Below are 288,358 nucleotides of genomic sequence, written 5' to 3' on the forward strand. Positions count from 1 at the left end.
AAGGGGCACCTTACGAACACATAGCAAATGTGAAAGTTGGTATTATCAGCATTGCTTTCTAGAGGAAGAAACAGAGATTCAGGGTAATCATGAACTGCCCAATACCAAAGTGGCAAAAAGTAGTTCATCACAACAGAACCCTGTGGAGAAACATAAAATGTAGCTTAACTAAATCACTGGCGCTGTGGGGCCTCAAAAAGATATTTGGTTTTAGTGCCTGCAGTAATCCTTCAGACGGGATTGGTAAAATCTGAGATGACAAACCCAAACCTACCTCGCTGCCCTGCTGTGGATTCCAACTCATAGCCACCGTGGCCAAAAAAAATACGTTGCTTGAGTAGATTCAGACTCATAACAACCCTGTAGGGGCAGAGTAAAACCTCCCCACAGGGTTGCAAATCTTTACAGAAGCAGACCGCCACTTGTTTCTCCCGTGAGCTGCCGGTACGTTCGAACCCCCGAGCTTTGGATTAGCAGCCCAGCGTTTTAACCACCGAACTCTTTAACCACTACGCCACCAAGACTCGTTCGGAGAAGACAAGGCTGAGAGTAATTACAGACCTGCAACAAAGAAATAAGGGAGCAATCCCACCGCGATCCTACCCCAGCTCCCCTCCCCAAACTTCTTAGGAGGCGTGTGCGTTTAGGGGCGGAGCTCACTAACAGGGAGGCTGCAGAGACAGCCCGCTTAGATTTTTGAGGGCGGTGAGGCAGACGTATTAAAAACTCGCTCGGCCAACACCTGTACAGGAGAAGCCGCAAAACTGCCCCACACGCGTACCTCGGGAACTGTAGAAGCTGCCGGGCCTCAAAGCCCATCCCGGCATCCTTAGCGCCGGGCATAATTGGCCCCCTCGGCCGCCGTCGGCCTGGGGTAGCTATGGAAACTTGGCTGCCCTCGCTATGTCACTGCAGCAGGCCCCTCCGTCGCGGGTATTCGTGGAACTGGTTCCCTGGGCTGACCGGGGCCGAGAGAACAGCCTGGTCTCGGACAGAGGGACGCTGCCTAGCCTCCCCCGTCCCCTTCCCTCAGCACAGTCCCAAACTACGACCCGCGAGGTGCACGTAAGCGGCACCGCGGAGGTGTCTGCGGGCCCTGATCGGGCGCAGGTAGTTGTACAGGTGAGCAGCACCAAGGAGGCAGTGGCCGAGGCCAAGAAGAGCGTTAATCGTCGCCTGGACTACATCACGCAGAGCCTCCAGCAGCAGGGCCTGCAGGTAAGAGCGTCGCCAGGAAGGAACTTCGAACCGGGCCGCACAAAGGGCGAGGCCGAGGGTAGTCCCGACGGGCCCCTGGATCTGGGATGAGCGTAAGGTGGTCTTAGTGTCGGAGACGCATTTTGGCATCGGTATTTCAGAGCCCTACGACCTGGCAGAGTGAACTTTTGACCAGTGTCTCTTCTAGATGGGAGAAATTATGGGCCGCAGGGAACTGGTAAAATAAAAGATTGCAAATTTGGATGAGTTTTTCTTTGGAGATATTTTCTGCGAGTGGTTTTGTTTTTAACCATAAAATGTTGAACTTGTAACGTTAGATGAAAATGCTTGCCTTGGTCACGTGCTAAACAGTAAGCGTTTTTTGTTTTTATTCTGTACCAGGAATTGAAAAGTGAAGAGAAAGGTCGGCCACGTAAAGCTTTGTTTTTAACCATAAAATGTTGAACTTGAAACGTTAGATGAAAATGTTTGCCTTGGTAACGTGCTAAACAGTAAGCGTTTTTTGTTTTTATTCTGTACCAGGAATTGAAAAGTGAAGAGAAAGGTCGGCCATGTAAAGCTTTGCCTTCCATGGTTGGTTCTTCAGTGTGTTTGTTTTGTTTTCCAAAGCCCATGTTAGTGGGGAAAAATAATATCTGGTTTCGTTTTACAAAGATTTCAAAAAAAATTCTCCAACTTTTTTAGTTTTGACTTTGTGTGTGTGTGTGTGTGTGTGTGCGCGCGCGCGCGCGCGCGCGCCAAGATGCCACATGTATGAAGTACCTGTACTTGCTTACCAGGGATGTCCATGACACAAGTCACTAAATAAATATTAAGACTTTATCTAAGGAAAGAAGGAAAAAAGTGAACTAACCTTATTTATTTTACATAAAGCTTTTATTTATTTATTTTTTTATTAGGCAAGTTTTAATATCTCCATTTCTCTGACTTGAAGAAGTAATGGTCTGAGCTCATGTATTCCTGAGACCAAAATCTAGGTTGCTTCCTGCTATGCTAAAAAAAAAAAAAAAAAAAAAACCCAGTGCCGTTGAGTCGATTCCGACTCATAGCGATCCTATAGGACAGAGTAGAACTGCCCCCACAGAGTTTCCAAGGAGCGCCTGTCGGATTCGAACTGCTGACCCTTTGGTTAGCAGCTGTAGCACTTAACCACTACACCACCATGCTAGGCTCCAGATAATTACAGTAAAAGAAAATTAGGAACTATAGAGGTCAACCATCTCAGTTTCCTCATTTTACAGAGTAGGACCCTATAGGCCATAGGTTGTCATTTAACCAGGATAACAGTGAGTTCATAAAAAGTGCAGATATTCTTACTTGTGGTTTATTGCTAGAAATGCTACACCCCAAAAAAGCAAATTTTTATTTTAAGGAGCAAATATATTTGTACTGCATTTACAAATATAAGTTATTAAAAAATCATTTTGGAAAGGATTTTTCTAGATTTCACAGTTTAGGAGAATGCAAGTGCTAACTGTAAATGATTTGAATAAAATATGCAGCAAAATATTTCCTTAGAAAACTGCTGCTGTTTCAGTCCTGTTTGGGTAATATAACTAGTTCTTAAGTTATTTACATAAAATGTATACTGAGCTCACACGGCTCTAACTTCAGATATGTAAAGCAAAATGGATTACTAACTCCAGCCTTCTGTAATTACATCCAAATTCAGTATTCAAGGCAGGACATAGGAAAGAAAGTAATGTCTTAATTATCTGTGCTATTGGAGGAAAGCCGTCATATAGATACTTTGTTCAGTAGGTAATGCAAAATATTATTTATATTACCTTTCAGGATAAATTATAAGGGGTTTCCACAAAGTCCTTATTATCTTTTAAACTTTGGAATCTTGACTTGTAAGGTTTATTCCATCATTCCCCTCCTCGAAGGCTCCTCAAAGCCTTTAGGCTAAGGTCTAAACTCCTCTGCTTAATAAGTTGAGCCTAACTCTCCATCCTCAATTCCTCATTTCCTGTCATCTCTCTCCCATCTTATTTTTTTCCTTTAAGAGCCAGCCCAAGCTCACCTCCTTGGGAGTCCTTTCCTAACATAACTCCATACCACACTCAACTCTCCGCTTTCAGCAATATTTATTACCTTGTCTTATAATTATTGATTTACTTGTTCCTCCTTATTCTAAATCTTCCCAGAGCAGAGATTTGTCTTTTGTTTGCATTCATAAGTTACGTATCATACACGTCTCAATGTGTACTCAGAAAATGGTTCTCGAATGTATAAAAGGGAAAAAATGAATGAAGCACTAAATGAACTATTAGTTCAGCTATATTATAGATCTTATGGTTTTATGAGCTTGTGTGAGCATATAGCCATTCTTAATGCTGTTTTCATGGAAAACATGTTTTAACATTTTAAGCACTATTTCTCTAAGACTCAGTTTCACTCACTCAACCAACAAATGTTTATTAATCATTTCCTATCACATCACTCTGTTCATTTTTAAATAGCACTCAGCAGATCTAATTATTTTGTTTTCGGATTTGTGTGCTCCCCCTTAGACTGTAAGTGCCAATATTTGCCTGTTATCATTTTTTTCCCCCCGATAAAAACTGCGTACTATTGCTAAGCCTTTGACAAATGTTACCTCATTTAATACTCATTCCTACCATATGAGATAGAAGCTTTAATTGCCATTTTACAGATGACAATTTTCAGGACAAGAGTGATTACTGGCAGATAGTTTTTCCCCTACACAGGTAGGAAGTGGCAGAGTTTTAGACCCCAATCAAGATCTTTGACCCCAAAGCCCATGTGCTTAACAACTAACTGCAGTATGTTGATCCTTTATTTTCTTGGCAGTGGGTGATTGAGATTTTAGGTAGAGGGATGTTGCAGATGCATCCCGTTTGGTGCATCAAGTCAGTTCCAGCTCATAGTGACCCTGTATACAACAGAACAAAACACTGCCCGATCCTGCCGCATTCTCACAACCGTTGCTGTGTTTGAGCCCATTGTTGCAGCCACTGCGTCAGTCCATCTCGTCGAGGGTCTTCCTTTTTTGGTTGACCCTCCATTTAACCAAGCATGATGTCCTTCTCCAGGGTCTGGTCCCTCCTGATAACACGTTCCAAGTATACGAGATGAATCTCACCATCCTTGCTTCTAAGGAGCACTCTGGCTATATTTCTTCCAAGACAGATTGGTTCATTCTTCTGGAAGTCCATGGCGTATTCACTGTTCTTTGCCAATGCCATAATCCAGAGGCATCAATTCTTTGGTTTTCCTCATTCAGTGTCCAGCTTTTGCATGTGTAGGAGACCACTGGAAATATCATGCCTTGGGTCAGGCACACCTTAGTCCTCAAAGTGACATCTTTGGTTTTTAACACTTTAAAGATGTCTTTTGCAGCAGATTTGCCCAATGCAATATGTCGTTTGATTTCCTGACTGCTTTTCTCATTGGCGTTGATTGTGGATCCAAGTAAAATGAAATCCTTGACAGCTTCAGTCTTTTCTCCGTATATCGTGATATTGCTTATTAGTACAGTTGTGAGGATTTTTGTTTTCTTTATGTTGAGGTGTAATCCATATAGAAGATTGTAGTCTTTGGTCTTCATCAGTAAGGGTGCCAAGTCCTCTTCATTTTCAGCAAGCAAGGTTGTATCATCCACATATTGCAGGTTGTTAATGAGTCTTCCACCAATCCTGATCCCACATTCTTCTTCACGTAGTCGAGCTTCTCAGATTATTTGCTCAGCGTACAGACCGAATAAGTTTGGTGAAAGAATACAATCCTGACGCACACCTTTCTTGATTTTAAACTGCACAGTATCCTCTTGCACTGTTTAGGCGACTGCCTCTTGGTCTGTGTATAGGCTCCTCACAAGCACAATTAAGTGTTCTGTAATTTCCATTCTTTGCAGTGTTATTCATAATTTGTTATGATTCACACAGTGGAATGCTTTTGCATAGTCCATAAGACACAGGTAAACATCCTTCCGGTATTGTCTGCTCTCAGCCAAGATCCATCTGACATCAGCAATGATATCCCTCATTCCACATCCTCTTCTGAATGCAGCTTGAATATCTGGCAGTTACCTGTTGATACACTGCTACAACCACTTTTGGATGATCTTCAGCAAAATTTCACATTCTTTTTGATCATCTCTCTTTGGAATAGGCACAGATATGGATCTCTTCCAGTCAATTGGCCAGGTAGCTGTCTTCCACATTTCTTGGCATAGATGAGTGAGCACCTCCAGTGCTTCATTCGTTTGTTGAAACATCTCAGTTGGTATTCTGCCAGTTCCTGGATTCTTGTTTTACTTTTGCCATCACCTTCAGTGCAGCTTGGACTTCTTCCTTCAGTACTGTCAGTTCTTGGTCATATGCTACCTCCTGAACGTTGACCAGTTCTTTTTGGTACTGTGACTCTGTGTATTCCTTCCATCTGCTTTTGATGCTTCCCTCATCATTCAACATTTTCCTTGTAGAATTCTTCAAAATTACAACTCAAGGCTTGAATTTTTCTTCAGTTCTTTCAACTTGAGAAATGCCAAATGTGTTCTTCCCTTTTGTTTTTCTAACTCCAGGTCTTTGCACATTTCATTATAATATTTTACTTTTGTCTTCTTGAGCAGCCCTTTGAAATCATCTGTTCAGCTCTTTTACTTCATCATTTCATCCCTTCACTTTGGCCACTGTACTTTTAAGAGCAACTTCCAAAGTCTGTTCTGATATCCATTTGGGTCTTTTCTTTCTTTCCTGTCTTTTTAATGATATTTTGCTTTCTACATATATGGTGTCTTTGATATCTTCTCACAGCTCCTCTGGTCTTTGGTGATTAGTGTTCGACACACCAAATCTATTCTTGAGATGGTCTCCAAATTCAGATGGGATATACTCAGGGTCATACTTTGGCTCTCACGGACTTGTTCTAATCTTTTTCAGCTTCAACTTGAACTTGCATATGAGCAATTGATGGTCTTTTCCATAGTCGGCCCCTGGCTTTGTTCTGTCTGATGATACTTGAGCACTTCCATTGTCTTTTTCCACACATATAGTTGGTTTGATTCCTGTGTTTCCCATCTGGTGATGTTCACGTGTATAGTTGCCGTTTATGTTGTTGAAAAAAGATATCTGCAATGAAGAAGTCTTTGGTCTTGCAAAATTCCATCACGCAATCTGCAGTGTCATTTCTGTCACCGAGGCCATATTTTCCAACCATAGATCCTTTTTTGTTTCCAGTTCTGGCATTCCAGTCACCTGAAATTGCATGTTTGATCAATTTCAGGTTGCAGAAGTTGGTAAATATCTTCACTTCCCTCATCTTTGACATTAGTGGTTGGTGTGTAAATTTGAATAATAAAGTCATATTAACTGGTCTTTGTGGGAGTATGGACATTATCCTATCACTGACAGTGTTGTACTTCAGAATAGATCTTAAAATGTTTTTTTTGATGATGAACACGACACCATTCCTCTTCACTTTGTCATTTCTGGTATAGTAGACCATATGATTGTCTGATTCAAAATGGCCAGTACCAGTCCATTTCAGCTCACTAATGCCTAGATATCGATCTTTATGTGTTCCATTTCATTTTTGACAATTTTCAATTTTCCTAGATTCATACTTCGTACATTCCATATCCTGATTATTAATGGTGTTTGCAGCTGTATCTTGTCATTTTGAGTAGTGCCACATCAGCAGATGAAGGTCCCAAAAGCTTGATTCCATCCACATCATTAAGGTCGACTCTACTTTGAGGAGGCAGCTCTTCCCCAGTCATATTTTGAGTGTCTTCCAACCTGAGGAGCTAATCTTCCAACACTGTATCAGACAATACTCTGCAGTTATTCATAAGGTTTTCACTGGTCAATTTTTTCAGAAGTAGACTGCCAGGTCCTACGTCTTAGTCTGGACGCTCCATTGAAACCAGTTCCCCAAGGGTGACCCTGCTGGTATTTGAAAAATCAGTGCAAAGCTTCCAGTATCACAGCAACACATAAGCCACGATGGTACGACAAACTGACAGACGCATGGTGGAGATACTTTTGACAGTCCTCTCAAATCCTCCTGGCACATTACATTTCTGTGCATGCAAACCCAGCTTCCATCTGTCATCATTTATGAATTCCTTGCCTGAAAGTTTTAGCTGCCTGCGCGTCTACTTTGCCTGCCAGTGGACCAGCTAGTAGTGCTGGGGAATTAACACAGTCTTGCCTGACCCAAGCAGTCTTCAACTAATGACTGAGGAGAGTAAGGTAGAAAAAAGATCCCAGCTTCCTCACCATTTGGGAGATACAACTCTGAGGCATCTGTTCCACACTAGTTTTCAACATTACTCAGCTGGATTAAGCTCCATTTGCCTACTGTGGTAACTACTTGATAATACACCCTTAAATGGCTTTGTTTCCTTTCCCACTCCTCTACTGGTGTTTCTTAGATCACCTGCAAAATTAGCTACTGTGTATACTCAAATCTTTTTTGGGGAGTTTGCTTCTGGAGGGACTCAAACTGAGATAGGGAATGACAGAAACACAGTTATATTCAGTTGGTTACAGTTTTTCATTATTTAAAATAATGACAAAATGAATATCCTTGTAGCTAGATCTTTATACATGTTCTTAATGTTTTTCGGCATTAATTCCTGTTGTTGTTAGGTCCTGTCGAGTCGGTTCCGACCATAGGGACCCTATGCACAACAGAATGGAACACTGCCCAGTCCTGCACCATCCTTACAATCGTTGTTATGCTTGAGCTCATTGTTGCAGCCACTGTGTCAATCCACCTCGTCGAGGGACTTCCTCTTTTCTGCTGACCCTGTACTCTGCCAACCATGATGTCCTTCTCCAGGGACTGATCCCTCCTGACAACATGTCCAAAGTATGTAAGTCGCAGTCTCGCCATCCTTGCTTCTAAGGAGCATTCTGGCTGTACTTCTTCCAAGACAGATTTGTTTGTTCTTTTGGCAGTCCATGGTATATTCAATATTCTTCCCCAACACCACAATTCAAAGGTATCAACTCTTCTTCGGTCTTCCTTATTCATTGTCCAGCTTTCACATGCATATGATGCGATTGAAAATACCATGGCTTGGGTCAGGCGCACCTTAGTCTTCAGGGTGACATCTTTGCTCTTCAACACTTTGAAGAGGTCCTTTGCAGCAGATTTGCCCAGTGCAATGCATCTTTTGATTTCTTGACTGCTGCTTCTGTGGCTGTTGCTCATGGATCCAAGTAAAATGAAATCCTTGACAACTTCAATCTTTTCTCCGTTTATCATGATGTTGCTCATTGGTCCAGTTGTGAGGATTTTTGTTTTCTTTATGTTGAGGTGTAATCCATACTGAAGGCTGTGGTCTTTGATCTTCATTAGTAAGTGCTTCAAGTCCTCTTCACTTTCAGCAAGCAAGGTTGTGTTACCTGCATAACGCAGGTTGTTAATGAGTCTTCCTCCAATCCTGATGCCCTGTTCTTCATATAGTCCAGCTTCTCGTATTATTTGTTCAGCATACAGATAAATAGGTATGGTGAAAGAATACAACCCTGATGCACGCCTTTCCTGACTTTAAACCAATCAGTATCCCCTTGTTCTGTCTGAACAACTGCCTCTTGATCCATGTAAAGGTTCCTCATGAGCACAATTAAGTGTTCTGGAATTCCCATTCTTCGCAGTGTTATCCATAGGTTGTTACGATCCACACAGTCGAATGCCTTTGCATAGTCAATAAAACACAGGTAAACATCCTTCTGGTATTCTCTGCTTTCAGCCAGGATCCATCTGACATCAGCAGTGATATCCCTGGTTCCACATCCTCTTCTGAAACTGGCCTGAATTTCTGTCAATTCCCTATCGATATACTGCTGCAGCCATTTTTGAATGATCTTCAGCAAAATTTTGCTTGCATGTGATATTAATGATATTGTTTTATAATTTCCACATCCGGTTGGATCACCTTTCTTGGGAATAGGCATAAATATGGATCTCTTCCAGTCAGTTGGCCAGGAAGCTGTCTTCCATATTTCTTGGCATAGATGAGTGAGCACCTCCAATGATGCATCTGTTTGTTGAAACCTCTCGATTGATATTCCATCAATTCCTGGGGCCTTGTTTTTCGCCAATGCCTTCAGAGCAGCATGAACTTCTTCCTTCAGTACCATCGGCTTCTGATGATATGCCACCTCTTGAAATGGTTGAACATCAACTAATTCTTTAGGTATAATGACTCTGTGTATTCCTTCCATCTTCTTTTGATGCTTCCTGCATCATTTAATATTTTCCCCATGGAATCCTTCACTATTGGAACTCGAGACTTGAATTTTTTCTTCAGTTCTTTCAGCTTGAGCAACGCCGAGCGTGTTCTTCCCTTTCGGTTTTCCATCTCCAGCTCTTTGCACATGTCATTATAATATTTTGTCTTCTCGAGACGTCCTTTGAAATCTTCTATTCAGTTCTTTTACTTCACCAATTCTTCCTTTTGCTTTAGCTGCTCGATGCTCAAGAGCAAGTTTCAGAGTCTCCTCTGACATCCATCTTGGTCTTTTCTTTCTTTCCTGTCTTTTCAGTGCCCTCTTGCTTTCTTCATGGATGATGCCCTTGATGTCATTCCACAACTCGTCTGATCTTCGATTGCTAGTGTTCAGTGCATCAAATCTATTCTTGAGATGGTCTCTAAATTCAGGTGGGATATACTCAAGGTCGTATTTTAGCTCTCGTGGACTTGCTCTGATTTTCTTCAGTTTCAGCTTGAACTTGCATATGAGCATTTGATGGTCTATTCCCCAGTCGGCCCTTGGCCTTGTTCTGACTGATGATATTGAGCTTTTCCATCGTCTCTTTCCACAGATATAGTCAATTTGATTTCTGTGTGTTCCATCTGGCGAGGCCCATGTGTATAGTCGCTGTTTATGTTGGTGAAAGAAGGTATTTGCAATGAAGAAGTCACTGGTCTTGCAAAATTCTATCATTTGATCTTTGGCTTTGTTTCTGTCACCAAGGCCATATTTTCCAACTACTGATCCTTCTTCTTTGTTTCCAACTTTAGCATTCCAATCACCAGTAATTATCAATGCATCCTGATTGCATGTTCAATCAATTTCAGACTGCAGCAGCTGATAAAAATCTTCTGTGTCTTCATCTTTGGCCCTAGTGGTTGATGCATAAATTTGAATAATAGTTGTATTAACTGGTCTTCCTTGTAGGTGTATGGATATTATCCTATCACTGACAGGATTGTACTTCAGGATAGATCTTGAGACATTCTTTTTGACGATGAATGTAACACCATTCCTCTTCAAGTTGTCATTCCCAGCATAGCAGACTATATGATTGCCCAATTCAAAAATGGCCAATACCAGTGCATTTCAGCTCACTAATGCCTAGGATATCGATGTTTATGCATTCCATTTCATTTTTGATGATTTCCAATTTTCCTAGATTCAACGTGTCTGTCAGTTTGTCGTACTGTGGGAGCTTGCGTGTTGCTGTGATGCTGGCAGCCATGCCACCGGTATTCACATACCAACAGGGTCACCCATGGAGGACAGGTTTCAGATGAGCTTCCAGACTAAGACAGACTGGGAAGAAGGACCCAGCAGTCTACTTTTCAAAAGCATTAGCCAGTGAAAACCTTATGAATAGCAGCGGAACATTGTCTGATACAGTGCTGGAAGATGAGCCCCCCAGGTTGGACGGTTTGACTGTGTAGATCATAACAAATTATGGACAACATTGCAATGAATGGGAATTCCAGAATACTTAAGTGTGCTCATGAGGAACCTGTACATAGACTAAGAGGCAGTTATTCTAACAGAAAAATGGGATACTTCATGGTGTAAAATCTGGAAAAGTATGCATCAGGGTTGTATTCTTTCACCATACCTATTCAGTCTGTATGCTGAGCAGATAATCTGAGAAGCTGGAAGATATGAAGAAGAACAGGGCCTCAGAATTGGAGGAAGACTCATTAACAGCCTGCGATATGCAGATGACACAACCTTGCTTGCTGAATGTGAAGATGACTTGAAGCACTTACTGATGAAGATCAAAGAGTACAGTTTTCAGTATGGATTACACCTCAACATAAAACAAAAATCCTCACAACTGGACCAATAAGCCACATCATGATAAACAGAGAAAATACTGAAGTTGTAAAGGATTTCATTTTACTTGGATCCACAATCAGCACCCATAGAAACAGCAGTCAAGAAATCAAACGATGCATTGCATTGGGCAAATCTGCAAAAAACCTCTTCAAAGTGTTAAAAAGCAAAGATGTTACTTGAAGGACTAAGGTGTGCCTGACCCAAGCCACAGTATTTTTGACTGCCTCCTACACATACAAAAGCTGGACAATGAATAAAGAAAACCGAAGAATTGATTTCTTTGAATTATGGTGCTGGTGAAGATTATTGAATATACTATAACCTGATCAAATGTGTCTGGGAAGAAGTACAGCCAGAATGCTCCTTAGAAGCAAGGTTGGCAGGACTTCGTCTCACATACTTTGGACATGTTATCAGGAGGATCAGTCCATGGAGAAGGACATCATGCTTGGTAAAATAGACTGTCAGTGAAAAAGAAGAAGACCCTCAATAAGATGGATTAATGCAGTGGCTGCAACAGTGGGCTCAAGCATAACAAAGATTGTGAAGATGGGGCAGGACTGGACGGTGTTTCATTCTGTTGTACATAGGGTTGGTATGAGTCAGAGCTGACTGAACAGCACCTAATAACAACAACACGCTCCTGTTCTTGTTATTAGGTACCATCATGTTGATTTTCATCTCATAGTGACCCCATGGGAGTGGAACTGCCCCATAGAGTTTTCTAGACTGTAATCTTTATGAGAGCAAATTGCTTAACCATTGCCCCACCAGGGCTGTTTATGCACGTTTTGGAATGGCTAAAATTTGAAAAATAAAAAACTGACAATGCAAATGCTGGTGAGGATGAAGAACAACAAATTCTCATTCACTGCAAAACAAGACTGAAAAATAGTACAGCCACTTTGGGAAACAGTTTTGCAGTCTCTTAAAAAGTTAAACATTGACTTACCATAAACCAAACCAAACCCACTGCTATTGAGTTGAATCTGACTCATTGTGACCCTTAAAAAGACTTACCATAGAACCCACCCTTGCACTTAAATGAATTAAAAATTTACATTCGGACGGTGACCTGTGTGGGAATGTAGTAATGAAAACTGGAAGCAACTACAATGTCTTTCAACAGGAGGATGGATAAGCAAACTGTGGCACATCTATATGATGGAATATTATTCAGCGATAAAAACGTACAAGCTGATTCACATAACAACATGGATGAAAAAGAAAGAAGCCAGGCCCAAAAGACAATATATTTTATGATTCCATTCATGTGACATCCTGGAAAAGGCATAACTATAGGGACAGCAAAATTACTTGTTGTAGCAGGGAGTGGTTGACTATGACCGGGATGCACAGGAGAACTTCAAAGGTGAAGGAACTATTCTGTATGGTACTGAGGTGGTGGATATATGACTGCATTTATCAAAGCCTGTAGAAGTGTAATTCACAGAATATACTTTACTATAACTAAAAAAATTAAACTAAAAAAAAGGGGAGGAGGCAGGGCCAAGATGGCGCATTAGGTGGACGCTGCCGCGGATCCCTCTTGCAACAAAGACTCGGAAAAACAAGGGAATCGATCACATACATAACAATCTACGAACTCTGAACAACAAGCACAGACTTAGAGACAGAAAACGAACAAATACGGGCAGACAGCGACCATTTTCAGAACTAGGAGCCAGCATACCAGGCAGGTGACCTTCAGAGCCCGATCTGGGGCAGAGCCCAGGGGGGCAGACGGCACAGACGGGGGGCCCAGCCCTTCCTCCCCGAACCCATCCCGGGAGGAAGTCTAGCTGGTTGGCGCGGGCGGCGTAGTGGCGCAGCCGGAGGGAGAAGCAACCGGGAGGTAGTGACTGATATTGGAGCGCGGAGAACAGCGTCCCAGCTGGGGACCCGTCCTGCCCGGAGTTTGGCAGGAAGCGGGCGGGGCGTGAGCGGGCGGGAGGTCAGCTATATTTCCCTAAAGCGACCCGGGATGGGGCCTACACGTTCGTGCGGGAGGACGCCCACCCAGTCCGCGAGTGCGGCGCAGTGAACCGGAGGGAGAAATCCCCGGAAGTGACTGGTCTTAGAACGGGGAAAACAGCGTCCCAGACGGGGAGCCATTCCGCTGGGATTTGGGTGCGCACGTGGGCGGGGCGTGAGCACGGGGTCCAATTATATTCCCCTGAATTGACCCAGGGGGCGGGCCCACCCGTTCATGCGGGAGACGCCCACCCAGTGCGCGCGAGCGGTGCCGCGCACCGGAGGGAGAAGACCCCAGGAGGAAGTGACTGGTCTCTGAGCAGGGAAAGCAGTGTCCTAGCCGGAAAGCCGTCCCACCCGGACTTTGGCGGGCGGGGGCGGAGTGTGAATGCGGTGTTCAGCTCTATATTCTGTGGTGCTACACTCCTAGCTCTCTGATCCCTCCCCCACCCTCCCCAGGCGGCTCCATTAAAATCCGAATACCGGGAGCCAGAGGGAGAATTCAGATAGGGATCTGACGGCATTTTTTTTTTAGCTGATTACCTGGAAAATCTAGTTTCCCAGTGATGGCTCGGAGACAGCAGTCCATATCAAACCACATAAAGAAACAGACCATGACAGCTTCTCCAACCCCCCAAACAAAAGAATCAAAATCCTTCCAAATGAAGATACAATCCTGGAATTATCAGATACAGAATATAAAAAACTAATTTACAGAATGCTTAAAGATATCACAAATGAAATTAGGATAAATGCAGAAAAAGCCAAGGAACACACTAATAAAACTGGTGAAGAACTCAAAAAGATTATTCAAGAACATAGTGGAAAAATTAATAAGTTGCAAGAATCCATAGAGAGACAGCATGTAGAAATCCAAAAGATTAACAATAAAATTACAGAATTTGACAACGCAATAGAAAGTCAGAGGAGCAGACTCAAGCAATTAGAATGTAGACTGGGACTACTGGAGGATCAGGGAATCAACACCAACATAGCTGAAAAAAAATCAGATAAAAGAATTAAAAAAAATGAAGAAACCCTAAGAATTATGTGGGACTCTATCAAGAAGGATAACTTGCCAGTGATTGGAGTCCCAGAACAGGGAGGGGGGACAGAAAACACAGAGAAAATAGTTGAAGAACTCCTGACACAAAACTTTCCTGACATCATGAAAGACGAAAGGATATCTATCCAAGATGCTCATCGAACCCCATTTAAGATTGATCCAAAAAGAAAAACACCAAGACATATTATCATCAAATTTGCCAAAACCAAAGACAAACAGAAAATTTTAAAAGCAGCCAGGGAGAAAAGAAAGGTATCCTTCAAGGGAGAATCAATAAGAATAAGTTCAGACTACTCAGCAGAAACCATGCAGGCAAGAAGGGAATGGGACGACGTATACAGAGCACTGAATGAGAAAAACTGCCAACCAAGGATCATATATCCAGCAAAACTCTCTATGAAATATGAAGGAGAAATTAAGATATTTACAGATAAACACAAGTTTAGAGAATTTGCAAAAACTAAACCAAGACTGCAAGAAGTGCTAAAGCAGATTGTTTGGCCTGATGACCAATAATATCAGGTACCAGCACAATACAAGGTCACAAAACAGAACGTCCTGATATCAACGCAACTCGAATAGGGAAAGCACAAAAACAAACAAATTAAGACTAATTCTAAAAAATAAATAAATAAACAAAATAATACACATAACAGGAAATCATGGAAATCAATAGATAAACGATCACAATAATCAAAAAGAGGGACTAAATATAGGAGGCATTGAACTGCCAGATGGAGAGGGATACAAGGGGATATAGAAAGATACAAGTTAGGTTTTTACTTAGAAAAATAGGGGTAAATAATAAGGTAACCACAAAAAGGAATATCAATTCCATAACTCAAGAAAAACGTAACGACTCAACAAACACAAAGTTAAACATTATGAAAATGAGGATCTCACAAGCTACTAAGAAAAACGTCTCTGCACAAAAAAGCATGTGGAAAAATGAAATGGCCAACAACACACATGAAAAGGCATCAAAATGACAGCACTAAAAACTTATTTATCTATAATTACGCTGAATGTAAATGGACTAAATGCACCAATAAAGAGACAGAGAGTCACGGACTGGATAAAGAAACACGATCCATCTATATGCTGCCTACAAGAGACACACCTTAGACTTAGAGACACAAACAAACTAAAACTCAAAGGATGGAAAAAAAATATATCAAGCAAACAATAAGCAAAAAAGGAGTAGCAATATTAATTTCTGACAAAATAGACTTTAAACTTAAATCCACCACAAAAGATAAGGACACTATATAATGATAAAAGGGACAATTGATCAGGAAGACATAACCATATTAAATATTTACGCACCCAATGACAGGGCTGCAAGATACATAAATCAAATTTTAACAGAATTGAAAAGCGAGATAGACACCTCCACATTTACAGTAGGAGATTTCAACACACCACTTTCGGAGAAGGACAGGACATCCAGTAAGAAGCTCAATAGAGACACAGAAGACCTACTTACAACAATCAACCAACTTGACCTCATTGACTTATACAGAACTCTCCACCCAACTGCTGCAAAATATACTTTTTTTTCTAGTGCACATGGAACATTCTCTAGAATAGACCACATATTAGGTCATAAAACAAATCTTTGCAGAATCCAAAACATCGAAATATTACAAAGTATCTTCTCAGACCACAAGGCAATGAAGCTAGAAATCAATAACAGAAAAACTAGGGAAAAGAAATCAAATACTTGGAAAATGAACAATACCCTCCTGAAAAAAGACTGGGTTATAGAAGACATCAAGGAGGGAATAAGGAAATTCTTAGAAAGCAACGAGAATGAAAATACTTCCTATCAAAACCTCTGGGACACAGCAAAAGCAGTGCTCAGAGGCCAATTTATATTGATAAAAGCACACATACAAAAAGAAGAAAGAACCAAAATCAGAGAACTGTCCCAACAACTTGAACAAATAGAAAGTGAGCAACAAAAGAACCCATCAGGCACCAGAAGAAAACAAATAATAACAATTAGAGCTGAACTAAATGAATTAGAGAACAGAAAAACAATTGAAAGAATTAACAAAGCCAAAAGCTGGTTCTTTGAAAAAATTAACAAAATTGATAAACCATTGGCTAGACTGACTAAAGAAATACAGGAAAGGAAACAAATAACCCAAATAAGAAACGAGAAGGACCACATCACAACAGAACCAAATGAAATTAAAAGAATCATTTCAGATTACTATGTAAAATTGTACTCTAACAAATTTGAAAACCTAGAAGAAATGGATAAATTCTTGGAACAATACTACCTACCTAAACTAACACATTCAGAAGTAGAACAACTAAATAGACCCATAACAAAAAAAGAGATTGAAACGGTAATCAAAAAACTTTCAACAAAAAAAAGTCCTGGCCCAGACAGCTACACTGCAGAGTTCTACCAAACCTTCAGAGAAGACTTAACACCATTACTATTGAAGGTATTTCAAAGCATAGAAAAAGACGGAATACTACCCAACTCATTCTATGAAGCTACCATCTCCCTGATACCAAAACCAGGTAAAGACATTACAAAAAAACAAAATTTTAGGCCTATATCCCTCATGAACATAGATGCAAAAATCCTCAACAAAATTCTAGCCAATAGAATCCAACAACACATCAAAAAAATAATTCACCCTGATCAAGTGGGATTTATACCAGGTATGCAAGGCTGGTTTAGTATCAGAAAAACCATTAATGTAATCCATCACATAAATAAAACAAAAGATAAAAACCACATGATCTTATCAATAGATGCAGAAAAGGCATTTGACAAAGTCCAACACCCATTTATGATAAAAACTCTTACCAAAATAGGAATAGAAGGAAAATTCCTCAACATAATAAAGGGCATCTATGCAAAGCCAACAGCCAATATCACTCTAAATGGAAAGAACCTGAAAGCATTTCTCTTGAGAACGGGAACCAGATAAGGATGCCCTTTATCACCACTCTTATTCAACATCGTACTTGAAGTCCTAGCCAGGGCAATTAGGCTAGACAAAGAAATAAAGGGTATCCAGATTGGTAAGGAGGAAGTAAAGTTATCACTATTTGCAGATGACATGATCGTATACATGGAAAACCCTAAGGAATCCTCCAGAAAACTACTGAAACTAATAGAAGAGTTTGGAAGTGTCTCAGGATATAAAATAAACATACAAAAATCACTTGGATTCCTCTACATCAACAAAAAGAATACCGAAGAGGAAATAACCAAATCAATACCATTCACAGTAGCCCCCAAGAAGATAAAATACTTAGGAATAAATCTTACCAAGGATGTAAAAGACCTATACAAAGAAAACTATAAAACTCTGCTACAAGAAATTCAAAAGGACATACTTAAGTGGAAGAACATACCCTGCTCATGGATAGGAAGACTTAACATAGTAAAAATGTCTATCCTACCAAAAGCCATCTATACATATAACGCACTTCCAATCCAAATACCAATGTCATACTTTAAGGGGATAGAGAAACAAATCACTAATTTCATATGGAAGGGAAAGAACCCCCGGATAAGCAAAACATTACTGAAAAAGAAGAAGAAAGTGGGAGGCCTCACTCTACCTGATTTCAGAACCTATTATACAGCCACAGTAGTCAAAACAGCCTGGTACTGGTACAACAACAGGCACATAGACCAATGGAACAGAATTGAGAACCCAGATATAAATCCATCCACGTATGAGCAGCTGATATTTGACAAAGGACCAGTGTCAGTCAATTGGGGAAATGATAGCCTTTTTAACAAATGGTGCTGGCATACCTGGATATCCATTTGCAAAAGAATGAAACAGGACCCATACCTCACACCATGCACAAAAACTAACTCCAAGTGGATCAAAGACCTAAACATAAAGGCTAAAACGATAAAGATCATGGAAGAAAAAATAGGATCAACCCTAGGAGCCCTAATACAGGGCATAAACAGAATACAAAACATTACCAAAAATGATAAAGAGAAACCAGATAACTGGGAGCTCCTAAAAATCAAACACCTATGCTCATCTAAAGATTTCACCAAAAGAGTAAAAAGACCATCTACAGACTGGGAAAGAATATTCAGCTATGACATCTCAGACCAGCACCTGATCTCTAAAATCTACATGATTCTGTCAAAACTCAACCACAAAAAGACAAACAACCCAATCAAGAAGTGGGCAAAGGAGATGAACACACATTTCACTAAAGAAGATATTCAGGCAGCCAACAGATACATGAGAAAATGCTCCCGATCATTAGCCATTAGAGAAATGCAAATTAAAACTACGATGAGATTCCATCTCACACCAACTAGACTGGCATTAATCCAGAAAACACAAAATAATAAATGTTGGAGAGGCTGCGGAGAGATTGGAACTCTCATACACTGCTGGTGGGATTGTAAAATGGTACAACCACTTTGGAAATCCATCTGGCGTTATCTTAAACAGTTAGAAATAGAACTACCATACAACCCAGAAATCCCACTCCTCGGAATATACCCTAGAGATACAAGAGCCTTCACACAAACAGATATATGCACACCCATGTTTATTGCAGCTCTGTTTACAATAGCAAAAAGCTGGAAGCAACCAAGATGTCCGTCAACGGATGAATGGGTAAATAAATTGTGGTATATTCACACAATGGAATACTACGCATCGATAAAGAACAGTGACGAATCTCTGCAACATTTCATAACATGGAGGAATCTGGAAGGCATTATGCTGAGCGAAATGAGTCAGTTGCAAAAGGACAAATATTGTATAAGACCACTATTATAAGATCTTGAGAAATAGAAAAAACGGAGAAGAATACATACTTTTGTGGTTACAAAGCGGGGAGGGAGGGAGAGAGCTTTTTATTGATCAATCTGTAGATAAGAACTGCTTTGGGTGAAGGGAAAGACAACACTCAATACAAGGAAGGTCAGCCTAATTGGACTGGACTAAAAGCAAAGAGGTTTCCGGGATAAAATGAAAGCTTCAAAGGTCAGCGGAGCAGGGGCTGGGGTCTGGGGAACTTGGTTTGAGGGGACTTCTAAGTCAATGGGCAAAATAATTCTATTATGAAAACATTCTGCATCCCACTTTGAATTGTGGCGCCTGGGGTCCTAAATGCCAATAAGCGGCCATCTAAGATACATCAATTGGTCTCAACCCACCTGGAGCAAAGGCAAAGGAAGAACACCAAGGTCACACGACAACTAAGAACCCAAGAGACAGAAAGGGCCACATGAACCAGAGACCTACATTATCCTGAGACCAGAAGAACTAGTTGGTGCCCGGCCACAATCGATGTCTGCCCTCTCAGGGAACACAACAGACAACTCCTGAGGGAGCAGGAGACCAATGGGATACAGACCCCAAATTCTCATGAAAAGAACATACCTAATGGTATGATTGAGACTAGAGGAATCCCAGAGACAATGCTCCCCAGAACTTCTGATGACACAGGACAGGAACCATCCCCGAAGACAAATCATCAGGCATGAAAAGGACTGGTCAGTGGGGGGGAGAGAGATGCTGATGAAGAGAGAGCTAATTAAATCAGGTGGACACTGGAGAGTGTGTTGGCAACTCTTGACTGGAGGGGGGATGGGAAGATAGAGAGAGAGGGAAGATGGCAAAATTGGCACGAAACGAGAGACTGTAAGGGCTGACTCAATAGGGGGAGAGCAAGTGGGAGAAGGGAGTAAGATGTATGTAAACCTACCTGTGACAGACTGATTGGAATGGTAAATGTTCACTTGAAGCTTAATAAAAATTAATTAAAAAAAAAAAAAGGGGGAGGTGGGGGCATCTCAAAGGTATCAGAGGATCCCAGGATAGAATTTAGATTGTGGTAATTGAATCTAACTGTATTACAAATGTTTGTCATAACTGCACTGAAGGAGGTAGGAGAAAAGGAGTGATATAAGTAACTCTGGAAAATGCCACTTCGACTGGAAGCTCTAAGGTTAAAAACTAAAGGAAATGTACATGAACACTGTACTATAGTTAGTAAATTTGTTTCTCATGGGGTACAGGTTAGCAGTTCTGAGACTATACGTATACTACGGTTGTATACTTTATACCAGTATACTTTGTATGTATACAGGCAGTCCCATGCTTAGAAATGTGTAACTTTCGTATAACCCATACTTACGAACCCTGTAAAGCCTATTAATTTTTGAGGTACATACAATGGTTCAGGAACCAATGGTACTGAAGGATGAAGTCCAAGCTGCACTGAAGGCATTGGCAAAAAACAAGGCTCTAGGAGTTGATGGAATATCAGTTGTGATGTTTCAAGAAACGGATGCAGCACTGAAGTGCTCATATTTATGCCTATTCCCAAGAAAAGTGATCCAGCCGAATGCAGAAATTATCAAACAATATCATTAATATCACACACAAGCAAAATTTTGCTGACAATCATTCAAAAATAGCTGCAGCAGTATATAGACAGGGAACTGCCAGAAATTCGGGCCAGATTCAGAAGAGGATGTGGAACCAGGGATATCATTGCTGATGTCACATGGGTCCTGGCTGAAAGCAGAGAATACCAGAAGGATGTTTACCTGTGTTTTATTGACTATGCAAAGGCATTCGACTGTGTGAATCATAACAAATTATGGATGACATTGCAGAGAGTGAGAATTCCAGAACACTTAATTTTGCTCATGAGGAACCTGTACATAGATCAAGAGGCAGTTGCTCAGACAGAACAAAGGGATGCTGAGTGGTTTAAAGTCAGGAAAGAAGCTGGACTATATGAAGAAGAATGGGGCATCAGGATTAGAGGAAGACTCACTAACAGCTTGCGTTATGCAGATGACACAACCTTGCTTGTTGAAACGGAAGAAGACTTGAAGCACTTACTGATGAAGATCAAAGACCACAGCCTTCAGTATGGATTACACCTCAAATCTCCAAAGGACTTCTTTAAAGTGTTGAAAAGCAAAGATGTCACCGAAGACTAAGGTGCGCCTGACCCAAGCTATGGTATTTTCAATCATATCATATGCATGTGAAAGATGGACAGTGAAAAAGGAAGGCCGAAGAAGAATTGACGTCTTTGAATTGTGGTGCTGGTGAAGAATATTAAATACACCATGGACTGCCAAAGGAACTAACAAGTCTGTCTTGGAAGAAATATAACCAGAATGCTCCTTAGAAACAAGGATGGTGCGACTGCGTCTTACGTACTTTGGACATATTGTCAGGAGGGATCAGTTCCTGGAGAAGGACATCATGCTTGGTATAAAGTACAGGGTCAGTGGAAAAGAGGAAGACCCTCAACAAGATGGATTGACACAGTGGCTGCAACAATGGGCTCAAGCATAACGATTGTGAGGATGGCGCAGGACTGGGCAGCGTTTCGTTCTGTGGTACATAGGGTCACTATGAGTCGGAACCAACTTGATGGCACCTAACAACAACAGCAACAATTTTTCATAAGAACAGGTGCTACTTTGCAACACGCATCAAAACGTTATTATTATTACAGTTTTATGTTAAAGGTGTTTTAGTGTATCTGGAAGTGTTTATCCATAGATAGGTACACTATATACTATACACTAAGATAAACATTGACTAATGTTAGACATGAATCATACTTTACTGTCCCGACTTAAGTACCAGTTTGACTTAAAGACAGATTTAAGAATGGGAACTGCCCGTGCTAGTATACTTTATATGTATACTAAGTCAATGGATGGTGGATGGTGGAAGCCGGGTTTTTTACTATTGAAGAGGGAGGTTACAGATAAGCAATAAGGGAAGCGTAGAATGGACTCTCAGGTTCTGAATTAGAATGAGAAGCATTAGCATGAACTCATGTTTAGATTACTGTATGGATCAATAGAAACAATTATAAATATATATATGAGTTATTATACATACACATATTACATAGCTCTGTCCACTAAGAAGGCCTAGAAGGAATGACACCTAAATAGCAACAAGCACTCAATACCTAGATCTTGGTTTTAAATACCATTCTCCAATAAAAGGAACTTGGGCTTCATGGAAAAATGGAGATTCTGGGGCGGGGGCAGGAAAAATACAAGATGAGCCTAGAATATCTCATAGTACCAAATAGTAAGGAAATGCTCAACAAATAAAAGGATGAGGATACGTCAAAGGGATATACAGGCCAACCTGAAAGAAATCCCAATGGCCAAAGCTACAATTTGAGCAACAAAAAAAAAAAGAACATAGCATTTATTGATTGGGTTTGGACTGAACTTAGTGACTTGCCTCCAATGAATAGAGTATGGAAGGGGAAAAATAGTAACTTTGCAGTGAAGAAACCTGGTAAACATTATCCTAATCAAATGATCAAGTGTTAATAGCATGGGAATATCATGTCCCCCTGATATGATAAGCACAGTTCAACCTCTATGGTATTCTTTCTCAAATCCATACCAAAATCAAAATTACCAGTTGCTGTTGAGTTCATTCTGACTCATGATGTTGTTGCCATAAGTTGCTGTCTATTTTTAACTCACTGCAACCCCATGTGTGTAGTAGAACTGCTTCAAAGGGTTTTCGAGGCTGTCAACTTTTAGAAGCAGAGCACCAGGCCTGTCTTACAAGTCTCCTCTGGGTGGGTTTAAACTGCCAACGTTTTGGCTAGTAGTCAAGTGCTTAACTGTTTGCACCATCAAGGGACTCCTCTCAAACCCATAACCCCAGTCTAATCGTGCAAAACATCAGACAGACCCTTGAAGGATATTCTGCAAAATACCTGACCAATACACCTCAAAACTTTCAAGGTCATGACCACAAACCAAGCCAAACCCATTGCTTTTGAGTCGATTCTGACTCACAGCAACCCTATAGAACAAAGTAGAACTGCCTCATAGAGTTTCCAAGGACTGACTGGTGGATTCAAACTGCTGACCTTTTGGTTAGCAGCCAAGCTGTTAACTAGTGCACCACCAGGGCTCCTCAAGGTCATCAGAAACCAGGCAACTGTCACAGACCAGGGGAGACTAAGGAGATATGACAGATTAATGCAATGTGGTATCATGGCTTGGATCCTAGAATAGAAAAAAGACATTAATGAGAAACTGGTGAAACTCAAATAAGGCCTGGAGTTTCATCAGTGTTAATATACCTATGTTGGTTTCTTAGTTTTGACAAACATTCTATAGTAACAATATAAGATGATAACATTAAAGGAATCTCAAACTTGGGCGTATGGGAAATCTTGGCAACTTTTTCATTAATCTAAAATTATCCCAAAATAAAAAGGATGTTCAAAAACAGAGTAGGTTACAGAACAGTATGTGAAAAGTATAATTTTATTTACGTATAAAAATGTCTACAGATTTAGATATAGGCATTGAAAGATGATTACTAAAATGTTTACTAGAAATATTAACAGTAATGGATCTTGGGGACATTTTTACTTTTTTCTCCAATATTAAGATTTTATTTAGCATATTTATTTTTATAAACCACCATCTGTCTGTCATAATGTGGAAGCTTGCATGTTGCTGTGATGCAGGAACCTATATCACTGGTATTTCAGATATCAGCATGGTGGACAGGTTTCAGCAGAGCTTCCATACTGAGACAGACTAGGAAGAGAGGCCTAGTGATCTTCTTCCAAAAATTAGCGAATGGAAACCATATGATCACAATAGAACCTTGTCTGATTCACTTGCTTTGGATATCTTCTCAGGAGGAATCAATCACTGCTTGGTGAAGCAGACGGCCAGTGAGGAATGATGCAAGACCAGTTAGCGTCTCATTCTGTTTTACATAAGGTTGCCATGAGTTGGAGTTGACTCAACGGCAGCTGTCATCTTTTTTATAAGAACAGTAACACTGTTAAAAAAAAAAAAAAAGTAACAATAAGATACTTTTCATGTATCTTTCCTGAAACTATTTCTCTAATAATTTTCAATCAGAAGTTTTATATGTATTTATAAAATAAAGTAGGAATAAAACAAACCAAAAAGAGACATCTAGAAATGAAAGATAAGCTTAAATGTCATAAAAGAATATTGAATGACAGAGAAGTTTCATGAAGATCAAATGAAAAAAACTGCAAGCATTATATGCAGTTCTACTTTATCTGTATTCTAAATTTTCTACAATGAGCAGGTATTGTCTTTATAGTTTAAAACAAAATTCATATTTTCACTGGAGTATGATAGACGTTATTATCAGAGCTAAAACTGGAACTTGAGTCAAAATCCCAGTGAAAATAAAACCTTTTGGAATTTTTCTTGATAACAAACTTCTATAAATTAGTCAATATCTTAAAATACAGATGCAGCTGTATCCGCTACAGAATAACTTATAATTAAATCATTACTGGGGATAGTTAGTCATTATTTTTTTTAGCATATATTTTGAAAGATATAAAGACTTACACAATATAAGTTCTGCCTGACCCCAAAGATGAGTGTAGATGAAGAGTTCATTTCTGTAAATTTTTTTAAAAATCCTTTTGAAAAGTAAGTAAGAAATTCAACATTTTAGTCAAAATGTACTCTGTATTTACACAGAAAATCAAAAAAGCATCAGTGGTACTTTTCCGAAAACAAACTGGCCTGGGTCCAGTATTAAAGGAAACATTTATATCTTATTTGCTAGCATCTACTTTTTCTTAGTGCTTATCTGGCCAAGTACTTTATGTACAATTTCTCATTAAATCCACAAAACAATTTATGTGGTGTACATGGTATTAATCTGAGTATTAAAATGTGGAAACTAAAGCTCAACAGAAGTTGAACAGCTTGCCCAAAGTTACAGATAATAGATATTCAGTAAATTTGTGTTACATTATTTATAAGTTAAACATATCTTTAAAAATCTAATACTCCTGTAGTATTCGAAATTATGTACAAATAATTCCTCATACATTCTACATAGAGTATATCCATATACCATCCTAAGTTCATACTTTGTGTACAAGTTACTATAAAAATTACTGCGAATGGAGTAACAGTTACGAAAGTTCAAAAAATGTTTTTAGGTTTCTTCTGAATTTATTTGATGTCACTTTTAAAGTTTTAAAACATCAGGCAAAACAGTTCTTTCTGCGTACTTTCGCTAGGTTTCTAATTTATGTTTCGGAGCAGTTGCATTTAGTAAGCAAACTTTAAGTAATCATACTCTTATACTTTGTTTCAGGCAGAAAATATAACAGTGACAAAGGATTTTAGAAGAGTAGAAAATGCTTATCATATGGAAGCAGAGGTATGTAGTTAACAAATAATTGAAAACCCCATGACATTGTGGGGACAATTTGTCATCTGTTTTTATTCTTGAAATATGTAAGAGGAATGCTTTTCATGGTATTGATAAAAGATTATCTATCCCAAATTATTTTTAGTGTTGCATAACTGTAAGCTTTTTCAAAGAAATTTGAGATTTATTTAAGAAATTGTTTTGGAGTGAAATAAAAGTAGGAGACAACACGAAGAACATAATCAGTGTCACCGAATTGTACATGTAAAAAATGCTGAATTGGCTAATTTTTTGTTATATAAATTTTTACTACAATAATAAAAAAAAAAAGCAGGGGAGATGCAACACTTAATTACTACCTGAATAAAATTTGAGCAATATTATATCCTAGTGAGCAAGAAACATTACAAGAGAGAAATTTCTTCTTTTCAGATAAAAAGCAAATTAATAAAGTCATAACATAAAGGATTGAAACACTTCAGTCATCCTTTGTTTCACAATGCAATTTTATTGTTTTGTGGTAAGTTAAGGATCATTTAAAAATAAACCTATTCAACCTTTGCAGGAATGAAACTTTTCAGTACACTCAATTAGTGATAACATTTAGTTCCCACAACTGTTGTATTTTTTTACTTACTTTAAAGCTTTGTGAATCAGAATTTTATAAATCAGAGTATGTTCTAGTTATGATTAGGTTACAGGACTGCTACCAGTTTCTGATTTCTAACATATTGGGGTATGTTCCTAGACCGTGATGCCTTCGTGTCATAGGAATTAGAGTGGGGTCTGAGTGGAATCTTGTTTATCTAGTCAGAAAAATCTTTATCTTTAGAGCTGAAAAATACCTCAAGAAGTCGCCTGGTTTTATTTTACTTAACTGTATTTGCTTATCCGTATTACCTTCAGGCAGATAATACATTATTTTTCTTAATTTTAAGGGTATGAACTTAGACTCAGGTTGCTCAGTCTCAGACTTTTGGAAGACCACATAACAAGAATTAGAAAGAAAAATGACTTCTTACCTCTTGAGATAGTAATTTCCACTATACTCTGTTGCCTCAATATTTTTTATAGTTTTGTGACTTTTCCACTTAAAATTTAACTACCCCAAGGAATTTCTAAATTAGACATGATAAATTCAGGGATCCATTTGGAAAAAGTTATTTTGTAGCAATGGGAACAGAAAAATATCTTCTAAAACAGGATGAAGAGCAGTCTATAAGGATCCAAATTGTAGAGATTAGAAGCTGGGAGTACGTTATAGCATTTCTCCAGTAGTTATTATTACCTTTGAGGACGTTGGGTTTAGGAGGAAAAGGAAACACTCTTGGCAACCACATAGCCAGGCATCATGGAAAACTGCAATGTTGTTCTTAGGGACTGATCTTTCCAGTAGAGAAAGAACGTATTAAAGCTGCTTGTTTTGCTAGGACACATAATTAAAGACTTGCTGAAGTCTGCTTCTCTTCCTTCTGCTTTACTTGATTTTTTTTGTTTTTCATTCATATATCTTAACAGCAGATCTGATCATATTTTGTATAGGACTTCCTAATAGCACAACCCTTGAATCACACAATCTAATAGATAATCGTCTTTAGGTCAACACCAACAGTCAGTGGAGCCCAGGAGGGCTGATGGATCAGAAGGTACAAAGTATGTCAATCTGTACATAAAGAATGGTGTATGGATTTGTAGCTATAGTTGTAACAAGCAGTCAAACTTTATGTCTAACATATTCCAGTGTCCTCATGGACAGTTAAATGTATGGAATAAGATTAGATGGTAGAACATTGCCTTTTACATAATACCTGAGATTTTCATCCTGAAAGATACTTTAGAGATCCTTTCACCTGCCACCTACCTGGCTGCTTCCCCTTGTTTTCAATGTAAGAATATTAAAGGTTGAGAATTAAGTGATTCATTTAAGAATAGATTAATGGTTTTGTATAGGGTGAATGGTATTGGATTAAACCTTGGCTTTGTGATTTCTGTGTCAGTACTCTTTCCACTTCATCATGCTGTTTTGATGTCATGCAGTCTCAGTTTCAGAGGGATTTTATAAGCCTGGCTTTTGAAGAGAATATCTGAGTTGAGGATCTGCAGTAAGTGGCAATGTTTAGGAAAAAGAAATATTGTATTACAATAAAACAATGGTTTTTGAGGATTTAAAAAATTGCTTCCAATTGACTTTTATACCCCTAGTATGAAAGTAGACTTTAAAACTGCAGCAAGTGAGGGCCAAGATGAAACATTTTTGCATAGCACTGCTACTGCTGATTAGCTGAAATAATAGCAGGGAGGATCCCATTTTAACAGATTATACCTGAAATATATAGCTATTAATATATAGTAATAATAACCACCTGTATTAGGGAACAATCTAAACTATTATAATAAAAAGACTTAAAAACACAGTGTCTTAAGCAAGATAAAGGAATGTGTCTGTCTTTTAACCGTGAGAATAAGCTGTACATCCTTAACCACAGCTTCCATCTCTGTATCCTAGGTGGCTGCTCCACCTCCCACCATCATATCATATTGGCGTCTCAACCAGTACGAAAGGAGAAAAGTCAAGGGGAACTGAGAGCCATTCTTTTTAAGGACTTGATCCATTATTGCTTACATTTCTTTAGCCAGAACTCAGTTTCCTGGCCACACTTAGCTGCAAGGGAGACTCAGAAATGAAGTGCCAATACCCACCTAAAACTTGTTAGCTCTGTCATTAAAGAGAAAAGAGCAAAATCAATATTGGTGCCTCAACTGTATTGTCTCCCAAACCAAACCATTAAGAGATTGCACCTGGAATCTTGGTTTTATTGGTACCACAACACACTGAATCATAGGGCTGCTGGCCATATAACCAAAACTAAGCCAAACCAGTTGCTGTTGAGTCAGTTCCTACTCATGGTTACCCTGTGTGTTGCAGAGTAGAACTATACTTCATAGGATTTTCATGGTTTTAACCTTTAGGAAATAGATCACCAGGCATTTCTTCCAAGGTTTGAACCTCCAACCTTTTGGCTAGTAGCCAAGCACTTAACTGTTTCCACCACCAAGGACTCCACTGACCATATGCAGTTATATTTACATTTAATAATATTTTATATATCTTTAGATCAGTGAGTATTCCCTAGCTACAAGAGGTTGGAAGCCTAGCCCTGGGGGCACAGTGGTTAAATGCTTGGCTGCTAACAGAAAGGTCAGCAGTTCAAACCCACCAGCCACTCCCTGGGAGAAAGATGTGGCAGTCTGCTCCCTTGGAAACCATATTGGGCAATTCTCTGCCCTTTAGGGTCACTGTGAATTGCAATCAACTTGACAGCAGTGGGTTTGGCGTGTGTTGTTTTGTTTTTTTTGGGGGGGGTCAGTGGTAGTAAAGAAAAAAAAAAGATAACCTGTGTAAACATTAGAATGTTTTGAGAAGATTCTTGTTATCTTTAGCCCAAATTTAAGTAAAAGTTTTACTCTATTATTGTTAAGAAATAGCCACCATGCAGCCTATTTTTTTCTTATGAACATTCAGTTTTTCCATTATTTCAGTCAATTCGATAAAAAATAGAATGTGAACAGTTTATTATAGCTTACTAGTGGAAGCTATTGTTTTAAATATCTGTTAGTATAGATACTGTATTAATTTTTAAAAATAAAATGCTTTCAAGTGCACTAATACAGTATAGAGGTGCCCTGGTGGTGCAGTGGTTAAGAGCTCGGCTGCTAACCAAGAGGTCAGCAGTTCGAATCCACTAACCATTCCTTGGAAACCACTTGGGGTAGTTCTACTCTGTCCGGTAGGGTTGCTATGAATTGGAATTAACGGCAACAGGTTTTGGTTTTTGTATAGTATACTAAGGATTTTATATAGTATAGTAAGGATTTGCTTTTGTTAACACTTAGAAGCTATTTTGGTCAATCGCAGAGAAACCCTTTGAACTCTGAAATTAAGTCCAGTTCCTACTTCCACGTATTGTTTTGAGACACTGTCAATCATTGCATGCGAGGTTGTGAGTAGGAGGTGAGGAGGGAGGAAGTGTCCTAAGCACAGAAACCAAATGGATTCATAAGGAGAAGTCTCCGTATTTCTGACTCCTCTTTTTGACAGTGCATTTCAGGTGTTGTTAATAGATTAAATGTAGCAGCGAAAGAGAATTTCTTCCGTGTTTAAGGTTTGCAAATAAAAGTATGGAAAGTCGGTTAGTTTCAGAATTGTCTATATTTCTTACTCCATGAAGCCTATAGTCATTTTGAGGCAATGGAGGGTGGGGATGGGGAAGAGGTTGATTTTGACCAATAGACATATTTAGCCCATACAGTGTTTTTAAAAATAAAGAAAAAAAAATGCTATTAGACTCCTCTTAAAAAGATAGACGAGGTTTCTGTACTGGCCAAGATAGAGTAACAGGGACCAGATTTACCATCCTACCTGAAACAACCAAAAAATGGACAAAATATATGAAACAGTGGTTTTCGAGACAATGGACATCAGGCAATAAAGCACATTGATCCCCAAAAGACAGGAAACAAATTAATCAAGTCCTAGAGTTATCCTAACTCGCTGTGTTGAGAGATTTTCCAGGTAGTGATAGAGATGGGGAACCCAGACAGAGCATAGCTGACTCCTTGAGGAAATAGAGCTGAGTTCTGGGAGACCAAGAGAGCTACAGAAGAGAGAGCTACCCCAGAGAAAGATCTTCAGGAAACTACAGAAGGTTCTCCTCAAGTACTCAGCTGAATGTGGATCAGCAAAATTATGAGGAAATGACCTAATATTAGAAAAAGAACCACCCAAAAAGATTAGAGGGAACGGCGCCCAGGGCTTATACAGGGCCAAAAGCGGTGTCTGTTCTTGACAGCTAGATTAAAAAATCTCACACCTCACAGGGCATGAGGTAGAGATCACTGAAGTGTTTTGCCTTATTAATGAAGAGAAATTATCCCTTGACTTAGCACTGCTGTGGTCCCAGCTATCCAATCTTAAAAGCAAACCCAAAAAGATCAATTTCCAAGTAACTTAACTATCTCTTAAACAAAGCTAAAGAATATTTATAAGAACACAAAAATACCCAACAAGGTAAAACTTACAGTGTCTAGCAGCTAACCAAAGATTTCCAGGAATTCAAAGTAACAGGAAAATACAACCCATAATAAGGACAAAAATCAATCTAAACTCAGAACTGACACAGATGTTAGAATTAGCAATTATATCAAAAGAGTTATAACTGGGGGCGGAGCCAAAATGGCAGAATAGACAGATGCTTCCGTCAAACCCTCTTTACAACAAAGACCCCAAAAAAAACAAGTGAAATGAGTATACTTGTTACAAGCTGGGAGCCCTGAGCATCAAAGGCAAGCTTAGATAACAAACTGAGGGGCAAGGGGAGGAAGAGGCCGTTCAGAAGTGGAGAGGAGTTACTGGACCTGAATCGCAGGGAGCCCTCAGGCACCATTTCCGGAGCGGCGGCGGTGGGCTGGTACTAGCGTTCGGCTGCAGTTTCTTCAGGGAGAAGCAGCCAGCCACACAGCCCACTCACACCTCCAGAACCTAAGTAGAATGGCACTCTCGGCAAAAGCTACATACTTGCGTATATTTTACCACGGCACCCCCACCCCCAAGCCGGCTTCAGTGGCTGAATCCCTGGGCCTGAGATAGACCCTGGTGAGCACCTAGAGCCATCCTTCTGGACTTGGGGAAGAAAAAAAAATTGCAATTGGGGGGAAAAGATAATTTGCTAGCTCCATTAACCGTGGAGCTCAGGACAGAAGCGGGTCCTGTCCAGGCATAAACCGTCCATGGACCTTGAGCACGTTTCCCTTCTGCATGGACCTGTGTGGGCCTATTTCTGGAGAACAGGCCCTTATTGACAAACTCCAACCATTTCAGCTGTGCGGTAGAGAGGTGGGTGTTTGATGTTTGACGTTGCTTTGCCCATTAAACAAGGTCCTCACCTGCCCACATCAGGGACCTAAGGACTGGTAGCTCCACTCAGGTCTCCCAGCCACCTGTGACAGGGGTCCAAAGATAACTGGTACCTCCCAGTCCTTACAACCAAAAACTTTGGGTGCCCATGGTCCCTCTGCAGGACCCACCCACCAGCACACTCTAAGGAACAGAGACGCGTTTTCTTCAGAGACACTTGGGGGTCGGTTCTCAGCCCCCTGCCTTGTTCAGAGTGTTACCCACTACTACAATCAGATACCGGTATATACGCCAGTCACCCCTCCCCCCTAAGACTGTAGGGCAGAGCCTGTACCACACACTTGAGGATCAGCTACCTGGAAGCCTGAGCTGAATTCATACAAGAAAACTGAACAGACTCCTAGACTGATATACCTGATAACCGCTCTAGCCAGCTAGGGACAGGACACCAGAGCTCCAAAGGTGAAAATAATCAAGCTAGCTCACTCAAGCAACCCATAGGGGTATACCAAAACAAAACAAAGCAAGCAACTATGACACAGTAAGCAAGCATAAACTAAATACAGTAACTTATAGATGGCTCGGAGACAACAGTCAATATCAAGTCACATAAAGAAACAGACCGTGATCACCTCAACAGGCTCTCAGAACAAAGAACCCAGGGATCTTCTAGGTGAAAGTGCATTCCTGGAATTACCAGATGCAGAATACAAAAGTTTAATATACAGAACCCTTTAAGACATCAGGAAGGAAATGAGGCAATATGCAGAACAAGCCAAGGAACACACAGATAAAGCAACTGAAGAAATTAGAAAGATTATTCAGGAACATAATGAAAAGTTTAATAAGCTGGAAAAATCCATAGACAGCAATCAGAAATTCAGAAGATTAACAATAAAACTACAGAATTAGATAACCCAGTAGAAAGTCAGAGGAGCAGAACTGAGCAAGTAGAAGCTAGAATTTCTGAACTCAACGTAAAATCACTTGGCACTGATATATTTGAAGAAAAATCAGATAAAAGAATTTTAAAAAATGAAGAAAGCTTAAGAATCATCTGGGACTTTATCAAGAGAAATAACCTATGAGTGATTGGAGTACCAGAACAGGGAGGGATAACAGAAAATACAGCGAAAATTGTTGAGATTTGTTGGCAGAAAACTTCCCTGATATTGTGAAAGATGAGAAGATACCTATGCAAGATGCTCATCGAACTCCACATAAGGTAGATGTTAAAAGAAAGTCACCAAGACATATTATAATCAAGCTTGCCAAAACTAAAGATAAAGAGAGAGTTATAAGAGCAGCGAGGGATAAATGAAAAGTCACCTACAAAGGAGAGCCAATAAGAATAAGCTTGGACTACTCGGCAGAAACCATGAAGGCAAGAAGACAATGGGATGACATATTTTAAAAATTGAAGGAAAAAAACTGCCTGCCAAGAATCATATATCCATCAAAACTGTCTCTTAAATATGAAGGTGAAATTAAGACATTTCCAGATAAACACAAGTTGAGGGAATTCGTAAAAACCAAACCAAAACTACAAGAAATACTAAAGGGTGTTCTTTGGTTAGAAAATCAATAATATCAGGTATCAACCCAAGACTAGAACACTGGGCAGAGCAACCAGAAGTCAACCCAGACAGGGAAATCCAAAAAAACAAAGCAAGATTATAAAAAAGAAAAAAAAGCCCAAAACAGAGTAACAGCGGTGTTATTATATAAAAGAAGACAACATGAAAATAATAAAGAGGGACTAAGAAATGTAATCATACACCTTCCATGTGGAGAGGAAGATAGGGTGATACAAAAAAATTAAAGTTTTAAATTTAGAAAAATAGGGGTAAATAATAAGGTAACCACAAAGGAGACCAACTATCCTACACATCAAAATAAAATACAAGGGAAAAATAGAGATTCAGCAGGAACAAAATCAACAACAACAAATATGAGGAAAGAACAATATATAAAGAAAATCTACTCAGCACATAAAATCAAGTGGGAAAAAGAAACTGTCAACAATACACAAAAAAAGACATCAAAATGATAGCACTAAATTCACACCTATCCATAATTACAGTGAATGTAAATGGACTAAATGCATCAGTAAAGAGACAGAGAGTGGCAGAATGGATTAAAAAACAAGATCCGTCTATATGCTGCCTACAGGAGACACACCTTAGACACAAACAAACTAAAACTCAAAGGATGGAAAAAATATATCAAGCAAACAACAATCAAAACAGAGCAGGAGTGGCAATATTAATTTCTGACAAAATAGACTTTAACGTTAAATCCATCAGAAAGGATAAGGAAGGACACTATGTAATGATTCAGGGGACAATACATCAAGAAGATGTAACCATATGAAATATTTATGCACCCAGTGACAGGGTGGCAAGATACATAAAACAAACCCTATCAGCATTGAGAAGTGAGATAGACAGCTCCACAATAATAATAGGAGACTTCAACACATCACTTTCGGTGAAGGACAGGACATCCAGAAAGAAGCTCAATAAAGATACGGAAGATCTAAACGCCACAATCAACCAACTTGACCTCGTAGACATATACAGAACACTCCATCCAACAGCAGCCAAGTATACTTTCTTTTCTAGTGCACGTGGAACATTCTCTAGAATAGATGATATATTAGGTCATAAAGCAAGCCTTAGCAGAATCCAAAACATTGAAATATTACAAAGCATCTTCTCTGACCATGAGGCCATAAAAGTGGAAATCAATAACAGGAAAAGCAGGGAAAAGAAATCAAATACTGGGAAACTGAACAATACCCTGCTCAAAAAACACTGGATTATAGAAGACATTAAGGATGGAATGAAGAAATTCAGTGAGAATGAAAACACTTCCTGTGAGAACCTTTGGGACATAGCAAAAGCAGTGCTTAGAGGCCAATTTATATCAATAAATACACATATCCAAAAAGAAGAAAGGGCCAAAATCAAAGAATTATCCCTACAACTTGAACAAATAGAAAGAGAGCAACAAAAGAAACCCACCACAGGCACCAGAAGAAAACAAATAACAAAAATTAGAGCTGAACTAAATGAAATAGAAAACAGAAAAACAACTGAAAGAATTAACAAGACCAAAAGCTGGTTTTTTTAAAAACTCAACAAAATTGATAAACCACTGGCCAAACTGACAAAAGAAAAACAGGAGAGGAAGCAAATAACCCGAATAAGAAATGAGATGGGCGATATTACAACAGACCCAACTGAAATTAAAAGTATTATATCAGATTACTATGAAAAACTGTACTCAAACAAATTTGAAAACCTAGAAGAAATGGATGAATTCCTAGAAACACACGACCCATCTAAACTAACACAAACAGAGGTAGAACAACTAAACAGACCTATAACAAAAGAAGAGATTGACAAGGTAATCAAAAAACTCCCAACAAAAAAAAAAAAAAGCCCTGGTCCGGACAGCTTCACTGCAGAGTTCTACCAAACTTTCAGAGAAGAGTTAACACCACTAATACTAAAGGTATTTCAGAGCATAGAAACGGACTGAGTACTACCAAACTCATTCTATGAAGCCACCATATCCCTGATACCAAAACCAGGTAAAGACACCACAAGAAAAGAAAATTATAGACCTATAACCCTCGTGAATGTAGATGCAAAAATCCTCAACAAAATTCTAGCCGATAGAATTCAACAACATATCAAAAAAGTAATTCACCATGACCAAGTGGGATTCATACCAGGTATGCAGGGATGGTTCAACATTAGAAAAACAATTAATGTAATCCACCACATAAATAAAACAAAAGAATCATGTGATTTTATCCATCGATGCAGAAAAGACATTTGACAAAGTTCAACACTCATTCATGATGAAAACTCTCAGCAAAATAGGAATAGAAGGAAAATTCCTCAACATAATAAAGGGTATTTATACAAGCCAACAGCTAACATCACCCTAAATGGAGACAGCCTGAAAACATTCCCATTGAGATCTGGAACCAGACAAGGATGCCCTTTATCACCACTCTTATTCAACGTTGTGCTGCAAGTCCTAGCCAGAGCAATTAGGCTAGATAAAAAAAATAAAGGGCATCCAGATAGGCAAGGGAGAAGTAAAAGTATCTCTATTTGCAGATGACATGATCTTATACACAGAAAACCCTAAGGAATCCTACAGAAAACTACTGAAACTAGTAGAAGAGTTCAGCACAGTATAGGGATACGAGATAAACAAACAAAAATCAGTTGGATTCTTCTACACCAACAAAAAGAACATCGAAGAGGAAATCGCCAAATCAATGCCATTTACAGTAGCCCCCAAGAAGATAAAATACTTAGGAATAAATCTTACCAGAGATGTAAAAGACTTATACAAAGAAAACTACACTACACTTCTGCAAGAAACCAAAAGAGCCTTACATAAGTGGAGGAACATACCTTGCTCATGGATAGGAAGACTTAACTTCATAAAATGTCTATTCTGTCAAAAGCAATCTATACATTTAATGCAATTCCGATCCAAATCTCAATGACATTCTTTAACGAGATGGAGAAACAAATCACCAACTTCATATGGAAGGGAAAGAGGCCACGGATAAATAAGGCATTACTGAAAAAGAACGAAATGGGAGGCCTTACTTTACCCAATTTTAGAACCTATTATGCTGCCACAGTAGTCAAAACAGCCTGGTACTGGTACAACAACAGACACATGGACCAATGGAACAGAATTGAGAATCCAGACATAAATCCATCCACATATGAGCAGTTGATATTTGACAAAGGCCCCAAAACAGTTAAATGGGGAAAAGACAGTCTTTTTAACAAATGGTGCTCGCATGACTGGATAACCGTCTGCAAAAAAATGAAGCAAAACCCATACCTCACTCCATGCACAAAAGCTAACTCAAAATGGATCAAAGACCTAAATATAAAATCTAAAACGATAAAGATCATGGAAGAAAAAAATAGGGACAATGTTAGGAGCCCTAATACATGGCATAAACAGTATGCAAAACATTATAAAGAATGTAGAATAAAAACTAGATAACTGGGAGCTCCTAAAAATCAAACACCTATGCTCATCCAAAGACTTCACCAAAAGAGTAAAAAGACTACCTACAGCCTGGGAAAAAGTTTTTAGCTATGACATTTCTGATCAGCGCCTGATCTCTAAAATCTACATGATACTGCAAAAACTGAACTGCAAAAAAACAAATAACCCAATTAAAAAATGGGCAAAAGATATGAATAGATACCTCACTAAAGAAGACATTCAGGTAGCTAACAGATATATGAGGAAATGTTCACGATCATTAGCCAGTAGAGAAATGCAGATCAAAACTACAATGAGATTTCATCTCACTCCAACAAGGCTGGCATTCATCCAAAAAACACAAAATAATAAATGTTGGAGAGGCTGTGGAGAGACTGGAACACTTATACACTGCTGGTGGGAATGTCAAATGGTACAACCCCTTTGGAAATCGATTTGGCGCTTCCTTGAAAAGCTAGAAATAGAACTACCATACGATCCAGCAATCTCACTCCTTGGAATATATCCTAGAGAAATTAGAGACTTTACACGAACACATATATGCACACCCATGTTTATTGCAGCACTGTTTACAATAGCAAAAAGATGGAAGCAACCAAGGTGCCCATCAACAGATGAATGGATAAATTATGGTATATTCACTCAATGGAATACTACGCATCGATAAAGAACAGTGAGGAATCTGTGAAACATCTCATAACATGGAGGAACCTGGGAAGGCATTATGCTGAGTGAAATTAGTCAGTTGCAAAAGGACAAATATTGTATAAGACCACTATTATGAGAACTTGAGAAATAGTTTAAACTGAGAAGAAAACATTCTTTTGTGGTTACGATGGGGGGAGGGAGGGTGGGTGGGCGAGGGGCATTCACTAATTAGATAGTGGATAAGAACTACTTTAGGTGAAGGGAAAGACAGCACACAATACAGGAGAGGTCAGCACAACTAGACTAAACCAAAAGCAAACAAGTTTCCTGAATAAACTGAATGCTTCGAAGGCCAGCATAGCAGGTGCAGGGGCCTGGGGACCATGGTTTCAGGGGATATCTAAGTCAATTGGCATAATCTATTAAGAAAACATTCTGCATCCCACTTTGGAGAGTGGCGTCTGGGGTCTTAAACGCTAGCAAGCAGCCATCTAAGATGCATCAATTGGTCTCAACCCATCTGGATCAAAGGAGAATGAAGAACACCAAGGACAAGGCGATTACAAGCCCAAGAGACAGAAAGGGCCACATGAACCAGAGACTACATCATCCTGAGACCAGAAGAACTAGATGGTGCCTGGCTACAACCAATGACTGCCCTGACAGGGAACACAACAGAGAACCCCTGAGGGAGCAGGAGAGCAGTGGCAGATCCCAAATTCTCATAAGACCAGACTTAATGGTCTGACTGAGACTAGAAGGACCCCGGTGGTCATGGCCCAGGACAGGAACCATTCCAGAAGCCAACTCTTCAGACATGGATTGGACTGGACAATGGGTTCGAGAGGGATGCTGGTGAGGAGTGAGCTTCTTGGATCAGGTGGACACTTGAGACTATGTTGGCATCTCCTGCCTGGAGGGGAGATGAGAGGGTGGAGGGGGTTAGAAGCTGGTGAAATGGACACGAAAAGAGAGAATGAAGGGAGAGAGCAGGCTGTCTCATTAGGGGGAGAGTAATTGGGAGGGTGTAGCAAGGTGTATATGAGTTTTTGTGTGAGAGACTGACTTGATTTAATCTATCACTTAAAGCACAATAAAAATGATAAAAAAAAAGTTATAACTGTATTGCATATGTTCAAAAGTAAGTAGAGAGATGGAAGATATAAAAGAGACCTAAATTGAACTGCCCTTCTGTTTTATTGAATTGTGCATGTGAAAAATATTGACAAATTTTGTGCTCTTTGTATTTTTTACAGTAAGAAAGTACACTGAATAGCATTAACAACAAATTAGACATCATTCAAAAAACAATTAGTGAATATGAAGACATAGTGATAGGGTTACCAAAAATGAAACCATAGAAAAGACATAAAAGTGGATCAGTGAGCTGTGGGACTACTTCAAGTGGCCTAATATACATATAGTTGGAGTCTCCAAAAAAAGAGAGCAGGAGGAAAGAAAAATATTTTAAGAAATAATGTCCAAAAATTTCCAAACTTGATGAAAACTATAAACCCACTGATCCAAGAAATTTAACTAACCCTTAGTACAAGAAATATGAAAACTATACCAAAAGCACATCATAATCATTGCTCAAAGCCAGTGATAACTCTTCAAAGAACCAGTGTAAAAAGACATGTTACATACAGAGGAAAAAAAGATAAGGATGACAACAGTGTACTCATCAGAAAGCATGCACGGAAACTATGGAACTGCATGTTTAAAGTACTAAAAGAAAATACCATCAACCTAGAACTCTATGTCCATGAAAAATATCTTTCAAAAACAAGGCCAAATAAAGACATTTTTAGAGATACAAAAGCTGAAAGAATTCTTCCCCTATAGACCTGCACTGCAAGAAACATTAAAGACAGTTGTCTAGGCAGAAGGAAAATGATACCAGAGGAAAATGTGAAACAACACAAAGAAATGAAGAGCACCAAAAATAATAACTACGTGGATAAATATATAAATATTTTCTTATTATACAAATCTCTTTAAAAGATAATTGGCTGTCAAAATAAAAAGTAGTTATGTACTGGTAGGGATTATAGCATATGTAAAAGTAAAACATGTGACAGCAATAGCAAGCAGATCAGGAAGGTACAAATAGAAATATAAAGTTCTTATGTATATGTGAAATGGTATAACATCTCTTAAAGGTAGACTGATAAGTTAAAAATGTGTACTATAAACTCTAAAGCTAATACTAAAATAGCAACAAAAGAAGTTACAACTAATAAGGCAATGAAAGATCTAAGATGGAATAATAATAATAAACCTCAATCCTAAAGAAGGCAGAAAATGAGGAAAAAGTCAACAAATAAGAGATGAAACAAACAGAAAATAAAAAGCAAGATAATAGATTTAAACTTGGCCATATTAATAATCACATTAAATATAAATGGTCTAAATACTTGATTAAAATAACTGTACAAAAATATTTGCTGCCTGAAACACACTTTATAGACACAAATTGATTAAAAGAATGGAAAAAGATACACCATGCCAACATTAATCAAAAGAAAGCTAGAGTGGTTATAATAATATCAGATAAAGTAGATTTCAGAGCAAAAAAATATTACAGCAGATAAAGAAGATCAGTTCATAATGATAATGAGGCCAGTTACAAGAGGACATAAGAACCATGAACACCTAATAAAACACCTAATAAAAGAGTTCCAAGATAGTTGAAGCAAAAATTGAGAAACTACAAGGAGAAATGGATAAGTCTACAGCTTTAGTTTACAATGGAAACCCTGGTGGCATAGTGGCTAAGTGCTATGGCTGCTAACCAGAAGGTCAGCAGTTCAAATCCACCAGGTGCTCCTTGGAAACTCTATGAGGCAGTTCTACTCTGTCCTATAGGGTCACTATGAGTCGAAACCGACTTGACAGCAGTGGGTATACAGTTTTATTTGATTTCAGTACTTCTTTTTCAATAATTAATAAAACAAGTAGACAAAATCAGTAAGAATCTATAAAATGTGAACAACACTAGCAACCAATTTGACCTGACTGACATTTAGAGAACGCTTCATCCAACAACAGACTATACAGGCAAGAAAAAGAAACAATAGGCGTCCAGATTGGAAAGGAAGAAGTAAAACTGTCTTTATTCATAGACCATCTATGTAGAAAATCCAGTGGAACCTACAAAAAGGCTATTAAAAGTAATGAAGTGAAAAAAAATTAATAAAGTGAATTTAACAAGGTGGCAAGATACAAGATAAACATTCCAAAATCAACTATTTTAATATACCATCAATGAAAAATCAGACATTGGAATTAGAAGAACAATTTCATTTACAGTAGCACCAAAAATATTAAATGCCTAGGAATAAATCTGATAAAAAATGTGAAAGACTGTATGCTGAAGGCTACAAAACATTGCTGAAAGAAATTAAAGAAGACTAAATAAATGGACAACCCATACCTTGTTCATGGTTCAGAAAGAATGTCATTAACATGTCAGTTCCCTCTAAGCTAGATTCAGTGCAATTCCAATCAAAATCCCAGCCCGCTTTTTCTGTAGAATTTGACAAATTGACTACAAAATTCATATAAAAATGCAAAAGACCTTGAACAGCCAAAAAAAAAGAACTTGGAAAAAGCAGCATAATAGCCCCAAATTGGAAGCCACCTCACTGTTTTTCCAACTGTGGTATATAATGGAATACTACTCAGCAATATAAAGGAACAGATACGCAACAACATGGACACAAATCTCTGTATTATACTAACCCACCGCCGTCGAGTCAACTCTGACTCGTAGCAATCCGATTGAATAAACCAGACTCAAAAAGCTACTTACTATATGATTCCATTTATGTGACATTCTGGAAAAGGCAGATCCATGGCATGGAGAACAGGTCAGTGGTTGCCAAGGTTTGGGAGTGGATGGAGGAAATGACTATAAAGAGCTTCTTGAGGGAATTTTGGGGGTGATGGAACAGTTCTATACATTTGTCATAGTCATTATCTAACTCTGTGCAATTCTCAGAACTCATAGAACTCTACACTGTACCAAAAAGAGGGTAAAGTATGTGTAGTGTACATAAAGTAAAAACAAAAATTGCCATGATCATTGTTAAAGCTAGGCAATAGCATCTAGGAGTTCTTTATACTATTAATTCAACTTTTATATATGTTTAAAATTTTCCGTAAGTTAAAAAATAAACTATGATTGTAGAAGAGTTCCAGAAAGGATCATCGAAATCTAAATATTGCATGCCAGTGGTTAAAGGACAGGAGGATGAAGAGCGGAGCCTATAGAAAACAGAAAAAACTGGCTAAAGAAATACCATGAAAAAGTGTCTTGAGAGCAAAAGGGCAGGAATTTGGCAAGAGGGTGGTGAGTGGGTGGGTAGATTTAAATGAAGTGTTGGCCGTATTAAAGATCAAGTATTAGGAAGTTGAGACAGCATAAGGAAATCATTGATAACATCACAAACCTCCTTGGAATCTTAAATACAAAAGCAAATATGAGATTAAGGAAGGAAGTTAATAGTAATGAAATGGAAGCAGAATGGACTGCTCTTAAAGAAATTAGTTCTTGAAAGAAGACTAATGGAATAATATAAAAAGAGGATGGTTCAGCTAAAAGAGAAAATAACATGCTTTAAGGTATCCCAGTCTTTTGCAATTTGAAGTGATGAATTCTTGCTCTTCTCCATGTTGCTTTGATTGTTACTCAGTATTGAAACCAGATAGATACAACGCTAGTCTGAAACTGGATAACGCTTAGGTTAAAAACAGTGTTTTGCAAAGTGTTCTGCATTGTAGAAGAGGACTCAGAAGGTCACTTTGCCCCTCTCTTTCTTTTCCCAACCCCACTTTCTTTCAAGTACCTGTCTTTTGGGCTTTACGTTTTGAACTTTTGGTATAAGATTTACTTTGAAGAAAGTGTTTAGTCTGCTTCCACAAAAAGTTTGAAGACTACAGTTTTAAAGTATTGCTGAATACAAGGACTTCTTCAGCGTATTTAAAGAGGAGATAGTTTTGATCCTTAGCGATATTAAAGAGTGAGAAGATGAGTAAAATAAATGTGCTTCGGTAAATTGGTCTGAAAACAGCTACTGGAAAAAAGGAAGACATACCCCGAAGACAGCAGTGAAGTATAATATGACATTATTACTGCTTATCAGAAAGCTAATGGCATAGAGATTAGGGTTAGAATTTTGCCAAATAATAAAGTGAAGGGAAGTCCTTCAATTCTCTTTCATGAAAAGTACCTGATTGGTTTAAGAGACATTTTTAAGTATTCCGATCCATATCAGATAACTTTCAAAATTCATAATGAAAATTCCTAAATTTAATAACAAAATAATTTTTATTTGATTTTAGTTACAAGTGTCAGTAGGCTTTTATCTATTACACACTATAAAATTTGGCTTTATTATTTTTTAATCACATTTAGAGGAAATTTTTAAACAGTGCATCAGACGTGAAAATAATTTTGTGTCATTTCATTTGCAGGTCTGCATTACATTTACTGAATTTGGAAAAATGCAAAATATTTGTAATTTTCTTGTTGAAAAGCTAGATAGTTCTGTTGTCATCAGTCCACCCCAGTTCTATCATACACCAGGCTCTGTTGAGACTCTTCGGTAAGTTAAGCACATCTTTAACTAAGTTATCAGTTCCTTAAACAAAACTATTTATTCAGTGCTGTGCCTCATAACTGCCATATTAATAATCTCTGCATTTAATTCCTAAGACGGAAAGCTTGTCTTGTTGCTGTTGAGAATGCATGGCGTAAAGCTCAAGAAGTCTGTAACCTTGTCGGCCAAACCATAGGAAAACCTTTACTAATCAAAGAAGAAGAAACAAAAGAATGGGAAGGCCAAATAGATGATCACCAGTCATCAAGACTCTCAAGTTCATTAACTGTACAACAAAAAATCAAAAGTGCTACAATACATGCTGCTTCAAAAGTATTTATAACTTTTGAGGTAAAGGGGAAGGAGAAGAAAAAAAAGCATCTCTGAAATGCCAACCAAAATACATTGTGTTTGTATCTTATTTGTTTTATACTTTTTGTAATGTTTGCTTTTGTCCTGAACATACATGTTGTATAGTATGTAAAATGTTTTTTTCCAAAAATATAATATTTATGTTCACTTTGTTTCTATTTTTCAAAACCTTCTCTGGGAACTTTTTTAATTTTGGAAATAAATGTATAATTTGTACATGTATATACTGAAACTCATACAAGTGCATGTGTAAGTAACATGATTCTTAACAAAGATTAAGCTAAATTTTCTCAGCCATGTTTTTATAATTAAAAATTGTAAATTTTTCATTAAAAAATTATTTAAAAAATAAAAACTAGGCTTTAACAAATTCATTACATTTTTAAAAATGCAAGTTTTTTTTTTTAACATATGAAAGGAAATTCTTATGCCCCATCAAACTTAAATCATTTTATATAACCCTCAGTGATTATAGATACAGGATTTTAAGTGCATCCTGTCTGGTAAGAGATTTGATTTTACCTTACTTACAAGCTAACCAGAGCCCTGGTGGCGCACTGTTTAAGAACTTGGCTGCTTACCAAAAGGTGTAGGCAGTTTGAATCCACCAGCCACTCCTTGGAAACCCTGTGGTACAGTTCTGCTCTGTCCTATAGGGTCACTGTAAGTAGGAATTGACTCTACAGCAATGGGTTTTGGGTTTATAAGCTAATCAGTTAGCCTGTTACCTGTTCCATGGATGCTGGCAGAGAACACCATCCGACTCCTGTGGTCCTTTTAAGTCAGAATCAACTCACCGGCAATGGTTTTTTTGTTTTGTTTTGTTTTGTTTTGCTTTGGCAAGGAACATGAGACTCCTGGGTCAGAAACAAAGACCTTTCTTACTCGTGGCACAGTAAGCAGCATGAGCATCAGCATATTTGCATCAGTTCCCCTTGTCCCCAAGTCCTGTGGAGGCAACGTGATAAGACTACAGCTACAGCTACACATGCAGTGGGTTTGCATCACAGTTTAGGATTACTGAGCTTGGGGGATTCATTGCTTTTATCACAAGCAGAAGCGAACTGTTTTTTGTTCTAGAGGGAGACATTATGTCAGCCCTCAAGGATGCTTACTTACTGCAAACACAGTCCTCAGAAATGACCTAAAGAAAATCTCAGAGCTTGCATTCTAGGCACACCTAGCAAGACATGTAGGAGGGCAAAAGACTCACAGTGGACTATCTGTCCCAACTCATCGAGCACTTCTCTTACTAGCTCCAAAGACCATTAATGTGCAGACCAACTACCTCATCTGTAGTAACTTTGTAAAAGAGCAATCCCTGGAAAAGACTTATATGCCAGAAATAAAAGACATAATATATGGGCTGGATTATCTTCACCAGGGCTCCTCAGGTTATACTAGCACTGTCCAATACAAATATAATACAAGCTACACGTGTAATTTTTAATTTTCTGACATATATTTAAAGAGCTTAAAAAGAATTTTTAAAGAAATGGGAAATTAATTTTAATAACAGTTTAACCCAGGATGTCCAAGATGTTATTATTTCAGCATGTATCAATATTTTAAAAATCAGTAATGAGATCTTTTACATTTTTTTTGTACCAAATCTTCAAAAGCTAATGTATAGCTTACAGCATATCTCAATTCAGATGTAAAATTTAATTGGAAATACTTGGTCTGTATTTAAATTTCCTAAATTATACAGTTTAAAACATAGATTCACATACTCAAATTGTTTCAGACATGCTTAAAAGATTTCCAGTAACTGGATCAAGTGTCAGTTTTTAAATTTAAATTAAATAAAATTTAAAATTCAGTTCCTCCATTGCACTAACTCCATTTAAAGTACTAGTAGCCGTAAGTGGCTAGTGACTACCCTGTTGGCCAGCCAGGGTTTACACTGAGATAATACTGATCTTTAAGGCTATTGGAGATTTAACAGCAAGTACCTGTTACTGCTATTGCATTATATACTCTCTATAGGGTCGCTACGAGTCGGAATCGACTTGACGGCACTGGGTTTGGGTCTTGGCTTTGTATAGGTGATCATAAGCCAAGTCTGTTACTTAGCATAAGCTTTCTGTTCTTTACCATACAGTTTGTTCCCAAGGTTTTTCTCTGTGCTGTATCTTGATACTCACATACTAACATTTCTTTGCTACAACATGCTCTCCCATGTAGTTTTCAAACCCATCCACTCTCCCAAGCAGAATTGAAACAATTTTCTCTCTCTATTGGAGTGCCATTGAGGAAAGCGTGTATGGAAGAAAAGTGTTGGAATATAACATTTCTAGGTTCAAATTCTGACTTTGCGTCTAAAGTAAAAGCTCCTTGAAAATAAGGATCTTGTTTTTTTTATTCACAGCAGCACTCCCCGCATAGTGTCAGAGCCAACACATAGTAGGCTCTCAGAATATTTGCTGAGCAAATTTACCAGTTGTGTAAACTGGGCACTTAATTGCTTTAAGTTTCTGTTTTCTCACTGATAAAATGAGGCTAGTAATTACCTTGCAGTGTTACAATAAGGATTGAAGTTGAGAAATATAAGGCCATGAGAACACTCAACACATAGTAGTCACTCAGTAAATGGTAGCCATTATATCACCTACATCCTTTGATTATTCTCAACCTAAGTAAAAGGTGGTTTTTCTAAATCCCCCATTAAAAGTTATGTTAAAAATAAAATTTTAAGAAACCAAGTGTAAAATATGTTGAATTTTAGCTCCCCCCCCAAAAAAAAAAGCAAAATAAATTATATCAAAACCAAACCCATTGCCACTGAGTCGATTCTGACTCATAGTGACTCTAGAGGACAGAGCAGAACTCCCCCATAGGGTTTCCAAGGCTGGTGGGTTCAAACCACCACCGTTTCGATTAGCAGCCAAGCATTTAACCACTGTACCACCAAGTCTTAGCTTTCTTTTATCCAGTTGGGTAGAAAAAGAGAGTTGGAGCAGTTTATAAAGAAAAAAAAAATTCACTCAACAATTATTTAATTATGTGGGTAGATTTTTCTTAGCCATGGCTTTGTGTAATACACTTGGTTCTATCATATTTGGTAAGTAGGCTTTCAACTTAGCATGAAATACCTGGAAACAAAATTTTTCAAGTTAGCAAATGCTTTTAAGAATTTACAGGGTTTTTAAAAGATACTGCTTCAAAAAAATTTTTAAATCTGCAGTTCTGTACTTTTATTGAGCAGCTAAGGGAAGAAATCCTTCAATAATTTGACTGGTTTATGTATAACATTTTTATTTATAACATCCTGTTTATTTAAGACTAAAAATGTCAGCTTTGAGTTTGTGGCAATTTTATTTTTGACTCAAGGCATATAATGGAGCCTCACGATAAATTATTTAGGGGAGCTGTACCACAGTTAGCTCTATGGGGCACTTCTACTCTGTCCTATAGGGTCCCTGAGTCAGAACTGACTCGACGACAACGGGCTTAACGTTGGTGCCACAGTTCCTGCCAGAATAAATGTATCCTAAACTTAATCCTGACAGCACTTCTTTTTTCTGAGTCTTCTCTTTTTTAAAGAAAATCTTTGCAGAATTCAGCAAATTACATTTGCCAGTTCCAAAAAAAAAAAAATTCTAAATAGGATATTTGCCCCAGACCTATTATATCCCCAAGCTCCTTTTTATAAGGAAATTGTATGAAAATAAGCTTTCTCTATGGTACTGATAAAATTTAGGATTCCATTCATTTAAAACAATGCTAAAGATTACATTTTCTACAGTAACTATTTACCTTACTTTTATCTGTATTCCTGTTTGTTTATTTGACCTAGATGTAAATAAGATCTAGAAAAGTAATTTGTAACTTAAGATGCAGTACCTCAAATCCCATAATAATTGCTGTGTCCTCAGGGGTGTAGGTTGAGGATATCCTAATTCTCTCATACTTATTTTCAGCCTTCTTATAGCCTAATAAATAAATAAATAAATAACATGAATTATAAGGTCAAAAGTAGGAGTTAATATGTGTGTTACAAAATCATATGCTTTATTATTCATTCCAGGAGAAAACTATATAATTTGTTTACGTAAAATAACACATAAATATCTAACACGTATTATACTTGCAGCCAGACAGCTTGTAATCAAACATAATGTGGCCTATATTAAAAACGTTCAAGTATATAACACTGGAATTCATAGTTGATAATCAGAGTCAAAGGAGCCCCGTGGTACAGTGGTTAAGCACTCAAAAGGTTGGCAGTTTGAACCCACCAGCTGCTCTGCAAGAGAAAGATGTGGCAGGCTGCTCCTGTAAATATTACAGCCTTCGAAACTCTACGGGCAGTTCTGCTCTGTCCTGTACAGTCACTATGAGTCAGAATCAACTCAACAGCAACAGGTGTTTGGTTTTTAATCTGAGTCAAGGATTCCCTAAGTGGTCCAATGGTGAATGCGCTCTACTGCTAACCAAAAGGCTAGAGATTCAGGTCCACCCAGAGGCTCCTCAGAAGAAAGGCCTCACACTCTACTTCCAAAAAGTCAGCCACTGAAAACCTTATGGCGCAGAGTTCTATTCAACACACAGGGGGTCGTCATGAGCCAGAATTGCCTCCACAGCAACCGCTTTCAGGCAGAGGTAATAGAAATCCTTCAAGAAGATTATGGGTGCTGTTTTATTACAAGAATGAAACCATTTTATAACCTGTTTATCTGGAGGCTATTTCTGTTTCAGCCACTCTTCTGGAGCTCTGGCTTCAATATCCCAATCAACAGTTACTCCCAGACAGCCATGCTGCTTGTGGATGATCACCAGTTCCACAGAAAATGAACAAATGCTGGCTTTGGCTTCAATTGTAAGTTGGTTCTATCATAACAGAAAAATAAAGGCTAAGCAAAAACATAACTGATTTACTACTACATAGAGTTTAAGATTTATCAGGGTTTCATATGTTCAGTATAATTAACGAGACAATATTCAAAAACCTGTTGCCGTTGATTCTGACTTATAGCAACCCTTTAGGGCAGAGTAAAACTGCCCCACAGGGTTTCCAAGGAGCGGCTGGTGGATTCCACCTGCAGACCTTTTGGTGAGCAGCTGAACGCTTAACCACCACACCACCGGGGCCCCAGAGACAGTGAATAAAAAAATTCATTTCCACACCGAGAGATGAAAAGCCTAGGTGGCAGGAAAGTGTTCTGATCTAAACGATCCTGAAACAAGTTACTGATCCCTGAATTTAAAAAAGTCCTCCAAATACCATGTTACTGGTATATGTGGGGAGTTGGGGTAGTGGGGTTGTCTCTTTTTCAAACAGAAGTGTCTTTCAAAAATAGAAATCCTATTTTTCTGCTCCTTCACTTTCACAATTTTTGGTTGAAAAAAAAAAAGGTAAATAGTTCCAATATATTATACATACATCAATTTCACACTGATAACATTAATTACATTCTAATTATTTTTTCTCTCTCTCTCCACCAGACTATGAGCTCAAGAGTAGGGTTTTGTCTTAAAGATGATTTTTTTCCATTGTCTGGCTAACAAAAGGCTAATGGGAGGAAAAGCTGGCTATTAGATATTATGCTTTATTCCCAAGTTAGTGGGATGCTGTTTAAGTTCCTGAACACTGGTACATTGCAGGGAAGGGGAAAACAGGCCATTGATTCCAAAATGTATTTTCAAACTATATTTGTATATTTTATCTCCAATAGGCATGCTTTTGTTTCTCCTAGGCTTAGATTTCTCAGAAAAGGAGTTTTAGGTTATGTGGTAATATATAGTATTTCATAAACTAGCCTCTTAAATTGTTTCAGAGCCAATTCACCTTCTATCACCACCCAGTGTCACTTCTGCCCGTGCCAAACATTCCTCAACCAAGAGGCCATAACATACTGCCCAGGGAAAGTTGGTTTTGAAATTCTGACAGCATTCACCATAAAACTGCATCTAGTAAATGCAGTTAACTTATATTAAAAAAAAAAAAAAAATGCTGTCCAGTCTATTCTGACTCATAGCAATCCTTTAGGACAGAGTAGAACTGCTCCATATGGTTTCCAAGGAGCCGCTGGTGGATTCAAACTGCTGACCTTTTAAGCTAGCGGCCAAACACTTAACCACAGAACAGATACTTAAATTGAATTTTTCCCGTTGGTACTAATTTTACTTCCAAAGCCTATTTTAGAAAATCATGTTTGTACTTGATAGCAATAAGAGATTTGCAGCTCATATAAAAAAAAAGTTTTTATGCTTTTCCGTTGTGTTAAATCAGTCATATTTATTGTAATTCCAGTTAAAAGGAATTAGTGTAATGATTCAGATAAACCAACTCTAGCCCAAGTAAGTAAATAGCAACAAAAGCGAAATATTTTTCGTTAAATGAATCATGAAAAGTTCAAGGTATTATATATTCTCTTTTGGAGTAGGGGGTGAAATGTAATTAATTCAAAATTGAATGCCAATCAAATAAAATACAAATTTATTTTTAGTGTATCAAATGTCTCACTAGCTTAATACCTACAAAGTAAGCATATATCTCTTCATCTTCATTGTACCCATTCCTAAAATGATACAAAGATGCAGTCATACAGATTCATGTGGTCTGCAAAGAAACCAATATTAACATTCAGCTTAAACTTTAAGAAAGTTTATTTACAAACCACAAAGATCAGCATGTATTGAAGAATGACTATTGGTTTCATTCTGTAGGAATGTTGAGAATTCACAGACTCGCAAAATATCAATACTCTTAAACATTACATTCATTTTAAATATTTTGTTGTTTAATAATTTAAATTAAGAAAGAGAATTGATGATCTCACTAATATCAAATTAACATGTTAGAAACGTTTTATCTAAATGATTAGACATTTCATTGACTAATACTAACTAATGATTTTTCACATTATTTGGCAATAACTCTGGAAACAGCATTGTACTAGCCACACAACTGAATAACCATGAGAACATCCAGCCCTGATGGCAGAAAGAGTAGAAGAACCAACACTGTCCACAGAGCCACCCAACCGGTGCTTCTGTCAGTGTGAGCTAGAGCAGTCAGAAAGAGGTAGATACGTGTGAGTTCAGGGAAAGTGAAGTTTCTGACAGCATGACATGATAATGGCTCTAATATTACTTCCAGGAGTATCTATGAAGGTAGTACTTTCAGTGCTTTTCAGTCAGCTACTTATTTAGCAGAACTATTATCCATATTTTTGGGCACCCATAGATAAATGCAGGGAGTTTTGATGGCACAGTAGTTAAGCGTTTGGCTGCTAACCAAAAGGTTGGCAGTTCAAATCCACTAACCACTCCTTGGAAACCCTATGGGGCAGTTGTACTCTGTCCTATAGGGTCGCTATGAGTCAGAATTGCCTCAACGGCAACAGGTTTATAAATAAAAGCAATGCATCTATACCTTAGTATCAAGACTAGAAAGAAACATGTAAAATCTAAAGAATTTTTAAAATTCATGATCATGGAATGTAGTATGTTACATTTTCAAGCCATATCATTTATGAAGAAGGTGAAAAAGCTGAAATTAACTAAAATACTTAAAAATAATAAAACATATGAGATGTTCTCAGAGCTTTGTAAATTTTTTTCTTAAGAAAAAAAAGAAATTGAGAATGCCGTTCTCCCCTTCCTATCCTGCCTCACATGCAAAGTTGCTGTTTCCCATGAAGTTTTGCTCTCTATAGTCATTTATTAAAAAAAAAAAAAAAAAATCTGTCACCGTCAATTCCAACTCATAGCAACCCTATAGGATAGAGTAGAACTTCCCCATAGGGTTTCCAAGAAGTGGCTGGTGGATTCGAACTGTTGACCTTTTAGATAGCAGCTGTAGCACTTAACCACTGTGCCACCAGGGCTCCATATATAAAAAAATATATATATAGTCCAGATAAATAGCCCAAAAGCTTACATGTAGGTGCCCTTAATTGAATCTACCATATTGCAAAAAAGGCCAGACATCTCACTTTTGCTACTGAGAAGAAAAATTATTATGGATGGAGAGGTTTTCACAACTGATTTGGAAAAAAGTAAGATTATGTGTTTTAAACACATAATGATAGAAACAAAGGTATATTGTGTTACCTCTATCATACAGTTCTTTTTTCATATTCTTTGTCCAAAATATATCCCCATTTCCAGCCACACCTAAAATAATCTGGGACAAATGTTGGCATCGATGTCAGGTTACCTACTTATGTCATACAATTTTCCTCATTCTTTATTGTGGAAAAACAGGCTCAAATCAACAAGAAAATGACAAAAATACATGGTTTTTATTTCTAAGGTTTGAAATGGACTTTGGGATAATCTTACTTTTGAAAAATCCATTAAACCATTCTGTTTACTAGCTGCCTATGGTCACAATATCCATATGTCAGTAAGTAATTTTAAACCACTTTTCATTCTGAAAAGATCTTGATTTATGGATTACATAAATCCCTAAGTTTATATTCATGGATTACACTAATACCCACAAAATTATATAAACATTTATATATATGTGTGTGTGTGAATATATCTAGATATATAGATCTATGTTGCAAAATAAAATAGATCACTCCTTTGCCTCATCTTCTACCATTACTACTACCGATATAGTCTAAAGAAAATGAACCTGCCTCCTCTTTTTAACTAGAAAGAATTATCTTCACTCTTAGCTCCCTGGCCTTTAAAATTTTTATGTAGGAATAACATGGATTTAATAAGTATTAAGTAGAATACTGGAAGCCTGGTGAATCATCCAGATGGTCAGAAATGATCTTTCCTAACTTCCTCTATTTTATACACACTATGTTAATTCAGAATGTTTTTGGAAAGAGTATGTACAAATCCAGAAGCGGATTAGAACTCAAAGGCAAATTCTGAATATAAATTTATATTATATAAATGTGTCCTACCTTGTCTTTAATAACCAGTGCTTCATGTGACTCGTTCACACCTTCATGCTCTGATGTGACCATCCAAACCTATTCCAATAGTCAGAAAGCCTAAAAATTAAAAAAATTTAAAAAATTTTTTTTCAAAAAACTTAGAACAAATGGCATTATGCACATTAATATAGCAAATGGTTTTGCCTGTTACATATATCTAGCTATCGTCTCTAAGAGGACTTATTTATACAACTATGTTGAGTTTATCTGCTAAAATTAAGAGAAAATAGGCCTCTCCCATGAAAGAGTACTAAAATATATAAACATATACCCTGCATATCACGGTCAGTAAATTTTCAGTTGTCCTTGGACGAAGGTGTCAGGATTTTAGATTATTTCATCATAAAGATGTAGTCTCTTCATCAGAGAAGTATAATCTTACTATATAACCTTTTTCTATTGTATAATTGCATAATTCTAAGGAATATCCTTACAGCCAATTTCTTTTTTCCACAAAGGATCTTTTCTAATTTTGTACATGTTTATTAAAAGGAATGTAAGTCAGATAAAATTTATTATTTAGAAAAAGGTTTTGGAACACACTGTTTTTATAAGGGGAAATACTAGCCATGAAGAGAGCAAACCGTTATGGGTCAATTCATCATCTCTAGAACACTTTGGAGCTTTTTCTTTCTGTATGGTCTGTTCTACATGTTGTGGGGTTGTTAACCAATGTCATAGAACAATGTGTGTACTAGCCATTTGATGAGAAACTAGTTCTTTAAACCTTCATCTAAGGTACAATTAAAAAAACAAAGAGAAAAAAAAATTGGTCTGTTCTAACAGGAAAAGGAATTCTAAAGGCCTGTATACCAGTACTCAGCACTGACATGTGGTGTTGTAATAATAATATAGTTCCCTCAGGTCCCGAGAGTTCACAAAATGGCTAAATAAATAAATAATGGAGCCTTAGGGGGAAATCCAGACTTGGGGAGGCCAAAAAGCTGACGACATTCTCTACCTGAGCCCTAAATTCTGTAAAACTTGGGTGTTTTTCTTAAATAGTGATAGGAACTCAATCATCTTTTTCCCCCAGAGGATAAGCAGAGTGTATACAAACAGAGCAAAAAGGAAGATTTTTTATGTGTGCTGAAATAAACTACCCTTAGTTTTTTTTTAGGTACATGGAAGGCTGGATATTTGTTTTTTACTGAATAACAGAAATGGCAGATGAAACAGTAAACAAAGATGACTTAGATCATTTTTCCATTGTCTTCATCTCCTAGCTTCATTTTACTTAAGAAAAAGCTAAAAAGAAAAAAAAAATTCAGAAATTACACTTTGTTATCTAAGGTTACTAAGTGACCTTATTTTTCTCCACAAGAGTTTTGAGCCCCAATTTGCCCATCAGTGCCCAGGGCCACCTTTTAAAAAAGATTTTAAGAGTTCTCGTTTGTTTTTAAAGCTACCTACAATTTTTAAGTATCCAAATCACTGAAATCTTCTTGGAAAATATAGTAATCTCTTAATAAGTATATTTACTGTTATAATTTGTCGAGCCAGCATCCCCTGCCCCCCTCCCCCAAGAAAAAAATAAGGAGGGAAGATTTAATTACAGAGTCTCCATTACAAAAGGAGAATGTGTACTGATCTTGGATTAGCTTTTCTTTCAAATATTTGCAGTAGGATAGTTGTATCATTTTATAGGATTTCTATTCCAGTACTTCACTATTCAACATAACTGATCAAATGTGCACATTTTATTCCTGTTATTTGCCAAAAGCCACTAAATAGCTTTATTTTTCTGGTCCCATAATCCCAAAATATCTTAATAAACAATGTGTAAAGGTCTCCTCTGAAGGATGGTAGCTATTTTTTCAAGGATGAAAGAAGATAAAAATAAAATGTTAAGACCGAATTACAGTACAACCTTTTTATTCCTTGAAGACTCAGAGCAGAATTATTGCCATACCCGAGAGATGACATACTGTGCTGGTAGAACTGCTAGCAGAAGACAGAGCTGCAAAGCCATCACTGCACTATTTGCAGGCATCTTAACGGTGATAAGGCTTCCAAGATGCTCCTCTATGTAGTAGGTCAGGAAAAAGTAGGAAAACAAGTTTATTTACCTTTGTGTGCAAATTCCTTTAATAAAATTCACACTTGAAACACTGGATGTTTTTCCAGTGACTACTGCCCAAGACAGTTACTGACTAACTTATATTTTGATATCAGACTGAAATCTCATCAGAAACATTTCCAGATCATTAAGTTTCTTCTCTGCAACAACTACTCTTCATAAAATAAATGACAACTAGTATAATTTATTTCCCCAGACTCAGGCATCAAATTTTCCATAACACTTGGGCTTACCTAACAAGTGTCTTATATTTGTATGCACCGATAAAAGCTCACTCAATAGTTGTAACAAAAAAAAAAAAAAAAAAAAGCTTAGACTGTAAAAGATCCTTTCACTAGGAATAGATCCTTTCTCAAAGGGGAATTAAAATGCCTAAGAGTCATTTAATTTCTAGTTTCTGTGTTAAACAACAGAAGGTTAGAAGCTGGCATGGAGAATGTTAATTTTGTGTATGTCTCACATACAGATATGCACACACAGATAATAAAAAATGAGACAGCCTGATTACACAGGACTTTTTTGCTGAGTTGGGCTACACTAGATGCCGTACCGGAGATAGCACTTGTTGGTGAGTGTTCAGTAAGTGCCTATGTTATCACTGTATTGTGTATATTTGCCAAAAGAACTTCTGGTTTTAGACACGTATTGAGGTGCAGAATCAACGTGCCATAATTTTTAAGCCACCCTCAAGAGACTTCATCAACTGACTGGTGGAAGAAGACGGTAAGTCATCTGCCTTTCAACTTCTTTCCCAACTTCAGGTTTGTTTCTTGATTATTTTGTGCAATCCTAGAGCTGAAGGGGAGCACAGAGGTCACTTCTAGTTCCACCTTCTACCTAATCCTATGCCTTTTCTGCAGATACCTTGATGAGTAGTCAGACAGCTTTTGGCATTAGAGCACTGATAGAAAACTGTAAGGAGTGATAGCAGGAAATGCTAGTCTTGGAACCAGAGAGAAAATATGACATGAGAAAAGGAAAAAGCATATATTGAAGAGGAGCAAAATTGATTTAACAAAGGAAAGACAGCAAACAGCAGATTAGCTTTGAGTTTAGCACGTCCTTCCTTTTCTCCAAAATGTAAAGATTTTATCCTAGCTTCCCTCAGCAAATCTGTTGCATGTATTCATGTAAGAGAGCGTATGTGTGTTTCATAAAGTACCTCAAGGAGCCTCCTGAATAAATTACAGGGACATGTTTACTTGTATGTTCTTTCTCACTTCCTGACTCCAAGCCAAAAGGCTGGCCGGACCCACCACCATCAAGTCAATTTTTAAAAAGAGTGAAAAATGCTGAAGGATTCCACACCACTCTAAATCCTAAAATCACTGGTGGATTCCAAAGTTAATTACCTAGGAGAAGGGTCATTTCTCCCCCTGCCCCCCAGGGGTCACTATGAGTCGGAATCAAATCCACAGCAATGGGTTTGGTTTTTTTGTTTGTTTGTTTAATCTTTTGTGTATGGGTGCTTTAGGTGAAAGTTTACAAATCAAGTCGGTCTCTCACAAAAAGTTATATACACCTTGCTGTGTACTCCTAGCAGCTCTCTTCTTGATGAGACAGCACATTCTTCCTCTCCACCCTGTATTTCCCATATCCACTTAACCAGCTCCTGTCCCCTCTTCCTTCTCATCTCACCACCAGACAGGAGTTGCCCACATAGTCTAATTGAGCCAAGAAGCTCACTCCTCACCATTACCGTGGTCTCTTACAGTCCAGGCCAATCCCTGTCAGTAGAATTGGCTTCCGGAATGGTTAGGAGAACGGTCTTAAAAAATAATTTACACTGGTCTCAATAAAAAAGTGGTATGTAACAGGCTGGGATGATGTCCAGATGGAGGGGAACCTGTGAATTACTTAAGAGATATATTAATCAGTTAAAATGTGTGGAGCTTATTTGGATCCTGATTCAAACAAACCGACAAAAATATTTATAGCAGGAGACATTTGGGAATTTGAACACTGACTATATGTTTGATATTTTTCATAATGTGTTTTTTAAACATGCATTTTTCCATTATAGTATGTTGTTTACCACAAGAACATAGAAAAAAAGGTGAAAGGCAAAGAGTATAAAAGCTCGGGGTGGGTCACAAAAGGTGGATATGTGAAGTCTGAAAGGCTGAAGCAAGCCAGATGCCCAGGGCCTTGACATTTACCAGAGTGTACTACAGATGAGCCTTAGGAGTGTCACAGGAGAGGGTGCTGCCGGGCTGTAATGGGGAGAAACTGGTGTTAGTGGCTAGTTAGGATGAGAGTCAAAGTCTAAGAGGGCTGTGGGCATGCTGAGGGGTGGTGGAGAGGTGGTCAGGTCACAAGAGTAATAAAGAAGATACTGTTTTCTGCCTGCATAAAAACGTTATATTATCAAAAGACAACATACTGAAAGTCTGCAATGTGACCACCCCAGCCCTGGGCGTTGTGGAGTATTCAAGAGAAATGCAAATCTCAGAATTTAGGAATCAGCATCCTTATAATTCACCCAAGGAAACTATTCATGGAAAGAAGTTAGCTTGATAACTTTTGAAAAATCTATTTCCGGTAGAGTCAACAGTTATTTGAAGACATCATAAATACAGAGATGTAGGTCGCTATGAGTCGGAATCCACTCACGGTAACGGGTTTGGGTTGTTTGTTCAGACCTAGGGCTCCACAACATAAAGAAATGAGTAATAGGTTGTAACAAGGGAGGAAGAAAGCAAGATATCAACCAGAAGAGAGACCAAAAAGCACAAGTCACACCAAAAATACCAAAGCGGAAAAATACTTGCCCACCCCCAAGCCTAGAGGAGCAATAAATGACACGCGTCGCCTCCTTCTCCCTCCCCTCAAAATAGCTAAAATGACGCGAGGGAGAAGGCGTCGCACTTGCCCGGGTTCCAACTCAGACCTGTTCCGGGTCAAGCAGCCCCGGGGCGCCCCCACGCTGTGTCCCGGGGCCTCGATCTACACCCATCGACGTACACCTGCCTCCTCTCCGAGAAGCCCTGGGCCCTGCCGGCTCGCCGCAGACGTAGCCCGGGGAGGAGGGAGCACCCTCGGGCGGAGCCTCTGCTAGGGTGCACGGGAGCTCAAGGACCCTGAACTTGCACAGCTGAAGCCAAAGCCGCCACCAGTCGGGTCCCCACGTTTTATCCTCTAGTCCAGGCGGGGCGGAGGCGGCGGCTGCGCTGGGGACTAGCGCCGAGACGCAGCGGTTGCGCAGACGACGGAGGCGCGGGACCCGGGCGTTTACCCCGCCCGACGCAGCTCCGGGGACGCTCAGCGCCGGCACCGCGGCTGGGTGTGCGCTGAGCACTGGACCCTCCGCGCATACCGTGCTGGGCCGGTTAGCTCCGCGAATGCACCGCGCTGTGGAGCTGAACCGCACCTTGGGGCTACCGGCCCCTGAGCACCTCGGACTCTCCAAGCCCCAGAGGGAATCTGCCGCGGTCTCCTAGAGCTTCACCTCGTGTCGTGACCTCCATCCCTAAGCGATGGCACTTCCCTCCTCTGCCTGTTGGTGCCAAGGGCCGGGATGGCCTTTATGTGTTCTCAATCCCTCCCTCGCCTTCTTCTGCCAAGGGCTGTAGATTTGACCTCTTTTTTCCCCTTATCTCTCAGGCCCCTGCTGTGTTCCTATATTCTTGCCTGCCAGCGGGCTGCTGCCCCCCTGATCATCCTACTTCCGCCCAGACATGAGGTCACACAAATCCATGCCAAGGCACAGTCCCCTAACTTAAAGGCGGTCTCATCTCGTCCTTCTCAGCTTAAAATCCTTTGGTGATCCCATCAACGGATGGAAGGATAAATAAATTATGGTATATTCACACAGTGGAATACTACGCATCAATAAAGAACAGTGATGAATCTGTGAAACACTTCATAACATAGAGGAATCTGGAAGGCATTATGCTAAGTGAAATTAGTCAGTTGCAAAATGATAAATATTGTATAAGACCACTATTATAAGAACTCAAGAAATAGTTTAAACAGAGAAGAAAATATTCTTTGATGGTTATGAGAGGGGGAGGGAGGGTGGGAGAGGCGTATTCACTAATTAGGTAGTAGATAAGAACTACTTCAGGTGAAGGGGAAAGACAACACAATACAGGGGAGGTCAGCACAACTGGACTAAACCAAAAGCAAAGAAGTTTCCTGAATAAACCAAATGCTTCAAAGGCCAGCGTAGCGGGGGTGGGGGTTGGGGGACCATGGTTTCAGGGGACATCTAAGTCAATTGGCATAATAAAATCTATTAAGAAAACATTCTGCATCCCACTTTGAAGAGTGGCGTCTGGGGTCTTAAGTGCTAGCAAGCAGCCATCTAAGATGCATCAGTTGGTCTCAACCCACCTGGACAAAAGGAGAATGAAGAACACCAAGGACACAAGGTAATTATGAGCCCAAGAGACAGAAAGGGTCACATAAACCAGGGACTACATCAGCCTGAGACCAGAAGAACTAGATGGTGCCCCGCTACAACCGATGACTGCCCTGACAGGGAACACAACAGAGAACCCCTGAGGGAGCAGGAGAGCAGTGGAATGCAGACCCCAAATTCTCCTAAAAAGACCAGACTTAATGGTCTGACTGAGATTAGAAGGACCCCAGTGGTCATGGCCCCCCAGACCTTCTGTTGGCGCAGGACAGGAACCATTCCCAAAGCCAACTCTTCAGACATGGATTGGAATGGATAATGGGATGGAAAGGGATGCTGGTGAGGAGTGAGTTTCTTGGATCAGGTGGACACTTGAGACTGTGTTGGCATCTCCTGTCTGGAGGCGAGATGAGAGGGTACAGGGGGTTAGAAGCTGGCAGAATGGATGCAAAAAGAGAGTGGAGGCAGGGAGCAGACTGTTTCATTAAGGGGAGAACAATTGGGAGTATGTAGCAAGGTGTATATAAGTTTCTATGTGACAGACTGACTTGATTTGTAAACTTAAAGCACGAGAAAAAAAATTTTTTTAATTAAAAAAAAATCTTTTGGTGACTGCTGATGGCCAACAGCATCTAGGCCAACCCCCTTTGCATGGTTTCAAGGCTCCTCAAGACCTGGCCCCTTTTCCCCAGTCTCATCGCTCGTCACTCTAGGGGAATTGAACAGACTTCCTTCTCAGGAATTTTCCTAAACTCCATTGCCTCCTTCGATCTTCTCATCTACTCGCCTTTAATTAAAAGCTTAATTAAAAACTTGCTCTAACGCATCATATCATCCAGGATGCTTTGCTAATGGACGCTTATCCTGGTTGAGTTAGATGGCCCTCATGTGTCTTCACAGCACCTTCACAGTTCTGTCAGCCATCCCACCCCACCCCGGCAGTTTATCCCTGCATACTGTGTGCCAGGCGCCGGGTTAAGCAGGTGTTATGAATTATGTAAATGTGATATGACTCCCATGTGAGGTAGTTTCTATTATTTTTACACATGCGGTACAGACTAAGAATTTAAGTAGTTTATCTAATCTCACATGTCTAGGATGCAGCAGAGCCAGGGTTTGAACTCAGACAGGTATTAGTATTTTTTAAAATTCACCCCCTAGGTGATTCCAGTGTGGCAGGGTTGAGAACCACTGCTCTAGCCTGGGAGTTCTTGGAAGACAGGGCACTTGTGTTTAATCTCTTTACTTAGCACAGTGACTGGAACCAGCCAGTTGCAGTAGAATTGATTCTGACCCCATGTGTGTCAGAGTAGAACTGTGGTCCATAAGATTTTCAGTGGCTAATTTTTCAGAAGTAGATTGCCAGGCCTTTCTTCTGAGGAGACTCTGAATGGACTCTAAACTTTTGACCAACGGCTGAGCACCTTAACTGTTTTCACCACCCAGGGACTCTGGTGGTACATCAAACCAAACCAAAACCATTACCGTCGAGTCAATTCTGACTCTAAGCGACCTGACAGGACAGAGTAGAACTGCCCCATAGGGTTTCCAAGGAGTGGCTGGGGGATTGGAACTGCTGACCTTTTGGTGAGAGGCCAAGCTCTTTTACAATTATGCTACCATAGTAGGTGTTTATTAGATGTTTGTGGAACAAGCAGAGGTTTTATTGATCCTGTCCAGCACTCTAGGACGCAGGCCATACAAGAATCATAATTGCCTTATTTTTAAGTGTGCAAGGAGACCCAGGAAAGTTAAGCAACTTGTCAGTTCATAATTGACAATGCCATGGGGTATGGTGGAAACGGGACATCTGACTCCTCCTGTGCTCTTTTCACCACCGCAGCCTTCTCTGGGACAACTTCCACAAGAAGATTTACTTTTAGTTTTTTCTGGAAAATGTTGTGATGGAGATCCGTCTCCACGTCTGACCACATTTAGAACATCTGTGGTGCGAGAATGCAGATGGAAAGGGACGGGCACGTAGGCTCTGCTGCCAGGAAGAAAGAGGAGCAGCAAGCCCAGTCTTGATGCCATTATCTTGATGTGGACAGTCAAAAGGAACCACTCGGGTTACGGTAATCATCTCAAGGTTCATTCCAAGCCATCTCAAACATGTCACCAGGTTGTGGCCTTGTAGTGGTGGCTTCAAGAAAGTCTCAACTTTATTTTGAAGTTAGTAAAAATTCAGAGGCAACTTCTCTGGGAAACCTAGAGTTGGATTTGCACGAGGCATTTGAACTGAGAAAGAGATTGGGGGGATCCTACAACTGTTGCGTTTGCCTTTGTTGATTTAACTCTTCAAGTGAGCATCACCTAAGGAGAGTGGGAGTTGTATGAGAAAAAGTCTTTTTTTAGTTGCGAAGCTCTTGTATATGACTATAAATTTCACTTAAAGCACAATCAAAAAAAAAAAAAAAGCTCTTGTATATGAATCACCAGGTTCTTTTTCTCACATCCTTATCTACAGATGTATTTTGAAAGCTGGATATCTTAGGTCAAGTTGCAGACTCTAAGGCGATTATTGGGGTGTGCCCTTGGGAACAACACCTGTAGGGGAGTAAGGGAGGCAGACATGGGCACAGGGAGAAGTCGACTGTGAGATAGATGCACCAAAGGCCTCAGCCGGCCCAGTGGGAAGCGCTGGAGCTGGGGTACTCTTCACAGATGTCTCAGATTGAAGCAAGGGAGCTAGACCTTTCTACCACCCTCCTACTACCAGTCTTTGGGTGTGAGCTGCCTCTAGGCAAAGCAGCTCCCTTCAGCTGAGGGCAGTTCCCTAAGTGGGACTCAGCTGTAAACTGTCAGCAGCCAACCCCACTGGCAGCCACGAGAATGAGCACCTTGGTCCCGAAGTGAAGGTTTTGGGCAAGGCACCATGGCATCCTCACCCTAGTCCATCACTAGCTATATCTCTCAAGTGCACTTTTGCAACAACCTTTTAACTGGTCTTAAAATTACTTGTTACATAACACTTGGTGCATATAGAATTCTATATGTAATGCGTAAGTTATAATAATAAAATGAGCACCAGGGAACCATCACTGCCTTAAAGACTAGAACCTCACCAATATTGATGCACCTGTCTCTCTGCTCTAGTACCAGTGCTATCTTCTCCAAGGTAAGCACTACTCTTGATTTTGTGTTTGTAAGAATACTTTAAAAATAGTTTTTCCACACGGGTATGTATTTCTAAGTAAAGTGTTCGAATTAGTGGTGACAGTTATTCTTTCCATTTGCAGCCTGCAGTTTGGCAGCTCTGCAAAAGTTCCAGTTTATCATTTTTCATTTCTGCCAAAATTTGTATGTTAATTCTAGCAATTTGTTGTTTTGTTTTATTTGAACTTTAATTTTCTGCGAGTCTGTGATATTTCAGGTACCAATTTATGGACAAGATGATACAGGCAGAGAAAGCCAAGAAAGTACCAGTGTTAGGAGCACAGAGTGAATCTGTGCAAATGGAGATCATAGCCCTCGTCTCAGGTACCAGAGGACAGCTGTGGCAGCCCCACCTGGGAGCCGGTTCGAGGAAGAATGACCACTGATAGTAAAAACAGGAGAAATTGAGGCTAGGATTTGGGTCTCTGACCCTGATTAGGGGTGGGGATGGTAAAGTAAAGTCAGATAAGAAATCGAATTGTGTTTATCTGCATGAGGAGGGAATACAGACTGTGTTTTCATTTGAACAGGCCTTTTACTCATTCGTTTATTCCTTCACCTCTTTAAAATTTTAATATTTGTCTGGGCATCTGCTATGTGCCAGGTTTTGCATTTACAATTGTGAACAAGAAACAGTGATGCCTGCCCTGATGAAGCTTAAGACTGTTACCGTGAAACAACTTCCACCAAAGCCTTCTACCACAAAGCCATTTTTATTGTGACAGATCAGAAAACAAAAATGGGAAATTGGCTGCAAGCACTCAGGCTATAAAACAGACCAAAATCCAAAGAAGTACAATCCATCAGTGCTTTTTATACAGTTTTGACAGGTGCGGATTCATTATGAGTACATTCCTTAGACTATGATTGCTTAAAGTAAAGACAAAGAACTAAGATCATCATCGGGTGACCATTTCTTGTTTTTCTTTTCCAGCAATTTGGTCTCTTGGCTCAGGGTTCCCAGGTCTGTCATATGATGTTTGTTTTTTATTTGTTATGTGGGCTACATATGATATTGGGTAGATCTTTAACTCGCTTCCTGAGGTAAATAGTTTTGGTGTGTACATCCACAGTCCATTGAACTGGTTAAAGCACTCTGTCACACTCCTTTGATGTAGTTTTCCTATTCTTTTAAGCTCTTCAGGTTCTGACAAAAGTTGGCCTTCTGTGGTTATAGCCTGCTGTGGTTGGGTTAACCCTTTATCAAGACATAGAGGAAATAATGGTAAGTCATTGAGTAGTAAGGAGCCCTAGTGGTGCAATGGCTAAGAGCTTGGCTACTAACAGAAAGGTCAGTGGTTCAAACCCACCAGTGGCTCCACGGGAGTAAAGACCTGACAGTCTTCTCCCATAAAGATTACAGCCTAGAAAAACTTATAGTGTAGTTCTATTCTGTCCTATAGGGTGTCTATGAGTCAGAATCTACTGAACGGCATACAACAACAATAATAAAGTCGTTAACGAAAAGTGTGTAAAAGCTGAGGGGCCTATCCTGCTGTTTTTCTATCCTGAGGGAACAATGTTTAAGCTGAGAATGAAAGAGCAGCCAGACCTAGGAAAAAGGGAAAAACCTGTTCAAAACTGCGCTGGATCAAGGAGCGGCGCTGGATCAAGGAGCGGCGCTGGATCAAGGAGCGGTGCTGGATCAAGCAGCAGAGAGGACAATGGAGCTGAGAGGCAAGGCGAGAGCAGCAGGAGATAAAGCTGTAGGAGGAAGATTTGGGATTTTTAAGGATAAAGAAAACCATTGAAGGTTTACTTTACCCAAAGGAATTTGGTCTTTGACTTTAGTTCCTGAGAGAGAACCTCTAAAATCTTTAGAAGTATGTTTGATGAGGTCTCTAGACTATACCTGACCTAACAGATTATTCTCCTTACTCTTATGAGCTGACTGAGGTGGGGCTGTCAGGCCAGATAAAACTACCACATGATATCTACTGACCTGGGGCTGGTGGCGGCGGGGGGGTGGTGGGTGGAGGCTGATTCTATCAGTCATGCCTATTCAATGAGGCCTCAGTGATATCTCTGGATACAGAAGCTCGAGGAGCTTCCTGGTTGGCGATAGAGATTGCTGTATGTGGAGAGTTGTTGTTAGTCAGTTCTGACTCATAGCGACCCTACCTACAACAGAACGAAACATTGCCTGGTCCTGCGCCATCCTTACAATCGTTGTTATGCCTGAGCTCATTGTTGCAGCCACTGTGTCAATCCACCTCCTTGAGGGCCTTCCTCTTTTCTGCTGACCCTCTACTCTGCCAAGCATGATGTCCTTCTCCAGGGACTGATCCCTCCTGACGTGTCCAAAGTATGTAAGACGCAGTCTCGCCGTCCTTGCTTCTAAGGAGCGTTCTGGTTTTACTTCTTCTAATACAGATTTGTTCATTCTTTTAGCAGTCCATGGTCCAGTTGCGAGGATTTTTGTTTTCTTTATGTTGAGGTGCAATCCATACTGAAGGCTGTGGTCTTTGATCTTCATTAGTAAGTGCTTCAAGTCCTCTTCACTTTCAGCAAGCAAGGTTGTGCCATCTGCATAACGCAGATTGTTAATGAGTCTTCCTCCAATCCTGATGCCCCGTTCTTCTTCATATAGTTCAGCTTCTCATATTATTTGCTCAGCATACAGATTGAATAGGTATGGTAAAAGAATACAACCCTGACACACACCTTTCCTGACTTTAAACCAATCAGTACCCCCTTGTTCTGTCTGAACAACTGCCTCTTGATCTATGTAAAGATTCCTCATGAGCACAATTAAGTGCTCAAGAACTAGTCGATGTTCAACCATTTCAACAGGTGGCATGTGATCAAGAACCAATGGTGCTGAAGGAAGAAGTCCAAGCTGCTCTGAAGGCACTGGAGAAAAACAAGGCTCCAGCAATTGATGGAATGTCAATTGAGATGTTTCATCAAACAGATGCAGTGTTGGAGGTGCTCACTCGTCTATGCCAGAAAATATGGAAGACAGTTTCCTGGCCAACTGACTGGAAGAGATCCATATTTATGCCTCTTCCCAAGAAAGATGATCCAACTGAATGTGGAAATTATAGAACAAAATCATTGAAATCACACGCAAGCAAAATTTCACTGAAGATCATTCAAAAACGGCTGCTACAGTATATCGACAGGGAACTGCCAGAAATTCAGTCCGGCTTCAGAAGAGGACGTGGAATCAGGGATATCATTGCTGATGTCAGATGGATCCTGGCTGAAAGCAGAGAATACCAGAAGGATGTTTACCTGTGTTTTATTGACTATGCAAAGGCACTCGACTGTGTGGATCATAACAAATTATGGCTAACACTGCGAAAAATGGGAATTCCAGAACACTTAATTGTGCTCATGAGGAACCTTTACATAGATCAAGAGGCAGTTGTATGGACAGAACAAGGGGATACTGATGTGGAGAGTAGCGTGTCTTTTTGAGACATGGAAGCTCTATGTTGGGATCCTCCCAGACCTTGCTCTACGTGTCGCTTCATTTTTATTGTTTTTCCTATAATAAAACTGTAATAGTAAGTATAGCACTTTCATGAGTTCTGTGAGTTGTCCTAGCAAATCATCAAAGCTGAGGAAGTAGTGGGAGCTACCAGGTCAGAAGTGAAGGACCTGGGGAATCCTGAGTTTATGGCTGGTATCCTGAGAGGGATAGAGTCCTGAATTATGTAGCCAGCAGGTCAGAAGTAAGGGTGTAGTGGGGACTCCCAAGCTTGCAGCTTGTGTCTGAGGTCTTGGGCAGATGTGGCATCGGGAGATGTGCCCTTTAGCTTGTGAGATACACCTAGCTCTGGTGATCAGGGTCAGTGGAAGAAGTGCTATGTGTGCAGCTGCTGTCAGAGAAGTGAAACAGGGAAACATAGCTGATAAGGAATTAAATTAATCCTTAAGTTTGGTTTCAAAGAAGAGAAACTTTTTTCACTTAAAAGGGTTTTAAGTAAAGGAAAAACATGATCAGAATTGGATTTACTAGATACACACAACAGTACAGGGAATGTACTGGAGTGGGACAAAAGCAAGCACAGGAAATAATGTTCATACCAATGTTGTTCGTAATAGCAAAAAACAAAAACAAAAAAAGAGCAACCACCATGTCTGCTGACAGCAGAATGTTAGATGGTGATATAGTCACACAATATCACACAGCAGTGAAAATGTAAAAAAATATGAATAAATCTTGGAAATATTAGAAAATTGTTGTCATATGAAGACGAAATCTAAGAGGATGCCACCAAAATGTGTGTTGGGTAGTTAATTGATTAAAAAATGTATATGTTTATTTTTTTCTCAATATTGTGATGTTTGTGGGTTTTCTCAGCTTTTTAAAATTTGTAACTTGTGCTTATCTCATTCTAAATAACCATTCACTTTTGTACCTTATTTTCTATTGGCCATTTTGTGTTCTTTTTCTTAGAAACCCCCTTCCCCTCAACTTTGTTGTCTCTTGGCTGCTAACCAAAAAATTCAGCAGTTTGAATCCACCGGCCACTCCTTGGAAACCCTTTAGGGCAGTTCTATCCTGTCCTATAGGGTCACTGAGTTGGAATCGACCAGATGGCAATGGGTATGTTTACTGTGCCTAATATAACTCAAAGATGAGAGCTACTTCATTTTTTAAAAAAACAACACTTTTCAGGTACATTCTGCTAGCTGTTAACTTCCAAGATTAATCAAAGTTAAGTTTATTAAACTTACAGCAGCCCTGAAAAAGTTGAGGTGGAAGAAACAAAGATGAGCCCCTTAGTTGATCCCTCATGGAGCCACCATTCAGGTCAAAACAGACAATCACAACTCTTTGAGAACAAGGTCCATATCACAACCTCTTGTACAGGTAAACTGCACCAGGAATGTAAGCTGCCATCTTCATGCAGCTGCTGAGATAGGGAAGGGGGGATTGTGGGTGGGTAAGTTAAGAACACCACAACATACTCTCTTACCAAAATTTAACAGCTTCTTTAACAAGCCTTATTTTAAATCCTAGAATTCCAAAAGAGTTGATTCTGACAGTTTTTGCCAGCTTAATTGCTTTAGTAGAGGGACGGTGTCTTAGTTATCTAGTGCTGCTATAACAGAAATACCACAAGTGGATGGCTTTAACAAAGAGAAATTTATTTTCTCAGTCTAGTAGGCTAGAAGTTCAAATTCAGGGTGTCAGCTCTAAGGGAAGGCTTTCTCTGTCCCCTGTGGAGGAAGGCCCTTCTCATCAATCTTCCCCTGAACTAGGAGCTTCTCCATGCTGGAACCCTGGGTCCAAAGGATGCGCTGTGCTCCTGATGCTGCTTTCTTGGTGGTATGGGGTCCCAATGTCTCTATGTTCGCTTCTCTCTTTTATATCTCAAAAGAGATTGGTTTAAGACACTATCTAATCTTGTAGATCTCATCAGTATAACTGCCATTTATCCAACTCATTAACATCATAGTGATAGAATTTACAACACAGGCAAATCACATCAGATGACGAAATGGCAAACAATCATACAATACCGGAATCATGACCTAACCAAGCTGACACATATTTTGGGGGGACACAGTTCAATTCATGACAGACGGAGTTATGGAGTTCCCTACTCCACATTTTCAGGGACCTCTCCACAAGCGATCTTAGCATAATATTAAATTATTTATAAATACTAGCTCTTCAAGTGGTCTTTCAACTGGTATTAACGTCTTACTGGTTCTTTCATTAATTAATGAACTGAATAAAATCCTTAATATGGGTTCCTTTTATATTGACTGTCATGTTTTGATTTTGTTTTTGGTTCAGGGTTCATAACCTGTTCCTTTTGGTGGCAACTATGATTTCAGTTGCAAGTATGTTCTGATAGATGATGGTGATGGTGAAAGATGATTTGAAAAATCTTGTTTGTTAGTCTCTTTATTTTCTGTCAATTTGTGACCTTTAAGTCATTTAAGAGAAAGCAGCTTTTTGAAATCTGGACTGGTGTGATTTTGTGTTTATATATATTTGACTTGTGTTGAAGTTGTAGAATTGAAGCTGTAAGATCTCTGTGTATCTGTAACTGAGAAAAGGCTTTACCTCTTATTGTATAAGTACAAAATGATTTCCTACCCTATAGAGTATTAGCAAATTGAACAAAAACATTTTTTAAAGGATTTTAAATTAAAGGAGCTCTTTTCTGTTTGGTTCATAGAGATAAATGTGTTTCTATCAATCTAATATATCCAAGATTCACAGAAAATAAGGAAACTGAACTATTAATACTTTTAAGTAATAGATGGTGAATGGGCAAATGAGGCCGATTTCATAACTTTGGTTTCTAAAAAATAAATAATTGGCTATTTATCTTTTATGTATTACAAGCATAAATTTAATTTTTAAATAATTTTTATTGTGCTTTAAGTGAAAGTTTACAAATCAAGTCAGTCTCTCACATAAGAGCTTATATACACCTTGCTACATATTCCCAATTACTCTCCCCGCAGTGAGGCAGTCTGCTCCCTCCTTCCACTCTCTCTTTTCGTTACCATTTTGCCAGCTTCTAAGCCCCTCTACCCTCCTATCTCCCCTCCAGGCAGGAGATGCCAACATAGTCTCAAGTATACACCTGAACCAAGTAGCTCACACCTCACCAGCATCCCTCTCCAACTCATTGTCAGGTCCAATCCATGTCTGATGAGTTGGCTTCAGGAATAGTTCCTGTCCTGGGGTGACAGAAGGTCTGGGGGTCATGACCACTGGAGTCCTTCTAATCTTAGTCAGACCATTAAGTCTGATCTTTTTATGAGAATTTGGGGTCTGCATCCCACTGTTCTGCTCCCTCAGGGGTTCTCTGTTGTGTTCCCTGAAGGGCAGTCATCCGTTGTGGCCAGGTACCATCTAGTTCTTCTGATCTCAGGATGATGTAGTCTCTGGTTCAGGTAGCTCTTTCTGTCTCTTGGGCTCATTATTACCTTGTGTTCTTCATTCTCCTTTGATTCAGGTGGGTTGAGACTCATTGATACATCTTAGATGGCTGCTTGCTGGCATTTAAGACCCCAGACGCCACTCTTCAAAGTGGGATGCAGAATGTTTTCTTAATAGATTTTGTTATGCCAATTGACTTAGATGACCCCTGAATCCATGGTGTCCCCAAACCCCTGCCCCTGCTTCGCTGACCTTTGAAGCATTCAGTTTATTCAGGAAACTTCTTTGCTTTGGTTTAATCCAGTTGTGCTGACCTCCACTATGTTGAGTGTTATCCTTCCCTTCACCTAAAGTAGTTCTTGTCTACTATCTATTTAGTAAGTATCCCTCTCCCACCCTCCCTCCCTCACCCCTCTCGTAACCACAAAAGAGTGTGTTCTTCTCAGTTTAAACTCTTTCTCAAGATCTTATAATACTGGTCTTACACAATATTTGTCCTTTTGCAACTGACTAATTTCACTCAGCGTAATGCCTTCCAGGTTTCTCCATGTTATGAAATGTTTCACAGATTCAACACTGTTCTTTATGGATGTGTAGTATTCCATTGTGTGAATATACCATAATTTATTTATCCATTCATCTGTTGATGGGCACCTTGGTTGGTTCCATCTTTTTGGTATTGTAAACAGTGCTGCAATAAACATGGATGTGCATATATCTGTTCGCGTAAAGGCTGTTATTTCTCTAGGATATATTCCGAGGAGTGGGATTGCTGGGTTGTATGGTAGTTCTATTTCTAGCTTTTTAAGGGAGCGCCAAATCGATTTCCAAAGTGGTTGTACTATTTTACATTCCCACTAGCAGTGTATAAGTGTTCCAATCTCTCCACAGCCTCTTCAACATTTATTATTTTGTTTTTTTTGGATTAGTGCCAGCTTTGTTGGAGTGAGATGGAATCTCATCGTAGTTTTGATTTGCATTTCTCTAATGGCTAATGATCGAGAGCATCTCCTCATGTATCTGTTAGCCGCCTGAATATCTTCTTTAGTGAAGTGCCTGTTCATATCGTTTGCCCATTTTTTAATTGGGTTGTTTGTCTTTTTGTGGTTGAGTTTTAGAAGAGTCATGTAGATTTTAGAGATCAGGCGCTAGTCGGAGATGTTGTAGCTAAAAATTTTTTCCCAGTCTGTAGGTGGTCTTTTTAGTCTTTTGATGAAGTCTTTAGATGAGCATAGGTGTTTGATTTTTAGGATCTCCCAGTTATCTGGTTTGTCTTCGGCAGTTTTAGTAATGTTTTATATGCTGTTTATGCCATGTATTAGGGCTCCTAACATTGTCCCTATTTTTTCTTCCATGATCTTTATTGTCTTAGATTTTATGTTTAGGTCTTTGATCCATTTTGAGTTAGTTTTTTGCATGGTGTGAGGTATAGGTCCTGTTTCATTTTTTTGCAGACGGATATCCAGTTATGCCAGCACCATTTGTTAAAAAGACTATCTTTTCCCCAATTAACTGACACTGGGCCTTTGTCAAATATCAGCTGCTCATATGTGGATGGATTTATATCTGGATTCTCAATTCTGTTCCATTGGTCTATGTATCTGTTGTTGTACCAGTACCAGGCTGTTTTGACTACTGTGGTGGTATAATAGGTTTTAAAATCAGGTACAGTGAGTCTTCCCACTTTGTTCTTCTTTTTTAGTAATGTTTTACTTATCCGGGGCTTCTTTCCCTTCCATATGAAGCTAGTGATTTGTTTCTCCATGTCATTAAAAAATGTCATTGGAATTTGGATCAGAAGTGCATTGTATATATAGATGGCTTCTGGTAGAATAGACATTTTTACAATGTTAAGTCTTCCTATCCATGAGCAAGGTATGTTTTTCCACTTAGGTAGGTCCCTTTTGATTTCTTGCAGTAGTACCTTGTAGTTTTCTTTGTATAAGTCTTTTATATCTTTGGTAAGATTTATTCCTAAGTATTTTATCTTCTTGGAGGCTACTGTAAATGGTTTCGATTTGGCGATTTCCTCTTCGATGTTCTTTTTGTTGCTGTAAAGGAATCCAACTGATTTTTGTATGTTTATTTTGTAACCTGATACTCTGCTGAACTCTTCTATTAGTTTCAATAGTTTTCTTCAAGATTCATTAGGGTTTTCTGTGTATAAGATCATGTCGTCTGCAAATAGAGATAATTTTACTTCTTCCTTGCCAATCTGGATGCCCTTTATTTCTTTGTGTAGCCTAATTACTCTGGCTACGACCTCCAGCACAATGTTGAATAAGAGCAGTGATAAAGGGCATCCTTGCCTGGTTCCCATTCTCAAGGGAAATGCTTTCAGACTCTCTCCATTTAGGATGATGTTGGCTATTGGCTTTGTATAAATCCCCTTTATTATGCTGAGGAATTTTCCTTCTATTCCTATTTTGCTGAGAGTTTTTATCATGAATGGATGTTGAACTTTGTCAAATGCATTTTCTGCATTAGTTGATAAAACCATGTGATTCTTGTCTTTTGTTTTATTTATATGGTGGATTACATTAATTGTTTTTCTCATATTGAACCATCCTTGCATACCTGCTATAAATCCCACTTGGTCATGGTGAATTATTTTTTTGATATGTTGTTGAATTCTATTGGCTAGAATTTTGTTGAGGATTTTTGCATCTATGTTCATGAGGTATATAGGTCTGTAATTTTCTTTTTTTGTGCTGCCTTTAATTGGATTTGGTATAAGGGTTATGCTGGCTTCATAAAATGAGTTAGGTAGTATTCCATCCTTTTCTATGCTTTGAAATACCTTCAGTAGTAGTGGTGTTAACTCTTCTCTAAAAGTTTGTTAGAACTCTGCAATGCAGCCATCCCAGCCAGGGCTTTTTTTTTGTTGGGAGTTTTTTGATTACCTTTTTAATCTCTTTTTTTGTTATGGGTCTTTTTTTTTTTTTTTTTTTTTTAGTTGTTCTACCTCTGTGTTAGTATAGGTAGGTAGTGTGTTTCTAGGAATTCATGCGTTTCTTCAGGTTTTCAAATTTATTAGAGTACAATTTTCCATAGTAATCTGATTCTTTTAATTTCAGTTGGATCTGTTGTGATATGGCCAATCTCATTTCTTATTCGGGTTATTTGTTTCTTTTCCTGTATTTCTTTAGTCAGTCTGGCCAGTGGTTTATCAATTTTGTTAATTTTTTCAAAGAACCAGCTTTTGGCCTTGTTAACTCTTTCAATTTTCTTTCTGTTCTCTAATTCATTTAATTCTGCTCTAATTTTTATTATTTGTTTTCTTCTGGTGCCTGACAGTTTCTCTTGTTGCTCTCTAGTTGTTCAAGTTGTCGGGACAGTTCTTTGATTTTGGCTCTTTCTTCTTTATATATGTGTGCATTTATTGATATAAATTGACCTCTGATCACTGCTTTCGCTGTGTCCCAGTGGTTTTGATAGGAAGTGTTTTCAGTCTCGTTGAATTCTATAAATTTCTTTATTCCCTCCTTAACGTCTTCTATAACGCAGTCTTTTTTGAGCAGGGCATTGTTCAGTTTTCAAGTATGTGATTTCTTTTCCCTGGTTTTTCTGTTATTGATTTCTACTTATGGCCTTATAGTCTGAGAAGATGCTTTGTAATATTTCGATGTTTTTGATTCTGCAAAGGCTTGTTTTATGACCAAATATGTGATCTATTGTAGAGAATGTTCCACGTGTACTAGAAAATAAAGTATACTTCGCATCTGTTGGGTGGAGTGTTCTGTATAAGTCTGTGAGGTCAAGTTGGTTGATTGTAGCAATTAGGTCTTCCATGTCTCTATTGAGCTTCTTATTGGATGTCCTATCCTTCACCAAAACTGGTGTGTTAAAGTCTCCTACTATAATTGTGGAGGTGTATATCTCACTTTTGAATTATGTTAAAGTTTGTTTTATGAATCTTGCAGCCCTATCATTGGTGCATAAATATTTTATATGGTTATATGTTCCTGGTAAATTGTCCCTTTAATCATTATGTAGTGTCCTTCTTTATCCTTTGTGGTAGATTTAACTTTAAGCATACATTTAATTTTAATGAAGATTTGGGTTTGCTTTCTCATGAAGATACCCTATACTAAGCTAACGTTACTCTTACATACATGGAATAGCAAAAAAAAAAAAAAAAAGTACCATAAAATTATGTGTTCAATAAATGGAATCATAATTCTGGCAAAGGATTTTTATAACAGTAATTATGCTTTATAGGATATCAGCTTAAACATAATTTATAAGATCCTCAGTTATGACCTATGCGACCAAAATTTTGGACTATATAGGGTCTGATCTCTAAAATCAATAGAATACTTCAACACCTCAACAACAAAAAGACAAATAATCCACTTAAAAAATGAGCAAAAGATATGAACAGACACTTCACCAAAGAAGGCATTCAGGCAGCTAACAGACACATGAGGAAATGCCTCATTAACCACTAAAAAAACAAAACCAAACCAAGTGCCGTCGAGTCCATTCTGACTCATAGCAACCCTATAGGACAGAGTAGAACTGCCCCATAGAGTTTCCAAGGAGCACCTGGCAGGTTCGAACTGCTGACCCTTTATTTAGCAGCCGTAGCACTTAATTACTATGCCACCTGGGTTTCCTCATTAACCGTTAGAGAAATGTAAATCACAACTATAATGAGATACCATCTTACCCCAACACTACTGGCACTAATTAAAAAAAAAAAAAAAAACAGAAAATAATAAATGTTGGAGAGGTCATGGGGAAATTGGAACTCTTATGTACTGCTGGTGGAAATGTAAAATGGTACAACCACCATGGAAAATGATATGGGAAATCCTTAAAAAGCTAGAAATAGAAATACCATATAATCCAGCAATCCCACTCCTAGGAATATATCCCAGAGAAATAAAAGCCATCACACAAATAGACATATGCACACCCATGTTGATTGCAGCATTATTCACAATAGCAAAAAGAAGGAAACAACCTAAGTGCCCATCAACAGATGAATGGACACAGAAATTATGGTGCATACACACAAGTGAATACTATGCAATGATAAAGAACGCTTATTAATCTACAAAACATCTCACAACATGGATAAATCTGGAGGACATTATGCTGAGTGAGATAAGTCAATCACAAAAGGACAAATATTGTATGAGAACACTATTATTAAAACTCAAGAAAAGGTTTATATACAGAAGAAAAAGGGTCTTTGATGGTTATGAGGGAGGAGAGGAGTAGAGAGGGGAAATCACTAATTAGATAGTTGGTGGTGGTGTTGTTAGGTGTCGTTGACTCAGTTCTGACTCTTAGCGACCCTACGTACAACAGAATGAAACACTGCCCGGTCCTGTGTCATCTTTTCAGTTGTTGTTATGCTTGAGCCCATTGTTGCAGCCACTGTGTCAGTCCACCTTGTTGAGGGTCTTCTTTTCTGCTGATCCTGTACTTTACCAAACATGATATCCTTTTCCAGGGACTGATCCCTCCTGACAACATGTCCAAGGTATGCAAGACGCAGTCTCGCCATCCTTGCTTCTAAGGGGCATTCTGGTTGGACTTCTTCCAAGACAGCTTTGTTCGTTCCTTTGGCAGTCCATGGTATATTCAATATCCTTCGCCTACATCACAATTCAAAGGCGTCAATTCTTTAGTCTTCCATATTCATTGTCCACCTTTCACATGCATATGAAGAGATTGAAAATACCACGGCTTGGGTCAGGCACACCTTAGTCTTCAAGGTGATATCTTTGCTTTTCAACACTTAGAAGACGTCCTTTGCAGCAGATTTACCCAACGCAGTGCATTGTTTGATTTCTTCACTGCTGCTTCCATGGGTGTATTGTTCAATAATTTCTACATTTGGTTGGATCACCTTTCTTGGGAATAGGCATAAATATGGATCTTTTCCAGTCAGTTGGCCAGGAAGCTGTCTTCCAATTAGATAGTAGACAAGTGTTAACTTCGGTGAAGGGAAAGACAACACACAATATAGGGGAAGTCAGCACAGCTTGACCAAGGCAAAGCCATAGAAGTTTCTTAGACACACCCAAAGACCTTGAGAGACCAAGTTACTGGGGCCAAGGGCTGGGGACCATGGTCTCAGTGAGCATCTAGTTCAACTGGCATACTATATAGTTCATAAAGAAAATGTTCTGCATCCTATTTTGGTGAGTGGTGTCTGGGGACTTAAAAGCTAGCAGGTGGCCATCTAAGATACATGTATTGGTCCCATCCTATCCAGACCAATGGTGAATGAAGAAAACTAAAGATACAAGGAAAATATTAGTCCAAAGGACTAATGGACCACATGAACCACAGTCTCTACCAGCCTAAGCCCAGAAGAATTAGATGGTGCTTGGGTACCACCACTGACCACTCTGACAGGAATCCCAACAGGGAGTCCTAGACAGAGTGGGAGAAAAATGTAGAATGAAATTCAAAGTCACAAAAAAAGACCACCCTTACTGGTCTGATGGAGACTGGAGGAACCCCAGAGACTATGGTGCCCAGACACCCTGCTAACTCAGAACTGAAGTCACTCTCAGAGTCTACCTTTCAGCCAAAGAATACACAGGCCTATAAAACAAACAGTAACACATGTGAGGAATGTGCTTCTTAGTTCAATCAAGTATAAGAAAAATATATATATATATACGTGAACAAATGGGCAACATCTGCCCAAAAGCAAAGATGAGCAGGTAGGAAGGGACAGGAAAACTGGACAAATGGACATGGGGAACCCCAGGTATAAAGGGAAAGGGGGAAAGCGCTGACACAATGCGAGGATTGCATCCAATGTCACAAAACAATTTGTATATATATTTTTGAATGAGAAAGAAATTTAGACTAATATTAAATTAAGGGATAAACATTGTATACTTATTTAATTCTAAGACTGAACACTGAAATATTGTTCACTAATTTTTTTTTTTTAAGCATAATTTTAGGTTTACATTCTTTTGCTTATATTTATACACTATGGAGTAGCTATCTTAAAGCCATGATTTAATGAACATATTCATTTGGACAAATGTCAGGTTTAAAGAAGAGATGTCTGGGTAGAAAGTTGAGTTATGTGCATTCATGACCTTTGCTATCCTACAAAAATGCTTGCTATGACAGTTTTCAATTATCGTCCTTTCAGTTTTCTCTGTGAAATAGAAGTTACTTTGGTTAAAAGTTATAATTAATTTAGATACCTGAGATTATTCTAATTGTTGTTGTTAGGTGCCCTTGAGTTGGTTCCCACTCATAGTGAACCTACATACAACAGAACAAAACAGTACCTAGTCCTGCACCATTGTTGCTGTGATTGAGCCCATTGTTGCAGCTACTTTGTCAATCTATCTTGTTGAGGGTCTTCCTCTTTTTTGCTGACCTCTACTTTACCAAGCATGATGTCTTTCTCCAGGCACTGGTCCTGCCTGATAAAATGTCCAAAGAACATGAGACAAAGTTTCCCCATCCTTGCTTCTAAGAAGATTCTAGCTGTACTTCTTCCAAAACAAATTTGTTCATTCTTCTGGCAGTCTGTGATATATTCAATATTCTTTACCAACATCATAATTCAAAGGCATCAGTTCTTCCATCTTCCTTATTCATTGTCCAGCTTTCACATGCATATTAGTTAATAGAAAATACCATTGCTTCGGTCAGGCTCATCTTAGTCCTCAAAGTGACATCTTTGATTTTTAACAATTTAAATGGGCCTTTTGCAGCAGATTTGCCCAATGCAATATATCATTTGATTTCTTGACTGTAGCTTCCATAGGCATTGATTGTAGATCCAAGCAAAATGAAATCCTTGACAACTTCAATATTTTCTGTTTATTATGATGTTGCTTATTTGTCCAGTTGCGAGGGTTTTTATTCTGTTGAAGTATAGTCCATACTGTAGGCTTTGATCTTCACCAGTAAATGGTTCAAGTACTCTTCATTCTCAGCAAGCAAGGTTGTGTCATAACGCATATTGCAGGCTGTTAATGAGTCTTCCTCCAATCCTGATGCCCCATTCTTTTCGTATAGTCCAGTTTCTCTGACACTTGCTTAGCATACAGATTGGAGAAGTAACAGTGAAAGGATACAACCCTGATGAACACCTTTCCTGATTTTAAACTGCACGGTATCCTCTTGTTCTGTTCGAATGACTGCCTCTTGATCTATGTACAGGTTCCTCATGAACAGAGTTATGTGTTCTGGAATTCCCATTCTTTGCAATGTTGTCCATGATTTGTTATGATCCACACAGTTGAATGCTTTTGTATAGTCAATAAAACACAGGTAAACATCTTTCTCGTATTCTCTGCTTTCGGCCAAGATTTGTCTGACATCAGCAATGAGATCCCTCGTTCCCTGTCCACTTCTGAATCTGGCTTAAATTTCTGGCAGTTTCCTTTTGATGTACTGCTACAACTGTTCTTAATTATCTTTGCAAAATTTTACTTGTGTGTGATATTAATATTGTTCAGTAATCTCCACATTCTCTTGGATCACCATTCTTTGGAATGGGCATAAACGTGAATCTCTTTCAGTGGGTTATCCAGGTAGCTGTCTTCCAAATTGCTTGGCATAGACGAGTGAGCACTTCCAGCATTGCATCTGTTTGTTGAAACATCTCAATTGGTATTCTGCCAATTCCTGGAGCCTTGTTTTCTCCAGTCCTTTCACTGCAACTTGGACATCTTCTTTCAGTACCGTAAGTTCTTGATCATATGCTACCTTCTGAAATGGTTGAATGTCGACCAATTCTCTTTGGTACGGTGACTCTGTATATCCATCTTCTTTTGATGCTTCCTGGGTTGTTCAATATTTTCCCTGTAGAATCCTTCAGTATTGCAACTTGAGACTTAAATTTTTTCTTCAGTTCTTTCAGCTTGAGAAATGTCCAGTGTGTTCATCCCTTTTGGTTTTCTAACTCCAGCCCTTTGCACATTTCATTGTATTACTTTGTCTTCTTGAGCTGCCCTTTGAAATCTCCTGTTGAGCTCTTTTACTTTATCATTTCTTCTGTTTGCTTTAACTTCTCTATGTTCAGGAGCAAGTTTCAGAGTCTTTTCTGACATCCATTTTGGTATTTTCCTTCCTGTCTTCTTCATGTTAACTTTTGCTTTTTTCATATATGATGTTCTTAATTTCATCCCACAACTCGTCTGGTCTTTGGTCATTAGTGTTTAATTAGTCAAATCTATTCTTGAGATGGTCTCCAATACAGGTCGGATATACTCAAGGTCATACTTTGGCTCTCGTGAAGTTAATTTTCTTCAGCTTCATCTTGAACTTGCACATGAACAATTGATGGTCTGTTCCGCAGTCAGCCCCTGGCATTTTCTGACTGATGATATTGACCTTCTCCATCGTCTCTTTCCATAGATGTAGTCGATTTGATTCCTGTGTATTCCTACTGACAAGATCCAAGTGTTTAGTCGCTGTTTATGTTGTTGAAAAAAAGATATTTGCAATGGATAAGTCATTGGTCTTGCTACGTTCTATCATGTGATCTCTCGGGTCATTTGTATCACCAAGGCCTTAATACTAAGCAATAGTGACAGAGAAATGCAACTGAGTATCAGGGTAATGGAATGACTTTGTTTTTCGAGAACAAAGAATAATTTTGTCCCCAAGTGTCAGTTTGTTCCATGATATGAAAAACTTGAGTATGTACAGAGAGGGAATAAGAGTCTGAAAAGAAACTAAAAAATGTGTTAAAAATTTGGCAAAGTTATCCCAGCTTTGATGAACTTACAAGAAAAGCATGTTAAAATGGGTGGAGATAGGCAGGAGTTTGTGAAACCTTTACTGCCAAGTACTATAGTAATACCAAACTAGAATTTGGTATTTTCTCTGTTAAAATGATAAACTGCTCTTAAAGAACTAAAAAAAGCTGGTTACTCTTTAACTTTTGTACATTCTACCCAGATAGCAGAAATCATGTAACTCATCAGAATGATGCTTTGCTTTGTTTTGACTTTATGATGTACTTGATTAAGAAAAAGGCCAAAAACAGCAAAGAATGTTTCCCACTTGTGAAAGACCTGTTTCCTTAAAATTATTCTGCCTTCTATATTTATTTTAAAATATTGCATTTGGACTAAATGGGATACCAATTATTATTCTCATAGGTACCCATGGTCCTATCTTAATCCATTGATCAAATTTTTTCTGAAAACTCTTGATTTTGCTTTCTCAAGATTGGATCCTAATTTAGAAAAACAAGATAAAAAATTCAGGATATGGTTTATGTTAAAACTATCTGAAATTTCTTAGAAGAGCCCCTGGAAAATCAATCAAAAACGTTAGTACTTTTTATTAGTAGTAAGCAAGTATTTCAACTCAACTCACAATTTTATAGCGATAAAATAGCATTACAGTGGTCAAAAATAATGTTTCTAAGGGTTCAAAAAATCTAGCACTTATTACAAGCAGACCATGGCCACAAAATATTTAGCTTACCTGGAAGTTATACAGGAGCCCTGGTGGTGAGGTGGTCAAAACATTTGACTGCTAACCAAAAGGTAGGCAGTTCTAATGCACCAGCCGCTCCTTGGAAACCCTACGGGGCAGTTCTACTCTCTCCTATAGATAGGGTTGCTATGAGTCACAATCGACTCGATGGCAACAGGTTTGATTTTGGAGGTTATAAATAGTGTATTTAGAGAATAAGTAGTAAAGCTAACATTGAAAAATGTGTGCAGAGGATAATATGCAAATAAGTGAGAAACATAATTTGAGCTTGCAGATTATCTAATCAACTTTCTTACCTCACCTAACCAAATCCGTTGCTGTCGAGTCAATTCCAACTCATAGAGTTCTTACCTCACAGACAAGGATAATTTATGTTCAGAGAGATGAAATAACTCCCCTGGGGTTCCTCTGCTTCTTTATTGGCACAAATGAAAGTAAAACTCTGTTTTCCAACTCCAGGTATAGTTCTTTCCATTACACTGGTTGCCAACACGTCTAGCTAGTTAGGCAGAAAGCTACTTCATTGAATCTTTTCTACCATTCTTTTCCCAAACAAAAACACAAAGAATAATCAATATATGGTAATGTGTTAATCGTGAAGAGATTACAAATATAAGGTATTATAAGAAACAGGTTTTGTGCTTTTGTCTTTAATCGTATTGTTCTTGAATACTGGAGAAACATAGCCGAGAACATAAACTTGATGTTACTACAAAATAGAAACCAGTGAAAAGTTGCGGCTGAAAATGAATTTTTCTTGGCAGGTTCCTCTAAGCATATAGTACTAGGTCTTCTTCATAGCAGCATACTTTTAAAAGAAAAAAGAAAATGTTTACCTGCTTTTCTCAAGTTAGGTATTTTATATATAGTCATTTTAACTCAACTTTTTAGAGATAATCATTAACAGCAAAGTCACAAATCACCCCTCCATGTGCTTACATTTGAATAGTTGTTATAGCTTTAGTTTTCACATCTAACTATTGTTTATACAAAAATTGGGATTCTTTGAAGGTCAATCCAAACAAATTTCTAGGAAAAGAGCAACAGCTTTGTAAACTTCAGTATCTGTACTACTGCTTAACAAGTAAAACTAGGCAGTGTTTCTTTCAAACATTCCTTTTATGAAAACCCTGAATATTCAAGTATTTATCACCCTGTACAGTAAATTGAACAACAGTAACAAATCAATAAAATTGCTTTATGTATGTAAAAATGCAAATTACTTTAGGTTTTTAGTCATTTTTGGAATTAAATTGCATTGTTATTAGTTACCATGGAGATTTCAACTCATGGTGAGCCCCTGTGTGCAGAGTAGAACTGCCCTCCATAGGGTTTTCAAGGCTCTGACCTTTTGGAAGCAGATTGCTGGGCTTTTACTTCCAAGGTGCCTTGGGATAGGTTCGAACTGCCAACTTTTTGGCTAGGCCAATAGTTGAGCATATAACTGTTATAGTATCATTTTGCTGAATAGGCAGGACAATGGAAATTTTAATGAACCATGATAACTGCTTTGGTAAAGTCCTATCAAATGCTAAGTCCCTGTCGAAATTATGTATGGAGAGCTTTGTTACCAAAAAAAAAAAAAAAAAAAAAAAGGCAAATCAAGAGGCTCTACAAAATAGTTTAGAAAAACAAGTTTTCTATTTATTTAAAAATAAGTCTGTCGTTACTACATTGCAGGGACAGGAGTTCTTACACATACATTCTAGTTTGTATAAAAGGATTCAAAGAATTATGCATCAAAAACTAACATAGAAAGTGTCCACGTAACAGTAAAGAAAGGTCCAATCAATATGTACAAAAAGAAAGGGCACTGCTATCCTGGTGTGAGACTGCCATTTATAACATGATACTCCAGGTTTCCAGAAGGAAGAAACAAAAACCTCAATAAAGCTAAATAATTTGTTTTTAAATTCTGTTACTTATTACATACAACAGATTTGCTTGTGTTTAGCATTGTTTTCTGTACAAAATAAGCATAATTTTAATTTGAAAATGTGTCAGTTTCAACATTAACCTTCTAGGTCAGTTACTTTTTAAAAAATTGAGCTACATTCTACACGTCTAAATATCATATGTGACAGGATTTAAGTTTTCTAAAAGATCTTTAATAAGACCCCTGTCTTCTTGTAGTTTTCATATGGTCCAAAAATGTAACTTTGAATTTCGTATAATTTTATAGTTTATCATTTTGATAAATCAACACGCATCTTTAACTTAATCAGCATGTGTGTGCATATGCCTTATATGCGTGTACATATATACCATCCTGAACCTATTCTCCAGTTCCTTAAATGTAGAAACTTATAACCACCTACTATTATGTATTTGGTTTGTGCCACATAAGGTTAATTTCCTGATGATTTTATCTGCATTAAAAAAGTATTTCAACAGAGCTATCAAAACTAAAAATAATATATATAGCTCATAATATTTTCTGCTCGTTACTTTACAAGGTGTGTACAAGGTTTATCTCTGGAGCGCCAAAAGTGGTATGTAAGTCTTCTGACTCAATTTGGCCTCTTCCTGGATACTGTATATAAGTAACGACTTTTCATTTGGAGTGCTCAGCAAAGTATAACTGAGAATAAAAGTAGTTTTCTTAGTAAATGTAATACTAAGGAGTTCAAATCACTTGAAAATTTGGGAGACGGGGAGGTGAGGGGAAGGTAGTACAAGGAGGAAAGCAAGGAAACAGTTTATTTTTCCAATAGGAGAAATGCATTCTTACCTAAATATAACTAAATCACTGCTCAACCTGTTATGTTAGGAATACCTTCTAGGTATGGAGTAATTCACAGAACATAAAAGTACTTCCCATTATGACTTTTAAAACCATTTATTTTTTGTGTATATAACACTTATACTCTTTAATCACTCAAGTATCTTGGTCCTTTCAACTTACTTTAAAAAAAAGTTTAGATGAACAGGAAAGTTAAATTTGTTTTCATTAGATAAACTGAAAACCAAAATTGCTACCAGCTGACATCAGAGAGGGCTATATGGGTATGTATAAAATGGAATGTCAGAATTAAAGTAAATAGATAATATTAGCAATATTTACATGTTTTAAAATTTCATTTGTAATATAAATTAGTGCCTACTAATTTATATTACAAATATTTTAACACATGCAAATGTTGCATATCACACAAGTAAAATGTTACCTGAATTTGTTGAAATGTATGATGAATCTACTGCACTGCAGACAAGGGACAGTTCTGATGTTAACATACACGCTGCATGAGGATCTCCTCACTGATCAATGAATTCTTATGTAATTTATTTCCAAGTAATATATGACCTTATCGAGTTCACAAATATTCTAGTCATTCTAGTTACAATGAAGGAGGAAGATAGTCTTGTAATAATGCCACCAAAAAGTCTTTAAATTTGTAAAGCTGGGCAATAAAAAAATGAAAATGAGGCCAACAAATCTTTAGTTTTTAAATATGCGCACAAAATAGTCCAACACCACAATCTCAGTCACAATGGATAAAATCTTAAGAAGCTATATATCTACTGCCCTGGGTTGTTGGACTGTAATTAGACTGAGTATTTAAACTGCCAATTTGCAACATTTACAATTTGTATAAAAAACTCCAAGAGTCTCCTGGAAGTTGAGGATGGGGTGAGGGGGGAAGGAAGAGGTCGAGAATATTAGGATTGGGTACTTAAAAATACATAGGTTCAAGACTGATTTACATATTCCATGGATGTAACAAGTTGTATTTCTGAAACTTTCAATCAATTTGAGATTTTTTTATTGCTCATCTAACTGCCAACATTTCCTTCTGGAGTATAAACAGTACATACATGGAGTCACTGTCTCAAAGAGGATATTTGTTTCCAAGTGGTAGAACAAAATAATACGGTAATGACTTAAATCTCTTAAGTCAACTTTTGCAACATATAGAAGCTAAATCATAAAAATACAAAATCTAAATATATCTGGTATTACCAATACATTTTTAAGTGTTTCAATTATATAGAACCTGATCCAAGTCATTTTTGCTTTACTAAGAAACGAGTGTCTAATAATGTCCAAATAGGGTCAGAAATAGTGTCTTTAGAACAACAATAACACATTTACTTGTTACAGGAAGATGTTAAATACTCAAGTCTTTGCTCAAGAGTTAGAACTAATCCATACACCGCACTAGAGGTATATTGCTCTAATATTGTGTATGCTCTTCCTTTTCTGTACACACCTTAAAACTATACATTTTTTTTTACAAAAATGGATCTGATATAGTCTATTACTTTTTCTAACACAATGCAGATAACATCAGGAAATTACATATTTCAAACAGATTGCCCTCAAAAGCAACAAATTAATGACTTAAATTTCAAACATACACACACTATTATTTTCAATGGTGTAACTGAAAGACTCATTTTACTATACAACCAAGCCATCCATTTCTGCAATATGAACAGTTTACTGAATTTTAATTTTAAAGTTAAATATTGTTAGAAAAAAATAAATATACAAAAAAAAAAAAGCTCCAAAAACTTTGAATTATATTTTTCAATTGTAAAATCACAGCAATCCAGTATCTGGAAAATGGTTTACTTAATTTCACAGGAGGATTTCTGTACAAATTTAGTTACAAACAATCTAAAAAGCCCAAATGCATCACTTTCCATTCTTCTTCAAGACAGTTAAATGACAGCTAGTATTCATCCTTACCAGAAATAAGTAGAGAAATAATTATGTAATGTGTTTTGCCAGGGTTCAGTGTGAAGTCTTTATTTTTCTACATCGTGGTCATGCTGATACATATTTTCCCATCCTCACTTTTTAAAAATGTAGTATCTGAAAATTTTGGTTACATTTTTGTACCATACCAGTTCTCAGAAAATACTACATTCTTTAAATTTTTTTAAAATGGACAATAATTTTTAAACAATAGAAATGGTATTTATGTTGGTTTTTAAGGTATAAAATAACTAAATGTACCATAAACAAATAAATAACTGCTTTCCTTTTCCATAGCAGTACATATAGCAATACATTCTCCTAAGTCATATAGTTATCATTTACAATAGAGAACTTAATTTTACTAATGATGCAAAAAAATAATAGAATACAAGGCACAATCATTAAATGGAATTTTTCTTTAGGGTGTATACTGACATACCAGCGTGATAAGGATACCGTAAAAAGTGCAGAAAAAACACAATGTGCAATGAGACCACTGTATAAAACATGATTGCATAAAAAGTGATTTGGCCTATTTTAACCTTTAATAATTGAAAATAACCAATCTTCCCCTTAAAATTAAACTATAAAGTATGACATTTTAAAATTATTTTATTCTAGCACTATCTAAAAAATCCTGAAAAAAGAATTTATACCTGGGTAATAGTATATAAGTATGTGTTTGTATATATATTTAATTATACCCATTTATCAATATATACACATACACACACAGACACATTTCTTTGTAAGTCATTTTAGCCTATTAGATATGACTAAAGTTTAGAAATGACATTAATCCAGATTGACAAGTAAACATCAAATCCCATACCTTTTTCCTGTATTTTCCTTGAATCCTTTAACCACTTAAACATTTTCTCTAAAACATCTCTGTCAAAGGACCCACCAGTGCATTATTTTCTACTATTAGTACCAAAAAAAGATACATCTCAGCATAACTCTTTAATAAGTTGCTCTTTAGAATAATATATAGCCTTTTCCAGTACTGAAAATTGTATGCTGTCCTGACAGTCAAAAACAGGCTTTCCACTGCACTGATTCTCAGTCTTTGGCACAATAAACAGAGATTGAGAGATTGATATAAGAATCAAGGTCTGAAAAATTAGACAGTCAAATGTTTTCCAATGTGGATATGTTTCCTTTTCATCAGTACATTTTCTCTTAAGTTTGGCAGAAATGGAATAAAGCAAAAGCCTCCTCTAGATTCTATAATTAAACTTTTTAGGGTTATCAAATGGTGGGAGTTTTATATTTTTACTGGATACACATTTCTTAATTTACTGCTACTCTGTGTAACATCTGTCTTCCTAGAGGCACGACTTCTGTATCAACAGAAATGTACCTTGCTTGGTCAAAAATAAACATTCATTTTAACATGAAATGCTCTATCACTAGGAATATTATGTTCCTTAAGAGTGTAGCAGAACTGTCTTTTCCATAAATAAATCAGGAATTCATCATAGGTCCTCAATTTCTTTTGTTTTGAACAGTGAACAAAATAAATGTTGAAATGCATAACCTATCTAAGGGCAATAAATAGCAAACATTTAAAATATATGTATATATTTATATATATATTCATTTAAAGAAGTGAAGTGTCTTGTAAGTTTGTTTTTTTTGCAAATCAAACCATAACATTCCCTAATCCACCATAGCAGCAAGGAAGCAGAAGCCTTAGTTCTACTTATTCCTTAACTGTACCTGCTTTATAGATTTTGAAGTAAAATATTTTGGTACAAACTACCAACCAATTAAATTAGCTTTTGCTTTTTCAGTCAACTTTCGGACTCGTCCTCTACTAGAAGTTCCAAAAGTCAAAGAGGTGTCTTCAAACAACAGCTGCCTTTGCTCCTCCTCAGAGTCATCCTCATTATAGAAAGCTGTCCTTCGACCTTGGTTTCTAGTTCTCATGTGGGGTTCAGAGCCTTTAAGTTCCTCCAACTCTTCTTCCTCATCCATAGGATCATCTGTCTTTTTTCGGTTACTTCTCCTTAGCATTTTTACACTTGTAGGAACCATGAGATCTGAGTCTAGTTTTTGTGTCTTCATCTTCCGTTTGGGTTTTCTGCCTCCACGACTCTTTTTCTGTAACAAATCCTCCTTTACAATATTAGTTTCGGGAAGAAAATTGCATGTCGAAGAAGGAACTACTTCATCTCTGACAGGATGCACATTATTTTGCTGTGAATTTTCTGGCTTTGCATACTGTAGCTTTTTGGGCTTTCTACCCCTTTTCTTGTGTATAACTTCACCACTACTGGTGGTATTAACTTCTACCTTAGGTTTCCTCCCAGGTCCCCTCTTCATAAGTTTTGATGGCTGCGCTCCATGGCCATTTACTTGAATGCTTCCTGGTATGAGAGCGTTGTTCTTACAATCTGCTAGAACGGAACAACAGCACACTTTAGCACATGGAATTGCTTTTAGTTTGACCCTCAAATTAATCAATAAGGCCTATTGTGAATGTTACATATAATGACATAATCTTAAATCATTTTACTTAAATGAGAAAAAGAACCTAGAAAAAGTTAAGTTTAACTGTTTGTTTTTAAATTAAAACTCACAGAAGAGAAAGAAAGAACTGTAATGAAGTTATCAATGACCTCATCTGTCACGTGAGGGAAATGAGGCTGAGAGCAAATAAATAACTTATCTAAATGAATACTGTAAATTGATGACAGAGGTGGGATTAACCAAGGTTTCTTGCTCCTACTACCTTTACTGGCACCCTGGTGGCTGCTAACCAAAAGATGGGCAGTTTAAACCCGCCATCCACTCCTTGGAACCCTATGGGGCAGCTCTACTCTGTCCTATTGGGTTGCTAACAGCACCTAACAACAACACAACTACCTTTACTACACATTCCAATGTATGAGCACTTTTTGTCATCCCACAAAGTGACCTCATTTATTTTACAGAGCTTAACACTTACAATTTATTGTTTACCTCATTGAACAGTTTTTTCTGTATTCCTACCTTCAGGCAACTCAATTATGGAAAACAATTTTGGTTTAAAACTCATGACCTTTTAACTTGGTAATCTGAATACGTAAGTATATCATCCCTCTATTTTCCTCTGATCATTTTATCTATGATGAAAGAAGGAATAAGGGAAAAATCAGATTAGAATGATTTTAACTCTTATCTGATCCCCTCCTAGATATAATATCCCTGACACCAGAGAATTTATGATCTAAATATTTACTTGCATTCTCCAGAAGTACAAAAGATCCCCTCTCCTAATTCTCCTATGCGAGGGATTTGAGAGTATTTCTGCCAGAACAGTAATGTTTTTCTCTGTAAAACTTACCATGGCTTTGACATTTGTCTTCTATCTACAAGAGTAAAAGTAAGTTAATCTCCATCAAGCACTATGTTCTTGGGACTCTATAAAAAACAATTAAATGACAGTTTTTCTTCGCAGGCCCTTTTTGAAATAGCCCTGTCTCCTTATGTAGTTGAATGGCAAATGATTGATTTAATAACATAAGGAATACTGAGATTGCATGCATCAATCAAAATGATGCGTGCCACCACCATCGTGACTAAAATCCCACTAAAACTGTGATAAATGTCATTATGTGTCATTAAAAAAAAAAATAGCTGGAGATCTTTCTGTTGTTAAGAAAAAAAAAAAAATGCCATGACCTTTTTGCATGAAGGAAAAAAAATACTTATATACGTGTATTACTCCAAACCCCTTTTTCTAAGATTCTGAAGCTTTTTTTTTGGTTGTGGTGGGTAATTTGCAAAGCAGTATATTAAAGGAAATATGCAGAGATGGAAATTGCTTTAAAGAGAATACTTCTTCATAAAGACTTTTTTTTTTTGGTCTTGGATTTGGATTTTATTGCTTTGTAAATATCAAGAAAGAATGGTCAAAAGACTCATGAAAGTGAGAGTCAGTAGCAGAAGGGGAAAACAACACCCTCACTTCTGACTCCCATAGTACTTTAAATTAGTGATTTTCCACAGTGTGTGTGTGCACAACAGTTAAATACTTGCTACCGAATGATTACATTTAAACTCCTTGAGAAGCCCGTATACCCTTTTTTGTTTTACATTAAGACTACTGACAAGGGTTCTAAATATTGAGTCCATGTATCCACCAGAAGTTCTATAGATGGGCTTTAAGGACTCCGTGAACCCCTTGCAACTGTCCAAAATTTTGTGTGGATATGCATATGTACGTTTTTCTGAGGAAAGGTTGATGACATCCATCAACTTTATAAAGCAATATACAACCCAAAAAGGTTAAGAGCTAAGGAGGCTGTATTAAGAAGGAATTCAAAAGTTAAAAAGAAAACGTTAACAAGTGCTAATCTGGACCTGTGCTGTCCAATAAGGCACAACCATTATTCATGAGTGGCTATTAAGCACTTGAAATGTGGCTATGCAACTGGGGAACAGAATTTTAAAATATTAAAGCAGTGTAACATTTTCAAATAAGAAATTGATTATATGAAATTATAATTTTGATATAATGGGATAAATAAAATATATTGTTAAAATTAATTGTTTTTGCTAGATGGGGCTCCTAAAAATTTTTAAATTATATAAGTGGCTTACATTATATATTTCTGTTGGACAGCACTGCTCTTCAGTCTATTATTATTACCTCAGGTGTATTTATGTGACAAATCACTGCTAATGAGTTATCTAATGGCTGATTATCAAATTTTATACTGTACTGATGATACTCTTGAGTACTTTTGGTAATCAAAAACTTTAAGTCAAATTGGCTACTGGAGCTTCCCTATTGTAATGCTAGAACCACATGAACAATTCCCTTTATATATTTGGTTTCACTAGGATTCAGGAGTAACAAAGCAAGGCCAATATAATATTTAAAACTTTGTTCAGGTTTTGTAATATGCAAATTAGAAATTATCACATATAAACCTGGGATTTTTCTTGTGTTTTTAATTTAATGACAGTACAGTCTGCTTTTGGCAGAGCTGCAAATCAAAGAATGTCTCACTAAATTTATTAACCAATATAGGATGTGTGAATTTCAAACAGGCACCCTGAAAAATGGGTATAAACAATAACTCCAACAAGAGCATCATTTTTAAGAGGGCTCTACTGTATCTTGAAAGGCACTAATAACACTATACCTTGCTCAATGACAGCTGATGACTTTGAAAGAGTGGATGCCTTTGAGAGTACAGATGACTTCATTTTACGTTTGACTGGCTTTTCCTTTTCCATGTTTTCTTTTGCAGAATTATTCCTAGTGCCATGACTAAAACTGGATTGAGCAGGACTTGAAAGAGTATTCAAGTTGGTTTTGGAATGTTTCACAGAATTCTCCAGTACTAAAACACACACACATACAAAATTAAAAGCTAAGAGTTATTTTTGAACCTGAAAATATGCAAAGAAGGTTGGGATTGCTTCTAACCATAACTGCTTGAATTAGGCAAGATAATAAAACCTGGGGGATGCTTAAAGCTTTTTCCTTAGGAAATCTAATTTCAAATAGGAAAAACGCATGCACAACTAGAAACTCTTAATAGTTCAGCGCTTTTAAAAGCTGTATAGTCACTTAAGAGATTATGAAGGCAAGTCTTGGCAAACTGTTAGCAAGTGTAGGTAGTAGAACTTCAATTCAGGTGTTCTGGATCAGAGTTGTCATTTTCCAACATTATTTTACACTGACAATCCCAAAACTCAATTTTCTTTTTCTTGTTTAAAAAAAAAAAAAAAAAATCTAGCTACCACCACTGACTGCTCTGATAGGGATCACAATAGAGGGTGCCAGACAGAGGTGGAGAAAAATATAGAACAAAATACTAACTCAGAAAAAAAGACCAGACTTACTGGCCTGACAGAGACTGGAGAAACCCTAAGAGTATGGCCCCCCAGACACCCTTTTAGCTCAGTAATGAAGTCACTCCTGAGGTTCACCCTTCATCTAAAGATCAAACAGGCCCATAAAACAAAAGAAGACTAAAGGGGCATACCAGCCCAGGGGCAAGGACTAGAAGGCAGGAGGGGACAGGAAAGCTGATAACGGGGAACCTCAGGCTGAGGAGGGAGAGTGCTGATGTGTCGTAGAGGTGGCAACCATGTCACAAAGCACTATGTGTACTGTTTAATGAGAAGCTAATTCTGTAAACCTTCGTCTAAAGTACAATAAAAAAGAAATTCTAAAAAGCAAAACAATAGAAAATAAAAACAGCAATGTCTAGTGGAAAAGCTGAAATAATTTAAGTTTATAATTTTACAAAAATATATATATATATCATCATACACACTTCAATTTTGACATAACTGATTCTTACTTGTTTTCCCTGGCATCGCAGTTGTATTCACTTTTGAAATAAAAGTCTTTCCTGCTGAAGAAGTAGATGGTTGCTCAGTGATAACCGGATCTCCAACCACTCGGTTGCTTCTGGTTCGAACAACAGAACTGGATTCTGCTTTACCATTTATCTGAGCAGCATTGTGCCTTGGTGGTATTGATCGTGTAGGTGTAGAGAACGGAGAGGTAGAGATATCTGACTTTAGCTGAGGTTTTAAGATCTTTTTTTTCCTTTCTGGGCTGTAAATAAGATAATATCTTTAGTCATTCTTATAGGCACAATGAGAATTAATAAAACACAGTAGTTTCATAAACATTGTTGGATTCAACATTTGTTCTATTATGAAATATGTTAAAATATGAGATTTGTAGTGGATTTCATATGGTTGTGAGCCTTTGAAAAGTGAATATTTAGTGAAGGATTGCTGTAAATGCTACAGTTATATGACAGAAAGCATGATGCCATCACTATCCTAAAAATGCTGTTTTACTGTATAGATTTAGCAGTTTAAATTTAAGCACTTACACTAGTATAGGTTTAGTTAAAAGATTAAAAATCCTCCACATCATAGGAACTTGCATGTCAAATATATCATTCTGCAATATAGGGAATAGTAAAGGAAGTATTAAAAAACACCAAGTTCTGTCATTTAGATGTCAAAGTTATAGATCAGTTGATGCTATCTAAAAGAAATTAAATACCTTGACGTAGCACTACTGGAAACAGAGCTGCTTCTGTTTCTTTTCTTCCTCCTCTTGGTTATTGTATTTCTTTTATGAAAACGAAGAGCAGATTTATAATCTGATAAAACTGAACTAATATGTTCTTCAAAGAAAGCAGACAGGCGCAAACTCATGCTGTAAATCTACGGCAAGGAAAAAAAACTGTTCAAGTATTCTTAAATGAAAATGTCTGTTCAGTAAATATTAACATAATTTATAGTTTTCTCACAAAATTTTTAAGAATTTAAGCATTGCTTTTTACCAATCTTTTTAAGTAAAACTGAAGCATTTTTACAATTAATTTGTGTGCTTAGGTTAGGAATCTTCAAAACTTTGAGATTCTTAAAGAAAAGCCCAACTCTGAATTCAGATGACTAACAGAAAATTCCTTGCAATGTACTTATTTTTATAAATTATTCCTAAATGCTCCTTTCCATTATGTGGAAAATAGCTGGAACAGTTAAGCCTACATGGCCTTATTCCATGCCAGGAAAATTCTTATGTGATATTTACTCACTACTTCAAGAAAGGTAACCATTCCTAAAACAATGAAAACTGACATCAGTGTTATTTCATACAAGGAACACAGCAGAAAGATGTGAGTTCTTTTTTCTACTAGGACACCATTACCATAATACAAAGTTAGTCTATTTTGCTCTAAATTTAAATAAAAGCAACATTTAGCTTTTTAACATAATTTTCTACTAATATTGCCATTTAATTTAAACACACAACAATTTAGTTATATACCCTTGATCTTTTGCTTGGCGTATATGCTTTGGAATTACTAAAAATAAGTCTGACGTCTTTACATAGCTCCATTGGTGACTCGTAATTCCCAGCCTCTAAGGTTTCTCTAACGGTAGCAAAATCCATCGGAGTGTCAATGATGTCTCTGTAGTCCTAAGGGGGAAACAGTGTTACCACAAGGCATTACTTCTCAGCATGGGGATTCGCATATGATTTCTACAATTAATGCAAGTCCTAGAACTATTAATAAGCACTCTGTTCCTCTCATCAATGTTCCCTTTTTTCTGAAGATTTTTATTTCATGCCCTTTCCCTTTTGTTGCAACTAACACAGAACTTTTCTCATTTAAGAACATAGTTCCTTTTTTGTACCCATAGGGTGGGGGTTGGGCTAAAGCGTGTGGAACTGTGTTGGGAAGGAAGAATTAAAAGTAACGAAAAACCTCCAACTGTTTAAGTTTGATGTAAACAGAAAACTTTATACTACCTATAAATCCTAAAGGTTTTTGACTCTTTGAATCAAGAGTACCTGAGTTCTAGTGACCTCACCTTCATTAGCACAGCTAGGAACTTCGCAGTAATCAAGACTTACGAATGTAAATGGTTGTCAAAAAGTCTATATACCCTTTATTCCATAGATTAGAAGTAGAATTATCACCCAACATCTCCACTTAGTTAACTGTGTGTAAAAATAAGGCAATAAGTTAGAGGCAAATAAAAACAGTCAAGTGAAAGCAGATGAGGGCAAAAGAAATAGTATGAAATTATCAATATATATGTCTTCTAGTGACAAAGACTACTACACGTTTTCAGCAGTTCTGAGTATGTAACTGTTTTTCAAACTATAATAACTGGACTTTGCACCATCAGGTTTAAATTATGATCAAAAATATTTAACCTTAAGGCAAAGAAGGTACAATATAAGATGGAATTATTAAAGAACATGATCTTTTTTTAAGTATGTATGTCAGATCTTAGATCTTCCAAGGCATTCTGCCTTTCAAATCAGCCAGCTTAGGAAGCTGTATACTGGTTGTAATTATACTGTTTTTACAAATAGGGACAGTTTTTTCTTTCTGCCATTTATTTTTCTTGCCTTACTGCACTGGCAAGAGTGGACTTCCTTGCCTCATTCCAAGTCTTAGGAGGAAAGCATTCTGACTCTCACCTTAAGCATAATGTTAGCTATAGGTTTTTTGTAGATGTTCTTTATCAAATTGAGGAAACTCCCCTTTATACCCAGTTTTCTGAGAGTTTTAATCGTGAATGTTGATACTTTTTCTGCATCAATTAATATGATCATGTGATTTTTCTTCTGTAGCTTAATATGATGGGTTGCATTGATTAATTTTCAAATACTGAACCCTCCTTATATACGTGGAATCAACCCTACCTGGTCAAGGTGTATAATCGTTTTTATATATTACTGAATTCTATTTGCTTTTGTTAAGAATTTCTGCACTTAAATTCATGAAGGATACTGGCATAGTCTTCTTCTTTTGTACTTGGCTGGTTGATACCAGGGTAATACTGACTTCATAGAATGAGTTAGGAAGTGTTCCGTCCTCTTCTATTTTTTGGAAAAGATCGTATTAAAATTGGTGTTACTACTTCTTTAAACAGTTGGTAGAATTCTCCAGCGAAGCCAATGGGCCTGGAGATTTCTTTTTTTAAAGGTTTTTAATAACAAATTAGGTTTCCTAAATAGTTATAGACCTAATTCAAGTGATCTACAGTCATGCATTGCTTTATGTCCACGATGTGTTCTGTGAAATAGGACATTATGTGATTTGGACATTGTGCGAACATGCCTAAATTGCAAGCAATCGTAGTCACTGATTTTCCACTTTTGTGCTGTTTAATCTTTTGTTTCACTTCCAAATCAATACTTCTCCTTTGCCTCTTGCTGCTGCTATCACTAGCACTCGTTTTGCTGCATTTGGGAGCCATGATGCACTTCACGATAATATCTTTGGAAGAAAATTAAACTGATAATGCTACAACACCCAAGAGACACGCAATACAAGAGATTGGATGCTGCTGCCTACAAGTCAAAGCATACATTGTTATATGGTAAGCTTTTTATTTGTACATAGGGAAAGTTCACATTCAAATAATGATAGAAAGTACAGTACATACATAAGCCAGTAATAGAAGCATTAGGACTATCACGACGTGTATTATAGGTTATGCAGGTGCTGTACCATTATACACCTGGCAGTGCAGTCGCTTTCTATACAAGAGACTGAACATACACCTGTTACACGCGGGAAGCCGTTGCATTTGCTACGTCCAGTTACACGTGCTACATCCCATTCTTCAATTGTGATTTCTGAACTCTATCATAACCTTACGGGACCACAGATGTACATGCGATGGACATTGCCTGAATGGACGTTATGCAGCTCATAACTGTATTTCAGATTGGTTAAATTGTGGTAGTTTATATTTTCAAGGAATTGGTCCATTTCATCTAGTTGTCAAATTTATATGTGTGGAGTTGTCTACAGTATGCCTTTATTATCCTTTTGATATCTGCAGTGTCAGTAGTGATACCCACTTTTCCATTCCTGTTATTAGTAATTTATGTTCTCTCTTTCGATGTTTGCAAACCTTAATAGAAGTTTGTCAATTTTATTGATCTTTTCAAAGAATTTGGTTTCATGGATTTTCTCTACTTTTCTGTTTTCAACTTCATTGATTTCTGCTCTTAATTATTTTCTTTCTTCTGATTACTTTCCATTTATTTTGCTCTTCTTTTTCTAGGTTCTCCCGTTCAGACTTATTGATTTGAGAGTTTTCCTCTTGTGATACAAGCATTTAGTGCTATAGATTTCCCTCTTAGCACTGCTTTAACTGCATCCTACAAATTTTGATGTTATATTCATATCATATATTCAACTCAGTTTTTTTTTTTTTTTTTAACTTTTCATAAGGCTTTCTCTTTGACTTATGGATTATTTATAAAAGTGTGATATTTAGTTTTGAAGTGTTTGGAGATTTTTCTGTTACTGATTTCTAGTTTGATTCTATTGTGGTTGGAAAACATGCTAGGTGATTTCAATTATGTTACATTTGTTGAGGTTTGTTTTATGGGTCAAGATATGGTTGGTTTGGGTATATTTTCTACTTACACTTGAAACAAATGTGTATTCTGCTATTGTTGGGTAGAGTGTTCCATAAACGTTAAGATCCTATTGGCTGATGGTGTTTGTTAAGTGTTTCTATATCCCTGTCGGTTTTCTGTCTAGTTCTGTGAATTTTTTGAGAGAGGGGTGTTGAAATCTCCAACTTAACTGTGGATCTGTCAGTGTCTCTTTTAGCTCTATCACCTTTTGATTTATATACTTTGCAGCTGCATTACTCGGTACACATAGAATTGTTACGTCTTCTTGTAGATTAACTTTTTTATCATTATATAATGTCCCTCTCTGTCTCTGGTAATTTGTTCTGAATTCTACTTTATCTGATATTAACACAGCCATTTTGTTTTCAATTCTTTCACTTTTTTTTAACCTGCCTGTATCATTATATTTGAAGTGAGTTATCTGTGGGCAGCATATAGTTGAGTCGTTTTTTTAATCCAATCTCTGACTTTTGATTGGTGTATTTAAACCATTTATTTTTAATGTAATTATTGATATGTTAATGCTTAAGTCTCTCTGGTTTCTGTTTGTGTTTTCTTTCTCCAATCCACCTGTGGGTTGTTTAAACATTACTCAGAATTCCATTCTAATTTATCTAGTGTTTGTGACTGTACCTATGTAGTTTTTAAAGTGGCTGTTGTAATTATTTTATAATACATATATAACTTATCAAAATCAACTGGTATCAACATTTACTAGGACAAGTACAGAAACTTCCCCTCCCCTTATGTCCCTTTACCTTCTCCCATTTATACCTGTCTTAAATATATTCTCTATATACATCAAGGACCAACTAGACAGTGTTATAATTTTTGCTTCAATTGAATATTATTTGGAAAACTCAAGAGGGAAGGAAAGCCTATTGTATTTACTCATGTTTTTGCTTACCATGTTCTGTCTACGTTCATGATGTCCTAAGATTCCTTTCTGTTTGGAGAATTTCTTTTTGCCATTTTTTCATGGTAGGTCTGCTAGTGACAAACCCTTAATTTCCTTCCATCTGTAAATGTCTTGACATCTCCATTTCTGAAAGATTTTTTTCCCCCCACTGGATACAGAATTATTATTATGCCACTTCCTCCTGGTCTCCCTGGGTTCTGATGAGAAATCTACTGTCATTTGAATGTTTTCCACTAAAGTAATACAGCATTTCTCTGGCTGCTTTCAAGATATTTTGTCTTTGGTTTCCAGAAGTTGGTCTACGATGTTTCCTGGCAAAGATTTCTTTTGGTTTACCCTGTTTGGGATTTGCTTAGATTCCTGCATCTGTACATTTATGATATTTGGGAATTTTTTAGTCATTTCTTTGAATACTTTTTCAGCCTCACCCTCTTTGTCTTCACCTTCTGGGACTCTGATAACACAAATGTCAGATCTTTTGTTATGGTTCCATGTGTCCCTGAAGCTCTGTTCATTTTTTCCATTTTCTACTGTTGAAATTGGATCATATCTATCCTTTAATCTCCAAGTTCACCATTTTTTTCCTCTGTTCTATTGAGTTTATTTTGGTTATTTTTAGTTTTGTTCAAATCCCCAGGTGCTCCTTGGAAACCCTATGGGGCAGTTCTACTCTGTCCTATAGGGTCATTATGAGATGGATTCGACTTGATGGCAATGGGTTTTGGTTTTTTATTGCTATCTGGTTCTTCTTTGTATCTTTTATCTCTTTGTTGAGGTTGTTTTGCTTATTTGTATTATGTGTATAACCGCTCACTGCACCATTTTTATATTGGCTATTTAAAAAAATCTTTGTCAGGTAATTCGAACACCTGTGTTCCCATCTGTTGATTGTCTTTTCTTATTTAGGTTGAGATTTTCTTGATTGATATGACAAGTGATTTTCAACTGAAACCTGGACATTCTGGGTATAATCTTATAAGACAATCTTTTTTAAATCCTGTGTTTTAACAGACCTCTTTTGATAATGCTCTCATGTGTGAAATGAGTGCCATTTCATTACTATAAGGTGAGTGTGCAAGTCCAGGTTCTCTACTTGGCTTCCACTGACACTGGAGCAGGGGCTGGGGAAGAGCTCCCTGCTACTGCTGGGAAAGGGAAGCTTCTAATTAGACTTCCATGTATGTACCATCCAGGCTGGGAAGGGGAGGGCCACCTTGTTGCTACTCTCTATGTGGACTTCGCTGACACTATGGAGAGTGGCCTTGTTATCAATGAGTGCTGATCAAAGTCCTGACTCTCCACAAGGCCTTGAATGATACCACCCCAGTGGTATCCCTCATTATTGCCAAGTGTGGGTAGAAGTCTAGGCTCCCGTCATGGTCTCCATTAATATTTGGGGAGGAGAAAAGGGGCTCTGCTCGGCTTTTGTTGGTAGAGAAGGGGCAGGGCTGTTTGACTGGAGTAGAGAAGTTATAAGATTTTTTGTTTTATTAGGTTGACCCTTCCTGGTCCTTTGGCTAGAGAAAATAGGTTTTTCTTGGATATTTTCTGTCTGCTCCCACTGGCATTTCTGGGTTTCCAGCTTCTTCAGAATCCAGAGTGGAACATATAAAGCAAAAAGCAAACCCAGGGAACTCATTATTTTGTTAGTCCTCAAGTCCTGAGATCCCAGGTCTGTCATCTTCTTTCTGCCTTTCAATCTTCTTGTATTCATTTTACAAATAATGCTCACAATTTTTAGTTCTACTTAAAGGAATAGGAAAAAGTATGTCTACTCTATCTTCCTAGAAATGGAAGCCCAGTTATACTGCCTATGACCAAAATATTTTTGAAATGTTTCACCTTTAAATGACTTTTGAGCCACATAATAAAAACACACAACAAAATCAGACTTAATATTTTGTAGGAATATTTTGATTATGGCCAAACAGTATACTATGTAGTTTCGTTTATTTTATGTACCAAACCTGGTCCAAGTGACTTGGCTATTTACGTAAATTTAATTCACCATTAGTGAGTGGTTGTCATTTTTCAAAAAGATACTCCAAAGCCTACACTAAAACTATTGAGACAACTGGGGGTAAAAAAAAGTAGCTACAAAATTGCTTTATATAGATTTTGGGAAAATGTCATTTAAATGATGTAAAAAAAAAAAAAAAAAGTTTTGTAAAATTTTGGTTAAATATAAAATTTATGTAGAAAATATTTTTGGGGTTTATATCTTGGATTTCTACACTGCATACAGTGCATGGTAGCTGCTCAATACACCTCTGATGAATAATGAAGAATATTTACTGAATTTCAAAAAATCTTGCTCAGAATATTTGATTAAACTCAAAATGTAAGCTAATGTTTTCATATAACAATTGACATATGAAGGGCATAATCTAGTTATAGTTAATTCTGAAGTATAAAAGTACAATTATCCAAAGTTTTTTCTTTTATTGTAGTAAGCAGCCATGAGTTTTAATACTTCCATCATGGAATACCACAAGAACCAAGAGATTAAACAAAAAAGAAATTATCTTCTACTTCTTGTCTGCTAATATTTTAGGTGGGTGGAAGGAGAGGTTCCAAACATTTGCTAAATTATTATTCTCGTTTTAAATACTCAAAGAGAGAAAAATGCATTCTTAAACATTTCTCTCTAAGTTTGAAAAGTAAGCTATTTTCTTTCCATAAAAATCCACTTGCTAATTCTGTAAAAATACCACATGTAGCTGTGGAACACGGGATATGAATTACTGTCCTGGCTTCACCAATAAACAGCTATGTATCTTGGAGGGCTGCTTAATCTTAAGCCTCAGTTCAACATCGGTAAAATGAGTGAGTTGGCCCATAGTCTCATGTCTGTTTCATATTTTCTTTTCCATATGGGTACGTTGACATTTTTCTTTTGTCTTTGGTGTTTTGATGTTTCACCCTTATTCTTGTTGTTGTTAGGTGCCATCCAGTCGGTTCCAACTCATAGCAACCCTATGCACAACAGCTGCAGTTGTATATTGACAGGGAACTGCCAGAAATTCAGGCTGGTTTCAGAAGAGGACGTGGAACCAGGGATATCATTGCTGATGTTGGATGGATCCTGGCTGAAAGCAGAGACTACCAGAAGGATATTTACCTGTGTTTTATTGACTATGCAAAGGCATTCGACTATGTGGGTCATGACAAACTATGGATAACATTGCTAAGAACGGGAATTCCAGAACACTTAATTGTGCTCATGAGGAACCTTTATATAGATCAAGAGGCAGTTGTTCGGACAGAACAAGGGGATACTGATTGGTTTAAAGTCAGGAAAGGCGTGCATCAAGGTTGTATTCTTTCACCATACCTATTTATCTGTATGCTGAACAAATAATACGAGAAGCTGGACTATATGAAGAAGAACGGGGCATCAGGATTGGAGGAAGACTCATTAACAACCTGTGTTATGCAGATGACACAACCTTGCTTGCTGAAAGTGAAGAGGACTTGAAGCACTTACTAATAAAAGATCAAAGACCACAGCCTCCAGTATGGATTACACTTCAACATAAAGAAAACAAAAATCCTCACAACTGGACCAATGAGCAACATCATGATAAATGGACAAAAGATTGACGTTGTCAAGGATTTCATTTTACTTGGATCCACAATCAACAGCCACGGAAGCAGCAGTCAAGAAATCAAAAGACGCATTGCATTGGCCAAATCTGCTGCAAAGGACCTCTTCAAAGTGTTGAAGAGCAAAGATGTCACCCTGAAGACTAAGGTGCGCCTGACCCAAGCCATGGTATTTTCAATGGCATCATATGCATGTGAAAGCTGGACAGTGAATAAGGAAGACCGAAGAAGTGAGTTGTGATGTTGGCGAAGAATATTATTCATACCATGGACTGCCAAAAGAATGAACAAATCTGTCTTGGAAGAAGTACAGCCAGAATGCTCCTTAGAGGCAAGGATGGTAAGACTGCGTCTTACATACTTTAGACACGTTGTCAGGAGGGATCAGTCCCTGGAGAAGGACATCATGGTTGGCAGAGTACAGGGTCAGCAGAAAAGAGGAAGACCCTCAACAAGGTGGATTGACAGAGTGGCTGCAACAGTGAGCTCAAGCATAATAACAACTGTAAGGATGGTGCAGGACCGGGCAGTGTTTCATTCTGTTGTGTATAGGGTCGCTATGAGCTATACCCTTATTCTAGGTAAACATTTTTTCTTATATATTTTACTCGCGACTCATGGTTTGGCAAATGTTTACCACCCCTGAAAATTCTCAGTTATTAGTTTCTTAAATATCGTTCCTATCTCATTCTCTCCCACTGGAACTTTTCATCTCTCAAATTAAAAAAACCCTTGCTGCTAAGTTGATTCCGACTCACAGAGACCTTGTGAGACAGAGCAGAACTGCCCCATACAGTTTCCAGGGAGTGCCTGGTGGATTCAAACTGCTGACCTTTTGGGTGGTAGCTGTAGCTCTTAACCACTACACCACCAGGGTGTGTTTCTTCTTTGTGTAAGGCATTCTATATAACTTCTTCATATGCTGGCAGTACTTCTCCCTTTAGAGAGCTAATCCAACTTTACTCAATGATTTTATATTTCATTTCAAGAAGCTCTGTTTATTTTAATATCTTTCTTCTCTCTCTCCCCAAATAAGGTTTTTTTTTCCTTGTTTCTTAATCCTTCATTTATCTTTTTAACCAAAATGACATACCAAAATTTAATTGGTAACATTTTTCCCTTTTTTTGGTGGTGCCTAAAATAGCAATCAGTGTATAATGGATGGTGTCTTAAGTTCGATGAAATACAGTATTTTACAATAATCTATTATCTCAAGTTTTAGAGAAAGAGGATGTTAATATTTCCATTGTTTCTTATATATGATGGATCATTCCCTCACGTAATTTGTGATTTCTTTTCATCATTAGGTTATCTCACGTAGGGACTTTTTTCCTCCCTGATGGAATCTTGTGCAGTCTTGATTTGTCAAGTATCTCTCTGGAGAAGTGTGCAGCATTCTTATATATAATTTTATTTTGCCTGGCACCCTACAGATATTACCCCATAAAGAGTCCTGCACCGTAAGGGTGGTGTAAACTTGGACTCTAAATCCATGCATAGTGCAAGCTTGGGAAGATTTTCCTCCTCTGTAACCAGAGCCTGTGGCAGATACACTCTTCCTTGTGGAAGGCATTATTCTATTCTTTTCATGAGGGTACAGTCCTAGTTTTGGAACTCCCTTCCTTACTATGGTTAAAGGCCTCACCTGTCTCTGCACAGTGTTAACCCTTGCACTGTAGAATCTAGACATTAAAGCTTATTTCTCTCTCTTCTGGGGAAAGGAAAGTCCAGAATACAAACACCAACATACACTGGATAAACTGTAACTTGTTTTTCATAAACAGAGTTGAGCAAGAAACAGGGAAATCTACAGGTTCCAAAAAAAGAACTGAAAATCAGAGCACTGCACCCATCAGCTCAAGTTTTTCTAGGTGTTTTTCGGAGGACAGGAATCTGAATCAGACCAGTTTATCACACTGCTGGAATTTTTAAAGACTTCCCTTCCATACTTATGATTTCATAAATCTTGTTTTTTTAAATGACAAGAAAAAAAGCCATTAAGTGAAAAGAAAAAAAGCCACTATACTTATCTACTAATGAAATTTCTCTGTTGTCATTATTTCAAGTTAAAACTGTAAAAAATATATTAAGTCAGATAATACCACATCTGGATCATGATTTTTTGTAGAACATTTAATTTTTATTTTTATTTGAAACCATGAAATGTTATTTGGACTGTATAACCTTTAACCTTTAATAACTGAATAAAGGAATGAAAAAATATCAAAAACACCAAATTAAATTTAGATTGCTATTACGGCATGCAAAACTAAATACTCAGAATTATGTGTACACAACAATTTTACCGTGTATTCCACAAAGATCATGAACAGGCATAAACTGAATACATATATAATAATGCCACCTTATATTTATATATAATGCTTTACAATTTAAAAACTATTTTTAGGTATTCTCATTTCATTTCTATAACCCTATAAAAAAGATTAAATAGGTACTGTTAGCCTTGTTTCCCAGATAATTGTCATAATAAATTCATGGAATTGATGTGAGGAAGGAAAGAAAAAAATTCTCAGAGGAGAAAACTAAGTGACTTGCCCAAAGCCAAACAACTGGTAAGAGGCAGAGCTAGGACCATAAACCAATTCTTTGGAGTCTTCAAGGTTCAGTCAGGGCTCTTTCCATTTTACCACAGAATTCACTTAAGGTGCCCTGTATAACTAAATGCCTTTGGATAATGAGAACATGTATGAAATAATCAATAAACACAGACAAAAATCACTTAAGTAGCAAACTGCCACGTATAAAATGTGTAGCAAACTGGCAGATGACGATAAAATTTTTTAAAAAATACTTACTGGATATTCAAGGAGATCTACTGGCTGGCGGAAAGGCTCAGAATCTTCACACTGAAATATGAGATTTAACAATTCTTGACATTGTTTCTTCCAAGCTTGAATATCACAAGATTGAGCTCTATTACGTAATCTTCTTCTAGGCTGATGATCCTGAAATAAAACATTTTCAAATATATTAGGAAAATAGCACTTAAACAATAAAATTTGTATTAATGAAGTTTTTGAGCATTAGGTAAAATCGCAATTCAACTGAAAGAAAATATCCACCTACTTCTGAAAAAGATCTGTAAATAATACTTAATCTGGCTTTAAAAGTACTAAGAGTAAAAAAAAAAAAAATGCTTTTAACACATTTTAATTCATATATATTAACACTTCTACTTGGCGAATCACTGAAGTAAAACAAAAACTTATTTACCTTCTTTTTTCGGGTAGAAGTTCCTGGCACATCAGCATCTTTCTCTTCTTCCTTTGAAGCAAGAATTTATCAGGTTCATAGAACATTCTAGATTTCATTATACTCTTTTAGTTACTTAGTTATAACAAAAAAATTCTGAACACCACTTTTTTAAAAAAAAGAGCTAACAGAATGACTTTCATAAAAACTTTTACCTGTAAAGTACAATGTGTAAATTTCTTTTGATATACAAAATACCAATTTAGCAATCATAAGGAAGTACTAAATACCTCAGAGTCAGACAACACTTTCTTCTTCATTGAATTGTAGAGTGGAATTATATTATAACAGGTCTGATCTCTAAATGACAAGAAAGAGGTGTTAGTATATAAGATTAGAACCATGTGATTATTCTTTAAAATCTGTTACTAAAACCAGATTTTAAGATAAAACGTGTGAAGCTGAAGGCTTTCACCAGTTGACTTCAATGGCTTATATACACACATTTGACCCAGTCTCGTCCAATAGAAACTTCCACTTTAACTTGATTAGTTCATTACTCCAAACCCAACTCTCACCTCCCAGTCTTTTGTTCAGGTCACTGTTATGCCTGTGTCTTCTATTCCTTGGTCTAGCTATTCCCTAAGCGACGGCTAATATACCTCCTCAATTGAGCATTCTTTGGCTAATCCAGAGTCCACGGGATCTCTGTCTTTAAAATCCAGGAGTGCTTTTATGTATCAGGGCTCTGTATTCTTTTTTTTTTTTTTTTTAAAACTCTAAGCAGAATTTTCCAGTCTCTTCAAACTGAATGATCTTTGTCTCTGTTCCAATTTAGCCACCAACCAACATGGCCATCACTTGGGTTGCTGCATATCCTTGGCTTCTTTTCCTAAACTCTCACTCCTTTTGAACCAGCTCTACTTTCATTATTTCTAATTCTTTTATTTTTTATCTATTCTTCTGCTTTCCTTTGATTCACTAACCTGACTCTCCGTTTACAACCATTTCAACAATACCCCTACAATTCCTCAGGTTTTTAAAGAGGCAGCATGGTGTAAGAGAAGTATCAATGATTATATTATCAACTACATGTACTGAGTGTTATCAATCAACCAAGTATACTTCTAATTTCTTTATATTGATTTCATTATAGTCCTCACACTAATCATCTTAAGTCCATACTATTTTTTATCTCCATTTTATAAAACATATTCAAATGTTCTCTCTGTCTTCCCTTCCCACTTCCTGCATTCTAGGATTCTATTATTCTTTATCTAATATTCTATGACACTGACCTTTTTGCAATGCCCAATTCTAGGTTATCTGTGTTATCAGTTTAATGTGCTTTTCATTTATTCTATTGAAGCTAGTTGGTTCTTCACCTCCTCCACCATAAAACAACTGATGTTCCCCTGATTTCCTAAGTAATATATAGCTACAGTTCCAAACCTGGTCTACTCTCTGGCCTGCTCTCCTTCAATCTTTGACAATGGTCTTGATTCCTCTTTTCTGAGAAAATTCAAGTCCCCCATTTGAGCTGCTTCAATTTTGATTCTTTCCACTGTAATATTTATTGTTCTTTACCTATTTTCTTTTCCTCCTGTCCCTCCTCTTCCCTTACTCCAGCCCCTGGTACTACCTTCCCTATTGTCTCTAGAATCTTTACTCCAGTGCTCTTCCCTCGGCCTCTATACCTTTATAAAGAAATAAGTAAGCACTCGGCTGCTAATCAAAAGGTTGGCCATTCAAACCTACCCACCTGCTCTACAGGAGAAAGACCTGGCCATCGGCTCCCATAAAAATTACTGCCTAGAAAACCCTACGGGCAAGTTCTACTTTTTCACATGGGGTTGCTGAGTTGGAATCAACTTGATGACATCCAACAACAACAACAACAACCTATATCCCTGATAACCACTTAATTTCAACTTTTTCTTCCTTCACACACAAACATACAAATATTAAAAAATACTATCCTATACTGATAAATTTTGTTCCTAATTACTCTAGTGAAACTGCTCTCCTCAAGGTCATCAATGATCTCCCACTTACCAAATCTAATGGTATTTGTGTGTGTGTGTTTTCAATTCATTGATTTCTGCTCCATTTGATTCTATTAACTGCTTTCTTGACTCCGTCCTCCCTTTTCCTTCCAAGTTTTTTTTCATATTTCCACCTTCTTTTCAATTCCTTTCTGCTTTCATTCTTAAATGGAGACATTCTGTAAAATTTTGTCTTTAGTCATCTTCTCTTGACACTATATCCTTTGCCCCGATGAAACTACACATATGTAAAGTTTTCATGTAAATGAATTCCAAAGTCCTATAATTTATCCTAACTCTGCTCCTGAACCTTCTACTATCACCTAATGTTCCACATGTCTAAACCTAATTGTCACTCCCCACTCTTTCTCCTTTTTCTGTTTTTTAAAAACAGCATTACCATTCTCACAGTAATAGGAATCTTTGTATTTTTCATCATTCCTTCTCTCCCCATTCTAATATACCCAATCAGTGGCCAAGTCCTATAAATTTTACCCTCAAAATCTCTTGGTATCTGCTCATTTCCAACATCCATAAATTAGCCCTCATCACCCAATACGTGTCAACTGCAGCAGCCCATCTACTATTTACACCTTTTGTCTCTTTCCTATCAATTAATGTTAGATACTGTAGTCCAAGTAATATTTTCAAGGCATACTGTATACCATATTATTCTCATGTTATAACACTTTCAACAGTCCCTTGCTCCCAGCTTGCATATTAAAGTCCAGTTCCTTGGATAGGCACTTAAGGCTCTCCATGATGTAAGCCAAACTCTTAGTTTACAGCATTGTATCCCCATTACTTTCCACTCATCAACTCTGTACTTTTCCCTTAACAAAACCCTTAACAATGGCTTCTCTTTTATCTAAACTCTCCTGAATCCATCAATGTCTACCTTGTCTAAAAAGACTAATGTACTTCTCCCCTATTAGCTAAAAGTGACCCTATCTTCATCTAAACCTTCACGCAAACTCTCGTTACTTATCACAGCCTTCCTTATATTGAATTCTATTTATCCTATGAAATTGTATGAAGACATTAAAATACTGTGTTATTTCTATCTCCAAGTATCTATATTACATCATTCTGTATATATCTATTGCTTGGAATCTTGCAGAATAACAAACTTCAAAAAGTACAATAATTAAAATTTCAAGACATTTTGAAAACTGTCAGCCAAAATAGATTCTAACAAATTGTACACACCAAAAAAATGCCAGGTGGATTTATCTTCAGTGATATGCAATATAAATGCTTTAAATACTATATTAATCTGATATAAGACATTTCAAAATAATTATCTCACTAAAATATGAATTAACTGTATCATGATTCTAATTCATCTCTTTGAAAAAAATAAAAGTATATACAAATAGCCCTTATAAAATTACAGACTAAACCTTACTGTTAAAATAAAAGCTGTTGTAACCAAGTTACATAAACGGTCTTTAGAGGACAGTTAATGCCTGATTATCAGTTTTACTGAAGATACTTTACAAAAGCATTAGCAATAACAACCCCAAAAACATCCATAGACTTCTTTAAAGAATGAGAATGAAAGGCATTAAAATTTATCTTATTAATTTTGTTTGGTGCTTTTTAACATTGAAATTACTTCCATTCCTTAGCAAAAACACCAACTTACACCAGGAAAAGGGATCCTAAGATCATACTGATAAATGAGTATGAAGCTGGAGATGTTCAGAAAAAGAAAAAATCCTGAGTAATCCTTTTATGTAACAATGAAAGCTGATTAATATTCAAGATAAAATTATAAAAGATATTGTTATCTCTTATTAACCAGAAAAAAAAAAATTTATAAAATAGTAACATTAATATGGACTCAGAGCTGTATTTTGTACAAAATATGTGATTCACTTCTTTGGCTCGAATTCATTCTATGTCTACATAAAATCCATGAGGCAAGGAAGTAAAAGTGCTGCTGCCTTAGTAAGTTGTAGTTATCACTCCTGCTATGGGATCAAGGAATAAGGAAGTAAACTGGACTCTGAGGAAGGAAACTCTTGAAAGTTAAATTTAGTTTCCTGCAGAGGGTCGCTATGGAGTCGGAATCAATTTGACTGCAATGGGTTTGGTTTTTTGGTTTTAGCCAGACTACTTAAAAACCAGTCTATAAACCTGACAAGGACATTATAGCGTTAAGATGATAAGATTCTCAAATCAGAAGGCAGACATTCATTTACTGTTCAACCTTAGACAATTTAACCTCCATAAGCCTCAGTTTCCTCAACTGTAAATAGAAGATAATTACCTCTCCCACCCATAAAATTATGTGGTTTATAAGAGCTAATTTATGTAAAACAGTATGTGTAAATAAATGTTAACTACTATTATTTTGTCCAACATCTGGATTTAGAGAAGCACCCATGTTTCTGATGTTAACTATGACATACAACTTCTAATGAGTAAACGTTTACAACAGTAATGATTTCATAATATTAGCCACTGAACTTTTACTGCTTTAGATGTAGACATATGCTTCCTATTTTAAGTGGAACTGTGTTTATGTGATAACATGTGACAGTATATGTATCAAAAATGACTATTTACATTTTAAATTATTTTACACTTTAAAATATTGCTGGTAATTATTATAATTAAATACCAATGCCCCATAAACAAAAAGACTCACTTTATAAAATGTAGAAGAAGATCAGTGACAAATTTAGCAGATTTCACAATAGGGCTTCCAGGCTCATTGAATGTTCGGGTATTATGCTCTATATACCGCACTTCCCACATTAGGGAAGAAATCCGCCTTTAAAAAAAATACAGAAGTCTTAATCTCATTACATTTACAAATACATGCACATGATTTAAAACTGAGACACTCTGACTTTTCAAATTGTCTTAAATCAATCACGAATCTCACATTAAATATGTGTGTGTACACATATGGCCATTTTCAAAACAGTATGATCTATTTGTGCTAAGGACAAAAAAAGTAGCAACATTAACTATGTGTTTACACAGCAAATGCCTGGAATTAAGAAACACTGGACTATTAACAGTGCCTTCTTCTAGGCAGAAGAATGTCTATGGGGGGAGTGGCAGGAGAAGAGAAATGGAAGAGCTTTCAGTTTTTGCTTTACTATTTTTGTCAAGTATGTATCATTTTTGGTAACAAGAATATCTGACTTTTATATAAAAAGAAAGTTTTAATCAATATATTTCCAGTTTTCTAATGACATGTAAAAATGAACAGCTAATAGTCTGCTTATGAGATAAGAAAACATAAAAACATGGTTTGCATATATTACTTTACCAACAAACCCAATTAAATAAAAATTATTCCTGAACACCTAATTGATAATGATAAAAATAAATCTGGTGTTATTTTATTTCTGCAACTAAAGAAAAATCCAAATCCAATTTCTAAGAATATCACCCAATATGTAGCCCCACTTGAAATAATAAAGAATAAAACATTTGAACTCTTATGATTTGTGAATAGACATACATTATAATTTATTTTAAAAAATCATATAATTGTGGGTATAGAAGCACACAGAAAGGCTTAACAGATTTCAGATAGCATTTATAAGGCTCATTCTAATAATAGAATCACAGGTCTCTTCAGGTTACCATATAAAAAGCTGTGTAAAACAAGGCCATTAGATTAATAGCAACAGGGCAAAATGATAGTAGCACTTTAACAAGAAACTGAATTACAAGTATCATAGAGAAAAACAGAGTAAGCAGTGTGAAGCCAATAAGTGAAAGGAAGAGGGAAAAAAAAAAAACTTTAAACAGTAAAACAGCAAATGCAGACATCACTCTCTTAAATAAGAGCATAACTCAGTTTCACTACTACATTACCATGTTGGAAAACAGTTTCTAATTTATGTATTTTGTTGAAAAAGTATTTTCATAAATTGGTTGCAAAGCTAGGCTACTACTAAAAAGCCTATTTAAGTTATAATGTATCTGAAAATAGAGTACGCCTTAGCAGTTATCAGTGTTTCTCTGAGAATGTATATTTACAATGATAGTGGGAGAAGACAGCAGCTTATCTTTCTAGCTGTAGTCCAACAACTAGTGTATAGGAACAACGCTTTCTCTCTCATCCTCTATGTCTTGCTCCATTTCTGAAGCACCCAGTGTACCTCTTAAGGTTTAGCATTTTCAGGGTCTAGGGAGAAAGAGGGATATAGCTAAGAATTTCTTCTCTTCAGCTTCTAACAGGTAGTGTTTAAATAGATTTAAAGACGTATGCTTCAAGGGTAGAATGAGTAGGTGGTACATATCATAGGTGATTTCCTCCGTGTCTCTCTGCTTTTAATAAATACCAATGACATAACAGCAGGTGTACCTAGAAAGATCAGACAAATCATCAGAATCTGAAGTCTAATAGTTTTTTTTATTCCAGTGGTTCTCAAGCATGGGCGAGTTATCCCCTAAGAAGACATTTGGCAATGTCTGGAGACATTTTTGTTTGTCAAAACAAGGGGGCTGATATAAGACCACTATTATAAGAACTCAAGAAATAGTTTAAACAGAGAAGAAAATATTCTTTGATGGTTACGAGACAGGGAAGGGAGGGAGAGGGGTACTCACTAAATAGATAGTAGGTAAGAACTATTTTAGGTGAAGGCAAAGACAACACACAATACAGGAGAGGTCAGCACAACTGGACTAAACCAAAAGGAAAGAAATTTCCTGAATAAACCGAATGCTTCGAAGGCCAGAGTGGCAGGGGTTTGGGGACCATGGTTTCAGGGGACATCTGAATCAACTGGCACAATAAAATCTGTTAAGAAAACATTCTGCATCCCACCTCGGAGAGTGGCATCTGGGGTCTTAAATACTAGCATGTAGCCATCTAAGATGCATCAGTTGGTCTCAACCCACCTGGACCAAAGGAGAATGAAGAACACCAAAGACACAAGGTAATTATGAGCCCAAGAGACAGAAAGGGCCAGAGACTACATCAGCCTGAGATCAGAAGAACTAGATGGTGCCCGGCTACAACAGATGACTGCCCTGACAGGGAATGCAACAGAGAACCCTTGAGGGAGCAAGAGAGCAGTGGGATGCAGACCCCAAATTCTCATAAAAAGACCAGACTTAATGGCCTCACTGAGACTAGAGGGACACCAGTGGTCACAGTCCCCAGACCTTCTGTTACCCCCAGACAGGAGCCATTCTTAGAGCCAACTCTTCAGACAAGGGTTGGACTGGACAATGGGATAGAAAATGATGCTGGTGATGAATGAGCTTCTTGGATCAAGTAGACACATGAGACTATGTTGGCATCTCTTATCTGGAGGGGAGATGAGAAGGCAGAGGGGGTCAGAAGCCGGCGGAATGGACACGAAAAGATAGAGTGGAGGGAAGGAGTGTGCTGTCTCATTAGGGAGAGAGCAATTAGGAGTATTAAAAAAAAAAAAAAAAATTTTTTTTTTTTTTTTTTTTTTTAGCAAGGTATATACAAATTTTTGTATGAGAGACTGAATTGGTAAACTCACTTAAAGCACAATAAAAATTAAAAAGGGGGGAGCTGCTACTGGCGTCTAGTGAGTTGAGGCGAGGGATGTTGCACGTGACAACTCCTCACAACAAAGAATCTTCTGGCCCCAAATGTTAGTACTGCTGCTGTTGAGAAATGCTGCTTTAGTCAGCAAAGAATAAAAATGTTTTCACTGGTACTATATTGTAATTATAATTTAAATAACAGGAAGAGCCAGAAGAACATTTTATATAGAAGAAAAAAAAAAAAAAAAACTAAAAAATATGCATTGAAAAGTTCCCTGAGTTAGGAAGTTTTAATGCAATATTATTTAAAATGTTAATCTGCTAAGCAAAAGTCACATAAGAAAAATGAAAACTAAAAGTACGGTTTCATTATGTGGAAATTGTACATGTAAACTCATTTTTGACAAAACATTTTAAGCAATAACCTACAAAACTTGTCCAAGATTAAGAACTTCATGTTTATCAAAATTGTGAATGACAGGAAAATTCAAATTAAGTGAAATTTATGCCTACTTTTTAACTCTAGTTCTATTTCAGTTATGAAAAATGAAAGTCATTCTATGAAAAATATAATTAGAAAAATTCAGAACATTTTTTCCTAAGTATTCTTAAGATGAATAAAAAGAATACATATTTTTTTATGTTACTCTAAGAAAAATCCATGTTTTAATGTGGTATCTAGAAGAAAATTAAATGCTTAAAAAAAAAACAATATGAAGACAGCATCAAATCATACTAGTAGTTAGTGAAAAACAGTACCTAGAAATACAGACCAGCATCAAAGAGAACTTGTTAGAAATGTAGAATCTTTGGTCCCACTTCAAACCTACTGAACCAAATTCTGCATTTTAGCAAGATCCTGAGGCAATTCAGAAACGTATTAAAATTTGAGAAACACTACTAAAGAAGATCAGTAATTGGGTGAAAGGTCATTTAATTTTTCTTTGGTAGTAGTCACATTAACTGGTTCTAACCTGTAAAACCTGTTTTCCAGTCTTTGTTTAATTGTACTTAGATCCGTTGGATATGCCACTACAGTGCAGTACATGGGATAGGCTTGCAGATCCACAGGGGCCACAAATGCAGAAGCAATATCTAAAACAAATGAATGAATGGGTGAACTTTTCAGTGCTTAAAATAATTCGAGAAGAATTCTGCTTTCATTCAAACCCAAGAGGTTCGAATGCATGCAGCCATTTAGTCTGCTCCTGTCTTTTTGCAGAAGATTCATACAGTTTAGCTAACATGAAGACGACTCCTACTTTTTATTATGGCTATATTTACATTGTAAAATTCTAAGGATATTTATTGATATTCAATAGATTCAGTAGGAGAAACAGATGACTGATGATATATACATGTAACCTACTGGAACATACATGTACATTTCCATAATTAATACCTGGCCATCCCTGAAACTATATATTATGATGCTTTTGACAAAGCTGTTCTATCATTAACACTATAATAACACACTGTCTTCATATGTAGCCTCTGACTTTCACAAAGCCTTATCTCATCTTCACAATATTATTCTGAGGAATATTAAGCAAGCAGGAGGAAACTGATCCACTTAAAATAGCTCAATGGCACTGACCTAACGGCACACAGTAAACTGGTTGAGCGAAAACTACTTATTATCACTCCTTCATATACAGAACTATTTTATATCCTAAATACTGCTGAAATTTTAAAATTGTATTTCTAAAAAGGTTATTTTTATAAAGTGTTTAGAACCGTATAAAGGGCTTCAGATGAGAATATAATCCAATATGTATCTCCAGTATCTTCTGCTCTTCTTACTTATATTAATTTCTTTTAGTAACTGATTCCTTACTAACATAGTAGGCTGCTGCAAATCACACTACACCAGCCTAGAGTTACTTTGAAAACCTAGATTTCTGAGAATCAAGGTTTATGTGTTGATTTTTTTTAATGAAGCAAAGCAGTTCATAAGCCTCTTTTTATTCCCCTTAAAAAGATTCTCTTGGTGTATATGTATACGAAGTTGAGGTGAAAACCAGCACAACCATTCGTACAGTTACAATTCAGCTCCTCCAATTCTCATCATGTTAGTGTGAAATATGTCAACAGTTTTCACACTGGGTTCTCCAGACTTTTCAGAGGTACTGCTGGCATTTCTGGGATACCCTCACGCCAAAATTTAACTAAAGTAACCCTGTTTACAACTGTATTAGATACTGGAGTTCTGTGTAAAACCTCATTCAAAAAATGATTCCATTTAAAACCACTGACATATTATGAAAAAAGTTTGACTTGTCTGCATAAGCACCTCAAATTGTAATTGAGATACCTTATTTTTCCTTTCCCATTTTCTTTTTGCCAGGTTCTTCTATATCCATGTGTTACTGTTACTTACCTAGTGTCATCAATTGGTTTATTCCTCCAACTATTCTTTCACATTCTTCATCCCTGGGATTGGAACCCCATTCTCCATCGAGAGGTTTATAGATTAACGATCTGCATTCAACATCAGTTAAAGGAACACTGGTACCTAGTTCTTCAGGAAATACAGCTGAAATACACAGAAACAGAAGCAGAGCAGTGAAAATATGTGGCCATTTATTGATTTTTAGGTCACCTTTAAAAAGAATATTGTCACAAAGCTAAAAGTATAATTTTCTAAAAATGTGGTAAGTATATTCTTAAACTATTTTTTATAAAGATATTAACCTTATAATCTATAGATGATCATTATTGCTTCAAAATTATATTGAAAGTTTGTTCTACAATCAAGGTGCAGATAAAGGAGAAAGCATCTGTATAATATGACGCAAATTTCAAAGTTTACAGAGTCATTATGAAATATATACAAGGGACAATAAAAGTGGTATTTTCCTGGATTATTTCAATCAAGTCTCAGTGTTTTTTATGTAAGAACAGAGAGAATTATGAATACTGAGAGATAACTCTTATGCTTGCTGCTATTAAGTGACGAAGGTATGCTTTCTCTATGCCTAAATCTTTTAACATTTTAGCTAAGGGCATCATTAGAGAATGGTAGTGCCATAAAATCTACAAATGTGCCAGCTTATTTTTCCTGTGAACTAGGATTAATCAGAGAAACGGTGGGAAATGTGCCACTATCTGTATATAATCAAAATTCTTCCGCTTCACAAACTGTAATTAATCTCTATGTATGTATTTATATCCAAACAGAACAAAAGCCACCATCTTCCCCACACAGATATATTTAGGGAGGAAATGAACAGTATAATTAATATTACTAATTCACATATATCTTTGAATGAATTGGTGATATTAATGCAAAGGCATTATAACACTGATTAGCTTCATTTTCTCTCATATTCACAACAGTCCATTGTGACTTCAAATTCAAACTTTTTCAAAGGAAAGAAATAAGACCTGAAGATAAACAATGTAACGTGGTTACAACTTGCATGACATTTTTATAGTTTCCAATAGCTGTCATTTTGCACTGAGATAAAAAACACATTATTGGTGTTAAATTCTAAAAGTGATAATTTCTGCAAAGTAAGAACTAGTAGTATCAGCATAACCATTTATTCTCTCATTTAAAAGGTTTACTAGACTGTGGGTTTACTTTTTTTTAGCAGTTATCTTTTATCTATTTAAGTTACAATAACTACTGTTCAACTACATTTAGTTGCTACAAGTTGTTACAAGTCAGATGTTATCTTTTTTCTTTTTTCAATTTTTATTATTTGATTTCTTATATCGTTAAAAATCAAACAGAATAATGACCAAGATAATTAGTAGAAGTCCTCAAAATCCTACCAGCTATAAAAAACTTTACTAATAATCTAAAATGTATCCTTTCAAACCTTTGTATAAATGCAACTGTGCGTGTGTTGTATTTCTAAAAATATTAAACAAAAATGGGCCTTGAAGTGGAAATAAAATGCGACCTCCAGGCTTCTGCCACAGTGACCTTAAAGATGTCACATTCACTACTTATGTCTAAACTCCCAAATCCTGAGACGGGGTTAGAACGTATGCAAGATGGATTATTAATTATATCTTTTCATGTGTCAGGCTCCATAATAAGCACTTTACACACATGGTATCATTTAATCCTCACAGGGACCGTATAAAGAAGATACTACTTTACATCATTTCAAAGGCTGGGTCCTAAGAATCTGGGGTTGTGAGGATTGAAGAAACTTGCCAAGTCACATAGATAGAAAATGGCAGAGCCAGGATATGAACCTATGTTTTTCTGGTTAAAAGCCTGAACTCTTGATCATTATGTTAATCTAAGTACTCTGCTAGAGTTACAAAAATTTCTTTTTCCCCAAGTGCTCACATTATAGGGGTGAAGAATTATTAATAAAACACTTTCATAGTTTGCTGTAATTAATTTCTATCTTCCCTGTTAGACTAACGGGGTGGATTATATCTATACTGTTCACTGCCACATCTCCCCACCTCTGGGGTAAATAGATGTGCAATAAATATTTGAAGAATGAACATTTTCTACTTTATCTTCATAATAACCCTTTGTGGTAGCAAGTGAGCAAATCAGATTTCTTAAGAAGTTAATTCTACAAAGTAGACCCAAAAAGCATAATATACACTTACCATTATTAGGTATAAGCTCCATATCCCAAGGACTCATCTTTTCAGTATCTCCATTGTCCCAGCTTAAAGGGGGAAAGAAAAATCCTTATATTAAAAAACTAAATATTTTACTGAAATTTTCATAAACTCACATTATAAAAATAATTTCTTCAGTATTTAAGACCATGTCTTTGTTATTTTATTAACATACAGAAAAAAAATTCAAAGCTAAGCAGTCTGAACTAAAACACAACAAATACTTCCTTACCAAACATTATAGCACTGAAATAAACTGTCGGGGTACTCAGGTTGAAGAGGTTCCTGGCTTTCAATTGTTCCAAACCACCAGGCATCATCTATGACTGATCTGAAGCGGTCACCTAGACAAGAACAAATGCCATTTCATTACTCTGAAATCTATCGCTGCTGTTGTTATTGCTTTTTCCCAAAGTATACCTTTAAAATATGTAAACTGCTTGTATGATTTCAGAAAATATATACAATGTGATCCACACATTAAAAATAAAAAAGAGAAACACAAAATTGAGGAATAAACATTTGAAGTGTCAAGTGACTTGCCAGTTTCCAGTTCCACTTGTTAGTTATACTAGTGTATGAAGAAATTCACTTTCACCTAAGCTTTTTTCTATTACCAATCTAGCATTTTAAATTCACCGTTAGCCCTATCCTCAAACTTTCGACTTAAAAATAAATTTTAGATAATTTCTGCTCAACAATATATTTATACCCTATCTTTATTTTCCATAGGCAAGCTCCCACAACTAACAATCAAGACTACAGCCTAGAAACAAAAATAAAACAACCACAAAAATATCAGACCTGCCTTCCTTCATCCCAATTATCCCTAAGTTTTAACACTCATATATATACTCACTCCCTTTTCGGTAAAAAACAAAAATATAAAATAACTACAGTTAGTCCCCAACTTAGTACATACTCGAGTTATGACGAACCACACTTATGACCTTTTTTTTTTTAACATCGTATCATTAGTGATATGTACTACAAACAACGTTGCAGCACATAATTTGCTAATGTTATCATTCTCAGATGTTCACTTGCAGACGTTCAATGTTACGATTTACTGTTCAAAACAATGCCGTATAGCAGGCTATGAAAACTACAAAAGTATTCAACTTATGTCAGAACCAACTTAAAACAGAGTCGTCGGAACAGAACCCTGCCGTTAAGTCGGGGACTAGCTATAATTACAGTAAAAAAGATGGCATTCCTCGTGTCTATTTCCTTACCCAACTGCCATCAGCTGTTTTCGTATTACTGAAACTGCTTTCTCCAAAGACCCTAATAAGCTACAACAGCTATAGCCTTTTCTTATTCTAAATTTCTCAGCTTCTTTCCGTGTCACATGAACACTGTAAGCCACTCTCTACCTTTTTACAATGCTTTCCTTCCTTGGCTTTTATAGTGCTTTTTCTCCTGACTAGCTGAGGTTAGATCTGAAAGACTTAGGTTCTATTAAAGTATCTGAGTGGCAGGGTTGAGAAGAGAGTGTTATGTTGTGGGGTTGTTAACCAATGCCATAAAACACGTGTCCTTACTGTTTAATGAGAAACTAGTTTGTTCTATAAACCTTCACCTAAAGTACAATAAAAAAATAAAATATCTGAGTGACTCTGAACAAATTAATTGGTTGTTTTAGAGCTTCATTTTCCTCATTTGTAAAATAGGGTACTCTACAGTTTTAAACACAGTTATTAAAAAATGAGTCAACCTATTAACTACCTCTATTAACTCGTCTCAGTTTTATTTTCAAATTCATAAAGTATTTGACTTACGTCAGAACCAATTTATATCAGAACCAAGCAAGGAATAGAGCGTACCATGGTGCAATATGCTACACGGGCGTAGCTACAGCTGCTAGCTAAAAGGTCAGCAGTTCAAATCCACCAGCCGCTCCTTGGAAACTCTATGGGGCAGTTCTACTCTGTCCTATAGGGTAGCTACGAGTCAGAATCAACTCAACAGCAACAGCTTTGATTTTAGGCTGGTATTTAGAGTAAGCCTTAAAACATTTCTGGGGGCAGATGAAAGGAAAAAATACTACTAATATAATTTTAAATGGCACTTCACAAGCAGATGCATGGAACCTCAAAAATGAAAGACCGAATGTATGCTAACTTTAAAATAACCATTAACCTATTAATAAACAACAACAACAAAAAAGTACAATTAAGATCCAAATGAGAAAATTCCATTGTCCCATTTGAAGTACCTCTTTGATTTGTCCAATGTTTGCCACATTTCTTTTCCTAGGGTATTATCAGCTCAGTGAAGCCCCTGGGGTGGCACAAAGGGTTAAGGCTCCACTAACCGAAAGGTTGGTGGTTGAAATCCACCCAAAGACTCCTTAGAAGGCAAGCCTGACAACGTGCTTCTGAAAGGTCATAGCCTTGAAAACTCTATGGAGCAGCTGTACTCTGCACATGTGGGATTGCTGAGTAGGAACTGACTCGACAACAATTATCAGCTCACTTCTGGACTACCCTAACCTCTAATATTTGTTCCGTAGTTTACTGACACACTCATGTCTTTAAAAAAAAAATGATTTTAGCAAATAATTTAAAAAGTTCAACGTACCAAAAGCTTATAATAAAGAATATGAACACTTTCACCTTAGCTATTTTTCAAATTTACCTACAAATTTCTAAATTATACAATTCCTTTCTTGTATAATTTTGTTTCTCCTAAAATTAATAATGGCTTCATTTTTATGTTTGGTTTTCTCTGAATTTATGATTAAGCCTTTCCACATCCGCTAACAGTTCAAGCTGTAAAATACTCTTCAATATAATTTCTCACAAAGTCAAACTTCTTAGAATTTATCAGTTCCATTTTTTTTTCCAATAGACTTCCCTTTTGGATACTATGTTTCTGGACTGGTTGTTTCCTAGACTTGCTGGAAACTACCATCCTAAAACTTCTGTTGACTGTTACTTGGGAATTCTTTCTACTGCTTCCCTATTCTGGATTTCTTGTTTACTGGGATTATAGGGTCACTATGAGTCGGAATCGACTCGACAGCAGTGGGTTTGGTTTTTTTTGGGGGCGGAGGGGGTTCCATATCTTTCTCTTTCTTGGTCTACTCCCATATTTGGTGGAACATAATCTTTCAAAGCTTCCAGAGAAATGATACACAGGATGAAATTTTTCCGGTAACTCCTACAGCCCTAATTTTGATAAGCTTGCATTTCCCGAATTTCTTTTTTTAGAGCTCACATGTAAATTTCTAAGTTTAGCAAAACCAACCAAAGAAAGACAAATTGTCATGCCAATGCTTCCAAATGACACTGGAGGGATGGACTGGTAGATCAACTGATATGCTTTTTAAAATCATATATGCCATATACATATATACCTGACTCCAAGATGACAAACACTTTCCCTGTTTGAAATTTTTAAGAGAACTACTCTACTGAATAGCACATCCATCTATACATAATGTATCTTAAATGCCTGGAAATTTTAAAGATTTTAAAGTTTTCTTGGATCTTGTTTAAATACTTTATAAAGATTTGTAATAGGGTTACCCAATCAAAGAAAACTGTCAGTTTAGCATTAGCCTGGGCCAAAATTATTAAACATTTTGAATTGGAAGACTTATTTTGGCTTCTAATTTGGATTGTTTAAATATTTTTGAATATGTAAAACTTTAATTCAGCATGTAAAATAGCTAAAAGGAAACATTTAAAAGTTATCACAGTTACCAAATGTAAGAGAAAATATTTAAATATTTTTTACTCTTAAACTTTAAAAATACCTGACACACCATCTTATTTTGCTATTAACATTTTTACAAAAAAAGTCTCTGATTACCTTATTCTAAATTATGAAAAATAGTAAATTGTTTTCTTTGTAAATAAAAAATGACAAATCAAACACCTATGGCTCCTAAATAAATTACTTACCTATATTCCATCGCCTATATTTTGCATCATCAAATTGTTGTCTCAAGACTAGGAAATCAATAACATCAGGCATATCATGGTATCTAATTATAAACAGAAACAAATTTATTAGGCCAAATATCCCATAATATCTAAAACATGATTGAATTTATCTGAATCTTGAAAAAAAATCTACAGTACTAAAAAACCACTGCTTCTTTCAGCAGTCCTTACTTCATTGTAAATGATCCGCCAGTCAGTTTACCAGTATCGGGATCTAGAAAAGCAAGTTTAAGGCAGCAAAGGGTAGGCAATCCCACTTCATACTTTATGCCAACTATTTTCATCAGCTCTTGTTCCTGAGAAAGATACAGAAAATAAGAAACCATCTTTACAAAATAAAGTACTAAACATGATCAAGAAAAACATTTCCAGGTTTTAATCTCAGTTCACTGAGCTGTATACTTAGGATGTGTGCACTTTATTGTACGTAAGTTACACCTCAATTAAAAAGAAAGTGAAAGAAAACAAAAATAAGAAAACCTTTACTGACGTAAGAGTTTTCCAACACAATTGCAAAGACTTTTAAATAATTTTAAACTAGTAATAAATCTAGAAATACTTACCAAATTACAAATATGAAGGTTACCTTAAACATTGTTGTCTAATTCTTACTATATAACTGTTTTATACCCAAATTATAAAAAAAAGCTGTATCAGAGTATATAAATTCACTCAATTTTGTATTTCCTTGACTGAAAATTAAACACCATCTACTTCCCAGCACTGCTTCAATTTAAAAAGGTTATCTTCATAATTCAGTTTCTTATGGTAAAAACAGTAATACTCAAAACAATTTTCTCCATAATCCATAACTGCACCTTTTTGAACTATTAAAGAATAATAAATAGACACTATACCCGTAGTTCCATTTTATGCCATGGCTGCTTTTTGGGATTGATACTATAAATTTTATTTTTCCGGGCCATTTCAACATATGCTTCATGTCCTTGTCGGAAATAATAAACCTAAAAAGTAAATAAAGTCACAATTTAAAAACTGTGTTTCTTTTAACATAAGATGCAAAGTACCAGCTATAACTGTAAAGAGAGAATCTAATGTGCTTTAAGCTAAAAGAAATGATAATATTTTGATATTTTCTTCCTCCTTTCCTATAGTTGTCTAAGTCACTTAAGCATAATCGGAGTGTCCTAAATAACATATTTTCATTGATGTTGTGTCCTTGGTTTCACCATTTTATCCTTGGATCAAATAAGTTAGTCTATGTTGCATGAGAAAGTGTTATCTGCCGTCAAGTCAGCTCCAACTCACGGTGGCCTTATGTATACAGAACAATATCTTGCCCGGTCCTGTGCCATCTTTATGATCATTGGTATGTTTGTGCCCATTCTGTAACCCATCTCATTGAAGGTTTCCCTTGTTTTCAACATGATGTCCTTTTCTAGCAGTTGGTCTTTCCTGACAATGTGTCTACGGTAAGTGTGTCGAAGTCTCACCATTCTTGCTTCTAAAGAACATTCTGGCTGTATTTCTTTTAAGACTGATTTGTTCATTCTTCTGGCAGTCCATGGTATACCCAATATTCTTCACCAACACCTTAAATTCAAAGGCATCAATTCTTCGGTCTTCCTTATTCAGTGTCCAGCTTTCATGTGCATATGTGGTGGTTAAAAAGGCCATGGCTTGAGTCGGGCGTACCTTAGTCATCAAAGTGACATCTTTGCTTCTTAAAACTTTAAAAGATCTTTGTAATATATTTACCCGATGGAGTACATTTGATTTCTTGACCGCTACTTCTGTGGATGTTTATTGTTGATCCAAGTAGAATGAAATCATTGACAATTCCAATTTTTTCTTCATTTATCATGATGTTGTTTATCAGTCCAGTTGTGAGGATTTTTGTTTTCTTCACGTTCAGGGGTAATTCACACTTAAGGTCTTGGACCCTCACACTAAGTGTCCTCAGGTCACCTTCACTTTTGGCAAGCAGGGTTGTGTCACCTGCATACTCATGTTGTTAATGAGTCTTCTTCCAATTCTGATGCCCTATTTTTTTATTCTTCATATAGTCTGGCTTCTCACATAATTTGTTAAGCATACATACTGAGTAAATAAAGGGAAAGGATACAACCCTATTACACACCTTTGGACCCATGAAGTATCTATCCAATTGTTCTGTTTGAAAGACTAACTCTTAATCTACGTACAAGTTCCGTGTGAACACAATTAAGTGTTCTGGAGTTCCCATTCTTTGTAATGCTAGCCATAATTTATTATTACTACACAGATACCTATGCACAGTCAATAAAACACAAGTAAACGTCTTTCTAGTTTCTCGCCTTTCAGCCAATATCCACCAGCTGTGATGTCCCTTGTCCCACCGTCCTCTTCTCAATCTGACGGGAAGTTCTAGTAGTTCCCTGTCAGTGTACAGTTGCAGTCGTTTTTAAATTATCTTCAGCAAGACTCCACTAGCACGTGGTATAATGATACTGTTTGGTAATTTCTGCTTTTTGTTTGATCACCTTTCTTTGGAACGGGCAGGGATATGGATTCTCTCTTCCAGGTGGATGGCCCAGACTCATCATAAGTTTATTATTCACTTATATTTGTTTCTACTTGATTTTGTACCGAGTGGTTTGTGTATTTGCAGAAAACTTTAAAATGGAAATTTTTATATTACTTGGTCCTTACACAAATCTTGATAGATAACAGAGCATATGTTTATTCTCATTTATGAAATGAAATTTAAACATTGAATGCAAATTTAAAAAGCTGACTACTGTGCTGTAGAGCTAGTACTTTAACACCGGTAACCTGGCACATTAAGTGTTCCTCTCACTACTAAAAATTAGTAATTTGTTCAAACAAACAAAAAAGATGTTATGTTCTTAATAACATGCTGGGATATCCTATATACTTTTATTGTATACATTAATATCGTTACTGCTCCAGCTGTCTAGATTTGCAAATTAAAAACAGTGTTGAATAATGAGGACTTATTTAAGCACCAGCAATTAAAAAAAAAAAAAAGGACTTTGAAAGGAAATCAATCAATAAGAACTAATACACTCTGGCCACCTTGAAATAATATATTAAGTAATCTCTTCTTGATAATGCAGGATCTGTTAGAATCTACCACTGTACTATGTTGTGGTGGCTGTTAGTTGCCATCAAGTCGAATGTAGTAATACTCTGTACTCTTCAAGTCTACTAAATCAAACAGGTCTCTACATGAATTATCTTATACTGTTCTTCTTTACAGACACTCTTGCAGTAAACATTTTCTGTGTTCCTTTTTTTCATTATTACTGCCACTTCATATGGATTAAGTGAACTTCGCTAAAGAAGTCTCTTTTAATTTCTAATTTATTACTGGCATTCTTCTGGACACCAAGTAACTCTGCTTCTTAACATCTGTGCATAAAATAATGAGAAATAGTTCCTAAGTGTGAAATTTTGATCTAAGTTCTTACCTTTTCATTTCAAATTCATAAGTACATAGTCTAAAATGATGGTGTCAATCATTCTCTTAAAAAATTAAATATTATTAGATAATAGATTTTTTAAAGATCTAACCAATTCTGAGCATTTGGGGGGCTTTTAAATGAAATACTCTCAGAGAATAAAATGCTGATTTTTATTTTGCCTTTAACACACTATATGCTTAAGTCTTAAACTAAGAATGAATTATATTTTAACTTAGAAAAAGAACTGTCAATAAACCCTCTTTTAAAAACCATACGTTTTTAAAATGTCAACAAAACTTCTATTCTCTCCTCCAATATTTAGATTTACTATTGCAATATTTGTCGTATATAATAAAAGATAAAAAAGATTATCATGAGATCCTTCCTCCTACTGGTATTTTCTTCATACACAGCTACAAACATCTAAAATAGAAGACTTTATCAACAGTTGCAACTTTCTAGAGATCTGTTGTAAGAGCTATAGGAATGTTTAAAGTTACCTGAAAAAACAAAGAATATTTAAAGTTTAAAAATACCTCATCACCCATCTGTGGCACAAATGGACATCTCCGGGGAATAGTATCTGTTATCCATGTTGAAGGCAACCATTCTTCTAACGTCAAACCATTTTCGGACAGTTCTCCCACGGCCAATCTCTAAGGAAGTTTAGAACATTGTCAAGTAGTACTATCATAAAACTATTCTCTAATCTGCCCTTCAAAAATAACTACAGAGGTAGTCGTAGGAGTCTCTGGGTGATGCAAACAGTTAAGCATTCATCTACTAGCCAAAAGAGGTTGAACATTTGAACCCACCCAGAGGTGCCTCAGAAGACAGTCCTGGCAATCTGCTTCTGAAAGGTCCCAGCCTTGAAAACCCTATGGAGCAGTTCTACTCTGCACACATGGGGCTTCCTTGAGTCAGAATTGACTTGACCACAACTAACAACAATGTAAAGGTATTAAAAATATATATATATATGTATATATACACATACACATGCATATTAGCTCATGTGATATTTCTTCTATTTTATCTTGGGGCATTCAAACACCTTGCTAGTCACACTTTTTTTTTTAAAGAATAAGTACTGTGTCTTTAAAAGAAGTAGATATATACTCCTTTATATTTGCTTTATAAACTGTAAGCACTCATTATCATTAAATATTCATTGACCTAACTTCTAGAGCTCCTAAGGGCATAAAGAATATAGGTAAGATACCACCTGCGATGACTTACTGTACTTCATCTCTGCAGAATTCTTTTTTTTAATAAGTATTTTCTATATCTGCCTTACTGTTCTGTTTGTTTGATTAATTCAAAAAGAGTCAGTCATACAGAAGATATTTTCATTTTGTCACACATGCAATAAATGTCAACGATCCCTAAGTTGCCTTCCCCAATGACTACAAAAGGACATATGTCTGGTAAAGGAGAGGGTCAGCAAAAATGAGGAAAACCTTCAAGCAGATGAACTGACATGACAGGCGCAACAATAGACTCAAACGTATCAATAATTATGGAGCTGGTGCAGGACTGGGCAAAGGTTTTGCTGTTATACACAAAGTTGCCATGAGTTGGAGCTGACACAACAGCAATTAACAAAAAGTTGCTTTCTAGCTCTACAATTCATGTAAGAGAAAGGAACTACTGTTATATTCATTTGAGATAACTAGAAGACTAAGGAATAAGAACAATTCTATCTACTGGTAGGCTAGCATCAAATCATGTGACCAAAATTTAAAGGGAAGAGTCTATAATATCCTGATCTTATATTTAAAATTTGTACCTCATAAATCTAGTAGCAGACAAATCCTATTATAATAACTTCAGGCAAAACAGTAAAATTGAAATATTTCAAGTAGTTATCAGTGGCTCCAAATGTGGCACTGAATAAAGGAACCCATGGTATTAGCTTGCTGACAACTACGAAATCAAGAGGGAGCAGATGAATCAAATTGCACTCTTATGACAAAAAAATTGTTTTCACCGTGATATATCACTGCAAACCTCAAAAGTTCATCAAAATTACCTTACGAATCAGATACATGGCTAAATCCATTTTCTTTAGCCAATCTGTCTACCACATAAAACAATGGGTCAGTGTAAATTTATCACCACTAAGGAGGGAAAAGAGAAAATTTGTGGGCAAATGGGTGGCATTCTCTTTGGTAAAGCATCCCCAGATGAAAGGAGGAGGTGGTAACAAGAAAGAAAGCTATAAAATCCAATTTAAAGTAATTTATAACCCTAAAGCTAAAGCAAATAAAAGCTCAACAGATGCAGATAAGATAAACACTTTAAATAAGACCAGATGTATTCTTTAAATTTTTCAAAGCTTTCTGAGGATAAAGACCCTACGGTATCCCTAATACTTAATACTACAAACACAACTTATATTTGTCAAAATAGCAGGTTTAAAAAAATTTCCTTTATTTATCCAAATACACTTTCCATTTACAGTCTTTTGGGGAGCAGAAAATACGTCCCTTGTTATTTTATAGCTAAGTACCTCTTACTTTCATTCATAGGTTAAAGAATTCAAACTTTTTTTAAGAGTTGACAGAACTTTATTTCCGTAATATTCTCTCTTCCTTTCCTTCATATCTCTCAAATTAACCAGTCTCAATACATAATAATCCAATCAAAACTACTACTGACCTAAGGACCAACTAATTATGGTTCACACACAATTAATAAAGGCTTTTTACAACACTAGTATCGTACTTTTTTAGTATCCTACTTAAGATTCATATTTACTTTCTGGTCAAATATGAATATTTTTGTCACTCTTATTTCATATGATGTTTTCTCTAGGCTTTCTGTTTACTTCCAGCAACAATTAACTTGGATGATTAAAAGATAAAGGCAACTAACAGTCTAATAAATTAAATATTTTATAACATTACACTTTTTAAGTAGTAAAAAATAAATTCCCTTAGACTGTCAAGAAAAATCTGATCATGTAATAACATTAAATGCTCAAAAATATTTAGAATATAAATAATCCCATACACTAAACATCTAAAAATCTGAATATATTCTGATATACTCTATTTTACTACTGTGTACTTTTGAGTTTTTTTTTTTCCCTATTATTACTTCCTCCACAATGATGTACTTCTAAAATGTGTTTCAAGTTATTTTCATAGAAAATATTAAGCTTATGACAAAAAAATTCAACCTTTTGCTTTCGTTCTTTGGGCTTCTTTTTCTTTGGTGATGTTGGTCCATCTTTTTCTTCATTTACTTTTTTCCTTTCCTTTTTAATCTGTTTTTGCTTCTGTTTTTCAGATTCATCTTCTTCATCTGAACTGCTTTCTGCTTTCTTGGTTTTATGTTTAGGAACTTTCTTTGGTGGCTGCAGATTAATTCCTGCATCTGCTGTCCAGTCAGAATAATCGCTAGAGTAATCACTAGAAGGTGAGACGGTATTTAAAAAACATAAATACAAGATGTAATTTTAAGCCCATGTTTTATGAGATTCTTAAAAAAGAGAATGACAGAACAGTACATACTAATGAACTAAAAAATAATTTCCCTAATTTTCAACTCATCACCTTGGAAATAGTTTCTTAAAACTCTGTAGGTTTAACTTAAATGTCTTAAAAAAAAAAAACAGCAAATTTGTTTGATTTCAAGAAAAAATTGAGTTCTGTTCAAAATATTACGGGGCATATAAAAATAAGGAGCAGAAAACAGCTTTCTTCAATTCTAGAAAGATAACCTTGGATAGCAGAGGAGGTGTCAGTGTTGAGAAGGAACATGGAGATTCCTTTCTTGAGGGAAGGTGGGAGCTCATTACAGGGGGAACTCCCTTACTAGAATGTTGGTACTCTAAAGGTAGGTTGGATACTGATCAGCTTGAACTGGCAGAGTCAGAAATATCCCCACCCCATTGGAAAGATTGTGCTTGCCAACTTAGCATGTAAAGAGGAAATTTCATTTAGATAAAAGCATTCTACCTACACACACTTTAGGAATATTTTATACTTCAAAGCATTCCATAATTGAGAAAACCACAGGCTTTACTGTTTCATGTATCATTACCAATCACACTTGTCGTTTCTTTTCAGTTTACTTTCATAGGCATAAGCTTTACAGAAGTGATATTGTTGCAAAAATTAAGAATGCATTTATGTTATTTTCTATTATAAAATATTGTTGATAACTCCTAGCAGTGAAGCGCCAGATTTTTCTGGAGTTTTATCCTCCTCACCTCCATGTCCAAATATTCTTTATAGACTCTTACCTATATGTCTTCAAGACAAAACATCACCAACCAAAACCAAACCCAGTGCCATTGAGTCAATTCTGACTCATAGCGACCCTATAGGTCAGAGTAGGACTGCCCCACAGAGTTTCCAAGGAGCGCCTGGTGAATTCGAACTGCTGACCTTTTGGTTAGCAGCTGTAGTACTTAATCACTAAGCCACCAGGGTTTCCCAAATCATCACAGATAAAGATTTAATAATCAAGGTGTTTTCTAGCATGATTTCAGTTTTAAATTTAACATGATTTCTAAGAACTTAAATGAAAAACATTTTCTTAGCACTCTACTGAAGAACTATCTAAAGGTGGGAACACATCTACAGAGCAAACATCTATCGAAGAATAATAAGCTATCCTCAACTAAGGAGCGTTTATTTATACTAACCCCAGCCCATGCCTACTGAAAATGAGACTTGTCAAATCTTCACAGTCAACACCCTCTGGAATACCCAGCTCTTTTAGAAGATTTGATGCTGCCAGGCTTAACTACAAACCCCAGAGTCCAGATTCTTTACAACTGCCCCCAACTGCTGAAGCCACCACTGTTCTTTCAATACAGGAATTCCTACGTTGTCTCACACTTTGAGATACTCTATTTTCATTGCTGAGGCAAAAGAGTCTCTCCTTTATTACCCTGTTCTAAATACAGAAAATTAACCAACATAGCCATGGGCACTTGCATATCATTACTGGGAGTCATTGCTGTGGGAACTGGAAAGTTTTTGAATCTAGAACTGATACAAGGAATCCTTACAGCCTGCATCTCGTAGTTTCCCTGACTCTTCTATTTAATAGCCACTGCTACACAGGGCTCTCCGAGGAACTAATCTTAACTGTACAAAGGCTATACTCCTTGCTACTAAGACCTTCCAAGTTTAGCCAAGGCTTTTAGCCCTACAACAATGTGAACCACAATAATATGGACTTGAAATCCTCACTTGCATGGTAACTAGGGTGACAATAGTAGGAAAAATAAAAGTTTACTGCCACTGATGGATGAGAATATTATTAGTATTCCACAAATTCTACAGGATCTCTTTACTTTTATAAGTTGATGCTTAAGTATTTCTCAAGATCAGTGATAAAATTACTTTGTTGTTCAGTATTCTAAATAACATCAACAAGAAATATCAACTAAGATCAAGTCAAAAGCATCATTTTGCAGATCTAGTTGTAAGAACCAACTTGTTTGTCCTACTAGAGAAACAGAGAAAGAAAATGTCCTAAATTTTAGACAACAAAAATATTTAGAGAACCAACTTTAAACCCATAGAAATTCTAAAATGTGTTGCTGGTTAAAAAAAAAAAATTTTTCTGCTTCATAAAAAATTTTCTATTACATTTTGGAGAAATAAAAATTCGTTCACTCACCTAGAACTGCCATCACTGTGCCATGCTCTCTCTTCTTCTTCAGATGTTCCACCACTAACAGCAACTACTTCACCTTCCTAAGAGATATTAAATACATATTTTACATAATTTTTAAAAATAATATTCTATGATTATTTAAAAGTCATATTAGAATATTTAAATTAAAAACTGATTCAAAGTAGTTACAAACACAGTTTTTACATTTTTATACAAAGTGAGAAATTATTAAATTTATCCAAAGATGTAAAACTTATTAATATTGGATTCAGAGTAACCATCAGATGATTAACAGACTTTGATTTTGTCTTCTTAGTCTCTTAACATACCTTCTAAATGAGATGATGTCAAATTCCACGGTTAACATATGAAATTAAGTTTCACTTTTGGGGCCTTTTAAAAGCTAAGTTTTCTGTGCTCTAGATGCTTTTAGAACCTTAAAATTTGGCACATTTATATTTTACTTATTATTACTAAAATAGCTTTACCATATAAAAATGATATTCCACCTCTGGTCTTATTTTGGGGCCCTGGTGGCACAGTGGTTAAGCGTTTGGCTGCCAACCAAAGAGTCAGCAGTTTGAATCCACCAGCTGCTCCTTGGAAACCCTATGGGGTGGTTCTACTCTGTCTTATAGGGTTGCTATGTGTTGGAATCTGCTTGACGGCAATGGGTTTGGTTTTTGATTCTGTCTTATTTTATCCAAATAGTAGATTAAAAGCTACCTAACATTGTTTCTCTTTAGTAAATATTCACAAGTGAAAGTAGGATATTAATTGTAAAAGCATTGTTTTCTTAAAAATATATATATTTTTCGTCACAAAATCTTACACAATTTCCCCCTTGCTTGAATAAGTGTTATGCTCCAGTCCCTAACAGGAGCACACATCTACTAAGCTTTCACTGTATGTTACGAACTATTATAGGCACTTCAAATTATCTTACACATTTCATCTCGTTTGATCTCCACAAAAATACTACTGGTTATGGGGAGTTTTTTTTTCTTCTTCTTCTTTTTAAAGAAAGGCTAAGAAATTTGTCCAAACTGCACAACTAATAAGCAACAAAGCCTATTTTAAACCCAGGTATTTTAGTACAAAGCCTATACCAACCTCTGCAAGAATGGTTCAATACTATTACTTGCTGGGTACATTCAGATTACTTTTCAAGAGGGCAAGAGGAGGTATTCCTTTTCTATTTAAATGAAACAGTATGTTTTGGGAAGAAAGTTTTCCCATTTAAATGTAATAATGAAAAGTATACATTATATGACTATTCACAACACTTAAAAAACTAAACAAATATGAAAAGATCAAAACCCAATGGGAAATTTTATTTAGCAAATTTAATCTCTGGTCAATGTAACTGAGAAAAAATCTAAATAAATGATCTGATTATTCCCACCCTTTGTATATTACTTGTTTAAATAGAAAGAAAAGAAACAACTATTTCTAAGTTTTAAATACAAAAGAGCATTATACTGAAACACAGAATATTTGATCCAGAAAAACCCAGGATTCTTTCCATTAACTAACATATTATGCCCAATGTGGTATTTCTGTTCTCAATGCACTCTTCCAGAAATTTATTCAGCTACTCTAAAAAGATGGTAAAATAAAAACAAATTAGTTTTGAAGGCAAATGAAGAATTTGGTAATTTTTTCTTTATGTAACAGATGTATTACTGGCAATACATATTACAAGTTTCTAGTAAACTGAGTATTTAAAACATTTTATAGCAATTTTATATTTTTAAAATATTGTAAAGGTTTCAAAGGAAGAAACATTTTACAAGGCCAATAATTAGCCCATATATATATATTATGTTTTGTGTGTATATCCAAATTTTTATGTGTCAGGTTTATATTATCAGTATATTTTATCACTTTGCTAGAATGAACACAACATTTTGACCTGGCCATACCAGGATCTTAAAGGCATCAGGAAACTTTCAAATTATGAATCTAACTACTGTCCTGTCTTACAGAGGGTACACTGAGCAAATTTCCATATATGTCTAACATTGAAAAGCACAAGGCTTCCAAGCTGTGTAGTAGTCAATGTTTAAGATCACTGGGGTCTATGACCTAACCGGGGTGCAGGGAGAAAATGACCGTTTTAAGCGCTGAGTAGGATTTATTTGTGGTGGCAAATTCATTCCCTTTGCCAAAGGAATGTATAATTTAGTAGGGAAAACATTTATAGAAATAATTATGCATAAGGGAGAATACAAAAATTACATTAAGAAAACTATAAACTGATACAACTAACCACAACTGTTGAATGTCTATGGATTAACTGTTATAGTTACAGGCTAAAACGTCATGGTATAGTTTAAAAAGCTTGGCTTTAGTGTAAAAGGAACCTGGGTTTAATTCCCCCATACCATTTAATTCCACCGCCACTGAGTCGATTCCAACTCATAGCAACTCTTTAGGGCTGAAAAGAACTGCCCCATAGGATTTCCAACGAGCCGCTGGTGGATTTGAACTGCCAAGCTTTTAGTTAGCAGCCTATCATTTACAGTGATTAACAGCTAGGGCAGCTAACCAGAAGGTCACCCGTTCAAATTCATCAGCTGCTCCTTGGAAACTCTATGGGACAGTTCTACTCTGCCCTATGAGGTTGCTATGAGTTGGAATCGACTTGACGGTAATTGGTTTGGTTTGGGTTTTATCATTTAATGGAGCCCTGGTGGTGTAGTGGTTAAGAGCTTGGCTGCTAACCAAAAGGTTGGCAGTTTGAGTCCATCAGCCGCTCCCTGGAAACCCTACAGGGCAGTTCTACTTACTCTATCCTACAGGATTGCCATGAGTCGGAATCGGCAATGGATTTGGTTTGGATTTTTATACTATTTAACAAGTGAATGTGTAATCTAACATCTTTGAACCTCAGATCCCTCATATATAAAATGGGAATAATTCATATGGAATTTCTCTTGTGGGTTTGAAATTATGAATGTGTGTGTCAGGCCTAGAACATACATAATAGGTCTGCAGTCATTTACTGAACCTATCAGTATCATTATAAGACCTGAAAACGTCATCTTTGAGCTATATCCATAAATATATCAACGAATGCAAAGAGTTAAAGTCAAAATAGAAACAGAAATTGAAGAATGTGCCCATGAAGCTGAGATCTTACATCTGAAGAGCTAGTGCCGTTTTCTATCTCTTCTGAGGGTCTAGGAGTCTCTTCCAATGCAGATCTGGTACGATAACTGTGTTGATTTGCCTGTTGCTTTTTGGATTCTCCAAGATCTAGGAAATGCTCATGAGCATGATTCTGGAAAAAAGTAAATTGCATTTATTCAAATTATGCTTAAAGAGTAGGCTTTTTATTTTTAGTTTAACAGTTATATTTTTATTATTATAAAGAATTTATTCATATTTAAGATATCATCCAGATTATAGTACCAGCTCAAGTATTTTAATATTACATTAAGTCACAGGCTTGTGATGATGTACTGAAATTTCACTTGTTGATAAGTTATAAAAAAAAAATTTTTTCTCATTAAGTGATTTAGACTTAAGGATTCATGATAACAGACTAAGCCAAACATTGAACTCTCCTACTCTAACACCAAACCTATGGAAATGATATAAGAAAGAGGATCACAGGCTGTGAAGCATACATACAAGGCAAAGGCAAACTGAAAACCAAAATGTGATCCTAAAGCTACTTTGCCACTATGAGAAGAGGACATCAGGTGGCTGGCTGGTTCTCTTTGCTGAAGATAAATGTAGGAAAAGTCTCCCACAGCAGATGAGAACACAACTAACAATTATCTGGAAGTCCCAGACCCTGAGATAGATGACAAACTCAACAAATACAAAAATTCATACCAGAATAATTAAATAAATAAAGCAATCTCGAAAGAGAGATAAAAGAAAATTGTATCCATTAAGTAACAGCAGAGTCTTGTCTCATAAAACCAGGAAATTATGAAAAAGAATCAATAAGAAATGCATAAAATAAAAAATAACCACTAAATTTGGAAGGAAAATAAGAACTGATAACAGACAACCACATATATGTAAAATGTGTATCTTTAAGGTAGAAGATGAAATATAAGCTAACAATTACCCAAAACTTAATAACAAAAACAAATATCAAAAGCTTTCAGACTGAAAAGGTTTACTAGAGAAGAAATTAAAGAAATACACAGGGGGTGAAAACTGAGAATATTTTTTTTTAAAAAAAAAAAGGAAAATCCTAAAGATTACCTTCAAAGAAACAAGTCAGACTGACATAAGACTTAAGGAAAAGGAGCACTATCTTTAAATTGTTGAGATAAAATAATTTTGAACCTATAATTGTATCCTCACTCCTGAAAATGAAATAAACACATTTTCACACACAAAGATACACGATTTACTCTACATAGTAAATACTAAAGAATTTTCTAACTTTGTAAAAATCTTGTAAAAACCTTGGAAAATATGTAAAGGCATAAAAAAGTGAATTATGATCAATTGGAATCTCACAAATTTTAAGTAATCCATTGCTAAGAATTTACTGTATCTTGCTTCTTCAACATAAATATTTTTACCTACTCAAATCCATGTCATTAAAAATCGTTATAAATGTCTTCACGATGACAGCATAATACTTGTATTCCTAAAATATGTCACATTGTTTAAACCTTTATGCACAATCTGGTATTTCTTTAGGACAAATTCCAAGTGCTGGTTGTCAACCAGCATCTGTCCTCCACAAAAAATGAGATTTTCTTTAGGTGGCTGTCACAAAGTTCTGGACAATGGAATATATGCAGAATGTTATATAGCAACTTCTAGAAATCTTCCTCAGAAAAGCACATATGATCTCTGCACCTTCCTCTTTGATCCATCCTTCATCCAGCAACCTTAAATTAGGATGTTGATATTATTATCACCGTCATTACAAAAATGTTTAAGTACCCACATCTTTGGATTCTAAGTAAAGAATAAAGAAAAAGGTATGCTTTCCAGACATCATGAAAAAAGTCAATCAACCAACTGTGGCTGTCAAGGGCCGAGTCGTAGCAATGCTATGGACAAAAGGACAGAACAGTGCCCTGTCGTGCACCACTCTCATGATCATGGTTAAACTTGAGCCCACTGTTGCAGCCACTGTGTCAATCCATCTCGTTGAGGGTCTTCCACTTTTTCACTGACTCTCTACCTTTAACAAGGATGATGTCCTTCTCCAGGGACTGGTCCCTCCTGATAACATCCAAATCATGAGAGATGAAGTCTCACCATCCTTGCTTCTAAGGAGCATTCTGGCTGTACTTCTTCCAAGACAGATTTGTTTGTTCTTCTGGCAGTCCATGGTATATTCAACATTTTTCGCCACCACCATAAGTCAAAGGTTATAACTGCCCCCTAGAGGGTCTGATACCCTTAAAAACCAAAAGCAAACCCGTTGCCATGGAGTCAATTCCAACTCATAGCAACCTTCTAGGACAGAGTAGAACTGCCCCATAAGGTTTCCCAAGAGTGGTTGGTGGATCTGAACTGCCAGGCTTTTGGTTGGCAGCAGAGCTCTTAACCACTGTGCCACTCGGGATCCCTTACTAAAGGAAAAAAATAAAATAGTAAAGAACTGCTTCAGTCCTTTCAAGAGAAAAGGTATAAAAGAGAAAAGAAATTTCTAGAAAAGAAGACTAAAAGGTTTAAGGAACTCAAATAGAAAGGAGCATAAAGCTGGATCAGTTATCTTTTCTTGACTTAGATCATTGCTTAGATAGTGGCTTGGACCTGAAAAGAAGTTCCAAACAGGATTCTTCAATTTCAGAATCTAAGGTTCTGAACGTTTCAAGCTAAGGTGGTTAAAAAAGAGAATTAGAGAAGGGATAATTATAATTGCTTGACAATCAAGCAAGTAAATACATATTTCTCCTTGATTGAGGCATGACCAACTCAAACACATTAGAGATCCAAAAGTTTCCCAGAGAAGGATGACAGAGAAAGCAACAGAACAAACTACCAAGGACAATTTACCTCTCTTAATGAAGAAAATAAGAACTACTGTTTATAACAACATAGCTGAGTTGATCATCTACAAAAACAAACAGGTGTAAAGCAGCAAAAAAATACACAGAAAAAAGGCAAAAGCAAAAAACTTGTAGGTTATGCCACAAATGGCAGAACTACTTAAAGATTTAGCTTAGAGTTTTAACACCATTTATTAGATTTAATGGCTATGTAATAATTGGCATTTAGGAAAAGCTAGAAGACAGTAAATCTAGAATTAAAAATTTACAATGGCAAACTTAATAGATAATCCAAAAGAGATAACCAAAAATTAACTATATTGATTTTATTTCTTAATTAAATATCCTGTTTACAATATTAAGTTTATATTACAAAAAAAGGCCTTAAAATGGTCATTATATTTACCTTTGAGACAGTAAGTATTTTATTCTCCTTTGGAACAGCAAAGTGTTTTCTTTTCTCTTCTGACCTATAAATCTTTATTTCTTCTTCTCCCTTTGCAGTTCTCCATTCTTCTTGCCTACTGCAAGAGATTTTAAAGGCATATATGTTAATCAAGAATTTTTCCACCCGGTTTCCCTCCAAAAGGAATATTAGGTGTCAGAGAGGGAATGGTACTGCTGATGTTTTCTTTCCAGATGGAGACATGTGGTAAAGACTTTTGAATTTAAATTCAAAGGTTTTGGGCTCCAGAAGTCAAATGACTGGAATACTGGAAAGATATATGCTAGAGTATCTTCTTTGTCTTCTCAAACTTGATGCTGTTTCTACTATGTCTTTGCTCACCCAAGTTTTTTAAGTTCTGGGAACATGTTATTCCTAGAAGTAAGTTTTCCAAGGGTTGGAAACTTTTTTTTTTTTTTTCTTAATTTGGTGAATGTAGGGAGACAGTGCTGTGATAATCTTGTTTGCCATACAGATCACTAATAGGGCCTAGCAGCCTTGAGGTTGAACTAACGATAACTTCTGAAGCCCTGAAAGAACTATATAGTCTTTCCACTGAGAGGCAGGTCAGGCTTCAGCTATTGAAAAACTTCGTCCAACTCTACCTAGGCATCAAATTGAAACTGAGCAACAGAAGAAACTGAGGAACATGAATTTCACAGAAATTCAACTCACAAGGATAAAAGAATTTGATATTTTACTTTAATTCCTTATAATGTTAAAGTTTTTTAGACTGCATGAGCATTAAACCTTTGAACTTTAATTTTTCCCTGGAGATTTCATGTGATGAGAGTTAATATTTAAACCTGGAACATCTCTGTAATGTTGGCACTTTATTACTGGACTATATCATTGTTGTCATTTTACTTAACTGTAGAATCTCAGACATGGCCAGTCATACTTATGTATGCAAAATAAAACGAGAGAACTTAAATCCTTTAAAAAAAAATCAGCTCAGATTTAATGTTTTGTTTTTAGTAAACATTTTAATAATTTTAAATTTCCATTCAGTTGTAAGAAATAATATAGAGAGATCCTTCACCCTTTACCAAGTTCCCCCAATGGTAACATCTTGCAAAACTATACAATATCATAACCAGGATGTTGACATGGATACAATTCACTGATCTTATTCAGACTTCCCCAGTTTTACTTAAGTCATTTGTGTGTGTATTTAGTTCTACGTGGCAGATCTAATCTGTCCTATAGGGTCGCTGAACTGGAATTGACTTGATGGCAACAGGTTTGGTGTTTTTTTTTTTTTTTCTGCTAGGTCATTTATTATCCATACAATCGTTATTATAATTAGTGCTGAGTAATATTCCATGGTATGACTGTACCACAGTTTATTTGAACACTCACCCACTGAACAACATCTCAGTTGTTTCCAATTTGTGGCTATTACAAATAAAGCTGCCAATACTTGTGTATAGGTTTTTGTGCAAACGTAAGTTTTGTGTGAACATAAGAGATACGTGCCCAAGAGTGCAACTGCTGATTCATATGCTAGCTGCATATTTACTTTCTTCAAACAGTGTCAAACTATTTTTCGAGTGGCTGTGTCATTGTACATTCCCACCAACCAATGTATGAGTAAATCAGGTCCTTTGCATCCTTCCAAGCATATGGTGCTGTCACTATTTTTTATTTCAGCCACTCCCATAGGTATTTATGTGATATCTCATTTTGGTTTTAATTCACATTTCCTTAATGGCTATGTTGAGCATCTTTTCATGTGTTTATGTGCCATTTGTATAAGCTCTACGGTGAAAAATCTGGTTCATGTCTTTTGCCTGTTTTCTGATTGGATTTGTTTAAACCATTAAGTTTTGAGAGTCCTTTGTATAGCTGCTATGAGTCAGAATCATCAACGGCAATGCTTTTTTTTTTTTTAATATTCTAAAGAGCCGCAGCAAAGCAGTGGTTAAGAGCCTGGTTGCTAACTGAAGAGCAGGCAGTTTAAACCTACCAGCTGCTCTGTGGGAGAAAAATGTGGCAGTCAGCTTCTGTAAAGATTTACAGCCTTAGAAACCTCATGGTGGCAGTTCTACTCTATCCTATAGGATCGCTATGAGTTGGAACTGACTCAGTGGCATCAGGTTTAGTTTCAGTTTATATATTCTAGATACCAGTCTCTTGTTGGCTATATGATTGGATTTAATTTTAATTAATGAACTAATTTGATCCATTTAAGATGCTTCTTGGGACAAATTTTACCTACCAGGATATGGGTTATCAGAAAGATTCTCATACAAGGTGTACTAAGTGTTGGGGACCCAGCTCTAGGAAGGCTGAAGCAGTTCTATCCTTGAAAGTGATGGCCATAGCCTCCTAGACTATAGGCTGAACAGTTAAGTCCAATGATAAAGAGATTAAAAGGTGAAGAATACTTGGAGGGAAATAAATTTTACCCACTCATGTTTCCTTCCATATATAGGGACCCCCACCACCAACTAGCAACTCACTCTTCACCTCTTTACTCATTCTTTTCCAGAGAAGGAGGAGTAAATTAGTAATTGGTTTCCTTTAGAACAAAAAACGGTAAGCATGGCCCAGTCCTATACTCTTGTACGTAATGCATACATTCTGTTCTGCATTTTGTGGAAGCAAACCACTTGCCTCACAACTCTGTCACATGGGGTCACTATGAGTCAAAGTTGACTCAATGGCACCCAATAACAATAACAAAGTGAGTAACTAGTATTGGGAAGTGCTTACAGGTACCAGACTCTGTGTTAAGCACTTTACATGGATTTTCTCCATTTACCCATATTATCTCCATTTTACAGATGCAGGAATAGTTCTAGGAGATGGACCCACTTGGCGAGTTTGAGTGAGGTTTGTGGGCTTGTGAGCGTAGGTAGCTGCTGAAGGGATGGTGAGAGGTAAGGGTGGAAGAGGATAAATGGCAGGGAGGGGACCCCAGTGAGGCAGTCACGCAGGGTTACTGAAAGCCTGTCCTGGCATGAGCTCCCTGAAAAGGGGAGAGAGGTGTGTGTGGATAGGCTTCTATCTGGGAATTCAATACGAGGACGGGCAGGAGATTTGGGGACATGTATGGAGGAATAGATGCTGGAGACAGGAATATGGGGAGATGGCATATAGTGGATAAGAGTCTGAACAAGACATAATTGGAACAGGTGTGGAGAACGGGCACAAGGACAGGTGGAGGGAGCAGGCAAGTCAGGAAGATATATGAGGGCTGCTGGGTGTGGATGTTGGTATGTGGGGACAGGTGTGAGGGTAAGGAACATGAAAAGGGTGTGAGAGGACAGGTGAGTGGTACTGCTATACTCCCAAGAGTCTGGCCATGTCTGTGTTAGCTGCTATATTCCCAAATCTAAGCCCAGTGCCTAGCACAAGGTAGGAGTTCAGGCTATATCTGTGGAATGGCTGAATGGGGAGAGGGGTTGGTGGGGGACAGGTGTGGTCAAAGGTGTGTTGACATGATGGAGTGGACAGGTTTATTCAGTGGGCCAGTGCTACCTATGTTTGAGGTTCAGTACTAGAAAGCACTATTTCAGGTAGATAAAAGCTACACTCTCCACAGCTGTGTCCGTAATAAAAAGTAATATTCTGATTTCTGATCTTATTCTTTTGTGTTATTTTTCAATTCCTTCAAAACTAGTGCTGAAAAGATAAGAATAATTCATTGAGCTCCCTTCAAACCTTAACATTAGGATTAAAAATGGACAATAATCCAACTAAAAATATCAGATTTAATTTTTTACTAACGGATATCTGGACATTATTTATCATAAGTCAATATTATTGTTCAAGTTTAAACTATAGGTGTATATTTAATACTAAATCCTAACGTAAGTGAATATTCTAATTACCATCCGATCAAAAATCATAACCTACTATGAACACTAAGATTAAAAAATAGCTATATAATAATTATTTTTGTTTTGAGTTTAAGAACTAGAAAATCCTAAACTCAAACTCACATTTTGATCTTCATGCTTTTTATAGACCTCATTCGTATTTCATTACTGAAGAATGAAAGAAACTATATATAAAGTTCTCTTATAGCATGGACCTTGAGAACAGGACTATATCAAATCATATGCTCTCTACATATACACACATATTTAATAAAAAAGCAGTTATCTTCATAAAGTATATAAAAACATTTACCGATAAATAATACAGTATATTTGCTTTATGTCTCTGAATTATATGGTACAAAAAATGATCAGTAAATCCGTTATAAAATAATTATAACAAACATTATGAAATGTGTTTTAAGATATAGTTACACAGAACAAACTAGAATATAAAAATCCTATTCAATAAAATTTCACAACTGGTCAATCGAGATTATGATTCTGCTCTCATTCACTCACCTTAACACATCCCATTTCATAACATTTACGTGACTAATTTTAGAGAAGGCCATATTTGGAAATTTCATTTTCCTCCAGAATTAACAGTTTCAAAATACTAGCTTTTCTGACAAATTTAAAACAAATGACAGAGCTAAAAAGTCATCCTGAAGACTATAATTCAAAATAAACACAAGCAACTCCAGTACATAAAAATTCACAATTTCCCTCACCTGGCTACACCAGCTGATAGCTCCGGTACTACCACCCTTCGACTCCAAGCTACAAGATCCCTCTCTGTGGCTATTTCACTTCTTGGTGCGTTGCTGTGCATTTGACGAACACCTTCAATTTGTCCGCTACGCCTCAGTCCTACATTTGGTGGTGAATGAACCTCTGAGGTAGAACTTACAGAGCCTAAGTGAAAAAATTAATATAATAGTATGTTCTAGTAGAGATACTTCTCTATTAGTTTATAGCAGAAAAAATATCTATACTATCTTTCACATATGACTTCATATTGTGGCAGATAATTAAATTCGCACCTCAGGAACTAAACAAAAGGCAAAGTGTAATGAAAATAAAACATGGTTATACAGTTGACTAAATAAGTTAATGAACAATAACTATAGACTGTTAGACTCCAAAGATGTAAAATACATTACTTTTTAAAAAAAAAAAAAAGCTAAGAGTTTTTTGGAAAAATTACATAAGAAGCAAAAGCAGACAAATTAAGGACATGATTTGTGACACTTTAAGGTTCACAAATTTGCTTTAACATTAGTGAAATAAACAACAGGAACAATGAGATAGTCCAAGGCTGTGGCTTTGAATATGTTCCATAAATTATCAAGGAAATTATTATTATTATTTTCTAATTTCTACATGCTTACTGTAGGAAATTTGGAAAACATGCATATTTAAAAACTCATCTGCAGTTAGAAATCTTATGAACATTCTCCTAAGTCATTAAATACTCTTCAAAAACATCATTTTGGCAGCCTACAGTTTTATTTATGGGTGTACCATAATTAATTTAATTATGTCTCTACTGTTAGGGGTTTGGACTGTCTGAAACTTTTTAATATTTCACATAAAATAGAATCATTGCATACCTCTATTTAAACGGCTGGTATTACTGATACCTGTTTCACCAGAACGTCTCAGGTCTTGCTCTTGTTGTAGTCTTTGAATCATGCTGTCCAATGGGCTCATCTCCTGGTTTGCTTGCTGACTTAGAACTTGGTTCAGTCCTACGTAATACCACATAAAATGTAAGGATACTTTGGTCACTGTTTGAAACATTTTACTCATCAATCTTATGAGTTCAGAATTAAAGATCAATTGGCTTGGTTAAAAGAACTAAAATGATCAACTATAAATAATGGAGTTAAAAAAAAAAAATCTAAAAAATCTTACGTGTATTAAAAAGAACAATGATGATGAGAGCTAACTTTTACTGAGGGTTTACCACAATTCAGACACTCATATAATCCTTACAACAGCTCTATGAGATAACCATTATTATTAATTCCACTTTACAGATGAGAAAACCAAAGTAACTGCTCAAAACCACGCAGCTAGTAAGTAGCCTAAGTAGGATTTCGACTTGGGTCACATTTCTTTTAAAAAGACAAATCTGATTACTGATTACCTATACTCTTAAAAAACCTATACTGACTCATTTAATCAATAAATTCTTGAGTGCCAACTATGTGTTAGTAACTATGGCAGGTACTGAGGATTCAGTGCAGTGGGGCTGAGGTGGGAACAGAAAATGCCAGGGGTATTCTGGAATGAATGAGTAGTATGTAAGAAAGGTACAATGGAAAGGAAATTATATGTATTAAGTGTATAATGTTATTTCATCTTATAACAGAAAACTAAAATTCAATGGGATACAATAACTTGTTCAAGGTCATAAAGCTAGAAAGGGAGAGAGGTAAAAAAGATGCCAGTCGATGCTTCTTTCCCAGTATGCTGTTGGGAAAACATGTCATGTTTGATATTGATGAGTAATCTAGCATAGCTCGTTTATAACTGAGGAAGCACTGTAAGGTGTACTGTCACATGTAAATACAACCAAACTGCACTTGAGCCAACTATTATTAGGACATCTATTTTTACCAAACTCTTAGGGATTTCCCAAAATTTTATCACAGATCTAGATTTGCAAATAGAAACATGGTAATGATGCTAACTTTTTATGAGAAGTATTTGCTTTTGCTCTATTTTTGTACTTGCTAAGTCTAAAGTAATGAACCAAATCTTTAACTTGACTTCTGTGACTGGAATACTTAAGTTTTGTGACGCACTATAAAGACACAATTATTGCTATGGGTTCTCTTGTGACCCATTATTAATATCTGGTTATCTATTTTATTTTCAAAGACTAAGTCCACTTTCTACTCCAAGGGCAGCTTAGTATGGAAGAAAACAATAGGCTAAAAGTCACAGCCTGTGATTCCACATACTTTAACCTGAACAAGGCACAATGCTGTTAAAATTATCTTCACAACTTTTAGGATTGGGGCCCCAGAGATACAAGGATTAAGTGAAATATTCCTTACAAAAGCCCTTTATATGCTGTTAAGTGTATAAAAAAAGGCAAACAAAAAACCAGTAATAATAATTAAGGAACAGTGGTATTTTGATAAATGAGTGCTTTCATTATTTCCCTGTGCCTGAAACCCCAGCCTGGATACCTATTTTGGCATCTGGCCATGATCAGATTCTTGCCAGTTCCTTTCTTAAGAGACAGAAGAAATTTTTCTTAATTTCAGTCCTATGACCAGGTCCTGCAACCTGCTCTGAGACTTCTCTGACATGGAATGCTTGCCTAGACTTCTTGAATACTACCTGTTTATATTCTTTGAGTTCATGCTATATATTTCACATACTCCAAATACTGAGAGACTATTCCTGTAGTGATTCTCTTTTCACTCTCCATCCTAAGTGGGCATGTTTAGTTTGAAGAGCAGCCCTTCCCATCCACTAGGTTCCTCTTCATTGTTATTTCATGCCCAATCCTTTGATAAAAATAAGGAGCACGTTCAGTATAATGAAAATGAGACTGATTTTTCTGTGTTGCTTATGGAATCTAAATTATTTAAAAGTTAACCATCACAAATATTATATCCTGTATGTGTCCTTTTTACCTATTTAGAGGTTTTGTCCATTAAGCTAGAATCAAAAACTTAAAATATTTTCACAAGCATTTTTCCACCCTAAAAAATAATAGGATTTGAAATTTCATAATTGGTTTAATATTTACAGAGCCTTTCAATTTTTTTTACTTAATAACTCAGGGTTACATTTCTTGTCAAAAGCAGGGTAGGGAGGTATCTGTAAGACCATGTCTCCATTTCTTCATCTCTCATGCCGTTCAACTCAAATTGACTTTCCCCTCCATTAAGTCACCAAAACAACTACTGCCCAATGGCCAATTTTTATCCATATCTTGCTGCTTATAAACCTTTAACAGTGATTACTTCCTTACAACAATCTGCAGTAAGAATATGCTATCTAGTCCTATTCTCGCTCTCACACATCTTATTATTATTCCCCTTAGTAACACTTATCAAAATTTCTAACTTTTTTTTTTTCCTGGCTTAAAACAATAGAAGTTTATTCTCTCGTAGTTTTGGAGGCTGAAAGCCCAAAAGCAAGCTGTAGGGAGGGCCATGTTTACTCAGAAGACTCTTCTGTTGTTGCTGGGTGTTGTCAAGCCGATTCAGACTCACAGTGATTTCATGTGGCAAAGTAGACAAATCTGACCCGTAGGGTTTTCTTGGCTTTAATCTTTTTTTTTTTTTTTTAAATGTCTTATTTTTGTTATTGAGAATATACACAGCAAAACATACACCAATTCCTACAGGTACAATTCAGTGACATTGACTACATTCTTCAAGTTGCACAACCATTCTCACCCTCCTTTTCTAGAACTGTTTCTGTCACATTAACATAAACCCACTGCTCCCTAAATTTCCTATCTACTCTTTCGAGTTGCTGTTGTCAATTTGATCCCAAATAGATAATTCTTAAAAGATCACAATGCTCAAGGCAGATGTTCTTTACTAGATAAGCTAAACTATGGTTTGGTTTTAAAGAAGATTTCAGGGGATATTTTTGGTTTAAAGTTTAAAGACTATTTCAGGGCAATAGTTTCGGGCGTTCATCCAGGCTTCATGGCTCCAGAAAGTCTAGAGTCCATGAGAAGTTGAAATTCTCCTCTACATTTTTTCCCTTTTGTTCAGAATTCTTCCATAGCATCTTTGATTAAAATGTTCACTAATGGTAGCCAGGCACCATCCAGTTACTATATCTCATGAGGTAGTTGTTCATGGAGACAGCTAGCCACACATTTCATTTATTCCTCCTATCCTAGACTCTTCTTCTGTTGGTTGGGGTGAAGAGAGACCAACTGTATCTTGGATGGCTGTTTGTAAGCTTTTAAGACCCCAGGCACTCCCCAACAAACTAGGAGGTAGAACAGAAAGACTAAACATGGTATTAAGCCAATTAACTGGGATGTCCCATGAAACCATGACCCTAAACCTCCAAACCATGAAGTTTCTGGTTGTACATAAGCAGCCTCAGCAGCTGCTCCTTTTTTGGTTAATATTGTAAATACATCATACAACTTCTGCAAATTTAACTTTTACAAGTGTACAACTTATTGACAGCAATTAACATGAATCAGCTGTGCTGCCTTACCCTTCATCAATGTTATTTTTCCATCACTGTAAACTGAAACTCAGTGCCTCACATAAGCAACACCCCCTCCCCCACCCCCTTTCTCTTCTACTTGTCCCTGATAACCACTAATAAACTCTGGTCTCTATACCTTTGCCTGTTCTTGTCTTAAGTGAGGTTATACAGTATTTATCCTTTTGTGATTAACTTATTTCTCTCAGCATAATGTCTTCAAGCTCCATCCATGTTGCAGCATATTTCAAGAAGACTTCATTTTTCTTCCTGACTGAAAAGTACTTCATTTTATGTATGTACCACATTTTGCTTATCCATTCATCCATTCATGGGCAGTTAGGTTGCTTCCATCTTTTGGCTATTGTGAATAGGGCTGCAATGAACACTGGTATACAAGTTTCTGAGTCTCTGCTTTCAAGTCTTTTGGGTATATACCTAGGAGTCAAATTGCTAGGGTAGTTCTATTTTTAGTTTTTAGAGGGAACTACCACTGTTTTCCACAACAGCTGTACAATTTTGCATTTCCATCAGCAATGGACAAGGGTTCCAATTTCTATCCTGGTGGGAGTGAAACGGTATCTCATTGTGGTGTGATTTACACGTCTCTGATGGCTAACGACATTGAGCATCTTTCCATGTGTTTCATGGCCATCTGAATGTCCTCTTTGGTAAAATGTTCTATGTATTTATTTTTAACTGTATTTATTAATCGTTCTAATCCATTCCATGGAGGCAAGGATCACATGTTTAATACATGTCAGAAACAGAGCCGATTCTCAATAAATGTTGCTGGCTAAAAAAATAAATGACTATTGCTGACTTATCTCATAACCAAATAAAGGGAATACCTTATTAGCCCCCAGAGATTATAAAGGGATACAGACTAAAATTATTGCTTTACATCTCCAATGTTCCTTAATTATTGTGTAAATCTTAAGCATTATTCAAAAAAATTTAAAGAAGGATAGGGCAACAATTTTGCTTCTGTCTGTTCAGAACAAGTAAACCAAAGTTTTACTCAATTAGCAGCTTTATAAGATTTCAGTAGAAAAAGAAAATATGGTTGTCTATGAAAATGAGCACCAACCTGAGGAAGTTACTCCCATCTGAGGGATGAGCTGTTCCTCCCTGCAATTTTCACGACCAGGAACTAATCTCTGATATCTTGATGGATGAGGGTTACCATCGACATCAACCAAAAAAGGGGGAGGCATGAGATGAGGTGCTTGCTGAGTCTGTTCATCTAATACAAAATTGTTAGCATCACGGATAAGTGGCCGGTAATCACTATGAAAAAACATCTGATCTGCTATCTGTAAAAAAACACACACCACAAAACAGTGGGGAATAAAAATTCACTGTTGTAGATAAAGATCTATACACTTCTAATGGAACAATTTAAAATAATTTTCTCTTCTTGAATTAATTGTACATAAAACCATGTACAAAATACTTGACATCTCTATGTGCTATCACTAATGGTTATCAAACACATACAAATTTACGTTTATATACAAACAGAACACTTATGAAAAGATAAGCTCAAGAGATTATAAAACTATGAGCTAATGATGCATATGTAAGCCACAATGCAAACGTGAAGGGCACATAGTCTTAGTTTTTCCCAGTTGTGATGAGGAGTTCAGAGAACAATTAAAAGAATTTGACTTTTAAAAAATGTGTTCAATGGACTGCAAAAATGTTTGATCAAAATGTAGTTCTGAATTGAATCTCTGTTTTCTTTTTAATGATTTCCTATTTTATCTGTAATAAATATTTTAATTTTTATGATCAGAAAAGTAGGCTGCTTTAAATTTCCTCTGGGACAAGGAAAAGAATGTAAATGTAAAAAACAAGTATTGAAAGTTAATTTCAAATTCAATGATAAAAAACCAAATCTAGGCATGAATCATTCAACAGTACTTTTATTTTCACAGAGCTACTATGCTTTACGTTATTTTTAATTACTGGATGTGGCAATTACTTGTTTTAACATTTTACAAAGGGGAATCATTTAATAAATTTGTTCTTTGAATTAAACTCTTAAAAAAAATAACTTACAGAACTCAGAAAACAACGTTTAGGAACTTAAGAAAACCCTTAGGTATTCAGTAAGTATGGTTTATGTAATATTAAAAAAATTAATGATTTCCCAAGACTTAACAAATATTTTCTCTAAAACTTTTCAGATGATAAAAAATCATTAATATGAATTTATCCCTGACACACTTGTAACTTCAGAAATTTATTGGCAATTTGAACTATTCAATTTTTAACTATCAAAACCTTTTATACCACTGCACCACAAATAAGCAATTTTTGTCTTTTATTTACTAATTTTAAACACAGGGCCTTTAATATTTACAAAAATTAGTTGCCACTACTAGGTCATGCATTTTTTGAGAAATCATATGAAAACTATAGATTCATACTGCAGATAAATGCATATTATCTATATAAATAAAACATTTTGCATAATTTCAAAGATCTTTTCTATGGACATCTCTTATCCCCAGTTTACAGACCTCAAGAGTTCTAGATGGCTCTAGCAGGCTACGTTAAAAGTTATTCTTCCAGACTATCTAATTTTTAAATAATCTAATTATTATTTAATGCCTTTTACAGTAAGTGAGACTTAACAACCACTGTCTTCACCCTTGTGCCAAAACCAGAAGTTTCCAGACTATTTAGAATCAATTCTTCAAAGCTTTAGGCTAAATGCAAATAAACGTGATTCTCACCCATCCGCCCAAAACTCAATCTGTAAACATCGACAGATTTAAAAATAAATAAGGGGAAGATACAAATTCATCATACTCTACCTTATCATATTTGCTACTGGAACCAAAGCCAAAAATTAAAAGATGTCCATGAGAGTCCGTACATGCAAAATGCTGACCATCAGGAGAGCATTTGCAGTCAAATACTGCACCATGTCCTTGGCCTTCAATCTGAAATATATTTAACCAACAATCAAAACATTGCCCTTATAGAATGTAAAGAACTGGTCACTATTGTTACTAGAATTAAATAATAGAAGGTATATAACTGTACATTATAATGAAGTAAAAATTAAGTATAACAAATACAGTAACAAAACTTGTGAATATTCATGAAAAGTGTCAGATTAATAGCCTTGAAAAAACAGAGTACTTATCCACAGACCAGACACAATTCAGAAAATATAAGAACACCAACGCTCCCCCACCCATAGAATTCTGTTTCACGCCTTCTACCCAGATTTAAAATGTAACTGTGCCTTACATTCCACCTTATCTCCACTTAATTACTACCCTTTCTGCAAAGGCTGACAATGTTTAGCAATTGTACCGATTTTTTTTTGTAATTCTTGAAAGTAGTAACCACAGATCACTGCTCAGAAGACACTAAAAATTTTTCTGGTAATAAATTCACTGGTAGTCTGACGCATCTTTCAAATGATGAACTTCAAAGGTTAAAAAAAAGGTAATTTTTTTTACCTGATAATTGTTTTCTGTTTTCCAGTTCCATTAATCCAGAACGAATGGGTTTCTCCCTGCAACCTGTCAATCAAACAGAGGTGGCCAATCACCACTCTGAATTTTTTTGCTCTCAGTGCTTCTTCAGACTATGTTCCAGTTGAAAGCTTCTTTAGCAGTATTCTGAAAGAGGTAAAAATTCTACCCTATCTAAAGCACATCTAGGGACTGAATTTCAGAAAACAACTAAAATAGGGAGTTGACTCCCTAACAAATAACTAAGGATGATTTTCAACAAATGGGATTGGATTTCTGGATTAGCAGAATCGGAACACACACACATTATCAGGTAAGAAATACCTCCTCTTTGTTCCGGTATCCACTGATCTAGAACAAATGGAGTTTTATTAGCAATATCCCCAAAAATGCTCTGAAAAGAGAGAAATGGTAATTTCCTTTCTTCAATATTAAAAGTGTTGCATAGGGATGAAAACACAGTTCACCAAATACAGAAATGAAGTTAAAATTTAGAAGAAAAGCTGATTTCTCAAGGAAGATTTACATTCTGGCCAAAAGAGAAATATCATTCTAAAAGTAAGGGTTCTGCTTAAGAAGTTAATATAATAACGCAAATAGGGCTGCTTCAAAAAGAAAACTAGCTTTTTCTCTGGTGTATTAAAGAGAAGAAGTGTGCACACTGGTGCTTATTAATGTTGTTTTGGATGGTGATAATAATGGAAAAGAAACACCTTTCGTTAAAATTTAGTCATATTAAAGAACTTATCAAAGGTCTAATACACAGAGATCTACCATAAAAGTAAGAAAATAAATTCTAAGTGAAACAGGATTATTTCTTGGTGGTAAAAAAAAAGTCAGAGGATGATAAGATAGCAGAGGAACGTAACTGATTCCAAGTCTACTTTACAACTATTCAAAAATAAGAAAGAGCAGGACTTTCGTCGAGATTAACGTAAGGAAATTAGTAGCCATACAGCTTAGTATTTCCAAATATGAAAGACTCTAAGTAGAAATGTCAGGATTTAAGTCTCTTATTGCAATGTTCTCTAAGCAAACAGAAAAACATTAAGTAACATGAACTGTTGTAATTAAGTAGGCAAATGAACAAATTTACCGTCAGTAAACCTCTACATCAAAAACTCAAAATCAAAGAATTGAAATTGCCTTGGCCATGGTTGTTAGATTTACTTATCTCAGTTCACAGCAGAAAAGGCAGAAAACAAAACAAAACAAAAACGGCTATAAATCCACTTTAATAAACGCTTCCAAGACCATACTACTATTACAAGTCTAAGTTTACTACTCTAGGTACACAGTAGAATAGAGGGAGAGATGTAAAGAAGTGCAACTCAGCAATGCCAAAGGAAATCTGATAGATGTTCATAAGCTTGGTATCCTTTGTGTGATGTTTAGACAATCTTGCTCTGTAATTTCTTTCTTTCATTTTTTTGGGGGGGGAGGGGAGATTAATCAACTCTATACCCATACTATCTACCAATTTCCTCACATTAATAAATAGTAGAAGATCTCAAAAAGAGTAACTGGGAGAGGTGAAACTTACAAAGCTCTAAAAAGGCAAAAAAAATTTTAAAGCAATTATATTTAAAATCATTTTGTATCCTATATAACACATTCCATTGTAAATATGGCAGGATGGTACCAATTTTCTCAGTGTAAAGCATCTGTTTAACTCCAAAGCAACTTTTATAAGGAGAAAATGAAAGTAATTTCAATCATCTCAGAAAAAAAGGAAAAGTGCATAATCTGGATTAGTCATTGTTCACTGAGGAAGGCATAAAAGAATCTGCTTTACTCATGAACCAAATAGAAAAGGTGACTTTAGTCTTATCAATTAAAATACCACATTTATCTTTAGTAATGACTCCTGAAATACTAAAACGGGTACCTATAAAGTGAAGGCTAGGTTTTCCAAGTAGTGGATACAAAATAGGGAAATGTTTTACTTTTCCTACATAACTAAAAATATCCTAGCTGTTTTCATTTGTGCTGTGATTAACTATGTCAACGACAATAAAAAAAGTGAAACATTTCTCTCTGGAAAGGATTTCATCTTTTTATACCAGGGTCAAAGTATTATGACTTAGAATTCTTAAAAGAAAAATTTAACAATGAAGGTACCATTTGAACACGTGTTGTTTAAGAAGCAGTAAGGCTGACCTTCAAAGACCAAAAGGAAGAAATTATCCTCTATCCATATTAATGGTTATGTGCCTATCACAAAATTAAATATCCTGTTTAACAAGAAAATAAGTCAACATAAAATGTAATACTGTATACAGCAGCTTATGCTAGTACTTATTACATGCTGCAGTAAAATTATAAACAGAAAGAAATCAATAAGTAATGATGATAAATTTTCAAAATAAATTAATTTTAGATAAATTGTTCCTCTAATAAAATGCAAATACACTTGTCAGCATTATTTGAGATACACGTAAATAAATACCACATAAGACTCAGACTTATTAACTAACAATAAGGAATAGCTGGATAATCCCTTAGATAGTACCAAGGGTTTCAACAGCAAAAGCAGCTCAAAGAAAAGAAATAGAAAAATATATTCAGCAATTATGATAAAGAATTCTGTTTTCTAAGCAAGAGATGAGAGGACAAGTTATTAAGAGTCCCTTATTAGAAAATTCTCATACTGCCTAAAGAATACTAGAAATACTACCAAGAAATGGAATAATACAATCTTATTAAGAATTTAGAGATTTATACTGAACTTGAGAAAAAATTAAATCAATACAAAAATTTTTAAGTGCTTTGATGATAATAGAATGGTTACATTCAATGAAGAAGGCTAGTACTTTTTTCGAGTAAGGGTACGATCTACAAATTTCAGTATACAAAGTTTCGTGAAATGGAAAGATAACTAAGGGAGACCCCTCTTCCAGTAACAGGCAAGTCACCTGATCTGTGGAATGATGAAAATAAACTTGAACAATCACTACAGTCCTATCCAGTTCTAAAATCCTACCATGGATGTTCAAGAAGGCTTGTTGGAAGAACTGCACAAATCTGGAATGAGGTATACTACATGCACCAGCATGTAGACTAAAACTACAGGGTCTAAATCCTCAAACATGAGAAACATATATAAAGGTGAATTTAGGACCTCAACACAAATTAGGAAGGTTAAAAATATGAGCTATCTTGGGCAGAATCATCCTCTTAAAGAATTATTTCAATTCTATGAAAAGGGGAGGTTTTTGCCTTATTTTCTAAATATATATTTTTTATTAGAAAACAGCATCTTTCCTAGAAAATGTGCCAAAAATTAAAACTATGAATCCTTGAAAATACCCTAATAATTTTATAAAATAGACTCATATACCAATAATAAAAGCTATAAAAGTGAATTTATGCTACGAATTACTCTTTGAAAGTCCTTCCTTATGTAGAAAGAAACTTTAGAAGTTAGTAACATGGGAGAAAATTAAGAATGTACACTAGATTCTGGAGAAAGGCCACTGTCATATACACGTTTAAAATATCTTAACAGAACTATTCATATTCCAATAGTGCAGGTGTCATCGAATTACTTCCATTAAAAAAAAAAATCAATATTGAATGTTTCTTCTAACGTTGAAAATTTCTTAATTTATGGTGACACCATTGGATATGAATTAAGGATAGCCATATATATATTTTTTTATTTAATAAGTGGTACCAGAATAAAAACTTTTATATTAAGAAACAGCTATACATGGCTTGATTAAGGAAAAAAAACAGTAGACCAAATTACTATATAAAGTAAAAATAATTCATTTATTATATTAAATTTGAAGAACCAGCTTATTTTCACTTAAAAGGAAAAATATATTACTAATTAATTCGTCTTCAAATTTAAAAGCATTTTGTTAACTCATAGTAGATTTGAGTACAACACTTATTGATGGCGCCCTCCTTGGAATGTATTCTCCTCCTTTGGTCATCACTGTGACATGATATTGGCACGGTATTTTCCCAACATCCTCTCTAGGGATCATGTTCTCTTTTCCAGTCTGCTAAATATGAATATTTCCCTAAGTTCAGCTCTAAGCTTTCCACACTGTCCTCTCCATCTCCATGAAAAGACAAACACCATTCTACATGAAGATTTCAACTTTCTTCTGTTATATCTTCTATCTCAAGTGCTAGATGACCATTTTCACATAGGGAATCTAATGCTACCTCACAATAAACATATACAAAAATGAACTTTAAAAAATTAGTTATCCTTCATATCTTTTGTAATTCCACTAATAGCATTATTGTCAAGATCACCCAGGCTTAACATTCTGAACACATTTACTAAATCTTCCCTGTTACTCTCCAGCCCCAATCCTTAAAGGGGTCAGAAAGCACCGAGTCCTATATTTTTTTCCTTCACAGATTTCCTACTATCTACCCTTGTAATTTTTCATTATGATGTCTCTGATTAAAGTGGTTCTCACCTTACTTATCCAGTTTCATGCCTGATATACTATTACTGTCAACCAAACTATTTTTCTCTGTTTTCAGACTGTCCTATAATTTACCAAACCCCCAAGACGTTCACTACTCTCCATGCCTACCAATATCATTTGAAGCCATCAATAATCTGCCTCAACTTATGTTTCTCATCTCATCTTCTATTATTTCCAAAATGTACTCCTGACAAGCTTTCTAAATTATTCTATGTACCTTCGCTGACCATTCACCCTGAAGTGACCTCTACACACTTAGATCATAGCAACTGTCTGATTTGTCACGTTACCATTCAAGACTATTTTATAGTATCTGTATTTTCAGGTATCTTTTATTTCCCAAACTTAATTGTAAGATGGCTAATGGCAAGGAAGGATCATATCTTACCCTTCCTTGTGGTCTCCCATATTCAGTGCTGAGCACTCAAATATTTGCTAATCAAAATGTCTTTACCCTGCATGGTTACACTGTATATAATTCTACATATTTTACACAACAGATCACAAATACCCTGGTTACAGTGGGTCACGAAGCACGTCAAAAGAATTACTATGTAACAGTAATTACCAAATACAATATAGTATGACAAGCTAGAGAGACAAAATTCACATTGATGGCAACAAATTTTAAGATACGTCTTTGAGAAAAAGACAGACAGCATTTAAAGGACCCCAGAACCCTGAAAGAGTGTGACAAAAACTAAGTTTATAAACAGAACATTAAAGGTTAATTCCATACTCATAGAAGTTGAGACAAAGATTGAAAGCCCTTTTAACACAGAGTGTGGATATATGACATTATCATAAAAAGAGAAAGATGAAAGAATGAATTCTTGAAATCCTGATTCGCAAAAGATAACACAGTACAAGATGCACCTACTTTGCATTTCTCTTTCTCCCTTCCCTAGATACACGCAGCTATAAACATCTAGAACTAAAGTAGAGGTCACACTGAGAACATGTTAAAGTCAGAAGAAGTATGCATGTGCAAAAATTCTGAGTGGTGATTGGCGGCCTCTGCTTGTTTGGAACGTTGCAAGGAGAAATACATTTTTCTGGATTAGTGGACACTGGAACATTTTTTTAAAATCTTTTAAGTAAAAGAAAGGTTAGGAGAACAATCATAAAAATAAGTAAAATTTAATAAATAAAAACTGTTACTTGGAATTCACCCGTAAAACAACAAAAGTGAAACAAAAATCAATTCAGTAAAACCCCTTTCTAACAAGAGACATATTGTAGTATTCAATTAAAATCAAAGCAGACAAAGGCAACAAACTACAGCTTTGAATAACATGACAGAAATAGAAATATGGGGATAGAGATAGTTACAGACACAACTATAGCTACAGATAGAGAGAAAACAAAGACAGCAATTGAGAGAAAGAGCAAAAGAGCCAGAGACATGAGGAAAGTTACTAACATGGAGTCAGCAAATGCCACTCCAAATCTCTTTTATGTGCTAATATTCAAATAACCTAGTACTAAGAAATTTGAAAGTCTCTTTTCATATTTTTTCAAATTAATTTAATATTCATTTAGTTAAACCTGTAGAAAAAACTTAGTTGTACCATAAAAAAATCTATATTTAAGATCATAGTAAACTTCTAAACCTGCCTACTTATTTTAGGAAATAGGAATATTACAAAGGTCTTCAGCTTCAGTTCAGAGAATTTGCACATATTTTGAGTTGTATCAGGGGTTAATTTATCTAAGCATTTAAAAGGAGTTAAGAATTTTTAAACTAGAGTCTGGAAAAACACTCATCAAAACAAAGCTATGTTAAAATTCACCTGCTGCTACTGCTAAAGATGACAATGTGAGCTGGCTAAGATATACTCGACTAGTTTGTAATATTCTCAGTATCTACTATCCGCCTTCCATGAAAGAGCCAAATATACTCTACTTTTGCCCTGAATACTCAAGTTATGTAAGGACAGTTCAGCTGAAGCATGAATAAACACCTAACGAAGTTTTTAGAAGAATACATGTAAGAAGAGCTTAAGGCCTGGAATTCAGTTTTTTTAAAAAAAAGAACTAAGTTGTCTCATCTGTTTATAATTTTCTCTACAATATTCTAACTCCTTTCCCTGGTTCATAAAAAACAAGAAAGGCTCAATTCCCACTCTGTATTATGTTTTTCCAATGAATACTTTTAAATGTTTATTTAAAAATTACTTTAATTTCAGTTAAAGATGCAAGAATGTGTAATCGTGGGAGGGGTGTATGTGCAAGGAACATGTATTGTCTATTCCATGCCATGCCTTATGTTAGCCTCTTTTAAAATATTATCTTACTTGCCAAACTCAGTGCCTACACCCCAGCTGCTTTTACCATTCAGATTTCTGTACCAGGAGGGAAGCTATCATTAAAATTAAGGAAACTAACCTCATCACCTTTTCTGGACAATACCACAGGCAAAATGGGAATCTATTTCTATGATTTTTTTAAGTGAAGTAAATTAGAAGATTATTTAAGCATAAAACAGAACTAAACACCCTTTATATTAATCCCAAATCTCGAACCTGTTAATCTGTTCATGAGTGGTCCTAAAATAAAGTATAAATGCACGTGCAAGTCATGGTTTGATACAGGAGGAAAAAAAAGGGTATTTCTGTGAATGCTCCATATCAATGCAATATAAAATATTAATTACTCATAATATAATCAGCTACTTAGAATTTATTAAAACGTAATTACTATACACGAAACATGGACATTTAAAAATTTAATTGAAAGCTCTCTAACGATATGGCATTTTTGCTCATTTTAAAAATTTCAAACAAGTTTTAATTTCTATAAACTGGTAAGCAAGGTACAATAAAATGCTGACTAATACAAAATAATATATTATTTCTTCCATGATTTCCATTATCTTTTGCAAAGCTATTATATGTTCCAAGTAAAAAATTCAGTTAAATATCAAAGGACTGATATTAAAGTAACAGTCCCAAAATATACTTGATGAAAAAACCCTATTAAAAAAAAAATTTGTATATAAAATGTTTGTTCTTTTCAAGGTACACTATTTTCTGGCCTTATGTGTGACGGTGAATTTATTCATGTTATAAGCTTTCAATTTAAAATCCACAGAAAATATTACTCGATTTTAATAATACTTTATCAAAACCTTTACCACTTCTGATCTAAAAACAGAGTATTCCAATAGAATTATATATCTTCCAATCCTCCACGGCACTATGACAAGACTCTCCACATGGTCCTCAAAATATATCAGCACAATTTAACATCAAGGATTGGATTTGTACTTGATCAATTTTTATGGTACACTTATAACTCAAAAACTACTGAGTAGCTACATAGAGCCAAATAGCTATAACTGTAGCCAAAGCCCAACATTCACGATAGTGGACAATGAGAACACAAGCTTCTACTCATCCCTCAAACTGTTTTTCTTGGTTTTCTTAAATAGCAGTGCTGGATGTTTTATCTTCAGTCTGCCCATAGATAAAATAAGCAATGAAATGAACAAAAAAGCAGAGTGAAAAAAAAGTAGGGCACTTAGATAATTTATACATTAAGAGACAGGGAAAAAAAATCATCAAGCTAAAGAATAACATCTCAAAAGATGCACTCAGAGCTCATACCATCATGAAAACATTCATTTCCCCACTGGACATATCACTAACTGCACAGTTGAAAATTGGCTGTGCAAAGACATTGATAAAAAGCTTAAAAAACAAACAAAAAAACTAACCATAACTAGATTTAGCATTAAGAATATTAGAAACTGACAGAAAACACGGGTTTAAACCCCAAGTGCCTTATAACAGCTGTATGACCTAGGCAAACCTGGGCAAAGCACTTCATGTCTTTAATGTACAGTTTATTAATTCATAAAAACAGGGATAATAAAATCCACCCTAACTATATTACAAGGTTTTCCTGAGACCCAAATGACATATGTAAAGCATTTTGGAAGCCATTAAAAATCATGCAGAAAATTAAAGGGAGTATCTTTATTTTAATATGATGAAGGATAACTGGTTTTTGATTTTAAAAGGACGTATTTTTTAATACTAAGCTTATGTTTTGTTTTTATCAGTTTGAAAATACTATGGATGCCATCATATCCTACTTACTACATAAACTTGTTTCTTCTTCCCTTTAGAACTTTTTCCATCCCTTATCCATAGAAAGAACATGAAAAATATCCTCATCTGAAACTCTTAATAAATAATTTCTTAAGGCAGTAATGTAACTAATCCCTTTACCAATATCAAAGAATATATGATATAATACAGTGACTTCTACTGACTACAACATTAATTTGTAATGGTCTAAGAGCAAATCACTTAAATATCTATGTGTTGCTTTTTTTTTTTTTTATCTACACAAAAGGGACATTAGTGTGACCAACTTACCTGACGAGGAAAAATTCACCTTTATAATTAAAAGGTGAAGGCAGTGTTAAAACTATGGGAGAAAACTCTCCTTCTACTCTACCAATACGCCAATGTCCTTTTATAATATGAAATTACTAAAGTCACTAATATGTATGTTGTTGTTGTCAGTTGCCATTTGAAGCTAAAAAGACAACATGAGAAATGACTAATTTCCTTACTCAACAGAAATGTTCCAAAAGGAACAAACCACCATCAGAAGGACAGAAAACGAGAGAAGAAAAAATTCTTTACCAGAATATTTAAGGATATGCTTTTTAAAATCTCCTATATACACACAATCACAAAGGAAATCCATCCATCACTAACAGCTGTCCCTCAAAATATTAACACTATCTTTCTAGAAAAGTGAGCATTTAACTAACTTTATTTCTTATGTGCACTAAGGCATATCCATAAAGACAACTAAACTTAGTTCCTTCGCTATTATCTTTTATTTACTAGGTGAAAGTAACTGTACTATGATTATCAAACAGGCATAATATCAATTTAAGTAATTTTTTCACAAATCATCCAAGCATAATAATATGTTTCTTTTTACAAATCGTTGTATTTCACCAAGAACTGTTTTGTGAAATAAACTTATTTTTTTCAAGATGACTCAGACTACACAACTATTAATTGTATTGTTTTACTAACATTTCTAAAATTGATATTTCAGTTTTAAAAACCTCAACATGCCAAACTAGTGGAAAAATACGTCTTTCTTGTTTTCTTTGTTGAAAGGTACCCCTGATATATAAGAAGCAGATTTAAAAGAACATGGCTATGAAAAGGCTATGTAGAGCCTTTTATACTTCACACAGTGGCTAGAAAGATAAGGACACAGCACAATGGTGCTATTAAACCATAACAAGTAAAATATGGAGGCAAAAGGGCTTAAGTTCAAATAAATACATAATATACCATAAGTTGATGAACAGCAAAAATGCCTGATTCTTTGGCTTTAATTTTAAAATGGATGTATCAGAATAAAATCTCATTGCACTAGAGGAGTGTTAATAAAGTATAACAGCACAATAAACATTTATTTATAATTCCTTCATGTGGTTTTCCAAACATTTTTTCTTTCTATTCTGTATCATCGTACTTGCACATTTCTCAACTAAGTTACTGTTAAAACTATTTTTTGAAATAAACCAGTTATCACAATATATAGATACTATAATATGCACAACTGTCTTTCAATTTAGCATCTTAATAAAGGTATGGAATGAATCCTCCAGATTTTTAGGTAGAAATTTGAAGTCAAAATAATGTATGAACCATTTCTTAAATGGATTTCCTTTGTGATATGCGAGTACCTGTTTCAAGACATCTCCAAATCTTTAACAACTATAAAATGAAAAGACTAATAATTACCATATTGAAATAAGATCGTATTTTGACTCCTCTTGCCAGATCCCACACTATCACGTTTCCATCATGACCAGCAGAAAAGAGAACTCTAGGATCAAATGGGTGTGGCTCAAGAACAAATACTTCATCTTCATGACCCTGAAATATTTTTGAAGTTTCAAATGATTATAAACATGTAAAAAGGAAAACAAAACAATCTGGCAACTTAGGAACATTTGTAAAATTTGAGTTTTAAGAATTATTATAGTGACAAAAAACTTCAAATTTATGCATGTGTAAACAGTAATGAAAGTCAGCTAATATCACTGTCTAGGGCTAAACCATCAACTGGTGAAACAAGAGAACATTACTGATAGGCCTGACAAGCCAAAAAACAGCTAAGGATCTACAATGTATTTCTAAGCCAAACCTGTTTAACTGCATTTTTAGATTTTTACCAATCTCCCACAAAGCCTGGTTACCCACCTAGTGAGGGAGACTTTTGGGCTAACAAAAGACTTTAATCCTCAATGAGAATATTCCATTAGACAGCTTCAATTATACTAAATAAAAATTAGTCTTTTTTCTTACCATCAGGACATGAATTAGTTGACCAGTGTAAGAATTCCAAACTTTCAGGGTCATGTTATTAACTGCAGTTATAACTGTATTGTCATGTCGATCCCAAGCTACCATAGTTACTTTCATTTTTGTGATTTTATCTTCTATTCCTTGAAGGTTTTGGCTGAAAGTGACGGAGGGAGTATTTTACACTGACATTACTGATTAAAATACTAGTATGACAAAAATCTAAATGTATTTTATCATAATTTACATTTATATTCACTAACATGAATAACTATCACTTAGCAGTAATTGAGAATAGTTACAGACAACACAGAATGGTGGCAAAAGTCACTGCTCTGAGTCAGGAGACCCAGGATTTCAGCTCTCCTATGCTGTCAGAAACAGATGACCTTGGGTAAATATTACTGCTATAAAAATATACAGATGCAGGAGCTCTGTATCATGCTGGTCATTTTCTACATTTTATAGGTGCGATCATGCCTGCTAACTGCAAATATAAGCAGAGAAAAATGAGGAAACATTAAAACCAAAGAAACAGTTGCAAAGTGTAATACAATTTCTTTGGCTGGAGAAAACCAGTGGATACATATCATCATATTCCTGTGTTAGATGAAACATTGTATGTTCTGGCTCCTGAAGAAAATAGTAACACTTTATTCTTACACTACTATCATCATCCCCTCAACTGAACTGAAAAAAACATTAATGTAGCAGGTCTTCTCATATATATGGCAAAAAATCATTTCATAAAAATCAATGCCTCTCATCTCAAATAGGGCCTCTGGTTATTGCAGAAAAGTACTCATGTTAACCTGGATTATGGTATATGATTTTATATGCCAAGAGTCACTCCAACTTGTAATATAGCATACTTGAAATGATCTATGTAATATTTCAAATTTGATCTCTTACCCTGCTGGTCGAGTAGTCATATCCAACAAAATGCTCTTCCATTCTCTTCGTTTAAATTGCCAGATACGAGCTGTCCCATCACGACTCCCACTTACAAACCTATATTAAGAGGAGCCCCCACCAGGAAAAAAAAATAATCACAAGCTTTACCAAAATGCATTTTCCCACAGTTCTATTTTTAAAAAGACAGCATTCATCTCTACTTACACAGCAATGTAATACAATAGCAATTACTCTATCAGTTATTCTCTGCAAATCTAAGAACTTCTGACATTTTATGGGCTTTAAAAATTTTATATTAACATTCAAAACTGATTCAAGACCACTATTTACTACCCTGGAAATAGAATTGGTATTTTCCAGTGGGAAAATGCTGGTTTTCTTTTCAATGTGAAAGAACTTAATTTGTTCTACTCCAGGTGCTTAAAATAGCTTTACTTCCTTTTAAAACAAGAATATGGGAGATTTTACATAGTATTATGTAAGTTTATAACCAGCCAACAGTTCTGTCTCAAACATTACACTGTGATACATTTCCAATCTCCATCAAAAGCTATGCTACTCTACACTTTGATAAGTATAGGAAATTAAATTGTTGCTCTCTCTGAGTTAGAATCCACTCTGGGACAACGGGTTTGGTTTTTTGTTTTGTTTTGTTTTCTTTTCTTTTCTTTTAAACGCTATAATCACTACTCAGTATAAGGTCAAGATCTTTATTTTAGATGGTTAGTTTCTATAAAACACCAAAATCTGACCACTGCTAGAATTATCATTATTTCATAATTTTAAAACTGGAATTAAATTTGACAAATACAAGTAAAATTTTACCTGTTACTAGTGTTGGAAAACTGGATACTGTCAACTTTGTCCTAATATGAACAGATAAAAAAAAGATACTGAATATAAACTTTCAGACACATACATATTGTCCTCATCTAATTATTTTAACCAGTACTTACAGTATGAAACTCCAATTCTGATATTTTCTCTGGCTGACCTGATCCAAAAAAATAAACCCTAATAATATGATCTGTGCTTCCTGTGGCCAGAAACATCCCACCTATGAGGAATAACAGAAAACATTTCTGAGTAAAACACAATTTCGAAATCACAGAATAATACATAAAATGTACACAACATTACCACAATAAATATTGAATAATAATATTTTACTCTAAAATCATTCATATTTTTCCTAAGTAACACATTTAGCCTGAATTTAGAAAGACATTTGCTAATATAGCACTGACTAAGATGAATTATTCAATATTTACAGAAGTGAGGTTTTGTTCTAAAAATACATTCATTAAATGATTACATAATCTTACCATGTTAAAGGAAATCCTGGTGGGGTAGTGGTTAAGAGTTCGACTGCTAACCAAAAGGCCAACAGTTCAAATCTACCAGGCACCCCTTGGAAACCATATAGGGTGATTCTACTCTGTCCTATAGGGTTCCTATTAGTCGGAATCAACTCCATGACAACAGGTTGGGTTTGGATGGGACCATGTTAAAATTATCAGACATACTTGCTAGAACACATTCTTTTCACCCTGCTAAAATCTTTCTCTTGTGCTATTTTCCCACTCGTCAAAATTTTATGAACCTTTTCAGGTTCAACTTTCAGTATGCTGTCATTACGAACTTCCCAATCAAATGAGAGTTCTCTCCTCTGATAGGACACTGTCTTGTAGCACATACATTTTATCTTGTATTACAATTATTTGTACAGGCAATTTCTCTCCTCTGAAGAGTAATATTCTCCCAGTGTTGAAAACAGTGCCTGTGTATAATTAAATATTTAAGCATTTTGTGAAATGATCTACCTGGTGAAGACTTCATAAAAAAATCAAACAGATTATCTTTGAAAGAAGAGCATAAATTTAGAGTACTTTGAATGCATGTATAGTGCCTATATTTATGTTATTACTACAAGAAAAACTTTCCTCATGTCAGTAACACTAGGAATCTAGAAGTCAGAAAGTGAAGATGTTTGGGTATTAATATGGGGAAAACATAGCCACTTCATCGATATGCTATTCCTCACGTTTCATTTTACTTTCTTGTCAATTTACTTCATATTCCCAGGTCAAAATTAGAAAAACAAGCAAGACAAGCCAGAACACACTAACACCCATTTAAAATTCTGCTCCATATACTTCACAACATAATTGGAATATCAGCATAAACCTACTTGTAAAAAAAGGAAATAAGAACAATTTGGTGCAAAGTAACTAAAAGGTACACGTATCAATTAAATTTACTTTACTTAGCCATGGGGTATCTCCAAAATCCACGGAAATATAAGCTGAATTTAAAACATGTATCTCTCAGTGAGACAACTATTCAAAGATTTATTCTTCAAAGATTTGTTTGTTCTTCTCTTTAACAAAATCAATCTCAAAACTATTGTCTCTCCTACTACAGCATGAGTCTTCTGAAAGTAAAATATTTGTTGTGTGATTATAAGCTAAACTCTGGCAAATCACAAATATTTCTAAATTAAATTATGATCATTCTGACTTGCTATTAGTTCCTGGCATAGGTATGACAATATGATTTATAATACAGAAGTAAATATTTCATAAAATTTTATGTATTCCACTAGAACCTTCCCAATACAAAACTTTAAATTTAAAAATTAGGGAAAAATACTCTACCAGCACTAAAAGAAGAACAGATCATTTGGACTCCAGGTCGAGGACGCTCTGTAAATTTTGTAGGTCTTGGACTATAATACAAAAAACAAACAATTAAAAATATCCTGAAGTGGCCAGTAACGACGGAAATAAGCTGTTTCAAAAAATAATCACAGAAGGACGAAATTAAATAAGTAGCAACAGATGGCTCCCTTCCTAAAAACAAGTTAGAAATCAGTATGTGTCATGATCAGCAGATCTTGTGGAAATTCTAGATGTAGATTTCATAGGAGCTCCTGGTTACACAACAATCCACACATGGAACAATCCCAAAGTCACTGTCATACCAAACACTTATCCCAGTCAAAATCTGAAGAGTAGCTGACCCTTATGTCAACTACAATGCTCAATAAAAATAGAGACATGCAGAAAATAGGTAAAACTTCACTATATATAGATTACTTCTATAACAGTATTACAGATTTTACATTTTATACTAATAACACTGACATTGAATGTTTAATGTTACAATCATATTAAGTAAACTATAGATTTTAGTCATTATACTAGCTACAATACATATAGTGCAGTGATTATTTTAGAAGTTCTACTTAACATTTTGACCCAGTTTTTCTCAGACTATTAAGGGGAGAAAAACACAGAAATAATTAGAGCCTTAAGCTCAGTGTACTACGTAACTTTCACAATCCATAGCAATCCAATATAGAGCAATTTTCATCTTCTGATTACACATTTAGGGGAAAAAAGTATTGATACAGTATTTTTGATCTCTCAATTATATATTCTGCCTTAAATATAATTTTCAAATAACTTGTCCTATTGATACAAACACAAGAAAAAGTATTTGTTGAATTTTTTTCATTAATACATTTGCATATAAAATTTTTAAAAAACACACGACTTTTTTTAATCTTCACAGGTTCTGTTATCATTGCTGAGTATAAAAGATACAGTTTAGATAAACAGAAATTTATTAAAACATTTGTAAAATCTAAACATTAATTCACAGCAAAATTAAACTACTAGGAAACTAAATGCACTACTTTCATTAATATCTTATGGATCACAGGTGTACATTTTGTTAATTTCTGGCAAACTGCTCATGTAAGTGCCAACTAACCGTTTAGCTGAAATGTAGAAACAAAAGTGCAAATAATCATAAAGACTGCATTTTAAAAAGAGATTTTACATTACATTTTTAAAAAGAAAAACCAAATAAATAAGCAGGCACCAAGAATTTAGTTTTAAATGAAAATCTGAGGAAACATCTTCAGACAGGGCCCTGGACTTAGACTTTTTCTAGGTTCAAATCCCAGCTCTGCCACTTATCAGATATGTGACCTTACCCAAGTTAACATTTCGGAAACTCACATCTCCTCATTTATGAAATGGAAATAACAACAGAATTTATCTCAGAGATGTGGGGAGAATTAAATGAGCATAATCCATGTAAAGTATCTGCAACACATGTAGCACTCAAAAAATATTAGCATTGTTAGTATTTTAATTAGGTTCAACCAGTCCTAAATTGTCCATCAAGTACAGTGGCTAAGAGGGTGTTCTGACAGTATACTTTCAGTATTCAAATCCTGGCTTCAACAGGTAGTGAGCTGCCCGTGCCTCATTTTCTCCCCATCAACCCTAGAGATAATAATAGTATCATCCTCACAGGGTTGTTATAAGGATTAAATAACAAATGTAAAGTTGCTTAGAACTCGCTTGATAGACTACGTGCTTCATAAAAATTTGTAATAATTATCATCTGCATGGTGTCCCTAGGTGGCACAAACGGTTACACATTCAGCTGCTAACTGTAAAGTTGGCAGTTTGACTCTACCCAGAGATGTTTTGGAAGAAATGCCTGGCAATCTACTTCTGAAAGATCCCAGCCATTGAAAACCCTGTGGAGCACAGCTCTACTCAGAAGCACATGGGACCACCATGAGTCAAAACTGACTCAAATCAACTGATTCGGTTTGGTTTCTTTTTTGTCTTTTCCTTATACCTAATCTAAGAAAACTTAGGACAGGTCCCTCCAACTCAGAGATAACTTGAGACAGCTTTTGAGTCACCCAAGAGATTTGGGTTTTTCTAAAGCTGCTTTCATTTACTGATAGAAGTGACTTTTTTTTTTTTTCCAATTAATGCATATAGCTGGATGACTGAAGTCACTTTCTCAATAGACTATACAAGCATTGCAACACAATACAGTTTTTGCCTTTGCTTAGTAATTAAAGACTCTATGATATAAATACAGTAAAAATCCACACCCCAACAAAATTTTTGGCAGTACCAACCACACATAAATCCAGAAAGGAAAATAGGTGTCCCAAGGCCTATTTCTAAGGGGAAGTATGAATTATCCTTATTTTTTGCCTAACTGTAACAAATATTTTTAAGGGACAATGCTAATAAGAAATAGGAAAGAATACTACTTATAAATAACTACAACAAACTTATATGTCAAAAATAGAAAAATCACTTAGCAAAGTATGGAACAACTCAGTAGAATATAATACAGCTATTAAAATTATTATAGATGCCTATGACAAGAATGCCTAAGTTAAGAAAAATACAGAAGGGTTGAAAATTATATAATTTCCCTAAGTACATCTACATAAAAGCACATTCATGTGAAAAAAAGTTATTATGATGTTAGGGCGGTGGGTTTATGAGTGATTCTATAGGAAGGTTCTGTTATAAAGAAAAATCATTTATATGGAATAATTCATTTCTTAGGATCCAGATAAATGAAATGTTATTGTACTTAGCAATGTAATCTTTAAGAAGCACAAGCAAGGTGAGAGTTTGTGATCACTTTGCTGCTATCTTAATTTGAAGATTGCTAGTCGCTTTCTTCTTTTCTAAGACATAAGATAGGAAAAGACAAAAGTACCCCAATCAGACAGGTGCACAAAGAGAGGTAAAAATACTCAAAAGGAAAACAAAGAACAATTAACTATTGCTCCTCCTAACAATCAGTAATATAATTGATTTCAACTGTTAACTAAATATCTATAGAATGCCTTTAAATATTAAGAATGCAACTAAGGTGAAATTCATTTGCTTTCTTCAAAGCAGTATGTCTTTGATCACAATTTTTTTCAAACAAAGAACAGCTTATTTTATTATTTTACTCAAGCTGCCATGGCCCCCTAATCCCTGCCATAAGAAGCGTTCTCGAAGAATGTTCATACACATGAAGTTTAGGAAGCCTATCTTAGATTAGAAACAATTATCTAAACCCTACTGTTTTAAAATAACCAAGATATATGTAAATTATTTTATGAAATAACTCAACTTAGGCTGATAATTTACAAACAGAAGTCAGTGACAGTTATTGGAATATATGTTCTAGTCTGAATGGGAACTTTTCCTTCCTTCACAGACCACCTATAAGGCACATACAGCACTGTCTCTGCCCACTACATCCAGCTTAAGAGGAGGTATGGTGTAGAAAGGAATCCTGGACAGCATAATCAGGTAAGTGTTCAACTACTAACCAAAAGGGTGGCGGTTCAACCCCACCCAGAAGTGCCCTGGAAGAAAGGCCTGGCAATCTGGCTTCCAAAAGATCAGAGCATGACAACTTCATGGAATGCAGCTCTACTCTACACACAGAGGGTTGCCATGAGTAGGATTCAACTCAATGGCAATTTTTTTTGTTTTTTTATATGGTGTAGAAAGCATGGAACTAAATGGCACAGGACAAAAGTTCTAGTCCTGGCCTTGTCATTTTCTTAACCATGGGAGAAGTCATTTGCTCTTTTTTGGCCTCAATGTCCTTAATCAAAACATAATGTTCTATCAACTTGTTTTGATAAACTAAAATGTTCATACATATTAAAGTACAAATACAAAATGGTACTGTGGGGGAGGGGGCTGGGGAAAAAGCACATCTATCCACCTTGATGTAGTTTAGTGAAACTTTGATCTACAATGAAATCTAAAGTTTGTGGATTTGTTACAGAAACAGTTAAATTAAAACTGTCCTAAAAAGACACACTTAGGAATTCTAAGGTATGTTCTTCTCAGAGTCAGGAGTTATTGAGATGAAACAATGCAGCATACAGAAAGAAGTGATAATAAGACAAGGGTATTTTGAAGGAAAGAAAGCTATCGCTAGGACAAAAATGAGAAAAAATAAACAAAAATGCTAACATGAGAAAACTTTCTTTGAAGCATGAAAGTAAAAAGATAAAGGCATAAAAATGAAAGAGATCAGTAAAACAATTGATCTCTATTTGCCTCAAGTAACAGAGGAGTAAGGAGAATCTGGGATAGGAAGAAGAAATGGAATACGTGGCTAATTTCCTCCACCAACAACTGCCTCTTTTGCCATAAGATTAGAACTGGATGGTACCCAGCTACCATCACTGAACACTTTAATCAAAGGTTGTATGGAGAATCCTGATCAAAGGTGCTGGGAATGCATAACAGAATTTCAAATTCCCGTGGAATCCAGACTTCTGGAACCACAGAGGCTGGAAGAACCCCTGAAATGACTGTCTTGAGTTAATCTTTAAACCTTAAACCAAAAATATCCCTTGAAGTTGTCTTAAAACTAAACAACAGTTTAGCTTAATTAATAAAGAAATGTCTGCCTTGAACACTGTGCTCTTTTAAGAACTATCTATGTGTGATCAGGAAACCCTGGTGCTGTACTGGTTAAGGGCTATGGCTGCTAACCAAGAGGTCGGCAGTTCAAATCCACCAGGTGCTCCTTGGAAACTCTATGGGGCAGTTCTACTCTGTCCAATAGGGTCGCTATGAGTCAGAATCGACTCGACGGCAGTGAGTTTGGTTTATATGTGATCAAACTAACAGCAAAGGCAAAGAACAGATAGGAAACTTAGGGGCAGTTTGTTAATGGAAAGGAACAGTTTGGAAAAGGAGGGTAAGAATGGTTGCACAACTTGAAGAATGTAATTAATGTCATTATATTGTACATGCAAAAATTGTTGAATTGGTGTATGTTCTACTGTATATATTTTCAACAACAAAAAAAATATTTTGGAAAAAGGAAAAAGGTCAGTAATACCTGGTGATGAGTCAAAAAGATTTCTGGTTTTTAATCAAGGGAGAAAAAGTAAATTTATTCCTGTCAAATACTCTACACTTTTGCAATCTCAACCATTAATCACATTTATTTATGAAATAAAATAGCAACTGACTTTATTTTAAGGGTTCCAGCATCCCAGAGCCAAAAACAAATAGTGCCATCTGCCCCAGTAGAAGATAGATATCTCTTTGAGCCACTGCATAATGGTGAGAACTGAAAAACAATCACAGAAAAAAAAAAATCTTTACAAGAATGACACAGTCCAAATAATAAAATCCACTTTTTACTATACAAATAGCAACTAATGGTAACATAGAAAATATCCACAAATTGACCAAAGTCACTACTATTCTGTTATTTAAAGTCTGCACGTCTTTAAAGAATGCAGGAATACACCTTTCTTTATTCTGGTTTGCCTTTTACAATGGGATTAGAAAAGTGACTTCTTAAAAATTACTTTAAATTATAACCAAAGAGGAGTTTGCAGGGATTAAGGCACAATTACCTGTAGTGATGTTATAGATGCACTGTGGCCCTGAAGAACAGCCAAAGGTGCACATGTTCGAAGACACCAGACTCGAATCATTTTATCACAACTTCCAGCTGCTATCATGGTATTCTCATAGTTTACAGCCATGTCTGATATTTCGGCAGCATGTCCTCTTAAAGTAGCTAGCAACCTCCCATCATCTGTTGCCCATATTTTCACAAGACAGTCATCAGAACCCTTAGAACAAAAATGCATTATTAATAGAATCAACCCTAAAAATTTTAATTCAAATTCTTTACACAGATTTAAAAAAAAAAAAACTTACCTATTCTGTACACTTCCTGGCAATAAATTAAGTAATGAAAGTATTAAACATTTCTGTTAGCAATTTTTCACTACACAAGGTTCTATTATTTTATCAAATTAACTTATTCACTTATAAAGAACACCTGTGTACCCCCTATCCAAGAGGAGAAGTAGGATACAGCGAATAACCAACATTTACTTATGGATCCATACCTACCCATACAAGGTAACCATTATCTGGAATCTTGTGACAGAATTTAAATTTGTAAAGTAACAAAACAAAATTATAATTCCAAAATAGTATAATGGTGACCAATACTTTATTATTATGCTTTAAATGAACGTTTACAGTTCAAGTTAGTTTCTCATATGAAAATTTATACACACGTTCCTATTTGACCCTAGTTACTCTCCCGTAACGTAACAGCACATTCCTCGTTTCCACCCTGGATTTCCCATCCATTCAACCAGTTCCTGTCCCTTTTTGCTTTCTCATCTCGCCTCCAGACAGGAGCTGCCTATTAAGTCTCATGAATCTATTTGAGCTAAGCCGCACTCTCTTCACAAGTATCGTTTTATGTCTTATATTCCAATCTAACCTTTGTCTGAAGAGTTGGCTTCAGGACTAGTTTCAGTTCTGGGCCAACAAAGAGCCCGGGGGCCATGTCTTCTGGGGTCCTTCCAGTCTCACTCAGAACGTTAAGTCTGCTCTTTTCACGAGAATTTGAGTTCTACTCCCCATATTTCTCCTGGTCCACCAGGGACTATCTGTTGTGTTCCCTGTCAGAGCAGTCACTGGTGGTAGACAGACACCATCTAGTTCTCCTGGTCTCAGGCTGATGGAGTCTCTGGTTTATGTGGCCCTTTCTGACTCTTGGGCTCATATTTTCCTTGTGTTTTTGGTGTCCTTCATTCTCCATTGGTCCAGGTTAGTTGGGATCAATTGATGTATCTTACACAGCTGCTCACTAGCTTAAGACCCCAGATGCAACTCAACAAAGTGGGATGCAGAATATTTTCTTAATAAACTTTGTTATGCCAGTTGACCTAGATGTCCACTGAAACCATGGTACCCAGACCCCCACCCCAGTTGCTCTATCCCTCGAAGTGTTTAGTTATATTAAGGAAACTACTTAGCTTTTGGTTTAGGCCAGTTGTGCTGACTTCCCATATATTTTGTGTTATCCTTCCCTTCACCTAAGATAAATTCTTATATACTGTCTAGTTACTGAATACCCCTCCCCTTTCCCCCTTGTAACCATCAAAGAATGTTTTCTTCTGTGTTTAAATCATTTCTTGAGTTCTTTTAATAGTGGTCTCATATAATATTTATCCTTTTGTGACTAATTTCACTCACCATAATGCCTTCTAGATTCATCCATATTATGAGATGTTTCACAGATTGATCATTGTTCTTTATCATTACATAATATTCCATTGTGTGTATACACCATAATTTGTTCATCCACTCATCCACTGTATGAGCGCCTAGGCTGTTTCCATCTTTTTGCTATTGTGAACACTGTGCTGCAGTGAACATGTGTGTACATATAACTATTTGTGTGACGGCTCTTATTTCTCTACAATATATTCCAAGGTGTGATCATATGGTACTTCTACTTCTAGCTTTTTAAAGAAGTGCCAAATCGATTTCCACAGTGGTTATACCATTTTACATTCCTGCCAGGAATGTATAGGTGTTCCGGTCTCTCCACAACCTCTCCAAAATTTATTATTCTGAGTTTTTTGATTACTGCTAGTCTTCTTGGGGTGAGATGGTATCCGTTGTAGTTTTGATTTGCATTTCTCTAATGGCTAATGATCATGAGTATTTCCTCATGTATCTGTTGTTGTTAGGTGCCATCCAGTCAGTTCCGACCCTTAGCGACCCTATGCACAACAGAATGAAACACTGCCTGGTCCTATGCCATCCTTAAAATCATTGTTACGCTTGAGCTCACTGCTGCAGCCACTGTGTCAATCCACCTCGTTGAGGGTCTTCCTCTTTTCCACTGACCCTGTACTCTGCCAAGCATGATGTCCTTCTCCAGGGACTGATCCTTCCTGACAACACGTCCAACGTATGTAAGACGCAGTCTCACCATCCTTGCTTCAAAGGAGCATTCTGGTTGTACTTCTTCCAAGACAGATTTGTTTGTTCTTCTCGCGGTCCATGGTATATTCAATATTCTTCACCAACACCACAATTCAAAGGCGTAAACTCTTCTTCAGTCTTCCTTATTCATCGTCCAGCTTTCACATGCATGTGATGCGACTGGAAATACCAATGGCTTGGGTCAGGCACACCTTAGTCTTCAAGGTGGCATCTTTACTTTCAACACTTTAAAGAGGTCCTTTGCAGGAGATTACCAATGCGATGCATCGTTTGGTTTCTTCACTGCTGCTTCTGTGGGTGTTGATTGTGGATCCAAGTAAAATAAAAATCTTGACAACTTCAATCTTTTCTCCATTTATCACGATGTGGCGCACTGGTCCAGTTGTAAGGATTTTTGTTTTCTTTATGTCGAGGTGCAATCCATACTGAAGGCTGTGGTCTTTGATCTTCATTAGTAAGTGCTGCAAGCCCTTTTCACTTTCTGCAAGCAAGGTTGTGTCATCTGCATGATGCAGGTTGTTAATGAGTCTTCCTCCAATCCTGATGCCCCGTTCTTCTTCGAATAGTCCAGCTTCTCAGATTATTTGATCAGCATACAAATTGAATAGGTATGGTGAAAGGATATAACCCTGACATACACCTTTCCTGACTTTAAACCAATCAGTATCCCCTTGTTCTTTCTGAACAACTGCCTCTTGATCTATGTAAAGGTTCCTCATGAGCACAATTAAGTGTTCTGGAATTCCTATTCTTTGCAACGTTATCCATAATTTGTTATGATCCACACAGTCAAATGCCTTTGCATAGTCAATAAAACACAGGTAAACATCCTTCTGGTATTCTCTGCTTTCAGCCAGGATCCATCTGACATCAGCAACAATATCCCTGTTTCCATGTCCTCTTCTGAAACCAGCCTGAATATATGGCAGTTCCCTGTTGATACACTGCTGCAGCCATTTTTGAATGATCTTCAGCAAAATTCTGCTTGCATGTGATATTAATGATATTGTTCTATAATTTCCTCATTCACTTGGATCACCTTCCTTGGGAACAGGCATAAATACGGATCTCCTCCAGTTAGATGGCCAGGAAGCTGTCTTCTATACTTCTTGGCATAGACAAGTGCACACCTCCAGCACTGCATCCGTTTCTTGAAACATGTCAATTGATATTCCATGAATTCCTGGAGCCTTGTTTTTCACCAATGCCTTCAGAGTGGCTTGGACTTCTTCCTTCGGTACCATCGGTTCCTGATCATATGCCACCTCTTGAACTGGTTGAACATCCACTAATTATTTTTGGTATAATGACTCTGTGTATTCCTTCCATCTTCTTTTGATGCTTCCTGCATTGTTTAATATTTCCCCCATATTTTCTATAGGGAAAATATTTAAAGAGATGTATCTGTTAGCTGCCTGAATGTCTTCTTTGGTGAAGTGCCTGTTCATATCCTTTGCTCGTTTTTTCATTGGGTTATTAGTCTTTTTGTTGTTGGGGTTTTGAAGTATCTTGTAGATTTTAGAGATTAGATGCTGATCAGATTTGTTGTATCCAAAAATTTTCCCCCCGTCTGTACGTAATCTTTTTACTCTTTTTATGAAGTCTTTTGATGAGCGCAAGTGTTTGATTTTTAGGAACTCCCAGTTGTCTAGTTTCCTTTCTGGTGCTTATGCATTGTTAATAACGTTTTGTATTGTTTATACCACATATTGGGGATCTAAGCATTGTCCCTATTTTTTCTTCCATGATCTTTATAGTTTTAGATTTTATATTTAGGTCTTTGATTGATTTTTAGTTAGTTTTTGTGCATGGTATGAGGAATGGTTCTTGTTTCATTTTTTCCAGATAGATATCCTGTTATGCCAGCACCGTTTGTTAAAGAGACTGTCTTTTCCCCAATTAACAGACTTTGGGCCTTTGTCAATATCAGCTGCTCATAGATAGACGGTTTTACATCTGGATTTTCAATTCTGCTCCACTGGTTTATGTACCTGTTGTTGTACCAGTACAACTGTTTTGACTACTGTGGCTGTATAATAGGTTCTAAAATCAGGTAGTGTGAGGTCTCCCACTTTGTTCTTCTTCAGTAATGCTTTCCTTATCCCAGGCCTCTTCCCTTTCCATATGCAGTTGGTGACTTGTTTCTGCATCTCATTAAAAAATGCCATTGGAATTTGGATCAGAATTGCATTGTATCTGTAGATCACTTTGGGTAGAACAGACATTTTCACAATGTTGAGTCTTCTTATTCACGAGTAAGGTATCTTTTTCCACTTATGTAGGTCTCTTTTTGTTTCTTGCAGTAGTGTCTTGTAGTTTTCTTTGTATGGGTCTTTTATGTCTCCAGTTAGATTTGTTCCTAAGTATTTTATCTTCTTGGAGGCTATTGTAAATGGTACTGTTTTGGTCACCTCCTCTTTGAAGCTCTCTTTGTCGGTGCAAAGGAATCCAACTGATTTTTGTATGTTTATCTTGTGTCCTGATAGTCTGCTGAACTCTTCTATTAGTTTCAGTAGTTTTCTTGAGGATTCCTTAGTATTCTTTGTGTATAAGATCATGTCATCCGTGAACAGATATACTTTTACTTCTGCCTTGCCAATCTGGATGCCCTTTATTTCTTTATCTAGCCTAACTGGTCTGGCTAGGACCTCCAGCACAATGTTGAATAAGAATGGTGATAAAGGGCATCCTTGTCTAATGGTGATAAAGAACAATCTTATCTGTATTATTTTATTATACAAAACTGGAAACCCAAAATCCAAACCCATTGCCATTGAGTCAATTCCAACTCATAGAAACCCTATAGCAAACGTAAGCTAATTTTGAGCTTTCCCAGTAAGTTAAAACATAATACACTATGAGTTTTTCACCCGCTGATCTTCTATTAAATATATTACATGTAACATCACCCCAAACTAATTATTGGAAAAGGATTAATCCTGTCTGTATAAAGCCAAGATAAGATTGTGATATGTAGGCATGATAGAGAAGTAGTCAGGGAAAAATTGTGGAGAATCATACATGATATACTAAGGAATGGTGTATAACGGGGATCATTAAAAGATGTCAAGCAGGTGTACATTAGGATCGAATTTACATATTCCAAAGATCACCCTAGCATCAGTGTGAATTAGGCTAGAAACCAGGAGACCAGTTGAAAGTTAACATAGGCCAGAGGGGATGAGTGATTGAACTGAGATTATAGTATGAAAGAGAGATATGAAGAGATGGTTAAAATAGCTGTTTGGGAAATAAAATGGATGGGAATGACATCACTGACTGTATGTGGGAAATGAAGAAAGAACTCTAGTAGACTATGACTTCAAGAAATCTGGTTCACAATACCGCTTGGCACTTGGGAAGTATGCTAGGAATTAGATGAATTAAAAAAAAAAAAAAAGTTTTAAAGCAGTCATCCAACTTTCAACTTGTCAATCATTAAATTCCACAAATTAAGTCAATTAAGCCACTTCATTTGATTACCTTATCTTCAAAAACTCAAGTAACATTTAGCTTTGACCTGCACTGGGTACAAAAATTAAAATCTGGATATGCTAATACAGGTAGAGCATGTGACAAAAGTAAAATCATAATATTTCATTATGGTTCAGAATACTGGTATACAGTAATTCATTTTGTTCTTATGTGAATAAAAATTTGCTTTACATTCTACTACAGAAGGTGCTTCACATATTTTTCATGTTAACAAACAGGAAAAAAACAAGTTTTTGACCAAAATGCCATTTTTAATGAAAGGCACAGTGGCAAGCTGTAATCTAAAGTCAGCCTCCAGCACCTATTCACCAATTAAAATCTAACACAAAGTCCCATGCTACCATTCCTATTGAGCTTTATTATTTAGTAATCTCACCAATTTAATACTACTTTTCAATTTTATTCTATTTAGACAAGTGATAAAAAAGAATTATCCAAATTTTTTCCTGTGAGTGTGTATTATCCCAATTAAACTTTTTTTTTCTTTTATCAAATTACAAAGAGCTCTAGCTCAATTGGCGTAACATAGAATATAAAGAAAATGTTCTACATTCTACTTTGGTGAGTAACATCTGGGGTCTTAAAAGCTTGTGAGCAGCCATCTAAGATACTCTACTGGTCTCACCCTGTTTTGGAGCAAGGGAGAATGAAGAAAACCAAAGACACAAGGGCAAGATTAGTTCAAAGGACTAATGGGCCACAAGTACCCATCCTTCACCAGACTGAGTCCAGCACAACTGGATGGTATCCGGCTACCACCACCGACTGCTCTGACAGGGATCACAATAGAGGGTTTTATTAAGGTGACTGTCAGAAACACAAAATAAACACAGAAAAATAAATGACTGAAAAGAATTATGGCACAGAAGAAAAATGTAAAACAAAACTCTGACTCATTAAAAAAAAAAAAAAGAGACCAGACTTACTGGTCTGGCAGAGACTGAAGAAACCCTGAGTATGGACCCCAGACATCTTTACAGCAGAATAATGAAGTCACTCCTGGGGGTTCACCCTTCAGCTAAAGATTAGACAGGCCTCTAAAACAAAATGAGACTAAATGGGCACACCAGCCAAGGGGCAAGGACAAGAAGGCAGGAGGGGACAGGAAAGCTGGTAATGGGAAACCCAAAGTCAAGAAGGGGAAAGAAAGTGTTGACAGACTGTGGAGTTGGCAACCAATGTCGCAAAACAGTATGTGTATTAATTGTTCAATGAAAAACTAGCTTGCTCTGTAAACCTTTTTAAAAATTTAAAAAAGAAAAAATTACAGAGAGAACTCTTTGATTGCCCTTTCAGGTAAATATGACTCTTACTTTCACTATCCTCTTCCACGACCTATAGAGAAGTGGGTAGTTTACTGTCCCTACCCTTACTCCTAAAAACTCCTGGCAGAACTGCAAACAGAATTCTAAATATCCTTAGCAATTTCTATATCATGCATTATTGTTACAATTAATTGATTTTTATCAAAATCTGCAACTAAAGGTGATCTCAGCACAAATTCAACTAAGTTTTTTTTTTGAAGGTGACTGTCAGAAATACACAAAAATAACTGACTAAAAAAGAACTACAGAAGAAAAGAAAAATTGGGAAAACTTTTTTTTAAGTACAATAAATGTGTTTTAAATGAATGTGGAAGGATGAACGAAAATTTGATAAAATTATTCTTAAATGTAGAACAGAATTTGAATAAACTTTCTTCCCTCAAGGCTCCCTCCACCCCAAAAACGTTAGTGAGGTCAACAATAAAGAGTAGGAAATTATCATGTTTCAATCAAAGAAAATCCAAATGTTAAAACAGTTATGAATATCAAAATGAAAGTAATGCCATGTAAATGATTAAAAGGGATGGGTACTGGCCTAGGCTAGGAGAGATACATCTGTTCGAAGATATATAAATGAAAGAGGGGTAGGGTAGAGAGAGACCAATTCTAAAGTAAACAGAAATTGGGTAATTCTAACCTTAGCAAAAACAAATAAGTATCTGAGGATAATGTCCTAAGAGGAACGAAACTTGTTGCCGTCTAGTCAACTCCACCTTATATCAACACTATAGGACAGAGTAGAACTACCCCATAGGGTTTCCAAGGTGAGGGTAGTGGATTCGAAATGCTAACCTTTTGGTCAGCAGCCATAGCTCTTAACCACTGGGCAACAAAGGCAGGGGATAAAAGGCTGGAGCAAAATAGGAGAGAAAATTTGAAAATGCAGTGGGGTAAAAGCAATAAAGTAGTAAAAATTTTCTACACATCAGTGAAAGTTCTGCTAAAATTAAATAGCATGATTTTAGAAAGGCTTCAACTGACAAGGTTTTTGAGTCATTTCAGCAAAGCTAGAATGCCTAGGGAAAAACAGATACTTCTTTTCAGTGACATCTAGATGTTGTTGCTAGGGCTGGGGACTGGCAAAGTGAGAAAAGTTGAAAGGACGAAGTGTAAATGAAGTAACAAAAAAAGAAGCTGAAAAGGTTTTACCCAAGGAAGATCAAAGGTTTTAAATCCCAGTTAGCTTAGATTTGACCTGGTGAGGTAGCTATTGAAGAATTTTAAGCAGGCAAGACACAATTACTATATTTTAGCCAGACCCTCCTACTAGTGTCTACAGGGGGAAGAGAGCTGAAACTGGAAGAGATGTAGGTTAGAGATAAAAAGATCTGGGTATGGAAACCCTGGTGGCATAGTAGTTAAGTGCTATGGCTGCTAACCAAAGGGTAGGCAGTTTGAATCCTCCAGGCACTCTTTGGAAACCCTATGGGGCACTTCTACTCTGTCCTATAGGGTTGCTATGAGTCAGAATTGACTCGACGGCACTGGGTTTGGTTTTTTTGGTTTTTATTATCAGCTAATAAGTAGAAGTTGAAACAATGATAGTATAGTAGATAATATTACCGAGGGAGAGCACTTAAAGTAGAGACTGTTATCTAGAATAATCTGAATGAATTTTCAAATATCTAAAAAACATGGATTTTAAGAAAGCCATAAACTATGGGCAAAAATGAAAATGTTTTCCAGAGGCCAGTTTAAATCAAATTATAATATTAAACTCCTATTTTATCCCAAGCAAACTTAAGGTAGCTGTGGACCACTAGTTTCAGTTTTCAATAATGTGAAATTATCATAATTATTGTGAAATGCTACTCGTTAATATGCCATCATTTGTCTCTGTTGACATCAAACCTAGCTTAAGATGGGGAAAAAAAAAATACAAGAAAAAGAGTCTGTGTCTTTATTTTAATCTTCGAACAAAATGAGCCAACAAATCATCACTAGGACGGCTATGATCAGAAAAATAAAAAATGAGTGTTGATGATGATATGGAGAAATTGGAAGCCTCGTCCACTGCAGGTAGGATTGTAAAGTGGTTTAAAATGGCCACTGTGGACAACAGTTTGGTGGTTCCTCAAAAAGTTTAAGCAAGAATTACTATATGACCCAGCAATTCCACTCTAGTTATATACCCAAAAGAACTGAAAGCAAGAACACAGATACCTGTACATCAATATTCACTGCAGCACTACTCAAAACAGCCAAAAATGGAAATGACCTAAATAAATCTCCATCAATAAATAAATGGATAAACAAAATGTGGTATATACATACAATGGAATATTACTCAGCCATAAAGAGAAATGAAGTCCTGATATATGCTAAGACATGAATGAACCTTGAAAACATTATGCTAAATGAAATAAATTAGTCACAAAAGAACAAATATTGTATGATCCCATTTATATGATATATCTAAAATAGGCAAAGGTATAGAGATCAAAATTTATTACTGGTTACCAGGGGTGGAAGGAACAAGGGGAAGGAAAGTCATTCCTTAGGGGGCACTGATCTACTGTTAAGGATGAAAAATTTGAAGATGGATAGGGATAATGGTTCTACAACATAATGAAAGTAATTAATGTCACGGAATTGTACATGTAAAAAAATGCTGACACGGCAAAAATTTTGTTTTATATATATGTGTGTATATATATGTATATGTTGTTGTTAGGTGCCATCAAGTCGGTTCCAACTCATAGCTACCCCATGTACCACAGAACGAAACACTGCCCGGTCCTGCGCCACGCTCACGCTCACGCTCTTATGCTTGAGCCCACTGTTGCAGCCACTGTGTCAATCCATTTCGTTGAGGGTCTTCCTCTTTTCTGCTGACCCTGTACTTTACCAAGCATGACGTCTTTCTCCAGGGACGGATCCCTCCTGATAACACCTTCAAGTATGTGAGACCCACTGTCGCTATCCTTGCTTCTAAGAAGCATTCTGATTGTACTTCTTCCAAGACAGTCCATTGTTTATCCAATATTCTCCGCCAACACCGCAATTCAAAGATGTCAATTCTTCGGTCTTCCTTATTCACTGTCCAGCTTTCACATGCATGGGATGCAACTGAAAATACCACAGCTTGGGTCAGGCACACCTTAGTCTTCAAGGTGACATCTTTGCTTTTCAACACTTTAAAGAGGTCCTTTGCAGGCACATTCGCCCAATGCAACGCATCTTTTAACTGCTGCTTCCATGGCTGTTGATTGTGGATCCAAGTAAAATGAAAACCTTGACAACTTCGATATTTTCTCTGTTTATCATGTTGTTGCTTACTGGTCCAGTTGTGACAATTTTTGTTTTCTTTACGTTGAGGTGTAATCTATACTGAAGGCTGTGGTCTTTGATTTTCAGCAGTAAGTGCTTCAAGTCCTCTTCACTTTCAGCAACCAAGGTTGTGTCATCTGCATAACGCAGGTTGTTAATGAGTCTTCCTCCAATCCCGGTGCCCCGTTCTTCTTCATATAGTCCAGATTCTAGGATTATTTGCTCAGCATACAGATTGAATAGATATGGTGAAAGGTTTTGGTTTTTGGGGTGTCACACACACATATAATTATATAAACACAGTATTAAAAAAAAAAAAAATCTATGCAGAAACCGCCACAGAACCTAAAGTCTATACCCTCAAAAATTTATTAACTTAATGGATTTCTAGAAGGCAAGTTTTAAATGGCTTAATTCGTCTGCTATATGAACCACTTGATAATATTCCTTCTGGTACGGCTTATTCAGCAGACATTTTGACTCTATAAATAAGATCTTTCAGCAGTCAATTATAAATGCTGCTGTAAAACTAAGAGACAGATTAGAGATGACAAATTATGTGAAGTGTCCAATAATAAAGACACTGTTTTATAGGTTGTTTGAAGTACAGAAAACGACCAGTGTGACTGAAGCACAGAAGAAGAGGTGAACTTGTCTTAAAGACATTTGTATTTTCTCTAACAGATTCTATGTTTCTTGCAAGCAAGGAAACTATTCGTTTTTATATCAATAATTGATTTATTCATCATTTTGTTGTATGCCTACTGTATTTGCCAGACACTCTGCAAGATAATGCAAATCCAGTTTTCTTGGTTTGATGGCTTAGGGTCATCCGATCAAACAGACTAATATTGTCATCAAGTATCTTCAGTTTTTCAATTCCCATTCTTTCCTCAGTGCACTATAATCTCATTTCTATCCCTATTACTAAAATAAAACATTTCTTGTCAAGCTCACTAATGACCTTGCCAAATCTAAAAGGCACCTGTCAGTCCTACATTTTACTTCTTCATCTTTCATTTAATACTTTCCCACTGGCTTCTAAGACAATTGTCATGGATTGAATTATGTCCCCTCAAAATAACTGTCAACTTGACTACTCCATGATTCCCAGTATTGTGTGACTGTCCACCATTTTGTCTCCTGATGCGATTTTCCTACAAGTTGTAAATCCTATCTCTATGTTGCTGATGACATGGAATTTGCTGCAGTTATGTTGATGAAACTCAATCTACAAGATTAGATTGTGTCTTAAGCCAATCTCTTTTGAGATATAAGAGACAGAAGCAAGCAGAGAGAGACGGGGATCTCCTACCACCAAGTAACAAGAGCCAGAACAGTGTGTCCTTTGGACCCACGGTCCCTGTGCTGAGAAGCTCCTTGACCGGGGAAAACCGATGACAAGGACCTACCCCCAGAGCTGACAGAGAGAGAAGCCTTCCCCTGGAGCTGGTACCCTGAATTTGGACTTCTAGCCTCCTAGACTGTGAGAGAATAAATTTCTCTCTGTTAAAGCCATCCACTTGCGTTATTTCTATTATAGCAGCACTACATAACTAAGACAATAATAAGTCATTTTGGTTTTTCTCTGGCATTTAAGGCAGCTCTTTCTCAGTCTCAATTACTGCCTCCTCTTCTACTGTTTTAAAAGTTTAAGTTTCAGTCTTTTTATATTACATACAACGAGGTAATAGAGCCCATTTCCATAATTATCAGGCTAAATCTTTTAGCCTAGATCTCTTTCCTGAGCTCCAACTGCCAATCAGCATTTATATTTGGCTATCCCATAAAAAGTTATCTCAAAATTCAACATGGCCCATCCTCCCCCTTTAAATTCCATACACAGAATTATGACAGGACTTTCTAACCAGTCACAAAAGTTAAAAATACATCATGCCATACTCTCCTCTCCCGCTCCCTACATTCAAATTAGTGTTTATATCCTAGAGCCTATTTTTAATCTGTTAATTCCACCCCTACTTCCACTGTTAACTCTGTTCAGCCCTGATTTCTTTCATGGATCACTCGGAGAACCTTTCCAATGATTATGCTAAATACAGACTTAACTTCAGTCCATATTACATTTGTTCTTACTGGAATAGACACTCTGGATACAGATTTGCCTTCCCTGCATGTAATGCTTCTAACAAAACTACCATCTGTGGACTATAGAATGCCTTCTCCACCGTCATGGTATCCCACACAGCGTCACCTTGATTCAAGGGACTCACTTCACAGCAAATGAAGAGCAGCAATGAGTCCATGCTCATGGAATTCAGTGTTCTTACCATGTTACCCATCAAACTGAAGCAGTTGGCTTGACAGAACAATGGAATGGCCATCTGAAGGCACAATTACAGCACCAGGTAGGTAGCGGTATCTTGCAGGATTGGGGCAATGTTCCCCAGGAGGCGGTATATATTCTAAACCAGCATCAAATATACAGTGTTGTTTCCCCCACAGCCAGGATTTTATAAGTCTAGGGATCAAGGGGTGGAAATGAGAGTGGCACTACTCACTACTACCTCTAGGGACCCACTCACAAAATTTTTGCTTCTTGTCCCCACGGCCTTATGCTCTGTTGTTGCTGTTAGATGTCATCGAGTCGGTTCCAACTCATAGCGACCCTACACACAACAGAACGAAACACTGCCCAGTTGCGTGCCACCCTTACAATCGTTATGCTTGAGCCCACTGCTGAAGCCACTGTGTCAATCCACCTCGTTGAGGGTCTTCCTCTTTTCCGCTGACCCTGTACTTTGCCAAGCGTGATGTCCTTCTCCAGGGACTGATCCCTCCTGACAACACATCCAAAGTATGTAAGACGCAGTCTCGCCATCCTTGCTTCAAAGGAGCATTCTGGTTGTACTTCTTCAAAGACAGATTTGTTTGTTCTTCTGGCAGTCCATGGTATATTCAATATTCTTCACCAACATCACAATTCAAAGGCATCAACTCTTCTTTGGTCTTCGGTCTTATGCTCTGCGGGTCTAAAAGTCTTAGTTTCAAAGGGAGAAATGCTCCCATCAGGAGACAGAACACTGATTCCACTGAACTGGAAGCTAAGAATGCCACTCAGCTACTTTGGGCTCCTCATGCCTCTGCATCAACAGAAAAGAAGGGAGTCACCATATTGGCTGGTGTGACTGCTTCTGATTACCAAGGGGAAAGCGGAGTGACATTACATAATAGAGGTAAAGAAGAGTCTGTCTGGAATGCTGGAGATTCCTTAGGACGTCTCTTAGTACTTCCATGCTCTGTGATTCAAGTCAATGGAAAACTACAGCAGCCCAATTCTGACAGGACTACTATCAGCCCAGACCCTTCAGCAATGAATGTTTGGGTCACTCCACCACACAAAGAACCACGACCAGCTGAGGTGCTTGCTGAGGGCAAAGGGAATATGGAACAGGCAGTAGAAGAAGGTAGTTCTAAATACCAGCTACGACCATGTGATCAGTTGTAGAAATGAGGACTCTAATTGTTTTTAGTATTTCTTCCTTGTTTTATGTATATATTTGCGTGTGCACGCACACACACACATATACATATATATGGACCCCTGGTGGCTCAGTGGTTACGAGCTATGGCTACTAACCAAAAGGTCATCAGTTCAAATCCTCCAGCCACTCCTTGAAAACCCTAGGGGGGCAGTTCTACTCCATCCTATGGAGTCGCTATGATTGGGAATTGTCTCAATAGCAATGAGTTGTTTGGTTTGTTATTTATATACAGATACAGATACATACATATAAAATGGCAAATCTTTGGTTTTTTCCCTCCCTTATGCCATTAAAAAAAAAATTATTATAAAATATAAGATCTAAATGGGGCAAGTATGTTTTTGGTTGTACACATGCTACTTGTATCCTGTTAGGCACAAGTATGACTTTATAATTGTTGGTGGTGCGGTGGTTAAGAGCTCAGTTACTAACCAAAAGGTTGGCAGTTCAAATCCACCAGCTGCTCCTTGGAAACCCTATGTGGCAGTTATACTCTGTTCTGTAGGGTCGCTATGAGTCAGAATCAACTTGACAGCAACAGGTTTGGTTTTCTGTTTTTATTTAGGGATTAGAATCGATTCAACGGCACTGGGGTGGGGTATATGGTTTAAGGAAATGTTTATAGGTGCCAAGGTGACAAGAGGTGGACTGTGATGGTTAAGGTTATGTGTCAACATGGGTAAGCCATATCTCAGCGGTTGTGCAGATATTATGTAATCATTCTCCATTTTGTTATCTGATGTGAGCAGCCAATCAGCTGAAAGGAGAACTTCCTTGGGGGTCTACCCTGCATCCAAAATATACAGATGTTCAGGCAAAGCTAGCCTTCTCTCAATCCTGCATCCAATTTGTCATCCTCTGACCTTTGATTCTTGGGACGTGAGCCAGCAGTCTGCCATCTGACCTGCAGATTTTGGAATTCGTCAGCTCCCACAGCCCCAGGAGCCAAAAGCGTGCCAATTTTGGATATGTCAGCCCCTGCAAACATGAGTCAGGAGAAGCCTCCAGCCTGACGCCTGACCCACGGATTTGGGACTTGCCAGCCTCCACAACTGCATATGCCATTTCCTTGAAATAAATCTCTACATATATTTACTGTATTTCTACACAAATAACATGTGTGCTCCCCCCATAAAATATTTTTCTAAGCGTGCCATGTTAATTTTTTTTACAGCAATGTAAAAATACTGGCACACTGATACTTATGAAAATACTTCACATGGAGAGCGCATGGTTGGCAAAGAAACATAGAAGGCATGTTATCTATGTAAAAATATGTGGGGGGTGTGTATGTGTATGTAGACAGACATATGCTTCACTGGTTTTGCTCGTCTAGAGAACCCAGCCTAAGACAGGATCACTAAAGAAAAAAATCTACTCTCTCGTGTCTAAATCCATCATTAGTTCTATACTGCCTTCAGGAAAAACCCACCCCATGTCATAGAAGAACCCTGATAATTTTGCCCCCCACCAACATCTCCAGCACCAGCTTAATCACGACTCATATATTTATTCTATGTCATATCCAATAATATACAATGGCTGAAACATGTTGTGTTCCCTCAAAGTTTGTAAATGCCTTTCCTTAAGTTTGCAACACCAGGCTCAACTCAGCTGAAGTGCCGCTTCTCTAGTAAATTTCCCTTACCATCTCCTATGGATTAGGTACTTCTCTCCTGTAATTCCTCAAATATCTGAAGGTTCTTATCAAACTGTATCAACATTTTGTTTACTTTACCATCACTGAACTCTCCAAAGACAGATACTATGTGTCTCATTTCTAAATTCTAAGTGCTTAGAACAGTACCTGGCTCATAGAAGACTCAAGTTCCTTAAAGGATGCATAAACTAAGTCTTTATTATAACTTATTATATTTATAGAAATATTTTACATTCCTTTGCATGAATTTGAAATGAAAAAGATACTTTTTTTCCCCTCACAAAGGGTAAAACCCTGTTTTTTATATAATCTTAAGTGTACTTTTATATTATGAGTGAATGGCTTACCCCTGAGAGAATTCATAACCCTGGTTTTCTTTGGTAAACATTATTTGAAGCAGTGATTCTTAAACTAACTAAAAAAATTAAAAGGCTAAGAGAGAATTAGCAAGCAAAATCTGACTTAGTAATTATAGGATCTTTTCACTACTGGGAAAATATCCATTATTAAAATATTCTAGTACAAGAGCTCTGATACAAAATAATGATAAATCTTCCTAATGCAGAATTTCATTTATCAATTGCAATTATTTCAGTTTAAATCTTGTGTAAAACCAAACCAAACCAAACCTATTGCTGTCGAGTCAATTACAACTCACAGACACCCTACAGAACACTGCAGAACAGCTCCACAGGGTTTCCAAGGCTCTAACCTTTACGAAAGCAGACTGCCACTTCTTTCTCCATCGGAGCAGCTAGTGGGTTTGAACCGCCAAACTTTTGAGCACTTAACCCACTGTGCCACCAAGGCTCCCCGTAAATATAGCATATATAAATAGGATTTTTGTTTAAAAAATTGAGAATATTTACTGAAATCTCTATAAAATTAACAGTAGCAGCAGGCAAAACTTAATGACTACTTACTGTATTACTAATTACATGTATTATTTCATGTAATCCCACAAAAATCCTGTGGAGTTGGTACTATTATTATCTAGTCCTCATGTTCTTTTTGTATGAGAAAAATTAAGCCTAAAGGGTTAAGGTAATCTGCCCAAGTGACACTGCTAAGAAGCGACAGAAGCTGTGAGCTGAACTCAGAGCCCCCTACTGCCAAAGCCTAAGCTTAAACAGTGATAAACTTACTGCCTCTAGCTGCATCTACTCAGAAAATTAGTCCCTTGAAAAAAGTTTTCAAATTTATCTACACAAGAGCCTTAAAAATAAATTCATTTATTAATAAATAATCCAGCTTGGATTTGACTAATTCCTGGTTCAGAGCCTCTTTCAACCCTGTACCTACCTTTCTACTAAAATTATTAGGTATCAACAAGCACATTATTTCATTGCAATTTTTCCTCGAAAACTTCCGGAGATTATGTATCTAATTAAAACAAACCACACACATAATGCTTCATAAAGTAGGGCAAACAAATGGGCTTTAAAATATATAATACATAAAAAGGCAATATTGTTTTGTCCATTACCCAACTGTTTTTCCAATAAATAACAACACTGTGATCTCTCCTAGCAATCTTTGGTCAATCACAATCTACTATCCTAAAGTCTTCATCTACCAATTTTCAAAACGCTGGTCAGTGACTAGCGTGTTCTCGATGGGATGAGAGAACACTCAACAGCCACCGCACTTTATAAAGTAATGTAATGGTGAACTCTTACATACTTTGCTGTCATTTGAAATGACAATCAGAAAAACAAGGAAATTAAAAAACAAAAAAACAGTGCTTTCACATCTTTGCATTTCTTATCACAAGGTAACATTTTGGAACCTGTAACTGAAAATCACCAGGAAAAAATTACTCATGAAACTATGAATTTGGCACAATACTTAGATCCTTGTAAACACCAAATAAAATAGTACAATGCTACTCTTCTCCCCTTTATTTATATGCCTTCAATTAAAGGAAATAATCAGAAAACAGCTTCCCCTTCACACACCATTCCTATTTCCCAAATCAAATGGCCTGAAAAAATAAGAACTAAAACGTTAAGAGGAGTGGCTGGCAAACTTCTCTATACAGAGCCAGAGAATAAATATTTTAGGCTTTGCAGGTCATATGGTCTCTGTCACAACTACTCAACCCCGCATTTCAGGGCAAAGGCAACCATAGACAATATGTAAATGAATGAACATGGCTGTTTCTATAAAACTTTATTTACAGAAACAGGTCTCAGGCTGAATTTGAGTATTTTTGAGCTCTTAATCCACTGTGCCACCAAGGCTCCCGTAAATATAGCATTTATAATAAGATTTTCATTAAAAAAAATTTATATTTACTGAAATCTCTATAAAATTAACATCAGCAGCAGCAGGCAAAACTTGGCTCAGAGACTATTTTAACCCTGTACCTACCATTCTCATGAGATCTCAAAGAGCATATTATTTCATTGCATTTTCCCTCAAAAACTACCAGATTATGTATCTAATTCATATCAAAACACATTTAATGCTTCACAAAGTAGAGCAAACAAATGCTTATCACCCCATCATTTTTTTTTAAAATTAATTAAAGTTATATATATTTTTAATCTCAGTGTAATGACATCATCTTATAATCAACAAAATGAAGTATAAATACAATGTAAAGCTTCTTTGTCATTATTTCTATTTATCACTGCCTTTGAATGAATTCTTTCAAACATCAGAAATGTCAAGTTTACTTTAGGTTTTGAGAGCTGAATATGGATATTAGTATAATAAAATTGAAATGGCTAAATGTAATTTTTAATTACTATTCAAGAACAAATAACTACTGTAGGTATATCAAGCGCTTTAGCAAATGCAGAGCTGCCTGTTCTTACTCTGAAAATAATCTCTCAGAACGTGTAGAAATTTTTACTTTTACTTTGTTTCATAGAGAACATCGAAGATAAAAGGCGAAAAGCAAGAGGCAAATACAGATATAGGAAGTAATCTGCAAATGCCTGAGGTAGATTAAGAACCAGAGGAAAGAGATGCATGAAAAGCTCCTTTCCCACATCCTGCTGTTCTACAAATGACTAGATGTATGGGTGGGTGAGGATAAGAAGTAGGCATAAACAGTTCTAAGTTTATAAGCATATTAATTAAAAAGTGGAATCTGTAATTGTCATGACTGTGTAAAATCCCCAGCTGTGCTCTCCAAAGACAGAGACGGGAATTTCCATTTTAACTTCCATTTCCTGTTTACTTAGAGGAAATTAAGGGCCTTGTGAATAAATAAGAAGCACTGGTGGCACGGTGGTTAAAGCGCTTGGCAGCTAACTGAAAGGCTGGCAGTTTGAACCCATCGACCACTCCACAGGAAAAAGAATGTGGGAGTCTGCTCCTGGAAAGGTAAGATTACAGCCTTGGAAACTCTATGAGGCAGTTCTACTCAGTCTTATAGGGTCGCTATGAGTTGGAAACAACTCAATGGCAGTGGATTAGTTTTTTTTGGGTTTGTGAATAAAGGCATACCTTCAGCCCACAGGTCAATAACAAATATAACCATAAGAGTGTAAGTGTAGTAATGTTTTTAGTATAAGTAATGTTAGTGTGTAGTGGATGTAATAGTTAAGGCATCTAAAAACGAATTATTTCCAAAAGTAATTTTATCACTTAAAATAAAGCTGTATAATGCTGTGCTTTTCACCATTCAACAGTTTAAAAATAATAACGACAAATAAATAAACACAAATTGCTCCTTTCAACACAACATCAGATATTTTTAAAAATAAAGTGTTAGGGATAAACTGTAATAAAGAATGGTAGATATGCTCAGAATTTTTCTATCGCTATGTTAAGGGATAATCAGAGCGGTGGTTTTGTACAGATCATATAAAAAGGTACATTTAATAATCTGCTATAATTTAACAAACTTCTGAAATACCCTTGGTTTTAGAATTAACATTAAGACATTTTATAAAATGTAAACTAGCATATTTGACATAATTCTGGAAATTATACTTATCCATGGTGTAGGACCATGATATAACTGTTACTGTGCTAAAACATGTTTTCAGGAACTTTCCAAACTTGTATAAAGTCCAAATTTAAGTAAAGTCTTCCATTATAATAAGTTAAATTACCTGAAATTTCAGTATTCCATTGAAAGGTAAAAAAAAAAAAAAGTTTTATTTCAAGTTCAACCATAAGCAATGTTTGTTCAATTCCATATATGCATAAGGGTAATACTTAAAACAATTACTTACAGTAAAGATCCGCCTGCCAGTTCTGTCAAAAGTTACACAGTACACAGATGACAAGTGTCCAAGAATTCGTTTATGCATTTTCATGTGCTGATATACTGCAGTTGGAACAAGTCGCTCAAGTCTGTATTTCCCATTCAGCTTCCTTGAAAACAAAGTATCCACTACCGAAAAAAAGGGGTAAATAAATAGAACCAGAAATTAATTTAATTATCTTTTAAATTTCTCATATATTGGCAAAGAAAAGGCAATTTTCTAATGTATATGGTTCCTAGTTAAAAGTTTTTAAAGTATTCAACAATAACACATGTGTAATGCTTCAATTTTTTAGGAGCAGTTTCAAACACATTATTTCGCCTGAAATGGGTTAAGTCTGGCACTATCATCTTCATTTTACAAATAAGTGAGTGCAGTTAAATGACCTAAGGTCAGGAAGTAAAAGTAAGGCATGGAGCTAGGAAAAATCCAGACTTCTTTACGGCTGTTGTTGGTAAGTACGTACTCTGGAGTCAATTTTCGACTCATAGCAACCCCATGTGACAGAGTAGAACTGTCTCAGGATTTTCTAAAGGCTGGAATCTTTATCGGGGCACATGGTCAGGTCTCTTCCTTGCACAGCCACTGAGTGGGTTCAAACCACCAACCTTTCAGTTGATAGTCAAGTGCTGAATCATCGCACCTGTAAAACCCCATTGCCATCAAGTCAGTTCTGACTCATAGCTACCGGACAGGACAGGGTAGAACTGCCCCACAGGGTTTCCAAGGAGCAGCTGATGGATTTGAACCGCTGACCTTCTGGTTAGCAACAGAGCTCTTAACCACTGCATCACCAAGGCTACAACTTGCTGCACCACCAGGGGTGAAAGACCATAAACATTACAGCCAAAAAAATCCTATGGGGAAAGTTCTACTCTGTCACATGGGGTCACCATGAGTCAGAATCCTTATGGCTAGTGCTCCTTAAAAACCAAGAGCATTTTATATGATGCTATTTCTCAAAAAGCCATCTATACAAAATACTTTTTATTATGATTAGCAGTTAAAAATGGAATCCAGTGATTTTTACTTTTTATCAACCAACAATTTTTGAACACTCTAAATTTGACACACAGAATATTGTTAAAAATTCTTCATAATGCATGAAGACAGAGGAATAAATCACTTATATTATTAAAAAGCATAATTAAACTGGGAATCTCTGCCAAAAACCCATAATTCCTTCTCTAGAACCTACCAGCTCTCTTTTCAACACATTCAATCTTTCAAGATCTGACTGAAGTTCATCTTCTGCCCCAAAGCCTGTCCTGCTGACTCCAGTCCAAAATGTTCTCATTTAAATTATTATTGTACTGCTGTAATTTATTTTCTATATTGGTTATTTATGGACAAAGAAGCTACTTAATAAATACGTACTGACTGATTTGCAGGCAAATTCACCTTATAGATTGTCTTTTTATATAAGGCTTTTTTTCCTGACTCCTAATGCCATGTACATTGGACAGATAGCACTACAGCTTCTCACTTGAATTGAGTCTGAAGAAAATCAAATTTATATACAGAATACTATTTAACCCAAATTTAGAGTAGAGCCAACACGTCCTAAAGTTGATGAAATATAAATATCTCATATGTAGTATAAAAATGTCTCAGTATTTATTAGCCTGTTATTCACATACAAAAAAAAGTCTCCAGGGATGGTGAGGAGATATGAAAAAGAACGCACTGCAAATTCTAAAGTAATATGAAAGAACAATTACATTATCCTTATGTGTTCTACAACAGCTATCATTTTATGTTCTGATAAGAGTATTTCCCTTGCTGGTAGCATATAAATTCTATGCAACAATCTATTTCAACAACAGGGAATGTCTAAGACAGCTGACAGTGTGGATTAGCATATTTAGGCTTAAGCTGGTTAAGACAATAATTCAACAGTGATTCAATAAGTTTCCATCATAGCTTAGTCCCTGACATAATTTTCCTTTATGCACAGAAACAGCCTCGTAAAAGATATCCTCCAATGCTTTGCCTCCAAACCGATTTAGAGGATGAATCACACAAAGCCACAGACATCAATTGTCCTGCCAAACAAGAACTCAAATCATTTTCTCCAAACGTAAAGGATCACTGACATCTCAGACTCACTTGTCTGTTCTGTGAGAAAATAATGGATGACACATCACAAAAACACTGACAGTGTTATCATATCCAAAAAACATATTTTAATTCCCTCCATCTGAAATTTATAAAATAGTCAAAATATCAAATTTTATAAAAATATTTAACACTGTTCTATAACTGCTGGATATAATTACAGACAGAATGCGAAGCAAGACTTCATCTCACATACTTTGGACATGTTATCAGGAAAGATCCGTCCCTGGAGAAGGACATCATGCTTAGTAAAGTAGAGCGTCAGCAAAAAAGAGGAAGACTCAACCAGATGGACTGACACAGTGGCTGCAACAATGGACTTAAGCATAACAACAATTGTGGGGATGGTGCAGGACCGGGTGGTGTTTCTTTCTTGTGCATGGGGTCGCTATGAGTCGGAAGAGACTCAACAGCACCTAACAACTATAACATCAAAACTGCTATTTCTCAATGATGATAAAGTGCACGTGTGCATGCACAGGTATATATATCAGAATTTTTTAAGATGGATTTGTCATGAACACCATTTATAAATCAGAACTGTACTCCAGCATATGAAATGTATTTATGTAATCTATGCTGCTATTACATATTTGCTAAACCTAAGATATTTAATAAAGTCTTTTCCAAGCAAAAAAAATTTCGTTAACGAGAGAAAAATGTTATTGCTCTCCTAAACATAACTTTTACTGAATCTTTGACTTAAATTGGGGTTAAATATTTATTTTCATTTTGGGAGTCAATTGAAAAAAATAATGTCCCTTTCAAAAAGTTACTTCCGAGTCAACTTTTCAGAAACATAACTATACCATTAAGTGAAATTTGTTTATGTAGTTGTTAGGTGCCATGGAGTCGATCTGGACTCACAGCGACCCCATGTGACCCCAGAGGGTTCTCTACGCTACAATCTTTATGGAAACAGATCGCCAGGTCTTACTCTTAAGGAGCTGCTGGGTGGGTTCAATCTGCCAACCTTTAGGTTTGCAGCTGAGCACTTACCCACTGTGCCACCAGTGCTCCTTGGTATGTGTACAGCTAAAATTATATTCTATAATACCCTTTAGCTACCAATTAACTATTGAATATATATGTATCCTTTTTTTTTTTATTTTTTTCAGGGGAGATGGGAAACCCTGGTGGCGTAGTGGTTAAGTGCTACGGCTCCTAACCAAAGGGTCGGCAGTTCGAATCTACCAGGCGCTCCTTGGAAACTCTATGGGGCAGTTCTACTCTGTCCTATAGAGTCGCTATGAGTCAGAATCGACTCGACGGCACTGGGTTTGGTTTTGGTTTTTTTAAGGGAGATGTGCAAATTCCTTGCTCTCAACCAATTTACGGACTTGGTTGACAGCACTAAAAGATATGACATACATAGAGAACAATATGAAAAGTGCCCAGGTAATAAGTTGATGGTTCAAACTTAAAACTTACAGGGTGTTTCAAAAGAAAAACAATGGTTCAGTAGTTGAAGTTGTACTGAGTAGGCTGAATTTGAGGAAGGCTTGACCAGACAAAAGTGTGAGAAAATTTTTACAAAGGGAGACAGATGGAAATTCTAGGACTCCCACTCAATAAACTCACATTTTCTTTTATAATACTATTTGCACAATGCCTATCCCTCCTTCTAGATTTTAAGTCCTTTAGGGACAAAAATTTTGTCTTATTCTTATCATCCACAACTGAGAAAGAATCTTTTAAGTAAAAAATACATGATGCACAAGATAGTTGAAATTAATTCAGTTTTATGGCAGAAAGGCAAATGGCAATTATTTGCTCTCTAAAGAATTGATAACAGACTAATTGGATTTTGGAGTAAAAGGGAAATGTCCCTTGGATTATGGGAACTCCATAAATTTTATTAAATTAGAACATCAATTTTTAAAATTAGCATCGTTAAACAGCTATAAGAGGTCACAAAGGAATACGTCCTTTACACGGTGTTATGATAGTTCAATCTTAAATCAAGTACCATATATGACTTTGGTTTAAAAGTACACTTATTTTCATTTTAAGTATGGTGATGGGAAATATTCTCAAATTAATCCTGCCAAAGCAAATGTCTATCTTCTTTACTTGGCAAATTTTCTTATCTTTCAGGGCCAAAGCAAAAGTCACCTCCTCTAGAAAGACTCTAGTGAACTACAAAAGTATCCTAATTGGCCACTGTCTAACATCACTCCTCTAGTCAAAATTCTGCAATGCTCCTCATTTCATTCAGAATAAACACTAAATTCCCTGCACATTAGCCTACCAAGACCCTGCATGATCTTGTTCTCTCATCCGCTACTTCTGCTCCAAATACTCTGCTCTCCATTCTTCCAACAGGTTGGGCATGTTCCTAAATTATTTGCATTGACTCATCCATTGCCTAGAATGCTTTCCCCTCATATGGCTAATTCTCTCACACCCTTCCAGTCTTTTCTCATGTGTCCATCACCTTTGTCAACGAGGCCTAATCTGATCAGCCCACTGACAACTGCAGCCCATTCCCTTCCCCCACTCATAACTCCTGACCCCTTATGTAGCTTTATACTTTTTCTTTTTCCATCATTTACCATCTGATACTATACATCTACTTATTATATATATTTACTTATTACTTGTATACTTATCATACATTGCTTATTTTCTACCTCCCCTGACTAGAACATGATAAACTAACTGCCCGTGGGCAGAATTTTTATGTTTTGTTCTTTCATTAACCTAAGAACTGACAACAGCAGCAGATACTTACTAGATTATCAGTATGTATTTATTGACTTAATGAATAAATTATACATTAGTTTAAAAAAATTAGGTTTAGAAATAAAACAAAAATGGGAGACCTCTTCATCTGACAAATTATACATCCAGAGTATCTCTAAGTAGATTCTTCATTTAACTAAATTGGCGGGGGGGAAGTAAACATACCTACTCCTCACTTATCGACTACTTTGTTATCCGACATCTTGCATTTATAACAATAGTATAAAAAACCTGGTGGCGTAGTGGTTAAGTGCTACAGCTGCTAACCAAAGGGTCGGCAGTTCGAATCCACCAGGCGCTCCTTGGAAACTCTATGGGGCAGCTCTACTCTGTCCTATAGGGTTGCTAGGAGTCGGAATCGACTCCTCGGCACTGGGTTGGTTTTTGGTTTTTTTATACGACTATTACGTGCATTAACAATGTACACCTGGCAATAACAAACCCAAGGTGCAAGGTGAAAATAACACTGGCTGGATGGTTAAGGTTATGTGTCAACTTAGCTGGGCCATGACTCTTAGTGGTTTGGCAGTTATGTAATGATGTAATTTGGTAGTTATGTAATAATGCTGTCATCCTCCATTTTCGTATAACATCGATTTTCAAAAAACGACCCGGTCTTTGTAACCTAACCACGTCACCAAGTGATGAGTGGGTGTATATTTATTCAATTTTCGAAAACAGACCAATAAATGAAAAACAAATTTGCAGAAATCACTGTTCATTATTGATTTGAAATATCAGCCCCTTTAAAGTCTGAAGGAAGAAAAGGAACAAAATAGTGAAAAGTGTCATTCACAGTGAATCATTCACAAGAGTCTTTGAAGAATGGTCTATGTGCACGAGTCTACAGAACTAATTACTAAAAATAAACAGAAGGTCCGCTGATCTCTTAAAATTAGAAATTAGGTAGTATCCAGCCTGCGGGTTCTTGTGTGTTACTCTCTTATGAAGATGATGATTCACAAATTCTGCCATAAGTCACTTTTTCTTAGATCACATCTAATTATTTTTAAGGATTGATGTATTTTTCTAATCACAATACTAATGCACGCTCAATTTAGAAAAAACAAGAAAAATTCATAATTCTATCACCTAGAGCAATTACTTTTTTGCAAAGGTTTTCATCATCAACAGCTTTTTAACAGCTATACTGTATTCCTCAGAATATGAAAAAGTTTTAGAAAAAGAAGCCAGTTGCCACTGAGGTGATTCTGACTCATGGCACCCCATGATGTGTCAAGGTAGAGCTATGCTCCATAGGGTTTTCAATGACCAATTTTCAATGAGAGTAGATTGCCAGGCTTTCTTCCAAGGCGCCTAGGGGTGGACTTGAATTACCAAACTTTCAGTCAGCAAATGATCACTTTAACAGTCTGCACCACCCAGGGACTGAAACAGGGTTTAAGTGTGGCAGACCTATGTTCAAACCTGACACTGGTAGAGGCTTTAAGCAAGTTACTTTCTCTAAGCTTCAATTTCTCCAGTTACATAACTAGAAACATTTTCTACATACACTTGGCTTTATTACTCTCTTTGATATGCTACAATTTTTCAAATTTTTAGTCTTTTCAATCAATATTTTTGCTTTCCTTTCTGATTTCTTTTACTGCTTTAATATGAAGAATCCTCTTACTCAGCCAGCAGGATGGTAAATATCCACTTACATTTTCTTTTACTTTTTTGTGATTTAAATTTCTTGTTTAACTTCTTCATATATCTGCAGTTTTAGTACACATCATAAAATGAGTCTCCAAAGATGTTTTCTCCCACAATCGAGCAATCATTTGGCCCAGACTTTTCATTTACAAATCCTTTCCTTTTCTATTAAATTATGTACTTCTGTGCTAAGCCACTGACATGCCTGAGTCTATTTACATGCCAGTACCAAAATCTTAGGAGTCCTGATGGTACAGCAGTTAAGTGAGTGCTCGGCTGCTAACCAAAAGGTTGCAGTTAGAAACCACCTGCCAGCAGATCCACAGGAGAAAGACCTGGTGATCTGCTCCTGTAAAGATTACAGCCAAGAAAACCCAATGGGGAAGTTCTACTCTGTCGCATTGGGTCGCTTAGAGTTGAAACTGACTCCACAGCACCTCACAACCAGGTATCTTCATTTTTATAATCTGATGTTTTAATATCTATCTCCTTATCATGAATCTATTTTAAAGTAATTTTATTCTTGATTGTCTTAATGTATCATCTAATCTGAGAATCACTGAAAGATTTTTTTTTTTAATCAATTTGTTGGATATATGAGTTGAATTTCATTCACTTATAAACAACTGACATCTTTCTATCCAGGAACACAGCATGTTCTTCCTATAGCTGGGTCCATTTTTAATGCAGTTATTTCTAGGAAAAGAAAGATAAATATAGCAATTAAAGTTACCTGTTTTTCTCACTATAAAAACCTATACCACTGAATCAAGTTCATGAGAAAAACACTGGGTAGCTGCCACAAAAGAGTATGTGCATTTTAACATTTTAAAAGAGACATTAGAAAAATGCCTGATAAATCTCTGTAAATAATAAAGAACTAAATATCATTTACTATTAAATGCCATTAAAATACCATTACCTCTCTCCAAAAGCACTCTGCAAAATGGACAATGGCACATGGTAAAACTGCAATAAATTATCCAAGATCCAAAGTGACCACGGTTTTTAAAAGATCATTTCATAAAAATTAAAATTACTATGAATCAGCAAAAATTCAGAGGTTAGTTTTTGTTGTTACTGTTGCTGTAACTGCTAGAACAATATCACATACTATAAAATATCTACTGTGGTGCAGAAAGCTGCAACTCCTCAACAATCAGAACTAGAGGGCCCCAGAACTAATGCCCACAATCTCTGCCAACTCATGAAAGCAGAGGCCTGCTGGCAGCAAAATGTGTGCAAGGAGAAGCAGGGGGGTGCAGATTCCAAAACCTGAAGAATAAGTATTTGTGACAGCAGAATTAGGTGAAGAGGCAAAAAGAAGACAGAGTAAATAACTCAGAAGGTACCTCAGTACAACCTGGGCTCTTTTCCAATACAGAAAAATGAGTACTTAGGTAAGGAACAACATCCGAGTATTTTACCAGAATGTTATTTTTACTAATTTTCATTAAATTCATTTTTGTACCTGGTTTTGACTAATTTTAACTGTGATTCTAGTTAAAGAGAATACTTGAAACTAAGCTTGAGCAAACTACAAAAATAGTGACAAACACATAAGAACACATGAAAACAAATTCTAAACTGATGCTATCCCCAAATATAGGAAAATGAGTAGTTTTCCAAATGAAATAATGTTATATTCATAAACAGACACTGAGAGGTCAATTTCTGTAGAAATGACCTTCACAGTTCTTTGCAAGTACAAACAGCTGTCTATATATGGTATTGGTGATGCCAGAATTTCTATCAGATAAATGTACTGTGTGGTATAAAGTATTTAACAAGGCATAAAATTACATTAAGTTTTTTTGTTTGTTTGTTTTAGAGAACCACAAAAGTGTTCTAATGAAAAGGAGAAATGACTACAGGGTCACAAAAGATAGCTAATTGTAATTCTGTAAAAGAGAAGCTGTGCTAAAGCTAGGAGTCAAATACCTTGAGACAATGGCTCTGAAGGAAGAGAAAAGCCACCAGGGCTTAAAGCTAGGGAGGTTTCTAATTAGAAGGACTTCAAGAATCTGACGACAGAAAAAGTCTTATTACCGGCTGCAATTAACAATGTGAGTAAATGTCAAATGCAATACGACATACAATAAAGGTGAGGCCAGAGAGCACAGTTACGACGTGTAAAAGGTTTATAAAATAATGGCTAATATTTGTTGAGTGCTTTACTGTGTGCCTGGCACTGTTGTAGGCACTCTACATATATTCTCATTTAATCCCCACCCATCCTTTCAAGTGGTTACTATTATCACCATTTTTGCCAATAAGGAAACAAAAGGACAGAATGGTTAAGTAACTTCCCCAGTGGTAAAGCCCAGGTTTGCACTCAAGCAATCTGATGCCAAAGTACACATTCTTAACTGTGATACACTGCCTATGGAAACAGATGTTAGGAAAAAACACTAAAAGGAAACATGCCAAAATATTAATAGCAGACAAGTGATGAAACTGATTGGCTTTTCAGCTGTACTGTTTTCCACATTTTTTCCATTGAGCATATATTCATTTTAAATTTTTTCATTTTTTATTTCTGTAAAAACTAATTTTTTAAAATTAAAGTATGGCTTAATCTATCTCACAAAAGCAATATGAAAAAACATCAAAATAGATTAATTTAAATTCAAAGACTCATAAAAATAGACTAAGGGATAAAGATGTACAGAATTTACACTAATCATAAAAATACTAAAGTATATTAAAGTATATGAATATATAGTACGCTAGAGAGAATGGCCATCATTGCCTATCTGACAATGGATTGAAAATGTTATTAAAAAAGAATTCATATCTGGTTTCATTTGAAAGCCACAAAATGCTAAAACGGGCCATCAATTTTGTTTGTAAGATCCTTCTCACTGAGTTTTTCAAGTAAAAGGGAAACACATTGAAGACAGTTCAGGTTCAACTGTATTTGTGAGGGACCTGTTTTAATTCATTACAGAGCAACAATGGAAAAGCTTGTTATAGTAATTCTGGGGTTATAACATAAATATCCATAATTTGACAATAAAATATTCATAATCTGACAACCAGAGATAATCTGGGAAACAATTCAACATAGATTGGTTTATTTCTATAGCACCATCTGGTCTATATCATCCTGCACCAGTCACATAGGAACAGGACAAACAGTATTTGCAACCGTAATGAACTATTAACAGTCCCAACTTTAGTTAAAGTAGGAGGGGGTTGCAACATTAGAAGGATGATCCTATAATCAGCTTTTTGTCCACCAAAAAAATAAACTAATGGGAAATCGAATAGTAAACAAATGTCCATGAGAGCTTCTTTTCTTATTTTACTACTGTAACTAAAATAATTAATATGCGCAGTAGCTACCCTCCAAATCGCTACATGTTCAATTTTGGTGTTTAGCTCTACCTCCTATTTAAAAGATACCACATTTTTAAGATTTAGCAGGAACCACAAAGATGAATAATGTCTGGAAAGGAAACCCTAATACTAACAGAAATAAAACACAGAAAGTGAAGAATGATGATTCCAAGAGTTAAGCCAAAAATTTCATAAACTGAGTACGTAACAAGAACTAAAAGAAAAAAAAAGAGGCAGCCATTATAATCACTAGGAATATGAATATTTACTCTTGCTCCTTTCTTTCCTGGAAACTCATCTAATGCTAGTTTTAAGTGTTTTTAAATGTTTCTTTAGTAGTTGTTAAATAAAAAATTCATTTTTCCTCTGAACAAATGTGTTTAAAGTTACACAGATTTTTTTTCAAGTCAAACATTTTGACATACTTCAATTTCGAGTCAACAAGCATCTACCGGCATTATATAGGGTCGCTATGAGTGGAAATCAACTCAACAGCAATGGGTTTGGTTTTTGTTTACATGGGCCAAGTACAGGGGATGGGAGAATGAAAACAAAAAGACATGGTACTTACCCTCATAGAGAATGCAGTCTAGCAGGGAAGAAAGACATGAAACAAGGACTTACAACAATAAGTGTTATCAAATAAAAGGTATGGTGAAATCTTGAAATGCACAGCAAAGGGTTTCAAACATGTTGTGGGGAGAGGAAGTGGGAGTTAGGGTACACGTCTGACATTTACTAATACCTAAAACATGAATGTCGATGGAAAGGCATGTGCAATGGCCTGAGGCTGGAAAGAGCAAAGCATTCAAGCAACATAAAAAAGTCCAGTATGGCTAGCACATAGAATGTAGGGTGGCCAAGTGTGAAGAGAAAAGACTGAAAAGGCAGGCAGGAGGCACACTACAGAGTGCTATCCAAGATATGTTAGGCGTTTTGGACTACAGCCTACAGAGAAGATATTAAGGGTCTTTAAGATTTTTAGGGGGGAGGGAGTGGAAATATTAAGATTTGCTTTTGGATAATTTATTGCAGTTTCATCTCTCAACTACAATGAGAATGAATGGGAAGGGATGTAACTAAAAGCAAAAGCCAACTTTGCAAAAGAAATCAAAGGATTCAAAAAACAAAATTTCATTTTAGAAACAATTTAATCAGTTTGACATCAAGAGATTTCTAAGGTTTTCTCAAGGAATTGAGCATTTTCTCTCAAATTTAAATACTGGTATTTACCCAGTAAGTCATAAACTTCAAAGAACATATTTCATTGTCTTTACTCCATATATTGAGACCTATTTCAGAAGCTGCATATACCAAAACCAGTAAATGGACACAGCTGATACAACTTGAATGCATAAAGATCAAAAAATTTGACAGACAAGGCAAAGCACCAGGTACTACATAAATATGATTTAAAGTTAAATATATAAGATACGAAGCAAAATAACCAAGAATATAACCCAAGTTAGTTACTACCTCTCTAAGCTTCAGTTTCCTCAAAATAAAGTGAGAGTATTCTGCAGCACTGCTATGAAAAGCAAATGAGACAAAATGTTTTATAAATTAAAAGGCATTACGTACTAGCATCTATACTGACTGCCTCTAAACATCCAAATCCTAACATATTTTAAAAGTAAGTCTGACTAAACATACTTTTTCGGTTTTTTTTTTTTTAAAATACTTTTTTAAAAGGCTTTTTTAGGAGATCATTTTTTTCCCTGTATCTTCCTTAAGGAGCTTCCTTAGGGAGCAGAACAAACTGCTTTTTAACTGCTCAGCCATTGCTGGTCACAGACTTTCCAGTTTCAAAAGACATCTAGAAAAAAACCATTCGAATCCTTAACTTCGGAGAACCACCACTGAGAATCAAAATAAAAAATCAGAGGCCTAAAAAGAATATATGGGCTAATTTGCTTCACTTACACAAATATGAAAATTCAACATCAAATCCAATAATCACTCTGGAAAAATACGTGACGCAAACTAAAAGAGGAAGTGACTAGTATTTTCTAATTAATACTGGAATTGCTTGCCACACATATCACACAGAGCAGGGGAAATCCTTCACCATTATCTATAATCTAAACACAAACTTCACCTTATTATTTACAAAAGAAAACATAACTACAACAGCAACAATTTAAACTCACCTAGGGAAACTGTCATTCTTCAAAGTTTCTCCCCCTTTTTTTTTGTCAATCATAATTTTGAAAATGAATTTATGCAAAAGAAAGAATATAAGTAAATGTCTGCATTATATATTAAAACTGTTGCATAATGTACATTAAAACTTTATTTCCAAAAAAAAAAAAAAAAAAATGGGAGTCTCTTACAGGTAAACCTGTTTTTAAGAGGGAAGGAGTGGGAAGGGCAAGAAGTTTAAAAAAAAAAAAAGATGATGATTGTGCCAAAGGGAAATACGAAGATCATTCAGGGAACAGATTAAAAGACAAAGACTCAAGTAAAAAAGAATATACGTAAGTCAGAAACAAACAACACAAATTACAAAAATATAAGATTAAAATTAAGACCTCGAAAACAGAATGAAATGGTAGTAGAAAACTGAGGTTACTGAGAAAATAAACAGTTCAAAATAAATGTATTTAAGTAAGTGTTGAGTAGATACTAACCAGAGATAAAGTACAAGAGTAGAAGGCAGGGAAGGTACAAGATTGATAAAGACTATTAGGGAAGGAGTAACTTAACAGGAAAGAAACCAGATATTATCGTTATCTAACAATTTATTCAATTATGTAAAATAATTAAATGGTAAATGTTATACATTACATTGCATTCATTCTATACTAAAATTGTATGTTAAGTCTTAGAGATTTATAATAATAATAAAACTATCTTTCTAATAATTAACTAAGAAGTATAGTCATACAAGGAAAAAAATTGTAAAAGGCTAGGAAAAAAAATTTCTGATTGAATAAATTTTAAGAAATTACCAACTGCAGAATAGGTCAAATACAATATTGGCAATATGGAAAAATACCAAAAAGTTCTGATTTGAACCCCTGCTGAGAATTTGCATTTCTGCCCCAAATATACTGAATCAGAATCTATACTTTACAAGATCCCCAGGTGATTCTTATGTACAGTAAATTTTGAGAATCACTGCTCTACTAGTGTTTCTCAGAAATGATCCCTAAACCAGTAGCACGAGCATCACCTGGGAACTTGCTGGAGCCCTGGGGGCACGGTGGTAAAGAGCGCAGCTAGTAACCAAAAGGTCAGCAGTTCAAATCCACCAGCCGCTCCTTGGAAATGCTGCGGGACAGTTCTATTCTGTGCAGGCCACTATGAATTGGAACGGACTAGAGGGCAGTGGGTTTTGGTTTTGGTGGGAACTTGTCAGGAGCCCTGGCGGTGCAGTGGTTAAAGCACTTGGCTGCTACCTGAAAGGTTAGCAGTTTAAACCAAGCAGCCGCTCCACGGGAGAAAAATGTGGCAGTCAGCTTCCATAAAGATTAGAAACCCTATGGGGCAGCTCTACTCTGTCATATAGAATCGATATGAGTTGGAACGGGCTAGGGGGCAGTGGGCTTGGTTTGGGGAACTTGTTAGAAATGCAAATTCTCAGCAGATGTTCTAAAAATGGGAACAAAACAGTGCAGAGCCCTAACTGAAAATAAAAAGTTAAGAATCTTCTCTTTAAAAAGTACTCAGAATTTGTTAGCAAAATAATTCATTAAATGATTATTATAGAAGGAAAGGCAGAAAGTAACATTTATCATCTTCTTTATGCCTCACTGTGTTGTATCTCATTTAAATCACCAAATAACACATATGGTAGGTATTATCCCTGTTTTGGAGCCCTGGTGGCAAAGTGATTGAGAGTTTGGCTCCCAACCAAAAAGGCTGGCAGTTCAAATTCACAAGCTGCTCCTTGGAAACCCTATGGGGCAGTTCTACTCTGTCCTATAGGGTTGCTATGAGTCACAATCGACTCAACGGCAACAGGTTTGGTTTTTTGGGGGGATCCCTGTTTTACAATTCAGGAAATCAAAGTGCTGACAAATTAAACAATTCGCCTAAGGTCACATATCTAAAACAGAATTAAGATCTATATCTAGTTTAAGTGACTCCTTGCTGCCTCTGGTTAAACTAGTTCTCTTAAGAATCACAAAACCGTAAAGGTAGGTGAGATCTAAGACTTGTTTTAATGTACAGGAGGCTTCTTAGCACTCACTGAATGTTTGGGTAGTAAAGCTGAATTTCAAGGCAAGAACATTTCTGTACACTCACACATTTTTAAGAATCCGATTCCCCAAGACTTCTTATCCCATCCACCAAGACTACAGAGCTTAACGGCAACCTTGCCACTTCTAGAAGCAATAAGTAAAACAACAAATATGTGAAAGTGCCTAGGCAAAGCCAAAAGAAAACAAAAAAAGGGAGAAATGGAGGACCTAGAGATAAAAAATTTACTTTGGTAATATGGCAAATGTAGGGAAGATCCAAACGACAAGGTGATCAGCAAAAGATTAATGTATTACAATCTTTTTCACAAGTCAAACATCTATTAAACGAATCCCCAAATTTAATTTTAAGAAACTGCTTTAATGTATCTAAATCTTTTCTGATCTCCCGCCAGGCCCATTTATTGCTGAACATAGGGCTGTTTACTATAGGTAAATAAAGAGTAAACTATATATGAAAACAGGCCTAAAGTGCCTAACTGGGAGAAAAAAGAATGCCAGGGATTCACTAATACCTTGGAAAGCAAATGCTGCTATGCTAAGGCCACACTCATGCATCTCCTTCCACAGAAAATGAGTTAGGTGCTGGTAATAAGAAGAGATGGGTGGGATCTTTTGTTTTTGTTTTTGAAAATATTATTAAAAGAGATTCCAGAGTGCTAGAAAGCAGCTGAACATTTTGGGTCTCCTGCCCTGAGACTGATGACTTTCAGTTCAATTTTCATAATTTACATCAAGGAACTGTAGGTACAAAGTAGGTGAGATTAAAAAAAAAACAAACTCGTTGCCATCAAGTCAATTCCAACTCATGGTTACCCCATGTCTCAGAGAGTGGAACTCTCCATAGGGTTTCCTGGTTTTAATCTTTATGAAGCAGTTCACCAGGCCTTTCTTCCACTGAGCCACTGGATTGGTTTGAACTGCCAGCCTTTAGGTTAGCGGCCAATCTTCAACCACTTGCACCACACAGGCTCTTTGTTGGGATTGATAAGCAGATAATAGCATAAGCAAACACTGGGACAAGCTCAAGAGTGGGTTCTTAAATTGTGCAGAAATGGGTTTTAATATACCAAGTATCATGAATTAACCCAGTCTACTCATAAACCTTACTTTCTTAAAAATCCATTTCTGGATTTTTTTTTCCTCACCTCAAAGCTATCCTTGGACCACGTCTCTCTCGTTCCTACCAACTATTGCATTTTTCACCTTCCATTCACCTCTGAACTTTTCCCATCCCACTCCAATTCATCAATTACATCTATTATCTACTGCTTTTTCATTTAATATTTACTAGTGGGGAGGGGTTGAATCCATAAAGAATAATAAATAATTTCTGTCCACCAGGACTTTATAATACAGTAGATGAAACAAAGGCAAATAAATGGCCATAACCATGTAACAGAAGCTATACTACAGATAAGAGTAAGTACTTAATTCTACTGCCCAAAAACCAAACTAAACTCATTGCCACCGAGTCGATTCCAACTCATAGTAACCCTATAGGACAGAGTATAACTGGTCCATAGGGTTTCAAAGGCTGCAAATTTTACGGAAGAGGACTGCCACATCTTTCTCCCACAGAGTGGCTGGTAGGTTTGAACTGCTGACCTTTTGGTTAGCAGCAGAGCACTCTAACCACTGCACCACCACAGCTCCCTAATTCTGCCCAGTGGCATTTAAGTTTTAACAGATGAGTAGATAGATATTCATTAAAAAAAAAAAAACGGCTAAAAAACAGAGGGACATTCCATAGAGAAATAAAGCATGTGCAGATACAAAGAGATGAAAAAGACCACAAGAGATGCCAAAGCGCTGTAAAAAGCTGGAGCAAGAGGTACAGGTGAGGAAACAGCAGCAAAAGTGGGAGAAGTCAGCCTTGCATGCCACATTAAAAGAGCTGAGACTATTCTAAGTCAATGGAGGGCAGGAGGAAGCATAGGATCCCATCTGCATTTTAGAAAGTTTAGAGCAATGGCTCTCAACTGAAGGCTCTCTGTCAAATGGAGGCATTTTGTTTGCCCCTAGGGTATAATTTAACAATGTCTGAAGATATTTTGTTTGTCACAACTGGAGGTGGGAAGAAGGTAGAAGGGCGGATGCTGCAGGCATTTAAGGGGAAGAGGCCTGGGATGCTGCTGAACATCCTACAATGCACAGGAAAGCCACCTATAGCAAGGAATTATCCAGGCCAAAATATCAATACTGCCAAGGCTGAGAAATCTTGGTTTACAGCTAAATCTTAGGACACAGGAATAAGACTAGAGACAGGGGACCAGGCAGCCTAAGTTCTGGGAAGAGAGAATCCATGTTCTTGTTTAGCTTGTATCTCCAGATCCTAGCCTAATGCCTGATACAATATAAAAAGAGATAGACAGCTGCCATCCATTCTACTCCAACTTATGGTAACCTTATGTAAATATACGTAAATACAGAACTAAATGTTGTCTGGTCCTGTGTCATCCTGACAATCACCAGCATGTTCCTTCATTGCAGCTATTGCGTTAATCCATCTTGCCAAGGGATTCCCTTTCCCTCGGCCTTTTCTTTACCAAACGTAATGTCCTCCCCCAGTAACTGTTCCCTCCCGATGACATATCTAAAACAATGCTCTGTTGTGGTCCATAAGGTTTTCACTGGCTAGTTTTCAGAAGCAGATCATCTTTCTTCCTAGTCTATCATATTCTGGAAGCTCCACTGAAACCTGTCCACATGGATGGCCCTGCTGGTATTTTAAATACCAGAGGCATTGCTTCCAGCATCACAACATGCAAGCTACTACAATAAGACAAAATGACAGACAAGTGGTAGCGACACAGTACGTTGTTATTGTTAGGTACTTCTGAGTCAGTTCCAATTCACAGCGACCCTATGTACAACAGAATGAAACACTGCCAGGTCCTGTGCCATTCTCATAATCATCATGCTTGAGCCCACTGTTGCAGCCATTGTATCAATCCATCTCACTGAGGGTCTTCCTCACTTCTGCTGACCAAACATGATGTCCTTCTCCAGTGACTGATCCCTCTTGATAACATGTCCAAAGTATGTGAGACAAAGTCTCACCATCCTTGCCTCTGGCTGTACTGCTTCTAAGACAGATTTGTTACCTCTTTTGGCAGTCCACGGTATATTCAATATTTTTTGCCAACGCCAAAATTCAAAGGCCTCAATTTTTCTTCAGTCTTATTTATTGTCCAGCTTTCGCATGCATACAAGGCAATTGAAAACACCATGACTTGGGTCAGAAACACCTTACTCCTTCCTTAAAGTAGTACCTTTGCTTTTTAACACTTTCACGAGCTCTTTTGCAGCAGATTTTCCCAATGCAATGTGTCTTTTGATTTCTTGACTGCTGCTTTCACGAGTGTTGATTGTGGATCCAAGTAAAATGAAATCCTTGACTTCAATCTTTTCTCCTTTTATCATGATGTCACTTATTGGTCCAGTTGTGTGAATTTTTGTTTTATGCTGAGGTGTAATCCACACTAAAGGCTGTGATCTTTGATCTTCATCAATAAGTGGTTGAAGTCCTCTTCACTTTTCAGCAAGCAAGGTTGTATCATCTGCATAATGCAGGTTGTTAAAGAGTCTTCCTCCCATCCTGATACCTCACTCTTTTTCATATGGTCCAGTTTCTCATATTATACAGATGCTCATTATTTACCTCGTGACTGAATGAATGATGCAGAACTCCAGGCAAAAGGTAACAAAGGCCTAAAATCTGGCTATGATAATGGGAAACAGATTCAAAAGAGTAAAACAGCATATACATGTATTATTTACTACATAAAGAGCCCTGGTGGCACAGTGCTTAAAGTGCTTGGCTGCTAAGCAAAAGGTCAGTGGTTGGAACCCACCAACCATTCCATGGGAGAAAGATGTGGTAGACTCTGCTCCCGTAAAAATTTACAGCATTGGAAACCCTATGAGGCAGTTCCACTCTGTCCTGTAAGGTCACTATGAGTCAGAATCGACTTGGCAGCAATGGGTTTGGTTTTGGTTATTTACTAAATAGACCTAAGAGTGAACGAGAAGTCTAAAACGAGTTCCAGGCTTCTGCCTTGGAATAACAAGTGTCTGAGGGTTAAAAGTTCAGTCTTAGGGACTTTCAAGTTTAAGAAAAATGTGAGATATCCAAATACACAGGTGTAATAGTTTACATATAGAGTGAAAATATCATCTCAGAAAGGAAAATCCAATTTAGCCACCAACCTGATCTTAAATAGTCCTCTGAGTTATAGCAAGAGGTTTGCTTCAATAAACAAATGGCCAAATCCTAAGCGCAATACGATATCCCGGACTGGATACCGGAATAGAAAAAGGGAAATTAGTGGAAAAACTTTGGGAAGTCTCTAAAAAGTTTGGTGTTTGAATTAATGGCAATATACCAATATTGGTTTCCTAGTTTTGAGAAATATAACATAAGATTAGGAGCCCTGTTGCCGCAGTAGTAAAGTGCTTAGCTGCTAACACAAAGGTCAGTGGTTTGAAACCACCACTGGCTCCATGGGAGAAAGATGTGGCAGTTTGCTTCCATTAAGATTTATAACCTTGGAAACCCTATGGGGCAGTTCTACTTTGTCACGTAAGGTCACTATGAGTCAGAATCTACTCAACAGCAAGGGGTTTGGTTTTTGGTTTTAATGTGAGATTATTAACATTAGGGAAGACAAGGTGAGAGTATATAGGAATTCTTCAAAATATCTATGTAACTTTTCTGTAAATAATTTATTATTCCAAAATAAAAAGTTAATATTTTTTTAAAAGTATCTCATATATGTCAAAATTTAAATATTTGTATATATATTACACATTTAAATCTATATTTTAAATAAAGCTAAAAAGTTAAGAAGAGTTTTCTTTTTTCCATTGACACTTAGTAATACCACCTGACCAAAGAAAGGGCAAAGAAAATGTTTAAGAGTAACCAGGCAGAAAACAGCAAAGATAAAATAAATCAGTACTATAAATGTTCACATTAAAAAAAAATCTTCTGACCCATACTCTGATAGCTGAAAATAATACACTGTATCACTCTGCAGGCAAACAATTCTCCTGGGAAGCCTGATGAAATACCGTCTTCCCATTATCATCCCATCAGTCATACACTTACAGCAATGCCAAGACAAACTTAACTATCTAGGTGAACTCTGACATGATACTAGCCTATGACTACAGTAAGTTTAGTCATTTTAATTAGCCCAGCTTCTTGAATGGTTTCAACAAATATATGTAAATACCAAAAAAAAAAAAAGTACGTAAAATCGGCATTTTAGTACACATATTTCCTAATACAAAGAACTAAGATTTTCCAGAAAATGTGAATGGAAGGGGGAATTAAAAAAAAAAAAAACACTTTTATTTTAAACCTTAAAAATGAAATAAATCTTTCAGAAAAGTATAATAATTATCTGTTTGATAATGTTACCTGAATATCCCAGTCATATTTCCCTGCTTTGACACAAAGCCCAAGATATTTTTGCCATAATCATAATCCCTATACCCATGTTGTGGAGCCCTGGTGGTGCAGTGGTTAGGTACTCAGCTACTAACCAAAAGGTCGGCAGTTCGAATCCACCAGCCACTCCTTAGAAACCTGTGGGACAGTTCCAAGCTGTCCTACAGGGTAGCTATGAGCCAGAATTGACTCGATGGCAATGGGTTTTTTTTTGTTTTATTTTAATACCCATGTCTTGGTATATTACTTGTCTAACCATCAATGACCTGGTCTAAGTTATTTTATCTGATTTTATAAGTATTTGGTATCTTTTTCCAAAAAAAGACTAACACTGATTTTCTTGAGTAGCCAGCCAAATGTTATCATTGGAAAGTTTAGCTTACTGGGAATATGGCATATCATAATAGGGTAAGACAGTCTGAGGTGAATCCTGTCTTTACAACTCATTAAATGTATGACCTCGGTCAAGTTACCAAACTTCTCCATGCCTCAGTTTCCTTATCTGTAAAATAATAACAGTTTCTGTTGACTACAATACTAAAATAACAATAATTCCTATAAACTACAATAATAACACCTATAGACTATTTCAGGCTATAAACAGAAAATAAATGGAAAATGCTTAGCATAGTGCCTGGCACATAGTAATCATTCACACAACAAATGTGGGGAGAAAAGTTATTTACCATTGATCATTCTTACACTTTCATTGCCTATCATATAGCTGAACGACAATGTGTTGAAAACACAAGCAATATATTCCCCTTATAATATGGATGTGCAGTTTTATAATAAGGATAAAGTCTTTCCTAAAGGGAAAATCTCTTAAGATATTTTACCTTTCCATCCTTTCAGGAAATCTACTCTACCGACCCCCCCCCACCCCACAATATAATTTCTAAGTGCAGATATACCCTTGTGTCTCAAATTCTTTGTTATTCTTAGTAGTTGTTCATTACAGTAAGAATATATATAAGAATCACTACTTAACAAGGACAATCGTATGTTAAAAAAAAAAAAAGTCACCCATGATTATCCACCATACAAATACCACACAGGATACTTTAGTAATAATAATAGGGACTTTGGAAAACAGGTCAGAGGAAATTGCCCAGAATGCCTCACATAGAGACAAAAAGGTAGAAAATACAGACAAGAGAATAACAGAGAGAAGATAAAATGAGAAAAGTCTGGCATGTTTAACTGGAGTCCCAGAGTATAGGAAAAAGAATAGAGCAGAAATGATATTTTGAAATAGGTGAGAAATTTTCAGACTCAATAAAAAGACATTATGGATTAAAGAATCAAGCAAGATAAAGAAAAAGAAACTGACAAGACATGATAGTCCAACTGCAGAAAACCAAAGAGAAAAAATCTTACAAGTAACCAGGGAAAGAAATCACCTTCAAAGCAGCAACAGTTAGATTTAAACCCAAATATATCAACAATTATATCTAAAGGACTAAAAGCTCGAGATAAAACACAAAGACTGTCATATTTGTTTCGAAGCCACTTCTATGCTAGAGATATTGAAAATAAAAAGATACCAAAAGGACAAAAAGTAAAATAATGAAAAACAAATACTCTATAGATAAAAAAGCGATCAAAAACCGATACTATCAATAGATTAAGTATTCAGAAAAGAGAGAGAAGTAAGATTCGGACAGGTTAAAGAAAGACGGAAAATAACATTCTAGGCAGGAGTGTGGGGGTAGGGGTGTGAGGGATTTACAATTAAAATATAAAGGCTTCTGAAAGTCAAGGAGTTTAGACTCGGTAGTCAAGAAGTATACAATCACTAAAATATCTTAATCAACCTCTTTATGCTACACCTTAAGTGACACAGGAAAGTTAGAATTAAATAGAATAGTATTACAGGGTTACACATATCACCTGGAAGGGAGGGAGAAGACACTGGAAGCAGGAAGACTAGTCTGCAGGATGTGATAGTAATCCAGGAAAGAAAGGACAAGGGACTAGACAAAGAAGATAGTAGAGGTAAAAGCAATAAATTTAGGAGGCATTTCAACCTACATCAGTTTTTCTTCTTTGAAATTCTAAGTGCAAAACAGAAAAAAAAAAAAAATGCATTGTGCTTCTTAAAAGATAATCAAAAACTATTTTTGTTTTCCATTACTGTAACTAATCTGAATTACGACTGTTACCCACACCAAGTCAACCTTAATCATACACATTTAATTTTTGGTAAATATAAAATGACAATGACCTATTTAGCCTACATAAGGTACAGTGTATAAAATACATAACACGTTATCATGACTTCTTCACTACTAATATTACTAACGTAAGAAAAAACCTTAGAGTTTAACAGCTTTTTCTCTTTGACTGCTAATGTACAAATAGTAATATGAATTACATAGCAATATGATTTCACAGTAACTGGAAAACATTTTTGTTTACCTTTAAGACCCCTGCTTACTAAGAGAAGGTCAACTAGGCTATGAACTCAAACAACTCACCAATGCTGGGTGGGCTGCCATAGTTAATTGGTGACTCAGGTGGTCTTCCACAATGCAACGCAGCGAGAGCAGATCCTTTCCACACAACATGCTTGCAGCCTATTAAACATACACATTTTATGCATACAAAGATAGGACACAAAGACAAAAAGTGAGAAAACAATGCATAAATCCTCTTGGAAATTTTTCATACTTTTATTTGTGCGTAGCAAGGACTGTCGTCCAGCTCCTAATAAAGTCTGTACTCCAGGAACACTTTGAGGAATTTCTTGTTCAAGAAGAGGTCCAAGTCGATGACATATTTGCAGCAAGTGATCAGGTGCTAAATGTCTGTAATACTTCACCTATTATGTAAAAGACAAATATAAATGTTTACTAAACCGATACAATTCTTTGCTATCTAAATCTTCAGAGATTTTTCATTTGATAGGAAATAAAACACATTTTTAAAATATGGCAATTTTTCTTAAAGAAACCACTTACTGGACCTATTGAGGCTGGAGGAATCTCCAAGACTATGGTCCTCAGTTACCCTTCAAACCCTGAATTGAAACTATCCCAAGTCACCTTTAAACTAAGTAACAGTTTGGCTCAAAAAGTAAAGACTGTCGGCCTTGAGTATTGCTTTCTTCTAAAATAATTACCTTTGTAAGACCAAATGGTCACCAGCTATTTTAAAACACAGATGAGAACATTGGGAACAGGGAGTTTAAGTTAATGGGAGTAAAACAACTAGAAGAGAAATAACAATAAGGTTGATACAACGTGAAGAATGTAACCAATGTCACTCATTATGTCATCATGTCTAGAAACTGTGGAATGGGAGCATATTTTGCTGTTCAGACTTTCACCAAAAATAAAATTTTAATTAAAAAAAGAAAATACATATATATATATATAGTAACTTGGTCTGGCTAGTCAACATTTCATTTTACTTGGGGGAAAAGCTCTGTGAAACCACTTGACTCACAGAATAAAATACCTACCCTACCATTTAAGCCACTGGGAAGAGAAAAAGGCTAAAGAATCAAAGTACCCTAAATGTAGTAAGTTATAAATAAAGCAGGTTCTATCAGTGCAAGTACAGATCCATTAAAAATACATAGTACTATAACCTAAAAAGGGTATATTTCAGTTAAATTTTAATTTTCAAAAAACTTCAAACAAAAAAAAAATCATACAACTACAAAATAAATACAATGTTTTGTGCCTTTGGTATTATAAAAAAATCTTTAGCATAATTAAGGATTCAAGAAACTTAACAGTTTATTTTCTCATCACAAAATTTAAGAACATTTAATACGCTGAAATTTATAATTTAATTACCAAAAACCTTATAGACAGAGAAGCAAAACTGCAGCTGTTGATTTAAACAAGTTTCAATTATAAAATAAATCTACCTGATTACAAAAAGTTTGAGTGCTTTTGGAACAACTTCAAAATACTGCTTAATTTAGGCCAGAGTTTGAAGCTATAATATGAAATGTCAATTTGTTTAATCCATCCTGAAAGTCTTTTAGTAAATAAGCAATATCAGCACAACAATCTAAAGAGAAGAAGGTATACTATTTTATCACTCTATATTAGGCGCCAAGTTACAAAAAACTTCCCACTCTATCTAGTTTAGCAGTTCTCAAGGTGCGCTCTTGGAACATCTGGGTGTTCCTGCGGTAAAAACTATCACCTACCATGAACTATGAACTAATGTGACTTTATTTGCCTTTTTCACTCTCATTTTCTCAGGAGCATATGGTTAAGAGGAACTACCTTACTCTTTACCATAAAACACTTCTGCCATGGAGACAACATGCAGCTGTACCGTCACTTTGATAAGATAATTTACAGTAGTAAGAGTCTGGCATACGATAGGTGGTCAGTAGTACTGGTAGAAGTATGCTGGGCGGGGGAAGGGGGCTCTGATAGAGTATATGTAATACAATTATACAGACTACATCCCTGTTTTAGAGATTCACAAAGCACATTGACATTAAAGCCTCTGAGAAGTTCTGAGATAAAGAAATCTACTTAATTTCATCTATCTCACAATTTCCCAAATTCATTTAACTACAGAATCCTTTTTCTCTAATAATATCTATTACCTTCACCAAGAACACACTTCAGAAAACACTAATATGACTAAATAAAATAGAAAACAGGATTAGAAAGAAATGTGTGTTTTTAAGTTCTCTCTATAGACTTTTACAGACTATGTATCTTTTCTCTAAACTATACTCCCTCCAAAAATAATTTACTTAAAAATAACAATTAAAAGAAAAGGTCTATTTATAAGGTCCCTTACAGTTCTAAAATTATATGATTAATTTGATTTTTTAAACAGATGAAAATCCCTTCTAAAAATTTTACTTTAATAAGGTGAAGTTCATTACTTACTAATCTTAATTTTGTGATTATTCTGTTTTAGGGTCTTTTGGCAAACTACATTTTCAGATAGTAAACCTGAGAATTCTTATAAAATACTATGAATCTACTTTTTCTGACTAAATCTTTTTTTGATGACTTGGTATGTTTCAATTTTTCCAAATCAACTTTCATTTTAAAGTCAGAAGAGATAGAAATCTTCCCTTTACCGACCAACCTCCACACTTTCATGTCTCCTTCACGTCTCAGTTCATGCCTTGCTGCCTTCCAAGTCACACCACCCCTACCCCTTCCTGTTGGATACTCTTTGTGCTCCCATAGCACAGAATACTCCCTCCCAAATGTTCATCTCCCAGCACCTTGTAGTGATTTTTATACTACAGTAATTTTTCTTAACATATTTCAAGACCTAGACTGCAGTGAGACTAAGGATAGTGATGAATGAGCCTCTTCCCCAAAGAAATACACATAAAGGTCCTACCACTATCCGTCCTGTCTTTAGAGTTCATGGAAACTGTACTATACTAAAATTGGCAGTTTACCTGCCTATGCCCCACATAAAAAGACACAGGGTATACCCAGTGCTTAATACAGCTCTGATAGTTTAGTATTTAATAAATTATTAGTTAGATAAATGAACACATGAGAATACGAAGAAACTGACTTCTCCACTCCACAAAACATTTTGTTAATACAGGTCCTAGCAAACAAGGTGAAAAATTTCTACTTTATATTTATGTGGTATAATTCTTTATTTCTTCAAACAAGATTTTTGACAACACAGGTAATATTCAGGTCATCTTATTCTTAATTAAGTGCCATCAAGGAACACAAACCTCAATGCTTGATTCTGTACTTGCTCCCTCATAGCAGTCCCTGAAGTACCTCCAGGAAACGGTGGTAGAGCAGGATTTTATTAACTAACAAACACTCCTCTATATTATCCTCTCTTTCCCAAGGGAAGAATTCTTCTGAGTCCTCCCTCCACCATTTTCTCATCAGATGACCTAGCTTACTTTATAGTAAAAAAAAAATAGGAAAACAAAAAGCAAAAAAACTGAAACTTTCTGCCCCTACTCCCATCAGATATATGAACCTACCCACAGCTGTACCTATTCTGTCTCATTAACATAGTTGTCTCTGTTAACATCCAAGATCCAGTCAATATATGCTTTGAATCCTATCTTCTCCAACTTCATGGAAATCCTACCCTAAGAATTAGTCCCTCTACACACCTGTATGTTCACCAACTCCCTCTCAACTAGCTTCTTCCCTTCTAACATCTACATTTAAACATGCTCATTTTGTTTCCCCTTAGGAAAAAGATAAACTCCTGCCAGACACTTATATTCATATCTCCTTCTCCCAAATCCCTAAGCTGCCATCTTCTCTTCCTCTTCAGAAACAAGTTTCTCAAAGAGAGTCCATAGTCAATCTCAGTCTATCTCTCATCCTCCCCTCAACCCACTCCAATCTAGATTCCACCCCCATAAATCCACATAAAATAGATCTTAAGTTCACCAACAGCCTTAAATATTAATAAATTGAATGGGCATTTTAAAAATCTGTATCTTACTATCTCAAAAAAAAAAAAAAAAAAAAACTTGCCATTGAGCTGATTCTGACTCACAGCGACCCTACAGGACAGAGTAGAATTGGCCTATAGGGTTTCCAAGGAGTGGCTGGTGGATTCAAACTGCAGACATTTTGGTTAGCAGCTGAGCTCTTAACTACTTCACCACCAGGGCTCCACTTAATGTCTCAGTATTCTTCAACCCTGTTGAGCACTCCCTCCTCTGCAAATCCTGTCTTCTCTTGACTTCTGTGACACTACCTGGTTATCTTCCTACCTCTAGAGTCACTCCTTTTTTCTTTATGGGCTTATTCTCTTCTACCTAGGCATTATGTCTCAGCCACTAAATTAGAAGTGAAGCTCTTTAAGGTCCAGGATCCCAGGGCTCCATTCCAGAACCTCTTCTCACTCTATACTTTCTCCTTGGACAATCTTAGCCATATCCATGGTTTCAATTACAGCTGTATGCCAATGATCCCCAAATTTGTATTATGGCCTAGACTGGCATATCAAACTTTCTTAAAAGATAATCTGTTTAGAGTCCCAAAGCCTCTTCAAACTCAATATGTGCAAAACTGAAATTGTGCTTCTCATGCCAACATCCCCCAAAACTGTTTTCTACATACCCAGTCCACATAGTCTCAAAAGCCAAAAACCTAGGAGTCATATTTAAACATGTCTATTCCTCCCTTCAGGAAACCCTGGTGGCATAGTGGTTAAGTGCTACAGCTGCTAATCAAGAGTTCGGCAGTTCAAATCCGCCAGGCACTCCTTGGCTACTGTATGGGGCAGTTCTACTCTGTCCTATAGAGTCGCTACGAGTCGGAATCGACTCAACGGCAGTGGGTTATTCCTCCCCTCCTGCCTCACCTCCAATATCCAAGCAGTCACAAAACCCAACTGATTTTTCTATCCTCAAACCTATTTCTCTATTTCCATAATAAAAGCCAAAGTCCAAATAATCTTCACAATAAATTCCTGTTCTTCCCACATCTATGTATGCCTTCCATTTCAAATTTATTCTCTACACTGCAATCAGAATGCCCTTTCCAAAACATGTATCTGATAGTCCCCTGTATTTAAAACATTCCAGAGGTTTTCCTTCCTCTTTGGATAGAGCAAAACCTTAACAGGGTCTAAACCCACTGCTGTTGAGGTGATTCTGACTCATAGAGACCGTAGAGGGCAGAACAGAACTGTCCCACCTAAATTTGTAATCTTTACAGAAGCACACTGCTACATCTTTCTCCCAAGAGGCATCTGGTGGGTTCGAACTGCCAACCTTCTCTGGTTCACAGCAGAGTACTTAAACACTGCACTACCAGGGCTTCAGATCTCTCCTCCAATGTTAACTTCGTGGGGGAAGTTTTCCTTTTCCCTACATAATCTTGGTTGCACACTTTCTGTGACCTTTCCTTTTTAACTCATGTATCAATTTGTGATTCTACATTCAAAAGGGTAATGATATAATGTGTCCTTCCCTACTTCACCATAAACTACAAGAGAAAAGGGACCACGTCTCTTTTTGCTCCCAACTATCTGCCTCTCTATCTCACACACACATGCTCTTGTTGCTGTTGTGAGCCATCGAGTCAATTCTGACTCATAGTGACCCTACAGAACAGAGTGGAACTGCCCCATAGGATTTCCCAGGCGGTAATCTTTGTGGGAGCAGGTGACAGGTTTTTTCTCCTGGGAAGCCACTGGTGGGTTGAACCATCAACCATTTGGTCAACAGCCAAGCCCTTAACTATTGTGCCACCAGCGCATCTTCACACATACATAGTAAACACAAAATATTTAAAAATGGAAACTATCTTTTCTACTACCTTTTTCTAAACATTATTTTTCAGAAATATTAATCCATGTCATTGTGGTCAATATTTACAATGTAAAAAAAAAAAAATTTTTTTTTAATTTAAATAGCTCATTTAGAGCTATAAAAACCATTAAAAAAAAAAAAAACCCTGTTGCCATCAAATCGATTCCAATTCACAGTGACCCTACAGGACAGAAAGATCCCAACTCACAGCCACCCTACAGGACAGAACACAACTGCTCACAGGGTTTCCAAGGCTATTAATCTTTATGGAAGCAGACTTCCCAATCTGGTAAGTTCTAACTGCCAAGCTTTCAGTTAGCAACTGAGGGCTTAACCACTGTACCACCAGGGCTCCACATGTATGATTTTAAACTTTAAATCCCCAAATTAGTAAGAACCCCTTATCCTTAATATTAAGTTAAGCTTTTTAATTTACATTAACTTTTGTTTTACTAGTAAATAATTAAAAGGAACACTTGAAATGATACCTGAATAAAGTCCCTTACCCAAAATGACTATATTTGGATTATCAGTAATCTGTCAGACACCGTTATTGGGGGAGGGGAGTGACAACCCCAATTTTAATATACTCATTATTTTCCCTGACCATACCTGGTTTAAGATATTCAATACATAAAAAGAATGACCAATTTATAAAGGTAAGTGTGATAAGTATTAATAACACTAACAGTTCACTAAATGCCAGGCAATCATGTGTTAAGTGATTTACATGTAAAAACCCACTTAATTATTTTAACAACCCTAACAACAAAAGAATTGGGAGCCCTGGTGGCACAGTGGTTAAAAGCTTGGCTGTTAACCAAGAGGTCAGCAGTCTGAATCCACTAGCCACTCCTTGGAAACCCTATAGGGCTGTTCTACTCTGCCCTATAGAGTTGCATTGAATCTTGGGGCCCTGGTGGCACAGTGGTTAAGGGCTTGGCTGCTAACCAAGAGGACGGCAGTTCAAATCCAGTAGCTGCTCCTTGGAAACCCTATGGGGCCATTCTACTCTGTCTTATAGGGTCACTTTGAGTTGGAATCACCTCAGTGGCAACAGGTTTGGTTTTAACAATAAAAGAGATATGTATTATTACTTCCCAGTGCCATAGATAAAAAAAAAATAATTATGATACAGAAAGACACAGCAACCCTCCAAAGGTCACAAACAATTAGCAAATGGTAGAAATAACAGTCAAACCAAGGCAGTCCAATTCCAGAGCCCACATTCTACTGCCTCACAAATTATCTATCGTGTAAGATATAAGCTATAAAACATACATACTTTTCAAAACAGCTATTAAACTGAGTCAGCAACCTAGTACAAAAGCATAAATTCCTACAAGTAAATGGGAAAACTTAAAGATCTAAGGCCGTTAAAGTTAGAAGCAAGGTGTAAACAAACAGGTTAAACAACTAAAGGGTTAATTCCCAGAATTTATGATTACCATAGGAAATACTTAAAAATAAAAAAACTGCAAATCTATGTGCTCAATTTTTTTAACCCATTTCTCCTTTTGATGAACAAGACATTGTACCTCCTCCCAAGATGTGAGAGCATGGCTTATGGATGTATACCCTCATACTCCACTGAGATTTACTCTTCTGCTAGCTAGAGCAGGGGACTTCTTATATCCACTCCCCTCACTCTCAAATGAAAATCATTTGTTATGTTAACAATAATCTTTGGCCAGCTGTTCATGATTAATGGTTACAATCTGAATTAAACAAAGGTATCATTTCTATAAAACATTATGCTCCAATATCTAGAGCAAGAGTTAGGAAACTCTGTAAAGGATCTGATAGTAAATATTTCAGGCTTCGGGGCTACATACTGTCTCTGCTGTATAATCTTTTTTTTTAAACAACTCTTTAGAGATTTAGTTCTGGAGCCTTACAAAAACAGGTCTCCTGTCCCATTTTCCCATAGCAGCCATAGTTTATCAACCTCTCATCTAAAGATACATAATTCTGTACTCAAAAGAAAAAATCAGTAGTTTAGAATATGAGCTCTGAAGTCAAACAGCCTGCATTTAAACTTGATAACTGTGAGTTCCAGGTTGGGGGGGTGGGAAGGGACATTGAATCTAATCTTTCTAAGCCTTAATGTCCTCATCTGTAAAAATGGGACTACAGTTGTCAGTGCCTGCCTTATGAGACTGTCAGATTATTAAATTACATAACCACATGAAGTTCTTAGCACTGTACCTGACAAGAGAATTGTCTGTTATTTTAATTATATTCCATATCACATATTGACCCTTCATACTGAAAATATCTTTCTGGGCCTAAACAGGGAAGAAAATTTTGAATATCTTTATAAAGACCTTTTCAATATAAGGTTAGATCGATATATTCATCCAACTACACGCAGTCCCTGACTTACAACAGGGTTCTGTTCAACAACTCCACCATAAGTTGGTTCTAACATAAGTCAAAAAAAAATTTTTTTTTTAAGTTTTCATTATTGCCTGCTATACAGCAGTGTTTTGAACAGTAAATCAGCAACACTGAATATCTGGGAGTAAATACCTGAGAATGATAACATCGGCAAATCACATGTTGAAACACTGCATGTAGTACATATTACTAACGATAAGATGTACCCAAAAAAAAAAAAAAAGGCATCACCATCTGAATATGTTGTACATCAGCAACTACCTGTATTTGATTTACCTGTGGAGACTTAAAAATTCTACTCCTTCCTCTATCATATAATTAAAAAGTCCTGTGGAAACCCTGGTTGCGTAGTGGTTAAGCGCTACAGCTGCTAGCTAACCAAAGGGCTGGCAGTTCGAATCCGCCAGGTGCTCCTTGGAAACTCTGTGGGCCAGTTCTGCTCTGTCCTACAGGGTCGCTATGAGTTGAAATCGACTCGACGGCACTGGGTTTGGTTTTTTGGTTTATGGTAGTACAATGGTTAAGCAGTAGGCTGATAACTGAAAGGTTGGCAGTTCGATCCCACCAGTGGCTCCACAGGAGACAAGACTTGGCCATCTGCTCCCATGAAGATTACAGCCTAGGAAACCCTATGGACAGCTCTACTCTGTCAAATAGGGTTGCTATGAGTTAGAATCAACTTGACGACACACAAAAATGTTTGGAAACAGTAGGCTCTGACTTGACTAGGCTTTTCACATCAACTCTATATACTGAACACTTGGTTGGTTCTAAAAAAGTCAGTTTTTAAGATCTTCTCACATACATTTCCTCATAATTGTCAGCTAAAAGGCTAGTTGTTTCTGTTCTCTAGTAGAATTCTGAATTTGAAAAGGTCAACTTAAAACCAAAAAACTGAAATCAAAGTGAGTCAATTCCAACTTGTGTTTTTGTTGTCGTGGGCCATCAAGTCCTTTCTTACTCCTAGAGACCCTACAGGACAGAGTAGAGCTGCCCCACAGGGTTTCCAAGGAGTTGCTTGGTGAATAGGAACTGCCAACCTTTTGGTTAGCAGCCGAGCTCTTATCCACTGTGCCACCAGGGCTACAAGGTCAGCCTAATAGACTATAACTCCTATTTTTATCACTATTCTAAAATTTTTAAAAAATCTCTATTTACCCACAAGGTCAGCCTAATAGGCTATAACTCCTATTTTTATCACTATTCTAAAATTTTTAAAAAATCTCTATTTACCATTTAATCATACGATAAAGCCTATCAAAATGCCAGTCCCAAAATTCCCAAAACTTCCAAATTTATAATTATAAAAGTATGAAATTAAATCTACAATCTATAAAGCAAGTGTGAATTTTCTAAGAATTTTTTTTTGTAATAGCTTTCCCATACAGAAAATCTAGAGTACTCACTTTGTGAAACCAAGTGTTCTCAGAACTTATTTAATCTTTACAGGCAAATAGGCTTAAGTATTCTCCCTATTTTACAGGTAAGGAAAGCTGAAGCTCAAAGGTTCTGCAGTTTGTCCAAGGTCATACAGTTGGAAAGCAGGAGAGACAGCACCCAAACTCAGATCTCCTGGTCCAAGTTTACTATTATTTTTATTACATAGCAGTTTCCTTCTCAGAACTTTAGTTTTCCTCCCATTGTTACACTGGTTTGATGGTTAAAAACTTAATAGAACCCATATTAGCATTTTTCAAGTTAAATCCTCTAAGCTGAGTAACTACACAGAATGACTTTTAGATGTTTATGATTTCATATACCTACCACTACTACCTGCTGCTGTTGAGTCGATTCCAACTCATAGCAACCCTACAGGACATAGAGTTTCCAAGGAGTGCCTGGTGAATTCAAATTATAGACCTTTTGGTTAGCAGCCGTAGCTCTTAACCACTACATCACCAGGTTTTCCTTCATATAACTAGAAATTATAATCAAATTAATATAGAAAATTACTAAGTATCAAAATTAATACTGGCGATCTATTTGCCTTAAAATTAACTGTGAGTAAACATGTTTGAAAGACTGTGCCTTATTTTCACAATTTAGTCACCATTAAGAATTCGTTTAGATAAGTTTGTATTATCAGAAGTTAATATAAATTTGTCATTTGAAGAAAATGTAATACTACTCCTCCAAATTATATTCATACTGACTATATTTTGCTAAAAAAAAAAAAAATTCAGAATTAAGCTTTCTATAAACCAAAAAGCAAGGACACTCCATACAAAAATTAATTCAAAACACAATGAACTTTTTAAAACAACACATTTTGAAGTTTTATTTTTAAATCAAGTCATATTTGCTAAACAAAATTTCCACAATAGGAATTCCTTTTTAAAACATTGTTTACTTTTTACTTAATAAAGTATACTTTAAAATTCAAATCTATGAATTTGTTGAAAGTCACCGTTTATTAATTTAAAAATGGAAAATCCTTAAACTGTTTCTTCTTAAAATGCCAATATAAATATCTAAAGACAACCACTAGCATCATTTTCGTAAAGTTTCAGTTTGAAACTCTGTGCTTAAAATAACTATACCTCACATACAACAAACAGCAGCAAAGTCATTTCAGATAATGCATGTTTCACTAAGTTTTCCTAGAATTTAGTACTTCCACACCCCAAAACTAAACCAGCGTCAAATGACACAAGTAAAGGTAATTATTTCTAGCATTTACTCTATAACCTCTGCCAAGACAGGTTACGTGTATGTTCTCAATCTGTCACAGAGACCAAATGGGTCAAGCCACCCTGACCACAGGCCATCTGGAGTCCAGGATGCATAGGTTCTTTATGTGCTTCCTCTGAGCAGGCTGACAGCATCCATGCTGCCATCTTTTTAAAAAAAAAAAAAAAGAGAATAACCTAGGGCTTATACAACAAATCTTATTCTTCTGACAATTTAAGATAGTTCTATCTTAAGCAGAAGCTGCATCAGAATGTGTTGCCACCTAATTTTCTTATTATCAAATACTTCTCTTCCAATCATCCTTTTCGTTATCTGTGATCCCCAAGCTCAAATAGGCTGCTTTACGGAGAAAATTAACTAAAAGATGGATCCTGCTTCCTGACTGATAACTGCCTTCTCTATAGCGATCAAAGATTCTCACACCTACAGATCTCATTGTTCAATATCATAATTGTTTTCTCAGTACTCCTGCATTCTCAAATTCCATAAAGGGAAAAAAAAAGTATCATCATTTCTCCAATCTATTATAAAATACTTATACTCCTCTACGGAAACCCTGTTGGTATAGTGGTTAAGTGCTATGGCTGCTAGTCAAAAGGTCAGCAGTTCAAATCCACCAGGCACTCCCTGGAAACTCTATGGGGCAGCTCTACCCTGTCCTATAGGGTTGTTGTGAGTTGGAATCGACTCGAAGGCAATGGGTTTTTGTGTTATACTCCTCTATACTCCAAATGTCCAATACATATTTAATTCCAAAGTCATTTATTAATTTTCACAAAATAACTCATAATTTCACCAACATGGGTTCTCAAAAACCAAACAAGAACTGAAAATCTTCACATATTTAACACGTATTTCTAATATTTAAAATTTGATTCCTATTACATAATATAGTCTCATGACTTTTAGATATAATTACAAAACAACTAAGATATACTAAAAAAAAAAAACCTAAGAAAAATTTTTTCTAATACACTCATTCTAATGCCCGATTTTCCCAAAGTCAATTAAAAGTACATTTAAGAAGTTATTTTAAATGGCTATGCTCTGTACTCACTATTAACTAGAGGCTACTTTGCTTAGTATTACAGACATTTTTCTATGAATTCTGAGATTTATATAAGAAAACTACTAGTAAGAGTGAAATTAATCTGTTTGATATTAGTTACCCAGGATAAACTGTGAAAATACATTTATATGTTACATTCTGTAAGTACAATAAAGTGGTAGATAACCACAAAATTTGGCAAAGAAAATGGCGAGTAGGTGAGAGGAATGTCTAGATAAAGAGAACAAACACTTGCAGTCTATCTTATAAAGAAAACCTGAACTGATTAAAAAAATCTACATGCATAGAATTAACTTAACCTATAGCTCACTGAAGGATTAATTCAACCAAAAAAAGTCTTTATTGAACACATATTTTAAAACCAGACTGACAAAACAGAAGACAAAACATCTTTTCTTCAAATGACAATTTTCAAAAAAGACACAGTGATGGTTTTAAATCACACAAATCTGTACAGAAGGAGCCAGATGCCAACAGCCAAACTCCTTTCGCATATTCCAAAATGCCATCTGATTACCAAAAGAATACAAGCTTCACATACCCTCTAATCAATTCAGTATATGTCAACAATTCATTTCTTAATTTTTTTTTAAAAAGAAGTCATAGAATCACTACAGAGACTAACAAATATCCACAATTTCTTAGAAATGATTTATTTTTGTTATTTGCTATATACTTTTTTTTTCTTTTTTGAAGCCCTGGTGGCACAGTAGTTAAGAGCTGCAGCCGCTAACTAAAAGGTCAGCAGTTCGAATCTACCAGCTGCTCCTTGGAAACCCTATGGGGCAGCTTTACTCCATTCTATAGGGTCACTATGAGTCAAAGACGATGGGTGGTTTAGGTTCTTCTTTTTATCACAGACTTAATTATTTCATCTTTGAATCTGTAATTATGCTAATAGTAGCCTCTGAAGTTTTAAAGTAATCTTTATACAGCAGTTGATATGTTCAGGAACTTGTAATACTGTTTCTGAAATAAAAATGTTCTCTGAAGTACAAAAAAATTTTAGTATGATCTTATACAGCCTTAACTGGAACCTCTACTACCACTACTAAAGTTCTGATAACAGCAAATCCAAGCCCTCATATAATACTTGATTTGTGCCAGTCAATTACCTACTCAACAAAACCTTACAAACAGGAACTATTACTGGCCTATTTTACAGACTGCCAAACAGAATCCCTGAAAGACCACTACTATCCTGCCTCATAACAATCATGTAGAACACACCTATGTGACAGGCAGAAGGAGGGTGGAAGGGACAATCCAACTTCCCTTTTATGTTTATGCCACTTTGCAATTACTCAACAGTATTAAAAATCTAACACGTTATTTACTTCATTAAAAAAAATTTGTAAATGCCTCAAAAATTCTTAAAATAATGGTATAAATACCAGTAGAAAATTTTCATGCATAAAAAAGAACGTTTTGGCCACTTCGGCCTCTCAGCATGTACAATTTCCTTTACATTTAACGTATTTTATTCAGCATTATAACAGTTGTGGGGTATTAAAATCTTGTTTCAGAGACTACCAACCAAAGCTCACTATTTCACTGATGCTCCATTAAAAAAGGAAATTCCACATTTACTTTAGTATGTAGCAAAAAAAAAAAAATCTTACACGTTGTAAGTTTTGACAAGTACCACATTATCTTTAATATACAACGGGAATCTCTGGCTCAAAAACATTTAATGTTATCTTCCTAAAATTTGTCTCCTAGATTTTATACCTAACTTCCACATTTATTAGTATGCTCTAAATAAATACATACCTAAGATAAATTCTATTCATGGTTTCTACTCACCTCTAAATTTGAGACCATCAAAAATTTATGAAAACTAGTAGTTAAACTATGGTGGAAAACATACTAATTACAGAGAAAAGAAGAGGTATTCTACAACATGAGCAGTGTCTTAAAAATCTTCATCTTTGCAAGAAGAATTTTCTAATGTCTCTAGATCTACATTTATTTTGGAAGATTAAACTCCAAAAACCAAGTAAGGTTGAGCCTAAAAACACTGTATTGTTCCAGTTCAAAATCACATTTTCAGATTAGAAAAATGTCTATCTATGTATTTATAAATAATATTAACCGGGGCCCAGATATAGTCCATGACTTGCCCAATATATGCAGGCTAACTTTCAGCAGGGCTAAGACTACAACTTGTATTTCCTGACTCCTGATCCTTTTACTTGAATAGAAAGATTTCTAATTAAGTAGAACAATTTTAAGAAAAACAAACACTACTACCAAAAAAAAAAAGTAAAAATTAAGTCATTTTAACAGATTAGCAAAACAAATTTAATTCTAAAATAAAATGTCTTGCAAGCAAGACGTGCAATCAAAGAGTCCCAAATCTGGTAAAAATGCTTAAAATTTTTGCCTCATCGTAGATATGCATTCACCACTAATTAAAATGACAACTGGAAAGCCAGATTTAATAAGCCAACTACTTTCACTAGTCAAAATAAGAAATAAACAAATCAGTGACAAAATCTTTATCCAAAAAAAAGAATTTTATCCTATTTTATAAAGTCTGCTTACGTTGGCGCCATTTAAAAATTAAGAATCTTGATAAAAGCTTAGAAAATGTACTTCTGCTTTAAAATCAACCTCATATTTAAAAAATTATAAAACATACCTTAAAGCCCAAAATTTTCACTTCCTACCAAATTCCATTCACTGGGTTAAAAATGTTTTACATCTCAAGTTAGATGGTAATGACCAGTCACAACACCTAAGGCAGAAATAACTCTCGGATTATCAGTGTTCCTTTTTTCAATCACATTTAAAAAAAAAAAATCAATGTTGTTATTTATTACATCTGCAAACTTTCAAACTGCTTAAAACTCCACTTTCCTCTTGATCAAAGCTCAACCAATGTGATACTATCTGTAGACTGACTACACATGCTGATTGATGACCACTTTTAAACTCACTAGTACAAATTTCTAGAAATTTCAATCTGCCATATGAATTCTCCCGTTCTAAAATATTACTTAATTTATCAATCAATGCAGCAAAAAGTCATTTCCAGGTAGAAGCAGACACTACTGAAACCACAATTTCACTCCCCAAAATACTCTACAAATCAGTACAATTTGATAGACAACAGAGTAAAACTTTTTCAAGTCATAAGAATAAATTAAGGCATTAGAGAATACTCTCTAGTAAAGACTTAATGCATGATCACCTAGACATAAAATATATACTATCAAACAAAAACAACGTACTTAGATAGCATGTGTTCCAGAACATTTAAATCTCAGTAAAGCAAATAATATTAAACCAAACACCAACAAACCTACATACATATATAGTTTGATGGACATTAAACTACCTTAAATGTTGCCTTACGTAGTAGACACAGCGTGAGCAATATGCTGAATGAATAGAAAATGAGTCAAAGAACTCTGAATTCTAATGAGAATTCTGTCTCACGAGTATGCCAACATGACTGTTCTGGTAAAAAGGTAAAAACACTGCAAGCAAGAAAAACCACTTCTGAACAAATAGGTGGATTTTGATAAGTAACACAGACTGACAGACACTCTTTATTGTATCTTAGATCTGAGAAAAAAACTAGGAATATAAACTCACCTTATCCATATTTGAGAGAAACACTTCTCCAAAAAAATAAATAAAAATCAAGATCGGTATCCCTGTTTCTACCTAAGAAAACATAATTATATTCCTACGAGGTTTAGACATTCCCATAATTTGGCCAGACACCATTAGCTGCTTCATTCAAAAAACGTAACATTACCAAGTGTCTACAAGTTAAGAAAAAAAAAAAAATTTTTTTTTTAAAAACGTAACATTACCAAGTGTCTACAAGTTAAGAGAACACAGTAATTCTCAGTGACTTGGTTGTTTCTAGATTTTTAAGAATGCAAAGATGTTTTTGTAAAATCTGCCCTATTCTTAAAAAATAGATAACCTTTATGATTTTTTTCAAACAGCAAGGAAGACGGAAATCCACTGAAGAGTTTGTCAAATATTTACAAACCTAAAAATGAATTTCAGAAACTGCAGTTTGTGAATCTTGAAGTTTGCTTCAAACTTCATTCACTTTAGTCAAGTATTGAGTGAAACTAGCCTAAATCATTACTCGAACACCAACAAAGTGTGGGAATAAATACAAGGTTACATCTCCATTAAACGTATTAAACCTAAGCATTCCTGCTTATTTCAACAGTTGTGAGCACTGATCAATAATCTATATTAAATCATAACGAGACCCAAAAGTTTGGAAAAATATTATATCCAAAATCACCTTACAGAAGACATTCATTCAAACCTAGCTGAAACTTAAGTCATTTCAGGAGCTCCGATGGTCAAACATTATTATTAATTTTAACTACCTCAAAACAGCAGCTCCAAATGTTACAGAAAATCAATACACTGCATAGATTTCAAAGGCTTGGTTTGCCCTGGCGTGACTGCTTTAACTGCCCGATACATACAACCACATAACCTAAATCTGTTTACAAAGAGAAAATTTTTTGCAAATCTAGCTCCCCAATACAACCGCCTTACTTTTTCCATTCACAAAACCTAAGTGACAGGTCCACTTTTAGAAGCTCATTTTTAGAAATCACTAAAATACTCACTTTGAATACCCACAATATTAAGAAAACAGGTATTTTTCACGCTATTAATATATACCGCAATATAAACAGAAAAACTACTTGCCAAGTTCCACCCCACAGTAAATACGTAGGGATAAAAATCAAAACTCTTCAACGGGTTCCAATACTAGTTTTTAATAAAACGAGATGCGTAACACAAGAATTAGTAGTTATAAAACCCTGTTAAACTTCTGGTTTTAAAATATTTAACAGGCTTTACACTTCTGCAGATTAATTTTGTAAAGGCAAGAATGCACCGCTGGCCAACTACCATCACGCATCTGAATCCCTCCAACAAAAAACCTAGATGTGAATTTAAGGAAAGAAAAAGAAACAGGAGAGGAAAAAATAAAAACGTCTTGCCACGGTTCCGCCGCGGGTGAATAGCCTGCTTGTGAAATGCTAATGCCACTTCGGAGCAGTTAGTCACCAGCTATTGTGTGGGGCAGAAAGCCGAGCGGGCCGCGCGTGCAGAGCAAGCGAGCGAGCGCGCCTCCCTCCTCCTCCCGCCGCCGCCGCCGCGCGCGCGCCCGCCCGCCCGCACGGATGCGCGCGCCGGCCCCTCCTCCTCCGGCCTTGCACTGCACAACACTCATGACGTATCTTTATTTCTAGCACATTAACAAAATATCACAAATAAATTGTCGGCAGCCCCTACGGTCCCGGGGTGCGGGTCCCCCCGGTCACGGCCCCCCGCAGCCTCTGCGCCGGCCTCCCAACCCTCCCCGAGGCCTTTGGAGCTTTCACGTTCTGGGGCCAAGTTTTTGTCTCTGTAAAAAATTGCGGGAAATTCAATTTTTATTCGACTCGGGGAAAAGTTTCTTTGCTCCGCGCCGTGAATGTCTCACCAGATTCTGGTAGGTCCTGGGATGCTCCTTCCCGGTCCAGTCGGTGCGCCGGGGCAGCAGCTGCGGGGAGAAGGCACCCCGTGAGCCCGGCCCCCGGCCCCGGCCCGCCTGCTCCCCTCCCCCGCCCGCCCCGCGCCCCGCCGGGGACCCCGAGCCCCGCGCCCCGCGCTCGGGCGGCAGCGGCGGCGGCGGCGCAGCGGCCCAGGGGCGGCCGCGCGGGAGCGGGAGGCGCCAGGCCGCCGCCGCCCTTACCTCCTTCTCGGCCACCTCGCGGATCAGCACCTGCAACAACAAAGCGGGGAGAGCTGAGCCCCGCGCCCCGGGCCGCGGCCCCGCCGCCGCCGCCGCCGCCGCCGCCCTCCCCCACGCCCGTGAGCGGCGAGCGCCGGCCCGGCCCGCGCCGCGCGCCACCGTACCTGAGCCGCCTGCTGACAGGGTCCATCTTCCAGGAACCGGGCGATGAGGAAGTAGAGTTCTGCGCGGGAGAGAGGGACGGGGAGACACACAGGCTGAGCGGTCGGGCGGCGGGGGGGCGGGGGACCGCGGGCGGAATCGCCCGGTGCCAGCGGCCCCGGGAGCCCCCCGACTTACCCGATCGCAGCTCCGAGAGGCCTTTTCTCTCACAAGACATGTTTATGGGTCACTTCAGGGCCGCCGGCGGGGCACCCCGCCGCCAAAGGGAAGCGGGGATGGTGCCGCCGCCTGCCCTATAGCTGTCACTGTGTGTTCACGAGCCGAGCCTCGGCTCCACCATTCAACCAACGGCGGCGGAGGCGGAGGAGGAGGAGGAAACAACAACTCTCAGGCAGCGGCTACGGACGCCGCCGTCGCGGCCGCCGCGGATCCCTCCGCCGCAGAAAAGAGTCCGCCGCCTTCGCGGCCGCGTCCTCGGCCCGCGCCCCCGCCCCCGGCGCAAAAAAGGAGTGCCTCTGGACCCTCAACTCAAACGCTTCCACCCCAGGGCGGCACGACCCCGATCCCCTCCTCCCCGGCAAAGAGTTCGATTTATTTATTTATTTCCAGTCGGAGAAGATGTCGGAGCCGGAGCCACCGGTTGGCTGGAAGGCGCTTTCTCTGTGGAGGCCGATCGCGGGAGGGAGGGGGCCGGGGACGGCTCCGCGGAGGAATCTGACGCACACGGAGCCGCAGCACAGGCTCTATTCAGTGGCGCTGGCTGGGGTTGAGATGGAAGTTAGTTTCTATGTAGCAGAAATAGGAAACAAATGAAGCAAAACTGCCCGAAGAGGGGAAATGCCCCAAGGATGGGTCTCACTCTCACGCGCGCACACAGACATACACGCAGAGAGCACTCTCACGCTGGGCGAACTCAGGATCGCTCTACTGCCCGAGTTGAATGATAGTGTTTGGTTTCTGTCTCTTGCCATGTGCATGTGTGTAAATGCTGCGGATTGGCATCTGTGTAAGTCTTGTCCTGCGTTATTTCTGCAGCTTATGCAAGTGTTGTGTAATTTATTGGAGTGCTGTATATTGCAATAGAGGTTCGGGCTGCTTTTTTGTTAAGCACTTGCATTTTGCAAGCCCGTTATTTGCTGAAAGCACCTCTGAATATTTCTTTTATTACTGCCATTGCCTTAAGCTTACATTTAGATTTTTTTTTTTTTTTTTTTTGTTATACGGGCAAAGCGAACTCCTGATTTCTACTTCATATACTGTTTTTTCCTGATTACAAAAAAGGCTAGTGATGGCTCTTTAGGGATTTGCGATTAAGGAACCTTAAAGCTTTTTAAAGTGTTTACAAAAAGGGATAAGGGAAAGCAAAAGACGCGACGCTAATATATATCTGTAACTGATCTGGAGGTAATTTGTGACAGATCGATAGCCTACCGAAGGATATTGAAACAATATACTACAGTTTAGCCAAGGTGATTGGTGATTAGTGATTAAATAATTTAAATTATCTGTGTATCTTGCAGTTGACTTCGTCATGTTAATTAATGGCTTCTAATTTGAGGTGTAAACCGTTCATGTTTACAGTTAATCACGGGAAGACTTGAAAACTGACGAAAAGAGACAAAAATATTTTGTAAATTAGTATGTAATTACTGGTTTTATATTCTAAATCATACATCCCTGTTTTGCTGATGAGGATAAGGGCCTTGTTTTCTTAAAAACGAATATGGGTGAAATTAATGGAAACAATGGAAAAAGCCATTTGTTAGGAAACAAGGACACCAAGTGATATTTATCTCCAAATGATTTAAGCACTTTCCAAAAAGATTTCAGAGTTCAAATTTTTTTTTTCCCTAAGAATTGCGTTTTAAGGAAATAAGGATAGTCATTCTTTTGTTAGCATTTAACAAAAGATTCTCCTTAAAATTTTTGGATAATAAAATGTATTTTATGGATCTGATTTTAAAAGGTTATTTGTAGGGAAAGGACCCACAAGCTGTATTGTGGTTTTGTAGATGGTTTCCTCAAGCCTTGTACCTCCTAGCTCCTCACATTCCTAGTGGGAAATACTTGCTGCAACTGCCTTGGGCTGCACTGAAACACTGCAACGGTGTGATACCCTATACCAAGACATCCAGAAATCATTATACATTTGAGGAAGAAGAAAAAAAGCCTAAACCCCTGTGGAATAACAGGATGTAAAAATTGCCTTTTGTAAACTCAATCTTCATAATATAAAAATGGGAGGTTATCATGACTTGTCCTATTCCTGCTATAAGACTCATTTGTTGACATGGACTGTCCTTCAAATACTGAATATATTTGCATTTTTGAAGGCATTAATTTCTTTTTAACTATTATAGGTAAAGTAGCCTGCTTCTGGATGGTTAGGTCTGAAAAGACAGACATTTTATATGCCTTTTTGCAACTGCATTTGTTTCTATGACCTGTGCTTTCGATTTTACCCTAACTTTTAAAAAAGTGTAATGTTCTTCAAATAATTGTGGTATTTTACATTACCATGAAGTTCTTCAAATGAACAGATTTTAGGAACCAAAAATTATATTTGGAATTTTCTGGATTTGAAATGTTTATATTAATCTGATTCTTACTGATAGATGTTTTATCTGTAGGAAGGAAAATAAGTTAAATTATGACATAGAATATAAAGTTACTCTGGGTAAAGTTTTCCATACATATCTTGTGGGTGTTATGTAAATATAAAAAGTTAGTATGATTATCTCATGTATGCTTTTCATTTAGAAGCCACTAAAGCTTTTTCCTAAGTATGCTACTACTGCTTAGCCACTAAAAAATTTCCAGAAAATTTCCCTTCTGAGTTTTCTAAATATGATGTTCCTGTCATTTTTACTAATCTTTCACAATGTTTATAGTTTCTTTTTCAAATATCTGATATGAAGATAGTTGTAACCCTGCCTTTGAAGTAATTAAAAGCTATAGTCTGTTATAAGAAAATGTAGATTGCCTGCTAAAAACTAAAACTTCTCAACCAAATTATTTGTTTTTAACAATGGATGCTAAATTGAATTTTACTAAGTCCTCCAAATATAATGTATACTCCATATTACTTTTTAATTTCTTTTTAAGCATGAAACACATTTCTGAATTTTGCTATCAGTTAGCTGTAGGGTCCATTAAATTGTATATTGTCCGTATGTACACAGAAAGTCTGTACATATCAGATAAAAAAAATCTTATCTGCAAGTTCTATATTTTAGTTCCCATGGCAGTGACACTTGCAATTCTTTTCTCAGCTAACTTTGGCATATAAAGATAGTTTAGATTCTATCCATATCCTTTTTGTTTATTTTAATGGAATTATTAACTTTGTCATAGACTTCAAAAATAAAATGTCGATTTAAAAAGATCTCCATGCCTTTTAATTAGAAGACTTAAAAAATCTTAAAAGTGTTCAAAAACAACTGTAAATGTTTTTACACATTAGGGTCTCTTTAGGAGAATTATAAAATATTCTTGAAATTTAAGAGTTACTGTAAAGTTCATCACATCACTTGGCATCATATGAAACAAGACAAACATTTAACAAAAAACTTCACATCTTGATCTTCACAGACGATTATTCTAATAAAATAGTCAAATGCTACCATTCCAGTCCTTTCTGGAACAAGGTGGGGTAGTGTATATATGTAAGAAGATTCCACCACGTTTATGAAACTTGGTTTGCCTCCATTAGTTTACTAAATAGTACATAACAAAAAATCTCTGCAAATAAAACTTTTTAAAATATGCGTTAAATCTTGTTCTGACTTGACATTATGCTTTTTTATTGCAAAATATGAAGTAAGGAAAGGGGAAAACACTCCTCAAAACATATCTTTTTTTATACTCATCTGCCTCAACAACAGGAACAACTGTCAAAAGGGTCTTGTTTAACACGTCACACTTTTGGCTCACTCCCCAATATTTTATGTTTCTGTCCATCTCTGTCTGACTCTGCACATACGTTACTTCCTTCACAAAACTTCACAAAGCTTCAATATACCTCAGACTTGAAGCACTTGAAGAGATATACTATTTAAATTTTTTTATGGAAGGAATGGGCTCCTTGGAAACTCTGTGGGGAGGTTCTACTCTGTCCTATAGGGTCGCTATGAGTCGGAATCGACTGGACGGCACTGGGTTTGGTTTTTGTGGTATGGAAGGAATAGGGATAACCAACTTCAGTAAGCCATTCTATTATTTAACAATTTTTATTTTCTCCTTTATATCTCACCAGAAAACATTTTAATTTAAATTAGGGCACATTTCCTTGTAATTGTAACAAAGGAAGTTAGCTGGTCACCAATCATATAATCCCTTACTTATTTAAATGTTGTTAGTAATTCACCACTCAGCCTTTTTTTTCTCCAAGTTAAATAATCTTAGTAGTTTAGGTTTTTGTTTGTTTATGCCTTAGATTGCACAAGAAGTACACATCTTATAGACTTATAAGTTTTAAAAAAAAAAAAATTACTTCATGAGTTTAAAAGTACAATTACAAAGATTAAAGGAGAAAAACAATTTTAGAACATATTCCCCCAAGATTTGGAGCAACACAGAGGATGAAGTAGAAAAAGCTGTTCCAGATGGCAGGAAACGCAAAGAAGAAGTCTGTAGGCATCTTCTATCACAGGAAGATGGCTGATAGGCCGGGGGTGGGCTGGGCTGAACAGAGAGCAGAGGAAGAAGAGAAGATAGACTTGGGGGGAGGAGGATCTTGAAAGTTGCTGCTGGTGGTGTTTTAAATAAAACATAATATCAATGAGATTTTACGATGGAATTGAGGGCAGAAGTTAACATAGTTATTACATACTTGCCTTTACATATGCCTGAATTCATAAACTTCAAGAACCTCAAAGAAGAAAACTTATTTTAGTTATAGAAAAGGAAGGGAAGTTATTGTGTAACAAGTTAGTGCAGAACCTCTACATTACAGAAAAATTCAGAAACAAGGACATCCAGGTAGCCACTGGTGGTACGGATGGAGAAGGGATATTTTAAAGAATAAGATCAGAACCCCAGAGTGCCCACAAGTGATATTTGAGAGAAAGGTCCAACTCAAAGTTGAGAGCGAAGACAATTTAGATTAAAAAAAAAAAAAAATTTGATTAAAACTGACTTTTAAATCAAAAAATGATCTTTCCAGTTTCTGATTTCCTGTAGAAAACCCCCCCAAAAAGTCCTCCTAATTATATGTTATATGAAATAAGATACGTAATTAATTTTAAAAAACAATTTTATATTACCAGTTTGAATACGTACCTGAGTTACAAAAATAAAAAGATGAAAATATTCTTTGCTTCTCATATTTGGTACTGTAACACATTAAAATGTTCAACATTTATTATTTTTAGCTCTCCTGGTTATGATACAAAAGACCAGAGAAATAATTTACACAATTGGTATGACAAGGAGGACAAAACAGTCTTCGTCCCTCAACCTTACCCATGAGGAAAGAAATTAAGTACTAAGCAGCAGGCATTTTCTAAGTTTGTGGAGTGTGTATATATGCATTTTTGTGTGTTACTAAGATTTCCTTATTTCGACATTTTTACCAAAGTCAGAGCTAAGTATTGCCTCTTCAGATATTAGATTTTGCTTGATTAGAGGAATTTCTGACTTAAAAAAAATATATTTTTGGAGTAATCCGTGCAGCTTTCAAATTCCAGTTTGTAAAGTTTCCCGTCTAGTTGCAGCTGAAGAGGACTTATTGACTCAAACCGTTCTACAGAGATATTTAGGTTGGGAAACTAACGTTATTTTCAGGTCCAGGCCCTACCCTCCCCACCCCACCCCACCCCCCAACAGAAAGGAAACAGTATTGAACACACGATGGCAAATTTACATGGCATAATAGTGAAGATATTTTCCCCTAATGCCTATTAACAGGTATTCTTCTGTTAGAATAATAACTATAAAGATCATTTCCTTTTTCGATCACCCAGTTTTTCATATGGCCTCTTCTTCCTTTATATTACTAAGAGAATGCTAATATTTTAATAGAAATTTACTTTCAAATGTTAAAAAGAAAAATAAATTCTGCCGCAAATTCTCATGACCTGTACTACTTCCGTGAAGCTGTGCTTCTTTTTCCGAGAACCCAAAGGCAACATTTAAAACCTAACCCTTACCCCCAAATCTGTCCCTTACTGCCATTCCCATTACTATGAAATTCTCACTACAGTATTCTTATGTTCTTTCGTGTATCAGCTAAAGAACCATCATTTAAACACTCGGCTTGCAATATGACCCTCATTATGTATCTTAGCCCAACACATGGAGATGCTCAGCTCACCAGAGACCTAATCAGGGGTAGCAGTGACCCTTCCAATGGCTACACCTAGAATCCAAAGATTTCAGTGGTAGTCTGCCCAGTCTCTAGAAATTATTAATTATTAAACCCTGACTTTATTTAGCAACAATAGCTCAGCTTATTGAATGGACTGCAAGAAATATGAATCAATCACTGTATATACTCTTCAAATTTAACTATGTCATGGATTAAATTGTATCCCCCCAAAATATCTGTCAACTTGGCTAGGTAATGATTCTCAATGTTGTGTGATTGTCTACCATTTCGTCATCTGAGGTGATTTCCCAATGTGTTATAAATCCTGTCACTATAAAGTAATGAGATGGATTAGTGGCAGTTATATTGACGAGATCTACAAGACTAGATAATGTCTTAAGCCAATCTCCTTTGAGATATAAAATAGAGAAGCAAGCAGAGAGACATGGGGACCTCATACTACCAAGAAGCAGCGGCGGGAGCATAGTGTGTCCTTTGGACCCAGGGTTCCTGCCTGGAAAACTCCTAGACCAAGGGAAGACTGATGACAAGGACCTTCCTCCAGAGCCGACAAAGACAGCCTTCCCCTGGAGCTGACACCCTGAATTTGGACTTGTAGCCTACTAGACTTCGAGAGAATAAGTCTAGCTGCTATTTCTGTTACAGCAGCACTAGATGACAAAGATGAACTACAGTGAGTTTACATTTCTGAAATAAAAACAATGAATGCACTTATTTTGAAATGAAAATTTACATTTTTGTGTCTTAACCTGATTGCTTTCAGTACCGAATATGCATACTTTACAAATACTAGCACAAATGAATTCCACCAAGTTGTATTTAGCACTAACAAAATAACAACATAAAATTTTGTGAAATGATACTTGTGTGTGATACAGATTAATGTGAAAGCTTTTTTAAACACACTTTTTGGAGGATATGATTTTCATATTTTAGCAAGACTGTTTCAGTTGCACAATATTAAAATGAAGAGGTTTGAATAAAAAAGTCCTCTTTAGCCGCAATTAAATTGAAAACTTACAAACTAGAATTAAAAGTTTCATTAAGTCTTCAACACTTTTTATAATGTGTAGAGTTCTTCGTTCTGTCTTCGCATTTTTTAAATTATAAACATTGTCATTCTATAAAAGTTTAGATCTTTTTAACTAAGATACTTGTGCTTCAATACATTAATATTTGTAGTCTAGAAGGCAAGCCACCTTCACAGGGGAGCAATTTTAAAACCTCTTTATTATGGAAAGATATCAAACATTCAAAAAAAATAAAGGGAATAGAATCACGATCCTTCATGTACCATTCCCAGCACCACCAATTGTCCAATCTTATTTTATCCATCCTCCCCAATCAACTCCGTTTTTTAACCAAATATTTTAAAGAAAAATTCAGACATCATATCATTACCCCTGTAAATAATTTGGTATGTAGTCTAGAAATAAATTTCTAACTAGAGTAGTTCTTTTATTGATTTATTTATTAATGTATTTAGTACCTCATATATTAAACATTTACTAAGCATCTAGTATATTCTAGACACTGTATTAAGCCCTAGAAATTAATTGGCTGGGCAGGGTCCTTAGAGCCCTTTCTAAGAAGTTCTCTTATGATTAGAAATGTAAGCTGCTAACAAATGAATCATATCACTTAACTGATTAAACTTCATCAATGACTCTTCAATCCTTAGCGTGGCATGCAAAGCCCCTCATGATCTGCCTCCCTCAACCATTCCACACTCAACTTTGTCCATTGGGACATAAATACCAAAAATCCTTCCTTTATGGAAATACTTAGTTTTCCAACTATGCATTTATTTTATTTTTTTCCTTTTTGTCCATGCTGGTCCCTCTTTCTGAAATCATCTCTCAATCAGATGAATTCCCATACATCTTTTGAGGCATAGTTCAATCACTGCCTCTTTGGGACGCCTCCACTTATGCTTCACTTACCAGCAAAGAAACAGCTAGATTTTCAGCCCCTGTGCTCCCAGAACATCTTCTGTATGTCTCCAGCATATCACAGTATTCAGGTATATTATGTTGTTGTTGTTGTTAGGTCTGTCAAGTCAGTTCTAACTCATAGCATTCCCACGCACAACAGAACAAAACACTGCCCAGTCCTGAACCGTCCTCACAATTGTTGCTATGGTTAAGCCCATTGTTGCAGCCACTGTGTCAATCCACGTCATTGAGGGTTTTCTGCTTTTTTGCTGACTCTCTACCAAGCATGATGTCCTTCTCCAGGGACTGATCCCTCCTGATAACATGTCCAAAGTACATGAGACATAGTCTTGCCATCCTTGCTTCCAAGGAGTGTTCTGGTTATACTTCTTCCAAGACGATTTGTTTGTTCTTTTGACAGTCCATGGTATGTTCAATATTCTTTGAGACTTTCTGGCCAAGATGGCGCCATAGACAGAAGCACCACACTGACCCTCCATAGCAAAGATCCAAAAAACCAAGTAAAACAGAGACAAACGTCGTTCCTAGAACCCAAAGTGTCAAATGTAAAAACCAAATGGAATAAGAAACTGACAGAGGAGAGAAAGAGAGGAGAGATACCTGCAGAGAGCTCCTCTGCTTCCCACCAGCCAACAGTCTCTTTGCTGGGAGGCAACTGCTTCGGCCCCGGGGTGCTTGGATTTGCCCTACCCACACTGGCTGGCTCCTTGAGCTGGCATTGCTTCTTTCTGTTTCTTTTGGGTTCTCCCATACCTATGACCACCTTCCTCTCCTTTCTTTCAAACACGTGGTTCCCTGTGCCATCTTTGCTCGTTCTTGAAAGGCTGTGAAGCTCTACCTGATTGGGGAACCACTCCCCTGGCCCGCAACACCATACTGGTGGGATCCCAGGAGCTTTTTTTTTTTTTTTTTGCTTGTTTTGTTTTGCTTTGCTTTGTTCTGTTCTGTTTTGTTTGTTTTCTTTTTCTTTTTGTGGCTTGGGAGCCCCTTCTAGGTGGCAAGCACCGCACAGCTTAGGAGCCACTCCCCGACTCTGCCGCAGCTGCGTAGGTGGGATCCCTGAGGGCATTTTTTTTTCCCTTTTTTCATTTCTCAGTTCTCGTCTCTCTATACTTACATTCTTTTCCTATCTCCTGAATACCTGGTGCTGTGTGACATCTATACCCCCTCTAGCCAGGCTGTACTGTGCAGCCTGGGAGCCACTCCTTCCGTCCTTGCGGCTGCACCAGAGAGACACCTGTGGGCTTTTCTTTTTTCTTTCTTTCTTTTCCAAATTTTTGTCTAGTTTTTTTTCTTTTCCCTTTTTCTTTCTTTTTGTCATTTTAGCTTTTCTCCATTTCTCAGTTTCTCATCTCTCTACTCCAATGGCAAGCTCTCTTAGTGCTCTGGTTTTTTCCTTTGTCTGTTAGTTTTGGGTTCCTATTTCTCTCTCTTCTCTCTCCTGTTTCGCATACCCGTATTAGCTCCACACATCACAACCTCCTCCCTCTTTCCGGCCTATCTGCACCATGTGCTGAACATCACACCCCCAAGCAGCACAGGCGTGGCCTACCAGAACCTGCCGTGCACTGATTCCTGGCCTGCCCTATTGGCCTTACTATGTGCTACTAACAACCCATTCTAGACTCTCCCTTTCAGCTAGACCTACCCTGCTGCACCACAGCTGAGTGAATGGCCCTGCCCAGGACAAGGAGGTGAAAAGCCTCATGACTACAGATGAGCAAACAACAAAGAATCCACAAACTGGCTGCTCAGCTATCACCAAATAAAACAACAAGTAGGATGAAACAAGTGAATCTACAATCAATAAACAAAGAAAATAACTACTGAATGTCCCAAAGACAGCAGACAATTTCAAAACATATAGAAACACAGGACAGGATGGCTCCAGTGGGCATGCAAAATAAAATGCCAGATGACTTTCCAGTAGACAAAAAGGCACTAGAATTTCCTGAAAGGGAATTCAAATCTCTAACATTCAGAGGCTATCCAAAAGTTGAAGCAAAAAGCAGACAAAAATGAGGAAAAAATAGACAAGTTTATGGAAAAGGCAGACAAACTCATGGAAAATATGGACAAAAAATAGAAGAATTCAGGAACATAATACAGGAACAAAATGCCAAAATAAATTCACAACTAGAAATCATACAAAAACAGCAATTAGAAATCCAGAAGATAAACAACAAGATTTCAGAAATGGACAGTGTCATAGAAAGGCTGAGGAGCAGGTTTGAAATAATGGAAGATAGGATCAGCAAAATTGAAGACAAATATTGGATACATCTCTATTTGAGGAAAAATCGGAAAAAAGAATGAAGAAAAATGAAGAAACCCTGAGAATTATGTCTGATACAATCAAAAGCAAAAATCAGTGAGTGATCAGAGTTCCAGAACAGGGAAAGAAAATGAAAAACACAGAGAGGATCATTGAAGGATTACTGACAGAAAACTTCCCTACTATCATGAATGATAAAAAGCTGATTATCCAAGCAGCTCAACAAACCCCATACAGGATAGACTCCAAAAGAAAAACACCAAGGTATATCATAATCACACTTGCTAAAACCAAAGACAAAGAAAAAATCCTGAAAGAAACTTGAGAAAAACAAAAAGTCACATACAGAGGAGAAAGCTCTGATTATTTGGCAAAAACCATACAGGCAAGAAGGCAATGGAATGACATATATGAAACCTTTAAAGAAAAAACTTGCCAACCAAGAATAATATATCCTGCAAAACCCTTGCTCAATTACGATGGTCAAAGTTGGACATTTCCTGGTAAACAGAAATTAAGGGAATATGTAAAAACCAAACCAAACTTACAAGAATTGTTAAAGGAGGTCATTCAGTCTGAGAACAAACAACATCAGACCACAGTCTGAATCTAGGATGCAAGATTGTACCAGCCAGATACCAACCCAGGAAATGAACTCTCAAGGACTATCCAAAACCAAAAGAATTGGAACAGGAAACCAGAGGGGTTATTCTGTTAATGACAACAACATCAGAACAATAAAAGAGAGAATAAATGGTGTAAGTATAGAACTTTCTAATGGAGAGGAAGGCAAGGCAATACCAAGTAATAATAGGCTGGTTCAAACCTAAGAAGATGACGGTAAATTTCAAGGTAAGTGCAAAGAAAGTTAACAAACCTACTCATCAAAATAAAGAGGGAAAACATAAAGTTTCAATAAAAACAAAATCTACAAAAACAAAGAAATGTAAAAGAAATCCACAAACCAAAGGAACTCAACACAGAGGAGTAAAAGGAACAACAAAAACATTAGCACCACAAAAAAAAAAAAGCATTACAAAGTGACAGCAATAAACTCACATCTGTCAATAATTACACTGAATGTAAATGGCCTAAATGCATCCATAAAGAGACAGAGAGTGACAGAATGGATAAAAAAAAAAAAAAAAAAAGGATCCATCTCTATGCTGTCTACAAGAGACATATCTTAGAAACAAAGACGTAATTTTATTAAAAACCAAAGGATGGAAAAAATGTATCAAGCAAATAGCTACCAAAAAAGAGCAGGAGTGACAATACTAACCTCAGATAAAATAGACTTTAAAACAAAATCCACTACAAAGACAAAGAAGGGCACTATATTACAGTGAAGATCTATCTTGAAGGCTTAACCATAATAAACATCTACACACCCAATGACAGGCTCCAAAATACATAAAAAAAACTCTAACAGAAATTGATAGTTTGACAATAATAGTAAGAGACTTGAATGCACCACTCTTGGTAAAGGACAGAACATCTAGAAAGAAACTCAACACAGATACAGAAGAGCTAAAGAGCATAATCAGCCAACTTGACCTCATAGATACATATAGAACACTCTACCCAACAGCTGCAAAGTACACATTCTTTTCCAATGCACATGGAATGTTCTCCAGAATAGACCACATCTTAGGCCACAGAGCAACCCTCAACAAAATCCAAAACATTGAAATAATACAAAGTATCTTCTCTGACCACAATGCCATCAAGGTAGAAATTAACAACAGGAAGAGTAAGGGAAAAAAAATCAACTATGTGGAAACTGAATAACACTCTGCTTAAAAAGCCCTGGGTAATAGAAGAAATCAGAGATGGAAAAAAAAAATTCCTAGAATCAAACAAGAATGAAAACACATCACACCAAAACCTTTGGGACACAGCACAGGCAGTCTTCAAATAAAAAAAAACAAACCCAGTGCCATCGAGTTGATTCCGAGTCATAGCAACCCTATAGGACAGAGTAGAACTGCCCAATAGAGTTTCCAAGGAGTGCCTGGCGGATTTGAACTGCCTACCCTTTGGTTAGGAGCTGTAGCACTTAACTACTACGCCACCAGGTCAATTTATAACAATAGATGCACACATCAAAAAAAGAGGAAAGGGGCAAAATCAAAACTTTAACCTCACAGCTTGAACAAATAGAAAGAGAACAGCAAAAGAAGCCCACAGCTACCAGAAGAAAGGAAATAATAAAGATCAGAGCAGAAATAAATGAAACAGAGAATACAAAACAGCAGAAAGCATCAACAAAACCAAAAGTTGGCTCTTTGAAAGATCAACAAAATCGACAAACCACTGGCCAAACTAAAAGAAAAACAGAAGAGGACACAGATAACCCAAATAAGAAATGAAATGGAAGACAGTACAACAGACCCAACTGAAATAAAAAGTATTATAACAAAGTATTATGAAAAACCATACTCCAACAAACTTGAAAACCTTGAAGAAATGGACAAATTTCTAGAAACACACTACCCACCCAAACTAATGAAAAAATGATGTTGAAAATCTGAACAGAACAATAACAAGAGAAGAGATTGAAGAGGTAATTAAAAAAAAAAAAGAAAGAAAACTCCCAATAAAAAAAAGCCCTGGCCCAGATGGCTTTACAGCAGAATTCTACAGAACATTCAGAGAAGAGCTTGCACCAGTATTAGTCAAATTATTTCAAAATACAGAAAAGGAAGCAATACTTCCAAATTCATTCTATGAAGCCAGCAGAACCTTGATTTCAAAAGCAGAAAAAGATACCACAAAAAAAGAAAATTACAGACCAATATCTCTCAAGAATATAGATGCAAAAATTCTCCACAAAATTTTAGCCAATAGAATTCAGCATCATATCAAAAGACTAACCTACCACGACCAAGTAGGATTCATACCAGTTATGCCAGGATGGTTCAAAGTTAGAAAATCAATGTAATCCACCTCATAAATAAAAGGAAAGAATCACATAATCATCTCAATCAACAGAAAAGAGTCATTTGACAAAGTCCAACACACATTCCTGATAAAAACTCTCAATAAAATAGGTACAGAAGGGAAATTCCTCCACATAATAAAGGGCATACATGCAAAACCAATGGCCGATATCATTCTTAATTCAGAGAGGCTGAAAACATTCCCCTTGAGAACAGGAACAAGACAAGCATGCCCTTTATTACCACTCTTACTCAACATTGTGTTGGAAGTCCTAGCTAGAGTAATAAGGCAAGAAACAGAAGTAAAGGGTATCCAAACTGGTAACGTAGAAGTAAAACTGTCACTATTTGCTAATGATATGATACTATACTTAGAAAACCCAAAACACTACACTAGAAAACTACTGGAACTAATAGAAAGATTCAGCAGAGTAACAGGATATAAGAGAAACATACAAAAATCAGTTGGGTTCCTATACACCAATAAAGAGAACAGTGAAAAGGAAATCATGAAAACAATACCATTTATACTAATCTCTAAAAAAATAAAACACTTGGGAATAAATCTAACTAGGGATGTAGAAGACCTATACAAAGAAAACTACAAAACAGTACCACAAGAGCCAAAAGAGATCTACATAAATGGAAAAACATACCATGGTCATGGATACGTAGACTCAACATTATGAAAATGATAATCCTACCCAAAGAAATTTACAAATGCAATGCAATACCAATCCAAATAGCAATAACTTTCTTTAAAGAGATGGAGAAATTTATTATTAACTTTATATGGAAAGGGAAGAAGCCCTGGATAAGTAAAGCACTATTGAAGTAGAAGGATAAAGTAGGAGGACTCACACTACCTGACCTCAGAACGTACTATACAGGTACAGTAGTCAAACAGCCTGGTACTGGTACAATGACAGATATATTGACCAATGGAACAGAATTGAGAACCCAGGTGTAAATCTACCTACCTCTGGTCATCTGATCTTCAACAAGGGCCCAAAGTCCATCAAATGGCGAAAAGACAGCCTTTTTAACAAATGGTGCAGGCAAAACTGGATATCCATCTGCAGAAAAAAAAAAAAGGAACAGATCCCATACCTCACACAATATACAAAACTAACTCAAAATGGATCAAAGACCTAAACATAAAGCCAAAAACTATGAAGTTCATAGAACGAAAAATAGGATCAATGTTAGAGGCCTTAATACATGACATTAACAGAATACAAATCACAACCAACAACACACAAGCTCCAGAGGATAAGCTAGATAACTGGGATCTCCTAAAAATTAAACACTTATGCTCATCAAAAGACTTCATCAAAACAGTAAAAAGAGAACCTACAGACTGGGAAAAAAAAAATTCATTATTACGAATCAGATAAAGGTCTAATCTCTGAAATCAAAAAGAAAATCCAACAGCTCTACAACAAAAAGACAAATAATCCAATTAAAAAATGGGCAAAGGGGTCCTGAATCGCCGTAATCCCTAAGGCACCATTCCCGGGAGTGACCGTGGCAGGCTGGTAGTAGCATTTGGCCACAGTTTCCTCAGGGAGAAACAGCCAGCCACACAGCCTACTCACACCTCTGGAACCAGAGAAGAAAGGTGCTCTCAGCACATATGTTACTTGCACATATACTACCGTGCCCCCCACCCCCCAAGCTGGTTTCAGTGGCTGTTGATTTCCCTGGGCCCCAGATAGGCCCTGCTGAGCGATCTGAGACATTCTCCTGGCCTTGGAGAAGGAATAAATTCACAACTGGGGGGAAAGATAATTTGTCAGCTCCACTAACCTGGGAAGCTCAGGACAGAAGTGGCTCCTGTCCAGGCATAAATGGTCCATGGACTTTGAATACCTTTCCCTCCTGCATGGACCTGTGTGGGCTTATTTCAGAAGAATAGTACCCTGTTGGCAGACTGGAACTGTTTCAGCTTTGAGGTGGAGAGGTGGGTGTTTGAAGTTTGACACTGCTTTGCCTATTAAACAGGGTCCTCACCTACCCACATCAGGGGTCTAAGGACTGGTGGCTCTACTCAGGTCACCCAGCCACCCACAACAGGGGTCCAAGGATAACTGGTACCTTCCAGTCCTTACAACCAAAAACATTTGGTGCCATGGTCTGGCTGCAGAACCCACCCACCTGTGTGCACTAGGGAACAGGGACACGCTTTCCTCACAGACACTCAGGAGATGGTTGTCAGCTCCCTGCCATGTTCAGGGCTTGACCCCCTGCTGCAACCAGATACCGGTACCTACACCAATCACCCCTGCCAGTCTAAGACTGGAGGACAGAGCCTGTATCACACACCTGATGACCAGCTACCTGGACACCTGAGCTGAATCCATACAAGAAAAGTGAATGGACTATGAGGCTGATACACCCAATAACAGCTCTAGCCACCTGGTAACAGGACGTCAGAGCTTCTAAGGTGAAAATAACCAAGCTAGCACACTCAAGCAGCCTATTTGGGCATATCAAAACAAAACAAGAAGCTAGGACACAGTAAGCAAACATAAAATAAACCAATACAATAAGTTATAGATGACTTGGAGACAACAGAAAATATCAAATTGCATAAAGAAGCAGACCATGATTGCTTCAACAAGCTCTCAAAGCAAAGAATCAAGGGATCTTCTAGATGAAGGTGCTTCCTGGAATTACCAGATGAGGAATACAAAAGATTAATATACAGGACTCTTCTAGACATCAGGAGTGAGATTAGGAAGGAGATCAGGCAACACACAGAACAAGCCAAGGAATACACAGATAAAGCAGATGAAGAAATTAAAAAGGTTATTCAAGAAAATAGTAAAAAATGTAATAAGCTGCAAGAATACAGAGAGACAGCAATCAGAAATTCAGATTAACAATAAAATTACAGAATTAGACAACTCAATAGAAAGTCAGAGGAGCAGAATCAAGCAAGTCGAAGGCAGAATTGGTGAGATTGAAGATAAAGCACCGGGCACCAATATATTTGAAGAAAAATCAGATAAAAGAATTTAAAAAAAATGAAGAAACCCTAAGAATCACGTGGGACTCTATCAAGAGAAATAACCTACGAGTGATTGGAATACCAGAACAAGGAGGGATAACAGAAAATACAGAGAGAATTGTTGAAGATTTGTTGCCAGAAAACTTCCCTGATATCATGAAAGATGAGAAGATATCTATCCAAGATGCTCATTGAACTCCACATAAGGTAGATGTTAAAAGAAAGTCACCAAGACATATTATAATCGAACTTGCCAAAACCAAAGATAAAGAGAGAATTTTAAGAGCAGCTAAGAGTAAAAGAAAAGTCACCTACAAAGAAGAGCCAATAAGAATAAGCTCGGACTACTCGGCAGAAACCAAAATGATACAGGGTAGAGGATCAATACACAAAAATCAGTTGGATTTCTCTACCTTAACAAAAAAGAACATCAAAGAGGAAATCACCAAATCGATACCATTTACAGTAGCCTCCAAGAAGACAAAATACTTAGGAATAAATCTTACCAGAGACGTAAAAGGCCTATACAAAGAAAACTACAAGACACTACTGCAAGAAACCAAAAGAGACCTACATAAGTGGGAAAACATACCTTGCTCATGGATAGGAAGACTTGACATTGTAAAAACGTCTATTCTACTAAAAGCGATCTGTAGATACAATGCAATTCTGATCCAAATTCCAAGGACATTTTTAATGAGATGGAGAAACAAATCACCAACTTCATATGGAAGCGAAAGAGGCCCCTGATAAGTAAAGCATTACTGAAAAAGAAGAACAAAGTGGGAGGCCTCACTCTATCTGATTTTAGAACCTATTATACTGCCACAGTAGTCAAAACAGCCTGGTACTGGTACAACAATAGATATATAGACTGATGGACCAGAACTGATAACCCAGACATAAATTCACCCACATATGAGCCGCTGATACTTGACAAAGGCCCGAAGTCAGTTAAATGGGGAAAAGACAGTCGGTTTAACAAACGGTGCTGGCATAACTGGATATCCATCTGCAAAAAAATGAAACAAGACCCATACCTTACACCATCCACAAAAACTAACTCAAGATGGATCAAAGACCTAAATATAAAATCTAAAATGATAAAGATTATGGAAGAAAAAATAGGGGCAATGCTAGGAGCCCTAATACATGGCATAAACAGTATACAAAACATTACTAACAATGCAGAAGAAAAACTAGACAACTGGGAGCTCCTAAAAATGAAACATCTATGCTCATCCAAAGACTTCACCAAAAGAATAAAAAGATTACCTACAGCCTGGGAAAAAGTTTTTAGCTATGACATTTCCAATCAGCATCTGATCTCTAAAATCTACACGATACTACAAAAACTCAATCACCAAAAGACGAAGAGCCCAATTAAAAAATGGGCAAAGGATACAAACAGGCACTTCACTAAAGAAGACATTTGGGTAACTAACAGATAAGTGAGGAAATGCTCATGATCATTAGCTGTTAGAGAAACGCAAATCAAAACTAAAATGAGATTCCATCTCACTCCAACAAGGCTGGCATTAATCCAAAAAACACAAAATAATAAATGTTGAAGAGGTTGTGGAGAGGCTGGAACACTTATACACTCCTGGTGGGAATGTAAAATGGTACAACCACTTTGGAAATCAATTTGGGGCTTCCTTAAAAAATTAGAAATAGCACTACCATATGATCCAGCAATCCCACTCCTTGGAATATATCCTAGAGAAATAAGAGCTTTTACATAAACAGTTATATGCACACCCATGTTCATTGCAGCACTGTTTACAATAGCAAAGAAATGGAAGCAACCAAGGTGCCCATCAATGGATGAATGGGTAAATAAATTATACTATATTCATACAATGGAATAGTACACATCAATAAAGAACAATGATTAGTCTGTGAAACATTTCATAACACGGAGGAATCCGGAAGGCATTATGCTGAGTGAAATTAGTCAGTTGCAGAAGGACTAGTATTGTATGAGACTACTATTATAAGAACTTGAAAAATAGTTTAAACAGGGAAGAAAATATTCTTTGATGGCTATGAGAGTGGGGTGGAAGGGAGATAGTAGGTAAGAACTATTTTAGGTGAAGGGAAAGGCAACACACAATACAGGCGAGGTCAGCACAACAGGACTAAACCAAAAGCAAAGAAGTTTCCTGAATAAACTTAATGCTTTGAAGGCCAGTGTAGCAGGGGCGGGGGTTTGGGGACCATGGTTTCAGGGGACATCTAAGTCAATTATGCTAAAAAAATCTATTAAGAAAACATTCTGCATCCCACTTTGGAGAGTTGCATCTGGGGTCTTAAAAGCTAGTAAGTGGCCACCTAAGATGCATCAACTTGTCTCAACCCATCTGAATCAAAGGAGAATGAAGAACACAAAAGAAACAAGGTAATTATGAGCCCGGAAGACAGAAAGGGCTACATAATAACAAGTGGGCTCCAACTCATGAAGCCCTTGTGTATAACAGAACAAAATTGTGCCTGGTCCTGCACCATCTTCATGGTCATTGGTACGTTTGAGTCCATTGTTTCAGCTACTGTGTCAATCCGTCTCATTGAGGGTTTCCCTTGTTTTCAATGGCACCCTACTTCACCAAACGTGTATATTTTCTAGAAACTGGTCTTTCCTAATGACATGCTTAAAATAAGTGAGGCGAAGTCTTACCATCCTCACTTCTAAGAACATTCTGGTTATATTTCTTCTAAGGAAGATTTGTTCCTTCTTTTGGAGTCCACAGTATATTCAACCAACACCACAATTCAAATGCATCAATTCTTCTCCTGTAATCCTTTTTCATTGCCAGCTTTCACAAGTATATGAGGCAATTGAAAATACCACAGCTTGGGTCAGGCACACCTTAGTCATCTTTGATTTTTAATACTTTAAATAGGTCTTTTGCAACAGGTTTGACAATGCAATACATTGTTTGATTTCTTGACTGCTGCTTGCCTGGACATTGCTTGACCTGTAGGTGAGTAAAATTTAATAAAGAGGAAATGAAGAGCAGTAGGGAAGAATTTAGACAGTTTCTGAAGTACAGAAGCTGATGGCTGATGTCACAGGAGTCACCACTGGAGCCAGTCATGTTTCTTGTTTTAGAAAGTGATAGTGCATACAAATACACATTAAAATTTATTAATTCTTAATTGATGATATGTTTTCTGAGGAGACAAGGGTCAAGCCAATGATGTCAAATGACAGGATGCTAAGAGCTAGCTAACAAGGAACATATGAGTCATTTTAGATTATTCTCTGGGGCATGGGACCATTGGGGAGGGGAGAAAACAGTTGCCTTTGAGTCAATTCCGAGTCATGGCAACACCACGTGCGCAGAGTAGAACCGTACTCCATAGGGTTTTCAAGCCAGTGATCTTTCTGAGGAAGATGGCCTTTCTTTCCAGGCACCTTGGTTTGAACCACCAACCTTTTGGCTAGTAGTCGAGCGTTCAACCTATTTACCACCCAGGGACTCATTCCCTGAAAATCTTGGCAAAATCTAATGCAAAGTGTCAAAGGAAGGGTACTGGAAATGGAGAACATTATCCCATGATACTGTATGTTCATATTAGAAATACTTTGCAGTTCTAGTCATCACACTTCAAGGAAAACATAAGGCTAAAAGCCATCTACAGAAAGGAGACTGAAGGAAAATGGACAAAAAATATTAACATCCTTGGAATCTTAGAAAGATGAACACAAACTTATTCACCAAAATTTAGAATTCCAGAGCCAGCAAGTATCCTTTTGTTGCCATTTTTGTTTTTAACCCCTGAATACTTCAGCATATATCTTCCAAGAAAACAAGTTTCTCCTACAGGATCACCATATAGTATCACACTCAGGATATTTAACATTAATACTGTTATCTAACATAGAATCCATATCCTAATTTCTTCAATTGTCCCAATAATGTCTTTTAAACCCTCCCTTCCTTCCTCCATCTTTTCCTTCCTCCTCTCCTTTTTTTGTGATCCAGAGTCCAGTAATGTATCTCACGTTGCATTTATCTGGCATGACTCTCTACTCTTCCTTGTCTGGGAGTTGCCCAGCTTTTTTCATCTGTTACAGCATTCATAGTTTTTAAGAGTCCAGGCAGATTATTTTACAGAGTATTTCTTAATTTGGATTTGGCTGGTTGTTTCCTCATGATTGAATTCAAGTTAAAGATTTTTGGCAAGAATACTACATGGATAATGTTATATCCTGTAAGCACTTCTTAAAGCTTGAAAGAGAAGAGGCTTAGGGCCAAAGACGTCTTGCTGTACCAAAAAAAAAAGTATTTGTTATTTTCGAGAGAAGACAAACACAGAAATATTATTGGTTCAAGAAGATTTAAAATAAATGAATAGTTTTAATCCATAAAAGTTAAATCTATTAAGAAATCAAGGGGTGTTTCAGAATATCTCTAACTTCTAGCAGATGACATTGTGAGGGCTGATGTGCCTTTCCACAAATGTCCCTTGACATTACTTTCAAGAACAAAATGCTGAGTTTGATATACCAGCTTGACTAAAAATGGTATTTTCTAATGTCTCCTTTCATAAAATCAAATCCCAGTCTGCTAGGCATTTGCAACTTTTATTCTTAATGCTCCTTTTAGAGTGCATTTAAAGAGATTTAAAAACCATCTTTGAGAGAAGAGAATTTATACATGAAGACTGACCAAACTCAAGTTGGCTATACTTGTAGTGATTTTGACTGTATAATTCTTTAACTTAACAATCCATAGTCCCCCCAAACTTGGGCAAAATGTAAAATGCACAGAATTGGCAATAGATACAGAAAATCACTAATTTTTCCAGGAGTTCAGAGTCAAAATCTACTTATGTTAGTTTTTCATGATAAGTATGGAATGATAAAAGTAACATGGGCTTTTGATGCAGTAAGTATTTAAACCCTAACATTGCTACTCTCCAGCTGCTTGCTTATATGTGAGTCACGTAACTTCTTTAAATCCTATTTTCCACATCTGTACAATAGAAATAATAATACCTACCTTTTACGTTCTTATAATTGTGATATCATGTGATAAAGTGTCAATTTTATGAAATTATTGTTATAATTATTGACAAGTAAAAATTTTTTAACTTGATCCAAGAAGAGAATGGTCCATCTCAACAATCAAGCCATATCTTTTGTGTGAACCAACTGGCTATTTGATGGTGTTTACTAATAAATTTTCCTCCAAGGGAAAGGTATCATACGAGACATTGTCCAAATCCCTAGTTCTACTTGATACCGAGTTCTTGTCCTTTGGTTGGGTTAGACAATCCAGTTTCTATGTAACAAATTCTCGTATTTTCTAAAGTAGATCAAATTCAGTTCCTGTCACTTGTAGCCAAAAGCATATAACTAATGCCACCACTTAGTAGATGGTTAGATGTACCACCATAATTAACACCTAAAAGGATCAACTATTGCTAATAATTCCTTTAACAATCAGTTACACTTTTCATTACAATTGTCACACCAGAAGTTGAAATACTCTCAGGGCTCTACATGGTCTCATGTAATTTTCAAGCTTCTTTTCATACCACTCTTCTACTTTGATTTCTCTCTTCTATTATTACTGGAATTTTCTCTACTTTATTTTTAAATTAAAATATAGGTAAAGTACACAAATCTTAAGAGTGCAATTCGATGAACACTTAACTATGTGTACACCCATGCGAGTCCCTGGGTGTTGCAAATAATAAAGCTGTTGACTACTAGCCAACAAATTGGCAGTTCGAAAACACCCAGAGGCCCCTTCGAAAGCAGGCCTGGCAATTTGCTTCCAAAAGATCACAGCCTTGCAAACCTTATGGAGCGGTTCTATTCTGTATATATGGGGTTGCCACGAGTTGGAGTTGACTGGAGAGCAACTAACAACTGTCACCATCCCTCAGGAAAAAAAAAACAGCAAATTTCTATCACCCAATAGAGTCCCTTCTATACCTTTCCCAAGGTAACCAGTATTGTTAATTTTATCATCAAAGATAGTTTTGTTTGTTCTTGAGTTTATATAAGTATACAGTATAGTTCTTTTTTGTACTTGTCTTTTTTGTCCAAAGATACCATTTTGAGATTCATTCACATTACAGCATGTCAGTAGTTTATGTTTTTATATTGCTATGGAGTATTTCATTGTGTGATTATACCATAATTTGTTATCCATTCAACTGTTGGTAGACATTTGGTTTGTGCCCAACTGTTGGCTCTGATGAATTAGCTATGATGAATAGCCATAATTATATGAATAATTATTAAGTACAAGTCTTTTTGTGAACATATGCACTTTTTTTTCCCTGGGAATATATCCATAGAAATGGAATTCATGAATCAGAGGATAGGTGTATTTTGGCTTTAATAGATACTCCCAAACAATTTTCTCAAGTGGTTGTAGTATTTTATATTCTTAGCAGCAATTTATAAGAGTTCCAATTGTTCCATATTTTTGTCAACATTTGGTATTTTGAGTCTTTAATTTTTGCAATTCTTGTGGATGGGTAGTGATATTTCATTGTAGTTCTAATTTGACTTCCCTAATGTGAAACTGATAATTTGAAAATTTATATGAAAATGCAAAGGACCTAGAATAATGAAAACAATACTGATCATATAGCTACCATCATCAAGACGCTGTAGAACAGAGTCCAGATGTAGACCCACACATATGTGGTCACTTGATTTTCAGCAACAGTGCCAACTATTCAATGGAGAAAAAGAAGTTACCCACAATAAAATGGTGCTGGTACAAATACATCCATATATTAAAAATAAATTTAAATGGACTATAAGACCTAAATGTGTAAGATAAAACTATAAGGCTTCTAAAAAAGAGCACAGAAGCTGTTTTCATGAACTCGGGGTATGCAAGAAAAGAGAACACAGAAAGGACTAACCATAAAAGAAAAGATACATGAATTGAACTTCATCAACATGAAGAAATTTTGTTCATCAAAGGCACCACTAAGAAAGTGAAAAATCAAGGTGCAAACAAGGAGAATATATCTGAAACGTACATATCTGAATATTAGGTCCAGAATATATAAAGAACTCCTATGAATGAATAACAAAAAGACAAACAACCTGATAAGAAGTGGACAAAAGATGTAAACATGATTTTATGAAAGAAGATATTCAAAAGACCAATTGTTGTTGGTATTAGGTGCCATCGTCGAGTCTGTTCCGACTCATAGTGACCCCATGCACAACGGAACGAAACACTGCTGGGTCCTGAGCCATCCTCACAATTGCTGTTATGCTTGAGCTCATTGCTGCAGCCACTGTGTCAATCCACCTCGTTGAGGGTCTTCCTCTTTTCCGCTGACCTTGTACTCTGCCAAGCATGATGTCCTTCTCCAAGGACTGATCCTTCCTGACAACATGTCCAAAGTATGTAAGACACAGTCTTGCCATCCTTGCTTCCAAGGAGCATTCTGGTTGTACTTCTTCCAAGACAGATTTGTTTGTTCTTTTGGCAGTCCATGGTAAATTTGATATTCTTCGCCAACACCGCAATTCAAAGGCATCAATTCTTCTTCAGTCTTCCTTATGCATTGTCCAGCATTCACATGCATATGATGCAATTGAAAATACCATGGCTTGGGTCAGGCGCACCTTAGTCTTCAAGGTGACATCTTTGCTCTTCAACACTTTAAAAAGGTCCTTTGCAGCAGATTTACCCGACGCAACACGTCTTTTGATTTCTTGACTGCTGCTTCCATGGGTGTTGATTGTGGATCCAAGTAAAATGAAATCCTTGAGAACTTCAATCTTTTCTCCATTTATCATGATGTTGCTCATTGGTCCAGTTGTGAGGATTTTTGTTGTCTTTACATTGAAGTGCAATCCATACTGAAGGCTGTGGTCTTCATCTTCATTAGTAAGTGCTTCAAGTCCTCTTCAAATTTCAGCAAGCAAGGTTGTGTCATTTGCATAACACAGGCTGTTATTGAGTCTTCCTCCAATCCTGATGCCACTTTCTTCTTCATGTAGTTCAGCTTCTTGTATTATTTGCTCACCATACAGATTGACTAGGTATGGTGAAAGAATACAACCCTGATGCACACCTTTCCCGACTTTAAACCAACCGGTAATCCCTTGTTCTGTCCAAACAACTGCCTCTTGATCTATGTAAAGGTTCCTCATGAGCACAATTATGTGTTCTGGATTTCCCATTCTTCACAATGTTATCCATAATCTGTTATGATTCACACAGTTGAATGCCTTTGCATAGCCAATAAAACACAGGTAAACATCCTTCTGGTATTCTCTGCTTTCAGCCAGGATCCATCTGACATCAGCAATGATATCCCTGGTTCCACATTCTCTTCGGAAACTGGCCTGAATTTCTGGCAGTTCCCTGTCAATACATTGCTGCAGCCGTTTTTGAATGATCTTCAGCAAAATTTTGCTTGCGTGTGATATTAATGATACTGTTCCATAATTTCCACATTCAGTTGGATCACCTTTCTTGGGAATAGGCATAAATATGGATCTCTTCCAGTCAGTTGGCCAGGAAGCTGTCTTCCATATTTCTTGGCATAGACGAGTGAGCACCTCCAGCACTGCATCTGTTTGTTGAAACATCTCAATTGATATTGCATCAATTTCTGGAGCCTTGTTTTTTGCCAATGCCTTCAGAGCAGCTTGGACTTCTTCCTTCAATACTATTGGTTCCTGATCCTATACCACCTCTTGAAATGGTTGAATATAGACTAATTCTGTTTGGTATAATGACCCTGCATATTCCTTCCATCTTCTTTTGATGCTTCCTGCGTCGTTCAATATTTTCCCCATGGAATCCTTCACTATTGCAACTCGAGGCTTGAATTTTTTCTTCAGTTCTTTCAGCTTGAGAAACACCGAGCGTGTTCTTCCCTTTTGGTTTCCCATCTCTAGCTCTTTGCATATGTCATTATAACACTTTACTTTGTCTTCTCGAGGGGCCCCCTGAAATCTTCTGTTCAGTTCTTCTTTCCACAGATGTAGTCAATTTGCTTTCTGTGTGTTCCATCTGGTGAGGTCCATGTGTACAGTCACCGTTTATGTTGGTGAAAGAAGGTATATGCAATGAAGAAGTCGTTGGTCTTGCAAAATTCTATCATTTGATCTCCGGCATTGTTTCTGTCACCAAGGCCATATTTTCCAACTACTGATCCTTCTTCTTTGTTTCCAACTTTTGCACTCCAATCGCCAGTAATTATCAGTGCATCTTGATTGCATGTTTGATCAATTTTAGACTCCAGCAGCTGATAAAAGTCTTCTGTTTCCTCACCTTTGGCAGTAGTGGTTGGTGCATAAATTTGAATAATAATTGTATTAACTGGTCTTCCTTGTAGGCATATGGATATTTTCTTATCAAAGACAGCTTTGTACTTCATGATAGATCTTGAAATGTTCTTTTTGACGATGAATGCAACACCGTTCCTCTTCAAATTCTCATTCATAGTAGAGTATATGATTGTCCGATTCAAAAATGGCCCGTACCAGTCCATTTCAGCTCACTAATGCCTAGGATATCGATGTTTACACGTTCCATTTCATTTTTGACGATTTCCAATTTTCCTAGATTCATACTTCGTACATTCCAGGTTCTGATTATTAATGGATGTTTGCAGCTATTTCTTCTCATTTTGAGTCGTGCCACATCAGCAAATGAAGGTCCTGAAAGCTTTACTCCATCCACGTCATTAAGATTGACTCTACTTTGTGGAGGCAGCTCTTCTCCAGTCATCTTCTGAGTGTCTTCCAACCTGGGGGCCTCATCTTCCGGTACTATATCAGACAATGTTGTGCTGCTATTCATAAGGTTTTCACTGGCTAAAGCTTTTCAGAGGTAGATTGCCAGGTCCTTCTTCCTAGTCTGTCTTAGTCTGGAAGCTCAGCTGAAGCCTGTCTGCCATGGGTGAACCTGCTGGTATCTGAATACAGGTGGCATAGCTTCCAGAATCACAGCAACACACAAGTCCCCACAGTACGACAAACTGACAAACACGTGGGAGCAAAAGACCAATAAACGTATTTAAAAAGGTGCTCAACAGCATTCTCTGTCTCTTAAAGGTACCATGATCTTTCCTATACATTCTGTTTAACCAGAACCAGTTATCTTCCAGTTGATTCTGACTCATGGTGACCCCAAGTGTGTCAGAGTAGAACTGTGCTCCATAGGGTTTTCAATGGCTGATTTTTCAGAATCAGAGCACCATGCCTTTCTTCCAAGGTGCCTATGCGTGGACTTGAACCTCCAACCTTTAAGTTAGCAGCCCAGCACATTAACTGTTTGCATCATCCAGGGACCCCATGCATGCATTAAAAAAAAAAAAAATTTTCCATCAAGTTGGTTCAGACTCATAGCGACCGTGCAGGATGAAGTAGAAGTGCCCTATAGGTTTCCAAGGGTGTAATCTTTATGGAAGCAGACTGCTATACCTTTCTTCTGTGGAGCTGCTTGTGGGTTCAAATAGCCGACCTTCTGCTTAGCAGCCAAGCACTTAACCACTGCATCACCAGGGCTCCTTGCATGCTCTTCACTCCCTCTGGAACAGTTTGTTCTACCCCCATTCCCACATTCTATCTGTCATACTAGGCTGTACCTCCTGTTAGATGCCCCCATGGTATTCTGCAGTTCCTCGTAGCCTTCATCATATTTGTGATTATTTGCTTGATATATGTCCTCCACAAGGAATGAAGGCAAGCACCACGTCTCTAGCATCCAGCACAGTACTTGATTTGTAGTTAAATATGTAATAAATGTTTTTTGGTGAATGAGAGTAAAAAGACCAGCATATAGACTAAAAAAGTTATCAAGCCACTATTGAACAGCAGATAAGCTAGAAAAATAAACTGATTTAATTTTAAGAAGATGAGGATAAGAAATTTGATGCAACTATATTTTTAAAAGGATGAAGTTACTTCAACCTTATAAATAAAAACACACAAAAATTACCAATTCACTTCGGTAAATTTGTTGAAAGAAACATTATGCAAAATAGCACCCTATTTCCTAGCCCCAGCAAAAGTGCTTATTATTATTATTGTCTGTTAAGCAATTGTAATAGCGCTTTACGTCTATAGCTAACAATAAGTCAAGGTGAGTAGCACCCAAGAGGAAGTTATAAGCCAGTTAGAAGTCTTACGCTTGGGAAAATCAGCCTTAAATCACGAACACCTCTTTTCCCACTTGCGTTAACAGAAGCCAGAGCCAGACACCATTTTCAATAATTTAGCCTTTATTTTGGGTACTTTAAATTATAATTCATTTCAAGAGAAGAAAGATTTGTTTGTTGTTCATAGTGACAGATCGCATTTTCCAAAGATGGCTGCCAAAATAGCTCCCATTCCCCATGCTCTTCTATAATGCTACCTTGCCACTGCCCCATCAGAAGGTGGAGTCACGTCCCTTTCCTTTGAATCTGCGTAGGCTGTGACTTCTTCAAATAGCAGAAGATGGCAGAAATGATGCCATACAGCTTTCAAGGCTAGATCATACAGGGAGGGCCATATGGTTCTCTTGGAAACCTTGTTCTAGGGATGCTTCCTCTCAGAACCCAGCTGCATTTCTGTGAAAGCCAAGCCACATAGAGAGGCCAGGTGTAGGTGCTCCAGTTAACAGTTGCAGCTGAGCCGAGTCTTTGTGTCATCTCAGCACAAGCATTAGGCATGAAGTGAAGGTGCCTCCAGATGATTCCAGCCCCAGCCATTTGAGTCACCTCTAGCCATTTGAGTCTTTCTAGACATTGTAGAGAGGTCCCTGGGTGGCACAAACGGCTTGTGTTCAGCAGGTTGGCGGTTCAGGTCCACCCAGTGCCACTTCATAAGAAAAAGCCTGAGGATCTCTTTCCATGAAGATTATAGCCAAGAAAACTATGAAACAGTTCTACTCTGTAACACATGGAGTTACTATAAGTCCATTCACCGTCAGAATCTACTCAATGGCACAAAACAGCAACACACAGCAGACATCGTAGACACATGCCATCTCTGCTGAACCCTGTTGAATTGCTAACATGAAATCCTTCAGTAAAATAAAACAGTTATTGTTTATGCCTTAAGTTTGGGATGGTTTATTATGCAGCAATAGTAACTGATACATTGCTGTTGTTAAACAAGCATATATCAGCATTATTTGGGATAAGAAGCCCCTCTAAGACAGATATTTAAAAGATACTGTGACAGGCATACCCCTACTCAATGATTCTTAAACTTTTTTGAGTAACGACCTTTCTAAGAATCCAGTGAAAGTTTTAACCCTCTCCTCATAATTTTTTTTTTTCCAGAAAAATGCACTTTAACAGAATTAAAAAAAAAAACAATTTCAAGAAACATATAGACCTAAAGCTATCCTCGGTCTTCTGGGGAAAAAATCAAGGTCTAAGTGACAGTTCGACTGCTTTTAACAGAGTGACCAGTTGTTCTGATTAACACTCACAAATAACTAATTAAGCACTTAGACTATGGGCTAAAATTTTACTCACCGATTTAATTTAAATATATTTTTCTATATTTACAATAAAAGTTCAATATTTTCATCAGATAAAAAGACATGTTATTAGCGTGCAAAACTCTGACTACCCAAATGACTGATTATTTTGACTGAATTAATAAATTTTCTTAAATGTAGGATTTCTAGAAATGGGGAAAATTTTTAAATTTATGGAATCAATCATGGCAAGTAATTTCAAATGGTCGTAGATTATTGGATGCAATGAGAAGAAGTAGTTTTCTGATTTTTATAGAATGGCCTATTTATCAATCTCTTTAGTTACCAGGAATCAGAAATACTAGTCCTGAAACTTAGGGCACATCTGAATCTGTTTTGTTACTTAACATGGGCTTTCTTATGCACAGACGGTGTATGGTGAATAAAGAAAAACCTGCCGTCAAGTGGATTCCGACTCATAGCGACCCTATAGGACAGAGTAGAGCTGCCCCAAAGAGTTTCCAAGGAGCGCCTGGTGGATTTGAACTGCCAACCCTTTTGTTAGCAGCTGTAGTTCTTAACCACAATCACCAGGGTTTCCGTGTGGTGAATGGTATCCTGAATTTCTTGAGTCTGAAAATGGTTGCTCGGAGAAATCTTTGCAGTTTGTATTTTTTATATGCATTAAACAAGTTTATTTTCAGGGCTTAAGATTATGATTATGTCCCCTTTATCCTTGAAATTTTGGGTTGTTTACATTCTTCCACTTCTTTGGAAATGTTACAACAAAGCTCATAGAGAAAGATTCTTTGTCATGGTGACCTGCAGTTTCTATAACTGACTAGAGTTTTCTGCTGCCCCAGCACATAAAACGAAGCGTCTCATCAACAATGATTAAAACTAAAATGTTGCATGAACATGACACACGATGGACTGAATTTTAATAATTTATTTCCTGAAGTTATTGCTGTTTTCATAAGTTAGGGATAGAAGAGGTGAGTGAAGTATAAATGAGATATAAAAACTCATCTGTAACTTACAAAAGTAATGTATCCATAGACTACGTATGTGTGTGTGTGTGTGTGTGTGTGTGTGTGTGTGCGTATTTTAACTGGTATACTGACAATTCAAAAGGTCTTCACTTTCATCCCAAATATTCTTGATAACTCTATTAAAAAAAAAATTGGTTATACTTAATTCAAAATATATATTTTGAATTTTACTAGATATGAGCATAATTTGACGGATACCTTATATACGTCATAAGTTGACCTACTTCCTAGTTTTCCACAACTCAATAAACTTTAGTTCAATTTGCAGCCTTCCAGTTTTTTTTTAACATTTTGTTGAGACATAATTGAAATATAAAAACTGGATATATTTAAAGTGTAATTTGATAAGTTGTGACATACACACACACTTCTCCAAAAAGATCCTTTGTGTCCCTTTGTAAGCCCCACTTCTTGACATTCCCTACCTTACACATCCTCATGCAACCACTAATTTACTTTCTGACGTTATAAACTAGTTTGCATTTTCTAGAATTTTATATGAATGGAATAATGCAGTGTCGTGGATTGAATCGTGTCACCCAAAAACATGTGTATCGATTTAGCTAGGCCGTGATTCTCAGTATTATGTGATTGTCCACTATTTTGCCACCTGATGTCATTTTCCTATGTGTTCTATGATGTTAATGAGGTGAGATAGGCAGCAGTTAAGTTAATGAGGCAGGACTCAATCTACAACATTGGACTGTGTCTTGAGCCAATCTCTTTTGAGATATAAAAGAAAGAAACGAGCAGAAAGACAGGGAGACCTCATACCACCGAAAAAGCAGTGGAAAGCAGTACCAAGAGCAGAGCACATTGTTTGGACCCAGGGTTTCTGTGCAGAGAAGCTCCTAGTCCAGGGGAAGATTGATGACAAGGACCTTCCTCCAGAGTTGGCAGAGAGAGAAAGCTTCCCCTGAAGCTGATGCCCTGAATTTGGACTTTCTAGCCTACTGGATAGCACTATAGCCTACTGGACTGTGAAAGAATAAATTTCTGTTTGTTGAAGCCGTCTCTTGTGGTATTTCTGTTACAGCAGCCCTAGATGACTAAAACATATGGCATGTACTTTTTTGTCTGGTGTTTTACATTCAGCATAAGTATTTTGAGATTCATCTACATTGTTTCATGTACCAATAGTTCATTCCTTTTTATTGTTGATTTGTAGTCCATTATGTGTGTGTATATATTTCACAATTTGTTTATCCATTTACCTGTTGATGGACATTTAGGTTGTTTGGAGTTTCAGGTTATTACAAAAAAAGCTTCTATGGGCATTTGTGTATAAGTTTTTGTATGGGCATGTACAGTGAAATTTGTGAGAGTTGGAACTTGACTGGACTGCTTGGTTTTTCTGGGTCCCTCAAGTTTCCTGCCTTTGATAGGGTACAGTCTTACCACTTTTCTATTGCTTGTTTTAGTGGAAAATATTTGAGTTTTTCTTCTCTGACAGGCTTCTGTCTTACATAGTTTCCAACTTTCACAGGTTTTACTGTATTTCCTTTTCTTTTAGATAAATACCTAGGAGTGAAATGTCTTGATCATATGGCATGTATATGTTTAACTTTGAAAGGAACTGCCGAACTATTTCCCAAATATCTCTTCATTCTCTTAACAGTGTCTTTTGAAGAGCATTCTAATTTTGATGAAACCCAATTTATCAATTTTTTTCTTACATGGATTAAGCTTTTGGAGTCGTATCTACAAAACTTTGGTCTAACCCAAGGTTTTCTATTATGCTTTCTTCTAGAAGTTTTATAGTCTTAGGTTTTACGTTAAGTTTTGTAATCTATTTTGAGTTAATTTTTGCATGTGATGCAAGGTATGGATTAAAGTTATTATTTGTTTTGGCATACAGATATCCAAATGTTCTAGTACCATTTGTTGAAAAAGCTATCCTTTATCCACTGAATTGTGTTTCCTTCTTTATCAAAAATCAATAAACTATATTTGTGTGGGTCCATTTCTCAGTTAATTCAGATGTATTGATCCATTTGTCTATCTTTAGATTAATACTAGAGCCCTGGTGGTGCAGCGGTTGAGCACTTGGCTGCTAACTGTAAGCCCGGCGGTTGGAACCCACCAGCCGCTATGCAGCGGAAAGATGTGGCAGCCTGCTTCCATAAAGATTTCAGCACTGGAAACCCTATGAGGCAGTTCTACTCTGTCCTATAGGGTCGCTATGAATTGGCATCTACTCGATGGCAATGGGTTTGCTTTTTGGTGGTTTTACACCAATACCACACTTTCTTGCTTATTATATCTTTATATTAAGTTTTGAAATAATCTAAGTCCTCCGACTTTGCTCTTCTTTTTGAAGATTAGTTTTGGCTCTCCCAGATCTTTTGTAATTTCATATGAATCTTAGAAACAGTCTTTCAATTTCTACAAAAAAAGGTCCGCTGGGATTTTGACTAGAATTCTCTTGAATTGACAAATCAATTTGGGGAAAATTGACATCTTAACAATAATGACTTTGCTAATTTATGAACAAGGTATATCTCTTTAAGTCTTCTTTATTTCCTCTTAGCAGTGTTTACGCAGTTTTCAGGGTACAGGTTTTGTGTATCTTTAGTCATATTTATACCAAGAATTTCATATTTTTATAAGTTATTGTGAAACCAAAACAAAACCTTTGCTGCCAAGTCAATTCTGACTCACAGCGACCCTATAGGACAGAGTAGAACTGTCCCTCAGGGTTTCCAAGGCCAAAGTCTTTACGAAAGCAGATTGCCACATCTTTCTTCCGAAGAGCAGCTAGTGAGTTCAAATCTCCGACCTTTTGGTTAGCAGCTGGGTGCTTAACCACTGCGCCACCAGGGATCCTTGGAAGTTGTTGTTAAAGGTGCCTTTTTACTATTTTCAGTTTTTCATTGCTAATATGGAGGACAATTGAATTTTGTGTGCTTATCTTGTGTGCTGCAAACTAAGTAAACTATAATAGTGTTAATAGCTTTTTTGTAGATTCCATATGATTTTCCATACAAAAATTATATAGCTTTTGAATAAAAGCAGTTTCACTTCTTTCTTTTTAATAAATGCTTTTTCTTTCTTTTATTTGCCCTTACCTTAGGTAAAACAGTGAGTAGAAATGGTGGGAGCAGGCATACCTTGCCTTGTTGCTGACATTAAGGAATAACACTCAGTCTTTCACCAGTAAGTCTGTGTTCTTTTCATAAATACCTTTTATCAGATTTGGGGAGCTCCTTTCTTTTCCTATTTAGCTGAGAGTGTTTTTTTTTTTTTTTAATCAGGAATGGATGCTAGATTTTGTTCAACACTTTTCTGCATCCACTGAGATGATTATATGGTTTTTCATTTTTTAATCTGTTAATATGATGAATTACACTGATAGGTTTTTAAATGTTAAACGAACTTAGCATTCTGTGGAAAAACTCCACTTGGGATCCATTCTTTTAAAAAATTCAAATTGTTAAAATTTTGTCAAGAATTTTGGAGTCTGTGTTTATGAAAAATAATTTTCTGATTTTCTTACTGTAAAATGTTGGTCTGGTTTTGCATCTGAGTAAAACCTGACCTCACAGAATGAGTTCCGAAGCATTTTCTCTTCTTAAATATTTGGGCAGAGTTTTTGTAAAATTTTTATCATCCTTTAAGGGGTAAAATTCCCTAATAAAGCTATCTGGGCTTAGAGTTTTCTTAGTGAAAATATTTTTAACTAAAAATTTAATTTATTTAATAACGATATGGCTATTAAAGTTATCTATTTCTTCTTGAGAGAGCTTTATTAGTGTGTGCCTTTAAATTTTTTTTTTTCATTTCATCTAAGTTGTCAAATTTATTGGCTTAAAGTTGTTCATAATATTCCCTTTTTAACTTTTTAGTATGTAGAGAGCAGAGGTCATCAACAGGGCAATTTTTCCCCCTAGGGGATATTTGGCAATGTCTGCAGATAGTTTGGTTATCACAACTTGGGGAGTGCTACTGGCATTTAGTGGATAGAGACCAAGGATGCCATTAAACATTCTACAATATACAAGACAGAGCCACAACAAGGAATTATCCAGAACAAAATGTCAATAGTGGTGACATTGAAAATCCATGCTATGTAATTTATAGTGATGTTACCTCTCTCATTCCAGATTGGTAATTTTATCTTCTTTCTTTTTATTTTGACCCATCTAGCTAGAGGTTTATCAGTTTTATTGGATCTTCCAAACATCCAGCTTTTAGTTCTATTTTCTCTATTATTTTTTCTGTTTTCTATTTCATTGATTTTTTCCTTTGATCCTCATTATTTCTTTTTTCTGATTCTTTTTGGTTTAATTTGCACTACTTTTTCTAGTTTCTTAAAGTGGCAGTTAAGGTCATTGATTTGAGGACTGTTCTACTTTTTCTAATATCTTCTTTTTCTAATATTGGTTTTCAGTGCTGTATTAGACTGGGTTCTCTTGAGAAGCAAAACCAGTGAAATGTGTGTGTATCTTTATTTCTATGTCTGGAGAGAGAGACAGACAGACAGAGAGATTTGTATCAAGGAAATGGCTCACATGGTTGTACATACAGGCTAGAAAAACCCAAGTCAGTGGGTCAGGTGTCAGGCTGGAGGCTTCTTCTGACTCATGTAGGTACAGGGGCTGATGAACCCATGATCGGCTGGTAAGATGGCAGGCTACTGGCTCAAGTCCCAAGAACTGGAATTTGGATGATGATGAGCCAAATGCAGGATCCTGAGCAGAGCAAAAGCCCATGGGCTTTACCAGAAAGTCCACATATACTGGATGCAGGCTATATCCCCAAGGAAACTTCCTTTCAACTGAGTAGCTACTCATAGCAGATCTCATCATGGAGGAGATTATATTATATCTGATCTCATTATAGAAGTGATTGCATCATTGCATAGCTGCTAAGTTACATCATAACTGCCAAGCCACTGAGAATCATGGCTCAGCCAAGTTGACATACAACCTTATGTATCACAATCCACCCCTTGTCAATAGGGCACCTGTACACATCTCCTTAAACTGTAAGTCATACTTACGCCTAACATGATACAACTAACACTTGTACAACTGAAAATGCACTAGTCCTGCTTACATCTTTTATTTTATAAGTAAAAAAAAAAAAAAAATTTTGATGCACACATACAAGGAACAAATATTCCTAACAATTATAGCCCTCATTTCTGTAATTGGTTACATGGTTGTAGCTGGTATTTAGAACTACCTTCTTCCTCCAGCCATTCTGTATTCCCTTTACCCTCAGGAGGCACCTCAGCTGATCATGGTTCTTTGCCTGGTGAGGTGACCCAAACATTCATTCCTGAAGGGTCTGGGCCATAAGTAGTCATGCTGAAATTGAGTTGCTGCAGTTTTCCATTGACTTTAATCACAGGGCATGGTAGTACTAAGAGATGCCCCAAGGGATCTCCTGAATTTCAGACATACTCTTCTTTATCTCCAATATGTAATATCAATCTGATTTCCTCTTGGTAATCAAGATCAATCACACCAGCCAATATGGTAACTCCCTGCCTTGCCTGTTCATTCAGAGGAATAAGGGCCCAAAGTGGCTGGGTGGTATTCTTAACTTCCAGTTCAATGGAATCAGTGATGTGTCTGCAGATGAGAGCATTCTTCTCTTTGGCACTAAGAGGAGACAATACAGGCACAGAGACAGGAAGCAAAAATTTAGTGAGTGAGTCACTAGGGGTAATAGTGAGTGGCAACACTCCCATTTCTGCCCTTTGATTACTAGAACCGTGAATCCTGGCTATGGGAGAAAGAGGACCATGTATTGGGTGCTAGTTTGGAGCACATACAGTTACCTGGAGAACATTGCCCCAATCCTGCAAAGTATTACCACCTGTCTGGTGCTGTAATTATGTCTTCAGAAGACCATTTCATGGTTTTATCAAGCCACCTGCTTCAAGATGATGGGGAGCATGGTAAGACCAGTGAATTCCATGAGCATGGGCCCATTACCACACTTCATTTGCTATGAAGCTAGTCCCTTGATCCAAGGTGATGCTGTGTGGGATACCATGGTGGTGCATAAGGCATTCTGTAAATTCAAGGATGGTAGTTTTAGCAGAAGCATTAAGCACAGGGAAGGCAAATCCTTATCCAGACCAAGTGCCTGTTCTAGTAAGGACAAAATGCTGTCCTTTCTATGATGCGTGCAGTCCAATGTAATCAACCTGTCACCAGGTTGCTGGCTGATCACCTCCAGAAATGGTGCCATATTAGAAACTCAATGTGGGCCACTGCTGCTGGCAGATCAGGTACTTAGCAGTGGTTGTAGCCAAGTCAGCCTTGGTAAGTAATCTCCATCCCTGCCACACTGACCACTTTGTTCACGAGCCCATTGCGCAACGACAGGAGTAGATGGGGAAGAGGATAACTGGTTTCTACAGAATGCATCAAATCCTATCCACATGATTGTTAAAATCCTCCTCTTCTGAGGTCATCCTTGGTGTGAATTCACATAAGACACTAATATTTTCACTTCTTTGGCCCATTCAGAGGAGTCTACACACATATGTCTTCCCCATAAATCCTTGTCTCTGATTTTCCAACCATGTTCCTTCCAAGTCCCTGACCGTCCGCACAAATCATTGGGCACAGCCCATAAATCAGTATACAATTGCACATCCAGCCATTTCTCCTTCCAAGCAAAGTGAACAACCAGGTGCACTGCTCAAACTTCTGCCCATTGGAAAGATTCACTACTGTCCTTCAGGGAGGTCACAGAAAGGGACCGTAATACTAATTCTTATCACTTTTGAGTGGTGCCTGCATATCGCACAGGACTGTAAACCACGCACAAGTTTTCTCTTCCTCAGCCAACTGATCATAAGGAACTCCCCATGAGGCTACAGGTGCAGACTGGGAAATGGAAGGTAATGTGACTTGAGTGGAGACCATAGGCATGTGGGCTACTTTCTCATGCAACTTAATTGTGCCTTCACGTCCTGCTTGGGCCCGATCTCATAGATACCACTTCCATTTAATGATAGAGTGCTGCCGTGCATGTCCAACTTTATGACTCTATGGGTGAGACAATACCCAGTTCATGATGGGCAGTTCAGGCCGCATGGTGACTTGGTGGCCCGCAGTTAAGCATTCAGTCTCTCCTAAGACCCAGTAACAAGCCAAAAGCTGTTTCTCAAAAGGAGAGTAGCTACCTGAAGAGAATGGCAGGGTTTTGCTCCAAAATTGTAAGAGTCTGCTCTGTGATTCACCAATAGGGGCCTGCCAGACTCCAAACAACATCTCTATCTGCCGCTGATACTTCAAGCACCAATGTATCAGCCCAAGGGGCAGAGCAGTTTGCACGGCAGCCTGAACTTGTTGCAGAGCATTCTCTTGTTCTAGGCCCCATGAAAACTAGCACCTTTTCTTTTTTTTAATTGTAGTTTAGATGAAGATTTACAGGACACACTAACTTCTCATTAAACAGTCAGTACACATTGTTTTATGACGTTGGTTAACAACTCCACAACATGTCAACACTCTCTCTTCTTGACCTTGGGTTCCCTATTACCAGCTTTCCTGTCCCCTCCTGCCTTCTAGTCCTTGCCCCTGGGCTGGTGTGCCCCTTTGGTCTCATTTTATGGGCCTGTCTAATCTTTGGCTGAAGGGTGATCCTGGGAGTGACTTCGTTACTGAGCTAACTGGGTGTCTGGGGGCCATGCTCTCAGTTTCTCCAGTCTCTGTCAGGCCAGTAAGTCTGGTCTTTTTTGTTGTTGTTAGTTAGAATTTTTACTACATTTTTCTCCAGCTCTTTCTGGGACCCTGTATTGTGATCTCTGTCAGAGTAGTCAGTGGTAGTAGCCAGACACCATCTAGTTGTGCTGGACTCAGTCTGATGAAGGCCATGGCAGTAGTGGTCCATTCATCCTTTGGACTAACCCTTCCCTCACGTCTTTAGTTTTCTTCATTCTCCCTTGCTCCCAAAGGGGTGAGACTAGTGGAGTATCTTAGACGGCCACTCACAGGCTTTATGACTCCATACAAAAACTAGCAGCTTTTTGAGTCACTTCATAAATAGGCCAGAGCAGCACACCCAGATGATGAATATGTTGCCTCTAAAATCCGAAGAGATCTACCAGACATTGTGCATACTTTCTATTGTGGGAGGGGCCAGATGCAACAACTTATCCTCTACTTTAGAAGGGATGTCTCATCGTGCCCCACACAACTGGGCCCCTAGAAATTTCACTGAGGTGGAAGGTGCCTCAATTTTTATCGGATTAATTTCCCACTTTCTAGCACACAAATGTTTTACCGATAAGTCCAGAGCATTGACACTTCTTCCTTACTAGGCTCAACCAGCATGTCATCAATGTAATGGACCAGTGTTATGTCTTGTGGAAGGGAAAGGTGATCAAGCTCCCTGTGGCTTAAATTATGACATTGGGCTAGAGAGTTGATGTAGCTCTTAGGTAGGCAACTGAAAGTGTATTGCTGGCCATGCTAGCTGAAGGCAAGCTGCTTCTGGCAATCCTTTGAAACAGGTGTGTAGAAAAAGACATTAGACAGATCATTAGCTGCATACCTGGTACCAGGAGATATATTGATTTGCTCAAGCAATGATGCCACATCTGGAAGAGCAGCTGCAATTGAGTTACAACCTGATTAAGTTTTCAATAATCCACTTTCCTTCTCCAAGATCAATCTGTCTTTTGCACAGGCTGAATAGGCAAGTTGAATGGGATGTGGTAGGAATCAACATCCCTGGGTCCTTCAAGTCTTTGATGGTGACAGTAATCTCTGTAATCCCTCCAGGAATGTGGTATTGCTTTTGGTTTACTGTTTTTTTAGGGAGGGGCAGTTCTAATGGCTTTTGCTTAGCCTTTCCTGCCATAATTGCCCTTACTCCATTTGTCAGGAATCCAGTGTAGGGGTTCTGCCAGTTGCTGAGCATATCTATTCCAATTATGCATTCTGGAACTGGGAAAATCACTACAGGATGTGTTCGGGGACCCACTGGATCCACTGTGAGACAGAAACGAGCTAACACTCCATTAATAACCTGACCTCCGTATGCCCCCACTCTGACATGCAGACCACAGTGATGTTTTGGGCCTCCTGAAATTAGTGTCAGTTCAGAGCCAGTATCCATCAATGCCCCAAAAGTCTGATTATTTTCTTTCCCCCCGTGACTGTTCTTAAGAGGCCATAAATCCCAGTCTTAGGCTGGGTTCTCGAGAGAAGCAAAACCAGTAGAATGTATAAATATATAGAGAGAGATTTATATCAGGAAATGACTCACGCAGTTGTAGAGGTTGAAACGTCCCTGTCTGCGGGTCAGAATAGAGCCTTCTCCTGATTCAGGTAGGTGCAGAGGCTGGCAAACTGAAGATTGGCAGGTCAAATAGCAGGGCTCTTGCTCACAGGCTGCAAAGATGCATGAATCCCAAGATCAGCAGGCAAGACTGCAGGTTTAAGTAGCTAGCTCGAGCCCCAAGAACCGGAAGACAGATGAACAGAAGCCAGCTTCAGGATCCAGCACAAGCAAAAAGCCCCAAGTCTTGCCAGACTACCCACTTATATTCAATGCAGACCACACACCCAAGGAAACTCCCTTTCAACTGATTGGCTACTCACAGAAGATCCCATCATGGAGATGATCACATTGTATTAAATCTCATCATGGAGTGATCATAATGTCATACCACTGGCAAAGTACATCATAACTGCCAAACCACTGAGAATCATGGCCCAGCCAAGTTGACACACAGCCTTAACCATCACAGTTCCTTTGGGGAAGGCTGGGAGAAAGATTAACAATATAAATTTTTGACATTGTAGTGAAGTTCTTCTTCAAGTTGACCAGGTCTCCTCTTCATTCGAGGGGCTGTGGCTCTATATTCTGTGAACTTGCTCAAGTACAGGAATTGATTGAGGGGCTGTGACTCTATATTCTGGTGATTTGAGTTAGGCTGCTGTTCATTTGACCTAGAATTCTTCTACTTGTACAGATTAAGTCAATATTTAGTAGGTTTCCCATCTGTTTCACTCTTAGGGACACCGTGACTAAGTAGCCAATACCATAAGTCTGTATGAATTAGACTATTCTGATTAAGGCTTTAACTTTGCTGTCCATTATGGTAACCATGCCCACCCTGTCTTTGTCAATTGAGTGCTGCCACTTGGCCCTTACCACCATAGGGTCCAATCAACCCCATTATAGTTAGGTGTCTTAATTCAGTTAGGACAGTTCCCACTGTCAAATCTGACTTACATAAAACAGCAATCACAGCAGTTTTCAAGGATGCTGGGGGGGCTCCCTTCACAAATTCATTCCTCACAATTGTGGTAAAAGATGTGTCCTCTGGGCACTCCATGTGTGGGTCTAGCCTGATGAATCCATTCTAGCATGCCAGTTTCCCTTAGCCTATAGGCACCGCCTTCTTCAGCATACCAAAGCAGGTCTGGTACTTCAACTTGCTTTAGTGTAGGCCACCATGTAATCCATACTTCAGCAACCCAACCAAATAAACTATTAGATCCTTTCCTAACCTCTCAAGCTGAAACACTGCGTGAAGAATCTATGCTTAGGGGGCCCATATCAATAAACTTAAACAGATTCAACTTTATGTTCCTTGCACCATTATCCCACACCCTTAATAGCTACTCCCACACATATTTCCCAGGTTTCTGTTAGTACATATTAGAAAAGTCAAGCAGTTCTTTTGGAGTGTAGCGTACCTCTTTCTGGGTCACAGTTTATACTTTACCTTTTGGGGCTCACTGGGACTTAAGTCTAGTTATAGGTCTAGAAGCAAAAATGGATGGTGGGGATGTGTTTTGAGAACATTCAGCAATGTCTTGTAGGCATATGCCTCAAGAGATGCCCCAGGCGATGACTCAGACAAAGGCTTTTCAAACATATCTGGGTTAATCTCTTCAGATGGGTGGAGGGGCTAATGGTTTTGTTGCCAGGAGTGATTCAACGGACTTAGGCTCAGTGTCTCCAGCTTCCTGATGATCTGCCCATACGTCCCCATCCCAAGTTTCAGGATCCCATTTCTTCCCAATCAATGCCCTCACTTTAACTTCAGACCCCATTCAATGTTGGGAATTCAATTGGTATTGTAATTTAGCCACTCTTAATATAAGACTCTGGGTTTGGTTTTTGGTGGTATCAGTTCTGTTACTACAAGAAATAAAGCTTTCTTTCAGAACACAAGTGACAATTTTAAGCTTGTTTATGTGACACTTGAGCTTTGAATCTGAAGCCCTGAGCTCATCTCTTTCTTCCACCACTTTGTCTAGTGAAAGAAGGGCCAACCAACCAGAATTCTTATACTTCTCATTCTGACAAAATTGTAGAAAAGTATCAAACATGCAATCATCCAGACTCATCTCGTGCCACCTCACTCCATGGATTAGCAGTGCCCTCTTTGCTACTGGAGGCAGACTGAACAATATCTTTTTAAGACTAACCAGACTTGAGAAACAATTTAGAAAATTTGTCCTTACAATTTTGTTTCTCTAGAACCACTCTCAGTACCAAACGTCTTAGGTTGGTTTCTCTAGAGAAGCAAAATCAGTGAAGCGTGTACATATCTGTGTGCTTCACTGGTTTTGCTTCTCTAGAGAATATATATATATATCTATATATATTTATGGTGGTTAAGAGCTATGGCTCTTAAGGTCTGCAGTTCAAATTCACAAGCCACTCCTTGGAAACCCCGTGGGGAAGTTCGACTCTGTCCTGTAGGGTTGTTATGAGTTGGAATCGACTTGACAGCAACAAGTTTGGTTTTTTGTTTGGTATGTATATGTGTATGTATATATAGAGAGAGAGAGGGAAAGAGAGAAGGAGATTTATATCAAGAAAATGGCTCATGCACTTGTAGAGGATGGAAAGCCCCAAGTCTGTGGGTCAGTATCAGGCTGGAGGCTTCTCCTAACTCACGTAGCTGCAGGAGCTGATGAACCCAAGATCGACAGGTAAGATGGCAGGCTGCTGGCTCAAGTCCCAAGAATCTGAGTTGCGATGATGATGAGCCTAATGGAGAATCCAGGCCAGAACAAAAGCGTGTGAGCTTTGCCCAAAAGTCTATATGTATTGCATACAGGTCACACCCTCAAGGAAACTCCCTTCCAACTGATTGGCTATTCATAGCAGATATCATTATGGAGGAGATTACATTATATCAGATCTCACCCTGTTTTTTTTTTTTTTTTCATCATGTAGGTGATTACACATTACATAACTCCTAAACTACATCATAACTGCCAAATCCCTGAGAATCATGGCCCAGCCAAGTAGACACACAATCTTAACCATCACAAGTGCTATAAATTTTCTTCTAAGTTCTGCTTTAACTATAACCCAAGAATTATGATATGTTGTATATTCAATTTTATTTAGTTCAAAATAATTTCTGGTTTTCCCCTGTGGCCTTGAGATTTTTAGAAGTGTGTTAGTTAGCTTCCACTTGGTGATTTTCCAGATATCTTTCTGTTATTAAATTCTAATGTAATTTCATTGTTCTCAGAAGACATACCTTGTGAGATATGAATTCTTCATAGTTTATAGTCCAGAATATGATCTATCTTGGTAAAGTGTTCCATGTGCACTTGGACAAAATGTGTGGTCTGCTATTTTTGAGTGGATTGTTCTACAAATGTCAATTACGTCAAGGTGGTTGATAGTATTACTCATGTCTTATATATATATATATTTTTTTTTTCCCTGTATACTGTGCTTGTTCTTTCATCTTCTAAGAAAAGGATGTTGAAATATCAGACTATAATTGCGCGTTTATTTTTTCAGGTCTATAAGTTTTTGCTTCAGGTATTTTCAATCTTCGGTACTAAACAAAAAACCAAACCCACTGCCGTCAAGTTGATTCTGAGTCATAGCAACTCTATAGGACAGAGTAGAACTGCCCCATAGCGTTTCCAATTAGCGGCGTCTGGTGGATTTGATCTGCTGACCTTTTGGTTAGCAGCCAAGCTCTTAACCACTACACCACCAGGGTTCTCCTTTGGTAGTGTTGTTGTTAGGTGCCATCCAGTCAGCTTCACTCATAGCGACCCTATGCACAACAGATTGAAACACTGCCCAGTCCTGTGCCATCCTTACAATTGTTGTTATGCTTGAGCTCATTGTTGCAGCCACTGTGTCAATCCACCTCGTTGAGGGTCTTCCTCTTTTCCACTGACCCTGTACTCTTCCAAGCATGATGTCCTTCTCCAGGGACTGATCCTTCCTGACAACGTGCCCAAAGTATGTAAGATGCAGTCTCGCCATCCTTGCTTCTAAGGAGCATTCTAAGACAGATCCTTTGGTACTAGGAATGTTAATATTTAGGGTTTTTAGGTATTCTTGAAGAATTAATTTCTTTATCATTAACAAATGACTATCTTTATTCCTAGTAATACAGTGCTGGCATGGTGTATGTGATGGTTAAGGTTGTGTGTCAGTTTGACTAGGCAGTGGTTTGGCAGTTATGTAATTGGGCAGCCTTATGATGATGTGATCACTTCCATGATGAGATTTGATATAATGTGATAACCTCCGTGAGGAAATCTGCTGTGAGTAGCCAAGCACCTGAAAGGAAGTTTCCTTGGGTGTGTGGCCTGCATAGAATGAAAGTGGACTTTCTGGCAAGGCTTGTGGGCTTTTGCTCATGCTGGATCCTGCAGCTGACTCCTGTTCATTTGACCTCCTGTTCTTGGGGCTTGAGCTAGCAGCTTATCTGCAGTCTTGCCTGCCGATCTTGGGATTCATCCATCTTTGCAGCCTGTGAGCAATAGCCTTGCTGTCTGACCTGCTGATTTTTGGTTTGCCAGCCCCTGTGGCTACATGAATCAGGAGAAGGCTCTATCCTGACCCATGGACTTGGAATGTTCCAGCCTCTATAACTGCGTGAGTCATTTCCTTGATACAAATCTCTCTCTCTATATATATTTATACACTTTACTGGTTTTGTTTCTCTAGAGAGCTCAGCCTAAGATAGTGTATTTTATCCATCCTTTTATTTTTATCCTATTTGTATCTGTATAATTAAATTGGGCCTTTCAGGCAGCATATACTTGGGTCTTGCTTTTCTATCCTACTTGATAATCTTTACCTGTTAGAGTGTTTAAACTGTTTACATTAATTTAATTATCGACCTGGTTAGATTTAAATCTATTATTCTGCAATTTAGTTTTTATTTGTCCCATTTATTCTTTGTCCCTGCTCTTCTTTTTTTTTCCTTTCTAGAGGTTGAATATAATTTCACGATTCCATTTTTATCATTTATGACAGCTTATCAGCCACAACCATTTGTTGTGTTATGTATTGGTTTCTTGAGAGTTTTCAGTATATGTCTAACTTTACCCCAGTTTATTTTCCTGATCTCATACTACTTCACGTATACAAGAATCTTACAACAGTACTTCCACTTTTTCTTTTTCCAGCTTTTGTGTTATTTTTGTCATACATTTCACAACTACATATATTATAAACTCCATGATTCATTTGGTATTATATTTTGATTTAAACAGTGAATGATATTTTAAAGGGACTTAAATGATTAAAAAAAAACAAAACTTTTTTTTCGAAATGAAAGAAGTTTCTTCTATTTAACCACATAGTTACCATTTCCAGTGCTCTTTATTGTTTGTATAGATAGGTCTATATTTCTCACTAAGTCCTTTTCCCTGACAGACTTTCTTAGACTGCAGGTCTCCTGGTGATGAATTCTTGCAACTTTTGTACATCTGAAAAGGTATTTTTACTGGTTTAGACTTGTAGGTTGACAATTTTATTCCTTTAGTTAAAAAATACTCTATGTCTTTTGGATTGCACTATTTCCAATAAGAAATCTGTTGTCCTTCTTATTTTTATAACTCTATTATTTATGTAATATGTCTTTTTTTCCTCCCTCTGGCTGCTATTAAGGTTTTCTCTTTATCAATGGTTTTAAGGAAATTGATTATGATGCATCTTCATTTTTTTAAATTAATGTTTCTAATGCTTCTGCATCACTGAGCTTCTTGGATCTATGGGTTTTTGTTTCCATCAAATTTGGAAAAATCTTGAAGATTATTGGCAACCTCAATTAAAAATATGTTAGGATGATTGAAGATGTTCCACAGCTCACTGATGCTTTTAATTTTTTTTTTTTTTTTTTAGGTTTCTTTCTCTGTGTGCTTTATTTCGGATACTTTCTGCTATTATGTTTTCAAGTTCACAAATCTTTTCTTCTGTAGTCTCTAAACTGCTGTTAATCCCATTCAGACATTGTAATTTATGCCTAGAAGTTCGATGTGGATCTTTTAAAAAATCTTGCATGTGTTCTCTTAACATGTTCAATCATACATCTAGCTTCTTTATCATGTGAAATCAATTTATAATAGCCATTTTAATGTCCTTGCCTAGTTTTGGCAAAACTAATGGACCAGGTTTGATTGATTGATTTATCTCCTTGTTATGAGTTGTATTGTTCTGCTTCTTGGCATGCCTGGTAATTTAACTAGATGATAAAAAAAAAAAAAAAAAAAGCTAGACACTGTAAATTTTCCCATTTTGAGTAGTGGATATATATAAATCTTCTGGAGCTTGTTTTGAGATGCAGTTAATTGGTTGGAAACCTTTTGATTTCTTTTGTATCATTCTTTTAAACTTTGTTAGGTGGAGCCAAATCAATGTTTTGTCTAGGGCTAGTATTGCCACATCTTCTGAATACTCTACCCAGTGTCCCATGAACTATGAGGCTTTCCACTCTGGCCAATGGTTACAGAACTATTGCTAGTCCTGTGTGAGCTCTAGTCATCATTCCTTCTAATTCTTTTGCGTGGTTCTTTTCCTAGTCTCAGGTACTTTGCTCACATGCATGAAATGATCACTTTTCTCAGGACTCAAGGAGGACTTTCTGAAGATATCAGAAATCTCTCTTTATACACTTATCTCCTCCATGTCCTGGAAACCCCAGCAGTCTTGGCCTCCCTGGTCTCCCAATTACACCTCCCGAACTCAGAGAGACTGTCATTCTCCACTTGGATTCCTCTTCCCTGCACCGTGGTCTGTATACTGTTTCCAGGAAGTAAGTTGGGGCAATCTTGGTGCTCACTTAATTTGTTTCCTGTTTGTCATGGATTGAATTCTGTCCCCCCAAAAATGTGTGTATCAATTTGGCTGGACCATGATTCCCAATATTGTGTTATTATCTTCCATTCTGTGATTAATGTGATTTTCCTGTGTGTTGTAAATCCTATCTCTGTGATGTTAATGAGGAGGGATGGGCAGCAGTTGTGTTGATGAGGCAGGACTCAATATACAAGACTGGATTTTGTCTTAAGCTGGTTTCTTCTGAGATATAAAAGAAAGAAGTGAGCAGAGAGACGGGGGACCTCATACCATGAAGAAAGCGGTGCCAGGAGCATAGCACATCCTTTGGGCCCAGGGTTCCTGCAAGGAGAAGCTCCTAGTCTGGGGGAAGATTGATGAGAAAGCCAACAGAGAGAGAAAGCCAACAGAGAGAGAAAGCCTTCGTCTGGAGCTGACGCCCTGAATTTGGGACTTTTTAGCCTACTTTACTGTGTGGAAATAAATTTCTCTTTGTTAAAGTCATCCGCTAGTAACGCTAGATAACTAATACACTGTCGCTTTGAGATCACTGTCCTTCCTTGCCTGATATCAAATATCTTAAAAATCAAAGAACCATACTTTTATCCATTTTTTAAAAATTTGCCTCAAGCAGGTGAGTAAATCCAATCCCTGCTATTTCATCTTGGCTAGAAGCAGAACTCCATTCGTCAATTATAAAACATGTATCTCACCCAAATTTGACCAATTTATGTCTTTTACATTGTGCTTGTTTTTCATTTTGTTTTGTTTTAAGAAATATTTTAAAACTTACTCTTTTAAAAATGCTACTTCCCACCCAGGGTGGGGAGAGGTGGGAGGGAGCATTCCACCATTGCATTCAACTTGGTACTTAATTCATATAATTTTCACCCATTAGTTTTATAAAATATCTTCAGTGTAAGCTACTGGGATAAATTTGACAGTAAGGCTTTGTATGATGCATGCTTTCTCTAATTGTTAAAAAAAAAAATCTAACCAAAAGATTTAACTACTATGACTAATTCCTCTTCACCACTGCACTATTCTTTGCAGAAAAGCTTGTAAACCAGCCATATCCTCTTTTGTGTCCATTCGTTGCTACCATGATTAGTTGAAATGTCATAAAGGCACGACTTTTTTAACCATTTAAAAAGGAAAAATTAAATTCTTCTATAATTATTTATGTAAAGCATATATTTATCTATCAGATACAATGTAAAATCAAGAGTTAAAAAATTGAACAATAGGCAAATTTTAGGTTTGACTTCTTTGGAGCTGTCAGTGATGACAGACTGTCTAATACCTAGGGCTTGTTTATCCCTATTGTGTGATGGTGTGTGCCCTTCTGGGCTTTGCTATAGGCAGATAAAGCTCCTCTCTATAGTTCTATCCTCCAGCAAGCATTATGCTTACTGGTAAGATAGAATATCATATCATAGAAGTTATATAGACTTCAGGGTCAGGAAAAAGGCTGTTTTTACAGCAAGCTCATACCACATGTGACACTGTAAAACAGGTTCTTAATCTGGGACTAAACACACAGAAACTTTGGAAGGCCTGACATCTTGAAATTGTATCCAAATATTTGTGTATGTGTTCATATTTTCTGCATATGTTTTACTCGATACTAAAAAAGAGTTTTAAACTCTAAAACGATAAGAGTCAACTATGTAGTCTTTTCGCAGAATAGAGTGACAGAACAACCAGGCCCATCGTCAAAGAACTGTAGTAAGAAACACTCATAAAATTATCTTCTGAGGATGAATTAGGAATTTAGATACCTCAGGCCTCAGAGTGGATTCTTTAGCCCAATGCTTTCATGATATATCCCAATTATAGCTAATGGAATGTTTCTTTGGTGAAAATAAAGGTAACAATTTTAATAGTCATCCTTAAAAAAAATCCATCACCCATTCATATTCTTTATTTTTCATGCTGTGTCTCAGGCTCAACTCACAATTAGTTTTCCCTTTGTCAGTTTTCCATGTTCATTTCCTCAATTCAAGAATTAAGCAATGTATATCGAGAAAAATAGTTCACTCATAACTCACATATCAAAACAGAACATGCTTCAAAAGGGAGGTGCTTTCTTTTACCATGAAGCATTTTGCTGCACTGTTAACATTTGGGGTGTATTTGACTTGCCATTTGTCAAATAGAATAAATAGAGCTAAAGAGTCTGAGCTTTTCTACCAAGTCCCCCCTTTTTTTCTAAAATATCATTCCTTATATAAATTCTTTCTAAAGTTATTAATTAAAATAATTATTTAGATTTATGCATTATAGCCATTGCATTCAGTGAAATATTTTTCTCCCTAAAAGGACATTCTTATTTACCTTACAGTATTGATATAAAAATGTCAGGGTTTCCAAATAAGTTAAATTTAATACCATCTTAATCTTAAAGGTAGTACATCTACTCCTCACTTATCGATGTGGTTAGGTTCCAAAGACCAGGTTGTTATGCCAAAATCGATGTTATGCAAAAATAGAGGGTGACCACATTAGATCAAAAAAGGAGGAAGATTACATCATTACGTAACTGCCAAATCACATCATTACATAATTGTCAAATTATATCATTACGTAACTATCAAACCACTGAGCATAACGGCCCAGCCAAGTTGATACACAAAGTGTTACTTTCACCTTGCACCTTGGCTTCATTATTGCCAGACATAACATCGTTAATACGCAAATCAGTCAGATGACAGATTTTTTACTGTTGTTGTAAACACGAAATGTCGGATAATGAGATATTCAGTAAGTGAGGAGTAGGTTTATGTGATTGTAGGGAATGTTATTAACGTGTTCTCTTAGTCTGTAGACCCATAATAACAATGATAAAGATGCCACAGTCTGGTCGTGCTTGTGTATGGCTTCCCTTGAACAATGGTGGATAGTTGGTGGCACAAGTTGCAAGAACAACAAGTTGTAGTATCTTAGCATGATATGTGCACTATTTTAAGATCCATCCTTGTGGAAGCTTCAGCAAATGAAAGGAATTTAATCTGATCCATCGGTATCAAGCTACAATACTACACACTGTTTTTTACTAAGGTGGTGATAAGTAAAAGCATTCGATTACCTGTTAAAAATTAAACATCTTTATGTAATGAAACTTTGCTTTACAAAAGGGTATATTGACATTAAATTTTCTGACAACAATTATTCTTGCAACAAATGTACGAAATATCCAAGAAAACTATGTATTCTTGACATAGAACACAAATTCTAGATAGGCTATGGAGTCAATTTAATGAGAGATTCTAAAATAATAAGTCCTTATACTGCTGCAACTCAGCGCTATAGATCTCCTAAATATTCTTAGTCAGGTCAGTTGATATCGGAAGAAAATAAAGTGTACCTAAGGACAAGTGCATGCTGGCTAAATTTACTTTTTGCCTTACTAATAATCCTACCATCTCCGTTATCAGTAGCCTCAACTTGTAGAGTTCTCAATTTTTACAGAGCCAGGTCATTCAATTTTTTTAAAGTTGGAGATCTCATTTTAATACTAATCAATTCCCAATCTCTATGAAAGTTAAAAAAGAGTTCTTAAATTGATGTTGAAACTCGTTAAATCATCACCAATTGTTTTCAATAGATTTCCTGGTGCAAATCTCTTACATAATATTTAGAAACTCTAATTCTAAAAACAATAATTTAAAAAATATGGTATCAGAAATTACAGCAACTTCAATTCACAATGTGTATTAACTAATCATGTCCTGGAAGTTTTTAAGACTAAAGAGAACAAAATTATTTGTTAACCAATTCAACTGGACCTGGGTTATATTTAATCTAACCACATTTTTTGTAAACAAGTGTATTTGAAAAACAGATACTTGAATCACAACTAGCAGTCTGTTAGAAGGACACAAAAATACATGAATCCCTCAATTGTCGAAGTTACCAGTGATTTTTGAGATAGTCCATCAATTTTACAGTAGCTTTCTAAAGAAAGAAAAAACTGTATTAAATGATTATAATTACTTAATTTTCCAATAATACCATTCTTATATCCATATAATTACATGTCATTTTTCTTTTCTTTCAATAACGAATCAGAATTTGAGAGTAAATCTTCTGTATGCTAGAAGCCTAAGAATTTTTCTGAATTATGTTCGGCTATTGTCAATTGTGGATAATACCATAATGATCCATTGCATTTCATAGCTCATGCTCAATCCTTGACCTCTTTAGCATCTTAGGCTTAAGAGGAGGATTTCAAGCATATTGAGGAATACCAGATATTGCCTGTTCTTCCTGTTTAGGTAAAACTATAGTTTTTTTTTTTTTTCTGTAAATTAAAATTTACTTTCCTTAAAAGCCAGCTGGAAGCTTTTCACAGGTAGAAGTTTAGTGCTTTAGTGAAAGGCTTTCATTTCACATAAAGGTGGTCCCAATTTAACTTAAAGCTCAACAGCAAATTGAGTTGAACAGATACCTTGTATATATAATTAGGTTTGCACATGTATAGACAATGACAACTTATTCTTTTCTCTGATGGCTGGTACATTTTTAAGAGAATATTATAGTAAAATATATTCTAAATTTAGGCACATTAGATGCGGAAAGAAAAGAAGACTTAGAGTTGAGAAAATAAGGTATGTTTCAAATCTTTGCTTTCCTGTTTTGCACATCAGTCTGGACCCTTAAACCTGTCACGCTTTTGAATATTATAGCTATAGCAGCACATCTGAAAGGGTTAAAGACTTGAAGCAACCCTAGAGTGAGCAATAATTACGATTTCTTTAACTCTATGACTATCTCTCACAGTGTTTATAAAGGCAGTTATCAGACATTTCACTTGGTCGTTCTTTCAATACTAGTTGCTGATGCCTTGACTGTACTCTTTAATACTCGCTAGGTAAAGTTCTTATATCTTTCGATGGGGCATGATTTTTCCTTTGAGGTTAATCTTACTGATGCCAGACCACTTACTCCTGTTCTACACTTTCTTGCTTGACCCACTTAGCTCAGCATCCCATCTGACAGGTATCACCTGAACCATGTAAACCTCCATTGTAGTAGCTGTTAGTTGGGTGGTGAAAGAGAGAGATGCAATTTCACTCACACAGGCAAGAGGTGAATTAAATTGGCTCAGGTAATCCAAGCAAGAATCAAACAACCAAACCATAAGTAGGTTAAGATATAGCTAAGTCTCAGGAACCTCCAGAAACATAGAGACTCAGGACCACTGTTAAATATGTGGATGAAAAGGGAACATTTTCTACAAGAGGAGTGTTATGTAGGCGCTTCCAGATGTCCCTCCTGCAGCAAAAATAAAGTTTATACAATGCTTATAATTTATGAAGGTTTTGTGGCTCTCCAGGTAGGAGAATCTAATGTATGACTACAATGATTATGTTTAATAAATGAAAGTATTATAATAGGAGATCACTGACACATTATACAAATTTTACCTCTAATGCTAACTTTTAAAGATTAAAAAAGTTATTAGACTTGTAAAAATTATGTTCATATTAAATATTTTATTGCCTTTTCCTTAATTTCTGTGTCATTTGCTCCATCTTTTACTACTTCAAAAACCACAAAGATAAAAGAGTATAAATATCTAACGTTTTCCTTTTTTAATTCATAACATATAAATATTTTGAGACTAATTATATAATCTAAGGAAGGACAAAGGTGCCAGTGTGAATTTCTTTACTATTTTTCCCGACTTCGTTGATGAATATCTTAAAAAACATGAGGAGCGCGGGAATGTCCCCCCAGGAAAAAAGGACAAAAAACCAAACAGCTAATGACAACCAAAAGGAGTACATTTTCAGAAGAATAAACTGGTGATGTGGGAGCAGAGAAGAAAAATTATTTTGGAACAACATTCAAATTATCGGTATAAGGAAAACATGACAAAGTTTACAGAGTGTAGATTTCATTACACCTTAACCAGAATGCTCACCAAACCAAACCAAACCTGTTGCTGTTGAGTTGATTCCAACACATAGAGACCCTATAGTACAGATTAGAACTGCCCCATAGGGTTTCCAAGGAGCAGCTGGTGGATTTGAACTGCTGACCTTTTGGTTGGCAGCCAAGTCCTTAACCATATCACATCAACCCTATTATTAACCCTGTTTGGTCACATGGCTGCTAGTGGCAAAGCTAGAGTCTGAATTCAGCATCTCTGACAACAAATTAATGTTCTTTCTCTATACTGCCTCCCATTTAAGCTCTTTACATGTTTTCTATATGCTTTGGAATCAGAAGTCCAACTTCCAGCATTGATTAGCTGCGTTACCTTGGAGAGTTACCTCTTTGTGCCTTGAGTTGCTCATCTATGCAATGAGAAAAATAATATTTTTCCTGTCATTATTGAGCTGTTGGAAGATTTAGTAAGCTAGTGCTTTGTAACAATAACATTATTAAATATAAACGGGTTGTTACAATGAAAATTTATAAGGAAAACTGTTGGTGAGAATACCCAGCTCTTAGTTACTAGATTTAAGGACTCATGGAGGCAATAGTTTCTCACTCAATGAGCCACACATAGGGCCACCGTGCAGTTAGTATTGCATCCAGTTTGTGTCTTCCAACCCTGATGAGGTTGCTGTGAAGTGGAGAAATTCAGGGTAGATTAATAACATGATTAAAAAGTTGGATAAATAAGACCCATGAGAAAAAGAAAAAGGAGTTGGAATTAGTCTGTAGACAACAATTGCCTCCTAATACATAAAATATCATTGTAAAAAAAATTTGGACCAACTTTTAACCATCTTATCTAAGAAATGGCTTGAAATAACTGTGGTAGTATAGTACAGACATAAGAAAGAATGTACTGTAAGGATTATTTGTTACATATTAAAACAGGCTGCTAAAAGAACATGTGAAGTCTTATTTGTTGATGACTTTTCCAAAGTAAAATAGACACAGCCATTTGGTATGATCAGGGAGCAGATATCCTTGTAATCAAGGGACTAGAAAAGCTAAATTATTGAGACCTTCTTTCTGCTCTCAAGAATTCTGCAGTTCTCTGTTTACCAGGAATTCCCCTGATTAATCAGAAAATAGGTAGATAGCAAATTTTTCTAATTCATCCTTGTCGAAACATGCAGATTACACAAATACGTTGCCATTCTACAATATTTGCTTCATTTTTCTTTTTGTTTTGGAGGAGAGTGAGAAACTTAGATGCCGAGGTTGAATTCATTAACTCCTCAGTTCATGGCACAGTGTCATCATTGATCTGAGCAAGTGCCCTCTCTGGTTAAATTGATTTCTTCTCATTATCACATTCTCCACTCCTATTCTCCCCTTCCAAATAGGTAACTGCTTTAATGTGTTTAATGGATGTATATTAAAATTTATTATCTATTTTTGGAAATACATACGTAGTGTCATTTCTTGTGTATATAATTTTAATTCACTATTTTTCTTCTATTTTTTAACATTGTTTTTTAAGATCTATATAGATTCTAACTTCTGTGTAATATTTAGCTGTGTGCAACCACAAATTTCTCCTTATATATATTCCTCTAGTGGACAACAAGGTTGAGTCTACTTCCCTGCTTCTACAATGTTGCGGAAAAATATCTTATGTGTTTCTTTTTGTAAGATCTCTTTCTCTCCTTCTTTTTCTTTGATTATTTTTTTAAGAGGAGAATCATATAATCATATAGCTTACCTGCGATTACTTTGCCAGCTGGCTGTCCAAAATGGCAGCACCCAAGTATAAAAAAATTTTGTTTCCCCATCATATTTAGCATTATCAAACGGTGTAATTTTTTTCCCAATCTAATGGGTGTAAATTAGTATTTCATTGTTTATTTCCTTCTCTAATTACTAATATATATTTATTGCTGATTCATATGCTTTTCCCATTTTTCTAGGGTTTTCAGTGTGTTGATTTTAGGAGTTCCCTTTATAGTACAGATATTATTCCCTTGTCTATTCATAATGCCTATTCCACTCATCTAAGGAGCCCTGGTGGTACAGTGGTTGAGCACTTGGCTGCTAATGGAAAGGTCAGTGGTTCGAACCCACCAGCCACTCTGTGGGAGAAAGATGTGGCAAACTGCTTCCCTAAAGAGTATAGCCTCGGAAACGCTATGGTAGCAGTTCTACTCTGTCCTATAGGGTCACTGTGAGTCAGAATACACTCGATGGCAACAAGAGAAAAAAGGGGTTCCACTCATCTATTTGTCTATTGCAACTGACATTTGGATTGAGGTTGTAGTGAATTTATAGAGTAATTTAGGGACAGTTGATGTCTTTACACTATTAAGTCTCTCCATCTATATGCACAGGCTAGCTCTCCATTGTTCGGGTCTTCTTTAATTCAAGTTTTCTAGGAGAATTTTAAATTTTTTCCCTAGAGGATTTAAGTATTATTCTAAGCATATTAACTAATTTAATGCAAATAAGTTTGAGAACCACAGTTACAGGCATATGAAGGAGAATGAAAGAGAGAAGATCCCTGCCCTTATTCTAATTGGAGAATACAAGTGCAAAATATGCAAAAAGGTAACTTCAGATTGTTTAAGGGCTCTGAAAGAAATGAGGTGATGTCATGCAAAGTATTTAGGTCCAGAAAAACCCAAATGATGTTCACAAACATCTCTGAGGAAGTTACATTTGGTCTGAGGCCTGAAGAATGGATGAAAGGAGCTAATTAAATAACCAGGTAGAAAACCTGGTGGCATAGTGGTTAAGTGCTATAGCTGCTAACCAAAAGGTTAGTGGTTTGAATACACCAAGTGCTCCTTGGAAACTCTATGGAGCAGTTCTACTCTGTCCTGTAGGGTCGCTATGAGTCAGAATCGACTCAACGGCAATGGGTAGATTAAAGAACCAGGTGGAGAACATTCCAGGCAGAAGGAGAAAGAATTTCGTTAGTTTGAGATAGAAAATGGCTTGCATGTTTGAGAATCAGAGAAGAGGCCATTGTAGTCATGAAAGTCATACTAAAAGAGGTTGGAGAAGAAGGCAGAGGTTCAACGGCCTTGGGGGCCACCATTTGGGTTAAAATTTAAGTACAATAGGAAGCCACTGAAGGCTTGAGGCAAGTACTCATATAATCTGATTAAGATGTTAAAGTCTTATTCTGGTTGCTCTGTGAAGGATGAATTGATGAGTGGTAAGAAAGGAGGCAGGGGGACATGTTAGATGGTTAGGACACTGGCACCGAAAAAGAGCAGAGTGGCTAGGCTGAGGTGGTGGCCACAGAGACTGAGAAAAGGGGGTAGATTCCAGATGTATTTTGGAAGTAACAATAGGGCCTGCTGATGGAATGGTTGTTGGAAATTAAGTAAAGGAGGAATTAAGAATGATTCCTAGCTTGTTGACTAGAGTGCCCAAGATAAGAGTGCATTTACTGAGATGGCCCATCTCTGTATGCTACATTGCCACAGCTTCAGCTTCTTTGCATCTCTCTCTTCACTCCACCTCCGACCCCCAAATTCCTGGTAAAATGCCAAACCTAGTGTCTTTTAGTGTCTTAGTTATCTAGTGCTGCTATAACAGAAATACTATAAGTGAATAGCTTTAACAAAGAGAAATTTATTCTCTCACAGTCTAGGAGGCTAGAAGTCCGAATTCAGGGTGCCAGCTCCAGGGGAAGGCTTTCTCTATCTGTGAGCTCTAGGGGAGGTCCTTGTCATCAACCTACCCTAGTTGAGGAGTTTCTCAGTACAGGGGCTCTGAGTTCACAGGATATACTATTCTCCTGGCTCTTGTTTCTTGGTGTATGAGGTCCCCCAGTCTCTCTGCTCAATTCTGTCTTTTATATCTCAAAAAGAGTTTGACTTAAGACACAACCAAATCTTGTAGATTAAGTCTTGCCTCATTAACATAATCGCTGCTAATCCCACTTCATTAACATCATAGAGGTAGGATTTACAACACATGGGAAAGTCACCTCAGATGACAAAATGGTGGACAATTACACAATACTGGGAATCAAGGGCTAGCTAAACTGACACACAAATTTTTGAGGGACACAACTCAATCCATAACACCTCGCTAAATCAAAATCTACATTGGCTCTTCACCTGTACCTGCGCAATGAAATGTGGCTGGAGAAAAATCACATGCCTCAATTTACTGATCTCTTTTTATGACCTCAAACTTAAGTGGGCCTTTGCCCTGCTGAGCAATTCTACTATATTCTAGTTATTCTACTATAATTTTCTAGTTAACTCACCTTCCTACTCTCCCAGATAACTATTTTACATATTCTTCTCTCTCTCTCCTTTAACCTCCAATACCTCTTCTCTATTTTCTCAGCTGGTAGTGATCTTACTTCTTATTTCAAACAGGAGAGAGTTTCCACATCTCTGTCCACATCTGTCCACCACAGCGGTGGTCTTCCAGCCTTTATAATCATACACCATTAATATAATAAAATTAAAATTAAATCGAGCCATGTGATATATAGGCATTATTAATAAATTATATGTGTACCATTGCACAAATATATTATGTGCAATATAAAATACACAGACACAGTCATTAAAAAAGGATAAAATGAAGACTTCCAGTTAAAGAGGATGTATTGAACACGTGTTTTTCAGCTCCCTTCTGGAGACCCACTACAGTGATAGTAAAAGGATTTTTTCAAAAAATAAGGTATAAACCCACAGGACAAAGAAAACAAGAGTGAAGCAATAACACCAGAATATAGGAAGCTAGAAAGAAGAAGGATGAATAGCAAGTGACTTAGTAGGCCAAGAAAGCTGAGCCTGCTGTGGGGAAAAGCCAAGAATCAACCTGCATTACAATGCAGAATTCCTGCTTCCCTCCCTCTACCCCCCACCCCCAAAGTCTCAGGAATTGTGTCTGGAACAGCTGGTATCGGAGGGGAATGTGGGGCAGTAAAGACTTGGCTGAAAGTCAACTTGAGAAGCAGTTACATCCATAGATAACTCCACCATTCTGCACTGCAGATTACTAACCCTCCACCATGAAGCAACTGGAGCTTTATTTTTTGGAGGGTTAAATAGAGGGTCTTGACTGGAGAACAACAGACACATTTGAAGGTGGGAATTCCAAATGGGAAACAAGTAGATTAAATCAAAGTTGACAACAGAATGCCTAAAACTGAAATATCAAGAAACAGCTCTATAATATGTTACTTAAGGATGTGGAGGCAAATAACAAATAGAACATCATTTTAATGTGTAGTGGAATTCGCCAATGTCAAAGGAGCTTTAAAATAATGAATGCTATATATATATATATATTTTGTTTGTTTCTTAGAGCCATTTGAAATATTTCTTTTAAAGTGCATGGATTGTTGGAACATTATCTTGGTACACGAATGCAGACATTTTAAACTAATTGCATTTGTTGTGTCTGGACTGGAAGTAGGTATAAATATTGATTTTTTCTGTGCTATGTAACTGATAACACAGAGTCTACTTTGAGTACCATGGCATTGCCAAAGTTTATTTCCACATTTCACATGATGTGTGTATATGTGACAGAAACAATCTTGAGGATGCAATAATGATATCTTGTTTTTATATTATACTTTATATTTATCCAACGTATTCTACCCTTTATTGACAGTGAAACTGTCCCCCCCCACCCCCCCACCCCCCCTCCGGAAATCAGTATGCTTTTATTCTTCTTTGCTTGGAATGTCCTTTCACTCTTTACTAAACCTGCAAAAATCCCGCTTATCTTTCAAGGCCTATCTCAAATATGACCTCATGTTTAAGGGCTTCCTTGACTCCTCTCAGCTGTAATTGCATCATTATTTGTGTAACATGGCGCTTGATTTATCTTTTCATTATTGTAGTCTCTGCATTGTTTTATATTTATAAGTTTGTTAATTCTTTGAGGCTAGGTATCACATCCTATTTATATTTATAGTCTGTTAACCCACCTTAGTGCTGAGCACACAGTAGTTATTCAATATACGTTTGTAAAAATATTTGAAAGTGATTTTGTTATCCCATGATAATGTCATCATTGTCCAGTTTGATTTTTCCAAGTTCAATTAATCACTAGATGCTATTGCTCTAAATATTTCTTACAGCCATCATTTCTTCTCTATGCCAGTGTTTACTGGCAACAATTCATGTTCTTGCTGTCTGTTGCTGGAGTATTAGCATCTGAATGGCTTTTGGTCTCTAGTCTCATTCTCCTCCAATTAATACTTTTTGACGGTCAGAGTGATGATATTTAAACCACAAATTTTACCATGTTTCCTATACCTAAAAACCTTTCAGTGGACTCCATCTATGCATGGAAATGGTACAGTAAAAGACAGCATATCTATCCTCTTCTTTTAAACAGTTAGAAAACTGGACAAAATGTATGGAACAACAATTTTCAAAATTCAGACAATAGGCAGCACAGGACATTGATCACTGAGAGAAGGAAGATGAATAAGGTGAGCCCATTTTGCCCCACAGAGTCTAGCAGTCTTGCTGAGTTGAAGAAAGAGCTTCAGTTCAGAGAGATGAAGGCAGGTGGAATTTGTGAAGTGAAATACTGAAGTAATAAAAGCTGCACAGAGAGAGCTCTAGAGATCTCAGTCTTAGGGCTAGTACTCATCTGAGAATGCATGGAAGAAGCTACCTGAGGATGGGGAAAGAATCCTCAGAAGAGAACAAGCTAACCACTTTCAAGCTCTTACAGGCTAGGGATTGTTTGTGCTGCCGGAGTAGAACCAACTCCTAATACGTGGGCATTAAGGAGAGTCCTCAGAAGGATATTGCCTCAGTAATGGGGCCAATTTAGCCTAGACTAAAGGCTATTCTGGATCTGTCTCAAAACGTTTAAAAACAAGTGACAGATACATATCCAGAGATGAGAGAGGATTTGCTGATAAAGATGTTAAAATAGCTATTATAAATATACTTCTTATGTTCAGGATGGTAAAGGAAAACATAAATCTGACGATGAGAGAAATGGAAGGTATTAAAAAACAAAAAACCTGGCGGAGGCAAGATGGTGAACTAGGCAGACGCTACCTCAGATCCCTCTTACAACAAAGATACGGAAAAACTAGTGAATCGATCACATACATAACAATCTATGAACCCTGAACAACAAACACAGATTTAGAGACAGAGAACGAACTAATACGGGGAAGCAGCAATTATTTTCAGAGCCTGAAGCCAGCGTAACAGTCAGGTATGGCACAAGCACAGAGAGCTGCTCCACCCCCTTGAACTAACCCCGGGAGGGGGACCAGCCGGTTCCACGGGCGGCGTGGGACTAAGCCGGTAGGAGAAGTCCCCAGGAGGCAGTGACTGGTCTTGGAACGAGGAGAGCAGCGTCCCAGCCGGGGAACTGTTCCGCCGGGATTTGGACTGGATGCAGGTACGGCATAAACACGGAGAGCTGCTCCACCCCCCTGAACTAACCCCGGGAGGGGGCCCAGCGGTTCGGGCGGGCGGCGTGGGATGCAGCCAGTAGGAGAAGTCCCCGGGAGGCAGCGACTGGTATTGGAGTGGGGACAACAGCGTCCCAGCCGGGACACTCGGTCACGGCACAACCACGGGAAGCTGCTCCACCCACCTGAACTAACTCCGGGAGGGAGCCCAACCGGTTCTCGGAGGCGGCACGGCAACGCGGCTGGTGGGACGAGAAGTCCCCGGGAGGCAGCAACTGATTTTGGAGTCGAGAGTGCACCGTCCCAGCAGGGGAGCCTTGACGCTGGGCATGGGGCTGGAAGCGGAGGATCTGACCGTGACTCCAGCGGGCCAGACCCCCCGGGGGCAATCTCCACACAGCCAGCACACATAGGCGATGCGCCCCATGGGAATCTCAGATATAATAGTCATTCCAAGCAAGACAAGCAACTCTGGCTATATTCTGAGGTGCTACTCTCCTATCTCTCTGTTCCCTCCCCCACCCTCCCCAGGTGACTTCATTAACATCCGAATAGCCTGAGCCAGAGGGAGAACTCTGATAGGGATCTGACTGCATTTTTTTTTAGCAGATTTTCTGGAAAAACTAGTTTCCTAGTGATGGCTCGGAGACAACAATCCATATCAAACCACTTAAAGAAGCAGACCATGACAGCTTCTCCAACCCCCCAGACAAAAGAATCAAAATCTTTCCCAAATGAAGATACAATCCTGGAATTATCAGATACAGAATATAAAAAACTAATTTACAGAATGCTTCAAGACATCACAAATGAAATAAGGCAAACTGCAGAAAAAGCCAAGGAACACACCAATAAAACTGTTGAAGAACTCAAAAAGATTATTCAAGAACATAGTGGAAAAATTAATAAGTTGCAAGAATCCATTGAGAGACAGCATGTAGAAATCCAAAAGATTAACAATAAAATTACAGAATTAGACAACGCAATAGGAAGTCAGAGGAGCAGACTCGAGCAATTAGAATGCAGACTGGGATATCTGGAGGACCAGGGAATCAACACCAACATAGCTGAAAAAAAATCAGATAAAAGAATTAAAAAAAAATGAAGAAACCCTAAGAATCATGTGGGACTCTATCAAGAAGGATAACCTGCGGGTGATTGGAGTCCCAGAACAGGGAGGGAGGACAGAAAACACAGAGAAAATAGTTGAAGATCTCCTGACAGAAAACTTCCCTGACATCATGAAAGACGAAAGGACATCTATCCAAGATGCTCATCGAACCCCATTTAAGATTGATCCAAAAAGAAAAACACCAAGACATATTATCATCAAACTCACCAAAACCAAAGATAAACAGAAAATTTTAAAAGCAGCCAGGGAGAAAAGAAAGGTTTCCTTCAAGGGAGAATCAATAAGAATAAGTTCAGACTACTCAGCAGAAACCATGCAGGCAAGAAGGGAATGGGACCACATATACAGAACACTGAAGGAGAAAAACTGCCAGCCAAGGATCATATATCCAGCAAAACTCTCTCTGAAATATGAAGGCGAAATTAAGATATTTACAGATAAACACAAGTTTAGAGAATTTGCAAAAACCAAACCAAAGCTACAAGAAATACTAAAGGATATTGTTTGGTCAGAGAACCAATAATATCACATATCGGCATAACACAAGGTCACAAAACAGAACGTCCTGATATCAACTCAAATAGGGAAATCACAAAAACAAACAAATTAAGATTAATTAAAAAAAAAAAATACACATAACAGGGAATCATGGAAGTCAATATGTAAAAGATCACAGTAATTAAAAAGAGGGACTAAATACAGGAGGCATTGAACTGCCATATGGAGAGTGATACAAGGCGATATAGAACAATACAAGTTAGGTTTTTACTTAGAAAAATAGGGGTAAATAATAAGGTAACCACAAAAAGGTATAACAACTCTATAACTCAAGATAAAAGCCAAGAAAAATGTAACGACTCAATTAAAGTCAAACACTATGAAAATGAGGATCTCACAATTTACTAAGAAAAATGCCTCAGCACAAAAAAGTATGTGGAAAAATGAAATGGCCAACAGCACACATAAAAAGGCATCAAAATGAAAGCACTAAAAACTTATTTATCTATAATTACCCTGAATGTAAATGGACTAAATGCACCAACAAAGAGACAGAGAGTCACAGACTGGATAAAGAAACACGATCCATCTATATGCTGCCTACAAGAGACACACCTTAGACTTAGAGACACAAACAAACTAAAACTCAAAGGATGGAAAAAAATATATCAAGCAAACAATAAGCAAAAAAGAAGAGGAGTAGCAATATTAATTTCTGACAAAATAGACTTTAGACTTAAATCCACCACAAAGGATAAAGAAGGACACTATATAATGATAAAAGGGACAATTGATCAGGAAGACATAACCATATTAAATATTTATGCACCCAATGACAGGGCTGCAAGATACATAAATCAAGTTTTAACAGAATTGAAAAGTGAGATAGATACCTCCACAATTATAGTAGGAGACTTCAACACACCACTTTCGGAGAAGGACAGGACATCCAGTAAGAAGCTCAATAGAGACACGGAAGATCTAATTACAACAATCAACCAACTTGACCTCATTGACTTATACAGAACTCTCCACCCAACTGCTGCAAAATATACTTTTTTTTCTAGCGCACATGGAACATTCTCTAGAATAGACTACATATTAGGTCATAAAACAAACCTTTGCAGAGTCCAAAACATCGAAATATTACAAAGCATCTTCTCAGACCACAAGGCAATAAAACTAGAGATCAATAACAGAAAAACTAGGGAAAAGAAATCAAATACTTGGAAAATGAACAATACCCTGCTGAAAAAAGACTGGGTTATAGAAGACATCAAGGAGGGAATAAGGAAATTCATA

At 36.8% G+C, this 288,358-nt stretch overlaps 2 protein-coding genes across 8 annotated transcripts; one reads left to right on the forward strand and one right to left on the reverse strand.

Moving 5' to 3' along the window:
* Positions 1 to 694: 694 nt before the first annotated feature.
* On the forward strand, positions 695 to 43,408 carry IRAK1BP1 (interleukin 1 receptor associated kinase 1 binding protein 1). The gene is made up of 4 exons (XM_003404384.4): positions 695 to 1,218; positions 25,467 to 25,532; positions 42,622 to 42,752; positions 42,863 to 43,408. Exons 1-4 carry the CDS (start codon positions 904 to 906, stop codon positions 43,131 to 43,133), a joined length of 783 nt encoding a protein of 260 aa, XP_003404432.1. The 5' UTR covers positions 695 to 903; the 3' UTR covers positions 43,134 to 43,408.
* A 37,148-nt stretch (positions 43,409 to 80,556) lies between these two features.
* Positions 80,557 to 226,505, reverse strand: PHIP (pleckstrin homology domain interacting protein). Of its 7 annotated transcripts, none has more exons than XM_064288234.1 (40): positions 226,270 to 226,505; positions 226,095 to 226,153; positions 225,931 to 225,960; positions 225,679 to 225,738; positions 208,456 to 208,606; positions 208,263 to 208,361; positions 186,226 to 186,386; positions 166,373 to 166,594; positions 165,980 to 166,080; positions 160,806 to 160,876; positions 159,105 to 159,205; positions 158,974 to 159,014; positions 158,146 to 158,244; positions 157,237 to 157,390; positions 156,670 to 156,804; positions 145,758 to 145,886; positions 144,023 to 144,248; positions 139,341 to 139,478; positions 138,459 to 138,642; positions 133,859 to 133,973; positions 130,617 to 130,757; positions 127,475 to 127,551; positions 125,016 to 125,247; positions 122,368 to 122,487; positions 119,261 to 119,368; positions 118,575 to 118,699; positions 118,362 to 118,444; positions 114,683 to 114,794; positions 114,436 to 114,497; positions 112,232 to 112,387; positions 110,826 to 110,946; positions 107,009 to 107,134; positions 102,598 to 102,667; positions 102,329 to 102,379; positions 101,911 to 102,060; positions 91,441 to 91,593; positions 90,670 to 90,833; positions 89,948 to 90,207; positions 88,778 to 88,978; positions 80,557 to 86,041 (listed from the first exon to the last, which is right to left on the reverse strand). In XM_064288234.1, the coding sequence occupies exons 1-40, from the start codon at positions 226,307 to 226,309 to the stop codon at positions 85,401 to 85,403; spliced, it is 5,469 nt and encodes a 1,822-aa protein (XP_064144304.1). In that variant the 5' UTR covers positions 226,310 to 226,505; the 3' UTR covers positions 80,557 to 85,400. The 7 variants fall into 7 exon arrangements, with proteins under 7 accessions (XP_064144304.1, XP_064144290.1, XP_064144297.1 ...); XM_064288220.1 differs by having other exon boundaries at positions 133,859 to 133,976; XM_064288227.1 differs by having other exon boundaries at positions 80,557 to 86,038; positions 133,859 to 133,976; positions 226,270 to 226,504.
* Between the last annotated feature and the right edge of the window lie 61,853 nt (positions 226,506 to 288,358).

The sequence above is a fragment of the Loxodonta africana genome, chromosome 1 (genome assembly GCF_030014295.1).
Source record: "Loxodonta africana isolate mLoxAfr1 chromosome 1, mLoxAfr1.hap2, whole genome shotgun sequence".
Taxonomy (NCBI): domain Eukaryota; kingdom Metazoa; phylum Chordata; class Mammalia; order Proboscidea; family Elephantidae; genus Loxodonta; species Loxodonta africana.

Coding starts and splice junctions, on each gene's coding strand:
- IRAK1BP1 (XM_003404384.4), top strand. CDS start 904: ATGTCACTGCAGCAGGCCCCTCCGTCGCGGGTATTCGTGGAACTGGTT. Junction 1,219..25,466: donor TCCAGCAGCAGGGCCTGCAG/GTAAGAGCGTCG, acceptor ACTTTGTTTCAG/GCAGAAAATATAACAGTGAC. Junction 25,533..42,621: donor CTTATCATATGGAAGCAGAG/GTATGTAGTTAA, acceptor TTTCATTTGCAG/GTCTGCATTACATTTACTGA.
- PHIP (XM_064288220.1), bottom strand. CDS start 226,309: ATGTCTTGTGAGAGAAAAGGCCTCTCGGAGCTGCGATCGG. Junction 225,739..225,930: donor GCGAGGTGGCCGAGAAGGAG/GTAAGGGCGGCG, acceptor TTCTCCCCGCAG/CTGCTGCCCCGGCGCACCGA. Junction 139,479..144,022: donor GATGGGAGTAACTTCCTCAG/GTTGGTGCTCAT, acceptor GGTATTACGTAG/GACTGAACCAAGTTCTAAGT.